We start from the raw sequence: 246,221 nt of genomic DNA on the forward strand, positions 1-246,221 counted from the left end.
ACTGACTTCAATGGGAACAGGATTCTTTATGAGCAGCAGACCCCTATCTAAATATAATTTGGTGCAAGGACTGTGTTGAGGTTTCTGGGTAGGAAGCTAGAAGCTTTAGGAGATCTGAAAAGGATAATTGGATTTTGCTCTCGATCTGTTTAACTCTGAACCTGAAGCTTCTTTCTACTAAATAGAGAGTAACTGAGTCCCCCTGCAGACTAGAAAGCCCATCCTGCTGTCCTTGCTCAGGCATGGCTCCCACTGCAGTCTCTGTCTGTCATTTCAGGGAATGACACTTCACCCTGGGTAGCGTTAGCTTCCAAGATCCGATGTTGTTGTTTGACCACATATGTTTGTAATGACCAGATACTTGTTTTGTAGCAAGCAATTAACTATGACGTTAGACACGTGTGCAACGGTGTTTTGTAAACAGCCGTGCTCCTTGAGTGGTGCCTTTGATTTTAACATTCGTTTGTCAGGCTGCAATCCCTGCCAAATCCGAACTAGACAGGACTACAGTCGCGACTGAGTTAATATTTTAAAAATCAAGTCTCATTTTTGCACCAATCATCAGTGGAAATCCAAATGGACTGCATGCACTTCAGGGAGTCAATGGGAGCTCTGACTGCCTGGGAACTGCAGAATCGGATCCTTGCTTCTCTGGAAAACGACTTGTTAGAAGACTGAGTAATCATTTAAAATATTGAACCAGATGTCACCATTCTCTCTCTCTCTCTCTCTCTCTCTCTCTCTCTCTCTCTCTCTCACACACACACACACACACACAATTTCTGTCTACATTCTGATCACAAGCTCTGGACCGCTAGGGTAGTCAGATCACAGATGGATTGTTAAAGCAATTGATTATGAGTTTGTAGCATTAAAAGGTGAACGTTTTCAAAGTAGACTGTGACAGCAAGGGAGACCCGGAGGTGGTTCCTAAGGAATCTCAGCCTTTGCTGATCGGTGTAGCATTCAAACGATATGAAATAATTTATTTTCTCCACCCCAGCTTGGCCAAAGCATATAAATATCTTTGCTTCTTAACGAAGGGTCTGAATCTCTCATAGGACACACGAACCCCAAATTCGCTCTGAAGTCAAAGGGGAGTTTGTCCTATGGGAGGATTGGGCCCTGACGACTCGCTTCTGGGAGGTGCTGAGCACCCCTCAGTTCAGGGCAGTGCATCCAAGGATCGTGCCCCAAATGTCTGAGCCTGCAACTTTGTACTCAATTGAGTAATCCTAATTCAGGCGAGTAGCCCCATGGAAGTCAATAGGAGACTGATGGAATTACTCGTTTGAGTGAGGATTAAGATGTTGTAGGATCAGCACCTCTATGTGGAAAAAATCAAGAAGGATTGGGGGCAGGGAGAGATCTTAGCTCATGATTACCTGCTGACACATTGGCGTTATGTATTTGCCATCAGTGACTCAGTGCTCCGGTGGGTGCATCCGAAATTGAATTTACCAATAACTTCAGGCTGTAGTATTTAGATCGGATTCTGTGGGAGGAGGGTTGAGGGAATGACAGCAAGTCGCACTTTATTGATAGTGTAGGCAGATGCAGGTGTGGTTTGGAGAAGCCGGGCTCGGGGCCTGATCCTGCTTTCGGCACATTATTCCTGCCTAGATCCAGCACCCCGGCTTCTTGAAGGTCTGGGCTGGCTGCAGCAGCTGCACAGAAATCTCTGTTCCTTTGTCTCTTTGGCCTCCCTACCTGACCTGAAAACAGTTGAGGGATTTGATCCTTTAGTTCACCCCCACGGTGATCCATCCTCTGCTTAAATCTGATTTAATGCTCTAAATAGCCTTTACAAATATAATTAATTGAGGAAACCTCTCTCATCAACAGCCAGTGGAGATTTTTTTTTAAAACTGTTGTATAGGGACTTTTAATACACTGTTACATAAACGTAGGCGATTGTGGAGACGTTTGGCAGTTTCTGAAGAACTTCCTTGTGGTAACAATACAAACGAAGGCTTTGAGCCTCCAGTTATTACTCAGGCAAACCAGTGGGAACGGAAGCAGGCCCATTGACTTCAATAGGATTTTTGTTTGAGCAGGATCGGGAGCAAACCGCATATTTTAGGTTATTCGAGCTCTTGCAGCGTTTCTCCACCCTCCTAGATGTGGCAGCTTTGGATCAATCTTGCAAGCCTTACTAATGTGAGTATATCTTATAGTGAAGTCATACTCGATTAAAGATGGTTTAGATATGCAAAAGTTGCAGGATCGGGGCGTTTAGGACTACATCATAAATCCTGAAATTTTCCCCTCATATTAATCTGACAGTAACTCCCGATTGGTTCATTTTGATTTGATGTCACAACTAAATTAAGGGAATGGCTGACAAATCGCTTGCACAGTATGTCAATTTTCCCCCCTTACTGCAAGGGACTGATATTTAAGAAATGAAGTGAACTTCTGTGCAAACATGCAAGCCATTCAACTAGTATTTTGACAAATATAAATAAGGCTGGTGACTTACAGTCGTGTAGCCAGAAAAAGAAGGATTTATTCTCTCAGCTATTCAGTGCACCGTGCGGGATCTGACCTTCTCTTACACACAGAATTTGTCTCCGTTTAAAAATTACACCCCAGAGTCCAGTCTCGCTGTTCCAGCCAAGGTAAACTGCCATTGAAACCAGGAGAAGTTTTGCCTGGATGAAGCTGCAGGATTTTACCCTTGCTATCATTTGCTCTAAATCGTCTCTGAAAATCCAGCAGCCTTTCACTCCGCTCTTCCGTTAGCTGCAGGTCTCTGTGTGTGAGAACATCAGAGCGTTTCTATTTTGGTTGCTTTCTGGGCTCTTACTCTGTGTAATGTCAATACTGCCCTCTACCCGCAACAAACAGCATTTGCACGCAGAATATAACGGCGTGGGTGGGGGTGTGTGCGTGGGTGGGGACGTGAACCAACATCATGAGTATGATGCATACTGCATTGAGTATCACAGTGTCAAAACGGGAGCAGATGCTACACTGATGACTTACATGTGGACTGGGGAATGAATTGCTTATATGGCAACCCCCCACCCCAGGTACAGCACTATTCTGTTCCTCAATTGTTGTCACAACATTGTTGTCTACCTGTGTGGAGTTGTGCAGTTCAGGGCTCAGCAGGAATATGCTCATAGCTGCAGTCACGTCCTCTTCTAGGAGAGGATGAACAAAGAAGGCACAAAGCCCGAATCAAGGTGCTTCATATTTTACCTTGCCCCGCCTCCCTCCTCCCCCCCCCCCTTTCCTTGGCTCACGTTGCTGTGTTATCCAGCCTGATTCCTGGCATTCTTGTCCATGTTTTAAGCGGTGAAGAAGTCATTTCCAGTCCCATGGTCCGAGTTTCACCCTGAACTTATTGAAAAGAGAGTGTGGGGTCAGTTCTGTTTATTATCCAACCAATTAAAACAGGAAAATATGCAAAGCCCTTCATTCAGAGAGATCCGGCCATTGTTATGTCGAAAATCAGAGATTTTTTTTTCTGAAACAAAAAATACATTTGTTACTTTTGAAAAGTGTGTGTGTGTGAGAGAGAGAGAGGGAGAGAGAGAGTTGTGCGTGTGTGTTTGTTTACTCTCTCTCTCTCTCTCTCTCAAATAATGCCTCAATTTACCTAAAAGCCGGGGCACGGTGGTAGAGAAGTATTCCACATCTCTCCAGTTTTCAATTGCTCTATTTTTATTTTAACTCTTTTTGTGCCAAATCTGAGAATTAGATCCCCATTCGCCACCCGTTTGTCACTTTCACATAACTCCCTTGCCCACGTCTCCTTTCGCCGCTGCAGAGGGAAAAAGCCAAACCTTCCGTGTCTTCGCTCTTTGCATTCACGTGTGGCTGACGCGCCGAGCCCCGTGGAGCTGTAACACGCTAGGGCTCTCCATAGCCTGGGGGCGCGGGGAGAGGAGCGCTCCACTCCCAGCTTGCAGTGGGCAATGTTTCCCTTTCCCTTAGTGCACCGTGATCCCTCATTTTTCACCCCCTCGGGTTCTGTGCTGCCTCCTGGTGAGTTTTTCTTTGTGGGGGTTCCCACTGGCCGGGTGGGCTTTCTCCTGCATAAGTACTAACGTGCTTTACAGCGCAGTTTTCAATTAGAGCTAGTGACATCACATCAGCCTTCCCTTATTTAAACCCTTGTGCCGTGTCAGATTGGTGACTTAGCTGTCTTTATAGGGAGTTGTTTTGGAAACCTGAAAACAGAACCCCCTCATCCCCCAGCTCTGCTCTTTCTCCTTCCCCATCTGTTTTTAGGCAGAGGAGTAGAAAATAAATAACATTTTCTTTATTACCTTTAAAGAACAATCTCACAAAACAACAAAAAGGGGTGGAGGGGGTTGACTAAACCCTGATTGTTCAAAGGTTCACTGCTCTCCCAGGAATAGTCCCATTGATTTCAGTTGGGTTACTACAGTAATGTGAGTTTAAGATTTTGGACTAGGATTTAGGCTCTCTAGGTTCAATTCCCAGCTCCACCCCAGAGTTCCTGTGTGACTTTGGAAAGTCACTTAGGCCAAATTTTCAAAAGAGGTCTGAGCCAGATTTTCAAGTGCTCAGAACCTGGAGTTGGAGCTAGATTTTTCAGAAAAGCTCAGTAGCCAACTTATACCCACTGTGCTAAATTCTCCGGAAAGCAAGGCCAGTACTTTCTGCTCCCAAATCTGTAAAATGGGGGTAATGTAATGCTTGCATCCTCCTGCCTTCCCTTTGTCTTGCCCATTCAGATGGCAAGCTCTTTAGGGTAGAGTTTGTCTCTTGCACGTGTTTGCACAGCATTAAGCATTCTAGTCGTGGTTCAAGACTCTAGGTGCTACTGCACTATAAATATAAAAAGAATAATGATGGCATATGGAAAGGGTTTGATGCTAGAAATATTAGTGTGGACACATTCCTTTAATCTCCCCCTGTGCTAGCCATTCACTGGGGATTGGAACACACAAAAGCAGGCCAGCCAGAGAGAGGATGTCTTTAAGTAGCAATCACCAACACAGTTGCTCAGACTGACCTTATCAAATGAGTTTATTTTGATCCTTGAGCTGTACTGAAAACATTAGACCTGCCTCTTGTGATTGCTTATAGTGTATTGAATAACAGCCACCCTTCTCAAAACGTGAAAAGAATTTTCAATAGGATTCCACAAAAATGACTCAGGCCTTATCTCCACAGAGCAGCAACACACACTACAGGGGTATAATTTCTAAAATGGACTAACATGTTGCAAATTAATTGGCACAGGTATATCGTACTGGTGTGCACTAAAGGTTTCCTAGCATGCTTTAATGTAGTACTGTTTGAAACAGCAGTATGTTAGAGCATACCAGGGAACCTTTAGTGCACACCAGCAGGGTCTATATGGACCAATTAATGTGCAACATGCTAGTGTGCTTTAGAAATCACACTCCAGCAGGGTGCATTGCTGCAGTGCATAGATAAGCCTTGAATGTCATGATGGAAGATCAAATCAGAGACAGGAAAGCTGAGGCAATCAATGAGTTCTTACCATTTATTTGGATGGGTGTTTTATTAATTTCTTTTTTAAAGTTTAGAAACCTGATGTGTGTTTATTAGTCAGTCAGGATTAGGGAGGCTGGAAAGGAATTCATTCAAAATAAACTGCATACTGCCTCTAGTAGAATTTGGTTTTCAATAAACATTAGTATTTATGTGACTGTGGTTGAGGAACTTAAAAATCCCTTGTTAAACAGCATCATTTAGATGCCAAACCTCATTATGCTACAAGAAAGTTTTACCGTGTAAGTATTCTTCTGATTTGTGTATCTTTCAGAATGGACATTCTCTGGTGAGAAAGAGTTAAGACAAAAATAACATGAATGCACAGTGAAATGTAGCCACTGCCACATTTTCCTTTAGGCTGTCCAGCTCCAGGTGTACAAAGGATCCCTTTCAGGAAATCTCATTATTGGGATTTCACACGTAAGTTAATTTTATTTCTGCCTACAGACAGCTCTGAGCCTCTAACATGGGCCATCATCCTTGTGTTCTTAAGTGTCATGAAAAGTGCAAAGACGTGAGCCACAATTTGTTACATTAAATCAACACATACCCGGTTATAAAACCTGCAGTTGGACACACTTGTTAACCCTTGACTCCTGTGGGCTTTGGATCAGGGCAATGAGAAAGTTAAGTTTTTCCTTTTAGCATATGTTAGCTAGCTTCCCCTGATTTAGTGTGGTGTACATAGCTTCTCTGAACAGAGGAATATTTCAGATCCAGAAAACAAAATACTAATTGAGGGCAATTATAAAATAGTGAATAGAAATGGGATACTTTATTTCTCTCTTAAACAAAATATTTTTGTAAAGTAATGTAAGCTTAATTAAATTCAGGGAGTAAAGTGTTAATGGTGTAATGCAAGCTAAATAGTGCATGCTATACCAACCTTCATTTTGGCCTTGAGGAGCACTTTAATGACAATAGATGTTAACTCTTTGTCAGCTGGCCAAGGGCAGGAAAGAAACAAGTAAAATGGTCTTACGGTTGAACCGTCTTTCAGGAGGGGCATTCACCATGGAGGAGGTCTTTCATAGCTATTAAGCTTAAAGGCACACAGTCAACCCAGTCAATTGCAAAAGTTAGTCTGAAGTATTTACAGGTATTACACATGCCCCAGAGTCCCCCTGCCAATATTTATTATGTTAGTTACATTTTCCTATTTTTACCAGGCTTTCTTGCCTCCTGTTGTTCTGAAAACAAACAACAGAGGACACTGGTATGTCAAACACAAAGTGATGTCAAATGCCCTAAATCAACAAGTTGAAAAACTAGAGACCAATAATTTGTCACAAATCTTAGGTAAAAAAAATCAGACAAAAGTGTGATTTTTTTAAAGTTAATCATGTCTCTTATCACGCAAATTAATTCACCTTAGATAGGGTCAAAGAATACAAAAGGGGACATATATACATTTTGGGGAATAAATCTGACAAGTTTCCTCTGCTGTTCTTCATGGTGTGTTGTTGGCTGTTGTTTGTGAGTATGTGGATGACTACTGGTTCATTCATGAAAATGTTAATGAGTTTTAAAAGTTTCATGAACTGTAGCACAAATGATTATTCATCTGAAAATTCCTCCTACAAGTGCTCTATTCATTATTTCCGGTTTAACTTTCTACTATTTCAAAATAAAACCTTGCAGCAAAGAGTTGTCTAGTTGTATCCACCTTTAACTTGTTTTTTTAATAATCATTCTTGCTATGTTTGCTAAAGAATACATGTGTTCAGAAAACAGTTTGCTGTTATTTCTTCTTTTCTTCTAAAGCCATACCACAGTGAAGCAGGAGGGCCATGCACTGATTGGGATCGGCAGCTGTACTTCCCATTAATATCAGTGGGGGATGCATGCCACTGGCACTTTAATTTGTGTCATCATCATCACATATTTCCATGGCAACAATCTAGTGTCACCAATGTGAGATTAGAAGATCATAGCTGGATCCAACAGAAGCAGAGCTTTGAGAGCAAAAGCTCTTGCTATAAATCCAAAGGGTATGCAGAAATTAACGAGCAAAGTAAATTACTCTAATGTTCCCTCCCTGCCAACAAATGTTCTTTCTCCATTTCCTAGTGTGCCTTTAAGATGCTCCACAAATTTTGAAAAGAAACAGAGGAAATATTGAGAGAATCTGATGAATTTATTGTTAATACAGTATCATCAAACATTTGTTTTCTTGCTGGCATAGCCTTTTCCCTTGTGCTCTAAATCTGATGTCCCACAAAACACTGCCTTTTCTTTTGTTTAATCTTGTTTGGGAAGCCTCCGATTTTGCGTTTTTTGATAAACCACGGTTCACTTCAGCCCAAATGAGTAAAGTGCTGGCTGGGACAGTCACAAGCTACCCTGAAATAGAAATGGGAACCACTTGTTTAAACATCGTAGAGTCCCAAGGCTCCATAAGCAATCACAGAAAGGGGGGGGGGGGTTGTTTTTTTTTTTTGGAGCGAGAGGAGAGTAAGGGGATTATAGCGAAGAATGTCTGCTTGGGCTGCTACAAACACCATAAGATTTCATTTTATTTTTTTTCCCATTAGCTTTTCCATTCCTTGAGGAACAATTTTCAGTATCTGAATCAAAGAGCATTATTTCAATTTTGTTTTGTTTTATCTTAGCCTTTTTTCATGTTTTCATTTTAAAAGTGACAGATTTGGTAAAACCCTCAACTGTTTCCCATTAAGGGGGGAGAGTTCACCAGTGTGTCTTTCTGATGTTCCACATTACACATTGTAGAGTTTAAAGCAGGAAAACACACTAAGTAGTTACAGTTGGCTTGATGTGTAAAGTCCTTATTTCTTTATCATTCTGAGTTCTGGGGGAGGTATCAGAGAGAATATTCTGGAAAGGGATGAGCAGGTTTTGATTGCATATACTTACATCTTTAAGTCAATGGGCCAAATTTTGCTCTCATTTACCTGAAGTATGTTAATAACATTTGATCCAACTGGTCCATTTTTGGAAAGGTCTAGCACAGGGGTGGCCAACCTGAGCCTGAGAAGCAGCCAGAATTTACCAATGTACATTGCCAAAGAGCCACAGTAATACATCAGCAGCCCCCCATCAGCTCCCCCACCCCACTCCCAATGCCTCCCCCTTCCTCCCCTCACCTCTGAATCAGCTGTTTCGTGGCATGCAAGAGGCTCTGGGGTGGGGAGGGGGAGGAGCAAGGGCATGGCACGCTCAGGGGAGGGAGCAGGAAGGAGAGGAGTGGGGGCTGGGCCTGTGGCAGAGCGACAGGTTGAGCAGTGAGCACCCCCCCAGCACACTGGAAAGTTGGCACCTGTAGCTCCAGTCCCAGAGTCGGTGCCTATACAAGGAGCCACATATTAACTTCTGAAGAGCCCCATGTGGCTCCGGAGCCACAGGTTGGCCACCCCTGGCTAGCATATGAAAGGAAGATTTTCAAACTCTATACAGGCCCATACATTTTTGCCTTACATGGAACCTTCTGATAGCAAAGTCCTCTTCTTTGTGAAATAAAGTAGTAGTCAGATTTGCAGTTTGCAGTTTGCACACTATAATGCACTGAGGGTGAAATCCACTACTCTAGCATGTGTACTTCTGTATACACTTTACTGCAGTGTTTCTCAGAAAAGGGATACATAGAGGTCTTCCAGGGGGATACATCGAATCACCTAGATATGTGTCTGGTTTTACAACAGGTTACATAAAAAGCACTATCGAAGTCAGTACAAACTACATACACACAATGACTTAGCATCGTAGATTCTAAGTCATTGTGTGTATGTAGTTTGTTTTCTTTATAATGCTCTATATTCTATACACTGAAATGTAAGTACACTATTTATATTCCAGTTGATTTATTTTATAATTATATGGTAAAATCAGAAAGTAAGCAATTTTTCAGTAGTAGTGTGCTGTGACACTTTTGTATTTTTATGTCTGATTTTGTAAGCAAGTAGTTTTTAAGTGAGGTGAAACTTGGGGGTACACAAGACAAACTCCTGAAAGGGGTACAGTAGTTTGGAAAGGTTGAGAGCCACTGCTTTAGAGTGCTGCAACCAGGCAGACTCAATACATCCTATCAAAAAGGGAACAAACTAAGGAAAGTCTATCAATTTGTGGTTTCTGGTGGTTTTCTGTGAAGTAGTGGTGTGGCTTGGTCACCCACCAGATATTAATTCCCTCTGGTTCTACAGTGGATGGTTCTTGTAGCTGAGATTGAATTTGTAGTTCTACTCCTGCTAGCAGATGGGGCCATCTTTGGTTAGTCTCAAGTGTTGAGACTTGCTTTGATTTTGATTTTTTGTTAAAATTTTCTTTGGGTTTTTTTTTTTTAGATGAATTAAGAACAAATCTTAAATGTGTTGCCTTCAGAATTTTGGACTCAGAGAAAATATATGTGATGATAAGTTATAGCCTATCTACAGCCATATATAGGATAGGCAGCAGGTTTAATACAAACAAGAGGGTGTTATTTTTCACACAATATGGAACTCATTGCCACTGGATGTTGTGATGTTCAAAAAAGAACTAGATAAGTTCATGGAGGATAAGTCCATCCGTTGTTATTAGTCAAGATGGTCAGGGATGCAGCCCCATCAGGGATGGATCACTCCAGGAGCACTGTTCTGTATTCTCTTCCTTAAGCTCTGGTATGGGCCATTGTTGGAGACAGGATACTGGGCTAGCTGGATCATTGGTCTGCACCAGTATGGCATTTCTTATTCTCTTATAGCCTATTGGTACATCTTTTTATGTGTGAAGTCATGTCAAAGTTATCCTAGGTTTTTCTTATACGAGCTGAAGTGGATTAATGTATGTCTGCTCGTAAAAATATTTTAGAGATTGGAGAGATCATTTTCCAACACAAAAGAATGAATTGTTGCCCATTATTGGACATGGACACAGCTGCTTACACGATGTATTGATTATAAGAAAATATTGAGGAATATCATGATGGATGGAAATTTCTTCTAGACTATATGAGGTATTTACTTCCTCTTGAAACTTCTGGATCAGTGGGGATGTTGAACTGTACACTGTTGTGCTAGTCCTCTCTTGTTCTTAATCTCACCTTCACTTCTTTCACACATCCTTCTTTTCTCTTTGATAATACTTCTAGCTTTTGATATTTTATAGTGTTAAGTGGCAATAATACACCATACTTCATTATATCCTTTGTGACACTGTTGTCTGTCTCTCACACTTTTTTCTTTTTTAAGTCAAATCGCTGTTTAAAAAAATCTCATATGTAATGTCTTTATCCTAAACCATTGCCTTTATACCAAGAGCTGCATCTATGTCTGCATTTTAGCAATGTGAACAGTTTGAAGATGGGATTTTCAAAAGTGGTCAGTTGGCCTAACTTTGTTCTCATTGATTGCTTTTGAGATAAAGTTAATCAATTAAACACCAACAAATCAACATGCAAAGTGAACACTGTTGACTTACAAAAGATTTAAATGAGTAGTCTTCAATGGATAATTCTTCCAGTAAAGACAAGCATGTGATAGAGAGTTTTTAAAATAATCGTTCTTTTATGACTGAGTTCTCTTAAGTGTAATGGGACCTTTTACATTTTAGAAAAATGTCTTAAGTACCTATAAGCCAATGTGTGGAGTTTTCCATTTAGTGGTAAATCTTCATTTTGTGTTTCTTAGACCCAAAGCAAGTCAGTTAGCAATCTACGGATTTTGATCAAATCAGAGTTTAGGGTGGCTTGAGATGCAAATGAGGAAAAGAAGATATGGGCAATGGAAAATATCCTCTTTACTACTTGCATTAACGAATCTGCAAACAGAGAATAGCTGCTAGTTTACAGCCACAACTCATGTAACAAAATACAAAATAAGCCAAGTGAAGGACTCGCGGTGTGATGAGACTATTCTGGAACCACTCTTTTAAATGATTTTATGTGAATTCTGATGTTCCCATAACATAATCAACTATCTCAACTTATTTAAAAAAGGAATTGCATATTTGTAAAATAAATGAATGATTAAAATTTATTAAAAAATCCAAGTACAGTGGATTCCTAGGAAACTCGAGATACAGTGAAATCTCATTTATTATGAAGTAAGATGAAAATCCTTTATTCTTTTGGTCTTAAATTAATCCATGATGTCAAAGTCAGAGAAAGGACCTTTGCGCAACTTAATTTCACACTGGGATTGTAAATGCTTGCCTGTGCACCTGCTTGTGATGGAGAAGGAGTCCCTGTGTCAGTTTCACGTGGGCTGGCTCACAGAGTTAAAATGGGATGGGCATGAGACAAGCCTGGGGAAGAGCCACAGGATCCATTTCTATGTGGCTCTCGTGGCTCCAATATCCCATTCAAGGGGCACAGAAAGGTTGCAACCACTTGTCCAGTCCATAGGCTGCAGTGCTGCATCCTGGCTCTCGGGTGAATGACATCAACTTCACCTTTGTGATGTGAGGTGTCGTAAAGGAAGATATATAACTATGTTGCTAGATTATATAAAGCCCAGCCACCTTTCCTGAATAGAGCCCAATTGCTCAGGTTTTACAGTGGAGTAGTGGATTTCACCCTCAGTGCTTTACAGTGTGCAAACTGAAAATCTGAGTATGGAGACATTGTGTTATGAAGAGGACTTTGCTAAAACATTTCCACATTAGTCAAAAATTTGGGGGCCTGAGTTTTCAAGTGTCTACCAACAGTGAGGCCTTCAAACTTGAGCTGTTCAGGGCCTGATTTTCAAAAGTGCTGAGTACACTCGACTCGAACTAAAGTCAATGGGAAACTTGGGAACTTAAAGTCTCAGAAAGTTAGGTCCAACGTGCCACAGTCTGGGAATCCGGAATCAGAGGGTTCTTTTGAAAATTTGGCTTATGGGAAATGTTTTTGGTTTTCTTTTTCTTTTAGCCATTATTTATTTGTATTACAGTAATACCTTGAGGCCCTAAGATAGATTAGGACCCCAGTTTGCAAACACATAGTAAGAGCCACTCCTTGCCCTAAAGAGCTTACAGTCAAATAGTTCTATGATTTTTTTTTCCAGAATATTACTTGTTCTTAAAGTTAAAGGAAAGTTTTTGCTTATGAGAAACATGAGGGGCCTGATTCTTAGCAGGTGTCAGTCGCTGCATTGAAGTTAATGGAGTTATGCAATATCAGTTGAAGATCTGGATTTATACTAGTGCATGCGCTTAGCAATGTCTCTTTTGTTTATGCTATCCTCTGTGCCACTTATTAACTAACAGAACAACTGTGATGATATGTTTATACTTTTCATACTGTATTTGCTTTCTCCCAGACAGCTGAATGGAATGATGATTTTCTGTGTTAGTAATCTATTACTTTCCATTTAGAAACCGAAAAGAAGCTCCATCTACTGGAAACCCAGTTGGGGGAAAGTGCCTTAAGAGCAAGTACATTCTATGATTAATGGGAGGAGCACATGTGTGCATTCTGCCCCAGTGGCTCTGACACAATATGAGAATTATTTTTCTATATCACTTACATTATAGTCGAAATGTGAAATGAGCTCCATGTGGCAGCAACCAAAAGGTTGCGGGAGGCGGGGGGGAGGAAGAAGCACTCTCAGAAAGTTTCAGTTATCCCTTGAAGCTATATTACAACATATACTACTCCTAATTGAATCAGTGTGAGAACCTTTCCCCCTCCATTTAAATCAGTGCAAGTCTCTGTCCACTTGCCTCTTGAGACACATACATCTGATATGAAGAAAAGTGCAGGGGGCACCAACACCTTCGGTATGACTTTAACATTTTGCTCAATACTTTAACTGCGAACAAAGGAAACTTTGCTTCTTACTCCTCCCGAGCCTTCCCCCGCTAACCTCCATGTGACTGCTGTATCACCAGAGACTGATCCTGCAGTCCCTGCTCAGCTAAGACTGCAATAGGTGAGTCAATGGGAGTTTTGCCTGAGTAAGAACTGCTACATCTGAGCCTAAATCACAATAAGGTGGGTACTGTTTTCTAGTAAACTTGCTGTGAGTAGCCTAAGAACCTGAAAAGTTCTAAATAGTCATTAGGAGTGTTGATGATGATGACGACTCTGGGGATTGTGGCTGTTAAATCAATGAAACAAGTCACATCAAACTAGCTGTCTCTTTAGGAAAGAAAATGTACTGCTCATTCAAAGAACAGCAAGCATCAAGGATATCAAATGAGAATGATGAACAACTGACTAAGGAATGGTTAACTTAAGAACAAAACAATATAGTAATACAGGGAATACTGATTTCAGCTGGGAGAAAGTGTTGTTTTGTGTTCCACAGGTATCAGTTTTTGGACCTCTGCTAGATGTGACTTTCATGGAAACATCAACTTTTTAATTAGAAGGAGCATGGTCTAGTTTGTGAGAGCAAGGGGATGAGTGTTATGGCTCTTGGGTTCTGTTCCAGGCTCTCTCACCAACTCCCTGCTTAATCTTGGCAAACATTTAACCTATATGTGCATCATTTTAAACCTTCTGTAAAACGAAGCCAACAAACAATCACTATCTCATTAGGGTGTTGAGGCTTAATTAACATTCATAAGGCATTTTGAGAACCTAAGATGACAATTGTTTGATGTATTTTAAAAGTATAATTATTTCTAAGTAACACAAAATTAAATGACCTCTCAGAAAGCAAATGACAACTGATATCCAAACACGCGTTTGTTATGTAATGGCTGGGGAAATATCCACATATGCAAAGTAATATATTTGTCACAAAAACATATGGCTCTTGTATTAAATACATGGGATGAAGATGGATTATGAGGCCTTTGAAAAGGCCCTTGGTTTAAATGTATACTGCTCTCTGAAATGTCTAGATAAATTTACTGGAACAATTAAAACCAGTTAGATTGTCGGGATGCATTAGACTTAATACACTATGAAAGAAGTGGGTGACTGGAGATGAGAAAGAAGGGTTCCAGCAGAAGGGAAGAACACAAGTGAAGTTTTGGAATAGCCTTCCAAGGGAAGCAGTGGGGGCAAAAGATCTATCTGGCTTTAAGATTAAACTCGATAAGTTTATGGAGGAGATGGTATGATGGGATAACATGATTTTGGTAATTAATTGATCTTTAAATATTCATGGTAAATTGTCCTAATGGCCTGTGATGGGATGTTAGATGGGTGGGATCTGAGTTACTACAGAAAATTCTTTCCTGGGTATCTGGCTGGTGAATCTTGCCCTTATGCTCAGGGTTTAGCTGATCACCATATATGGGGTCGGGAAGGAATTTTCCTCCAGGGCAGATTGGAAGAGGCCCTGGAGGTTTTTCGCCTTCCTCTGTAGCATGGGGCATGGGTCACTTGCTGGAGGATTCTCTGCTCCTTGAAGTCTTTAAACCACAATTTGAGACTTCAATAGCTCAGACATAGGTGAGAGGTTTTTCGCAGGAGTGGGTGGGTGAGATTCTGTGGCCTGCGTTGTGCAGGAGGTCGGTTAGATGATCATAATGGTCCCTTCTGACCTTAGTATCTATGAATCTATGAAACATAGATAGAGAAAGTGCTAAATAAAAGGGTGGGGAAAATCAGAAGTAGAGAGGGGAGGGGCTGCAAGAGAGAAGCAGAAAAGAGGAAAAAGGAACGAGAAAAGGAAAAAGAGGAGAAAAGGAGAGAGAAACTAACAATAAGAGTAATATTTTGCACCTACTGTATCTAGCAGCTTTCACCAGAGGCTCTCAAAGGCCTTCACTAAGCTGAAAGAAAGAGAAGGCCCAATCATATTCCCCTGATCCATACATGGAAAGACTTTGTTTTCATGGATCTCACCCCTCTGGTCTGGAAAAGGGAATCCAGCTACATCTACAGCACTGTTCCCTCTTTGTCAAGCAGCAGTGCAGGACATGAACTGGGCAGGCTGCGGGAGAGTGGGCCAGGGACAAAAATCCTCATCTCATTTGCTCCATTGAAGGATAACACACCCAGTGCAGTATATTAACTTTCAACAGCCCCGTACCCTAGGGCCATCCATGCTGCTTGAGGGCCACACCTTTTGTCCCCCATGAAAAGAATCAATGCCACTCCCCCAATAGAAGAGTACACAGCACACTCTGCAAGGGGATCCTCAGAGCTTCCTGCCTCCTGTCACTGGGCAGGGATATAAACCAGAGAACAGACCTGATGAAGGCCAGAAAAGATGAAAATGTAACACAATCAAAGTGATTTACAAAGGAAAGTTACTTAGGAGGATGCATGGGAGGACAGTAGTTGCTCCATGTGAACATTCGTAGCAGTAAAATCACTAATTTTTTAAGTGTGCTAATATTCTCCCTCTGCTGAACTAGGGGCTTCCTGCTGCAAACACTCATGCACAAATGGTTGCTCTTTGGGACGCCATTCAGGAGCACCTAAATACACACACAAAGGAGTAAATGTTTGCAGAACCAGGCCCCAACATACCTCCAGGTCCTGCACGCACTCAGTGTGCAAAACTCTCCCTAAAGTCAGTCACTGGCAAAGGTACACACAGAGCCTCTCCAGGAACAGGCCCACCACAGATAAGAAGACATAGCACACTTGAAAAGGCTATAGCTGCTCCCAGAGCTGTTCACACTTGGTGTAATGTGCTGTTTTATTTTTAAAAGCTGAACTTCTCTTCAAGAAACCATGGGAAATACCCACAGTGTTGTGTTGTCCTGGACACTGGTTAGATCTTTGACAACCACTGTCAGTGATGTGATTCCTAGTCATAAACATAATCGTCTTTGTGAATTAGTCTCTGGAGAAGCTTATGGTGAAGTTCTGAGCCATGGTGACTAGCACCTGGTCCCTCTCCTCCCCCAAGTAGTCCCATTAATTTCAGTGGGTTTTCCCCGGCGTTAGATCCTGCTCAATATGAGTATGTGTATCAGAATCTGGCCTTTATTAAGGGACAACAGAAGAAACTTAGAAAATATTCTTCATTTTTACATTTTGTTTGCTTGTCTTTCCAAATCCCTCCAATATTCTAACCAGGATAATTTCTGTTTAATTTGTATTTTTCTAACATGCAAACATTTCTAGCTTGCCTTATCCAACTTCTGCTACTTCTCTAAGAAATTTCATCTAAATTTTGCCATTTCCCCTCAACCATCACTGCAGTTCTCACAGTGTCTGAGTGGTTCCATTATGCTGCAAGACAAGAAACAGAAACCTGGATGTTTAAAATTCAACAATGTCTCATTGTCTCCTTGCTCCTGGAAAAGGGAATGGCAGAGGAAAAAACCTCCCATACATCTGTAAACAAAGTAAAAGGAAGTGAGTTCACTGTCCACTGAAAAGTACAGGACTCCCATGAAGTAAATCTTAGTTCATTTAAGGAGAAATACTCCCCTGCCATAGAGAGAATTATACTTTTCAGGAGGCAACATTACAGGAAGCTTTATCAATGCAACCCTATTCTGCCTTCAGTTTCATGAGCGTAAATCAGGAGTCACTCTACTGAAGACAATTGACTTATTTCACATTTATATTTGAATAACTGAAAGTAGCATATGGCCCATAGAATTCAAAGTGAGGGCTTGTTCCCTCTGAAGTCAATGAAAAAATTTCTATGGATTTCAATTGTGTGATTGGGACGTACTAGTGATAGGAGAAGTATATTGAGCCAACATCTGCCAAATAAAGACAGATAGTTAGACAAGAGATTGATCAATAGATAAAGACAAGCTCCTCCTTTACTGGTGATGTCATTTCTAGTGAGAGCCTTCCATAAGCCCTACAAGCCTTTGGTTCCTCTCTGCCCCTTCCTTTCAAACTATTGGCCCCACCACTGTCCCTTCCTTTCCAGACTGTGGTTACAACCTTCCCCTTCCACATATTGATATAAGCCTTCTACGTCCTGCCCCCAGCCACTATAAAAGTTCCTCAGCCTAAGAGGAAAGCCAATAGGATTAGATCTACAGTCCAGAACCTATACATCAATTTGTCTGATAAGAAGCATGTATCCTTAAAAACAATAAAAGTTCTAGATCAAAAATCATGAGAAAGCTAAAAAGGAAGATGGAAAGAAGTACTGAAAACGTTTTCTAATGGCTGCATTAAGTTAAAAAAGCATTAGTGCTTGTTTTCTTTTTTACAAAACTCTCCTAGAATCCAAATTTCACCCAAAAATAATACCACATGGAGAACCAGTTGTAAAAATAAAAAAGACCTAGGTCTTTTATGATCTGTGGTGTAGAATATAAATAGCAAAATAAAAAACAGAATTCTGATTCTGATTTTCAGTCCCTCACCCAGAAAGGGGCTAGAGCTGGTTGGACCAGTGAAACATAGATAAATTGACTATGGCTAGTTTTAAAACAAAAGTGTGTAATGTCATGAATATGCTCACTTTATGTAGATTGTTTATAATAGCCCCATTGTTCTAATGAATTATTATAACTGCTGCAATAAATTATATTTATAAAATATGGGGTTTTTTTGGCTAACGTGTAGGTATAATTCAGAATCATACTTTTATTTTCTTCCGCCAGAAAGTGGGTAAAGTTAGCTGAGCCTAACATTGTTGGGTGGAGAAGCTTGCTGTTAAACTGTTCTGTGCTGTACTCCATTTTAGATCACCATATGTCTAGTGACACTGATTTACGGACTCATCCCAAACCTTCTGAACTCAAAGGAAGTTTGGATCAGGCCCTTAAAGCACATTCTGTTCTTCAGCCTGTAGAAAGGCTTTGCTTTACTAGCGGCAAGGTGAAATGCAGCATTCTGGAGAGCACATGTGGCTGCTTTCTTGCAGGGTGAATTGTGCCCTGTATGGAAAATAAATGGCAGCTCAGGTTAAAAACTTGTGTGGGGGGCGGGGGTTGTTAATGGCATCTCTGAGGAGATCAGAAAGACAGATGTGTGAAGTTAGTAATATTTACTTGTTAAAATGTGAGAGGCAAAACCTCAAATATATGTGAGTGTTCATAATATCTGGGCATTACAATATGTTGCATGAAATAAAATCCCATGAGCCTCATTCCTTGGACACCAGCTCAGAGAGTTTAGTGCCCAATTAGTGTATGGTGTATCTTGGATAGGGAAGGCTGAAGAAGAACTGGCAGTCACATATAAGGGCCTTGACTGCCAAAGAAGGAATATAAAAATAACATGGATTGAAAATCATACAAGATGCAGATTTGGCACCAAGAAAGCTTTTTCCAGCTCAGCACAGACCACTGGAAAAAAGGAAACAAATCATATTAATGAAATCACAAGAGAGACAAAATAATTTTTCTTTCACCTACATTTAATTTATTTTGTTCTTATTTCTGTCAGCTGTGGCCATTTATAATTTCAGTATTACTAAGATTTGGGAGCATTTGAGTAAAGTGATATGCTGAGGTCCATAGGCTCTCTGCCAGTTGAGGAGTAGAGCTGAGGACTGTTCGTTTAAAGAGATACAATAAGGCTCTTCAGCTTCAAGTTGCCCCAAAATGAAGTTCTAAACTTAATGATTCCAATCATGCCTCTTTCCAAACTGATTGCTGATGCATATTAATTGTATAGTTGTTTATTTACCCTTGAGTTTTATATCCAGTCTTGTTTATAGGGTGCGTGATCGGATGAGATTTGTACTATTGCCCTCATGAGAGCACGATAGGATAATGTCAAGGGCATCATAGACATCCCTGTGGATGGTCTTGAAAAGGCCAACAAACATGGCAGCCATTTCCCCCCTGCAAGTCTCCTCTAAAAAGAGTCAGCCAGCTCCCCCAGTGTCCCTCAGCAGGGAAAGGCTCCAACTGTCTCCTTAAATGCCTTCCATTAACAAAGAGCATCTACAAGCTAGAGGAGCAGTCAGGCCCACCAGCCACTCCTTTTATTTTGCGTATTAGCTTTGGACAAGATACTGTTGCCTTGGGCAGTATTTTATAGCTGTTTCCCTTGGCACCAGTCAATGTTTGTATAACACATAACCAACAGTGTAATGTAAGACCCCCAGTAAATTAGTGCATGTCTTATGGCATGAGAAAAAGTACATTTATCAGTTGACTTCTTTTAGGCCATATTCCGTCCATGTTTCAGAGTAGCAGCTGTGTTAGTCTGTATCCGCAAAAAGAACAGGAGTACTTGTGGCACCTTAGAGACTAACAAATTTATTTGAGCATAAGCTTTCGTGAGCTACAGCTCACTTCATCTGTCCATGGTTTCTCTTGTACAAACTCAGTGAAGCATGATTGTGGGAGCAGAATTTGGCTCTATGTGAGTCAGAGTGACAGGTGTGAAAGGGGGTCAGGTATATTTGAAATGCAGAAGTAATGTGAATGTTTGGAAACTTAAAGGTGAGAACTTTAATATAAAGTAACTTTCAGTTCCAGGTCTATCAAACTTTATGGTATCTGTTTAATAGATTATTCCCATTTTGTAGGTTGTGATGCTTTGAATACCAAGCTACCATGACTAACTATTGGTTTACAGACTGTTTTTTAGTAATACAAAAATTAAAAGCAATAGCTGACGATGGCTAGTTCCCCAGAGGTATTGGTGCGCTACACTTTTGCATTTAAAGACCTTAACCCTAGCCAGATGGTTACCTTAGCAATCATACCTTCAGCTACAAGTGACTTTCCACATCTCAACAGTGCTGATGCAATTATTGTAGTCAGAGAACAAGAAAGTTGGGGAGCAGACTGACCTGATGCGAATTTTTTTTTCAGACTTTCGGTTTAGGAAAATTTTAGACATCGACTTTTTGTCCTGTTTCAGGATGGGAAATTTTTTGAAATTTCAAAAATTCTTGCAGGACAGGAAAACAGTTTCCCACCCAGCTCTAATGATCCACTTGTGAGTGATGCTCTGTCCCCTGTTTAGAAAAGCTATAACCAAGAAGGCCCTTTTAACAATATGGGGAATAAGATAGACCCCGGAGGGACCCCACCTTTCATATCTTTGATTTAATGACACATGAATGCCCATCACCAAGAACTGACTCTGATCTTCTTGGTAGGGTCTTGGATCTGTTGCAGAGTCATTCCAGTCACCCCAGCAGCATTACCAATGGTTTCCATAGTTCTAATAAAAGAGCTAGGAAGCAGTGAAGTAAAGGAACCTTTCCAACCACCTTTCCCACTGCTTCTGGGATGGGAGGGGCATTTATGTGCTCGTCCCCTCCTCTCCAGTCGATACCAGCATTAGGGGAACCTTCCCTTAGTTCTGGATTCAGTATCAGCTCTGGAGTGAAGTCCACAGAGAGAGAGAGAGAGAGAGAGAGAGAGTTGAATTTTCAAACCTCAAGAACTGAGCTCGTTTGCAAAATATGCTTCTGCTCGTGCACAAAGCCCAAGTCCTGCAGATGCTGAAGTGGCATTAAAAGCAAAGCTGCTGTCAAATTAGTGAGGGTAAGTAAAATAAAATTAAGCTATGGAAGTTGAAGAAAATAAATCTGTGCCTTCTTTCATGGGAGAGCACCTCAATGGAAATTCTACGCAGTGTTCTTTTGTATCATTTAGCATCTGGAGGTTCAGCAGGGTGGATCGGTATCACCACTTCTACTAAACTGTCCATTCGGATAGGGAAAAGTTGTTAAATTTCAGAACTAGAATAAAAACTGAAGCAATGCAGTGTGCATTTTCCAGAGGGGCTGGAGCTGAGGAAATTCAATATGACTAATCTGGGGCTATCTTGAAACCTGAGGCTGCTCAAGTATAGACACAGGATGTGCATAATTTTTCAAATTCTAATTTAAAGCCATAAAAGTGCATAATTGCTTCTCCAAACCCCTATCTGAATTGTGGTGTCTCAAAGAAACACTGAAATAGTATTTGGGGCTTTCACAGTTACTCTCCGAATGTGTCATTCCTGATTTCTCTCTCTTAATGTCAGTGACAGGTACTCACCTGTCTATCTAAACACTTCGGAGAGGATTTGTTATTATCGTGAACATCATTTTGATGAGGGCTTCATCCAGCTCCTGCTAAAGTCAATGAAAATTCTCCTATTAGCTTCAGTGAGAGTTGGACTGGGCTGTTAACAGAACACTGTCATTTTACTGCTCACTTTGCCCATTGGCGACAACCTGTCTTTGTGCTTCCCCCACAGTCATTTTCTATTAAATCCCCTTTTGTACTGGGGGTTGCTGGGACTCACGTCAGCCCCTGCTTAACAAAATCAGCCTTTCTGGCCCAGGAAGGAGAATCTCAACTGTCTCTTTTTAAAAAATGTCAATTTCTGGCCCTCCTCCTTGAGAAGACCTCATCAAATCACAACAAAAATACCTACCTCTTCTGTAGTGCTTTTCAGCTGTGCTTCTCAAACTGTACACAGATTGCTAGTGGGGGGAGGAACAAGCAGCTGGGCTACCCTTTGGCATCAGAAGGCTGGCTGGGGAGAGGTCCTAAAGTTTCACCCAAACCCAATGCACATCTTTATGGAGAGTGAGTGAGTTACATTGGTGGTGCATTGAAAAGAATCACCTTGCTGACCCTTCCCCAAGCCCCCAGGCCAGCCCTGTGCAGCCTTGTGTGGTGATGGCTGTCAAGAGTCTGTCGCATTTGGGGCAGGGGGCAGTAAAATACTGTTTTTGCAGATCCACCCAAAAATGCTAAGAATGGTTTTGCTTGTTAACATTTTCAGCCCTCTGGCTGCTTTTCACTCAGATAACTGCTGAGCCATGGGTATTGCCATGACCATGGCAGCTGTTGCAAGGAGAACTCCTCTCCTGCACTCTCCACCAACCCTGCAGGGACCATGTGGGGATGCCCCATGTAGCTCTCACCCCTGCTGTCCTCTCTAGGGGTGTATTAAGGCAACCCCTTTATTGGTACAGTTGCTACGTTTTATTTCTTAAGTCTTTAACCCACTCAGGGGGTGGATTTATGCACCAGATCATTATCCTGCCTTTGTGAAAAGTATCTTATAGTAGGATGTAATGAATAGAGTAGAGAAAAGGTTAACACTTTTTTCACTATTTCAAATATTTGTTATAAAATTACATTTCTTCAAATGTTTTTCTTTTTTCCTCCAAGTTCCCTGGTTCGGCAGGACCTTCTTTCTTCTTTCCTGCCTTGGGTGCCTGGCTGCCTTTTCTGCAAAGCTTGTCTAGTTCTAGAGACATTTTCACTCCACTTTCTATTGCTTAAACAGTACTGGAAGCATTTCTGACCCTGCAGGTAGATGGCCAGCCCATGAGGAACCACAATTATTTAAGTTAATGCAGTTCCAAGTGGGTGCAAGGACCCCCCTGCTCACAGCTCCTTACAGGTTCAGGACCTTTTTTTAACCAGTTGTGTCCAGCAAGAGTATCTAGAGGAGGGGTAGAGACAGTTTATTCTCCCCCTTCCCAAAACACCTGCAGCCTTTTCCTACCTTTCTCCCCTTTCAGACTCCTTTAAAATTGTCTCTAACTGGAGCTGAGCTGTGCAGTGTCAGGCTAGTCTTCATTCCATTGAAACTCAGCCTGGCTGCTTCACTAGTGCTTCCGAGCACCACGGCCAGGCTGCAGAGGTGTGTGTTACTTTCCCTTTGAAATCCCACTGTCAGTCCCCCTCCAGGCAAAGCTTCAAAGGAAAACTTGCTCAGCAGAACTGGAGAAGGAGCCAGGCTGAGTCTAAGCAAAATGTTACCGTAGGCAGTTGAATGGGGAGCTAACTCCCATCTCCCAATTCAGTTTGTTACATTAAAAAACTAATTGAAAGGAGAGGGGGCAAAGAAGGTGGAAGTGCCTGGAAGTGTGGTAAACAAGCGGGAGAGGAATACAGGCCTTGAATGCTATTGCAGCTAAAGCCTATAATATTTTAAGAGCAATAGTTCTATCTTCATTCTAGAAAAATGTTTTAAAGGAGATGGGGGAGAGAGGTTAATATTAAGATTTTTTTTTTTGCCTTAACCTATTTTCTAAAGTGGACATAGGGATTTTCCTTCTTTTTGGCCATCAAGACTTAGCAGCAGGAGCTGGTCCACAGTTAAGGTCACCCAGCCTATTGGAACATAGCTTTGTACAATCAGTGTCCCTCCTCCATATTGTAACTGTATAGAGGCCACTGAGTGGCTATCAGAAAGTAGCAGCTTTTGGATATTACCAACTTGTGATGCATCAGAATGAGTAACTTAGAGCCTGGATCCTGCAAAGAGTTTTATACACATTACAGACATGCATGTACATAAAGCTCTGCATTTGTACAAGTTTTGGTAGAATCAGTGCCTAAAAGTGGAAAGACTCTGGATCCCATTACCAGTCCCCTAGCCACCCACCCGTAAGAGAATCTCTCTCTCAGAAGTGCTAAGATGTCAGACTCCTTGGACTCTGTGTAAAACCTTGACCCTCTAGAACTGGTACTGGACTGTCACTGTTCCAGTCTGACCCAGCATGTCCCCTTGTGGGTGGCTGTAATGTGGCAGATGAAGCCTTAGTTGATCTTCCCCTCACCCAGGTATCAACAAAGCTAATCAGCCATTTAAAGTGCTCAGAGCACCTCCTTGTGGAGGGTCTCATTTATTAACAGGAAGAGTCAACGCAGAACATGAACAAAACTTTCATCCCAACATAGTGACTAGCTCATTCTTAGTTCCTGTCCCACATCTGACTCCAGTGTTCACCTTGACCCAGGCTCTTGCTCCAGGGCTCTCTTGGTTCCAGTCTCCGCCCCAGCTTTTAGGCCTCTTGCTCCTACCAGAATAACAGCCTTCTCTGGAGTTTGGGGAGATCTGTCCACTGCAACTCTTGACCAGCTGCTATTCCTGGAGCTTGCCAAGCCAGGCTGCTAGCTTGTGTCTGGGGAATGAGTGGTAAAGCCCTCTGACTAGGAGGCTCCCCTCTCCAGAAGCTCCTCTTATAGGCTCCCTGTCCTGGTAGAGCTCACCTTCTAGGCTCCATGTTCAGCCCTCAGGCTCAGGCTTCCCTTAGGAGCCTCCTGCCTCCCTTTGGAGTTTCTCTAACTAAGCTTGGGTAACCTTTTATTTGGTCCAGGTACTTGTTTACTAATCAGCCACCTGTGACAATCAGTTACCTCCAAGAAGGGCCTTCATAAGGCAGTCACAGGCAGACTGGTCTCTAGCCCTTCATAAAGAGCAGCTGCCCTGTGAGTGACATGGATTTATACATTACTATATACATTTTTCAGTTAATAAAATATAATCTATTATTATCTGTCGTAATGAGTGTTCATCTCGGATGCTTTTCAATGTTGTTCCATTTTCAAATTAAGAAACTGTCCTGTGCTGAGCATGCTTTTAACATTGTTTGTTGGGTTTTGCTGTTTAGGCTTTCTGGAATGTTTTTATCTCTTTATCTAAGTGGTTCCATGTCTAGATCTCAGTATTTTGATGAGGAGAAAAAAAAATAAAATCTTCTACGCTAGGCTGTCCAAACAGCTTGGAGTAGTGGCTTTCTACTTCTGGAATAGAGACTACAGTTCTGTCAAGGGGCCTATGTGAAAATCGCTGCTGAAACTAACAAACAGTAGTCTACAGTAATTCAAGGTGATGTGATGGTGGTGGTGGCGGCAGTTTCTACATGTGACAGAGTTACCATGAAACACATTTCCCTTCATACCCAGAAGGCTGTGAAAAAACAAACCAACAGGCAAGCTAAGCTGAGTATAACCTCCTTTCAGTGTGCACTCCCCGCTTCCATTGCTGCTAACAGGAGCTGTGCATGCAAACACAATTAGAGGAGCATGCATCCCATTATGTTTACAGATACCAGTACTTACCTAGAGAGGACAGACTGAGCCTATTCTTGAAACTCACGATTCTGAAAAATTCAAAAGCTCTTAGTGGGCCTGATCCAAACTCTGTTGAAGCCAGTCAAAAGGTTTCCATTGACTTCAATGGACTTAGGATCAGGCCCTAAAAGTGAGGTTGGATTTATCAAAGCTTTACAAACAGAGCTTTGAAGTTGGCCTTGATGAAACACCTCTAGTTTCATGCTGCGTTTGCAGGGCCAGTCACCAGGCTGTCTTCAATGGCCTCACTTATTGTGACTGGGATGTGGCTTTTCTATTTGAATAAGAAAGTTATGGGACAGGTGCTATGGAATATCAGAAGAATTTCCTGTTTAGGCTGCCTTCTTAGGGAGCCAATAGATAGTGAGTCTGCTGTCTGGGCTCGTGGATCATAGCCCACCAAAGCAAACAGGTTTCCTTGGCTGACCTGGCTTCTCAAGAAACGTTCTGTACGGTCACTATAAAACTGTGGTGACTGGGCATCTCCTGCATTTACCCAGCATCAGGGGAGCCCCAAGTTCATGCCTCACCAACACGTTTTGGCTTTTTCTCGATCCAAATGTTGGGAGACAGTCACACTCCTGAAGGTAGCATGCCATTTCTAAAGCTTTTTTGAGAACCCCGTGCAAGGCCTGAGGATCATAGTTTGGGAAACAAAAGAGGGGAAGCTGGAGAATCCTCAGCCCCTCCAGAACAGCATAAATAAAATAGCCATGCTCAGGCTTGCCTGGACAAGAAGGGCTTTCAATGATTTCTCTAAAAACTCACCAAGGGACTTGGGCAGATAGTCTTAGGGACAAGAGGCAGTGGCAGAACTGATGGGGGCCAGACGGGGCAACCGTCCCCCCAGTGGCCCTTAGATGTATGTGTGGTGCCTTTTCATCCATGTTCTGCAACTGACAAAAGGAGGTCTATGTCACGAATTTCCGCCCAGGGCTGGAACATGAAGTTCTCTGCACTCACCCTGAAGTAGTGGCTCCTATCCTGTGGGTCTGGGCCTCTCTCCCCAATCTGGGTGTTGCAGCCTGGCACACAGGGTCATGTGGCCCTATGATCTCATATGCCATGTTGCAACGCCACTCATTCATGACAGAAGGGCAGCCGGTCCAAACCTGAAAGGTGCTGCAACTCTGTGCACCAGATCGCAACACCTGGAGTGAGTGTAGGGTGGGCTCGCTCTCCAGCCCAATACCAATGACCCATTCACCCTCCTGCCAGTTGTAAAACCTGGCTCTGCTACTGATGAGAGATATGGACAATATGAAGAAAACACACACTTGACACTGGAGTACTGGATTTTAGCACAACAGGAATTTAGCTTTTGGCCACTAGGTGGAGATGATTACTCTTCGTAAGAAACAGTTCAGTCCTTCAGACAGGCCATTTCCTTAGACTTGCAAGAACTTATCTGGGAAAAGAAAAGCCCAGATTGGAAAAGGTCTATGTTTGCAGTGCCCACAGATGAAGGCAACTCTGTTGCAGTGACAGATACATTTTTAAGTAATCTGACTGTTGTTTCAGAGTCCTTCCTGTCTACCCTACATTGTATAGCGATAGACAAAAGCGTTAGTAATAATGTACTCCGAAGCAATCCTCCCTCAGCCTACAAACGTGGGACACAAGATTTGGCTAATGGATAACAACCCTATAGTCTATGGAAATGTATACGTACCTGGCTTCAGAGATTAGTAGCAGATCAAAACAAAATTAATTGAATAAACCTGAGCACCTGTACAGCCTGGCTACATTTGCTGTGGTCAACATGGCAGTATCATTGTAATTGATTTACAAAAGGATCTTTTGTTTTGGTAGAAACTGCATTTTCATGTGAAGTTTTTGATTATATTTATTATTGATTGAGCCTTGACCGCGTGTTTATACTTGGGGAGCTTCATTTTAGGGATGTGAAAACTTCAGCTGGACAAGTGTTGATACTTATCAAAAAAACACATTTTTTGACATTTCCCCCCTCTAAGCCCTGTCTCCAGACCCTGTTTTCCACCAACCAGACTTTTCTCTCTTCAGTGGCATCCATGCTCTCTCCCCTCAGTTTGATTCTTTTTTGTCTTCCAGTTTGACCTTCCAAACTGATCTTCTGTCCGCCCCCATTATAATCTATTCTCTGGCTGATAGCCTCGCCTAGAAATCAGTGACTCCCAGTCTTTATCCCTACATTTCATGTTGAGACCCTGGAAGGAGAACTGTGCTCTGCTCGCACTAATGTCTTCAAATCTCAGAGTTGGCCAAGGCTTCTTCTAGCATGAAGTGCCTCCAGAATGCATTGTGTACCAATACCGTAATATCTAAAATGGACAGCCAGCTCAGCAGGCAACTCTAGGCCTATCAAGATGTCACCATGGGTCTGTATGAGGTGAAGGGAAAAGAATATGATGGGAGGAAAGGGATAAGGGATACTTACAGGAACTGATATGACTGTGGAAATATTTGGGTTTGATCTGAAATCTGGGCAATGGTACACACTGCTTTTTGTATTTTTCGGAACTACTTTTTTTAAAAAAACAAAAACAGCGTCTCTTGGTGGTTTTCCTGTCAGTTTCTGCCTCTAAAACAGATTTTTTAACTCAACATTCATCAAGGAGGAAATATTCTTCTGCTCCACTGACCATATCAAAGGGCCAAGTAAATATATACAGCTATCAGACATTTTAATTGTAAAAACAGCAGCAAAACTTGCTCTCTCTTATTAGTGGCATGTGCACTCATTCCAGTGCCCATAGTTCTCTGCAGAATGAGTTCATTGTGGTAAGTACCCAGCAGCGATGTGTGGGTGTTTAGGCCCACAACTGCACTGAGAATGACATTGTGTATACTGGAAGAATCAGGGAACACACGCCAGCAGTAAAAAGCTGTCACAGAAATAGCTTTTCCCCTGAGTGTTTGTTGATTATAACATTCAGTTTTGATTTGACAAATAACTTCAGTGGTTTGGCTCTTTGTTTTTTAATGATACCCATCTGCTTTGGAAATATTTGACAACACTTTTCAGTGAAAAAACATTCTACACCCACCTGAATATGTATACTTGGAATAAATTGTCATCACCCCCCCACCACCTGAACTTAGAACTCACTTTCTCGAGATTGATTTATAGCTAGCTTGTAATGCCGTTCATTATAATAGGAAATGTCATTGTACTGCACCACATCTGAGATGTGTCATTGATAATAGATATTTCATTCATCTGCTTACATTGAAATATAGCAATGTATTAGATCAGATCAGGTCTATCTGCGCCAGTGTCCTACCCCTGATAGTAGCCATGACGGGACACTTCTGAAGAAGGTGCAAGAAACCTAGCAATGGGAAAATACTGACTAATCTACTCCAGGGGAAGCTTTTCCTAACCCCCATTAACAGACAGTGGACTTCTCTTCAGGGCAGAGACCATGGCTGAGACATTGCCTCCACTGAAGTCAGTGGTAAAACTCCCAGACTTCATGGGGCCAGGACTTCATCCCATGTCTTAATACAATATGTGTTTGTAAGCAGGGCTGCACAGAGGTTTTTGGGGGCCCAGGGCAAAATCGGACACTGAGGCTCCCCCACCCTTCCAAAAAAGTTCCCAGTGCACGGGGATGGGAGAGGGGGTGGAGAGCGAGTCCACACCACACTCACCCTGTGGCTGTGGCTCCTGTCCTGTGGGGCTGGCCCCAGCTACCTGCTCCAGGTGTTGTGACCTGGCACACAAGGTCACAGAACCACTCAGGTTTAGCCTGGCTGCCCCTCTGAGACCCTGCACACCAGGTTGCTGCACCACTTGGTTTGGGGGTCCTCTCAACTGGGAGGCTGCGGGGGGGAGGGGAGAGGGGGAAATTGCCCCTTTTGCAACCCAACCCTCCTAGTGGTCCTGTTTGTCAGGAATATAGCATAACGGGGCCCTGATCCTGTTTGGAGCCACTGGGTGCTACTGCAATATAAATACTATATTAAATCATTACAAAAATTATTCAATTGAATATAACTGGATGTGATCATTATCCATATAAATGCCTAATTCTTGTTTGCATCTGACAAGTTCTCAGCTTCAGTGATATCATGTGGCAATGAGTTCCACAGGTTAATTATGTTCCATGTGAAAAAGTATTTTATTAGTTTAAAATATATTGTTTTTCAGTTTCATTGGATGTCTCCTTGTTCTTATATTCTGAAAGAGGGTAAACAGGAGCACCTGACTTATCTTCTCTAGGATATTTATTATTTCCTAGACCTGTCTCATGTTGTCTCTTACTAATCTCCTCACTAAATAGTCTCAAGTCTTTTTAGTTTCTCTCTTCATAGCAAAGTCTTTCCATTTATATAGGGCTAGCTGCTGTTCCACTGAATCCAAGACAGAACTCCATTGATTTAGGTGGGAACATGATCAGGCCTCTAAATCATTTTTATAACCAGTCTCAGAATACTTTCTATTTCTTCTTAGCTTTAGCATTGATTCAGACATGATTCCAATGAAAGAATTAAATGATGATTTACTACTTTACCACAAATCATGCTTTGGGCTTTAAAGACAACAATCTTTTGAAGTTTCAATTTATTTGAAACTGCTTTAGTGGAAGAATTAAACTTGTGTTAAAATGGTCTATCAAAATCATTAGTAGTTTTGTCAGGGTAAAAATAACAGGATTGGCCCCTACATTAGGAACATTAGGAATTGCCATATTGCATCTGACCTAAGCTCCACCTAGTTCCATATCCTGTCTCTGACAATGGCTATTATTAGCAGCTCCAGAGAAATGTGAAAGAACTCTGCAGAAGGCAGAAGTGGGATAATTTGCCCCCCTCCAGTAGGTTTCATCCTGATCTCCAGTACTTAGAAATTGGCTTAAACCTTGAAGCATGAAGTATCCTTTCCAAAATTTGTTGTTCATTATAGCTTTGGATATTCTTGATATCCATATAAATGGCCAATACCTTTTAAGTATTGTGTTAAGTTCTTAGCCTCAACAACTTCCTGTGGCAGAGAGTTCCACAGTTTAATCACACATTATGTGAAAACATATTTTCTTTTATCAGGTTTTGGATTTCCCACCTTTTTATTTAATTGACTGTTGTCTTGTTCTTATTATGAGAGAGGAAGAACACAAGTTCCCAATCTAACTTCTCTGTACGATTAATTATTTGACATACTTTTATCAAGTCCCCTTTTACTCGTTGCTTTTCTAAGGTAAACAATCAGTCTTTTCAATCTCTCTTTTTATGAGAGTTTTTCCAAGCTCTTGATCATTCTCATCAATCGTTTCTGAACCCCTATTAATTCTGCAGTGTCTTTGCTGAGATGGGGTGATCAGCATAGCATATGTATCCAGATGAGGGGGCACCATTGGTTATATAAAGGCATCGTGACAGGGTGTACCAGGCCTCTGATGCCCCTTACTAGAGGCCCCGCCACCTTGGCATGCTCTGCCTGTGGAAGGTATCTTTCCAAGGAAAAAACCCAGCAAATTTAGACCTCCAAGGAATGTTTAGAGAAGCCACACAAGATCAGCTACTGGCAGAACCAACGAGAATTGGTCTTTGTGGGTCTAGTAGGTCAAGGGACAGGCTGACTTGGCTGAAGCCCATCAAGGTCCAGCAGGCAAGATAAAAAGCTCCCAGTTGCTAGTTCTGTGTGAAGCTGGGACAGGATCTCCCCAGCCTTATCCCAAGAGTCCCTCCCTGGTCAGGAGCATAACTCTGACTACACCTTTTGGTTGAGCCAGTGAAAGATTATTGTTTTATGCCATGGAATTTTAAGCCCAGGCAGCCAACTGGAGTTGAATATCAATTTACAGCTGTAAAATTAAGGCAGACTCACTTTGTGAGATGCTCCATGGGTTCAGGTGACCCTGTGATGGTATTACAATACTCTTTATATTTATTCACCATCCCATTCCTTAGGCATCCTGAAATCTTCTTAGCTTTTTGACCACATTGACCTGAGGTCTTCACTGACACTCAGGTACCATTCTTGAGTTGATGCAATTAATTAGGAAAAGTATAGTCTCAAAGCAGCTGCATCTTATTCCTTGAACAAAATGTAATTGTCTATAAAAACAAAAAGTGTGCTAAACTCTTTGTCATTAAATGTATGTGCTGGGCTGAACATGTTTACATAGCTAGAGCTGGTTAAATAATAGAAAAAAATCCCAAATGATTTAGTTGGTGGATATTACTTTACCATCAAGAGAGGGGGTTGAATGGTGGATCTAATAGTTGTGAATAATTTATCTGATTATTGATGACAAAAGTTAAACCAGTTGCTAATATTATTTGACCAGCTTTATTTTCATTTTGCAGAATGTGCACAAGACAGCTATGGCAAGCAGACTGAATAGTATGAACCTTTAATCTTTAACAGTGTAAGTCAAAGAATGTCTGTCCTCAAACTGGGTAAGGGCCATGTTCTGTCCCCCTTAATCAGAGTGATTTCAATGGGACAACTCTCAGAACACAGTACAATTCAAAGTGAGCAGAAGTGGTAAAATCTGGCCCTTTGATATCAATTTATAATATTAATTTCTGGTTACAAATATTTTGTCTGCTCATACATATAAGAGCTCTTACAGCTTGATATCTATTGAATGTGTGCCAGCAGAAAAAGGGGCTAACTTAAAAATAAAAAATTGTTAAGAAAGAAAACACCCTGAAATCTAGCAACAAATGTTTTATTTTACATTTTCCTCTTTTGCTGTAATACATGCTAAAATATGTAAAGATGATTTTCAAGAAGCATGTCATTAGCATTTTGCAATTGTATAGATGGCTGTTTTAACATTTCCCATGCTCTGTTATTTAATAGAGATGTTTAATATTGTATGTTTACAAGAAACTTGAACACCGAAAGCAATTCATAAGGCAGTACATTTTGATAAACTGATGAAAAAGATTATGGCATAGCGTTAAAATGCATCCACTATGGACAGCTTTGATCATTCAAAGTTACAGTGCTGTGTATTTTATTTATGATATTGTTCTCATTGCATGAAGGCATCAGACAGGCACTAAGGGCATAATGTAGCTAGGTATTGTCCTATAGGATTAAGCAAGAATTTATGGCACAGCAGTTTCTAGAGACAATGTTGTGGCAGCAGTCACAAACCACACAATTGATTGTTTTTCTAGATATAATGGTGGTGTAGTTATGGATCCTGAAGCTTTCTACTCAGTGACAGAAATAAAGTGTTTGTCATACAGAAGCAATGTCTAGGCGTGAACTGGACATTAGACTGGAGTGCTCAAGACTGAAGAGGCAACAACAAAAATCAGAGCCATTCCATGAGACAATAGAGGTAATTTGTTATGTAACATCGTGAGGATTTAAGTGTGATAGATGGCAATGGATTTCAATTACAGAACACTGGCACCAACAACCAGATGAAGCACTCAGTGAAAAGAGGATTTTAGTGCTATGGTACTTTGCAAAGAAATCAAAAGTAGTGATTGTTTTACAGGAATGCAACTTACAAGTCACAAAACAATGCAGATATACTGATCCCAATGCTATAGTCCTTCAATAGTCTGATCAGGCCTTTGAATTTAGTTAGGGCTAGAGCACTGTTTCTCAAATGTTGGGTCCCGGGAAGGTTCTAGAGAGCAGGGCCCTAGGCAAACATACACTTCTCTTGGCCTGGTGTGGAGGAGAGGCCAGCGAGGGTTTCGGAGTGAACCTGCCCTGCACTCACCCTGTAGTAATGGTGGTACCTGTCCCACAAGGCTGGGCCCGGTTTCCTGTCCCAGATGTTGCAGCCTGGTGCCACTCAGATTTGGCCTGTTCAGGGATGTGATGTTCCTACACTGACAGAACCCTCCCACCCCCTTTTGTCAGTATAGGGCTCATCTACACTATGGGAGTCATGGCTAGGCCATGGGCAGCCTGCCTGCATTGATCAGCTACTAAGTTGCAGTTAGGAGTGGTTCGCCACTCCAGGCCAATGAGGGTTGCAGGAAGCAGCGCGGGCCGAGGGATGTGCTGGCTGCCCTTCCCGCAGCCCCATTGGCCTGGAGCGGCGAACCGCAGCCAGTGGGAGCTGCGATAGGCCGAACCTGCGGACACGGCTGGTAAACAAACCAGCCTGGCACGCCAGGGGCTTTCCCTGAACAAGCGGTGGACCAGAGTTGAGAACCACTGGTCTAGGGTCTACAGCAAAGCAAGCAGGCAGCCTGCACTGTTGCTCAGACAGCTCCCTACGCTGGCTTCCTGGTTTAGATATGAACATAAGCCAATCAGTTAAGGGGTCGTGTCACAGGACATCTCTCTCGCTACCCAGTGACCCTCACTGCCTGGCCAGTTCAGAAGGTTTCACGGTCACAAACACACAGTGGGCTGTGTATCTTTCACCAAGGTGTGCATTTATTCCCCTCTTACATAGCAATGTCATGTAATGCAGGCTTCCCTACAGCCCTCACTTCCCAGCCCAGGCTCACCCTCTGAGCTTTCTCCTGGGCTGCCCTTTGCTTCCTGTTTCCTCCCAATATATTCTCCCCAATTACCTTGTCACCCAATGATTGTTACCCAGGTGCTCACAGTCCCCCACCAGAAAGTGTGTAATTGCCCTCAGCTGGGCCTGCAGCCTTCTCCAGGCTGTAGCTATGTCAGTGATCAGGGTGCTGCTGATCGCACCGTGTCACAGGCTGCCACTCAGGCCCTGCTGGGCAGTATGTCCTGCAGAGCCTAGCTGGGTCCCCCGCAGAAACCCAACCTAAGCATCCAATGGTGATACAGAAGCGTCAGCAACCCAGAATCCTCATGGTTCCATGTTCTAGTCCCACTGGTTCTTACATCAGGGTTATGCTGGCATATCAGTCTGATTTACCTATGCTAGTATAGCCTCTGTAGTCAAGACATGCTCTGACTAATAACTTACTCTGCAAGGAGCCCCACTGATTACCTGTTGCATAATTAAGAGTGGCAGAACCTGGTGCTTCATAACTTGAGCAAGCTATTTAACCTTTCTATGACTGAGTTTACCCGTATGTATAATAATAATTGTTACTCTCTGTCTCTTAGGTGCTTGGAGCCTTAACTAGCTAATGTCTGTAAAGCAATCTCAGACCACTGAAGAAAAGGTTTTGAGCTCTGAGCCTGACTCCTCTTTTAATTTGTTATGTCGCCTTGGGGCAATGTTTCAAAAGCAGCCTCTGATTTAGATACCCTCAGTTTTGGGGTACCCAAACTGAGCTCCCATGGTCTTGATTTTCAGAGGTGCTGAGCACTTGCCACACCACACCGGGCCACCACTTCCAGCAGCTCCCATTGGCCTGGAGCAGCAAACTGCGGCCAGTGGGAGCCGCGATCGGCCGAACCTGCAGACGCGGCAGGTAAACAAACTGGCCCGGCCCGCCAGGGGCTTTCCCTGCACGGGCGGTGGAACAAGTTTGGGAACCACTGCTCTAAACTGTTTTAGTGGAGGAAGCTCTCAGGGTGAGCAGCACTGATGGAGCATGACTAGGACTTCCCGTGAATAAGTAGCTTCTCTTCGTCGGGGGTTTTAATATTAGGATTTAAGCCATAATCTTTAAAACAAATATTTTGAAAGGTGGATACTAAGGGTTGGGTCTGTATAAATGCATTTAATAAGACTCTGAATTAGTCTTTTTAAAAGTAACAAAAAAGTTTGCTTTGAATTTAAAAAAGGGAAGTAAATGGCACCTACCCGGCCCCAGAGTAAAGACTCCTGTGTAATTATGGAGATGGAAGACTAGAAGCCAGTTAGTCAGGGTGGAGGCTACCCAGTTTCCTACAGAGAGTGTCAAATATACAGTTAATTAGCCTTGTGGCTGGGTAGTATGAGTCAGTGTCTGGTACAGCAGACCTCAGAGCCCAACAGCTAACAGAGGGAGTTTGTCTGGGAGTTCGCCTGGGGAGAGCCCACTGAGGGTTACATCTTGCTGGCTTCTTTGAGTAGTTACTACAACTCCTGAGGAAGCTCATAGAAGGAAGGTAATATGGATGGGGAGCATTCAGCTGTTGTGACCTGTACTGGATGTGCCATGTTTGTCTTCCTTCCACAGGACAGAAGCGACTTTGTCTGTACAAAGTGCAAGCTGGTCTCCATATTGGAAGAGAAGGTTCAAGGTCTGGAGAAACAAGTATTGACCCTGCGTTGCAAAAGAGAAACTGAAGATTTCCTGGACAGACGTCAGGATATGCTTCTACAGACACAACATTCTGAAAATTCAGAGCAGGCTGCGCAGTGGGGACAGAAGGACGGTGAAGAAATTTGGCAGCATGTGACCTCCAGAAGAAGAAAGGGGAGCGTCCATGTACCAGCAATGCAGATACAGGTAAGCAACCGTTTTCAGGTTCTCTCCACAGGTACTAATGCAGAGAGTGGACTAGATACATCTGAGGGAAGGGAACAGAAGGAGACTCTGCCGATTGGAAGGCATAAGATGCACTGTCCTAGGGATGGGGGTTCCACGACCACCGCTCCCAAGAGAAGGAGGCGGGTGGTGGTGGTCAGGGACTCTCTCCTGAGGGGGACTGAGTCATCTATCTGCCGCCCCGACTGGGAAAACCAAGAAGTCTGCTGCTTGCCAGGAGTTAGGATTCACGATGTGACGGAGAGACTGCCGAGACTCATCAAGCCCTCAGATCGCTACCCCTTCCTGCTTCTCCATGTTGGCACCAATGATCTTGAGCGGATCACTGCAGACTAAGTGGCTCTGGGAAGAAGGATAAAGGAGTTTGAGGCACCAGTGGTGTTCTCGTCCATCCTCCCTGTGGAAGGAAAAGGCCCGGGTAGAGACCATCGAATCATGGAAGTCAATGAATGGCTACGCAGGTGGTGTCAGAGAGAAGGCTTTGGATTCTTTGACCATGGGATGGTGTTCCAAGAAGGAGGAGTGCTAGGCAGAGACGGGCTCCACCGAACGAAGAGAGGGAAGAGCATCTTCGCAAGCAGGCTGGCTAACCTAGTGAGGAGGGCTTTAAACTAGGTTCACCGGGGGAAGGAGACCAAAGCCCTGAGGTAAGTGGGGACGTGGGATACCAGGAGGAAACATGAGCAGGAGAATGCGAGAGGGGAGGGCTCCTGCCTCATACTGAGAAAGAGGGACGATCAACGAGTTATCTCAAGTGCCTATACACAAATGCAGGAAGCCTGGGAAACAAGCAGGGAGAACTGGAAGTCCTGGCACAGTCAAGGAATTAGGATGTGATTGGAATAACAGAGACTTGGTGGGATAACTCATGTGACTGGAGTACTGTCATGGATGGATATAAACTGTTCAGGAAGACCAGGCAGGGCAGAAAAGTGGGGGGAGTTGCATTGTATGTAAGAGAGCAGTATGACTGCTCAAAGCTCTGGTATGAAACTGCAGAAAAACCTGAGAGTCTTTGGATTAAGTTTAGAAGTGTGAGCAACAAGGGTGAGGTCATGGTGGGAGTGTGCTATAGACCACCGGACCAGGGGAATGAGGTGGACGAGGCTTTCTTCCGGCAACTAACAGAAGTTACTAGATTGCAGGCTCTGGTTTTCATGGGAGACTTCAATCACCCTGATATCTGCTGGGAGAGCAATACAACAGTGCACAGACAATCCAGGAAGTTTTTGGAAAGTGTTGGGGACAATTTCCTGGTGCAAGTGCTGGAGGAACCAACTAGGGACAGAGCTCTTCGTGACCTGCTGCTCACAAACCGGGAAGAATTAGTAGGGGAAACAAAAGTGGATGGGAAGCTGGGAGGCAGTGACCATGAGATGGTCAAGTTCAGGATCCTAACACAAGGAATAAAGGAGAGCAGCAGAATACGGACCCTGGACTTCAGAAAAGCAGTCTCCCTCAGGGAACTGATGGGCAGGATCCCCTGGGAGAATAACATGACGGGGGAAAGGAGTCCAGGAGAGCTGGCTGTATTTTAAAGAATCCTTATTGAGGTTACAGGAACAAACCATCCCGATGTGATCCCCTTGCTGATCTTAAACACAAAAAAGAAGCTTACAAGAAGTGGAAGACTGGACAAATGACCAGGGAAGAGTATAAAAATATTGCTCAGGCATGCAGGAGTGAAATCAGGAAAGGCCAAATCACACTTGGAGTTGCAGCTAGCAAGAGATGTTAAGAGTAACAAGAAGGGTTTCTTCAGGTATGTTAGCAACAAGAAGAAAGTCAAGGAAAGTGTGGGCCCCTTACTGAATGAGGGAGGCAACCTAGTGACAGAGGATGTGGAAAAAGCTAATGTACTCAGTGTTTTTTTGCCTCTGTCTTCACGAACAAGATCAGCTCCCAGACTACTGCACTGGGCAGCACAGCATGGGGAGGAGGTGTCCAGCGCTCTGTGGAGAAAGAAGTAGTTTGGGACTATTTAGAAAAGCTGGACAAGCACAAATCCATGGGGCCGGATGCGCTGCATCCGAGAGTGCTAAAGGAGTTGGCGGATGTGATTGCAGAGCCATTGGCCATTATCTTTGAAAACTCATAGCGATCGAGGGAGGTCCCGGATGACTGGAAAAAGGCTAATGTAGTGCTCATCTTTAAAAAAGGGAAGAAGGAGGATCCTGGGAACTACAGGCCAGTCAGCCTCATCTCAGTCCCTGAAAAAATCATGGAGCAGGTCCTCAAGGAATCAATTCTGAAGCACTTAGAGGAGAGGAAAGTGATCAGGAACAGTCAGCATGGATTCACCAAGGGCAAGTCATACCTGACTAATCTAATTGCCTTCTATGACAAGATAACTGGGTCTGTGGATGAGGGGAAAGCAGTGGACGTGTTATTCCTTGACTTTAACAAAGCTTTCGATACGGTCTCCCACAGTATTCTTTCCTGCAAGTTAAAGAAGTATGGGCTGGATGAATGGATTATAAAGTGGATAGAAAGCTGGCTAGATTGTCGGGCTCAACAGGTAGTGATCAATGGCTCCATGTCTAGTTGGCAGCTGGTATCAAGTGGAGTGCCCCAAGGGTCGGTCCTCAGGCCGGTTTTGTTCAATATCTTCATTAATGATCTGGAAGATGGCGTGGGTTGCACCCTCAGCAAGTTTGCAGATGACACTAAACTGGGAGGAGAGGTAGATACGCTGGAGGGTAGGGATAGGATACAGAGGGACTTACATAAATTAGAAGATTGGGCCAAAATAAATCTGATGAGGTTCAGCAAGGACAAGTGCAGAGTCCTGCACTTAGGACGGAAGAATCCCATGCACTGCTACAGACTAGGGATCGAATGGCTAGGCAGCAGTTCTGCAGAAAAGGACGTAGGGGTTACAGTGGACGAAAAGCTGGATATGAGTCAACAGTGTGCCCTTGTTGCAAGAAGGCCAATGGCATTTTGGGATGTATAAGTAGGGGCATTGCCAGCAGATCGAGGGATGTGATCATTCCCCTCTATTCGGCATTGGTGAGGCCTCATCTGGAGTACTGTGTCCAGTTTTGGGCACAACACTACAAGAAGGATGTGGAAAAATTGGAAGACGTCCAGTGGAGGGCAACAAAAATGATTAGGGGACTGGAACACATGACTTATGAGGAGAGGCTGAGGGAACTGGGATTGTTTAGTCTGTGGAAGAGAAGAATGAGCGGGGATTTGATAGCTGCTTTCAACTACCTGAAAGGGGGTTCCAAAGAGGATGGATCTAGACTGTTCTCAGTGGTAGCAGATGACAGAACAAGGAGTAATGGTCTTAAGTTGCAGTGGGGGAGGTTTAGGTTGAATATTAGGAAAAACTTTTTCACTAGAAGGATGGTGAAGCACTGGAATGCGTTACCTAGGAAGGTGGTGGAATCTCCTTCCTTAGAAGTTTTTAAGGTCCTGCTTTGAGCAGGTCCTGCTCTGAGCAGGGGGTTGGACTAGATGACCTCCTGAGGTCCCTTCCAACCCTGATATTCTATGATTCTATGATCTTCAGACCAGAGTTAAACCAGTGGAGCAGAGTTATTTACATTCAGTGTACAGGAACATGAAGAGCAGGTCCACCTTAGACCTGGCTGCCCTGAACCTCCATTTGAGGAAACTGGTCTCGTGATGGGAGAGGACCAATGTGAAACAGAGGGGGAACTCCCACTGATGCAATAACCAGTTCACTGAAAACAGAGGGAACCTTAATGTAACACAAGACTCAAGCAGCTTCAACATTGTCTTCATGCCCCTTGCATGCTTACCCAATACTCTGCATCTGTGTAAAGGGGTATCAGAATCTTGCCCTCAGATGTCATCAGAGGAAGTTTTCTTGAATATGACCTGGTAAAAATTGAGTCAGGATCTTGGGATTTGGCCCACAGGCCGCTTCAGTTATTACAGCGACAGAAGTAGCAACTAATGAGATTGTCATGAACTTTCCTGAGAGTGAATAATAATTTCTCTGCCTTCCTGACCGTCATGTCATAATGTAGTCCTGTGATCTTCATACTTCCCAGCTGTAGATCAAAAAAACTCACAGCTCCTGGGTACTTATAAATACCAAGTCAGTTCACAAGAGAGTCAAAGGTTTGGGAATAATGTAGCATGCCTGCCTCTGTCGGCACTCAGGCATGTTTTATAGATGGAAGTAGTTGACTATCAGTATGGACTGTGACCTTAGAAAGCAGACATGGGCCCAGACTCTCTGCTGCTGTGGGAGCAGCAGTGGGGGCCATGAGGTTACATGTCTCATTCTCTTCTTGTTCCACTCCTCCCCCGAGCTCAGCTTAGGGCAGCCTGGCCACACCAGCTGCTATGGTCCCCAATGGACCATTCCTCAGCTGGCTATGGTCCCCAATGGACCATTCCTCAGTTTGGGATTGCCTGAGTGCTGCCCATCCCTGACATACTCCTGTGCCATTGACTGTGCAGTGGGTGGTGTAGGAGATCTTACACAGACACTTGTCTCTTACCACTACATTATTTGCTTTGAGATACATGAATAAATGATTACTTCCTGGTGCAACTTGGTCTGCTCCTTCATTAACGTGGAACTTGATATTATCTGATAACTGACCTGATACTTTATAGAACAGCCTGTTCTGGCTGCCATCTCAACCTCAAACAGTGGCCAAAGCTGTGGTTAGGACACAGAGTGCAAATGCAAACATCTACCTCAGGTCCAGAGAAGTCTGAACTCCCCACGGTGTTACCAACCCTTGCAATTTTATCCTGAGTCGTGTGACAGTTGGTGTTTGTCCTCAGCTCCTGAAGACATGTGAATATGTGAGAGTCTCTGCTTTCATTTAAAAAATATCATTTCTAGCCCTCACGCTTGCCGACAAGATCTTGAAAATGCATCTCAAGTGTGACCTAAAGGCTCAGAAACCAGGAAGAAAATTTTTATATACAAAAACGTTATGATTTTTAAGCCAGTTTTATGATTTTTGAAAGCGTGGATTTGGCAACATCAACTCTGTAGTTGTTGTGTTCTATGTATGGTCTAACTTTTTTTAAAATTAGCATGTAACAACCTCTTTAATATCATTACATGATAACAGCCAGGCAAGTGTAGACAGGCACATATATGGAATTACAATATGAACACAATCAAGTATGGAATTCAGATATGATCCTGGGAACTCTGCTTACCCCTTTCTTCCAGAAAATATGCATATAGTTTCTTCACTCTTTCAGGTAATGAGGCTAAGCCTCCCTACAGGCTGTCTGTAGTCTGAAAAACAACATTGCCATAGGGTCACACTCAGAAGGTTTTCTTCACAAGCATAAAGACAAGAAGCTTAATGGATCTGATTCTCCTTTCCTTTACACCACTTTATTAATAGTAATTATTATTTGTATTACAACAATGGCACCCCTACTGGCCCCAGTCAGAATTGGGGCCCCATTGTACGAGGTTGTGTACATGAAGATAAATAATATACTTGGTGTTCCTATTACTTGCTTTCTGGTTTCTGTGTCTTTAGGAATCACATTATTAGGCATTTCTCCATAACCACAAGGAGTAGAAACTTACTTTTCAAAAAAGAAAAAGAAAGGCGAGAGTCTCGTGTGATCCCATGATTCCAGAAATTGGAGATTTACTGAAAACACTAAATATCACAAACTCACAAAAAAAACCTGTGAGTTGACAATACTGGTTGCAGTTCATCGAGCTGGCCTGATAATGACAATATAAGGACAGTGATGTAGGTTGGTTTTCAAATCACCGGAGATACTTTAGCAAATGCTATTCCAATAACTTCTTCATTCCTGGAAGGAAAACAAAATGTGTCATATCATGGTGTAGTACTGTGGACACCACCAGCCTTGTAGAGCTCTTTGGGAATAAACCAATGGAATATAATGTAACCCCCTGCACTAGACGGTGTCCATATAGTGCTGTGCTATTCTAGTCCCTTTTGGGTATTTGGTAGCATGCTGTATGTATCATGAACTCTGCTGCAAGAGCTGGAATGACTCTTGTCCTTTTTCTCCCATGAAATATACACTTCTGCTAAGTACAGATTTGAGTGCTGGCAGAAAAAGAACAGTAACCTACCTTGACCAACCCCTGTCCCACACAGCAGCCAAGGAGAAGAGAGGTGAAAGGGACATGTTGCCCTGTGAGGCTTCCCAAGCTTGCAACTGGGGGGTTCCTTTAGTCAAGGGCTCTCTTAGGAGGCAATTCAGCATTTGCCTGTAGATCCCACTGACAGAGGTCATTCCCTTCATTGGTCTCGTTGAGGGGCAGCTCTCTGTTGTCCTCCTATCATCCAGCTTTAGTGGTTGCCTCATGTCTCCTGCTGGCAGGTTCATCCTCCTGGCCTTCCCTCTGCAGACAGCCTCCAGCCCGTAGCTGCCAAGATCTGTGCAGCTCCCAGGGATGTTTTAGGCAAATTTAATGAACTGACTTGCATATTTGCAAATAACTTGTCTATAACCATAGACTCTGATTTGTGGTCAATATGTCCTTTTCTGAGCAGTTGCACAAAACTTGGTATCTTTTCGGCTGAGGCAGGTAGGAGAGCAAGACGCAGGATGCTCAGCAGTCCCACCCCCATCTGCTGTTTGCCTGATTCTCTTAGCCTCATGACAACACTTCCTCTTCCTAGTAACATAGTGCCCTCTATTGACTTGAAGCTGAGCTGGGTCTGTGGCGCTCCCAGAATTTCATGTGACCCAGTCCTTTCCATCCCGCTCATTTGAGGAAAGGGGAGTACCCACCCAATGATGAACCAACAGCTTCATTGCAATATTTAGGATTTTGATTTGAAAGAAACTGAAGGAGAGGGAACTAGAATTTGGGTGGTGTTTAATATAATTTGATGTTAAAAACTTTGATAATGGCGCATTATGATTGAAAATGTAATCAAAATAAACTCAGGAAAGGTTATGATTTCCCATGGCAACTGTAACACCCTCCTGGCATGTACGCAGCAATTTGTACTATGGTATAGGCTATTAAACTTCCTAAAGAGTTTCCCTTTGTACTGCGAATAACTGCACGCACACAGCTAAAGACACACAATCAGACTGAGGGTAAAGTTCTGAAAAGCTGTAAGCGCCTGAAAATTAAAAGTTGAAATGAAAGGGCCTTGCCTCCTCAACCATAACTTTAGCACCACTACGAGGTTGCTTTGTCCGCAGAAGCTCTGGAGTGAAGGAGAATCTTGTAATCACACAAACTGCAACTGTTATCCTATCTGTTTTAATCAGATTTTAATTTGAAGCCCATAGTAGTTACTTAACTGATTTAAAGAAAGTTTTTGTTCAAAATATCACTGCATTTTGGCTCTTGTGTACTTGGAGCAGCCTTTGTTTTAAGAGTCTGTGTATATGCATGGGTGTTTGTGTACAACACTATTGAAAATATTAATTCAGCACAGCAGCTCTACCTTCCTATTCATCCAAGCAGGAAGTCAGTCTGTTCACAGTCACTCTATCTTTCCAACACCCTCCCCCTGCCAGCCAAGAGGAGGAGTTTACTCATTACATACCAGTCACTGGCAGATCCCATCTTTTATTTAGGCTTTCTGAAGGCTGACAAAAGCATTCTGTTTCAACAGGAGCTCAGACCTTTACCAGCTTTTATTTGTTCACTTGGTAGAAATCTGAGAGGGAAAAGGTTCAGCCTGTACCTTGGATTGATACACGGTGGAGACTGAAGGACTAAAACTTCAAAGGAAATTGGGTGTGCTGCAGGAACAGGAGGGAGGAATGAAACGCCAGCTGTGCTGATAAGTGGAGCCTCTGTGTAATTTACGTGTGTGTTTGTGGAAACCTGGCCAAAGAACACACACAAACTAGGACAGCTACGTCCCACCTTCCTAGAGGATCTGATCCAGAAACCTGAACAAGGGTAGGAAAGCAGGTTCTTTCCCCCCCTCCCTTCTTTACAAGAAAACAGGCTTTCAGAGTGATTGTTCATCTATTTATAAAGTGTTACGTCATCTAGCCAGGAAATTCTGTCTCCTCACCTCTTGGAGCCTTGTTTTCAAAAGTTACACCCTGACCTGCTTTTCGCTGTGGTTTATGTGCTTAAATTTACAGGAGATACTCTGCTATGAGTTAAGTAAGTGGTGAGGAGCTAGGACTATAATAAACTGGGAATGAATTGATTTTTGCCAGCTGAGTTTGTGTCTACAGAAGTAAAATGTTTTAGATGAGGGGAGAGGAGATGAATGTTGTTAACACTTGTAGAAAGAAAATCACTGGTAATGCACTGTTTTGCTGAATATTGATTGAAAAATACTTAAATTGTTTGTTAAAGCCAGAAAGAATTCAATCTCTTTACTCTATCTGGATGGGGTATTAACTACTTAATAGCTGAGAGATTTGAGATTCTTTTATTTAAAAGACTTCCGGAGCTTTTTCATTTTTTAAGGTCTGTTAATAACACATTCTGGGAACCAGCTTCTGGCCAACAGTATGATTATTCTGGCTAGTGCAGAAATGAAGGAGATGTCACTGACTTTCCATAGTTGTTTTAATTCCTATGAAAGCCCTGGGATTTCCCACACATTACAGGCACCACCCAACACTGAGTGCAGAAGCAGAACTGCCATATGGCCAGATCCTGTTCCCATATCATCAACAAAGCTACCACTGATTTCAATGGGAGGAGAATTGGGCCCCCTTTTGTAGCCTGCCTCTCCTCCCACCCCCATGTGTAGTTTTCCTACTTGATAGCCCTACATCCACGGATGGCTTTTCTCATCTTGTTAGCAATCTGCTCACTCAGTTTTCATGGATGTCAATTGTATGAGTTCCTGATTCACACCCTCGGGGATGTAAATCCACTGCATGTATGGTTCTTGGGCAGGTGGGGGGCACAAGTCCAAGGGGCCCCACCAGAGCTGTTGCCCCCACAAGGGAAGAGTCAACAGCTTCAAGAAATGTCCTGTAAGGCAGTGGTGGTGGAGAAGCAAGACAAGAGGAGGGCACCCTTGGGGAAAACTGCCAAATTGCCACCTTCACTGCAGGAAGCCCCCTCCCCGTCCGGGCGTGTGGAACAGTGACTGGCAGCACCTTCAAAGTTCCACCCATCTATCGGCTTGCTGCTCCTCCAGTTCTTGTGTGAGGAGCCAAGGTGGGTTAGGGCCTTTGGGGCAGGTCTGGGGAGGGGAAGAATGTCCTGCTCACTCCCTTCGTCAGTTAAACTAAGTCCTAATTTTCCCTAGTGTTATCTGTTTCCTTAAACATTTTCCATATTTACTGTCCAAAGCTATAATCCGTAGTTCTTTAGTAACAGAAAGCATTTAAAGTTGCTTGCTTGTCTTCTTTAGCATACCCAGGTTTTCTCTGGATACCATCAATTTCCATATTTCCTTCCCAGCTAAACTTTTCACTGGGCCTAGCCCAACTCTCACATTGTCTCAGGATGTGACTCCTCATGAAAGCATCCAATCAATAACCTGTGACTCAGTTTACCCAGCAGGCCAGACTCCCTCCCAAATAGACCTCTGACTCCTAACAGGCCAGAAGAGGTTCTTGCTGTAATGCGTCCCTTTCAAACCACTACATTGTGTTGAGAAGTGTAGCATGCTGCAGGTTACTTTAGTTGAAGAGCTGTTAAAGCATGAAGCAGATTGCTGCGAGTCTGCTATTATATATATATATAAAGTTTACTTCTTGTAACCATTACATCCTGCAAGAGAGCTCATAAAACTTCAGTGGCACTACATTTTGGGTATACATTTCCAAGTGATTGGGGCCTGTATTAAAATGATGCTTTGTCGGTGATATATCAGTAGCTGGGTTTATACCTAAACCTCAAAAACAATGTGCCAGTGTTTGGTGATGTCAGGACAGTTTGTCATGTTCCCTGTTAACGTTGGTCCCATGTGGAGAGTAAGAGTAGGCAAGCTCTGAAACTGAGCTGTCAACCAGCAAGGGTCAGGTCCACAGGCTGAAGAAATGCCCAGGGTAAAAGAAGTTGAGGTGCAGGAACTGAGCTCCTTGCAATCCTTCATCTTACCTTCTCACAAGCACCAGTTTTTTGCGGGGAAGCTCACACTTAATATCCCCATTGCTGAGCCCCCTATCTCTTTCTAATGTGGTTGGCTCCACAGTTGGCAGCAGTAGTCTCCGGGACTCCCTCAGAGGGCAGGAGTGGTCAGGAGTGGAGGTTGTTGTTTTTTTTTTTAAATTTAGAAAATAAAATAACTTTTTTTTGCCTGAATTTTTTATGAAAATTCAAAACCTTTGATTCAGAATGCTTCCACAGTGCCTCCTGGGAACTGAATTTGGGTGCATCATTGCCCCTATTCTCTTCTATGGGGCAGGCTCCCTAACCAGACTACATCTCCCAGGCTGCACTGTGGTCTCCCATCCTGGTAAATCACTCCAGTGAATCATGGGAGTCCCTGACCATGGTGCATTATAGGAAGTGTAGTCCAAGTGGGGATCTGACTCAGAGGAGCATGAGGACTCCCATGAGGAAACACAGTAGCATTTCCCAGAGTGAAACGTGTTGGTTTTCAGCATGATATTTTGGTTTTGGTTGAAAAAAGAAAATGTCTGAGTTTTGGGGTGTTTGTTTTTCAACATAAAGTCAAAATTTTCTGCCATAAGTAGAAACTTTTCATGAAAAACATTGTTTTGTCATGCTCAATTTCCCATTCAAAAAACCCTTTCAATGGATTTTTTTTTTTGGACTAGCCCTAGTAAAGAAGCCAATGCTGTAGGGGGATAGAAAGACCCACCAGTGAAATACTCCTTGCCATGTTATCCTAACGTAGAACTTCCTTCCACAGGACTAGGAAGCTTCCATGGGCCTTAAGATTTCACCCTACAAGACTCTGCTATGAGTAAGTGGCCCCTTTCGTACACTGCTGATTTTGCACACTTATGACATACGTTCAAATGAAATGTTTTGAGAACCAGGAGAAAGATAAGCCGTGACATTGTACATTATATCAAGTTTCATCCTTGGCTCCATCTATCACAAATAATTGTATGCTGTATCATTTCAGCTTCCCTACTTCTAGTGTAGATTTCCCTTCTCTTTCATACAGTGCTGCTTTAACAAAAAGGAAAATTTGTGGTGGATAGTAGTAACACACAGCTTTTTAGATCGGACCTATGAGACTCTCAAGTTAGGCTTGCCAGATATTAATGTGGATGTCTAACATCTGGCACTGGGAGAGGTTAGAGACAGGATACTGGATAGATGACCTGAGATATACTCCAGTATGGTCATTCCTGTCTTCCCGTGTGCTGAAAGGTTTGCTCTGCCACATGTTTCTCCATAGGGTGGAACTTTATTTTAAAGATATTGTAAAAATATAAATAACCTTCTGACCCTCCTCACTTCCATCTTTTCCTCTACCTTATTCACCATTTCCTCTTCCTCCTGCCGACACTGCTTTGTTCATAAACACTGATTGAGATATGCTACCTGCTGTCCACTATTTCCATACTAATGTATCTGAGAGGAGAAGAAAAGAATTTGCTGAACTTTGCTGCTAGTTCTTCCCAATACCCTGTATCTCGCAGCAGTTAAGCCCTGATTTTTCACAGGTGCTGAGCTCCCACAGCTCCCATAGACATCATTGGAGTGATGGGTGCTCAGCATGCTGAAAATCAGAACCATAATGTGGCTAAAGAGTCACCGTCAACATACAACACTCCTGCTAATACATCCCAGAATCATATTAGCCTCTTTTGCAGCTGCTTCACGTTGATGACTCATATTCAGTTTGTGGTCCATTATAACCCCCAGATCCTTTTCAGCAGTCCTACCACCTAGCCAGTTATTCCCCATTTTATAGTTGTGCATTTGATTTTTCCTGCCTAAGTAAAGAACTTTGCACTTGTCTTTATTGAATTTCATCTTGTTGATTTCAGACCAATTCTCCAGGTTGTCGAGGTCATTTTGAATTTTAAACCTGTCCTCCAAAGTGCTTGGAACCCCTCCCAGGTTGGTGTCATCTGCAAATTTTATAAGCATACTCTGTATTCCATTATCCAAGTCATTAATGAAAATATCAAATAGTACCAGACCCAGGACTGACTCCTGTGGGATCCCACTAGAAAAACCCTCCCAGTCTGACAGCAAACCATTGATAACTACTCTTTGAGTGTGGTCTTTCAAGCAGTTGTGCACCCACCTTATAGTAAATTTGTCTCAACCACATAGTTTGCTTATGAGAATGCCATGCAGAAGTTTGCCAAAAGCCGTACTAAAATCAACGTTTATCACATTACTGCTTTCCCTCACCCATCCGCTAGATCAGTAATCCTATCAAAGAAGGACATTAAGTTGGTTTGGCATGATTTGTTCTTGACATAACCATGCTGACTATTCCTTATAACCCTATTATACGCCAGGTGCTTACAAATTGATTGTTTAACAATTTGCTCCAGTATCTTTCCAGCTCCTGAAGTTAGGCTTACTGGTCTACAATTCCCTGTGTCCTTCTTGTTCCCCTTTTGAAGGATAGGTGCTATGTTTGCCCTTCTCTAATCTTCTGGGACCTCTCCTGTCCTCCAGGCGTTCTCAAAGATCATTGCTAACAGCTCTGAGATTGCTTTGGCTAGTTCTTTAAGGACCCTAGGATGAATTTCATCAGGCCCAGCTGACTTGAATACATCTAACTTATCTAAATATTCTTCAACCTGTTCTTTCCCTATTTTGGCTTGCATTCCTTCCCCTGGTTGTCAGTATTAATTGTGTTGAGGATCTAGTCATCATTAATCTTTTTAGTGGAGACTGAAGCAAAATAGAAAAGGAGTACTTGTGGCACCTAAGAGACTAACAAATTTATTTGAGCATAAGCTTTCGTGAGCTACAGCTCACTTCATCGGAAGCACAATAGGCATTAAACATCTCTACCTTCTTAATGTCATCAGTTATTAGTTCTCCTTCCCTGCTAAGTAGAGGACCTACACTTTTCTTCATCTTTCTCTTGCTTCCAATGTATTTAAAGAACCTCTTCTAATTGCCTTTTATGTCCCTTGCCAGGTGTAACTCATTTTGTGCCTTAGTTTTTCTGATTTTGTCCCTACATGCTTGTGCTGTTTTTCTCTAATCCTTCTTATCAGTTAATCCATGTTTCCACTTTTTGTAGGATTCCTTTTTGATTTTCAGGTCATTAAAGAGGTCCTGATGAAGCCATATTGGTATCTTACTATTCTTCCTATCTTTCTTTTGGATCGGAATTAGTTGAATTCAGTTGTGAATTTAATATTGTCTCCCTGAGAAACTGCCAGCTCTCCTGAATTCCTGTTTCCCTTAGATTTTTTTTCCATGGAACCTTACTTACCAGTTCTCTGAGTAAAAGTCTGCTTTTTTGAAGTCCATAGAAATGATCAAGGTATCCTCTAAACTTTGTCTATTTTACAGAATACGTAAGGAATTGAATTTCCTTCAAGCTGCAGCTCAACTCTCAAAATGATAGAGACTTCCTACTGAGACTTTTGGGCTCTGATCCTTAATTGATTCCATGATGAACTTTCCTATACCTACCTTAAGTGATGTTTACAGTGCTTCCTTTCTTTTAGTGTCAAATATCCAGTTACCAGAAACCTTAATTAAAGCAACCACACAGAATAGGTCAGATGCTAACCTGGTATTAAACTGTAGTTCATAGTTCACTCTACTGTGCCAGTTTATATATAACAACTGAAGATCTGGACCAAAGATTGCTCTTTAAAATGGTAAAGATCAATTTCATCCTGACAACGCTTTGTATTTTCAAAGCATTGAATAAATATTAGGTCGACTGTTACTTAATTATTGTAATATTCATTAGAGGAATTTATACTTGTTTGTTCTTGTGATGGGAAGATAAGAGACTCCTAAACATGCCATATATTTTTGCTGTTAGAATTACTGGACAGTTATTCTAGTTTGTGTGAGGAATGTGTGAATTATGACCTAAACATTAACAGAACTTTTGAGGTTGGGATAACATTTCCCTACATGATCACAAGTTTTCATTTTGGTGCACCTCTGCACTTTCTGCTTCAAAGAGATGCTGGGGACACCAAAAATCTCAGAGAGAGCTAGTTTTCATAAGATTTCTGGCATAATTGTGCAGACTCTGAATGTGTTTGGCTAAATATTCCCATTTCTGTGTGCTTTCTTTGCTTATAGGAACCGAGCATCCAGATTTCTTAAGGTTCATTTGTCACCTGTTTGAGCCCATCTAGTGTGATCATTTTATAAACCAGTATGAAAGTTCCTTATTTTTTCTGACAATCAAAGGTGCAGTACAGTAGATGTCATTTAAAAAAAGACTGCTTGGTCATAGCTACAAGTTGAAACAATTATTTCAATTACAAACATGGGTTAGAGTCTTAGTCACATAATTTTAAAAATCCACCAAATTCCAGGGCTGCAATTGGTGCAGTTTTGTGTACTGGGGTTGTAAAGGAGGTTTATACTATCTTCCCATTTCGTTATGATTCTGCAGCCAGTTCAGAACACAGCATGATTTAAAGCAGTCTAAGGACTGCAGTAAGTTGTGCTGATTGGTAATGGCTCCTGGCGTGGAGGGTGGGAGACATTTCACAGCTGGAAATTGCCAGAGCTCAATAGCACTTTGGCCACACCCCCTTGCTTGGCCATATCTCCTATGCCATGGCCTGCTTTTCTGCTTTTTATTCTTCCTTTTTATTGTGGGCATACATAAATGGTAAAATTAAGATTACATAAGGTGCAAAAAAATATTAATGTAACTGGTGGGGGAAGCAGTAACATGGGTCACAGATGGATAAAGAACACAGTGTAAACAACATACAAAACAAATGGAATTGCATGAGATCTTAATGAGAGAAGTTCTGGAGGGCATTTGGTTTTTTAATGCAGTTCCCCATTTAAGCATAAACTTTAAAAGGTAGCTATGGGCTCATATATCCGTCATCTGAATCGTTCATAAGACTAGTCATCTTTTTCCATGAGTAAGACTCTTTGTTCCTCTTCCTAGTCTGCCACAGCCAATATTTCTAAGTAATTATGATTTAGCAGCAACTGTAAGAAAGGCTTTGAACCAGTCTACTGATACCATTGCAGTCTCCAGAACTTGGAGCTGGCTGTTCCAGAGGCAGCATACCACTCAGTGATTAATAAAACCTTGTGGGAACTGGGCATAGCAATCACAGCCTCATGTGTGATTGGCAATGTTGATTTACTACAACTGTTGGACCAGCAGAATGATACAGGATCGTGCAGCACCTCTGGACAGCGCACCAGGTCCATAGCTAATGATGTAGCTCTCAGAAAATAATGTAATTAAGAAAGAAATTAGTACCTGACAAGTGGTCTGGAATGCTGGTCTGAGTATCTGCTCTTTTCCGCAGCATCAGGGAGTAATGGAAGTTTGGCTGTTAACCAGAAACTCTAGTGTGGTTTTCAAGTTTGTACTTAGTTCATCTAATATTTTTTTTTGAGGGGGGGGGGGAGTTAGGGAGGGCTTTTCTTTATACTAAAGAACTTCAGCTCAGTGTAAGAGATTCTTTTTACTGATGTAACAAAAATCATTTGTTACCAGTTTTGAAACTTACACCAACAAAAAACTGGAAAAATAACTTGACAAATGATGGACCTCTGCCAAATACCTTTCAAAAGTTCATAGTTAGCTGGCCAGTTTGGATAGAAGCACTGGAAAGAAATTAAGTTAGTACTTTAATATCATTACAATGTATATCAGATAGGAAAAACTGAGTGTGGGGGAGGGGGGAGGGTGAACACGAAACCTTGGAAAAGTGTAGCCGACCTAGATAGCAAGGTTAGTTTAAAAGATGGAATGAACTGGAACACAGTAAGATTCACAGTATCTGACATGAACAGAGCACATACTCTGGTTTGGAAAGATCATTGGACCCAGTGGGACTACTCCCATGTATGAAGTTATTCATTGTGTTTGCAGTTCTGAGGCCTAAATGTTCAGAATTTGAGACAACTGATATTTTTCTATGCTGTAATAATGCAGATTACTATTCAGGATACTCATTATACAGAATGTTTATCCATCATAGAAAAATTCAATGAATCACTATATCTGGAATCTTTTTATTTGGACTATAAGGACTTCATAACTAAGAACAATGATGATAAAGTTGCCACAGAGACATTCATTCCGATTTTAGTAGACCTAAATTATCAGCCTTATCGTAATTATGTAGTGTGGTGGTAATGTAGTTTTTTTGCACTTAGCAGATATGAATTGGTTGTTTGCTGCTGAATGATGCAACAGTAATGTTTATTCAGTTAGGCAGGGTGCTGCTTCTGTCTGTAGTAAACATAAGTAGAAGAAAGAATTAGAAGTTCATCTTTGGGATAAAGGTTGGGAGGACAATGTTATGAACAATGTTATGACAGCTGCTATATCTAACAGTCTGTAAGAAACTCCACAGGTGCAATTCAAAATGTCATAACACTTGTACACATACATGGAACATGTATAATTGAATGTCAATGCCATGAATTAACATTCTGGAGGTGGGATTTATTCATATTTTGTCCAGAAGAATTCCTTTCCAAAAGCTTTTATTTCAAACTAGATGTTTAAAATAAGGCAGGAGTTTATTCTTTCGAACCACAAAATAAAAGTTTCTTTCCGGTGTATTTTATCAATGCCAAGAAACTTTCATAATTGTAATATAGTTATCCTGATAGTTAAAATGCTGCAGAGGGATTGGCACACTGTAGAGAAATACGTACATGTCATAATGAAAAGCACAAAGCATATTTTCTTGTGTTCTTCTGTATTACTATTGTAATTTAACTTTTTACACAGTATGATAGCCCTGCCTCTTTATTAGATAGTAAGTAGTTTCCATATAGATTTTTTTTGTTGTCCTTGGAGGAAGGATCTCACCTGTTCTTTAGTGACAATAAGATCAGTGTGGCAAGCCTACTACAGAACCATGAGCTGTGGAGGGGGAAAAACAGTACTGAAGGTCAATTTTGCAATCTATATTATGGAAACTAAGAAAAGGGCAACAGAACATCCTTAGAGCCCTGCAAATTTGCAGATATCTGCTTTATATCTGCGGATATCCACGGAATATGTTTGAGGATTGCAGATCAGATGTGGATAAAAATTTTGTATCCATGCAGGGTTCTAAAAATCATTTAGCACAGGGGGACACACAAACAAGATGATTAACACAGCAATGGTATGGCAAGGAGCAAAACTGACAAGTAATAGTATAGCAATATGTGTTGGAGCAGTGTTAACCCCTGAAGTGCTTTGGAATTTACTATGACATGAACTCTTACATTATCTGCCTTCAAGGTACACAGGATACAATTCACATAGAAGTCATTCACAGAATTGTGACTTATGGAATCTAAGTCCTGAATTGGGCCCAGTGGCTTCGATACACTATTTATTTATTTGCTTATCTATGATGCGTCAGAATGAGTTCACTTTAAAAGGTTACCCTGACTGCTGTTGGGGAATAAGAAGGGGTCTTAATTTGGGATTAAGGACCAGTTAAATTTTCATATTTGAGTAGATTTTGTTGGACCCTACGTTATGAGAGCTATGTAGAATGCTTTTTGAGTCAGTCTGACAAAATCTAAAGCATTTTTCTTCATTATGGACTTATTTACAATGAAAAATTCTCTGAGAATTTGATAATTCAACTATCACTCCATCTCTTGGCTTCTAAACAAAGGTTAAGTAAGTTTGTGTGATATGTTTAAGCACAAACACACATACCCTTGAGTCCAAATACTAAATGGTTTAGCTTAAAAGCAGTTTTAGGACCTATTCTATGCAGGAAATGTCATGTTTATATTTTAAATTTGTATCCAAATCACGTACATTTAAACTGATATGTTAACAGGCCTTTTCATGGCATCTCTCCCAAGCAGCTGATACCCAGGATGGACTACTCCATTCACACAGTCTGATTAAAACTCTGATATAGATTTAAGTCAATGAGGGAACATTTAAAGTGGAATAGCCTTCCAAGTAACATGGTAGAATCAAGTAAAACTATTGTATTTAAGCAAAAGCTGGAAGACTATGTGGAAATTGAGCTTAAAAGGTACCAGGTCTCAATGCAACTCCTATTGAAATATGAGTCTTTCCAGTGGCTTAAAAGAGAATTTGAACAGGCTAAGTTTTGTGTTTGCAAGTAGCCAAGCTCCCATTCCAGGGTAAGCAGGGGCTCTCCATGATTCTTGTTTTGTTTCTTCCTTCATCCTAGGCTGAGTGTTGGTTGGGTAAGTCAAGTTGGTTGGGCAGCAGGGTGGTGTATGTGCATTATTTTTATTTGTTTAGTCTTCCAATTGCACAAACATTAATACAAATTTAAAGGTGAAAATGTACATTTGAAAGGTAAGCCCCAAAATTATATAGGATAGAAGGGACAGTGCTGTCATCAAGCTATCCAGACCTACTTCTGCTTCTGTACAAATACTCAATTATGAATACATGCTTAACCTGTCAGGCACAAATCTGACTCTCCCCTCCCTTACAGCGTTGGAGGAGACATACCAATGAGGTTACGTCAATGGGGCACTGGTATAAGAGACTTGGACTGCTAGAACCTGCTCCTATGATTGAAGTAAATAATGAAATTCCCATTAACTTTCATGGCCACAGGTCTGGGACTGAATTGCCTGAATAATTCAATATTTTTAAAACTCTGTGGAAAACAGACCTGCATTTTGGTTCCTAGAGTTTCTAACAGAGATCGTGACATAACAAAGTTACCAATAGACGTGAAACTAGTGTAAAATGTTATAGATGGAATATGAAAGTGAGAAGTTCTTTCTCAGCTGAAATGCTGGTTTACTAGAGAATGGTGTATACTTTTCATAGTAAAGCTGACCTACAGGAATGCCCTACTTTTCTGTTTAGTCATAAATTTATATTTCTTTTGCAAGCATAAAAAGATTTGAATGGAAATATACATTGATATTTATCTGAAATTAAAATAGGTTTATAAATATATATGTATAGATTCTTTTTATCTTTTAAAACCTATTTTAATTTTAAATAAAAAATACTGGAAATAAATTGAATGCCTTTTGTTTGCTTTTTAAATTTCTGGAATAGTTTTCCACAAATATTTTTCTCATAGTAATTTCACACAAGTCTAAAAATTTAAAGACTTCATGAGTGTGAGTTTTATTCATGTTAAGTGTTATATGAAAACATTACTAAAGTAGAATTAGAAGAGATATTGTTGTTCCCCTCTCTATAGCACTGGTGAGGCCTCAGCTGGAGTACTGGGTCCAATTTTGGGCATCACACTTCAAGAAAGATATTAAAAAATTGGAGATAGTTCAGAGGAGAGCAACAAAATTGATAAGAGGTTTAGAAAGCCTGACCTGTGAGGAAAGGTTGAAAGAATTGGATATGTTTAATCTAAAGAAAAGAAGGATGAGGGAGGACATAACAGTCTTCAAATATGGGAAAAGATTGTTATAAAGAGGATGGTGATCAATGTTCTCCATGTCCACTGAGGGTAGGACAAGTAGTAATAGCCTCATAGGCTTAGCTTTTAGGCAGCAAAGGAGATTCAATTTAGATATTACTAAAAGCTTTCCAACTATAAGGATAGTTGAGCACTAGAACAAGGGAGGTTGTGGAATCCCCATCATTGGAGGTTTTTAAGAATAGGTTAGAAAACATCTGTCAGGGATAGTCTAGGTAAATTAATCCTGCCTCAGCATATGGGGATGAACTAGATGACCCCTTGAAGTCCCTTCCAGCCTTGCATTTCTATGATTCTGTGATTCAGAACAGGTATAATCTGATGATGATTTATATTGAAGTCTATAGGAAATATTTTAAAAACTGAAGTATGTTTTGCATTAGTGTAATTTTTTAAATAAATCATGGCTGTTCTCTGTAAATGGTGCCAGCGGGTTAGGGTGTCATTTTCAGGTGTCCAACACTCTTAGCCACTTGAAAATACCTCTCCTCTCCATATCCATATTAGAATTTCATTGACTGTTGTCTGAAAATTAGTTGTAGAGCTTTTTGATGTCATTAAAAGTGGTGTGAATGTCCTTTTTACTTGGTTCAAGGATAAAGTTAGCATGTGTTAAAAATTAAAGTTTTAACTTAAAGTTAAAATGTAACATATTTGTACCAATTGTCTACTGGCATTAGTAAAAGTGTTATATTCCGATGGAGTACTTAGAGGCAGTTTGTGTTCTGTTTTAATGGGATTACGTCAATGTTTTGCTTCAGCAACTCAGTGTAGCTTTATGGTGAAGATCATTGCAGTTGGAACAGGCTCAGCTGACAGCACTGTGATATATATATACACACTATAGTATATTGATATAAAGCTATAGACAGCAACAGAACACCCCATATATTGGTTGGTATAAAAATAGTCACCTCATGTCAGCCTTCTATGTTCTTGTTTCCCTAGCAGATGCTCTCAGAGAATACAAAATGTTAAGGGACTACACTGTTGTTTAGGGAATCCTGTGTGCCATTGTTGACAGGCAACTAGACCACCATGATAAAGTTATAATTGCCTTTGAAACTGCATTTGCTTCAGAAAGAAATGCAGGAAATAGCTGAATCAAACCATCTCTCTCTCTCTCTCTCACTCACAGTAACCACCTGTAGAACGGCTTCTATAGCAGTGGTTTTCAACCTTTCCAGACTACTGTATCCCTTTTGGGAGTCTGATTTGTATTCTGTACCCCAAGTTTCACCTCACTTAAAAACTTACAATATCAGACATAAAAATACAAACGTGTCACAAACTAAGCAAATATCTAGATGAGTTGATGTACCACCTGGAAGACCTTTGCGTACTCCTGGTTGAGAACCACTGTTCGATAGGACTGGGAATAAAGGGAGTTGCTGCAGAGGTAGCACTCCCTTCCCACGCACCGGGAGGGACTGGTTGAAGAAGCACGGGAAGGGGACATGAAGAAATTTCTGATTGGCAGACATGGAGGGGGTGCATGTGGACTAAACACTTTCTCTTACCGTTATCACCTTCCTGTGTCCGGAGCTTACCTCCAAACTCAGATGGACAAAATACTAACAGTATTGCTATTGCGTACAGCTTCCTAAATTGAAAAAATAAGATTGTTAGCTGGAGTAGAATTTCTCAGCTAGCCTGGAAGCTGGTGAGTTTTTCTGCTACCCCAGTCAAGACTGACCTAGAGCCCTGGTATTTTAATTTAAAAAATTTGAAGGTTTAGTAACTCCTTAACCAGACAAGAAAAATTATGCGTGCAATAACTTCCTCATTCCTGTGGAAAACTCCAGAAAACTCTGCTCACCAAACCATAAAGCTTTGCACAGACAGCTGTGGCTAGCCAAAGGCACACCCAAAAGCTGCTTGTAGGCAGTTCACTCTGTCCCATAGCAGGATGTGTGCATCTTCCCCACCAGGAGGAACCAAGAGGCATCTGAAAAGTAGCACTCCTGCACATATCTTCATTGAAATAGTCTTTACAGCTCCAAACAGGGAGGAGGGGATTGATATTCTCATGACAATCCGAGTGCAAATGTCAAACTCCCACCCACCGGCTGCTGGAGAAGCACTGCCCTGAGCAGGGCAGGCTCATTCTGAAAAGGTGTTTACTTTGTTTCTATGCTGATGCCATTCACATATGAAGAGCCAGCATCTGTATGGTCTAGTTTTGCGCACTCACCCTCCTCATTGACTTTTGCTGAGTTTCTTTCTCTTCCCACTGCCAGCCACCAGCTCCCTTCCTTCCTTCCTCTGCTTTTTGTCTTCTGGAGAAAACAATTAGCATCTCTTGAGCAAGTCCTGTCAGGGATGCCATAAACACCATCAAGATATACATTTTAACACGCTCAAAACTGCCTTCACCAAACAAGGACATTCCACCACAGAAGTAGATCGTATCATGGAATGGGCCACCCAGATATTCCAAGAGAACCTGCTTCATTATAGAAATAATCCCCTCTGACAAGTTGTCACCTACCACCCCACACTGGAACCCATAAAGGGTATAATCAAACAACTATAACCTATATTCAGTTGGGACCCCATTCTGAAGGAAATCTTTCCTGAACCTGCTCTTCTGGCTTTCAAACAGCCCCCCAACCTCATCATCAGAAGAAAGCTTCTCACAGACCAGGACACCAACTGAAAGTGGCTCCATACCCTGCTAGAACAACAGATGCAAAACCGCAGACATATCTCCACAGCTACAATGATCAACACCCTTCACAACACACCTTTCAAGATCCATGGATCCTCCAAATGCCTAACACGATATGTGGTGTACCTCATTCAGTGCACCAAATGCCCCACTAGCAACTGTGTGAGTGAAACCAGACAATCACTATGCTCTTGAATGAACTCACACAGGAAAATGATAAACGACAAAAACATATCACCTGTAAGTGAAAACTTTTCATAAAGTGATCACTCTCTCTCAGTCCTTATCCTCAAACGAAACCTGCACATCACTTTCGAAAGATGAGCCTGGGAACTTAAATTCATTACTTTGCTAGGCACTAAAATCATGGACTGAATAGAGACAGTGGATTTATGATGTCTTACAACAATCTGTAACTCACTAAGAACCTCACCGATGCACCCTCTTCCTTTCCTCCCTATGACTGGAGAAGTGTTAACAGGCCACTACACCTTGAATGGTCCCTTGAAATATTTGTTAACTACTTATGCTCAACAATCTGGTCAAATCTTTGTTGCCTCTGCAAGACTAGTGGGAATAAGTTGTTTTTGCCACTAAAAGGAACAGATACTACTCTAAATAGGTATGTTGAGTAGGAAAGTGTCATGTTTACATGCACTTCTCAGAGCAGAACTGTAAGTATAACCTAGTAGAAATTCATCAGGAAAGTTGGCACTACAGGAGAAATTCATGGGAGAGAACAAATTCCACTTGAAACTCCCCGAGTTTTCTCTTGTAAAGTTTCCTCTGCATTCTCCCTTGAAGGTGATGGATTTTCGATCTTTAAGAAGGGATGTGGCTTGGAAACCCAGTGGAATTCAGGCTCTTTGGGGCAACCAGTCTTCATCCCTGGGATTCTTCAAGGAAGGGAAATTAATGCTACATAGAGTACACACAATTAATTTGCATGCTTGACACAGCATTACTTCTCAAGGGGATTTCCACTAGGGCAGGCATCAATCTAAGGAAACCTAGCGCTATGATCTCACATCCCAGAATAACCCCACTGGAAGTGCAGAGCCTTAGAATTCAAGAAGCAGCCTCTGGACAGTTCATGATGAAAAATTAAATTATTACGTGAAAAAGTCTCAGTAGCGTGAAGAGAAACCTGACATTTTTCATGATGGGACTTAAATTGCTCCTGCCCTCTCTCTTGGCATCAAAATTGTAACACTGTGAGAATGGCAAAAAAACCGAGGAGTCCTTGTGGCACCTTAGAGACTAACAAATTTATTTGGGCACAAGCTTTCATGGGCTAAAACCCACTTCATCGGATGCATGCAGTGGAAAATACAGTAGGAAGATATATATACACAGAGAACATGAAAAAATGGGTGTTGCCATACCAACTGTAACGAGACCAATTAATTAAGGTGGGCTATTATCAGCAGGAGAAAAAACAACCTTTTGTAGTGATAATCAGGATGGTCCATTTCAAACAGTTGACAAGAAGGTGTGAGTAACAGTAGGGGGAAAAATTAGCATGGGGAAATAGTTTTTACTTGTGTAATGACACATCCACTCCCAGTCTTTATTCAAGCCTAATTTAATGGTGTCCAGTTTGCAAATTAATTCCAATTCTGCAGTTTCTCGCTGGAGTCTGTTTTTGAAGTTTTTTTGTTGGAGAATTGCGACTTTTAGGTCTGAAATTGAGTGACCAGCGAGGTTGAAGTGTTCTCCGATTGGTTTTTGAGTGTTATAATTCTTGATGTGTGATTTGTGGTCATTTATTCTTTTGTGTAGAGATTGTCTGGTTTGGCCAATGTACATGGCAGAGGGGCATTGCTGGCATATGACGGCATATATCACATTGGTAGATGTGCAGGTGAACGAGCCTCTTATGGTGTGGCTGATGTGATTAGGTCCTATGATGGTGTTCCCTGAATAGATATGTGGACAGAGTTGGCAACGGGCTTTGTTGCAAGGATAGGTTCCTGGGTTAGTGTTTTTGTTGTGTGGTGTGTGGTTGCTGGTGAGTATTTGCTTCAGGTTGCGGGCATGTCTGTAAGCGAGGAGTGGCCTGTCTCCCAAGATCTGTGAGAGTGAGGGATTGTTCTTCAGGATAGATTGTAGATCCTTGATGATGCACTGGAGAGGTTTAAGTTGGGGGCTGAAGGTGACCCTCCAACATCCACTACAAAGCCCATCAGAGGTCTTAGAAAAGAGCATTTCTCTTGACATATTTGAGAGAGAGATTTTAAAACTTGTGAAAACAAATACAGTATAGGGAAATATCGAGAAGGAGTTCAAGCAGTGATCGATAAAATTACTTTCTTAGGTTAAACCTTATGTATCAGGGACTCATGGTCTTGAAGGGAGAAGAACTAGGGAATGTAGTTTTCCCATTTAACAAGAACTCTCTCATAACCAAGGAGAGAGGCAATGCGATTTGGCAAACAAGGGCTTATTATATGTACTTATTGAAATGTTTACACATTGCTTAACATATTGACATATATAACATCTTAGTCAACTTGTGTAATTTCAGTTGGGGTGGGGTTGGGGTGGAAGATTTCATATTCTCCCCCAGGACCATTTTTTGTTGAACATTCCTGTCATTTAATGCAATCTGGTTTATTCCAAAGGCAGAAAAGTCATCCTTCCAAAGTATTGTTATGAGCCACAGTGATGGCATCTCTGGCAAAGGTGATTAACAATATCCAGAAAAGGTGTGAACTCCATCAGAGACAGGGAAACCATCCCAACCTCGCCTCCAGCCTGTGTAGAATTTTAACAAAAGGCTTCTATGAACTGCCTCCAATACATCACTGTGTTCAAGCAGGAGGGAGATATACATTGCCAATTTAAATTGATCCAGTTTTCTTTCTGTAATATAAGTAGGGTATTATTCTCAAAAGCTCTTTCAGCAAACCATCCCTGTTCAGCAAAACACTTAAGCATGTGCTTAAACCCCATTGATCTTAATGGGATTTAAGCACCTGCTTAATGTTTTGCTGAATTGGGACCAAAGTAAACAGCTATGTTGTAAGAAAGACAAATGCAACTCCAGTGCTGATGTGAAGGATGTCACAGTAATATATGAAAGATGTGAGAGGGATAGATTGAAAAGTGTGAAGCTAAATTGGCACTGATCCATTTGCATTCTGTATCCACTCTCAGAATCCAGACTGTAATTGTGTGATTCACCCATCATATGATTTGTTCAGCTGGCAAAGCCACTATAAAAATAGAACCAGCAGCATTTGTGTGGTTGGTCAATTTTAAAAGGGGGATGATTCACATAAATAAGACTTTCAAATTTGTTATGATAGATTGCTTGGGAGAGTGGGTGAGAGAGATAGTTTAATGAATAATTGGGAACACAGGAAGATCTAAAAATAGATGCAACAGAAAGCTTGAAACAATTGAGACTGGTGTATTTTTTTTCTGACAAAAACTTTTTTTTCTCTTTAAGCTGTTAAATTAATTTTTTTGATGTCCCTCAACCAGACTTCAAAATTAACAATGTTGGGAATTTAGCTCTAAAAGTCAAGATGATGCAGATATATTTCAAAGAGCCAGTTTAAAACAGAATTCTTGGAAGTAATGCATGTCTCTGTGATTCAGTGTGACTAACAATGTCGAATGTCTAATTGTCTAATGACAAATGACACGTGTACCGACAATTTAGGGATAGGCCCAGAACCTCTATGGCATTGTTTACCATGAGCAGTGACTATAATTTTGTAGATGCTGCTCCAAAATGTATTTGAACACTATCTTTTGGAGATTAGGGTTTGGAAGAAATGGTGTTAATTCCAAATAGTGAGAATTTAACCCCATTATGTCCTGACCAGAAAGTAGTATTTTTTGGTGGTGTGCCAGAGTTATTGACAAATGAAATTTTAAGAAAAAATATTTAAACACTCAGTTTTATCTACAGGTGCCTTCTTGTGCTGAGTGTACTCCCACTTCCACAGAAGTCAGTGCTGCGGGACCGGGGGGTGGGGGGGTTCAAGCACCCACCGGCTAGAGGGGAAGTTGGTGCCTTCAGTGGGACTTGGTTTGTTGGATCAGGTCCCATGGGCATGAGACCAATTCTGTAGTAAATGTTTCTATGATAAGAATAGATACTCATAAGTCCTAAAAAGCTTGTGTATACCCTATGCATTTTCAGTCAAAATATAAATACTTTTAAAACTGCCTAAATGCAAGTTTTATCACTTTCCATGATTTTTTCTTTTAAAAAAAAAAGACACTTTCATTATAATTGTGACACTCACAAAAGCCAAGAAATTCAAAATTCAGATTCTAATGAACTAATAGACCTTTTGTACTTAAGAATTAGTATTGTTAGTGAAATTATACAGTACATTTCCATTTGTTATACTTTTGTGTTTCTTGTTAACTACATAGATGAAGATTTCATGTAATTAAGGTCCCTTGTTTATGGTTTTTATTTCATTTAGAATTTCTTAAGTGTTAATCAGTGTTTATTATAAAAATTGAAAAGCAGGTGAAAATTAGTGGAAAAAAGTATCAGTTTTCTGGGTAATTATGCAGAATGTTGCAGGATGGGAGGACAGAAAAAAAACAACAAATAGCCTTAGTTTTCTCTATGTCTACACTACGAAATTAGGTCTATTTTATAGAAGTCGATCTTTAGAAAGTGATTTTATACAGTTGATTGTGTATGTCCCCACTAAGCGTATTAAGTCGGCGGAGTGCATCCTCAATACCATGGCTAGCATCGACTCATGGAGCGGTGCACTGTGGGTAGCTATCCCGCAGTCTCCACTGCCCATTGGAATTCTGGGTTAAGCTCCAAATGCCTGATGGGGGCAAAAACACTGTCGCGGGTGGTTTTGGGTACTTGTCAGTCTATACTCCCTCCCTCCTTCCCTCAATGAAAGCAACTGCAGACAATTGTTTAGCGCCTTTTTACTGGGATACCCATGCAGATGCCATAGCATGGCAAGCATAGAGCCTGCTCAGCTCACTGCTGCTGTTGTGAGCATTGTAAACACCTCGCACATTATCCTGCAGTATGTGCAGAACCTGGCTAGGAGACGCCAGCACTGAGGATGATTGTGAGGAGGACATGGACATAGACATTCCTGAAAGCACGGGATGTGGCAATTGGGACATCATGGGGGCATTGGGGCAGGTTGATACAGTGGAACGCCGATTCTGGGCCCGGCAAACAAGCACAGACTGGTGGGACCGCATAGTGCTGCAGGTATGGGATGATTCCCAGTGGCTGCGAAACTTTCGCATGCGTAAGGCCACTTTCCTGGAACTTTGTGAGTTGCTTTCTCCCGCCCTGAAGCGCAGGAATACCAAGATGATAGCCGCCCTGACAGTTGAGAAGCGAGTGGCGATAGCCCTGTGGAAGCTTGCAACTCCTGACTGCTACCGGTCAGTTGGGAATCAATTTGGAGTGGGCAAATCTACTGTGGGGGTTGCTGTGATCCAAGTAGCCAATGCAATCACTGGCCTTCTGCAAACAAGGGTAGTGACTCTGGAAATGTGCAGGTAATACTGGATGGCGCTGCTGCAATGGGGTTCCCTAACTGTAGTGGGGTATTAGATGGAATGCATATCCCTATCTTGGCACCAGACCACCTTGGCAGCCAGTACATAAACCGCAAGGGGTACTTCTCAATGGTGCTGCAAGCACTGGTGGATCACAAGGGACGTTTCACCGACATCAACGTGGGATGGCCGGGAGAGGTGCATGACACTCGCATCTTTAGGAACTCTGGGCTATTTGAACAGCTGCAAGAAGGGACTTACTTCCCAGACCAGAAAATTACTGTTGGGGATGTTGAAATGCCAATAGTTATCCTTGGGGACCCAGCCTACCCCTTGCTCCCATGGCTCATGAAGCTGTACACAGGCAGCTTGGACAGTAGTAAGGAGCAGTTCAACTATAGGCTGAGGAAGTGTAGAATGGTGGTAGAATGTGCCACTGGATGTTTAAAGATCGCTGGCACTGTTTGCTGACTAGGTTAGACCTCAGCGCAACCAATATTCCCACTGATATTGCTGTTTGCTGTGTGCTCCATAATATCTGTGAGAGCAAGGGGGAGACGTTTATGGTGGAGTGGGAGGTTGAAGCAAATCTCCTGGCGGCCGATTTTGAGCAGCCAGACAACAGGGCGATTAGAAGAGCACAGCTAGGTGCGCTGCGCATCAGAGAGGCTTTGAAAACCAGTTTCATGGCTGGCCAGGCTATGGTGTGACAGTTGTGTGTGTTTCTCCTTGATGCAACCCCCCCGCCCCCCATTTGTTGATTTTACTTCCCTGTAAGCCAACCACCCTCCCCCCTTTGATCACAGCTGGCAAAGGAAATAAAGTCACTATTGTTTTGAAACCATGAATTCTTTCTTTATTAATTTTTAAAAAAAAGTGAGATAACTGAAAAGGTTGCCCGGGTAGGGTGGGGGAAGAGGGGAGGGGAGGAGGGAAGGACAAGGCCACATTGCTTATTGTAGCCACACTACAAATCAAAGCTGTTTGAATGACAGCCTTCTGTTGCTTAGGCCATCCTCTGGAGTGAAGTGGCTGGGTGCCCGGAGCCTCTCCCCCGACCCGCGTTCTTGGGCGTCTGGGTGAGGAGGATATGGAACTTGGGGAGGAGGGCAGGCGGTTATACAGTGGATTCAGTGGTGATCTGTGCTCTTGTTGCCTTTCCTGCAGCTCCACCAGATGGCTGAGCATGTCCGTTTGCTCCCCTATTAGCCTCAGCATCGCCTCCTGCCTCTTCTCATCGCACTCACCTAATGCTTTCCTGGCCTCTGACACTGAATGCCTCCATGCATTCAGTTGTGCCCTATCAGTGTGGGAGGACTGCATAAGCTCGGAAAACATGTCATCGCGAGTGCGTTTTTTTCGCCTTCTAATCTGCGATAACTTCACAGACGGAGATGATGCAGGAGCATAGAAACATTTGCACCTGCGGGGGGATAAAAAGGGAGAGTAAAATTTAAGATGATATATTTCTGAGAACAAACGGGAGACTGTTTCACAGTGAATCAAGCAATTCACAGCAGACAGCACATGTGCTTTAGGTACAAGGTTGCATTTTGCCTTTTATATTGAGCGCCTGCCGGTATGGTGACACATCACACACGGCTGGGCAACAGAATTCGGTTTCCAGGCAGCCATGGTAAGCCAAAGGGTACGTGGGGTTGGCTTCTTCCGCCTTCATAACATGTGGGAATGGTTTCAAACTGCAGCGCCCTCCTTTCCCATAACAAGCAATGCCGGTTGGGTTTGCCATTTAAAAGGAGGGGCTGCGGTTTTCGGGTGGATGTGCTGCATGCCCTTCCCCCCACCCCACCATGTGGCTATGCTCTGGGATGATCCCTTTTAGCCAAGCGCAAACAGCCCAGCATGAACGGGGTCCTTTTACTGTTCCCTGACAAAAATTCCCCTATTTCAACCAGGTGACCATGAATGATATCACTCTCCTGAGGCTAACACAGAGAGATATAGACTGAATGTTGCTTGAATGCGACCAAAACCCAGGACCATTTGCTGCCATGCTTTGTGCTGCAATGGTTCCAGACAACTTGCTACTGTCTTGGCGTGGTAAAGTGTCCTACCATGGAGGACGAAATAAGGCAGCCCTCCCCAGAAACCTTCTGCAAAGGCTTTCAGAGTACCTCCAGGAGAGCTTCATGGAGATGTCCCTGGAGGATTCCCGCTCCATCCCCAGACACGTTAACAGACTTTTCCAGTAGCTGTACTGGCCGCGAATGCATCCCAATTCTTCAGTGCAAATCAAACATTAAACACTATTGCTTTTAAACCCTGTACTGTAGTTACAAATGTGCACTCACCAGAGCTGCCTTCTCTGGGTTCAGGGTCTGGGATTGGCTCCAGGGTGATGAAAAGGTCCTGGCTGCTGGGGAGAACGGATTCACCGCTTGCCTGCTGCGCATTCTCCTCTTCTTCTTCCTTATCCACAAAATCCTCCTCCCTGTTGCTTGAGACTCCCCCCTTGCAGATGTCCACGGACAGTGGTGGGGTAGTGGTAGGGTCCCCCCCTAGAATGCCATGCATCTGATCATAGAAGCGGCATGTATGGGCCTCTGACCCAGAGTGACCATTTGCCTCCTTTGTCTTTTGGTAGGCTTGCCTGAGCTCCTTAACTTTCACATGGCACTGCTGTGTGTCCCTGGTGTAACCTCTGTCCACCATGCCTCGTGCAATTTTGGCATATATATATTAGCATTTCTTCTTTTTGATTGGAGGTCGGCCTGAACAGATTCTTCTCCCCATACAGCGATCAGATCCAGTGTCTCCCGTTCGCTCCATGCTGGAGCTCGTTTGCGATTCTGGGACTGCATGGTCACCTGTGCTGCTGAGTTCGCCATGCTGACCAAACAGGAAATGAAATTAAAAATTTCCTGGGGCTTTTCCTGTGTACCTGGCAGAGGGTTGGGGTGCAGGAGGAGTGCGGCAGGGGGCTCAGGGCAGGGAGCTGGGGTGCAGGGTGCAGGAGGGGTTTGGGGTGTGGGCTCTGGCCTGGCGCCACTTACCTGGAGTGGCTCTAGGGTGGCAGCAGCATGCACCAGGGCCAGGGTAGGCTGCCTGCACTGGCCCTGGCCCTGGCCCCATGCCGCTCCTGGAAGCTGCTGGCACCACGTCCCTGCAGCCCTTGGGAGACGGGGAACAGAGGGCTCCACGTGCTGCCCTCACCTGTGGGTACCTCCCCCGAAGCTCCCATTGGCCTTGGTTCTCCGTTCCTGGCCAATGGGAGCTGTGGGGGGAGGTACCCACAGGCGAGGGCAGTGCGCAGAGCCCTCTGTCTCCCTTCCCCCGGGGGCCGCAGGGACGTGGTACCGGCCACTTCCAGGAGCAGTGTGGGGCTTGTGGTGCCATGGAGGTGGCAATCCTGCTGGCCGGATCCAAAGCCCTGACGGGCCGGATCCAGCCCCCGGGCTGTAGTTTGCCCACCCCGGTCCTAGAGGGTGGAGTGTCCCAGAGCTCAAGCTCCAGCCTGAGCCTGAATGTCTACACAGCGATTTTTCGCCCTGCAGCCCAAGCCAGCTGACCTGGGCTCCCCACGGCTGTGCCATGGGTGTTTTATCTCTATGTAGATGTACCCTGAGACACACATTCGCCAGAAGCAGTGGGGCTGCCACTACCCTCCTCCCTGCGCTGTGCACTCCTCAGAAGAGCTGAGTCAGGAGGGGGCTCTGTCCAGTGGAAGAAGCAGATGGGGCTCTGTTCCCTGAGGCTCCTCTCCAGACAGTGACATATCCCCAGGCAATGCTGAAGGGCTCAGCTACTCACAGGGGCAGGTGAGGATAGGGTGTCTGGTACTGATGGGGACAGCATGTGGTGGGAGAGGGTGCCGGGTATTCATGGGAGTCAGTATGAGGGGGACAGGGAGGCCTGGCACTCAAGGTGGGGCATCAGGGAGAGGGGGGGGATGAGGGGAAGGTGGATGGGCCCTGGGGTCACACTGAAGGGTGGGGCCAGGAGTGAGGGGGCTTTGTTCAGCCGGGAAGTGGACAGGGTCCAGTACTTATTGGGTGCAGCTTTCTGCTCCCAGTGGGCCAATCGCGGCAGTGTTCAGGAGTCTTGGGTGCTGGGACCAGGCCCCCTGTGCAAATCTGCAGCAGCCACCAACCAAGAGTTACCTTCCCTTGCACAGGTGTGCTTTGCTGTTTAGCCTGGACGGTACATAGTGGGAACCAGGCCCAGGGAGTTCTGGCACTTACAAAATTTGGGTTAAAATGGTTAAAACCTGAATACTGGGTTTTTCAAAACCTGAGAATTTTTGCTGGTTTTTGGTAAAAACTGAAAACAAAGGGCCCTACATATAATGAACTTTTCAATCAGTTTTCAGAGTAACAGCCGTGTTAGTCTGTATTCGTAAAAAGAAAGAAGAAAAGGAGTACTTGTGGCACCTTAGAGACTAACCAGTTTATTTGAGCATGAGCTTTCGTGAGCTACAGCTCACTTCATCGGATGCATAGCATATCGTGGAAACTGCAGAAGACATTATATACACACAGAGACCATGAAACAAAACTTCCTCCCACCCCACTGTCCTGCTGCTAACAGCTTATCTAAAGTGATCATCAAGTGATCATCAAGGAAGGCCATTTCCAGCACAAATCAAGGTTTTCTCACTCTTCCCCCCCCCCACACAGACACACATACAAACTCACTCTCCTGCTGGTAATAGCCCATCCCTCTTTGAAACCTCTCTTTATAATGCGCATGATAATCAAGGTGGGTCATTTCCAGCACTAATCCAGGTTTTCTCACCACCCCCCCCCCACACACACACACCCCCTCCAAAAACCACACACACAAACTCACTCTCCTGCTGGCAATAGCTCATCTTACAATGTGCACAGCAATAATCCAAGTTTAACCAGAACGTCTTGGGGGGGGGGTTTGTAGGAAATGACCCACCTTGATTATCATGCGCATTATAAAGAGAGGTTTCAAAGAGGGATGGGCTATTACCAGCAGGAGAGTGAGTTTGTATGTGTGTCTGTGTGTGGGGGGGGAAGAGTGAGAAAACCTTGATTTGTGCTGGAAATGGCCTTCCTTGATGATCACTTGATGATCGCTTTAGATAAGCTGTTAGCAGCAGGACAGTGGGGTGGGAGGAAGTTTTGTTTCATGGTCTCTGTGTGTATATAATGTCTTCTGCAGTTTCCACGATATGCTATGCATCCGATGAAGTGAGCTGTAGCTCACGAAAGCTCATGCTCAAATAAACTGGTTAGTCTCTAAGGTGCCACAAGTACTCCTTTTCTTCTTTCTTTTTACGAATACAGACTAACACGGCTGTTACTCTGAAACCTGTCATTATGCAAGGCACTGCATTTAGCCGCATGGAGTGGAAATCTATCAACTGCATGAAAAAACTTGTACAGATACAGACAGACATCATCTTCCTTTCCAAATGCAAACAGATGGACATCGTACCAAAAGGACTGAAGGTAAAAAATCCATTACAATCTACATACCACACAGACTATGCTGACAGCTTGTGCCACACGCTCTCAAAGAAACTGCGGAACCACCTGATCAACATCCTCTACAGCAAACAGGGAAAGATTAAGAATGAGCTCTCAAAAATGGATACTCTCATAAAAAACCAACCTTCCACACAAACTATGCAGTTGATAGATTTCCACTCCATGCGGCTAAATGCAGTGCCTTGCATAATGACAGGTTTCAGAGTAACAGCCGTGTTAGTCTGTATTCGTAAAAAGAAAGAAGAAAAGGAGTACTTGTGGCACCTTAGAGACTAACCAGTTTATTTGAGCATGAGCTTTCGTGAGCTACAGCTCACTTCATCGGATGCATAGCATATCGTGGAAACTGCAGAAGACATTATATACACACAGAGACCATGAAACAAAACTTCCTCCCACCCCACTGTCCTGCTGCTAACAGCTTATCTAAAGTGATCATCAAGTGATCATCAAGGAAGGCCATTTCCAGCACAAATCAAGGTTTTCTCACTCTTCCCCCCCCACACACAGACACACATACAAACTCACTCTCCTGCTGGTAATAGCCCATCCCTCTTTGAAACCTCTCTTTATAATGCGCATGATAATCAAGGTGGGTCATTTCCTACAACCCCCCCCCCCCAAGACGTTCTGGTTAAACTTGGATTATTGCTGTGCACATTGTAAGATGAGCTATTGCCAGCAGGAGAGTGAGTTTGTGTGTGTGGTTTTTGGAGGGTGTGTGTGTGTGTGTGGGGGGGTGGTGGTGAGAAAACCTGGATTAGTGCTGGAAATGACCCACCTTGATTATCATGCGCATTATAAAGAGAGGTTTCAAAGAGGGATGGGCTATTACCAGCAGGAGAGTGAGTTTGTATGTGTGTGTGTGTGGGGGGGGGGGAAGAGTGAGAAAACCTTGATTTGTGCTGGAAATGGCCTTCCTTGATGATCACTTGATGATCACTTTAGATAAGCTGTTAGCAGCAGGACAGTGGGGTGGGAGGAAGTTTTGTTTCATGGTCTCTGTGTGTATATAATGTCTTCTGCAGTTTCCACGATATGCTATGCATCCGATGAAGTGAGCTGTAGCTCACGAAAGCTCATGCTCAAATAAACTGGTTAGTCTCTAAGGTGCCACAAGTACTCCTTTTCTTCTTTCTTTTTTCAATCAGTGTAGTTTATTGGCTTCTAGCAGCTTTTTGATATTAGATCCTAGTAAAGTAGAGTATATTAACCAGCTTAGGTCACAGGAAGATGAAAGTTATCCAATTGTTAAGTTTTAATTTGGTAAATGAAGAGTTAATGTGATGACTATATTTGTGGTGGCTGTAATTTAAACTAGTCACCTTTACTTCCTTCTGGCTTTGCACATCACACGCAGTTCAGGTAACATAAAGGAAGGTTTGTGTTTGAGGAAGTCTTTATGATTAACGAGTGGCACTTTGACCAAATTCAGAGGTAATGTGCAAGTTACACATCAATAAGTGCATTTGAGTCTAAGAGAGACTAAGCTGGTGTAATTTACATAGGGTTTATGTCCCCTACGGCCATGAGTCTTCTCTCTTACATCAGTTTTACCTCTGTGCAAATCCGTTATCTTGTGTTGTGGTTACTGCTGACTTACAATGGTGTGGGTGACAGGAGAATAAGGCCCTAAGCAGACTGAAAGAAGGTGCATGTTATAGCAGTTCACACTCATGCAAGGCCAAATTCAGAGATGAGTCTGTCTTTGCAAGTTGTGGATGTGATTGATTACCTTGTTCATTTACCAAACATATATATCTTCATTTATATGATTTGATTATTACTCTGTTAACTTTTCACAACACTGAATCACATGAGAAATATAAAATTCTCCATACGATCAAAATGGTCTTAATGAAAAGGCATAGGCTAGAAAACAGATTTAAGGAAGAAAGGAGAAAAGTGTTTTCTTTTAAAATCCTTAATTTGTGTTCTAGTTTCTAGTATTAATCTCTTGTCTAGTTTTTTGCCCTTTGCTAAGAGTAGTAATAAACCATTAGCCTGGGAGATATAAAACGTGTGTCCCAGCAGAGGAGAGTATATTGACAACAGAAAAACATCTTTTTATGCTACCCTTTGATAAACTACACTACAGTTTAAGTTGAAAACTATTGGACAGTTTAGCTTTGTTGTCATGTTTCCTGAGGTTTTATTTTAATTGACAGCACACACACCCTTTAATAACTAGACATTGTTTTCCAACAGTCGATAAGGTGACATAGTAATGAGGAATGTTGTATGCTGTTACCATTTGGATAGGAGAATAAGGGGCTGGATTCTGCCATCCTCCAGCCTTGTCAACACAAGAAAGTTTTACCACTTACACCAATATAGTTATACTGCTGTAACCCTCCCATATGGGCACTCCTATTCTGGTATAAGAATGGGTTTGTTTATTTATTTATTTTTGTTTAGATTAAACCTCTTCCAGAGTGACATAAATTAAACTGAAAAAATGCACTGATAATGCAATAAGAATGTCTGCATGGGGGCATTATACTGGTCTAACTATACTGATTTAAATTTGCATGTTAGGTTATACCAAAAAAAACTTTCCAATGTAGACAAGTCCTTACTCATGTCAGCTCTGCCTCAACAAGGGACATAAACATAACTTTAAGCACATGAGAAATCTCATCGACTTCAGTGGGGTTGCTCCTATCTCAAGGAGTAAGGTACTATTTATTGTAAGAGTGTCAGAAAACGGTCCACTGTAAATGTTATCACAAGTTATTTATTATCCTTTTATAATTGTTTAAAACTCTACATTATAATTATAACAAAATATTACATATTTCAGTCACAGTACTGTCACTCAATTAATTTTGAAGAATAGCATTTGATTTTCTTATAATACCTTTCACAATCAACATATTCCAGAAGTGATAAGCTAGTTATTGGTTGTACAAGTTTAGACAGATATGGCATCTATTACACTTTCAGAATAGCTAACTCATTAGAATCTGCTGGACATTAGAACCGTTTTTTAGTAAAAGAATAAATAAGCTAGCTACGTTTTCAAAATGTGTCATGGGATCTTTAACTTCAGTTAGAACAATCAGCAGAAATAACACAAAGGACCTCAGTTTAATATCTCATCCAAAGAACGGAAACTCTAACAATGCAGCTATTCCCAGTGCTGCACAGGAATGTTGGAACTGAGTATGAGTTCAGTCACTACATGTGAGCAACTGAATTGAGATAATGACTGATAGGAAGATTACATAAAAAAATGGGTTAAATATTAAAGTGAGGTTATACACTACAATGTCATTCTGTGAACAGGATATTGTAGGGTTCCATGTTTACACACCATCAAAGATATCTGTACGAAAGGCCTGATCTGACAAGTTGCTGAATGGTAACAGGAGTGGAGGGTACTCAGCAACTTGCAGGATCAGGTCCTTAATTTGCTTATTTTACAAGTAAATATATATTATTTTTCTAACATCAAGCTTGGTTTCTCAGCTTGAGGTGAAATTGTGTTTTCTCTAGTTTGTGCATCATCACTTGTCGTAATGATTCTGCATCTTAGTTAGCAATTCCCTACATGGTGCTTGAATCCAAAAATAATCCAGTGCAATCTCTCTTGGCTGTATTGGCTCTGCAAGGCTAACCAAATAAATTTTTTAAAAAAGGCAGTAAACACTTATTTTTATCATTAAAATAAATTTCAAATATACCCAGGTAGCAAATCTTTTGAGGAAGTGCCACTTTTGTTTCTGACCATAAGTAACGACACTGTCAGGCTGCTCAGTTGAAGTAACTGAAAGTCAGGAATGCAAGAACTTGGATTCCACTAGCAATGCTGCCCCAGCTGTGTTGAACTTCTTGTATGTATTATGATATACATTTACTGACATAAACAGTAACATATTAACATATACCTTTAACAAAAACCGCAAACCGAAAATGCTGTATAGTATATACACAGTACATGTAACATAACGGAGTTAGCATAGTGATTGGCACCTTTAACTTTGCATTTCCAAATTTTTGATTAGTTTAACTGTACAACCTTAACATGTCATACATTTTTTTTTGCATTTAATTTGCTAGGAGTTAAAAAATAATCTTTAAGTTGCCATAAACATTTAAGTCACAGCATATGCTGAAAATGACACCCTTATAAGTGCTTTAAATATTTACGGCAACATAAAAGTATTTAAATGACTTGAAATCTTTCAGATGATGGCACATCTTTAAATTTTTGGGACAGTTTAAAGGCTCATGCCATGTAAGATAAAATCTTTTTATCAATTTTGAGTTCTGCAATGGTGAAAAATATACACATTCTCCTTCAGAAGAAAAATGTCCACCGCTTTCATTACACAGAGACTTAAGTTATAGCTGAACTTTGAAATATGGTAAGTCAAAAGCCACTGAAGTGTATGGTCACAACCAAGACTGAAAAAAGTGTGTGATAAAGTTATGAGCAATTGAAAGTTGGCTTCTGCACATGTGTAATACTAAAGATCCCACAGAAACTGAGATCAAGGTATATCTTGTTATTTGTATTATTGAAGCCCCTAGGAGCCCTAATCATGGTCCAGGATCCCACTGCAGTAGGTGCTGTACAAACACAGAACAGTATCTGTTCTCCCCTTCAAAACAGGGTGTCAATCAGCTCACTCTAACAGCTGCTATCAGTTGTTAGGAGGGGCTTTCAGCTTGCTGGCCTCTCACTGCACCCTGGTTGTATCTGGTGCTTGGAGACCACCAAGTTTTAAAAGTAATCCCCAGGAGCTGAAATGGCTGGTGTGTAGATGGGAGGGGATTTAACAGACGAGTCATTTGGAGTTGAAAAGAAACGTACAAAAAAGCTGTGACTGAGGCCAAAAAACATTACTTGTCCTCCGCCATTTGGAGTCTTAGTTCTTTGCACAATCTGATTATTCTGGTCTGCCTGTTTGTAATTTCTTCAAATGACTGCTGTGAGGAGATGTTTTAAGTAGATTATTATTATTTTTATTTGTAAATATTTATATTATGATGGCACCCAAAGGCTGTTTAGTTCTAGGGTGGTCTCTGGCATTTATGTTTGAGGGACATTTGCTTTCATAATTAAACATAAATTTGTTTTCTGATGGAGGCATCTGTTGTCTTCTCGGTTTCTTGAGGGCCATCACTTGTGGTCCTGATCCCTATTCACATTGGTGTCTCAAAGCAAGTGTCACCCATGGTAGCCATGGTATCAGTATTGAGAGGCACTGCTAACACCTCACTAAGCAAGGAGAGGGTGCTGACAATTCTTAAACACACTAAGGTCTAACCTCTCTTCAGGATACTTTCCTTTGATGTGGCAGTACTTACTATTCAATCCTGCAAGATCTTAAACTTCACCACCTTTGGAGAGGTGGTTGAGAAGGCAAAGCTTGTCAACTCCATGTGCATCTGGACACCACCACCCTGGCAGATTCCATTCTGGGTTCCAGCATTCCATTGGGATGACACTTGTCATGGTCATGAATTATCTTTCGTTAATTTGAGGTCAACTGGCATTTATTCTCATGCTGGACTTCTCAGCAGATTTTGATTCCATTGATCATGGGTTGCTGCTTCAACCTGCAGCAACCAACCTGCAATTGTTCCTTTCATACCTAGAAAACTGACCTCAGTGTTCCCCTCCATCCTTCCTGTATTTCTCTCCCTTTTCCTCCCTTCCTTCCTTTTCCTACTATTTGTGTGCTTCTGTTACATCATCTCCTTCCCCCCTCACCCTATTCCAAAATTTATATTTTAAAAAACAAGAAAATAGTGTTTTAAAAAACATATGTAGTTAACATCACATAGCCTCTTATCACTGATTACAGCTTGTATGCTCAATTCCTTCTCTTTCACTCTTCATCTGATTTGTCTATTTAGTTTGTAAACTCTTCAGGGAAACCTCAATCTTTTAATATGTTTGTAGGATGCCTACCCCTGATCTGATTGGGGCTACTGGAATATAAAAATAATAATAATCAGTGCTAGGCAGTTGTTTGCTTTCACCAAAAGATTTGAATTGGCATCTCCGTCAAATGATTGGACGGTATCAGCATGGCTGTAGGCCTCAATCCAGGATGGCAGCATTCAGGAGGAATCTACTCTCTGCCTTAGTTCCAGATTAGAAATTTAGATGCTTTAGTCTGTTTTGAAAGCTTTAGGAGCTATTGGTTGACAGTCTGATATTTCTGGTGGACTGCAGCTGGCATGAGAGGTCAAGGACTCAGGGGGAGAGGCAATCTCTTGAGTTACTTGGGCTGATTCCACTGAGAGCTTGAATATGAAGCTGGAGTCCTTAAATTGGACTCTTTATTCAATGGCAAGCCAGCTGAGTGACTGGAGCACCAGAATGACGTACACATAGCAACCTGAGCTGCTGAGCATTTTGTTACAGGTAAAGCTGTAGTAGTCTGAATTTCCTGTCTCCTTTGTAGATACTGTAAATTCTCAACAATAATGTTGCATTAACAGTAAATTTTTGCAGTGAATTTTGTATATCTTAAATAACTTGATATTACAAAGCACTATTGACAACTTCTTGCTGCAGGCTCTGGCTTCGTTAGCCAAGCTGTATATCCGTTTTGTCTGACATCTGCATTTTCAGTCTGTTGGCACTCAGCCCATTATTTGCCATTGCCCCCCCATTGTATTAGCTGTGAGAAACAAAGAGAAGCTTATAATAGGGACACATGGTAGTGCAAGGGTAAGAAGAGACCAGCACATAACAACTGTACAGTATACCTTCTAAATTACATTTTGGTTTAAAAAAAAAAATCTGTGTTCTCCTGGTTGCCAAGTTTCCCTTTTCATATCCATTAGCATTTTAACCGTACACTCAGACTCATAATGGCCATGGCCATCACATTGTTTTAAAATTATTGTACAGAGGAAAATAATCCGTTATGATCTCTTTTGTTTATAGGATGTGTTTTGTGTTGAATTTGGTGTTATAGCCTCTTACCCATATCCAGCTGCTGCTTTATCACATCACTTACAAACTGTTGCAATATTTTGACCTCATACACAGAATTCTTCTGTAGTTTCATGAATATCCTCTCTTCACATACTGAAGTCACTAGGAGCTGTAGTACCTATTGCTACTTTTATTTTAGGAGCCTAAATATGGTTTTTGGCACTGAGCTTCAGGCACCCATGTTTGGAAAACATAGGCCAAGACTGAAATAACATTTAAACAAATAACAGGAAATATGTCTGATGACTGTTTAATTCTTTTTTGTTATCGTTAACACCTTTTTAACTTGAATCACTAACAATATTCTTTCTCCAAAACAGTAAAGATTCACCATCTTCCATCCGTTAAGTTAGGGTGTAAGAGTTAACATTGTACATTCTTTGAGATATCAAGTGGATCTTACAGCAAAACTAGGGAAGAGCAGAGTTGACATTCCTGGCATTTAAGATAATGAGCAGAACAATCTTTAATAAAGGAAAAAGTTTTCTAAGTCCTTTATGTATCATAAGAAGTAAAAAAGGGAACAAGTTCAATTAAAAAAAATCACTTGCAGAGCACCTTTGAAGGGGAAAACCTTTGTTTCAATCTCCTCTTTAATTAGTTCGCCCCTTGTTTCCAGCAATGCCGTTTCTGCAGACTGATGTTTTCCTTTAGGTGTTTCCTTTATGTGCTGTTGTCTCTTGCATTCTGTTCTGAGAGTGAGAAAGAAAGGATAGAAACAAATAAAAAGAAGCGCTGGCCACCACAGAACATATTTAAGAAGATGGGACATGAGTGTATGAGAGAAGGTTGGCTAAAACCCTTACTCAAAAGGGGAAGCCATACCAACCCTATGGGTAAAGTAGCCATTTCTAAGGCTGTAAAGTATACTTATCTGAAACCAATGCCTGTGCCAGCTCTCCTTAATGGATCAACCTGAAAGAACTCAAATCCTAAATTCTCTTTCCACCTACATTACTGTTAAGGATAGGCAAACTCATTTTATCTAACATTGAACACACTCATACACAAAACTTATCTGTTTTGAATTCTATGGAGTGGGACGGGGTAGGAAGAGGGAAAGGGTTGAGAAAAATTAATGAAAATCTATGGGTAAAATAGAATTGAGGGGAAACAGTGACAGACAGAAACTGAGAGGGGGAGGGAGTAAGGAGTACAGAGGGGAAAAGAGGCAAATTGAACAACAAAAAAAAAATACAGGATCTATATAAGTGCATATACTTTAGGGCACAACTTGTCTCAGCTTAGCTTTTACAGATGATTTTCCTTTTCTTTTCCAAATATCATGTAGGTTCACAATCTTTTCTTTAATACAGCTAAGGAAAAAAAGTTTAAAATACAGGGAAAAGGACTGCAAATTCAAAATAGTTTTGTACATCTCATTTTGACGGATTCCTAAAATCCAAAATTGTGCGGAATTGGGTAGCCCCTCACTACTATATTAGGAGTCTGTCACATTACTTTTCATACGCAAGGAGTTCTAAAGCTCGTACATGTATTACAGTAGATGCCATACTGATAAAGGAGTGACTGTGTGTGGCAAACAGAATAGCCATTATACTCTCAAAATTGTACTCTCGCAGCTTTGGATAGAACATATTTTTTCAGGAGAAAAAAAAATATTCAGCGGAGCTCTGAAGTTATCTGGTACTTTTTCAAAAAAGTGCCTGTGCATAGATTACCCCATGAAGATTGTTTTTGGTGATATGGTGGGAACAATAAAGTAAGATAATATCTTGTTTGCCACTCACAGTTACATTTTAGTTTTGCTTGGCCCCAATTATTTTCTAAGGATTTCCATCCTACTATGTAGCTGTTGTTTTCGATACTTCTCTCAGTACATTAGGTTGATTCCCCCCCATCTCTTTTTGCTTACTGTCAACTGTCTTGCATCCTCTATTTTTTGTGTTCTTTTCTTGTAAGGTGTTTGCATCTATCCCGTTAGTACTTTCGTACTATCTGCAAACTTACCTTGTGTGTTGTGCCTTTACCTGGTAAAGCAGTTCCTTTTCCCTTCTCAGTTGTCTTGGCTAAAGTAATGTGAGTACAAAGCATGTATTCTATCACCCATCACCTGAAAGTATGACATGTTCTCAGTGTCCAAAAATGTGCCCTAGGTGGACATTTTACATGGAGACATAATTCAGATACAAAATTCCCAGACAAAACTTTTGTTACATTGTTGTTGTATGTAAGAATAGCTGGGGATGGGAGGAAACATTAATAGACTGAAAATTAAGAAATTGAAAGTTAAGGTTACATTTAAAACCTCCTCTTTTTCTCTCTCCCAAGTAGTGGAGAAAAAAAAATGCAGATTTAAAATACTCCAAACAACTTTAATTCTGTCCCAGGCCCTTGCCACTCTGTGCACCATTCGTGATAGATAGGAATTTATGACAAATATCACAATATCACAAGAAGGTGACCTGTTATAACTCCAGGTATCTTCATGTCTTGATCAAAGGCCTAGTGGTTGAGACCTCTTCAATACTCTTATTATTTATTTAAGAGCTGACACTGTGTTTGGAGCTGTATAGACACAAAATTAAAACAGTCTTTACTCCAAAGAGCTTACCATCTAGGACCTCAATCATGTATGATCTCCATGGGGACGTAACCCCACTAAAGTTGATTCACATGTGTAAAATAAGTATAATGGTAACTGCCTCCCCAGTATTAGTTTTTTTGTAATGTACTTTGAGTTCTGTGGATAACAGATACTGTTCAACTACAAAATATCATTATTAAAGTCAGAGGATGGCAGAGTGAAGACTACAGAGTTCAAGAATCCCAGCCCCCTTGGTCAGTCCACTAAAGATTCAGGAAAACCACAGCTGGTTTGCACCTTATAAAAACTGCATTGGCACATGCAGAACAACCTAAAATTTGCAAAAGCCAGAATAAATAAGTGTTTTCTAAATAATTTCCACCCAGCCTTTCCCAAAACAGTCAAAGTACTACAAAGTATCACTAATGCCAACTAACAACCCAAACATTGAGTTTCTAAACCTAGATGTTTGAGATTTAATATTTCAAATAATAAAGTATAACAGTTCTCAAAGAGTCAAATATTGCTAACTTTTCATGCTATCTAGCTTTTGGAAACAAATCTCCTTTGGTAGAGAAACACAAAAATACTCGGATGGATTGGTTTGATTTGGATGAAATAAGGCGGTGAGCAAAAGTGCATGTGTTAGCTGTGACAACTTGACCTATGGAGAGACAAGTATCTGTATGATCAAAACTCTTACCTGATGAGATTTTTTCATTTAAAATATATAGCAGATATATTTTTTTCTATACAGAAGCATCTATCATATTCCTACATATTCTTTAAGATCATGATATTCAGAAAGAATGGTTACATTTTATCTATGATATTAAATAGTCCTAAAGGAACTGAAAATAAGCACTCACAGGAACTATTAATTCATACAAACAACGAAGAGTAAGGTTGTGCAAAAATCTGACACATGGTAGGCAAGCTCTATTATTGACTCATGTATAACTTGACATTTTGCCTAAATATTGCATCATCTGCTGATCTCCCATGCAATACCTAGGTTAACTGGAGAGCGTGGGGAGTGAAGTTTCTCATTCTTCCCAAAATCTTGGAGTGGGAAAACATTCCGTTACAATTTTGCCAACCCTAACATTATGCATTGTTAGTGCATGAGTATCCGAAAGTGAAATTGAACAGAAGTACAAGTGAAATTGACCAGTCTTTTTATTTTCAGAGCTGAAAAATGAAAAAAAAAATCATATAATGTGTGATTACTACACCAAGGAAGTGTTTTTAATATGCTTACCATGACTGTATTCCATTTTAAATATGAAAAAAGTAATGTACTAAAGCTTCATTCTGCTTTTATTGAAGTCAATAGGAATTTTGGCATTGACCTCAGTGGGAGCAGGCTCACTGTGTGCAAAATTCCATTTATTGGAGTTATAGGTACACAGGAACAGCATGTGTATTTCATGAGTTATAGGTACACAAAAATAACATTCAAATTTCCTTTTCTTTGATTGTCTTTAAAAACAGTTTGCCTATTTTTAAGTCCTTTCAGTGGCATTTATTAGTTTCAGCATAATTTTCTGTAACAGTTCCGTTATAAGATTCTTAAAATGAGGATTTAGTATGGAAATGATCAGCTGCTGAAGGGAAAGAAGCTACTGTAATAAAACCTTCCCTGCTATTTTCCAAAGCCATTTCAAAAGTGCTCTTCTTTTAAGAACCCTTCCCAGCTGTGTGTGAACATAGAAGATGACCTCTTTCAATCTTTTAAAATATGGCCCTAATTTTGTAATAATCTTCGCTGCAAAGATGCAAGCATGGGAGGCTGGCACCCTTTAAATAATATATTATGTAACTTGCAGTTTTCCGGAGATGCCCTCAGGGAGGATACTAACTTAAGATGAGTTGTACAATAGTAGCAATAACAGAATGTATTTATAATGTGAAGTTTTGCTACAATGAATAAGTAATGGAAGCAGTCTCCCTACATCAAAAAAAACCTGTCAGCACAAAAAACAGTAATACTATTCTACAATCAAGGCTGCCCCTTAAGTAAACCACCCATAGCAGCTGCTCTATTTTTGGTCTCAGGGGAGACTTGCCACCAGTACGTAACCAGGACTATAGGACCCTGTGTTTCTATGGGCCTCTGCCACCTCTGCTGTCCACAGGCCCGTGCTGCTTCTAGGATCACTTTTGAATTACCAAGATTGGGGGGTGAGGGAAGATAAGGACACTGCAAGTCGGAGGGCACCTGAGTACAGTTCCTCTTGTGGAAGAGAACTGGGGGCAACTCTTTAAGTCAATTCACAGAGGACCCTGCAAAACCTAGGGCCAACTTCACACATAGTATGATCAAAATAAGAAATAGTAAGATCTTTTTATGCTCTTGTTTCGTGCTCAGGAAACAATTACAGTGTTGTGGCCAGAGCAGGTGTCAGAGAATGGCTGTAAGCCTATTACTCAAAGTTGGACTTGGCACTTACCCAGCCATTTCCAGGAAAGCTGTTAAAATGAAAACAAACTCATTAGTTTTCTATCACACAGCAAGTGAGCAGCTCAAATCCCAGTCCACTCCTCCATGGGTGCGTTGCCAAGTCCTAGGCTGGGGGCTCGGGTGCTGTAACTGCTGGGTAGCTGCCACTCGGTACCTATCTTGGGGCATCCCTTGCCCGACACCTGCCGTGTACCCGCAGTCTAGCACAGCCTGATCCGGGTACAAGTCTTCACACGGGGGTGCCTAAGTGAGGCCGGCCCCTTGTGCACCTGGGCACTCGTGCCCCTGCCCTAATGCTGGGGTTCGCTGACGGGCGAGGCAGGCTGAAGCAGGACGAGCGCGTTACGGATCGTTGCCACCGCCCCCTATTTTCCAGCGATGCAGGTGCCCACATACTGGGGAGCCGTCCACATTCTGACAGACGAGCGCAGCAGGTGCTGTAACAGCCTCTCGCCCCTCCCTGCCCCTGCAGCCCAGGGGCCACCTTCCCTGCCAGGGCTCCTTCGCCCAGCCCTATCCCAGCGCACCCTGCCCGGGCCCCTCCCCTCAGCCTCACCCGCCCAGCCATGGCGCAAGCCACTCTCCCCGACCCGCTTCCCTTCCCCCACTTTGCGTTGCACGTCAGGGGCAGTCCCCCCTCCCAGCCTGAGCCCCCTCCCAACCTGCGATGTCAGCATGCGCGAGCGGGAAGCCAACCGAGGCTGATATCGCAAGGCGCAATCGGATAGGCTGGGCTGGGCTGGTGGGGGGCGTGGCGAAGTTAGGGGGCAGCTATTGCCTAGGAAACCGCCCTCCCTCTCACCTCGGCTCTAGGGTGTCCGCGCGTACGTATCCCGAGGCCTCGCGGTTCTATGTGAGTTACTGGTAACGGGCCACTCAGTTGCTGCCGCGCTGGCTGGGAGGCGGCGGCGCAGAGGCAGCAGCAGCAGCTGCTGCTGCCGCCGCCTCTGCCTGGGCAGGTGAGTGACTGCGTGAGGCGGGCGGAGAGGATCTTGTGCGTGTCCGTGTGAGAGCGGGAACGGCGTGTGAGTGCAACGTCCCGTCCCCCCCCCCCCCGCAACGACCGGGTCCGCGCTTGGGCTGCGGCTGGCGGTGCCTGCCCGGAGGGAAGCTGGCGCCGCGGCGTGTGGACGGTTCCTACCCGAGCTGCGGCTTTGCCGAAGGCCGGGGCGCGGAGCTAGGGCGGTGTGAACGAGAGAAGTGGCTGCTGCAGTGTCTCGCTGCGCTACAGAGACAAACAGGGGGGAGTGGGGCGAGGCCCCCTCCCTCCCCCGGGGGAGAGGTCACAAGTGACACAACGAAGCCTCCTTCCTCTCTTCCCTCCCGCCCAGGTTTGGCAGATCTAGGGCTGGTTTTCAATCCCTTCTCCAGCTGGTGCTCAGATCCTTTCTGCAGGGTAGTGACTGCTCCCTTCCCTGTTTTCCCGGTGGTGGCAGCGAGCGAGTGTGCAGGGGACAGGGAGAGGAAAAGGGCATTTTTCAGCTTCCTTAAAAAAAATTGCAACACTGGAGTTGCTCAACAGACACGATAGTCAAATATCTGCCCTCTTCCTGGCACTGGCGAATTTTAGTCACATCTTGGTCTTTATCAGTTAGGGGGAGAGGAGATGGTGCATAGGACTAAACCTTCAGATGGCTTTGAATTACTCATTAAAATAGGTGGGAGTGGTTTGATCTGTGAGAGAGAGGGGGAAGATAAGATTACTTAAGCGTTAACATGATCTGAAAGGTCTTTCGTAGCGTGTCGATCTGTTTAAAACCTCACAAGTATCATTTACTTTTAAAGTTCAAAAATTAAGTGGCCCCAAGTCCCAGTGAAGACTCTTGTAGATAGATGGAAAAGCTATCACCTCTTGGGGTGTGTGTATTTACTGCAGTGATGGGGGAAAAACTTCTCTTCCATCACTGTGGCAACATCTACACTACAGCAGCATAGCTACAGCCCCACAGCTGTGCTGCTGTCACATTTGTAGTGTAGATGTACCCTTTGAAATGACAGGGGGAAATGGTGCTGTTCCTTCAAAACCTCTGAAACCTTAAAGGCAACTTCAACTGTGTGATGGCTATTTAAAAGGGCCCTTTTATGATTTGTTATTATTTATTAGTAGAGCCTAATATTACTTTTTATGCTTCAAAAAAAAATTCTTTGATGTAGCTTCTGCATATTCCTACTTCCTCCCTCTAGTGCTCCTGAACTTCAGGAACCTTCAAGAAAAACAGTGCCTGTTGGGACCACTTGAGTGACCCGCCCTCTGCAGCACCAGATGTTCTGAGCCAAATTTATAAGTGGTCATGCAGTCTCCAACTGCTGCAGTTCTTTCTGTTTTATGGCCTTTTGCAGGCATAGGGGTCTTTACTTCATGCCCAGAGAATTTTTTTCCAACCAAGAATTTCTTGTTAACCTGTTATGGCTTCCTTCCAGGCAGGCACATGGCTTTATGTGGTGTGGGGAACCATAGTTTTAGAAAGTTCGTAGGTAGTAGTTTCTGTGGCATTTAGATTCTTGGACTGTCTGTAGCTTGACTCCAGGACACCATGTCCTATCCAGATCCTAAGGACCTGAAGGAGAGAAACAGGTTTACAAAATGTTTATTTTATGCCCTTCTTTTTTCTGGAGTCAGATGCACATTGCGACGGAATGCACCCCTGTGTTCACACCCTACACGCTATTGTAATAATCTTTGTACAAGGTATGCCTTGTGAGTTGTCATTTGAAAACTCATAACTTGCTGATCAGTAGTATCATGGTTAGGGCCCTACCAAATTCACAGTCCATTTTTGTCAATTTCATGGTCATAGGATTTTCAAAATCATAAATTTCATGATTTCAGCTATTTAAATTTTAAATTTCACAGTGTTGTAATTCTGGGTTCCTGACCCAAAAAGGAGTTGTCTGCCTTCAGAGCTGGGCAGCTGGAGAGTGGTGGCTGCTGGCCGGGAGCTGAGCTCTGAAGGGAGAGCCGCCAGCAGCAGCAGCATAGAAGTAAGGATGGCATGGTATGGTATTGCCATCCTTACTTCTGCGCTGCTGCCTGCAAAGCTGGGCTCTCAGTCAGCAGCTACCACTCTTCAGCCACCCAGCTGTGAAGGCAGCAACGCAGAAGTAAGGGTGGCATGATATGGTATTGCCACTTCTGTGCTGTTGCTGGCAGGGTGCCGCCTTCAGAGCTGGGCACCCGGCCAGTAGCCGCGACTCTCTGGGCGCCCAGCTCTGAAGGCAGCACAGAAGTGAGGGTGGCAATACTGCAACCTCCCTAAAATAACCTTGTGACTCCCCCACCTCCGCAACTCCCTTTTGGGTCAGGACCCCCAATTTGAGAAACGCTGGTCTCCCCTGTGAAATCTATATGGCATAGGGTAAAAACAGACAAAAAACCAGATTTCACAGGTGGAGACCAGATTTCATTGTCTGTGACGCATTTTTCATGGCCGTGAATTTGGTAGGCCCTAATCATGGTAAAATGTGCGTAACAACTTTATGCGTAAAGTTGTAAATTTCCCTTGTAAGATATTAAAAATACATGTTCAGACTCACATAGCACCAAACTGGTCAAACAGACCTGTCTAGAACAAAGGAGTGTATGCTTGTCTTAACTTGCATTTAAGTAGTAAACAGAGTAATCAAACAGAAAAGGGGAAGGGAGAAAACAGAGCTCATACAGGTGAAAAAACCCAGCAGGGAACATCCTTCTATACAAACTCTTTGTCCCCTGGTTCTCAGCTCGAAAAGTTTTTCAAGAGGCGAGGGGAGAGACTAAAACTATAAAAAGGAGGGGCAAACATGTCAAGAGACCCCTGTCTCTCTCTCTCTCTGCCCATCTCCTTCTTTGCAGCTAAGTAGACAAAACAGCCAGTGGACTCTGGGGGAAGGGATCCTGACCTGAAGATTTTGATCAGTAATGCTGTTGGAAGCATGTGGCGAGAAACTTTGCTTTGAATCTAATATAATTTAAGCTAGGTAGTGGAAAGCATTTTTATCTTTATTTTCTTGCAGCAATTTCTGACTTTTATGCCCCATTGGTTGTACTCACTTAAAATCTGTCTCTGTGTTGTTAATAAACTTGTTTAATCTAATCCACTATGTTTATGTTAAAGTGTCTGGGTAACTTTTTTTTAAGGTAACAAGCTAGTGTATGTTATTCCCTTAAAGGAATAATAGATTGAATACATTTGAACTGTCCAGGAAAGGGCTGGGCAGTAAATAATATACATTTCTGGGAGGACTGGGAGTCACCTTGCATAAGTAACCAAGGCTTGTAAAAGCCAGAATGTAACCCAAGTGTTGCTGGCACTTACAGTTACACACAGACAATTCAGGATGTAGCTTGCATGCTGGAAGGTTGTTTGAGCTGCTCGGGAGGAAGCTACTTCAGCAAGGCATTGTAAGGCACCCCAGGTTGCAGGGCAAGGGTGATACAGCGTCCCACTGGTCTGGACTGCACCCCAGGTGTCACACACAGTACCTGCTGTCTGTTACATCTCAGGGGGAGCCTATTCTCAGAAAAGTTCCTTGGCATGCTGTGCCTTTATGGCACCTTGGCACCAGGCATTCCTCTTGACCAGGGGTTTGCAAACTGGAGCTCGGGACCCCTCAGGGGGTCGTGAGGTTATTACATAGGGGGTTGGAAGCTGTCAGCCTCCACCCCAAACCCCGCTTTGCCTCCAGCATTTATAATGGTGTTAAATATATTAAAAAGTGATTTTAATTTATAAGCGGGAGGGTCACACTCAGAGGCTTGCTATGTGAAAAGAGTCCCCAGTACAGAAGTTTGAGAACCACTGCTCTTGACTGCCCTGCATTCCAGACCTTTGGCTCCATCCTCAAGTTGGGATCCTGTTTCTGTGCAAGGATGACAGGGACAGATCAACCTCAAAAATCCATTAAATGGGGAAGTAGAAGCCCTTGGTGCCAGGATCAATGTTGTTACCTAGCTCTAACTCACCTGAGCACTTAGGGTATGGTTCTATGGTTGCTCCAGCACCAAAGAAGCTGGGTTCATTGCCAAAGTTAATCAGTGCTGGGAAGTCTTCACTGTCAGGGACTTTGGTGTTGTCTTTTCAGCTGACCAGTGTTGTTTCCCTTAGAATAATGGACTCTCTGAGTTCTTGGCTAACTGGGCTTTTGTTGGTGCTGAGCTCCCCTTACCTCCAGGGTTTCACTAGGGCCCAATGTTTAGGGAAACTTTGCATCTGCCTAAGGATAAAAAGAACTTGAGCTTAGAGGGGCTCTGTACCAGGGGACCCGGTGCTATCACAGAAGTTGAAGAAACATTATAGATTCAAGGGGCACATGGGCAGATCAGTGTTTTCCGATTCAGTTTCCTCGGTTCTGAGGGCATCTCTGGTTCCTTTTCAGTATTTCCAATTGAGCTCCCCCTTCTTCTGGGGTTGTTGCTGGATCCTCAGTGCCAGAATGCTTCCATCTTCTGCATGGTGCCATCATAGTTAGAAATGAATGTGAGTTGAGTGGTTGTGTTGTAGTCACTAGGTGACACAACTAATGTGTTCATGACAAAATTTAACCCTAGCAGCAGCTTTGTGCATCTCAGAAACAATTTTGTTGCTTTTTATAGAGGGTGTGTTTGAGGAGAATGGTTTTGTTCTTTTGTATGACTTTAACTCAAGTAAAAAAAGCACTAGTTCAGAAACTAAACAGTGATATAATTTGTAACTAAAAGGTACAGATTATATTTATTAAAGGGATGACAGTGTTTGTGGTAGCAGAACATAACTGATAGCAAATGTTTCTTGCATTTGTTGAAATGTATATTTGCAAAAAATCTTTGAGTATATTCCAATGCAAAGAACAATTTTCCTGTTGTATGACAAGACTAAACATTATAATAAAACTTTATTTGGTATTGCATCTTTTGTTTAAACTGTGTTCTAAAATGCTGTGTACAGCTAAATAAATTACAGGGGAAAAACAGGTCAGTTAAGAGGGAAGTTATCATCCACAAAGACTGGAAATAAAATGCAGAATTAAGAAGGCAGAAAGATACAGAAAAGTTTTGTTTTTTTTCCCCCCTACAGTTTTGACTGAACATTTTCTCCCCTGTTCTGATTGGCTGTTTGCTCCAACACCCCCCCCCCCAGTCTTTTCATCTCAGCCTTACTGCACACTCTGTGTCAAACCCACCTATTTCCCCGCCCCTACACTCCTCCTGTAGCTTATCCTTTTTCATCTTAACCCCCCCCAAAAACCCAGAAACAAACCTGTGGAACTTGCATGATGTTTGCTGTTATTACATGGTTTGCTCAGCTTGTGTATTCTACCACTTTCCCCTACTCTTTGTTTGTCCTGTCTGTTTAGACCAGGGGTCTCAAAGATGCGGCGACCCTTGGAGTTATTTGCTGTAGCCCACGAAACTCCCCTCACCCACCACCCCCTCTCCCTCCCAGCGTGCTGTGTCCCTGCTCCTTTGCCTACCTCCAAGCGCTTCCTGCTGCCAAACAGCTGTTTGGCAGTGCTTAGCGCTTTCCAGGAGGGAGGGGGAAGGAGCGGGGAGCTGTGTGCTAAAGGGAGGAGGCGGAGAAGAGGCGTGGCCAGGGCAGGGATTTGGGGAAGGGGTTGGAATAGGGGCAGGGAGGGGGCGGAGTCGGGATGGGGACTTTGGGGAAGGGGTTGGAATGGGGGTGGGAAGAGGTGGGGCAGGGCCTCATGGAAGGGCTGGGGCTGGGAGCGGGGGGACTTTTGTACCTTTATATGAAAAGGTGTCAGTGATGCGGCCCTCGGGCCAATGTACTAGTCCTCATGTGGCCCTCATGGTGATTTGAGTTTGAAATCCCTGGTTTAGACAGTGTGCTCTTGGGTGCAGGAACCACAATGCCTAGCATGGTGGGGCTCAATTCTTGCGTGCTCCCTAGGCAGTACCATAATAAACATGATTAATAATAGTCCTGTATTACAGACTCTAAAGAGGAGAAGGAGGCTTTTGAAAAGGTCAGGGAGGAAACTAGTATCAGATGGGGAGGGAGCAGAGACAGATGAGCTCCATGAAGTAGGCTGTAGCTAATCCCTAGAGGACTTTAAAGAACAGTGAGGGCAATTTGGAACTAAATCCTGAAATGAATGGGATTCAGTGGAATTGCTGGAATATAGGAATGATGATATATGTCTGAGTGAAGCTTTATCAGCAGCTTGCTGCTCATGCAGTATGCTGCAGAGGATGGGTGAGCTGGGCTGGGCGTTAGTTGTAGGCTACATCTACACAGCAAAAAAAAGACCTGTGGCAGCAAGTCTCAGAGTCTGAGTCAACTGCTTGAGCTTGCGCTGAGGGGCTGAAAATAGCAGTGTAGATGCTGGCCTCAGATTGGAGACCGGTTCTGAAACCTAGTGGGGAGGATATCTGAGTCTGTTGACCCAGGTTCTGAGACTTGCTTCCAGGGGTGGGTGGTTGGTGATGGTTTTTTGTCATTATTTGTTTACTGTGTAGATGTATCTATAAAGAAGGAAGTAAATATAATAAGATGGTAAGAAATAAAGGTTGCGATGGGGATTTCAGCAGAGGTGGAGTCAAACTAGTGGCATACACAGGGAAATATTGGAGAGGTGGTTTTAGTTTGAATCACTTCTGTCTTTGAGAGGAACTACAGGTTTATTTAGTCAAAAAAGGCAAGAGTGGATAGGGAAACTTTGTCATGGAAGCCAAAACTTTAAGAAAACATGCAGTAAATTTGTCTGCCTCAGCTTTTGGATGCTTGAGGCAGACAAATCTTGTTTCTGATTTTCAGATAAGCTGAGGACCCACAGCTTGAGTTGATTAAAGTGTAAAATTGGCTGTGTAGGTTTTGAAAGTTTTGTTTTCAATTGGTAACTCAGGCAAATGGTAGGGATAACACATCCAACAAGAAAAGGGGTAGATAGTTTGGCTCCAGTGTTGGAACATAACCAAGGATTCCAAAGAGGAAGAGTGTAGAGGAAGACTACCATCTGAAAAAGAGTAGATAGGAAGCATCCAGAGATTCTTGCATATGTGTATAGAGCTGATCTAGGAGTATGAAGTAGTCAGTTTCAGAGACTCAACAAACAGTACTAAAAAGAGATAAGGCTAACTTGTGGAGGTTTGAAATGTCTTTGCTGCTATCTTATTGGACTTCACTTTGTGGGATTAAGTAAATAACTTGGAGGGAGTGGTGTGTGTGTGCGCCTGTATGTGGGAGAGGGGAAGATAAGTAATGTGAGAGGATGAAGTATGATTCTCTTGGGCTGTGATCATCTGGAGTTCTGCACTGGTAATACAATACATTACTATAAAATTTTTCTTTTTGTAATGACTGAAGGTATGGCGCGGAGGGAAAGGAGTGAAGAGAAGAGGTGCTATTTTGTTTTTTATTTGCATGTGAAGAAAGGGCTTATGACTCTAAACTGTTTATAGTGGGGTGGTTAGTGTTCATTGTGTTCACATAAAGTAGTAAATAAATTCCATGAATTCCTAACCTTTTGAGCTAGGAAGAGGAATGGTCTGTGAGTTTTGAGAAGATTTTCAGCTGGCGGCTGAAGCATAAATCTTTTGCCTAACACACAAACAAGCAAAAAGTTTTACCTGCCAACATTAGTAATGAAAATAGGAAAAATTTGATTTATCAGCCTGTTGAGAGTTGGTCAGAAAGTACATAAAAGAAATAACCTCTTGACTACTTTTTGATGATCTCCCTCTTTTTAATAAAACTTCTGAAAATACTCCCTTATTAAAACAGCTATAATCTGTTTATTCCTACACAACTGTTTTTATCCTAATAATAATCCTTTGCATTCCTATAGTTCCCACAATTCATGAATCATATAAAATACTTCAGATACTCAATGATTAAGCTTTGCCCTGGAAGGTGAGTGGTCATACCCATTTTATAGATCAAGAAAATGAAGTATTGATAGGTTTTTGATTTATGTAATGTCAACTAACCATTATGATTCTCAGTCCTCTGGGTTCAACAGAAGCAGTGCTGCCTCTGAGGCACTATTGAAGCATTAATGTTTTTTTAATATTTAAATTTTTACGCTGGCCATAGTGGTGATAGTAGAATTGTGTGTTTTATGCAAAGTAGGTGATAGACACAATAATGAAAATGTGTTAGTTCAGATCTGGTTTCAGTAAAGCACTTAAGCATATGAGGAGTGTCATTGACCTCAAGAAAAGCGTAAGCTTAAGTTCTTTGCTGAATTGGGGCTTTAATGCTTAAATTAAGGAAGAAAATACTTTTAAATGTAACTCTTAACCAAATTTTTGATCGAATTAAATATATCTGGGTGGTCAAGTCATGGAACTGTATCAGATCATATCTTTTCATAGTTAATTTATGTAATGGTCTTTGTTTTTCAGTTGTCCATTAACTTTGTAATTGGCATAGTACATTACATGTTATTTATTTATATCGTACTTATGAGCCAAAGTGCTGGGGAAGGATAACAGTAGGATATAATATTAAAAGGAAAAAAGTCAACAGTATAAACTAGTAAATCAGCAAGTGGTTCTTGGTGAGAGCAAGCTGTTGGGTTTAGACGAGCAGGAAGAAAAATCAAATAATTCAAAGTTATATTAAGCAGAAAGGTAGTGAGACATTTGTACTTGTCATTTTAATCCTAAGGAAAAAGTGCAGGCTAGAGAAGATAGAAGAGAAAAAACAAAATATTTGTAAATTAATGGAACAAATAAAAAAGTAAATGAAGGATTAATTCAGCTGCTAAAGTTAAAAGTTGCAATGAGAACTTTAAAGCAAGTAAGTATCACGGTACCTGCTTTACAGCAATAATTACCCATTTGCCTGATTTACTGTCTGATTCTTCAAAGGATTAAGGAGGAGTCCCATTGGTTACAAATTTCTGCACAATTGTATTGGTCTGGCCTTGCAGATTCCTTTGCAGAGTTGGCGCCTTACTATGTACCTGACTTATGGCTTGGTCCTTAGGTTTGCTGAGTACCTGGACTTCTCATTGGCTTCAACAAAAGTTTCAGGTGCTTTTCATCTTTTGGAATCAGTTCTGTAAAATGTGTACTCCCAGGGCATTTCCCACATCAAATTAGGATTCTTTATCGCTTCATATTCTATCTTCTTCCATTTCCTCAAAATAATGTTTGTGATATGATGCAAGCCTTCATCTCTTCCTGTTTTATCATAACAGAATTATATTTAAGATGCTTAGTAAGATTTCCCAAGCCCTTTTAGATGAATCTACTTCTAGGGTTTCAAAATTAATTTTATTGGTGGGAAAGTTTGTGGTAAGACACTGAGTTGGGACTCAGAATATCTGGATTCAATTCTCAGCTGTGCCACAGACCTCTTGTATGATCCTGGGAAAGTAATTTCATTTCTCTGTGCCTTAGTTTACCATCTGTAATAATGGGGATAATAGTACTTTTAGTCTACTTATATCTTAAGATAGTCCATCCAGGGGCTTTGTCTTATGTGTATGTATAGTGCCTAGCACAACAGGGTCCTAGTCTGAATTAGGACCTCTAGGTGCTACTGTAATACAAATAATATTATTAATAATATATTAAATTATTTAGCTATGGAAACTTTCAGTTGCAGCAGCTGATATCAGACATGAATAGCTGGTAAGTATTTGTGTGCACTACAGTATTAGATTAGGAATATTGTTTCTCATCCTCATTTGAAATGTGAACTGTATATTCTCAATTTAATGCATTTTTATATGGCACTTTTAAAAACACATCTGGTAAAATATGTAATAGCTGGAATGTTTTTGCTTTGACTGGGAGCTTTTACTGAGGAGATGCCCTTTTAGGGAATGAAAATCTACTCTTTTATGAAGCACTATAAAAATTAGCCATAAAAAGGAAGAGGAGAAAATCCTTTACCATTGCATTTAAAATGTTTGGATTTTTGAATGTTAGTGTATTAAATGGGATTTTTTTTAGTGTAAATAGTTTAATTGGGAATACAAATATAAATGATTAACCCTCTCTATTTAGAACTATTTTCCATGAGTTTATCTTTCTGTTTTAGATAACAGTTAGGTAAATTTTGTGAGAGGTTAGCGACATTCCTGTCTTAGTCTCTCCACTAGAACTGATAGTATCAAATATTTTAACATGTACTCTTTCTCAGTGACATGATTTTTTTTTGTCACATAAAGCAAATTAAAATGTAAGCAGATGTGTCCTAACTTTATTTCTACTTTGATTGGAATGAACATTGGTTGTGATCAGTCATAAGATTCAAAGAGGTCTTTATTTCCATGTGCCTTTGGTTTCCCACGATCTGTTTGATCATTTGAAATACCAGTTTTAGTGTTTAAAACTGCTCTTTGGGGATTGAAATGCTTGAGGGGGTGGAACGGAACATGGTCTCTCAAATCAACCCCAACCCGGTAATGACCAAAAGTCAGGGCCACTTATTAACTGTCTGAATGAAAAATAGTTGCCGGTCTCAAATCCCTTTGTAGTAGGTATGTATCTAATATCAAAACTCACACCTTTTTGTAAGGTCAGCAGAGTGGTCAAAGATTGAACGGCAAGGAGATGGATCTACCTGTGGAGGGCCAAGTCAGAATTGAGGTTCACTGGTCAGGAAACTTAGCTGTCTTATGCTTAGTTGTCTTAACAAATCAGAGCTCAGATTTTCTGGGTAATCTGCTGCAAATTGACATTAAAATAATCTAGTGTCCCTAAATGAAAAAAGGACATAAAGCCTATTTCTTTTTTCCTTTGCAGATCATCTTTTAAAACACAGACTTTGGTTGCAGTTTCTCAGAGAACAGCCTTGCAGAGTAAATGAATCGTATTCTGTATTCGTATGACTTTATAGACAACCCTTAAAGATTAGAGGTGTGTAGGTATTTAGACTCTTATTTAGGAAGAAAGCTTCAGACCAGGCTGCATTTATGGAACACTTTCTTTCCAGATTACTGGATTTCAGTAAAGGGATCTAATTAGTAGGGAGAAGTTACTAGATTACGTTTGGGATGCACAGTGCCAAAGGAAATAATAGTGGCACTATTATTGTTTCATTTCTGGTATGTTGAACTCAGACTGGGTTCTGGCAGCTGTCAGAAATAAAACATAGTTAAGTTTTGATGGGAGCAGAATTTATATTTGATCTTGGCCCTGTGACTTGCTGGTTAACCTTTAGTGAATAACTCAAGTTCTGTGTTCCAGTTTAACAGATGTACAAAATTCCTTGAAACTTGCTACCGCATAGTGGTGGTGAGTGCTAATGTTTGACATGAACAGTCTGTCATGAAAGGCCATATAATGTAAGACTATTATTAATTGAAAAATTATTGCAGAAGTGCACTTTATTGAGCTCATGCCTCTTAGGTTATATAATATCAGGAGGTCATTCTGTGATTTTCTGTGTCTTTGAGTAGGTTTAAAAGCAAATATATAAAGAACAATTGGAAGATTAGGGCCTTGTTGGTTTTTTGCTTTTGTTGAGCTATTCTGTTTCTCCTTTCCATGTTTGTAATAATTTTTATTATTATTTTTCAAAGGGAAACTCATTCAAAATTTTAGTTTCCAAATATTGGGATTCAGTGAAAAAATACAGTGTCTTTTTAGGTTGATGGTGGAAATGATTTGTCTATAATTTTAACTCTGAGAAGGTTAAATATGTAATAGATTTCCAATCACATTGTGTTAACTGGAGCTCCTTTTGTTTCGCTAACTGTCACAGAATGTTGACAGCTTTGGGAAAGAGACTTAATGTTGCTTTGTGTGTGTGAGAAATGGCGAACAGCGTATAGGTAGTCTGTAGAAAAGGAGTCTGAGAAGCGTCCCTCTTCAGAGCCTGACCCTGACCATGAGAGAGCAGAAGGTTCCTCCATAAGGAGTGCTCCTTCAGCTGCTATGGCTCTGAAGCCGGTTTTGGGTGAGAAATGTCAATAGTTTTTCTCACCTGTGGCCTCCTCAAAGCATTCAAAACCATCTGAGATTGATCAGCCACACTCTTCATCTCACAAAAAGGTGATTAAAAAGGTCTTCCATTGCCAAATAGAGGTCTGGTCATAAGCATCAGTACTCACTGACACTGTATGAGGCAGTGCTGTGGACTCTGGTAGGACCATTGAAACCAGTGCCTTCTCTTTTACCAGGGAGATCTTTGACCATGGCACCTTCAGATCTTGTACTAGTTCCAGCAGCTGTATGCTTAATTCTGCTGTTGGTGCTGTCGATGATGCAAGCCATTCTTGTGGCAAATGACAGTTTTCCCCCCGGGATGGTTCTTGGAGTATCCAGGACTGGGAGTCACCTTGTTAGCCTCTGCCTGCAGTAAGAGGGAGTGGCTTTCTTGTGGTAGCTGGATGTGAATTCCTGCACACCACCAGCCTTTCAGCTACTCAAGCACTCCTCTGTGGGCTATGCCACCCTTACTTTGTCTTTCAGGTTGGCAATATGTACACCCCAGTCATGAGTTTCTTTGAGTCCTTTCCCTGTGATATCTGGCCTGTGACATTGGTTAGTCACAGAAATTCCAGATCCTTTGCACTGAGAGGTACAGCATACCCCACTTTTGCCTTAAACCACCGCTTCTGCAAACCACACACTTGTGAGCACTTAAGACAAAAATGGATTTATTTAAGAAAGAATAAATATTTAACGAGAAATGAGAGTGGTGAAAACAAATGGTGCAATACAAAATTTTAAAACGTGAACCTGGATCTACACTCACAGTTTTGTGTTCAGTGGTGATTGCCATCTTGATGAGGCATTGTTTTTGGTTGCAGGCCTCCGGTATATCAGGGAACTACAAAATACAGTAGAAGACTTGCCATTTGAGGGCACTGAGCTTTTTTCTCAGAAGATAGATGATGCCACGTGCACGTTAAAAGATTCTTGGGCAGTTCTTCGCTCACTGGAGGTCTACATCCTAGTGAAGAGGAAACACGTGCTCAGTACAGCCCTTACTACACTCAGGATGTTTCTAAATCGGAGATCTAAGCATCCTAGGTGTCACCCGTCGGCCTCATCCATAGCAGGCCTTTCTCACTGGCTTCAAAACAATCATTTTTACATCACAGTCGAGGACAGCATATAGATTGTAAATCATCTCCAATTTTAGACATCCACCCCCTATTCCTTTTACGTTCCACGGACAGAAATTTTTTCAGGCAGGTGAGTTCTTAGCAGTGTGAAGGAGGGATATATTTTCCAATTAATATTCTTCCCCTTCACCATCCTTTTTCAGGGACTTCTCTCATGAGGCCATATTAATATACAATGTGTACAGTCTCTCTTGGATCTGAGAGAAGTTGAGGAGGTTCCTTACCAACACAGAGCAAGAGGGGCTTCTCTTGCCTCTACTTCCTGGTTACCCTAGCATCTGTTATCCCTTCCTTGGAGATGGGAGATTGATATGCTCTCAATCTGCAGGATGTGTACTTTTAATGTGGCAATCTATCCTGGCCAGAGAAAGAAAGTATTTTCGATTCACGACAGGCAATGTGTACTAATAGTACACAGTACTGCCTTTCAGTCTATCCATTGCCCCAGAGGTGTTCAACAAATATATGGCAATAATAGCAGCTCCTCTATTCCATTCAGAGATTCAAATACTTCCTTATCTGGACAATTGGCTAGTTTGGAAAAGATCAGGTTCCCACATCCAAAACAGCATCTTGCTCATCGGACATCCTTTTTTTCTCGTCTTGGTCTAAAATTAAATATAGACAAATAGACCTTACAACCAACACAAATAATAAATATCGTAGGGACAGATCTAAACTGTACAGCCAGTATGGTTCATCTTCCGATGGACAGATTCCAGTCCATAGTCTCTCTCTGTCCAAAATCCTCCAATCACAACAATACTGATGTCCTTGGGTTTGTGTGCAGCTGTTAGGTCACATGGCCTCGTCCAAGTATGTGAGTTAGCATACCAGACTTCACCACAGGTGTCCTCTTCAGACCTGGATCCACATGGTATATTGCCTAAACAGGCATTTTGTGTACATCTTGATTTGTGTGCCTGCTTGAGTGCTTCAGTCTCTGAATTGGTGGATGGGCCCTCAAAATGTACGCAAGGGTATTCCCTTCCTGCCAGCAGAACCAACTGTGACTCTGGTAATGGATGGCTCCACCAAAGGTTGGGGAGCCCACCTGGGTCAGCTTCAGGCTTAGGCACTTTGGAGCAAAACATCCTGGGCCTTACATATAAATATACTGGCCCTTTGAATTGTTCAGAGAGCTTTTGAGATGTTAGTTTCCACCATCAGAAACCGGGGGGGAGGGGGTTCGGGTGTTTATTGACAACACCACTGTTTTATCTGAACAGACAGAGAGATCTGAGATCTAATCAGTTATGCCAAGAAATGATCCATGTAGGGAACTTGTGCATAAAGAACAATGTCTTGCTAAAGGGAGTGATGAATACTATTGCAGTTTTCTTCAGTAGGAACTTCCTAAACTGTCTTGAGGCATCAGTACACAGACCTTCCACATCGGCTCTTTCAAGTAATAGACATCTTTGCAACCAACCTGAAGAGCAAATGCAGGAAATTCTGCTCCAGATTCTTTGACAGATGTCTTCCTTCTCCCTTGGTCAGGTCTTCTGATGTATGCGTTTCCTTCTGTCTCTCTAATTCTGAGGGTGATCAGGAAGCTAAAGAGACAAAACAACTTTAATCCTCATAGCACCAGCCTGGACAAGGCAGTACTGACCTTGTGTGTCATAACCAAGGTGATATACTGCACCTTACTCTATAGTCTCTTTACCTCACAGTGTGGATGATCTCTGGTTGAGCAGTGAGGGAAGAGTACTCACAGAATGTCCAAGCCATTTTGGTGTGCAGCAGGAAGGACACAAACAGAGCCAATTATGCAGCAAAATGGAAATGGTTCTTAGCATGGGCTGAGTCTCACAAGTTGTCACCGCGCAATATGGAAACTAGGCATATAATAGAGACTTTGCTGCGTTTGAAATTGTCTGGCCTCTCCATCGGTTCAGTGAGGGTGCATTTAGTCTCCATTTCTGCAATACGTCTACCAGTAGATAGATTTTCTGTCTTTTTTGCATCTCTTGGTATCTAGGTTTTTTTTGTGTTTTGTTTTTTTTAAAGAGCATTGTTCATATGTACCTTCCTGTGTCTGATCCAGTACCCTCACGGGACCTGCATTTGGTTCTGTACAGTTTAATGGGTTCCCCATTGAACCTTTAGCAACAACTTACTTATCTTTGCTATCAAATGAAAACTGCATTTCTGGTAGCAGTTAGTTACTTCTGCATGACGGGTGTTGGAGCTCCAGGCATCATTAGCTGTGAACCCCCTGTTTCATGCCATTTCACAAAGACCAGGTTTCTCTTAAGTGATATCCTATGTCTATGCCTAAGATTGTATCTGCATTTCACCTCACTCAGTTCATTCATCTTCCAATGTTTTTTTCAGAAACCGCATTCCAGCAAACCCAAGAGAAGCTTCTTTCTTTGTACGTTTGGAGGGCTCTCTATCCTTCTATCTGGACAACACAAAATGTTCTCAGATCATCTGCTAGACTTTTTTAGGCTTTGGTGAAAGGAGTAAAGGGCAACCGGTTACAACCAGTGTATATCTCACTGGATATCTTACTGTAACCAACTCTGCTATAATCTAGCAAAGGTTTCTCCTCTGAGAGTAATAGCACATTCCGTTTGGTCAGCTATCTTGAGTAACATAGTGGTGATGGACATTTGTGTGGTCCTTGGTATTTACCTTTTCTAGACAATATGCTGTCACTGAATCTTCCCAGGACAATGCCAACTTCAGAAGTCAGCCCTGCTGTTTCCCTTCAAGTAATCTGAAGTCCCATCACCTGCAAGGAAACTGCTGGTGAGTGAAATGTATGTGTGCACAGACACTTGAAGGAGAAAAAAGTTATTTATCTGTGCAATAACTGTTGTTCTGTGAGATATGTTGTGCAGTCCTCCTCCTTCCCCCACTACTTCAGGTATTAGTAAGCCGTCCGAAGGAATGGAGAATGAGGTGGTGGCCACAACTCTTTTATACCCTCAACTCTGTGTGCACGAGAATGGCAGGGGAACATGCATTGCCTAGTGGTACTTCTGGAAAAAGTCCTTTCCTCACACACTCAGTAGATTATAAGCTTTGTAATGATACCTTACAAGAAACCTTTTGCATAAAGAATATTCCAGTTACGTTATATTTACACTCATAAGCATATTTCCATAAAACATGTGGAGTGCAATGTCACAGTAGGTAATAATTTATTTTCTTCAGCACCATGGTGTGACATACTAGAGGCTCTATGATATTGAAAAAAGCTGGGGGGAGTAGAAGAGAAGAAAGAAGCTGAAGGTTTTGATGCTTGATGCATTTAGCAGCCAGCCATAAAAGGTTTTTTGTGTTTTGGCATTTGGGAGGTAGTCCTAAGGAGACTTTACACTTGTTAGTGGGTGTTAGAATTCTTCACTCCCAATAACAGCAACCAAGGTCAGTGACTAGCTGACCTATAGCACTTCACATTTATATCCAAAGCTATGTCCAACAATGATGGGGTTAGCCATTGATGCTTCTGCTGAAGTATCAGCAGCGGAATAGTTGATTTTTGGTATTTAAATTGTGCTTGTCAGAGATAAAACCACACTGCAGCATAGTTCAGGATAGCAGCAGTTCACATTTTTCTGAAGTATTTCATGCTGTTAATCTGATGTATAGCTGAATCTACCTTTAGTGCACATTTTTAAAGTTATTTCAACAAGCATTATGGTTACAGATGATTTTTTACATGAAAACTTGATTACTAGAGTGCAGTTATTAGCAACTTCACAGGAAAGGATAATTATAGTAACGTGATTATTTGGGCACAAAAATTATTTGGTCTTTCTGTTTGGCTCTTCTAATGTGTTTTTATGTACATCAAACCCTCACAACAAAAAGAAAATTAGGGAACTAAACATACAGTATGTTAACTGAAACGTGGTGAGGAAGTGAAAATCAGTGTGTTAGTCTATATTACTCAGTTTTTCCTATCTGGAAGAGATTTCAGGGAACAGAAAGTAGTAATAGCTTCATTTTGAAAAAAGTTAGCATGTAATGGGTAAAATATTTGCAGAACTACAGATGAAGCAAGTAAACTGGGTCAGAGTCTGATGTAGCATAGGACCTAATCTAAAACCCACTGACATAATACAGAGAAACTCCTGATAACTGCCATGGGCTTTGGATTGGGCCCCACGTGAGGAGATTGCAACAGAAAGTTAACCCTCTTTCCCTCCCCCCCCCCCCCCAAAAAAGTTTGCAAAATAGTAGTGATAAGAGATATATTGGAGGTATATTAAGCAATAAGTGTGTTCACGTGGTATAAAAGTACTTCCTTTAAACATGTGAAAGAGGGAACTACAGGAAAAAAAGAGCAATTCTTGCCTGATTTCAGTGTGTGGTTATGGTCGGAAAAGTGACTGTTAAAAGGGTGTTTTTACTCACCTGATTTGATCCCGGTGTGTTCAGTCATACTTTTTGTTTGCTTTAACAACAATTCGATGTTTTAGAACTGCAGAACCGATAAAGCTCAGAGCGTGAGCAGGATTCTTCTATGACTTAGGTCAAAACATAGAATTTGCTAGTGTTGTTTCGTTTGTACCATCTTTATTACTGATGGTGATACATGGGCCAGAAAACAACAACAACAACGCCGCTTGACTTTCAGTTTACAGGTACATTTTGTTAGGCTGGCTGTTTAAAATCTTTTCTTCCTTCCTCTTAAAATTGTGGATTTCTATTTTAAATAGATTGGGACTTCTAGACATCCTTGAAATAGTGATTTTATAAACGTCTACTTTTTAGTTGTGGTGGAATTAATATCTTTTCCTTACAGCTGTGATAGAACCTTTAGCATACTTTAGTATTTAAGGAGCTGAACTTTAATAAATGGAATTTATTAGCTGCCAAAAATTACATTATTTCCTAGACTTGAACACTTTTTAGATCTTTTCTTTTTGGCTCCAGAGTAGTTTTAACTTTTCCCCCTTAGATTTATCTTTTGCTTAACTTTCACAACGGCTTAATGTGGGGGAGAAGGGACTGCAGTGTGGCTACTACTGCTCTTGCTCTTCTGGCAAAAGTGCTTGTTGTGAATTCGTACAATCAGTTGGATTGCAGCAGAACCTGTTTGAAAGCTCTTCACTAGCCTGATAAAGGGCCTTTATGGTTTGAAAGCTTGTTGATGCAATAAAAGGTAATGTGTGATAAAAACTTATCTGCTGGGCTTCAACAGCACTTGCATTTAGTCATGTAGTGTAATTAATAGCATGCCCATGTCTTCAAGACTTGAGACCAGAGGAATTTATTTGTGTTTTGTTTTGTTTGGAAAGGCATCTGGAAATTCCAAAAAACATAGAACAGTAGGTATGTTCACCTGGTACTTATTGAAAATGTTAACTAAGTAGTCCAGATCAGTTTGGTGTTACAAATTTTAACTTGTGTACGCAGAGGAAAGTTATTTCGGAGTTTTGGCTGCCTTCTTCAAACAAGAGCATGCATGTAGTAGTGTGCTCACAAAAGAGCAATCAGAATGAAGAATTGTGGAAAGTCATCAGCTACAGTCAATCACGTACCTTTACTTGTGAACTAGACTTCTTCAAACATATCAAAGGCATTTGCTCTTATGGAACATTAAGGTCATTTAGGAATTCTCTGGTTATATTATGCTTTTTATTTTTAATTGAGTTTGTTCCTCTGACTGTTGTAATTGTGCCTAGTAATGATAGGTGCAAATGTAATTGTGAATAAATAAAAAGCAAATTAAGAGAAACCCTGATCTATCAGAGCTCAAAAAATCTTTTAATTTTGTAAAATGGACATATACATCATGAAACTTCTTTATGGTTAAATTTAAATGGCTCCACAGTCTTTCTCAGGCCTAGGACATCTATCCAAATCTTCAATAGTGAGTTGTCTTTAGGGTGGATAATTTAATATTAAGCCATACATGTTTGCTGCCAATTTTTGAAGAACATCAAATCACTGAAGTGTTGGAAGTATCTGGCTAAATAGCTGGAACCAGCATTTGCTGAAGTGCTAAATTAGCTTTATACAGCAGTGTACTCTTCTGCAGGTGCAGAGGAGTAGTTTATTCACTTAATTTAACCCAATGACTAGTTCGTTCAAAGTTAAGAAACCAATTGAGAGTTGAAAATGCAGGAAAGGTTTTTTCCTCTTGCCATCTATGAATAAAAACTAAGTGTGAGAGGATGAGATCTACTAGTTCTAATTACGCAGCGACCAGAAATAACCAGTTAAATGTACTAACTACAGATATTTCCTTTGTTTGTTAAATCAGTTAGCTTTAAATGCAAAACATGTTTTGATAACACTTTTTTCTTATGCATCAAGCACATTTAAGGTAGGTTTATTTAATAAAAATATTAAATAGTGCTTTATGCATTTTTAATTGAATTGCTAGATAAATAGTTTGACACAAATTGCAAGTAAAAATTAATCACGTAGTAAATAAGAAATGCATCATTCACCATTTTCTAACGTTAAAAAAATGTGAAATTTAACAATCTATATAAATGTGAGTTTAAGCTAGATAATGGCTTAAATAAATGTGTATAGACGCACTCTTTCACTGGTTAGCAAAAAGAAGGACCAAATTTAGTGAAAAGGCTATATTTAGTTGCAACTCATGTTTTTATGGTTACCAGCTGATGAGTCAACTTTTCTTTAGGAAAATAACTAAAGTACAAATGCAATGCAATCAAAATTGATGATTTAAATCAAGGTTTCTTTCCTATTGGTTTAAATCATGATTAAAGTAAGTGATTTAAATTGCTTTGATTTAAATCAATCCACCCTGCTTATTTTCCTCTCCTAGGATGCTCCTGGATATCAGGATGGCAGTCCTCCTTACAACAGAGCATACCTGAAGTCTCTGCCTTTTGTCTCACTACTTCTCTGGGATCGTGATAACCTTGGCTTCAGCCACACAGCTCTCCATTCTTCAAAATGACAGGCAGGCAGAGAGAAACAGAAGAAGAGCAAAAAAAAGCTTATTAGATACCACATTCTTCTAACCTTCCTCTGCTTATAGCTATCTCCACTCACACTGAAGGGAGTACTCAGTTACTTTCATAGAACCTTCCCCTTTACCCCCATTCTCCCCCTCTCACTGCCTCAGAAGTTGCTGAATAGAGTTGAAGTCTGCACTGGAGGTCAAAGGGAGGGGGAAGGTGGAAGATGACTAGACAGGCTGGAGGATAGGGGTCTGGAGGGAGGGTCTTCAAAGCCAGAGTTGTGGTGGAGCTACAGGACCTCTGTGTACATATGGCTCTAGTCTCCTAATCAGGATTGTTGCAGAGATTATCTTTCTGTGAGCCCCTCACTTTGGGTTTTATGGTGGGAGAGGATTATATGGCTTCATATTATCATACACTTTTTTTTAAAAAAAGTTGTGTTAAATGCGGATTAGTCACCTACTCAGAAAAGTGTTTCCTCAAATGTTCTCTTAATTTATTTAATTTAGCATGGTGGTGCAGTTATGCAGCCTGGTGTGTTGGGGTTTGAGCCAAGGCTCTGTCCAGATCACACAACATTCCACCCACCTACGGGAGCTGATGCTTTTTTACAGTCTTGTGTATCCATCTAGGGGAGGGTGGGAGGAAATGGAAAATTATAGTACAGTCATAGGAACCACAAGAGGGAAAATAGTAGGGGAAATCTGTTCACCATCTTAGATGTCTGTACACAAGTACAGGGAATATAGAGAATAAAGGACTGGAAATATTAGTACGTAAACTAAATTATGACTTGATGGAATAAATCTCATGACTGGAATATTGGTGTAGTGGGATGTATTGTTCAGGAAAGACAGGCAGGGGGTGAAGGTGTTGCATTAAACATCAAGAATATGTGCATTTGTTCTGAGGTCTAGAAGGTGGTAAGAGACCAACCAGTTGAAAGTGTCTGGGTAAATGTAAATGTGGGGGGAGGGGAAGGGGAAAGAGAAACCGGGGTGATGTCATAGTAGACATCTGTTGTGGATCACCAAGTCAAGAGAACACAAATATCCAAAACACAAGACCTGGTAGTAATGGTGGATTTTAACTACCCAGACATGTATTAGTAAAGTAGTACAGCAAACATACAAAATATCCAGTGACTTGCTCGAGTGTACTGGGGACAACTTCTTGTTTCAGAAGGTGGAGGAAGTAACCAGAGGGACAGCTATTTTAGACTTGATTCTGACTAAGAGGGAGGAATTGGTAGTGAATCTGAAACCCAATGATGATTAGGGTGAAAGTGATCATGAAATGATAGATTTCATGATTCTAAGGAAAGGATGGAGTGGAAGCTGCAGAATAAGGAAAATGGAATAAAAAAACGCACTTCAGCAAACTCTGAGAACTGTTAGGTAAGGTCCCCATGGGAAGAAAATCTAAGGGAAAAAAGAGTTTGGAGAGCTGGCATTTTCTCATGATAATATTAAAGGCACAGCAGCAACCTATCCCCATACGAAGGAAAGATAGGCAGAATAGTAGGAGACCTATATGACTCCATAAAGAACTCTTTAATGACCTGAAAATCAAAATGGAATTGTACAAGAAGTAGAAATGTGGGCTAATTGCTAAGGATGAATGCAAAAGAATAGCACAAGCATATAGGGAAAAAATCAGAAAGGTTAAGGTGCAAAATGAGTTACACTTAGCCAGGGACATAAAGTGCAACAAGAAGAGTATATTGCAGTAAGAGAAAGACACAGGAAAGTGTACGTCCTCTACTTAGCATGGAGAAGAAGAGCTGATAATGGATGACACCAAAAAAGCTGAGGTGTTTAATGTGTATTTTGCTTCAGTCTTCACTAAAAAGGTTAATGGTGACCAGATGCTTAACACAATTAATATTAACAACAAGGGTGAAGGAACACAAGCTGGAATAGGGAAAGAACAGGTTAAAGAATATTCAGATAAGTTAGATGTATTCAGGTCATCATGGCCTGATGAAATTAATCTTAGGGTATTTAAGGAACTAGCTGAAGCCACCTCAGAACCATTTGTGATTATCTTTGAGAGCTCATGGAGGAGGGGTGAGGTCCCAGAGAACTAGAAAAGACAAACATGATTCCTACACTGAAAAAGGAGAACAGTCAGCCTAATTTCGATATCTGAACAAAACATGAACAAATTATTAAGAGTTAGCAAGCACCAAGAGGATATTGGAGTTTTAAGTAATAGCCAACATAAATTTGTCAAGAACAAATGATGCCAAACCAATCTAATTTCCTTTGACAGTTACTGACCCAGTGGATTTGTGGAAACAGTAAGATGCAGTGTGTCATGATTTTAGTAAGGCTTTTGACATGGTCCCACATGACATTTTCATAAGCAAACTAGGGAAATGTGGTCTAGATGAAATTACTGTAAGGTGGGTAGGCAACTGGTTAAAAAGACACACTCAAAGAGTAGTTATCAATGGTTTGCTGTCAAACTGAGGATTTGTCTAGTGGGGTCTGTCCTGATTCCTGTATTTGATCAATGACTTGGATAATGGCATGAAATATATGCTTATAAAATCTGCAAATGGTACCAAACTGGGAGGGGTCATTTGCACTTTGGAGGAGTAGATTAGAATTCAAAAGGGCATTTGTTGATAAATTGGAGAATTGGTCTGATTCAACAAGATGAAAATCAATAGACAATTGCAAAGCACTGCACTTAGGAAGGAAAACTCAAACACACAACTACAAAATGGGAAATAACTGGCTAGTCAGTAGTACTGCTGAACCTCCAGATCCTTTTATAGTGGATCACAAATTGAATGTGAGCCCACCCCAGGGCTGAAGCCCAAAGCCTGAGCCTCACTGCCTCTGGGAAGGTGGGAACTCCTTGGCTGCCTGCTGCTCCCGCATTGTGCCCCAGGTTTCTCCAGAGGAGGGCAGGACCCAACTCTGCTGGTGGCCCCAGCAACCAACACCAAGGCTGTGCATCCAGGAGCAACAGGGAGAGGAAAGGGCTGCTACTTTGCCCCCTTCCCGCCAATCACAACCCAGGAGGCTGTGTCTGCAGGGCCTTGTAGCCTCATGCAGCCATGGTGGCCGCATTTGAGAAATGCTGTACTAGACTGTGTGACATTTATATTCTTGTATAGTATGTGAAAAGAACGGAAATGTGCTGGTTAATCTGTGGCATTTTTTCATTGAGAATTTATGGAGCACATAAAATGACAAATAGTTTAGATTTTAATGTGTTTAATTACATTCTGTCAAGATTTACTGAGCTTTTTTTATTTTGGCTTTGGTTTTTAAGGTCACTTTTGGATCATCGCACAAAGTCTTCAGAGAAAACAGTAGTGATTACAAGGAAACTATGCTTAACAAAAATAAATTCATTGTCAAGTGACACTCAAACAGGAGCACATCTCTGAAGTAAGTATCACTGTGAAGCCTTTCTTTAATTTTATTATTTTTTTAAAAAAAAATCTTGTCTATGGCAGTTTAGTGTGTCATGAGTGTATTAGTGTGGAGCGATGTTCTACAAAATACTATAGAGGTCAAATGATCTACATGTCAGAGTGCAAAAGCACCAGTGAAATCTTTTGATAAGATCATTGGAGAGGACATTGCTATCTCATTGGTAATTGCTGTCCTGTGGACTGAGATAGTTGCTGCTTCTGTCTAAGCTCCCAGGCATTCTTTGTGTGTATGGTTGTGAACAGGTAGTGGTCTAGAGAAGATATGATAGCTATATGCCTAAAACCTGTTGGTCATTTTAATAACTCTGCCTGCATCTGATATTGAATTTGAAGCTGTAATACTTATATCATAAACGACAGTTTTCCCTAATTATACATATGTTCCACTTCTTGGCAACATGGGAAATAAAATAGTATTAAAGAAAATTGGATAGTAAAGTATGAATTGTAAATCCTGGGTGGTTTGCTTATAGAACTGGCAACATACCAGCCTCTGCAGGCTCATTTAGAGATTCATTTTTTTACTTTTTGTTTTTCAAACCTGACCTGAGGTTCAGAAATATAATAGAACCCAAACCCATCCTGATATCCAGCTGGTTCTGGATTGTATATGGATATTTCAGAGCCATAGTCACCAGCATAGTTCAAGATAAAGTGACCCAATTTGTATTTATAGCTGTCATTTGTAACCACCCTGTTTGGTATTTCATTAAGTATTGTTCCATTTGAGAGACCCTTTGGATTGCTGACACCTATGTATGGACCGTTAATGCTTTCCATGCTTTGGTAACGATATTTCTTCTTCAAGTGCTTGCTCATATCAATTCCAGTCAGAGACAAGTTTGACCGCTTGGGCATCATTCTCAATGTCAACAAGTATAGAGTTTATTGGGGCTGTCCTGGATGTGAACCAAGTGAGAGCATTCCTCCCAGAGGCCCGACGTCTAACCCTTGCACACATAATGGCCGGTCTCTGCAGTTTTTCCACTACCACAGCGAGGCAGTGTCTCAAGCTGCTGGGTCACATGGCATCCTGCACTTACATGGTGCAGCATGCCAGGTTGAGGCTCAGGCCCCTACAGGTGTGGCTGGTGTCCGTATATCGCCCGGGCCGCGACAGTCTGGACATGGTGCTCACCGTCCAGAGGCATACCCTCGATTCCCTGTGTTGGTGGCTGGATCCCCACATGGTGGGCGCCGGAGTCCCATTCCACCCTCCCCAGCCCACTCTGACCCTGGTAACGGATGCGTCTGTGCTGGGCTGGGGGGCGCATCTCGGAAACCTGATGACTACGGGTCTATGGCAGGTAGAGGAACTGGCCCTGCATATCAGTATCAAAGAACTAAGGGCTATCTGCCTCGCGTGCCAAGCGTTCCTGTCCCACTTGCAGGGCCATTGTGTAGCGGTGTTGACGGACAATACCACGGCTATGTTTTATTTAAACAAACAAGGTGGAGCCCGGTTGTCTCCTCTCTGGCAGGAAGCCCTTCTACCTGCTGGGCGTTCAGAAATGGCAGACAGCTTGAGCAGACGCTTCCTTATACACAAATGGTCAATTCGTCCAGACATTATCCACTCCATTTTCCGCAGCTGGGGGGTTTCTCTGAATCGATCTGTTCCCCACGCAGACCAACAGGAAGTGCCCAACCTTCTGCTCCTTCCGGGGTCACAGCCCGGGGTCGATCGCAGACGCCTTCCCGATTCCGTGGTCCGGTCAGTTATTATACGCCTTCCTGCCATTTCCTCTGGTCCACAAAGTGCTTCTCAAGGTCCGCAGGGACAAGGCGGATGTCATACTGGTGGCCCCAGCTTGGCCTCACCAGGGCTGGTACCCCACTCGCTTGGTTCTGTCAATCCGGGCCCTACTGCGTCTACCTCTCGCCCCCGACCTCATCTCACAGAATCACGGTCGTCTCCTTCACCCGGACCTTCAGGCTCTCCATCTCATGGTCTGGAGGATCCGTGGTTGAACCACGCTGAGCTTGCCTGTTCGGACTTGGTGAGACAGGTGCTCCTGGAAAGCCGCAAACCTTCTACCACTATTATGTACGAAGCAAAGTGGAAAAGGTTTTCCATTTGGTGTGCTCAACGGCAGGTGTTCCCGCTCCAGGCTTCAATCCCGTGCATCCTGGACTATCTAGTGCACTTGAAAGACCCGCATCTGGCATTCGGCTCTCTTAAAGTCCACCTCACGGCTATCTCGGCATTGCCTGGTGTTCCGTGTTTGCACACCCCATCGTGGGATGTTTCCTGAAAGGTCTGGAAAGGGGCTCATGGCTCTCTGGTGTCCCCTACGAGGTACAGCAAACCATTCAGGACCTGCCTTTTCTGAGAAGAGAGTCTCACCCTCAAAAAACTGACACAAGGATAAATAGCCTTAAAGACTCCAGAGCCACCCTCAGGTCCCTGGGCCTCTATATGCCCTCAATGCAGCAGAGACACTTCTATCCGCAGCCTCCTCAATGGTTTGGTCATCAGAACTGCCAAGATGGCTCCAGAAGGAGAAATCGGAACAGCAGGAGAAGGCCGTGTCAATCCTTTGGCCAGAGCTCGGGACAATCCAAGCCATCTTCAGGGGCCAAACCGGTCTTTTGAAGGTGTGGTCAAGGATGGCGCACAAGAGCGAGATCTGGATCCACCCCGACTATCCCCTTTCTACTGTGCATGGTCCCGTATTACTTCGGACTGCTGGGTGCTCCACATGGTAGAAAGGGGATACTCCACCCAATTCTGTGCCCTGCTGCTCTTCCACCTCCTTTCCCCATCCCTCTTCAGGGACCCCTCTCATGAGCATTCCTTATACAGGAGCTGCACTTGCTCCTATTGCTAGGGGCAGTGGAAGAGGTTCCTCAGGCACAGAAGGGCAAGGGCTTCTATTCCCAGTATTTCCTAATACTGAAAGCCAAGGGCGGCCTCAGTCCCATCTTGGAGCTGCGAGAACTCAACAAGTTCGTGAAGAAACTCAAGTTGCACACGGTCTGTTTGGCCTCCATCATCCCCTCGCTGGATCCAGCAGACTGGTGTGCTGCCCTTGACTTGAAGGACACACATTTTCATACCGCAGTTACTCAGCCCCACAGAAAGTACCTCAGGTTTGTGGTGACTAATACCCACTACCAATTCACAGTCCTTCCATTTGGCCTGTCAGCAGCATCTCGAGTCTTCACCAAGTGCATGGCAGTTGTCGCGGTGTTCCTGCGCAGGCACCAGGTACAGGCGTTTCTGTACTTTGACGGCTGGCTGATCAAGGGCCATTCCAGTACCCAAGTGGAAGTTCAGGTCAGATTCATCAGAGCCACCTTTGACAACCTGGGTCTCCTTCTAAACGAAGCAAAATGGACTCTGTCCCCTGTCCAGAGGATAGAGTTTATAGGGGCAGTACTGGACTCGACCCAAGCCAGGGCCATTCCTGCTGGAAGCAAGATTTAAGGCCCCAACGGATATCATTTGAGGCATCAGACAGTTTCCCACCCCCACAGCAAGGAACTGCCTGAAGCTTCTCGGTCACATGGCTGCCTGTACCTATGTAGTGTAGCGTGCCAGACTTCAGGCTTCGATCTCTTCAGTCGTGGCTCACGTCAGTGTATTGCCCAGCCTGAGACAGCTTGGACAGGATCGTGACCCCGCCTCTTCCAGTCCTTAACTCCCTCCTGTGGTGGCTTGACCCTCAGGAGGTGTACTCAGGGGTCCCCTTCACTAGTCTGCAGCCGTCTCTCTCGCTAGTGACGGACGCATCAGACTTGGGCTGGGGAGCTCATCTGGGAGACCACAGGACCCAAGGTCTCTGGTCTCACTCAGACCTCGCTCTCCACATCAAAGTCAGAGAGCAGTGCGCCAAGCATTCCAGACCTTCTGTGCACACTTAACAAGACGTGTATCTGTTATGATGGACAATATAATAGCAATGTTCTATATCAGCAAATGGGGGCGCAGGCTCCTCTCCCCTGTGCCAAGAAGCCCTCATGCTGTGGGACTTCTGTGCGGAACATTCAATACACTTGCAAGTGTCATATCTCCCCGGGGTACAGAATGAGCTGGCAGACAACCTCAGCGGGTCATTTGACATCCACGATTAGTCCCTTCGCCCGGACGTCATGTTTTCAATCTTCCAGAGGTGAGGCTTTCTCCAGATAGACCTATTTACCATGCAGCATAACAGGAAATGCCAGCAGTTCTGCTCCTTCCAGAATCACAGCCCGGGCTCCAGAGCAGACATGTTCCTCCTTCCATGGGGAGGCCATCTCCTTTCCACCCATACCACTCATTCACAAGATACTCCTCAAGATCTGGAGGGAATGAGCTCAGATCATATTGATAGCACCATCCTGGCGCTGTCAGCACTGGTACACATCTCTCCTAGTCATATCTCTGGAAGCCCCAGTCACTCTTCCACTCTTCCAGGACCTTCTGATGCAAGATCACGATCATCTTCAACATCCGAACTGTGTCTCGCTTCACCTCATGGTGTGGAAGCTCCGTGGTTGAACCCAATGGAGCTTTCCTGTTCAAACCAGGTTAGACTAGTCCTTGGCAGCAGGAAACCCTCTACTAGAGCCACCTACCTTGCCAAGTGGAAGAGATTTTCAATGTGGTCGGCGCAGCGCCTTTCATTCCCAACACTAGCCTCAGTGCTGCTCATTCTGGACTACCTCCTCCATCTGAAGCAGCAGGGGCTTTTGTTTTCTTCAGTAAGAGCAGATTGAGCCGCCATATTGGCCTTTCATCCGGGCACGGGGGGGCCGCTTAATGTTTGCTAATTCTATGGTCAGCCGATTTTTAAAAGGACTCGACAGACTGTACCCTCACATCCGTCAGCCTGTCCCCACTTTGGACCTCACCCTGGTCCTCTAGGCTCATAGGACCACCCTTTGAACCGTTGGTGACATGCTCCATACTCTACCTGTCTTACAAGGTGCCGTTCATGGTAGTGATAACCTCGACCAGGAGGGTGTCTGAGCTCAAGGCTCTAACATCAAAGCCTCCTTACACGTGTTCTATAAGGACAGGGTTTCCTCCTGAAGGTTGTGTCACAGTTTCACATCAACCAGGACATCTTTCTTCTGGTATTCTACCCTAAGCTGCACTCGACCGGCAGGGAGCAGAGACTTCACTCACTGGATGTCCGCAGGGCACTAGCCTTTTACATTGAGAGAATGAAGCCATTTAGAAAATTGGTCCAGTTATTCGTGGCAGCGGTGGACAGAATGAAAGGTCTGCCCGTGTCGTCACAATGCATTTCATCATGGATCATGTCCTGCATTCATGAGCCCTACATCCTAGCAGGGGTTCCCACACCCCGAGTCACTGCGCTCTCTACCAGGGCCCAGGCTTCAGTAACAGCATTCCTGGTGCAGGTCCCCACTGTGGATGGAGGACCACATCATACTTTCATCACGCACTGTGCTATTACCCAGTAGGCGAGAGACGCTGCAGCCTTCCGACAAGCAGTGCTCCAATCAGAAGGCTCCAACCCTGCCTCCTGAATTTAGTCTTGTGGGTCACCTGACTGGAATTGACATGAACAAGCACTTGAAGAAAAAACAGTTACTCACCTTCTCGTAACTGTTGTTCTTCGAGGTGCGTTGTTCATGTCCATTCCAATACCCACCCTCCTACCCCTCTGTTGGAGTAACCAGCAAGAAGGAACTGAAGTGGTGGCGGGTCGACTGGGGTCTATATTGAGCACCATGATGGCGCGACTCCAGGGGGCACCTAGGCCGACCTGACAGATGCTGCTAGGGAAAAATCTTCTGGCTACTGTGCACGTGCACACGAACATACCTGATTGGAATGGACATGAACAATACATCTCGAAGAACAACAGATAGGAGAAGGTAAGTAACCGTTTTATACGGTCTCGCATGACCTTCTTGTAAACAAACTAGGGAAATACATCCTAGATGGGGCTACTATAAGGTGTGTGCATAACTACTTCTGGTAATAGTTTTCCAAACAGATATCAGTGGTTCACAGTCAAGCTGGAAGGGCATATCAAGTGGGGTCCTGCAGGGATCAGTTCTTGGTCCGGTTCTGTTCAATATCTTCATCAGTGATTTTAGCTAATGTTATAGAGAGTACAGATATAAAGTTTGTAGATGATACCAAGCTGCGAGGGATTGAAAGTGCTTTGGAGGATAGGATTAAAATTCAAAATGGTCTGGACAAACAGGAGAAATGGTCTGAAGCAAATAAGGACAAATGCAAAGTACTACACCTAGGAAGGAACAATCAATTGCATACGTAGAAAATGGGAAATGACTGCCTAGAATGGAGTACTGCAGAAAGGGATCTGGATCACAAGCTGAATATGAATCAGTAATGTAACACCGTTGCAAAAAAAGCAAACATCATTCTGGAATTCATTAGCAGGCGTGTTGTAAACAAGACGCAAGAAGTAATTCTGCTCTACTCTGTGCTGATTAAACCTGGGTCCAGTTATGAGCGCCGCATATCAGGAAAGAAGTGAACAAATTGAAGAAAGTCCAGAGGAGTGGAAAAAAATCATTAAAGATCTAGAAAATTGAAAAAATTGGGTTTGTTTAGTCTGGAGAAGTGAAGACTAGTACGGAGGGGAAGGACACACAACCATTTTCAAGTACTGAAAAGGTTGTTATAAGGAAGAGGGAGAAAAATTGTTCTTGTTAACCTCTGAGGATGGGACAAGAAGCAATGGGTTTAAATTGCAACAAAGGTGATTTTTAGGTTGACATTAGGGAAAACTTTCTGTTAGGGTAGTTAAGCACTGGAATAAATTGCCTAGGGAGGTTGTGGAATCTCTGTAATTGGAGATTTTTAAGAGCAGGTTAGACAAACACCTGTCAGAGATGGTCTAGATAATACTTAGTCTTGCCTTGAGTGCAGGGAACTGTGTTAGAGGACCTCTCAAGGTCCCTTCTAATCCTGCGATTCTGTGATTTAGCATCTGGATGTAACTTGCATGTTGTGGTGATGAAGGAAGAATAGTTAAAACCAGAAGAACAAAGGTTATTTTTACTTTATGCATTGGTTTTCCGGGCCAGTCTAGTATGTCCTAGAAAGGTCATGGCCAAAAATAACAACATGAAAGGACCTTGTGGTCTTCAAATGCATTACATTTTTATAACAAACTCAAAAGGAATTTAATGCAAAATTCATACATATGAAATAGAATTCCATTTGTAATGCTTGTTCTTTAATAGACTTTCAACACAATGATTTTTAGTGGGGACCATTTTTATTCTAAAATATTGCCAGCTTTGGGGAAAAAAAAGTTTCTGTCTGATTATACTCCACAGACACTTCTCATGTGTTTACAGCAGCTCCAAACAAAGGAATAAAAATTGAAGTAGCCCCACACATTGAAACAATGATGAGCTGCCAATTGTATTCACTATTAGTAGGGAAGGAGAGATCAAGTATTTCTATCGAAAGCCCAGAAGGACCTTGTGACGGGTTGGATCACAGAAAACCCCTTGGGAGCTACCAACTGATGTGCTGGGACTATCTCTAAGCCTGTTTTTCCTTGGCAGCTTGGGAATTCAGAACCCTGCTTGGTTGTGCCAGACACGCTAGCCTGCTACAAACACAGACCCGGGTCTAAACCACGTCCCACACAAGCTGCAGGCTTAACTGAAAACAGCTTAAGAAGTGTTCCTGTCTCCAACACTGAGCTGCCCAGCTCCCATTGGGGTCCAAACCCCAAATAAATCCGTTTTACCCTGTATAAAGATTATACAGGGTAAACTCATAAATTGTTCGCTCTCTGTAACACTGATAGAGAGAGATGCACAGCTGTTCCCCACCCCCCAAGGTATTAATGCATACTCTGGGTTAATTAATAAGTAAAAAGTGATTTTATTAAATACAAAAAGTAGGATTTAAGTGGTTCCAAATAATAACACACAGAACAAAGTGAATTACCAAGCAAAATAAAATAAAACACGGAAGTCTAAGCCTGATAAGTAAGAAAGTGATTATAGATGAAATCTCACCCTCAGAAATATTCCAATAAGTTTCTTTTACAGACTAGCCTCCTTTTTGTCTGGGTCCAGCAATCACTGACGCCCCTGTGGTTACTGTCCTTTGTTCCAGTTTCTTTCAGGTATCCTTTTGGGGTGGAGAGGCTATCTTTTGAGCCAGTTTAAGACAGAATGGAGGGGTCTCCCAGGGGCTTAAATAGACTTTCTCTTGTGGGTGGAGACCCCCTCCTCTCTCCTATCCAAAATCCAGCTCCAAGATGGAGATTTGGAGTCACATGGGCAAGTCACATGTCCGTGCATGACTGGGTTCCTTACCAGCCAGGCCGCATTCCCGGGAACGGTCAGATGTGGATTGGCATCTCCAAGTTCATTGTTGGCTTAAGTGTTTCTTGATTGGGCACTTACTGAGAATAATCTTTTCTCAGAAAGCTGACCAACTGCTTCACTGAGGCTACTTAAAATTAAACAAGTACATAGCCAATATTCATAACTTTGAATACAAAAGTGATACATTCATACAAATAAGATGAATATATCCAGTAGATCATAACCTTTGCAGAGATGTTACGTGGCATATCTAGCATAAAACATATTCCAGTTATGTCATATTTACTTTCATAAGCATATTTCCATAAAGCATTATGGGGTGCAACGTCACAGACCTGTGAACTGGTATTTTTCATAACTAAGGAAAGCAAATACTCCCTTCTTGACTGCAGTAGGTTAGTTAATACTGAACATTTAAGTGTCTTCATTTAAGCAGTACTGAAACTCTTACTGCAAACCCGAATGCAAGCCCCTTGTTTTGAGGAGCTGCCTAAATTCTTAAAAAATACTACAGGTTAAAATACTTCATAAAAATGGTCAAATCCTTCAGATTAAATATCCATATCGTTATCTCTTCATTTCAATGTTTTGTCAATACTTGGCATAAAATCAAGAGGTTATCAAATACTTTGAAATTTAAACAGAACTCAATCAGAATGTTTGAAAGTTTCAAACAGCACTCTACAATAAATCCTCTATGTAGTGTGTGCATTATTCCTGTTTGTATTACAGTAGTGCCTAGTGGCCCCAGTGGAGATGAAAACACATTCTGAGAACAGCGGTAAGAAAGTTCAGATGGAGTTCGTGTACAGCAGCTGCGTCGCTGACCCCTTTTTAATCCCCCTTGCTTCTTGACCAATCAAAACTGATTTTTACTGTAGTGGAGTGAGAAAAGTCAGCTGTATAGTGTGGGGGAGTGCTATCACATACATGCCTCAACTTCTCCGTGAACCCCATGACCAAATCCTTCTGTACACCAATGGTGCATACCCTCCCCCCATCAGAGCCCAGCCGTGGCCCCCACACCCCAGACACCTGTCTCCCTTCCTCCCCCACAGAGCTCAGGGATCCAGAGGGAGAAACAGCCGGATGCTTGGTCCCAACCTTGCATGGAGTTTCCTGCTCGTCGCTGTCTCCTTCCCTTAGGGTGTGCTGGGAACTGCAGCTGCTAGGAACCCTCTAGCTCCCTCCACCTCCCACTGGCAGTGTCTTCTATGTGTGAGCTGCACTCTTCCGGTTTGGCAGCCGCTAGTGGTGGCCAGCAGCACTGTAGTCCATTTCTGTGGGGGAAAGGAAATTCTGCGCACACAGCGTTAATTTCTGCACAATTCTGCATTGCACAGTGACGCAGAATTCCCCCAAGAGTAAAGCTAATTAAATTCAAGACAGACTTTTCAAACTGGGGTGCCTAAAATTAAGCTTGTAACTTTAGTAACAGAGGCCTGATTTTTTTTATCACTTGTTTTGAGAACCTACAAATGTACTTGGAGTCATTGGGAGGTTTAACTGCCCAGTGATAACTGTTTTTATTTAACTATATAAATATGGAAGTAGAAGCTCAGCTGTAGGTACTCACATTTGAAAATCTTGTCCTCAACTTTTATTGTTTAATGCAGATTAAAATATGAGGGAGGTGGTAGAATAATGTTAAAATGAAATAAGGCTACAAAAATTAACTGAACAAAACAATATAAAAAGCCCAACAATTCTTAATTTTTGATGCTGGAAATGCTTACTTGTATATTTAGTTTAAAAAGAAAAGGAAGAAATCTATCTTGATTGCTTAAATTCATACACATCTTTTTCATACCAGTCTAAATATTACCCAACAATTAAAGCAATAAGCTTAAAATATATGCCATATTATGTGTCTACATTTTTCTCAGAAAGGTAAACGCTGTTTATTTTTTTAAAATCGAATTTCATCAACAGTCCTCACTAAAAGGGGCTATCTAGTCTTATTGCATATAGTCAGTTCGTGCCAGTTTAAACAGACTCCTGGGAAATAGATGCAATATTTATAGTAATTTATGATTTAGAAAAACCTCTTCATGGCAACGTTTTAGATGTTTTGAATTTTATAAGCTTTGCCATAATTTTGGAATGCCAGTTGTGTATGAAAGTACTCGGATGAAAACATCTTCTGGCTTCACTGACTTCAGTGTTTTTAATCATGCTATTTGTATTTTTTTTTCATTGTTAAACTATTTAAGTTGAAATTGATCTGTACAGCTGCAGATGGCCAAAATGTAGCAAGGCCGCAGTGCTTCCACTCTGTTCAGGAAATGCAATTGACCCAAGAAAAATCCACAGACTTGCAGTGTGAATTTGGTCTAAGTACTTAATCTGTCTGTACCTTAGTTCTTATTTGTAAAATGGAAATACTAATGCTTTTTCTTCCATCATTTGTCTCATATAGACTGAGATCTTGGGGTTAGGGACTTCTCTTACGCTGACTTTCAGTTTTAAGTGAAGAAAAGTTTTCAGTTCCATATATCACCCAATGTGTGCATCAGTTCCCTTGGACACATCCCATTCACAAGCTCTGCATGAGGGATGTGAATTTCTCCCTTGAGTAAGGAAGAAGGGGTTTTTGTTGACGTTTTATTTTGAAAATGTCATAAAGTATAACAAACCACACTTCATATTCTAACTTGCTTATCCAGCTTTGTCACCAGATACCCTTCTCTCCTTCATTCTCAGATGTTTCCTTTCATGGTTCTTTATTGATTTTTAGAGTATTGAATGTTTACGTATTTAGAAAAATGATTACAAAGATGAAGTTGTCAATGCCTGGTGTTTCTTGTCCTTAGACTATGTGTTACGCTGCTGCTGTTTCCTAGTATATTACTGTGGTTAGATTGTCCTCTAGTCTGCCAGGGACAGTGAGATATTGTTGTGGCCTTTTCTAACTGTTTTCATTGCTGCAGGAGTCTTACTTAATCTCTTGACTGCCACATGACAGAACAAGTAGTAAATAAAGACTGTATTGATGGCAGTGGTGTTCATCTTGAAATGTGGAGTTTAACGGTTGCAACAAGTTATTACAACACACAAAGTTAAATACTGGGCAAGTAGAACTTGAAATTGATAAAGTTAACGGGAGCAAATTAGTTTTTCATGTTGTTATTACCTTCTACTTAAAACTTCATATTAGTTTTCAGCGAAAACTAGAATAGAAAAGGCTTTTCTGTATTTAAAAGTTTGACTCAGTTGATCAAATACAAATCATTTAAGCTAGTCCCTTGTAAATATTTAAATTGTGGCTTTCTGTTTGAAAGAGGCAGCTTAAAATAAACTGATTTAATATTTATTATTTGTATCACTATAGTATCTAGGAGCCCTAGTCATGGACCAAGACCCCATTATGCTAGGTGCTGTACAAACACGGAACAAAAAGACAGTCCCTGCATGATGGAGCACTACCTTTTCTTAGTGCATATCTGAACATTTTTTGCCAGTTTTCAGTATATCAGTTTGAGGTCAAGTATTGGTATTTCATTTTAAAGGAATTCTGATCACGTCTTGGCTGGTGATGGGGTACGCAATATGCTTTCAGATGTACAAATTACTACTGATTTCTAAAGTATATGAAGAATTCATATAGGATTAGATTGTATCCTTGCCTTATGAGGCTGTTCAGGAGAGTAAGTGCTACTGGACAAAGTAAGGGTGTCATAATCAGGCCTTCAGTATTTTATGTTATATTGCTGATACATTTGTTTTTTCTTTCCAGCGCCCCACACTCTTTTATTCTGTTCTGGTGAATAATTTGTAATTCTTCATGTTAGCAGATGAGGTACTGCATTATGGTTTGGTTTTGTTAATTTTAAAATAATGGAACGCCACACTCTGCCAGGTCCCTATTTAAACATTTAATCTCTGGAATATGGAGTTCAGGAGAAAAGGAAAATTTCCAACCTAAACATACAAGACAAGATCCAACATGTTTATTTTAAAAGGACTGAGCTAACTTGGATTAATTTTGGATGTCAATAACTTGATGATATATGCCACATATGATTTAAAATGGATGCTGATGGAGGTGCAAGATGTTTCTCATAGATTATAGTCTTCTGCTGATAATTACTTTTAAAGAAAGTATGTAGGATTGTCAGAGTACTGAAAGGGAAAGTGTTAATAAAAGTTATAAATTAAATTCTTTAACTCATTTCTGTTTCTCCATCCCATGCGTCTCTCACACTTTCATCCCTACAGGCCAACAAAGTTCTTGTCCCCAGAATAGCTATCCAGTATTTGTGTTTAAACTGGATGAATGGCGACACTTTCTGAATTCAATTTTCAAACATAATGTAAACAATATATAGACATTACTCTGAGACAAAGCCTCTCTGAACTTAAGGATGTGCTGGGATGGGAATTTTTTAATGATGATTTTAGCGTAGTAATATGATGCTTCTTATTAAACATGTAAGAATCATACCCTGATTTATAATAAACTCAGAGTTCAGCTTTTAGCCTCAGAGTACCATACAGTCCAAAATAATTCAGGATGAAGTTATTATTCTGGAAGCCGTTAGCATTCTAATATTTAGGATTAGTTAACATTGATATTTTTCAAGGAAATTTTTCTCTTAATGCTTCATAAAAAGGTCTCTACCATGTGTTAAGGTTAGTGAGAACAATAATTTTGTGTACGTTTACCATGATATTTTGATGTACCTAATGTTGCTATATCACAAAGCTCACTGAGATTGGCTATATACAAGATAGAAGACTTGCATTTCTCCTTTGCAATATTGGACCTGCTTCCTGCAAAGACTTAAACACTTTATCCCAGGAGTAACCCTGCTGACCTCAATAAGACTCTTTTAAATATTTTTAGTAATTTAAAGTTAAGCATGTGTATAATTTTTGCAGAATTGAGATTTTGAATTGAATTGCTTTATTTTCATTATGCCATTCCTTAGGGGGTAAATTTTTCTGGTTGTAGCTAAACCCAGCTGTTATCCAAAATTTTCATAACACAACTTGAAAGCTTTGCAGTTATTCATTCATTGGCATAAAATTTTATTTAACCTTACCTGCGTTTTAGACTCTGGTCTTGTTCTATGGCACATGTGCGAAAGTAGAATTCTTAACTTTCTTAATGAAAATAAATGCGGCCTTCCTTCCCTTTTGGAGTTTAAAAAAAAAAAAAAAAAAAAAAAATTTTCCCCCTGAAAAAGCTCTAAAGCAGGGGTCGGTAACCTATGGCACGTGTGCCAAAGACGGCACATGAGCCAATTTTTAATGGCACGCCGCCGTCTGCCTACCCTGGTAGAAAGCAGCATGCCATTAAAAATCCTGCCCTGCCCGGCCTGCTCTTCTCCGCCCCCTGCCCACCGCTCTCTCCTTGCGGGCAGGCAAGCTTCTCACTTCCCCCCCGTCTCTTCCCCCAGCGTGCTGGGTTCCTGCCCCTCTCCCTCCCTGCGGCTGATCAGCTGACGGCCCTTGCTACGGAGGGGAGAGGGAAAAGCGGAGCCGCAGCGCGCTGTCTGCTCCGGGGACCTTGGGGAAGGGGGTGGAATCGGCATATCCCCTCCAGCCTCCTGCCATGAGCCGCTCAGGGCAGGGGGCTGGGAGCACCCCCACGACCCCAGGCCACTGCCCTGACCCCTGCACCCCCCTCACACATTCCAGCCCTGTGCCCTGCCCCCTGAACCTTCCCACAACCCAGCCCTGACTCCGGCACCCCCCACACATACCCAGCCCCCCCACACCCCATGCCCTGACTCTTGCACCCCCCACATCCACACCACCAAATGGGAGCTCTTGCATGCACTCCCACCTGCATCCCTCGCACCAAATGGGAGCTGCCCAGATGACCCCCAGCCCAGTTCGCAGCGCACTCCCACCCTCATCTCAGTGCAGAGAGAGGAAGAGAATGTCTAGAACCAGGGAGAAGGTAGGTACCTACTCTGTGTGGATAGGGCTGGGACCCCAGACCAGCAGCGGTTTGAGCAGGGCCGGCAGCTGGGACCCTGGCTGGCAGGAGCCCATGGACAGAACCCCAGACTGGCAGCAGGCTGGTCAGCCCACTGCTGATCTGGGGTCCTGGCCGCCGGCCCCGCTCAGCCCACTGCCGGTCTGGGGTTCTGGCTGCCAGCCCCTTGCCAGCCGGGGTCCCGGCCACAGGCCCCACTCAGCCCACTGCTGCCCTAGGTGTACGGAACCCCAAGCCGGCGGCGGGCTGAGCAGGTCGGCGGTGTAAGATCAGCATTTTAATTTAATTTTAAATGAAGCTTCTTAAACATTTTGAAAACCTTGTTTACATACGACAACAGTTTAGTTATATAATATATAGACGTATAGAGAGAGACCTTCTAAAAAATGTTAAAATGTATTATTGGCACTCGAAACCTTAAATTAAAGTGAATAAATGAAGACTCAGCACACCACTTCTAAAAGGTTGCTGACCCCTGCTCTAAAGGTTGCTGAAAGCCTAGGTATAATTTTTTTTTTTTAAAGATTACTGTTTTCATAAGGAAATGTAAGTAATTATTTTGGGGAAAGATCATATATTTTGTCAATTTTTACTTTTGTGAATCAAGTTTTAACTTCAGTTTTAAAACTGTCTACAATTATCTTTGATAGAAAGCTGTTTAAATATTGGAAACCAATTAAACACAATCATATTGTACTAAAAGCATGTTTTTAGTATATTATGGTGCTGTATAGCATTTAGCTTACTAGATGGTTTCATAAAGATAAGACGCTGCATTTGATGTTGATTAGGATAGTATAAAAACAACCATATGTTTTGTGAGGTTCACTTTTTGGTGGCTGTATAAATAATGGAAGATGAAATGGCTTAAACAAAAAGTAGACTCCAGTCTTTGCTTCTTTTTTCCATGGTCAGTGTCCTAATTTGTTCCAGAATTAACTTTTTTGAGTATGCTCTCTCCAGCCAAAAACAGAGGTATTCCTTCCTTTACCTATGTTGGCAACTGAAATATTGCTGAGGGAAACAGTGGAAGGGGTGATAAATGGCAAGCTGGGCTAGATTACTTTGACATATACAAACACACTGAGAGAGCTGAAAGGGGATACAGATTCAGCACCCAGGATCTGCAGGCTGCTCTAAAAGGAAGTTTTGTACCACGCTGTCCTTAACCATTTTTGGACTTCGCTGCTGCATCAGTTTCTCTCCTTCTGCAGCCAAACGAAACCACCACTTTTGGTACTTTGTAATTGCTCTCTCCTCCTGGGGACTGGTTTACTATCAAAACAGTTGAATTTTAAACCTAGAAATTTTCAGCCTCCTACAGGTTCACCAATTCATTACTCCCATCTTAAACGTTTTTTGTTCCTGTCCCTCCCTGCAGGTAGCTCCTGCCAAGCATTTCCTGTGGACAGCCTTTTCCCTGGTCGCCTCCATGACCCTCGATTCCTTGCTGGACTATCTGCCTGTCCCTAACGGAATTCAGGTTGCCTTTTATATTTTCCCAAAAGGCCTGGTTAGTGAGCCACAGATTCCCATTGTGTTACCCCTGGATTAATTAATTTCCTTCACCTGGGGAAGCTGGCTACACCTGGCACAGATGTGAGGCTGAGCCGCATACATCTTAGTGGGTCAGTTCACGCTGTGACAAATGTCACAACAGGTAGAGAATATTAAAAAATAAAAATAAAAAATCAATTATTTTATTTTCCCATTGGTTTGAAAGGAAGGATTCTCACTCTCACTGTTCCCATAGTAGTGAGCAGTGAGACTAACCCCATTCTCTGTCAGGTGGTGGCAGAATGAAGCAGGCTCAGAGCGTAGCGCTGCCAGAGTCCAGGAGGAAGGAAGTGTAATAAGGAAGCCTAAACTATTCCTGTTGTAGTGGAAAGAGCAGATCTAATCCATGAGCAGCATCCACATCAGTGGATGTCCATGAAAGAGATTTGATCCTCTGTCACTTGGAACTATATATGTAGCCCTTCTCGTGGTTCCCTTGGACAAAATATTCCTTACCTGTAATACTTGTTCTCTGAGGATCTATATTTCAGTGCTTTACCTTTTTTGTATACACTTATATTTTAATCAGCTTTTATTTAGGAGTTCCTGCCTGCTTTTCAAAGGAACTGGCTGTGGTAGGAATAAAGGCAACCTGGAGCACCAACTGAAAGGGTGCTCAAAATGACTTTACAAGTTTCTTCAGAGACTGAAAACTTTGAAACTGTTGGTATTCCAACCTGGTCTCATGCTTGAAACACAGACCCAAACGTGCAAATCTACTGAAGTGTATTTTTAGGAACAAAAATTTCAATAAAATAGTTGTTTAATACAAAACATCAGCTGTTATGCTATTGCTTGACTTACTGCAGGGTCCCATGTTTGTGTTTAAATGATTATAGTTCAAATTTGCTCAGTTAACAAATTAATTTTTTTTAGCTGATTCTGCTATAAATATCAGCCTGGTATCCAAAACTCAAGATGGGTTCTTTACAACTGGTCCATCAACAATAATAAAGATTCTTCAGGCCAAATTATGCCTTCCAGGTACAACCTTCCAGTGCAACCCCAATGTAAATGGGAGCATAATATGGTTATACAGATGTAACAAAGACATAATTTGACTTTCAGCATCTTTATTACTGGTGGTGATATGCTAACAGGAATTAACCTGGTTCAATTTTTAGATCCTTGGATGAATCTCTAGGATTGGTAGTATTTAAGACAGACGAACCTTGTCAATGGAGCAGATTTGATCTACAATTACTGAGATACACAAATATGAAACCAAAGTACTTCTTTTTTTAAAAAACTCATATTTCAGAGAACTGCACTTTACATAGGAAAATATTTGTGTTATCTAGCAAAATCACAACTTAAAATACTTGTAACTTCAAATGGTATATAAGGAGCTATGCTGCTGGTAAACTAAAATAATCTTTAACTAGATACTGGACACACCAAGATTAAGTGCTGCCTTAATTACTTCCTCCTTTTGTATGATAAATTGTTTTTACAATGACAGTAGACACAAATAGTTTTGACCTTAGGAGCCTGAAATAGCACTTTTTCCCTTTAGCTGAAATCTCTTAAATGCTTCTCATCGTTCCCTTTACCATCCAGATGTCTTGGCACAATTTCAGTTACTAGATGTGAGGGTTAAGTCAGTCACCACATGTTACACAGTTTGGCCCATGACTCATTCTCACAGCAGTCCCGTGTCTGTGACCAGTCCTGTTTTCAGTATAAATACGTGCTCTCCGTTGACCTTTATGATATCAGCTAGTGGCAGAACTAGAATCATGATTGGATATTGTTTCTAAATCTAATCTGTTTCACTAATGAACAGAATGTTAAATAAACATCTCAATAAATGAGTGTTTAGTGCGTTACATCCTGGCTTCTTGCAGTGTTCTAAACTGCAGGTTAACGTGTGGGTAATTTCTAGTTCTAACCAAAAATATGAATGGAACCTGAAAGGTTTCCGATAAATTACATTGAATGTCAGAAATCAGAAAAAGATTCCAAATAAATACCTTAGGACTTTTTGCTGTTTGTGTTTTATTGGTTACAAAATATATAGTAAAATTCAATCAGTCCTATATCTTTATTGAATATCAGTATTTGAATAGTGTTCACAGCATCAGAATGAGTTCTTTTTTCAGAGTAACAGCCGTGTTAGTCTGTATTCTCAAAAAGAAAAGGAGTACTTGTGGCACCTTAGAGACTAACCAATATATTTGAGCATAAGCTTTCGTGAGCTACAGCTCACTTCATTGGATGCATTCAGTGGAAAATACAGTGGGGAGATTTATGTACATAGAGAACATGAAACAATGGGTGTTACCATACACACTGTAAGGAGAGTGATCACTCAAGGCGAGCCACTACCAGCAGGAGAGCGGGGAGCGGCGGGGAGCCTTTTGTAGTGATAATCAAGGTGGGCCATTTCCAGCAGTTGACAAGAACGTCTGAGGAACAGTGGGGGGTGCAGGGGTCCTCAGACGTTCTTGTCAACTGCTAGAAATGGCCCACCTTGATTATCACTACAAAAGGTTCCCCGCCGCTCCCCGCTCTCCTGCTGGTAGTGGCTCGCCTTGAGTGATCACTCTCCTTACAGTGTGTATGGTAACACCCATTGTTTCATGTTCTCTATGTACATAAATCTCCCCACTGTATTTTCCACTGAATGCATCCAATGAAGTGAGCTGTAGCTCACGAAAACTTATGCTCAAATATATTGGTTAGTCTCTAAGGTGCCACAAGTACTCCTTTCGAATGAGTTCTGTAATTACAAACTAATCTGTTTTCATCTTTAACAAAAAGAGGAGGGTGGAACAAAGTGTTTGGTTTTTAAATTTCATGTTTCAAATTGAAATGGAGTCACACCCCTTTCCCCTCGATCCCTAGTGCGGCAAATTTAAATTAATTTGTTTTGCTGCAGTACCTATAGCAGAACCAATGCCTTACAATAGAGATTTCACTTCCCTTATGACTACCCCAGCAGGCAACACTTTAAGCAGACTTAGGGTGTGTGTGTGGATGTAGAACAAAAATAACGTTGTTAAATTAGAGTTAAGGTTGCTCAAGTGAATTTCCTGTCACTAAAAATCAGGGCAATTGCTAGTTACAGCAATAATGTGCCAGAGACAGTAGCGGTGAGGGTGATTGGATGGGGAGACACAAATACTAGACAACTTGCAATATTGCAAAAAATTCATTTTAAAACTTAATGCATAAGTATTCATTTCTCTTGATTTTTCAGAATTGATATTATATTAATATTGAAAATTTTGTCTTTGCAACCAGATGTTCTTGAAATGTAACTTTCTTTAATTAAAAAAAAAAAAAAGCTTAAAATCTCAGTTGCCAGGGCAAACTTTCCACTTGACATAGGTAAGTGGATCCAATTTAATGTTAAATATGTTCATGCTGGCACCAGTTCCGTTCTTGGGAAGTATTTAGTTTTTCTGTGTTTTAATTTAACATGATCTCAATCAACATGGATTTGCTTTGAGGACCAGCTGATTGGAAACCATATACAAGAAATGAAAGAAAAATTCCAGAATGGGAGTTCCCAGGTTTTTTGCTGGTCTTGAGTCGAGAAAAAAAATTTGCTTTGTAAGCATTTGTGTTCCTAAAAGTTATAAACAATGGCTACTTGTTTTTAAGGTGAACCTTGCTACTCCATCTCACAAGCAAAATGTTACTAGGTCTGAATCTTTAGTTTTGATGCAGGCTGTCTCTAACAACTAGATTTTTGTAGTTCCATATAGAAGATGCAGAGGTGAACAGAAGTCTTCTGAAGTGGCTCAAGTCCTTTTCTCTCAGACTGAACCTAGCAGGTCATAATGGGCTACTGTTTCTTCACTCCCAAAGCCCCTCACCTGTTGATACCTACAAGTGTCTTCCCTTGTATTATTTATCATTTACTGGTAGATGAAGCCATTGGAAGACCTCCTTAGGCCATACAAACTGAAGTGCAACATCCAGCTCTACATCTCTGTTAGATTAAACAGGCACAGCACCATCCTCCAGCTTTCTCCATGCTTAGCCAAAATCAGAATATGGTTGAAGGGCAGCTGGCTAAAGTTGAATTTAAGGTGATGCTGGTAAGAGAGCGGCTTATAGAACGTGCCTTCTTTGTAACATACCTTATTTATCAAAGAGCTTCTGCATTCAAGTTAAATAGCCCTTCAGCTTTAGGGTCCTTCTGGACTCCTCAGCGATATTGGATACCCAAATAGTCATAGTGCCAAAAAATGCCTACTAGCATCTGTGATGGGCCAGAAGATTGTGCTCAATGCTGTCCTACATGGACATAGCCATGATGATAGATCAACTTCTGACACACAGGCTTGACTGTTGTAACTCACGTATATTTAGGAATGAAGCCACACCTCTTGAAACACTCCAGTTTGTACAAAATACAGTAGTGCATCTTCCTAGTAGAACAGGTTGCCATGAGCATAACCATCGGTGCTCCACTGTCTGCAGTGATTCCTGTTGAACAGAATACAGTTTAAAGTCTCTGCATGTTAGCCAAAGTCCTCCATAAGTTAGGCCCTAGCTACCTGAGAGAGCTCTTCTCCTTTTACAACCATTACCTCCCATGGCAGCTACGTTGCCTTGGAACATAACTATCAACTGATTTATAGGGGGAGACTCATGATTGTAGGAGACAGAACTTTCACTGGCTCAGAACCTAGACTGTTGCAAGAGGTAAGTGTGACTGCAGCACTAACAACTCTGCAATCCCTCTGTGCCATCTCCTAGCTTTGAATGATCTTTTTAGAAAATGTAGTAAAGACCTAAACTGATGGGCTCCACCTAAACCAAAATGGAACCAGATTGCTGGCACTTAAAATTAAAAACATTGTAGAGCAGTTTGTAAACTAAGGGCTGGGGGAAACCCAACAAGTGTGAAGGAGCATGTGGTTTGGACAGACACATCCCTTAGGGGAGGATCTATTAATGGAGGTCCTCTGCCTCCTAGTGAGGAGGAGAGGATGGAAGATGATAAAGTATGGGTAGGATCTGATGAGAAACAGTCAAATGAAAAAGAGGTCCATTCAATTACATCGTGTAATAGCAGACTGCTAAAAAGTGACAGATTTTTGAAGTGCTTATATACAAATGCTAGAAGTCTAAATAATAAGATGGGTGAACTACAGTGCCTTGTATTAAATGAGGATATTGATATAATAGGCACCACAGAAAATTAGTGGAGTGAGGATAATCAATGGGACACAGTAATACCAGGGTACAAAATATATTGAAAGGACAGAACAGGTCGTGTTGGTGGGGGAGTGGCACTTACGTGAAAGAAAGCATAGACTCAAATGAAGTAAAAATCTTAAATGAACCAAACTATACCATAGAATCTCTATAGATAGTAATTCCAATCTATAATAATAAGATATATGATGTTGTAGTAGGGATATATTACCGACCACCTGACCAGGATGATGACTGTGAAATGCTCAGGGAGATTAGAGAGGCTATAAGAATTAAAAAACTCAACAATAATAGGGGATGTCAGCTATTCCCGCATTGACTGGATATGTGTCACCCCAGGACAGGATGCAGAAGTAAAGTTTCTTGACACCTTAAATGACTGCTGCTTGGAGCAGCTAGTCCTGGAACCCCCAAGAGGAGAGGCAATTCTTGATTTAGTCCTAAATGGAGCACAGGATCTGGTCCAAGAAGTGAATATAGCTGGATCGCTTGCAGAAACTATTCCCTGTACAGCATGCTCTGTCCATGCAACATCCGACGTATTTTATCTATTGTAAATGTTTCCCTGACTACTCCCCCTTATTTTAGCTAGTTCAGACATTTTTGTTTCTATCCTGCTGATCCATTTACCTCCCTAATCCTGTCTACCAAGAAATGAGACCTCAGCCGTGTCCAATTACTCGTGTCAAGCCAGGCTTGCAGTACTTCAGTTGCTGTTTAAGCTGACTCCAAGCCCCACCTCCTTCCATTACTGCCTGTGAGTCACCTGTGTGGAATAAAGTCCTGCAGCCACTTGAAGAAAAATCGGTTAATTACCTGTACTGTAACTAACTTGTTTTTTGAGATGTGAGTGCAGATGTGTATTCCATGATCCACCCTCCATTCCCTCTGTATTGGAAGGTGGATCATGGATTCTCGTGTGAAAGAACTGAGGAGGGTTGTGGCAGCACCACCCTTAAATAGCCTCTGGAGGAGCCCGAGGGTAGGAGGGAACCCATAAGGGACTGAGCAAAGTTTTCTGGCTTCAGCGTCCTAGATATGTGCACACTTGAGTGGAATAGATGTCTGCTTCTACATCTTGAAGATGTTTTACTGTTTTTTGTACTTATGTGAGACTGTTGCTATAAAGTGGACTGTCAGCCATTTAACTATTTAATACATTCTTCAAGAGTCAGTCAAGTACTTAGATAGCACAGTGATTGGGCTTCATAGTTGATTTATAGACTCTTTTCTAAAACTAATCTGCAATAGGATTAGAATCTAAGAGTGTAAACCCATATGCCTCCCAATAAATGGGGTGGGGGGCACTTTCCTATAGTTCTAGTGTGTGCTTGACTATAACATCTCATAAAGAGATTCCCTAATGCTATACTTAGACAAAGAGGCTGTCAATGAATTGCACAAACAATACCCCCTGCATATAAAGCTATAATTACAAATCGTATATAGCCCATGGGTGTTTATGAAGTCTGACACACAGCATAACTATTATTTATCTGATTTTTTGTCAGTCATGTACTCAAATTAAAGTGGCAAACTATAATACACTGCTTCTGGATGTACCCACATGTATAGGTACCTTTACTTCCAGGTAGGGATGTAAATATCATTTAAAAAGTTAACTGTTTAAATGATTAAAATATTTAAATGGTTAACCAATTAAAGGGCTGGGGCAGCTGGAGCTGCTCTGACTGGTGTGGGAGTTAAAGGCTAAGGCGGGTTCATCAGTAAAACTAATGCTTACCGCTTAACATTTTACATCCTTATGTCCAGGAGGGACTCTCTCTCTTTTTTTTTTTTTTTTTTTTTGGTAATAGGATTACAACAAAATGTGAATACCATGTTAGCAAGACACTACATCAAAGGTAGACTTGTTAGCACCGCAATAGTCAGCATTTTGATTTCATCGCAGTTGCTGCATTTTGTTTTTAATTTCCCTGTACATAAGTGTATCAGAAGAGGATCACAATTGAGTCTGCTGCTCTTGCACATAGCGCTTCTGTGGCTCCAGAAGGCGCAGAAGATGAGTAAAACCGATATTCTTAAAATTGAAATTCCACTTCTCCTGCTGATGTTGTAGTAGAAGTGCTTAGTGGTGAAATAATACAGGTATGATCCCACAGTACAGAACAGAAACAAGGAGAAGGGAAAGAAGGATAAAAGCAGAAGAGATATACTAGCAATCTAGCCACCAGATTAAATAAAATCTTGGACAGACTGTGATTCCGTCATCTCATATTGTTGGATAAAAAGGTTTGGAGTGCTACAAAGACAGCTTGTTTTGTCTATGAAGGAGTGCTTTGCTGCAGTCTTGTGACCCTACCCACCCTACAGTAAATGGAGCAGTGTTGGCTGTGTCTGGAGGGCGCAGTGTGCAGCCTTTCTCAACTGGAGGGTAATGTTGAATGCAGTGATGCTTTTGAGGAAGATAGAAGGGGTAATGTATGGGTGGAGGTGGGGGTGATGGAAAGATAGAACTTGGGGAAGAGAAGAACTGGCGGGACTGTTGGGAGGATGAGAAAGAGACTCGGAATACAAAGGTGGGGAAGTCAAGCGGAAAGAAGGAACTGAACTGATTCATATTGGTGTTGATTGTGCATGAGTTTCTTTTGTTGTCTAGTCAATGCAACTAGATGTGGTAATTAGCTGGATTCATAGCAAATGAGAACTCTGTCACCCTCCCAAAGAAATAGAGTAGGAGATTCTTGCCCCGAGACAAAAAAGACATTAAACCCCAATAAGGGGTTTTATAGACTTATAAACATGTTGCTTTTATAATCCTTAATCACTCCATTTGTGAGTAGGTAGCAGCCAGTGTAAGCTTGTTAAATATAAAAAGTATTTGAAGGAGAGATGTGCTTTGTTTTTATATTGCTGAACTTTGTAAGTACAGTGTGCATTTTACCTGCATCAAAAATATTGTTTTAGGAAATGTTGAAAGTGAATGTGTTTGGGGGGGATTTCATTTTATCAAACGCGGTATTTGTCATTTTATTATGTTTAAGATATCTGAAAATGACAGCTTAAACTTTGATTTTAAATGTCACACATTTTACCACCAGCTTTGAATATAGTGTTAATCAAATCAGTTAGAAAATATTTTCAATTTACATGTTTGTTTGTTTATATGCAATGCAAAAGCAGTGTTGTTTTTACCCCAATAATGTTGCAGTTCCTCATATTCATATTTTTTAATTAGTTCAATAGGAAAAAATTAAATATTCCACTCTTGTGCTTTTATTCAATATCACACATGATGCTATGATACTATGAATGTAATTGATTTCTTAATCTGTACGTTTTTAATTTATATACATGTGAACACCACATTTAATGAAATACGTTAATTTCTGTAATCGGTGAGCTATCAAATCTGAAATATTCCCAGGAATATTTAGGGGCTTATCTTAGTACAAATATGTACTTTATTGTTGTTAGGGTTGTGAACACCTACCTAGAATAAATTGGAATTAGTTGAGATTTTAAATGTTGCAGATACATGTAAAAACATTTATGATAATTCCTGATAACATAATAGAATGCAGTAGAACATACAGTTCATTAAAATATACATGCTACCATATATTCAGATATATAAACAGATTTGATTAATCCATTTTCCTATTAATTTGGTATTTTAACCATTTCTAGTATGTACAAGTTTTTGATCACTACTTCAAACAGAGATTGGTAGGTAGGTAAATTAGTGAAAAATTTGTATATATAATTAAACATAGTTAGTAATTTAGGCCTTGATCCTGCAACCACACAGAAGTATCTTTAGTCACTTGTGTAGTCTCTGAGATGTTGATTACTTGCATATATTTGCAGTATCAGGCATCTCAGGCTCCAGTAGGATTGCCAACTCTCCAGGATTGTCATGGAGTCTCCAGGAATTAAAGATTAATCTTTAATTAAAGAATTAAAGATTAATCTTTAATTAAAGGTTATGTTATGTGATGAAACCTCTAGGAATACATGCAGCCAAAATTGGTAATCCCTAGGCTCCAGTCTTGCAAGCTGATTTGTGCAAGCAGACCTATACAAAATCTCAGAAGAATTTAAAATGTGTCTGACTATAAAACGCTGAGTTTTACTGAATTTTAATTTTTTCCTAGGTCCATGTGGTTATGATATTCAGGTTCCATAATGCCTCCTGCCATGACAGACATCCTTGACATCTGGGCAGTGGATTCACAGATAGGAGCTGATGGCTTAATCTCTGTGGACTTCCTGCTCCCAACTGGAACCTATATCAACCTGGATGTCCCTCGAGATGCCACCATATGCCATATTAAACAGGTAAATTAGTGGTTGGCTTGCTATTTTAAATGAGCTCCATCACTGATTTTGTTGAGAAGTACTTTATATATTAAATGTTGTTTAAAAGTCTTCTAATAGGCCTTTAGAAGCTTGTTCCTGTCAATGAAACCAAGATGCAACTTTAAAAAGTGAATAAAATGTAAACTGGTACGATGTCTTACTTAGACTGTAGACTGCATGAAACAGTAGCTCTAAGAAATGTGAACTGCTCCCATTCTTCTGATCCAGTGTTACCTCTGAAACTAATGATGACAATTTTAAATGTCAGCATTAACTATTTCACTGCTGATTTTATTTTAGCTCAGAATCTAGCTGTGCCCAGCTCGCAACCCCAAAATTCTTCCTGTGCCTTCTCAGGAACTAAAACCCCCAACCACCCCTTAATCATCAGCCAGAACCTTAGCTTCTCTGTGACAAATCTATGATGAAATTATACATTGTCTCCCCCCCCCACCCCCAAATCTATGTTGAAGACTGAAAGGGTGAGAACATTGCAAAATGATTTGAATTAAATATTCAAATAAATAACACAAGGGCTATTACACTGAATATATTATTTTAATATTTAACTCAAAATGTAGTGTTTTTTAAAATTTAGAAATCCTGCAAGTTTCAGTTAGTCTGCTATAGAAGCATGGGGGCCAATCTATTCCCAGTTATACCTCCATACATTTGGAGTTACACCATTGACTTCAGTGGAGTAACTCAAGATCTACCTTGGTGTGACTGAGAACAGAATTTGTCTCCTGGAGCCTTGCACAGATTTTAGTTCTAGTTCTCTGTGGCATACACCATGTTTTGACTATGAAGATTGAAAGTACTTCTGTCAATGTTATTTAGTTAAGAACAGTTTATTTCTCATTCAGCATATATTCTGGAGGCGCACGTGGAGTGTGCAGTGTAGAAACTCTGAGCTGGATCTCTTATGTGAGCATGTCTTGCTGTGGCTTTGGAAAATGGAACAATGCATTTATGTGTGTGTAGCTGTTGGCTCAGCAAAGAGTGTGTATTGTGAATATAACTTCCTTTAAGGGATACAGCTAAATTTTAAAAAATCACACCTGATTTTTTTTAACTGTTGTTGAAAGATGCACCTAAGATTACTGTAAGCAAAATAGGTTAAAGAAAATGTTTTCCATTTTTCTCAATTTGTTTCAGGCATCAACAACACTTTATGTATACCCATATTCAGTTTCCTCTGTAATAACTCCGTTTGCTATTTGTGTGTGACACAAAAACAAGAGAGACATCCATTTTAAACATAGGTAAATATGATTGTAAAACCCCCACTTTTCTGGAGGACTCAAAGGCAGGTGTAATGTCTGATAGTATTTTAACTGTTTTTTTTTTTTAATTGACCATATTTCCATTTAGAGAGACAAGGTGGGTGAGGTAATACCTTTCATTGGACCAACTCTGTAAGCTCAAAAACTTGCCTCTTTCAGCAACAGAAGTTGGTCCAATGAAGATATTACTTCATTCACCTTGTCTCTCTAATATCGTGGGACAAACCTAGCTACAACAACACTGCATACAATATTTCCATTTGACTGTGTTCTTTTCATCTAAGGTCCTGGGCTGAGGAAAGAGATGATGATTGCTTTCTGTAAATAAATCAGAGGGATAAATATGAAGGAGGGAGAGGATTTATTTAAGTTAAGTACCAATGTGGACACAAGAACAAATGGATATAAACTGACTATCAACAAGTTTAGGCTTCAAATTAGAAGAAGGCTTCTAACCATCAGAGGAGTGAAGTTCTGGAACAGCCTTCCAAGGGGAGCAGTTGGGGCAAAAAAATCTAACTGGCTTTAAGACTGAGCTTGATAAATTTATGGAGGGGATGATATGATGTGACTGCCTACAATGGCATGTAGGCAATCTGTGAATGCTGGCAGCAGATTCCTCCTTTGGCTGAGTGATGGGACACTAGATGGAGAGGGCTTTGACTGAGTTACTACAGAGAATTTTTTCCGAGATGTCTGGCTGGTGGGTCTTGCTGACATGCTCAGTGTCTAACTGATCTCCACATTTGGGGTCAGGAAGGAGTTTTCCCCTGGGTCAGAGATCCTGGGGTGTGGGGTTTTTTTTTTGTTGTTTTTTTTGTTTTTTTGTTTTTTTGGCCTTCCTCTAGAGCTGGGGCATGAGCCACATGCAGGTTTAAACTAGTGTAAATGGTGGATTCTCTGTAACTTGAAGTGTTTTAAACCATGATTTGAGCACTCCAGTAACTCAGTCAGAGGTTAGGGGTCTATTACAAGAGTTGGGTGGGTGAGGGTCTGTGGCCTACAATGTTCAGGAGGTCAGACTAGACGGTCATGATGGTCCCTTCACTTTTAGAGAAGAGGTAATTGAGCCCCAGAGCCTTTAGTTCTCTGCTGCCTTGCATCTTGTGTAGTCATTTACACATGTACAGATCAGAATGGAGGCATCATAAAATCCACATTGCACTGATGTACATGACTACACAAAATACAGGACAGTCAAGAATTGGGGCTATAGAGATTGTGACTTGCCCAGGCAATTTGTGACATTGCTGGGAATTTAATCAAATCTATGGAATTCCAGTCTGCTGCCCAATCTGGACAATGTGCAAGACAGATTGTAAACAATAAAATTATGCAAGAAGGTAGTGTTTAACTGTAATACATGAAAAAAGACGCACAACTGCAGATTTGTGAATCCAAGGATCAGTGACCCTACAATAGTCTGAGTTTTGAAATTATGTGGAAATTTTTTTGCCAGGAGAACTTGAAGAAAATGAAGAAAATTCTGAAGTAGTTCATCTGACAGTTGGAAACTGGATATGTATTGAGGTTTTGTTTTCACTCAGGCCCTGTTTAATTTTCATATATATTAGTAAAATCATGAATGGATATTTTTGTTTTGTTTCTAAATTGTTAATGAAAATTTCTTTTAGTTTTAATATACTGTCTCTAACCTCCCCTTCCCCCCCGCACCTCCCATTGACCTTTTCGGCTGCTAGTTCTGTGCTGTCCTTTCCCCTCATATTTTAAGCACGTAACTCAAGGTTCCTCCTTCATAAATCAAGCCCCAGCTATTTAATGTAGGTCCAATGAGAATATATATATAGTTAAATATATTCATTTAAGGCTTAATTTTGTTAAGTATCCCTCTCCTATCTGGCCCTTTGAATAAAGCATTAATTATATAGTATTAAATGCTTCTTTTAATTCAATTTTGAGAGAGGATAAAGTCTTAGTAACAAGTAATTGTGAAGCCAACTGAAAGAGGCCTGCTGTTAATATTTGATGTGCAAAAAATATACACTTTACAGTCTTTTTGTAATTGGATTTATTTTTTGTCTGTCCATGCTTGACAAATATGAAGAACATTTACAAATTTATACTGATTAAACAGCTGTGGCATTGTATATGCCAAGAGCACTCATATTTTGTTCCATATCAACCTGAAGTGTTTCATAAAATACACTGAAAATAACATTTTTGTGGCTTTTCTGAAAGTATTAAAAGTTGAATCATTTTGGTTCTGTTTTCCATATGAAGAACTCAGCCTCTAGGGCTGATAAACATAAAGATGGAAATTCAGTATTGGAAGGTCAGTAGCAACTTCCATATAGCCAAAAGAATCATGCAAGGGTTTTACAGTGGAAACTTCAGTGGAGATACTTAATTCCAGTCTCAAAAAGTGTTAGTGGAATATAAGCAAACATTGCAGAGCATAACAGTTGAAGACTTGACAAACATACCTTTTTGTTTCTGGCAACACAGAAGTGGATGACTTTCAAACCCAGCTTTCTTTACTGTAAATAAACAATAGCCCTATTTTCATAGTATCATAGTATACCAGGGTTGGAAGGGACCTCAGGAGGTCATCTAGTCCAACCCCCTGCTCAAAGCAGGACCAATCCCCAACTAAATCATCCCAGCCAGGGCTTTGTCAAGCCTGACCTTAAAAACCTCTAAGGAAGGAGATTCCACCATCTCCTTAGGTAACGCATTCCAGTGTTTCACCACCCTCCTAGTGAAAAAGTTTTTCCTAATATTCAACCTAAACCTCCCCCACTGCAACTTGAGACCATTACTCCTTGTTCTGTCATCTGCTACCACTGAGAACAGTCTAGATCCATCCTCTTTGGAACCCCCTTTCAGGTAGTTGAAATCAGCTATCAAATCCCCCCTCATTCTTCTCTTCCGCAGACTAAACAATCCCAGTTCCCTCAGCCTCTCTTCATAAGTCATGTGTTCCAGTCCCCTAATCATTTTTGTTGCCCTTTGCTGGACGTTTTCCAATTTTTCCACATCCTTCTTGTAGTGTGGGGCCCAAAACTGGACACAGTACTCCAGATGAGGCCTCACCAATGTCAAATAGAGGGGAACGATCACGTCCCTCGATCTGCTGGCAATACCCCTACTTATACAGCCCAAAATGCTGTTAGCCTTCTTGGCAACAAGGGCACACTGTTGACTCATATCCAGCTTCTTGTCCACTGTAACCCGTACGTCCTTTTCTGCAGAACTGCTGCCTAGCCATTCGGTCCCTAGTCTGTAGCAGTGCATGGGATTCTTCCATCCTAAGTGCAAGACTCTGCACTTGTCCTTGTTGAATTCCATCAGATTTCTTTTGGCCCAATCCTCTAATTTGTCTAGGTCCCTCTGTATCCTATTCCTACCCTCCAGCGTATCTACCTCTCCTCCCAGTTTAGTGTCATCCGCAAACTTGCTGAGGGTGCAATCCACACCATCCTCCAGATCATTTATGAAGATATTGAACAAAACCGGCCCGAGGACTGGCCCTTGGGGCACTCCACTTGATACCGGCTGCCAACTAGACATGGAGCCATTGATCACTACCCGTTGAGCCTGACAATCTAGCCAGCTTTCTATCCACCTTATAGTCTATTCATCCAGCCCATACTTCTTTAACTTGCTGGCAAGAATACTGTGGGAGACCGTGCCAAAAGCTATGCTAAAGTCAAGGAACAACAAATTAGATGCATGGACTGACTCCGTCATCTAGTGGGACAGCTAAATTGATATTGATTTAAAGTACATTTCTCCAAGGCTGGAACAGGGACCCAGAGAATGACCAGAAAAATGATTATTTGAAGCAACACTTCTCTCCTACCTATGGCCTTAATTGGTCTCAAGCACCATTTCAAGGGGCTAGAGGTGCTTGTATCACCTGTTAAAAATAACCTAAAAATAAATATATAAATTAAATTAAAAAAAGTTAAAATCTGTTTGAAAAACTTTCTACCTGAATGCTTTATTTATATTGTGACGGCTGTCCACAATGAGAAGGCTAGAAAATCCTTTACTACAGAAGGAAACTAGCTGAGATTAGTATTGATATTTTACAGGTCTCAAAAATCAAGGGAATCACAGTTACAAACTTCATAGCTCCAAAGATCATCCTTTTATTTTCCCTCAAGCTGGTAGAGTCGTAGAAATGGTATGTTCAGCTTCCACTGGAGATCCTTATATTGCTGAACAAAAAATCACCCGCTAAGTAGAGTAGGATTTTTAATTTGCTCCAGAAGGGAGACTTTGACCAGAGAGATGACCAGATATGTAGGCAAAGTAGGGTCAGGATAAAAGGGGAAGATTTTCAAGACTTAGGCTCCTTTACTTCTCTGCCAAAGTCCCCCTAAAAAGGAGGAAAAAACCCCATGCCTATAGTCTAAATAGGCTAGGTGGGTCAGAGGAGTTCTAATGAAATAATGAAGCCTTTTCACTTCTAATTCAATGGTTTAAATAGAGCATATGTGAGCAGTGATCTGTGGGCTCCTAAACTTCCATTGAATGGTTGTGACTATGTGAAACTGTGGTTTTCTCAAACCATTCCTTCGTGAACTAGTGACCACAGCACAGACAGCACCCTTGTTGGCTTTCATGAGCATGTCCGAGGCCAATAATTGAATAACCATGAAGACTGAACTATTTTTTGATCTGCAGAGGTGGTCCTTCCAGACCATGGCTGTGGCACATAGAAAAGGGAGACATCTGCAGTGCAGGTACCTTGCTTTTGAGAGGGAAATCTGACGGTTCTTTGAACAGAGGTGTAGTACATTTAAGGGTTTGCAGTATGAGATATTTTAGTTTCCAGTGAGCTAATTATGAGAAGTACATTGACACTGTGGTGGCTTAATGTTTTTGTCTTCATAAAATAAGACATTCCATACATATTAAAATAATTTCATATGCAGTTGTTCTCTTGTATTTTAGGGTAAATGGGTGTGACATCTTCACTAATAATTGAATACTTAAATGAAAAGGGGAATAAATTTTACATTGCAGTCAAATAAATGTATGGTGGAAACCCTAGAAGATAGGAAGAGTGCTAACATTGGGCCAGTATTCAAAAAGGGCAGGTGGGATGACCCAGGTAACTATGAACTGATTAGCCTGACATTATTTCTGAGTGAAATAATGGAAAAATCCATATGTCATTAAGCTGATAAAGAATTAAAGGATAGGAATATAATGTCAACATGTTTTTATGGAAAACAGTTTTCGTCAAACATATTTTGTTCTTTGAGATTACTGGTTGGGTTTACAAAATATGACTGTGTAGATGTAATATATTTAGACTTTTTTGTAAAGTGTTTGACTTAGTACCTCACAACATTTTGATTAAAAAATTAGCATGAAAAATATGATATCAATAAAGCATATATTAAATGGATTAAGTGGTTAAGTGACAGATCTCAAAAAGTAGTCATCTGTGGGGGTGTCATCATCGAATGGGGGTGTTCTGAGGGAGGTGCCATAGGGATCTGTATGAGGCCCAGTGCTATTAAACAGTTTTATCAATGCTCTAGAAGTAAATACTGCTGATAAAATGTGCAGATGACACAAAAATTGGTGGAGTGATAAATAATGATGGGGCCAGGGCAATCATACAGAGTGATCTGGGTCGCTTGGTTACAATGCATTTTAATACAGCCAAATGCAAAATTATATATTTAGGAACAAGGAATGCAGGCCATATCTGTAGAATGGGGGAACTGTTCCTTGGAAAGCACTGACTCTGAAAAGAATGAGATCATTTGAATGTATAAACAAGAGTAGTGAGTTAGGAGTAGGGAGTTCGTTTTACCTTTTTGTATGGCACTGGTGAGACCTATTCTGGAATACCATATTTGCTTCCTATTTTTAAAAGGATGTTGAAAATATTGGAAAAGGTGGAGAAAAGGGCCAAAAATGACTTGAGGAAGTGAGAAAATGCCAGTGAGATACTTAAAGCTTAATCTGGTTAATTAATCAAAATAGATTGATATGTGATTTGATTAGTGTATAAGTACCTTCACAGTGAGAAAATGCAGATAACAAAAGTGTTCTTTGGTTTAGTGGAGAAAAGCATCACAAGAACCAATGGCTGGAAGCTGAAGCCAGACAATATAAAATTAGAAATAAGGCACAGATTCTTAACAGTGAAGGTGCTTATGCATTTGAACCAACTACCAAGGGAATTGTTGGGATTCTGTATCTCTTGATGTTTTTTATCAAGACTGGATGCCTTTCTGGAAGATATGCTTTAGCCAAGTGCAAGTTATTAAGGCTCAATACAGAGGTGATATTGGGTGAAATTTTAAAGGACTGTGCTATACAGGTGGTTAAACTAGATGATTTAATGGTCCCTTCTGGCCTTAAAGTCTATGGAAAAACTGGCTGTACTCAACAGAAGCACTTTAAAGGATTCTTTGTTTATCCGAAGATTTAAAATACCTTTGAGATCACACTATTGATTCTTTAGTTCTTGTTCCAAAAAAGCTTTAGGAAAGCTAGGGTAAAAAACTGTATATACAAGACTTGAACAGTAGCTGAAGAGACAGAACTCCTTTTCTGTCAGTGATTTCAGCTTTCCTGTTATGATGCTAATATTAATGCAATTTAGGCAAAGTGTAAAAATGAAAGTTGCTTTGAAAAAAATCTTAATTAAAGAATGTCAGTGAAATATTAACTAGTTTTCCATGTTGAAATGAATAGGTGCAGTGTAACTCAATGTCAGGGGCCTGATTGTGAAGTTATGTGCACTTGTGTAAATGAACAGTAACTCCAGTGGTATTCAGCTGGAGAAAAAAACAATGGAAGACTAGAATTGGGCTCATCTTCCATGCTGACCCTTATGAATAGTGGGTTACTTGTAAAAGGCTATTACATTGTCCTTCTCTACATTTTTCTTTGAAACCCACTTGTGTCATAGGGCTACAAACGTAAAAGTGGTTAGGCAGCTGGCGTCCTGTGACCACTGCTTATCCTACTGATTCTAATAGTCTCATTGCTCCCCACCAGTTTGTCATATCAATCTACAGTAGAACCTCAGAGTTACGAACACCTCAGGAATGGAGGTTGTTCATAAACTCTGAAATGTTCGTAATTCTGAACAAAAGGTTCTGGTTGTTTTTTCAAAAGTTTACAGCTGAACATTGACTTAATGTTACCATTGTGACGGGTTCGGTCACAGAGACCCCCTTGGGACTGTCACCTGATGTGCTGAAACTACCTCTGAGCCCGTTTTTCCCTGCCAGCTTGCGACTCCAGAACCCTGTCTTTTGAGCCAGACACGGTAGCCTGCTGCAACACAGACCCAGGGTCTGAACCACGCCCCCAAAGCTGCAGACTTAACTGAAAACAGCTCAGCAAGTACTCCTGTCTCCAGCACCCAGACACCCAGCTTCCAATGGGATCCAACCCCAAATAAATCCGTTTTACTCTGTATAAAGGTTATACAGGGTAAACTCATAAATTGTCTGCCCTCTGTAACGCTGATAGAGAGATATGCACAGCTGTTTGCTCCCTCAGGTATTAATCACTTGCTCTGGGTTAATTACTAAACAAAAGTGTATTAAGTATAAAAAATAGGATTTAAGTGGTTTCAAGTAATAACAGACAGAACAAAGTAAGTTACCAAGCAAAATAAAACAAAACACACAAGTCTAAGCCTAGTACATTAAGAAACTGAATACAGGTAAATCTCATCCTCAGAAATATTCCAATAAGCTTCTTTCACAGACTAGACTCCTTCCTAGTCTGGGCCCAATCCTTCCCCCCTGGTACAGACCGTGTTAGTTCCAGCAGGCATCCTAGGTGAAAAGCAGGGGATTTCACATGAGTGGGACCCTTCTGTTCTGTTCCACCCCTTTTTATATCTCTGGCACAAGGTGGGAAAATTTTGTCTCTCTGGGTTCCCACTCCTCCTCCTAAATGGAAAAGCACCAGGTTTAAGATGGATTCCAGTACCAGGTGACATGGTCACATGTCCTGTGAGACCCCAAGCCTCCATTCTTCCTGGGATGACTGACAGGAACACAGGAAGGCTTGCAAGTAAACACAGCCATTTACAACCAATTATCCTAGTCAATGGGAGCCCTCAAGATTCCAAGCCACCATTAATGGCTCACGCTTTGCAAAATTACAATAGGACTTCAGAGTTATACTTCATATTTCTAGTTACAGATACAAGAATGATACATGCGTACAAATAGGATGAACATGCTCAGTAGATTATAAGCTTTGCAGTGATACCTTACAAGAGGCCTTTTTCGTAAAGCATATTCTAGTTACATTATATTCACACTTATAAACATATTTTTATAAAGCATATGGAGTGCTTCACAACCATGCAAACAAAAAATGCTGCTTTCCCTTTATTTTTCAGTAGTTTACATTTAACACAGTACTGTAATGTTTGCCTTTTTTTTTTTTTTTTTTTTTTTTTTGTCGCTGCTGCTGCCTGATTGCATACTTATGGTTCCAAGTTGAGGGGTCTGGGTGACTGTTCAGTTAGTAACTCTGGTGTTCATAGCTCAGGTTCTACTGTACTGGTTAGATGAAACTTAAATTGTAAGCTCCTTTGGGCAGGGATGTAATTTATATGTTTGTACCTAATACAGTGAGGCTCTGGCTTTTAGTGTATCTGTCTCTTGTTTATTACGTAACAACAAAAAATGAAGACATATGGGCACAGTTGTATCACAGTTAATCATGTTTACTAAATATACACGAACATGCAAGGCCTAGCTACATACATACTGCTGATATGGTTTCTGGTGGCTTCTAAAACATTGAACGTATTGGAGGGTTCACAAACTATTTAAAGGGTAGCTACCCTATCCCTATAACACTACAGTATCTCAAACATAAGATGAAAATACTGAAAGTTCATTTTTTGGTTTGATATACTGGTAATTTAAATGTAATAGATACATGGTATGAAAATTGGTCGAAAGACTTAATCTGAATTTTTATGGGAAGAAATTGTTGATGGGAAATGTTTGCCAAAGTGTAAAGAAAATTTTTTTTTACTCAGCATAGTGATAAAACGCACAGCTTATTGGAATTACTGAAAAAAAGCATAAAACCTCTATAGTATCAGTTGTTTAGGCCAACCACTTTATATACATACTGATTTTTAGAACTGTGGAAAGAATTAATGGAAACAATGGATACAATTATTTATCAGTCTTATTTTTTGAAATTCTCAACATGTATCCCCTTTGCTCATACTCTGTCCCCTCCCCCTACTATCGTCTAGATTTTTCACCGTGAATGAGAATAGGAGAAAGAATGATCTGCAAAAAATTTTGGGAAAGGAGAAGGTTGTGATTGGGGGAGGTACCAGAGTGGATGGAGGAGAGTGACAGCTTGCTGACGAGCACAAAGGAGTTCTGGTTCTAGGATCTATCTGTGCTCTGTTATTATTTTAAATTAAAGCCTCGTCTTCACTGCTTTAAAAAAAAAAAAGTTTATTTTAACTCAGGTTTCAGAGTAGCGGCCGTGTTAGTCTGTATTCGCAAAAAGGAAAGGAGTACTTGTGGCACCTTAGAGACTAACCAATTCATTTGAGCATAAGCTTTTGTGAGCTACAGCTCACTGCTGTAGCTCACGAAAGCTTATGCTCAAATAAATTGGTTAGTCTCTAAGGTGCCACAAGTACTCCCTTTTTTAACTCAGGGTAACTTAATGCAATGAAGATAAGGCATGTTAGTTTTACCACCAGGTAAACTAGGAGAAGTCAGCATTACACATGCCATGGCGGCTGACCTCTCCTAGTTTGCTTCACATAAAACTACTGTGCCTTGTCTTCACTAGGATTTTATCTGGAGGTAGCTCAGATGCCTTAGTTACCCTGAGGTAAAAAAATACCTTTTTAGCAGTAAAGATAAGGCCTAACAAATACACTGGTATGTAGCTATAAGAATTAAGTAAGCTGGTAAACAGTTCAGCCAGTTTTTCACTGTATGTTGATTTTCTAGTGCTATACTTCAGGAGCACATTCTAGTGCTCAATTTACCTTCTCTCTCTATCTGTGGTGTCATAAAAATAAAGGGAAGGGTAGCCACCTTTCTGTATACAGTGCTATAAAATCCCTCCTGGCCAGAGGCAACATCCTGTTACCTGTAAACGGTTAAGAAGCTCAGCTAACCTGGCTGGCACCTGACCCGCAGAACCAATAAGGGAACAAGGTACTTTCAAATCTGTGGGGGGAGGGAAGGCTTTTGTTTGTGCTCTTCGTTTACCTGTTGGTTCTCTCTTGGGACTGAGAGAGACCAGACAGAAATCCATCTTCTCCAACCCATCCTAATCCAAGTCTCCAATATTGCAACCAGTATAGGTAAGCCAGGCAAGGCGGATTAGTTTCTTTTGTTTTATATGCATTTTCCCTGTGTTAAGAGGGAGGTTTATTCCTGTTTTCTGTAACTTTAAGGTTTTGCCTGGAGGGTGGGGGGGGATCCTCTGTGTTTTGAATCTAAATACCCTGTAAAGTATTTACCATCCTGATTTTACAGGGATGATACTTTTGCCTTTTCTTTAATTAAAATTCTTCTTTTAAGAACCTGATTGATTTTTCATTGTTGTTAAGATCCACAGGTTTGGGTCTGTGTTCATCTGTACAAATTGGTGAGGATTATCATCAAGCCTTCCCCAGGAAAGGGGGTGTAGGGCTTGGGGGGATATTTTGGGGAAAGATGTCTCCAAGTGGTCTTTTTCCCTGTTCTTTGTTTAAAACGCTTGGTGGTGGCAGCATACTGTTCAAGGACAAGGCACAGTTTGTACCTTGGGGAGGTTTTTAACCTAAGCTGGTAAGAAAAAGCTTAGGGGGTCTTTCATGCGGGTTCCCACATCTGTACCCTAGAGTTCAGAGTGGGGAAGGAACCCTGACATGTGGTATTGATATGGCCCTGTCAATGTAGTATCTGAGAGTCTCACAATGGCCTGATCCTGAAATCAGTGGGACCTTGCCGTTAGGATAAAGCCCTAACACTGTGAAGAGTATTAGCTTTCTGAAGATAAATTTAAAGTTTAACCCTCAACATTGCTTTTAGACCTAAATAGGTGTCTATGTATTTCTTATTTGCAGCTACTATGGAAGCAGGCACACAGCTACCCTCTATTTCATCTCCTTATGGAGATTGACTCTTACATGTTCTCATGTGTGAACCAGACGGCTGTACGTGAGGAACTAGAGGATGAAACGCGAAGGCTGTGTGATGTTAGACCCTTTCTTCCTGTCCTCAAACTAGTGACAAGGAACTGTGACCCAGGGGAAAAATTGGATTCCAAAATAGGTGTCCTTATAGGAAAAGGTAATTTTTTAAATTTTTTCTGTTTTGTTTTATTTGGAAAAGGGAAAAATTTTGTGTAAGTTAGTTTCACAGAGGCCAGGATATCTCTGCCTCATCCCTTGTCTTCTAGAATCTAGAACTATCCATTCTAAAGGAGATACAAATCTAACTTTAAAAAATTTCTAAACACCGTTGTAACACTAACACGGGAAATTTCAAAAATTGTAGTGAGATTATTTTTGTAACCAGAATAAATAGAATTAACAAAAACAAATGATACACTGTATTTCTGAGCAATTATCGCACATATCTGATGAAGTCCTAATGCACAAGAATGAAGTTCAAGTGGCTGGAACCATCTGAAAAGTGGAAGAGATATGAAGTGGATAAAGTGCCTTACTGCTAGTTTGAAATGTAATTTAATAAAAATCCAAGTCACTTCTGATTAATGATGACAGTGGCATGACATTTACAGCCACTTAGATCAATTTTCTGAAGATATGATCTTTAATGGGTTCTCAGTGTTTGGCCTCCAGCTCCCAGCATGAGACTTAGCAGAACTCCCTAGCTCAAAGAAGTTTGATTTTTGAGACTGAAGAAGCACTCAGCACAGACCTCCCTGTTTGCACTGTTCGTGCTCCTCCAACAGCGGCTACTTCAGCCTTAGCCAGTCCCTGATTGACCACAATCAGGCAAGGAGTTTCCTGCAGAGAACCAAAAAGAACAGAGATGAAAGAGCTGATAATGATGATAATTGTAGCTCCTGCCTAATCACAATCAAAAAGCATATGGCTTGAAGTTTCTAAGGGTACTGGTAGGGGCCTTTGCTACTCAGGTATTAGTAGAACAGGACTCATTTTGAAGTATTGCTGCCTCAGGGGACCAAAAAGCTTTGGGCTGGGGGAATTCTGCCAGTTTCACACAGGGATCATGAGACCCATAAGTGAGAATCCCATGAGATATTTCCAAAGAAGAATTACAGACACACATTTTCCTCCTCTCCCATAAGTGTGTGTGTGAGTGAGTGGAGGGGGTTGTTTTTTATTTTCCTTGTGATACACCTTGCCAGAGAGGAGGCCCATTGAAACTCACAGTACAGACTATATCACGTTAACATCTGTCTGAAAGAGAAGATCAAGGGTCTACGTCTAAAGATATTCGTAACACCTGAGTTGATTTTAAAGGCCTGTTTGGTTGTTGTATCCTTCTTTCTCCCTCAAAACCTAACTGGGAAGGCTAGATAAAACTCCTTTTGTAGCCTGTTGGGGCTGGTCCTTAATCAAAGTAAGAATCTCTTTTAGGGGAATTTTAAACTTCAGTCTGTCATACATCAGTACATGACACTATGGCTATTGGACTTCTAAGGCCAGCGTTATCAAGGTAATGGTAGAATGTAATGGATAATTAGTGATCAGAAAAAAGTATTCTACAGTGAAGGGTGTTACAATAAGGATCCTAATGCGTGTAAGGCGGTAGAAACTAGGTCTGTCAAGCAATTAAAAAATTAATTCTGATTAATCGTGTGATTAAACAATAATAGAATACCATTTATTTAAATATTTTTGGATGTTTTCTACATTTTCAAATATAGTGATTTGAATTACAACACGGAATACAAAGTGTACAGTGCTCACTTTATATTTATTTTTGATTAAAAATATTTGCACTGTAAAAAAACAAAAGAAACAGTATTTTTCAATTTACCTAATACAAGCACTGTAGTGCAGTCTTTGTTATGAAAGTTGAACGTAAAAATGTAGAATTTTATGTACAAAAAAAATAACAGCATTCAAAAATAAAAGAATGTAAAACTTTAGAGCTGACAAGTCCGCTCAGTTACTTCAGCCAATCGCTCAGACAAACAAATTTGGTTTCAATTTGCAGGAGATAAAGCTGCCCGCTTCTTGTTTACATGTCACCTGAAAATGAGAACAGATGTTCACATGGCACTGTTGTAGCTGGCGTCACAAGATATTTACATGCCAGATGTACTAAAGATTCATATGTCCCTTCATGCTTCAACTACCATTCCAGATGTACAGGGCCGTCCCTACGGGAGTGCGTGGTGTGGGGCGGAAATGACGGATTCATTTCTTCTGGGACCAACCATGCTGGCCAGTCACACCAGTCCATGGGGCCCTGCAAAGTGCACGGCTCAGAGCGGTCGCCCAGAGGACGGCTCTGACAGAGAACATGCGTCTGTGCTGATGATGGGTTCTGCTTGATAACGATCAAAAGTAGAGTGGACCCACGCATGTTCATTTTCATCATCTGAGTCAGATGCCACCAGCAGAAAATTGATTCTCTTTTTTGGTGGTTTGAGTTCTGTAGTTTCCGCATCTGAGTGTTGCTCTTTTAAGACTTCTGAAAGCGTGCGCCACGCCTTGTCCCTCTCAGATTTTGGACAGCACTTCAGCTTCTTAAACCTTGGGTCGAGTGCTGTAGCTATTTTTAGAAATCTCACATTAATACCTTCTTTGTGTTTTGTCAAATCTGCTGTGAAAGTGTTCTTAAAATGAACATGTGCTGGGTCGTCATCCGAGACTGCTATAACATGAACTATATGGCAGAATGTGGGTAAAACAGAGCAGGGAACATACAATTCTTCCCAAAGGAGTTCAATCACAAATGTAACTAACACATTATTTTTTTAATGAGCATCATCAGCCTGGAAGCATGTCCTCTGGACTGGTGGCCAAAGCATGAAGGGGCATATGAATGTTTAATGTGTCTGGCACGTAAATACTTTGCAGTGCCGACTACAAATGTGCCATGCAAATGCCTGTTCTCACTTTCAGGTGACATTGTAAATAAGAAGCAGGCAGCAGTATCTCCCATAAATGTAAGCAAACTTGTTTGTCTTAGCGATTGGCTGAACAAGAAGTAGGACTGAGTGGACTTGTAGGCTCTACAGTTTTACGTTGTTTTGGTTTTGTATGTAGTTATGTAACAAAAAAAATCTACATTTGTAAGTTACGCTTTCATGATAGAGATTGCACTACAGTACTTGTATGAGTTGAATTGAAAAATACTATTTCTTTTATCATTTTTACAGTGCAAATATTTGTAATAAATAATATAAAGTGGGCACTGTACATTTTGTATTCTGTGTTTTAATAGAAATCAATATATTTGAAAATGTAGAAAAACATCCAAAAATATTTAATAAATTTCAATTGGTATTCTACTGTTTAACAGTGTGATTAATCACGATTTCTTTTTCAGTTAATCAAGTGAGTTAACTGCCATTAATCAACAGCCCTAGTAGAAACCTATTCTTGTTTTGCATAGGTGGTGGCTTTTTGGTTCAGCTAGCTTGGTATGATTCATGGTTTCTTAATAGTTGCACTGTAGACATCTTTCAACATACAATTGTTAAGCGGTTTTGTAGGGGCTTAACATTGCTCTATGAGTGAATTGCTTTTGGCCTTTATTAGTACAGAATTTTCATCTTTAAATACATGGTCAAATTATTCACTTGCAGATACAAATGAAGATAAATAGGGACTAGTGAGGTCATACATTGCGTAGCAGAACAATGGAGAATTGTTAGTCCTTTTATACAGACTACAAGTTTTGTTTAGGTTTCAGCAGCAAACTGTCTGCTTGTTTGTTCAAACTGACAATGGAGCCATTACTGACATAGCCTGTTTAAACACTCCAAAAATAGTATTCTGAAAGATTCTTTGATTAATTTCAGTTTTTATGACTCTGCAAGATATTTATGTACAGAGCTAGCTTTGGGTTCCTATTTTGTGCTTTGGAAAAGTGATGCATTCCACTATGAACTTGTAAGGTTAAACTCTGCCTGTTCTCAAAAGGTGCGTTAGCACAATTTGGAGAATGTTTTTCAAAGTGTGAGAGAAATGTGGTGTTTGTATATGCCCTTGCTTCATTAGGTATTGAAGAAGTAGAGCTGAGATCTTTCTGCTTTTGGTTTACATAGGTTTAGCAAAGCTAAACCAGTGAATTTGGTTTGTGCAAATTTTTAATCTTTTGGTTTTGACTGGAGTATCAGATTTGTACTAATTCAAAAATCACCAAGAGAAATGCCAGGGTAAACTTGTCTGTTTGCTACACCGTTAGCTTTGTGTAAGCCAACCAGACCATCTTCCCATCTTCTCCTTCCTCCTAATTATTTGTGGGAGGGAGAACTGGTGGCTTGCAAACCCTTTCTCCTTGATGTCTTCAAGCTTTGTCTGGCCCCACTGCTTTACTTACTGTCTGCTGCTTGCAGGATGAGAGGGAGCAGGGAGGTAAAGTGGTTTAATTTTGCGATCTTCTGGGGTCAGGGAGTAAGTGCTCTCTCTTATTTAGCAGTGACATGGAGAGGCTTTTGTTCCTGCTGTTGAACTGAGTCCTTACCACAGACTGTGTTAACATTTCTGCTCTCAAAACTTAATTAAAAATTGTATGGAATGCTCAACCCAGAATAGCCAGTTCACTCTTCAGCAGCTCTTCTGGTTCTGCAGGATGAACAGGAATAAAGTAAAGTTAAAACTTATTTAGTAAGCAAAATAAGCATAGAATCATAGGATTGGAAGGGACCTTAAGAGGTCATCTAGTCCAGTCCCCTGCACTCATGGCAGGACTAAGTATTATCTAGACCGTCCTTGACAAGTGTTTGTCCAACCTGCTCCTAAAAATCTCCAATGATGGAGATTCCACAACCTCCCTAGGCAATTTATTCCAGTGCTTAACCACCCTGACAGTTAAGAAGTTTTTCCTAATGTCATATATGGATCTGAACAAAAAAATCTTTGTCCAGGAGATTTGCAAAGCAGCCAAATTCTCTGCTGTATGTTTAAGAAGTACCGTTGCTTGGATTTGGCTTCAAGGAGAGGAATCTCAGTTTGGATTATTCGTTTTCTATAGGATTTCTGAGGTAGAAGAGGCCAAGCTCTTCTATCTTCTAGAATTTTTTATTCAGAATGTCTATTTTAGAGTTATTTATCTAAATCTTATTAAAAATGGTAGAGTCTCCAAGTAAGATCCAGGGACCGCGCTCTGGCAAGAAACAAAGGAATTCTCCCCTTTTTGGTAGCTAGGCTGGAGAGCAGGGCTTCTTGCCAGGATGTTGCCCCTGGAACTCATTGGCCTCTGGATAATAGGTGTCATTAAAACATTTCAAGCCCTGACTTGGTATAGTTTTAATAAGTCTCTTCATAATCAAGTAAAAATGTTATGAGGTGAAGAGGAACACAAATGTAGTGTTTTAACTGCTTTATTTTAGAAATGGGGTGTGTTTTCTCCCCAGTTTTATGCATGACTTGTTCTAGGGCATATAAATTCTATAGAAAAATGCTGTATGCAAAATATTAAGTATCTTGTAACATCTTATATAGGTTGTGGTAGTGACTCAATGGTTAACATTGCATTGCGATTTTCTTTTAGAACAGAACTAAAGTTCTTTGCATTACTGATTGAATTCCACTTCTGGTACAGAAACTGTCCAGGAGAGATTAGCATTTTCTGTGCTGTTTTGGAAGTAAAAAATGTTGAGGTGGGAAGGCATGTGAACTGAGGCTAATGGCAAGTTCATTTAGCCTTAACTGGTGATTTTCTTTGTTTTTAGTGATTATGTTGATTTAAAAAAAAAAGCACATAAGCAATCTTAACTCTGTTAAAAAGATTTTGAGGGTGAGTGGGTGGGAATAGCTATACGATATTTATGCAACTAAATATTCCTTGTTTGATTGAATCTTTTTAGGCCTCCATGAGTTTGATGCCTTACAGGACCCTGAAGTGAAAGAATTCCGCAGTAAAATGCGGCGAATCAGTGAAGAGAAACTCCTGTCGCTTGTGGGCCTGTCTTGGATTGACTGGCTAAAGCACAGTTATCCTCCAGAACAAGAACCCTCAATCCCAGAAAACTTTCAAGATAAACTCTATGGTGGAAAGTTTGTAGTGGCCATTCATTTTGATAAGTGCCAGGTAGAGTTACTAGATGCCAGAATAGGAGTCTTTTTACATACATGTACTTTTTGATTTGGGATCACAGTTCATATGTGAGCTACGCTTCATGTTGGCTTGACGTGAGACAAACAGTCTGCTCTTCAAGATAGGTCACCAAAGTACAGGAAAATGGTACCCTGATCAGATACGTGATGAACTGAATAAGGTTTAAAATACTGTAGTGTTTACTTCAGAACACAGATTCTGCTTTGGAAGTTCTTCACTTTTGTTGGGGGGTGAGAAGAGGAAACCATCATTAGAAGTTGAGATTACTAGAGCAGAATACATTAATTGATAAAATGACATGCAATGAGCATTCATATATTAAGCAAATGTTGCTCTGTAAGAGGAATGCAATATGAATTACCTAACGTAAATTGATGGTAGAAACAATATCTGTCTGCAAACATATTTTATCTTTTTGTCTGATAGACACTGATTACGTTTTTAGCTGCATCTTCATGATTCTTTGTATTCTTTCATGTTTAATCAAAGTATAAAATGTAGTTCATTGTTGGCAGAACTTCTCTGGCCAATTCTTATTTCAGTACTTTGCTAGTGATTGATTTTAGGCCAAGGAAACACTAAGAATACTAAAAAACAGACTAGTAAACTGGCAGGTCCTGGAATACTCTCTCATATTTTTGTGCTGTGATTCACTGTTGAACATCTTTGGGCTTAAATTAGTAGCAATCAAGTTGTGGATTACAGTGTATAACTACCCTCAGAAATGCATAAGGCACACAGGCTCACTAGATTTCTCTTTATTTGACTTGTAAATAACAGTGCTCATGCACAAACAAAAAACTTTATTTAAAAAATAGTTAATGTTGGAACTTAGGTGTAGTTCAGCTAACAACCCAGAAAATTGCCCTTCCTGTCCAGTAGGGGGGAAAAGCATTAGTTTCAAGCCAGTTTTATTTTAATTGTGGTTGGATTATTGCTTTCACAAGCATGAAGAGTTACTTTTAGGGGTCCAGCACAAAGAGGTCTTATCTCATGCTTCCCACTGTTCTCCCTTTGCTTTTTTAATACTATTTTTATTTAATTAATAAATATTAACAGGTTAACAAATCTTGCCATTTAAATATTAGAAACAAAATGAGAATAATTATAACAGTGAGTTATCATTTGAAGAAACATACAGGAATAATCTGCCTATTTAACAGGGTGTTACCTTTTTACAGAATGAGCATAATTACATCACCTATATTATGTCATTTCTACTGATTTTCTAAAATTTAATAAAATCTCTGATTATACAGTTGACAGACCAGGCTTGTATATCAAATATTAATATTAAAAAAAAAAACCTGGGCAGATGTGCTAATTTTTTGTAGGTGAATGTACTTTGAGTAGTGAATACAAGGTACCCCATTATCTAAGTATCTGTTTGTCCTCTGTCTATTTTGCTAGGTACGTAATTGGTAGTTAACTTTTCCATAACCACAGCCTCCTATATTTTTCTGAACCATACCTCTGCTGTTGGAATATTTTTCCTTTTCTGGTGACATGTTATGAGTGTCCAAGCAGCTACCAGAGGATAAGAGATTAATTCTTCTTTTTGCGCTACCGTTTCTGCTAGGAAGTCCATGGGGGATTAGCAATAAATATCCATCAACTTGTGGTATTTGATTACAGATTGCATCTCAATACTCTCTCATGACAGGACATATCTACCATATATGCACAAAGTGTCCTTTTTTAGAAAATTTATCCAACACTTATCCCCATTCAATCTCTCTCTATTTTTTTAAAAAGACCGGTGTGAGGAACCACTGAAACAGTACCCTAAAGACATTTTCTTCTATTGTGCTACAGATTGAGGTCACTGGTCCTTTTTTCTAGATCAACTTCTATTCCTCTGGGGTAGTTTGTCTATCCTGGTCCTTTCATATGTGGATTTTTTGTTTGGTTAGGAAATTTGTCTGCCAAGATTGATTATAAATTAGTTTAAAAATTTTGTTTCTCAATTATGGTTGATACTATTACTTGTATTAAAGTTAGCTTTCTGTATAAAAGTTTTTCTAGAAAGCTGAGAAACATAATGCCTAACTTTGAAAGTATTCATACGCAAGGAAAGTGGGCAAGTTAAAGCTAGTTTTGAGTTCTAAACAAGTTACAAAAGTTTCTTTACTGAATAGTTGACCAACTATTTGTATTCCATCTCTCTCAATCTTTAAAGTTCTTTGGTTTGTGATTAAGTTAAGATCTGGATTTTTTAAATGGGTGTCATTGGTAAGGGGAAAGCACTTATCTCTAGTTCTATCCCAAACCCATAGAGCAGCCTTTGCTAAAGGATGTGTATAGATTTCTGCAAAAAGAAAAGGAGTACTTGTGGCACCTTAGAGACTAACAAATTTATTTGAGCATAAGCTTTGGTGAGCTACAGCTCACTTCATCGGATGCATGCAGTGGAAAATACAGTGGGGAGATTTTATGTACACAGAGAACATGAAACAATGGGTGTTACCATACACACTATAACAAGAGTGATCAGGTAAGGTGAGCTATTCCAGCGGGGGGTACACAAACTAAAACTATTTCCCCATGTTTATTTCCCCCCCTACTATTCCTCAAACATTCTTGTCAAAAGCTGGAAATGGCCTACCTTGATTATCACTACAAAAGGTTTCCCCCCTGCCCCCCCGCCCCCCGCTGGTAATAGCTCACCTTACCTGATCACTCTTGTTACAGTGTGTATGGTAACACCCATTGTTTCATGTTCTCTGTGTATATAAAATCTCTCCACTCTATTTTCCACTGCATGCATCCGATGAAGTGAGCTGCAGCTCACGAAAGCTTACGCTCAAATAAATTTGTTAGTCTGTAGGGTGCCACAAGGACTCCTTTTCTTTTTGCGGATACAGACTAACACGGCTGCTACTCTGAAACCTATAAATTTCTAGAGAGCATGATATTTTATTAATCCATGGTAGCCTAGCAGTGTTTACATTGCCACAATTGTTCTATAACCCAATGTTTGGCTGGGTTAGTGCTCTCCCAATCCACTACCCCTTTGATTTGTTTTAATAATACTATAGAATATTTGGATTAGCTAGTCCCCATTCTGTTTGAGTAGTTCTGTACAAAGTATCTGCACTCACTTGTAGTCTTTTCTTATTCCATATTAATTCTAACAACCTCCTCTGTGTTCCTGCTAGGGTTTTATCTGGGATGATCACGAGAGAGATTTTGAAACAAGAAAGATAACAATGGCAAAAAATATTCATTTTGACTGTGACTGTTCTTCCCAGCCAAGAAATTGCATACTTCCTCCAGCACTCCAGATCTTTTTGTTGAAGTAGTGACATTTAAATTGTAGATTGTCTGAGATTTGAATCCCCAGGCATTTGAAAGAATTTGTTTCCCAATTGTACCCAAATGTTCTCTGGAGGAATGACTTCTTAGAGTCTGGCTCCCTTTGTTTTTACGGCACTAGAATGAATCAGGATGTCTGATTTTAAAAGAGAGTTCTCAAAACCATTGAGTACATGTGGTGCAAATTCTGACCCAGTTCTTAACTATTCATACTCTTAAATCAACTGTTCCGATTTTAAACTTGATACTAATAAAATCTCTGATTGAAAAGTTATTGATTGGAAATAGTAAAGAAAAACTTTGCTGATCTGGTGAAAAAGAATGAGCCTGATTACATAGTTGAGGCTCGATAATCAGTGACAAAACAACAATAACAACCTTCTTACATGTCCAGCTTAATAGGAAACTTCTCTCGTACCGTCCAACAAGGGCCTGGCTCCAGAGGCTCATGTATTTGTCACTTCCAGACTAATTTACTGTAATTCTTTGAATCTGAAGCTGATACAAAAACACGGTGAAAATTGTAGATAGTGCAGAATGTGGCTGCCTGCCTTCTCCATGGCTTAGCCTGCTGTGAACACATCAAATCTGTCTTGTGGTCCCTCCATTGCTTCCCAGTCCATTTCTGATGCCAGTTGGTTCCAATAGCCATTAATAGTCCAAGTCCCATTTTGTTACATTAGTGCTATCTGGATGTTTCTGTTTGTGGTTTGTTAGTTTTATAAAAGCAATAATCAGAAGAGAATTAAAAAAATAAGGGAGAATGGCATCTCCTTTCAACCAGAGAGAGCAAACTGAGAATTACAAAAAGGGTTATCCCCAAAATAATTATCTAATAATCCCCAAGATTAGCTGCCTAGAATACATCAACAAACTATGACATTAATCAAACTGGCTCCTTGATCTAGAGAGAAACCACCTCTCTCTCACATTTAAATACATGTAAAGATACCCCCCTCACCCCCAAATAAGAGCCTGTAGTACAGCATCAGCAATTGTGGGGAGAGACTGCTTCACTCCCTGGCTCCCTCACATTAGTTATGGTGCGGGTGAGGGGACAAAAGAGGCCCCTGGGGTCTGGCAACAGCTGTAGGAAGGGAGGCTGATGTGGACCATACCATTTTGAAATTGAGAAAATCTTGAATTGATTTTGACTTAGTTTATTATGGTTATAATTTTCCATTTGAGAGGCTTGGCTTTTTACCAAGAAGTCTATATATAAATAAGACACAAGACAAAATAATGCAAGCTAGACCACACTACATTTGTAAATTGCTTTTAGAATGATTACATATTTCTAGAGTATTCTTTAAATGAAAACTCTGTGTGAGTTGTTACAAATCAACTTGTGTATAACATATGCTGAGAAGGGAGAGAGGGAAGGTTTCTATGGAAGAAATATATTTCTCCTTTTTGAGACTCTTTAACTTCACTGTAACTTGTATCTGTGGTAGTCTCAAAGAAATTAATTTAGGTACAGTAACTATATAACTTTAGCTTTTAGAGCAAAAAATACTTTAGAGCAGCATGGGGAATATGCAGATAATCTCTGAAATCAATCTAAAATGTTTCACTGAAAATTCAGGTTCTTCCATAATTCTGTACATAATCGCATCAAGTATCTGCTACCCCCCCACCCCAAAAATCAAATATCTTTTTTTGAAATATAATTCTGGTAGCATAGCCTAATGTTTTAATTGCCTGCCTCTTTTTTTTTTTTTTTTTTAATGCAAGATTTTACTTACAGGACAATTTGATAAATTTCTCTGTTAGATTGCATTTGTTTTGCCCACTTGTTGCATCTTGTATTTAGGCCATAATCCTGAATCTGACTTCATGGGTAGACTCCTGGGCTAATGCAGAGGCAGTTGCAAGTTTGAGTCCTTGGGTCCCAATTCTGCAAAGATTTATGTACATGCTTAACTTTGTTCACTGTGACCAGTTGCATTCAGAACGTGCAGGATTGGGTTTTAGATTATAATCTTTTTTGGGCAGGGTCTGTCACTTGCTATTTGTCTTGACCTGGTTGAACCCACTAGGCACTGCTGCATGACAAATAATAATAACCAGTAGTTATTTACAGGCAAGTAACTTTATGATTTAAAGCATTCAAACTCACCAAGCTTAAAACAGATAGATATGATTACAAATATAGACTTTATTTTATATTTTCCTTATTTGAGCTTGGCTGCAAGTCAAGGGCTCCCAGAAACACTGTGTTCTCATATTATTGATCCCTTTGTGGTAAAATTTAAAAATAAAAATCATAAATAGAAAACACTAAAATGTTGATTGTGTATTCAGTTTTGGTAGACTAATTTCTACTTAAGATTTCGTGCTCTTAAAAAGTGTCTTGATCACAGCCAGGATTAGGAGATAACCATCTCATAGCTTCTAGGAGGGTTACTGTTTCACTTGCAATAGTTTTATACTGATTAACCATAGTTGCCTTTAATTATAATATTAAAATAGATTTTCATAATTTTTTTCATTTTTCTTGAGAGTGCAAATATGAAATCTAGATACAGGCCACAATGAGGTTATCTGTATATCTGAAGTAACCTTTCCTTGAGAGAATATATTCACACAAATAAAAACTTAAAATAGTAGTAATAAAACTTATACACAAGCTTTGTATCAGGTTATGAATCCAACTGTGACAGATACTTTCGCAACATTTATCAATACAATTAATATGCACTCCACTTGAAATATATTGAGCAAAATTTTCAAAAGCACCAAAGTGATTTAGGCTCCTAATTCACTTAGGTGCTTCTGAAAACTCTCACTTGTATGTACAGCATGGTATATATTTTTCCTTTTAATGCATTTCTATGAAAAGTTGTGTTAAATAGTCTCTCTTTTTTATGTTGTTAGGATGTATTTAGTTTTCAAGTGTCTCCTAACATAAATCCTGTCAAGCTGAATGAATTGGCAATCCGAAAACGTTTGACTATCCATGGAAAGGAAGACGAAGTTGATCCTTATGACTATGTGTTGCAAATTAGTGGAAGACTGGAATATATTTTTGGTGACCGCCCATTAATTCAGTTCCAGGTATTGAAATTTTTTTGAATTCTAAATTTAAGACAAAAGTGGGTTTTGCCTGGAAACAAGGAAAATTAATTCACAATTATGCTGGAGTAACTTCTGGTTGAGGAATTAACTTTTTCGAAACAGCTGGATTATTTATTTTAGAAGCGTTGTTGACCACAGAAATAAATTGTTTCAAAGAAAATTTCACAAGGATGAGCATGTTGAGAAGTAGAATGTATTTCCAACATAAAGCTATTTTATCATGCTTATTAGAACCAATTTAGTATTATATCATGATTCAGAAAATAAGGACAACATTAGAATATTAAAAATAAGGCTGACTGCTTTTTTTTTCTTTTCCCTCCATAATCATACTAGTTCAGATTGAAGTGTTGTCATGAGCTTAGACATTTTTTTTGTCAGTTTGTGTCAACCTTAAATTGTAGACATAATGAGCCAAATTTTCAGCTGGCGTTAATCAGTAAAGCTCCACTGACTTCAATGGAACTATGCAAGTTTACATCAGTTGAGAATCTGGCCCATTATTTTTAATATATATAATTATAAAATCTGTTTTATTTGGATGGTTATTTTGTTTGTCAGGTGACAATACCTCTCAAATTTATAATATTCATGCCAAAGGCTTTTTCGTCCTGTAAAACAATAGTGTATCTGCACTGCTGCTGGCTCATTACTTAAACTTCAGGTGCATTCTCTGTGACTGTCATGGTAATGTGATAAGTTTCACATTGGTGCTTAAACTAATACCCTTTTTCTATGAAGTTTCCTTCCAAATGCAATAAATTTGAGGAGATAATTGCTCCAAATTTGGTTTTGACATAGCTTGTGACACCACATAGTATTTAGAAATCACAGAGGTGTCAGGTTTATCAGGAGAGAAAGTATAACATTTTATTAATTGCATGGGCACGCGACTCCATCTGTGTCTTCTCTGACTTCTGGAACATCTTGCTCATACGAGGCATGTTCATGTATTAGTATATGAGTTAGTTCCTCCTGTAATAGTAAAATACTGCATTTGTGTGTAAAAATCAAGATAGAAATATATGATGGTTAAACATATAGAGGCTTAGCTTAGGGGACTTGAATTTCCAGTATGAAACAGGCACCCTGAAAATCATCCTGAGGTGGTGTGAGGTGGTCAGTTCTTGGCTATCATGTCATTTATTGGGTGTAGTTCTTTTGGATGACACCTTAAAAAACAAAGTTCTGCCTGCCCTGTGTGGACATTAATGATTCCTTGGCACTCACCTTAATGGTTAAACTCTCTGTCCTTGGCCATATTTTCCACTTCTCATTTCATCCACTATTATCTGGTGTTGTCCGCGTGTACCAGTGTGTTGCCTCCTTGCGTTTGAGAGGTAGAAAACTTTTCCTAATATCTAAATCTCCCTTGCTGCAGATTAAGCCGAATACTTTAACCTACCTTAAGTGGACATGGAGGCCAATAGATCACCATCCTCTTTATAACAGCCCTTAACATACATATCAGGCCTGGACTCAGTCATCTTTTCTGAAGACTAAACATATCCAGTTTTTGTAACCTTTTCTCATAGATCCTGTTTTCAAAATCTTTGAGTATTTTTGTTGCTCTTCTCTGGGCTCTCCAATTTGTCCACATCTTTCTTAAAGTGTAGTGCCCACAACTGCACACAGGACTCCAGCTGATGCCTCAGCAGTGCTAAATAGTGCAGAACAAAAACCTCCTGTGTCTTACATATGACATTCCTGTTAATACACCCCGGAATTTTTTGAAACTGCATCAACATGATGGCTCATAATCAATTTGTGATCCACTGTAACCCAGATCCTTTTCAACAGTATTCCAGTTATTCCCCATTTTGTATTTGTGCACTTGATTTTTTCCTTCCTAAGTGAAGTGCTGTGGAGTTGTATTGAATTTAATCTTGTTGATTTCAGACCAACTCTTCAGTTTATTAAGGGCCTTTTGAATTCTAATCCTGTCCTCCAAAGTGCTTGCAAAGCCTCCCTGCTCGGTGTCATCCACAAATTATATAAGCATACTCTGTGCTATTATCTAAGTTATTAGTAAAATATTGAACAGACCAAGGACAAATCTAAGCTGGACCCCAGTAAATATGTTCTCTATTTGGCCACAAACCACTGATAACTACTCTTTGAGAATGTTTTTTCAACAAGCTGTGCATCCACCTTATAGTAATTTCATCTAGACCACATTTCCCCAGTTTGTTTATGGGAATGTCATGTGGGGCTATGTCAAAAGCTTTCCTAAAATCATCTTAATTTAATTTTCTTAATTATCTGAAGTTCATGAGCCAAGTTTAGCATGAGCTAAAATGGTTTTAAACAACAAGAATGGAATTATTATCAGCTTGTAACAACTATTTTCTGTCTGGCTTCAGTATATCCGTAAGTGTATGATGAACAGGACTCTTCCTCACCTGACACTGGTTGAGTGTTGTAGCATAAAGAAAATGTGTGAACAGGAAATGATTGCCATAGAAGCTGCCATAAACCAAAAATCATCCAACCTTCCTCTTCCTCTGCCACCAAAAAAAACACGAACAGTTACTGTAAGTTGATATGGAGAACATTTACTAACAAAAGTAACGTAAGACACACCACTGATGACTTTTTTTTTCCTTTATGTATGTTTTTCCTCTCATACTCCTTTCCCAAGAGTCTCCTATTGTTGCTCAAGATGTTACATCAAGGATAAGAGGTCTTGGTGTCTTTACCCTGTCCTTTCCATTTTGATTCTTTTACCCTCTTCCAAATTTAAGCCCCTTTTCCACTAATACTGACAACACTTTTTACTACAAGCCAGAGGAGCAGGTGGTTACCCGTAACTAACCAGTGGAGAAGTTACATGAGGGAACGAATGATTCCCCAGCTTCATCTGCATGCCTACCCTCCATCAGCTGCAGCCTCATGTCTGCTTCTTAACCCAGATTTGCTGCACAGTGCTGCCACTTCAATAAACTCTGAAATATTTTTACTAATTCTTAATATCATGTCTGACAATTGGATTTTTTAAAAATTTTATTAGTCTGTTAATTAAACTGCTACCTTCAGAATGTGATTGCAATTTCTATAAGTGTGAATCCTGGGAACAAGGAGAGACTTTGTTCAGTGATACAGTAGTTACTGCAAAGTTTTGTTTTTAAACGGCTTGTATGTATGCGAGATGAATAGGTTTGAAACTTACAGGAGGAAACATTTATTCTGATTTGTCAACCATCACAGCAGGCGTATTTTAGTCCCAAGATGTGGTTTACATGGGTTATTTTCTCTCCTGCTCCCTCAGGGCATCTGAAATGGTCTTGTGGCTATGATAGCTGAGTTTTTCTTCATTCATTTCTTAAAAAAATAATTAGTTTAATATTTAATCATGCATTTTTAGCTTTATCCATGAATATTGCAAAAATATTTAATATATAAAATACTAGATCACTAAATTGCATTTAAAAAAAGACTTCCACCTTTCTGTTTTCCTTACAGCAGCTGACCCAGAGTGTGTGGGATATTAGCAACCCTTTCCAGATTATGCTGTTAAAGGGTAATAAATTGAACACAGAAGAAACTGCCAAAGTAAGTAATGTCGAGCCTAGCATCAGGAGATGTTCTTCTGACTGATCATTTTAATTTGCAAAGTGTTTACTGAATGTCAGCTAATAAAGGCTCCAGTTCAGCAAGGGCCTTAAGCAATATGCACATGAATAGTCCCAGTTGCACTACGCACCTGCCTACAATAAGACACATGCTTTAGTGCCTTATCTAATTTGTCCCTGATTTTCAGCAAATGTTTTTCTAATGTTTGGTGTGATCTTGGCATAAAAGGTATGCATGCAGATCAAGCTATTTTGATATAGACATGTATGCCTTATACACGAGCACAGATTAACTATGAATGCATTCTGATTCAACACTAGATACATAGTGTTTTATGTAGCTCTGATTAAACTTTATCTTATATAAGGCTAAGGGTCTAGATCACATGCTGCTGTGTAATCTATCCTGTTTTTAATTTTCTAAACATGCTGAACATAGCAAAAATTGCAACAGCACTTCCGGTAAAAATGTAGATGGCTACATCACAGACCACAAGTTGTTAACACATGGGAATTTATTGCACAGTCCCACACAATTTACATAAAGACCTTACAAACTCTTTGCCTCTGAAATAGAACAGCATGAGTTTTCCTAATTTGTTTGGCTGATAATTAAATAAAGAATAGTCAGACTGAGCCTGGTCTACACTATAGAGTTAGGTTAATGTAAGCTGCCTTAAGTATCTGAGCACCTTGCATGTACAATGAATATCAATAGTAAATTCCCTTGTCAACATCATGCAGTCTCTGGCTCTTCTTCCATTTTTAGATTTAAATATAGATTTATTTTTTTTAGAGCTAAATATAAGAGAGTTTCTGTTAAAAACTAATTCACGACTACTCATTGTCCAACTTCTCAATCTTATTTTAGTTTCATTCATGTACTCTGGAGTACTTAGATACACACCACAGTGCCTCATAAAGTATCATAGACGTCATAATTGGCTGAAAACTTCAGAAAACCACTTTCTGCATTTTAATTATGGAGCTTTAAGCAAAACCAGTTTCTCATCTCTTCATTCTTAAAATGAGTCATTAGTAAATCTCAAAAGATTTGATGATATGGTGCTAATAAAATCCTCAAAGCTTCTATGCTTGTCTGAACCTTTGGGGCTTGAACTGGGAACCTTCAGAGGTAAGGATCTCTCTTGAAATTTCTGGCATTTCTTCATTTTGGCACGAACACACATACTATGACAACAGCTTCTAAGTTGCCTTGAAATAGGTCCATGTTCCTGGTTCTTTGCTTCTAATGAATGACTGAAATATACTCTTATCTTGAAATTTGATCTTTTGTTACAATGGAATGCACCCTGAACTTTCTGATGATTCCATAGTGATCCTCTTATCACACGTGGAGGAGGAGGAGTTCACTAGTGTTGCTGTTCCAGTGGCTCAGCTGTTGCTAATTCATGCATGTATGCAGAGTGTTTTATTACATTGCTTTTTCATGGCCTACTTTACTACAAAGTTTAGATTAAATGATTCTGCACATGCTAAAAATACATTTGACTCTGGCAAACAGGCTGAACAGAAGACTATATTTTAAAAATAGAAAAGACTTCTGTAATTTTGGATTATTTGTTTTTTTCACAACTTTGATATAACAAATTGTGATAGACTCTTCCACAAATACAGAATTGGGGTACAATTCTATATCTTCAATTTAAATGCTAGAAAATAAGAAAGACACATAGGTGTAGTTTCTTTTGACCAAATGTCAGTATCATCTTCCTCTTCTAGGCTCTAACCTCTGTTTGGTGTCAACCATGTTGGATAAGTAATACAAATTTTTTCCACAGTTTTAAAATATCAATTTTGTCTTTGAAGTTCCAGTTCTTTAATTAGATTAGGCCAGATTTGCACTGAGATTTTGACACGAGTTTCACAACCCCACTCTGATCTATAGATTCTTATATAACTCCTATCACTGTAGAATCTGAATGCTTTCCAATAGTGCACTATCATCAGTCACGTGGTTTGTTCCCTTTCTCCCTGGAGGGAAAATTGTGTATGTTGTGCAGGGTTTTGTTTTTGGTAAGGTTTTGTTTGAGGTTTTTTTTTTTCTTTCAATGTACACATTCCTGTGTGTTGAGAGAAAGTGAGATTGAAGGCTTGCAATTGGAACAGAAGGTGATGTGGGTTGTAAAGGTCCTTAATTCATGTGGGAGTTCACTCTACAATCTCCCTGAGAAAGCAGTCTCCTGCACAGATGAGCTGTGCCCTTATAGTATAAAGTTCCATAGTGGCTGAGTAGCTGAGTTGTTGACCATGGTTCTCCTCTCAGAGCTTTAGGTACTCTTTTAGGTACACAAGCCCAAACTACTGTGCACCTTGAAGATCAAGCCAAAAGTCTATTCAGCAATGAGAGAGCCCCACGACCTGAGGCCCGCAAGCCCAAGTCAGCTGGCCCAGGCCAGATACAGGTTTTTCTTTGCTGTGTAGACATACACAGAGGAACAGGGACTTAACCATGAGCCTCTACCACAACAATGATAGCCTGGAGAGCAGACTCATTTTATCTGTGGTATTTCTTTCTGGACCAGAAATAAGGAATTGTCAGAAATCTCACCAGGGAGGCTTTAAGATTTCCTTCACAGTTTTACAGACCTGAATAATTTGGATAAGCACCTGAACTTTTTGAAGTTCATCCAATGCATCACTACCCTTACCATGCATTTAATTCTGTCCAGAACTGAATTGTGAATCCACATACATGTTTTTGCTTTTTTCTAATGGGTTTTCAAGGCAACAGTTTCAATGGGAATATATACGATTTTTTTTAGAATAAAAAGGGGAAAAACACCTCACCATGAGTTTACCTTTTTGTATCCAGATTTTGTAATTGTTTTGCTTTAGCATGTTGACTTTGTATAGAACAAAAGGCTTACCTTGAATTCAAGTAGAAAATAGAAAACAAGGTTAGTAGTTTGGACCTGACGCCTTTTCCAGGAAATATTTTAAAGGGAAGAATTGAAGTCAATCCTCCTTACTCATTATAGCTCAAAAAAGAAGCAACTATAAAATACTGTCAACACTTTTCTTCACATAGCTAAATATGTATAATTTTATCACTACAAGTTCAGTTTAGTACTTATTCTGCCAACACAAGCTATGCGTGAGCACTAGCAATAATAGCCACCAAAAGTGAAGTAATTTTTTTCAAGATTTGATTTAGTTTCCTGTACAGTGTATGTTTTTAGGTTAATAAATACTCTGTTTTTAATAGACTTGGTCAGGATATGGACATCACTTCCTGCAAAAAAAAAAAAAAAAAAAAAAAAAAAGGGGGGGGGGGGGTTGGAATAAAATTTTAATTCTAAATCAGGACAAAATATCAAAATGCAAAATTTCTCATGGGTATGGTTTTTGGCTTCCTGGCTGCCTGCCTGGAAGGCCTATTTCACTTGTGAAATTGACAAGAGCCTGCCAGTGAGACAGAGGGCCTCCCTTCCCCTCCCCTATCTCCAGGGTCAGAGAAGCTAAGCAGCGACCTCTCTGCCTCTGTGGTGTCAGAGCTGGGAGGGTGGCGGGGAAGTTGAGTGCCCAGGCTCTCAGGCTTTCCAACCCTGGAGCTGAGGGGAAGCTGTGATGCAAAGAGCCCAATGGTGCTTGGCCTCCGCAGCCCTCTGGGAAAGCTTTTTTTCAGTTTCACTGTCAGAAAATGAAATGACAAGAGCCTTCTAGGAGAACAACATGGGAGCTGTCAATTTGATTTTCCTGACAAAAAGGAATTTTTCCCATGGAAAATTTTGGTTTTGTGAAAAGGACTTTCTTCATCAGAAAATCACTTCAAAGAAAAACTTTCAACCAGCTCTTATGTTTTTAAGTAAATATTCTTGGCTTCGTGGAATGTTTTTAGATACTTTTTCTGTCACACCTCTATTACAGATTCATGTCAGGGCTGGTCTTTTCCACGGAACTGAGCTCCTTTGTAAGCCGATTGTAAGTGCAGAAATATCTGGGAGAAGTGAACATGTTTGGAATGAAACACTGGAATTTGAAATCAATGTCTGTGACTTGCCAAGAATGGCTAGGCTGTGCTTTGCAGTTTATGCTGTGATGGATAAAATGAAAACTAAAAAGTCAACCAAGACAATTAATCCCTCCAAATACCAGACCATCAGGAAATCTGGAAAAGTGGTAATGCTTTCATTTGTTTTCCTGTAATGTACCTCTTAATTGTACTGAGCAGTGTCTTTATAGGCATTTTATTTTCTCACCTTGGAAATATGAAACAGAAATGAAAAAAGTGGGTGACCTTAATTGAAGTAGTGCTCAGTTAAAAAAGCAACTTATTTATGAACTGTCTGGTCTCGGGGAGCTTATTTAAAACAAAAAAGGATAATTTTTCTTCCTTTTGTAAATTACTAGAGTTTGTTTTTTCTGTATCCTTTTTTATTCTAGCAAAAAAAAAGTTTTTAAATAAAGGGGTATTGTGAAAATCACATTTTAAAATCCTCGTGTATTATTAACAACATCTTATATTAAAAGTAAAATTTTTTTTGAAAGCTAATTTATTTCACATCATTTTTGTTTACTTTTTTGCATTTTACTATTCAATTTTTGGTATCCATGTACTCAGATCAAGGCTGTTTACATTCCCCAACACAGGAGAATATTTTGTTCTTATTGGGTTTTGTAAAAGCTTTTGGCCCTCCCCACACAGAGAAAAAGGCCATAAACTTAAAGTAGTTGGCAATGTCTCTTCTTTAAAAAATATTAGTATTTGTGAAATTGTATTCACATCTTTTGAGCTCTGAACAGGATAGGGTTTTTTTCCCTAGACCGATCCAGAAAATCACATATTTAACTTTCAGTATCGAACTAAAGACAATGGGACTTAGGTACATGCTGAAAGTTGAGCATGTGCTGAATTGCTTTCCTGAATCAGGATCGTAGTCTAGAACAATTTTTTTTACTCTTTATTTTTCTGGCTTTGTGTCATTTACCACTTTAAAGTTTCAAATTTATTGTTAGGTTTCATTTAAACAATAAAGTCTTTCCTTCAACAGCACTATCCTGTAGCCTGGGTAAATACCATGGTATTTGATTTTAAAGGACAGTTGAAGAGTGGAGACCTCTTACTGCACAGTTGGACATCATTTCCTGGTAAGGTTTGATTTGTAATCCTTGGATTTGCTGTATACCTTAGAGTACACATGAGACTAAAGAACAACATTAATTTAGGATAATGGAATATTAATTGTTTTTGCCTGTTCCAAACAGGGAAAGAGAGGGCAAACATTATTATTGCATAAAATATGTCTGTGGCCCCTCAGTAGTTAGCTCTGTTTTCCTTCTGATATTCTGTGCAGTCTCCTTAGTCTGGTGTGTGTTAAACTTCTGTATGGTTTTCTTCAATCCTTGTCTCAAAAAATACTAAATTTCTTGGGGATGGTTCTTGTTTAGTTTGGAAATCCGTTATATCCTTGAAATGTTATCCATTACTGAATAAGGACCCTTTAAAAATGGCAGTGACTATTATTTCTAGCAATTTATAATGTGTGCCATCTTTAAGATGCCATTATATTTTCATTGTTTGTGTTGGTTTAGATTCCTATGCCATAAAAAGATGATTGTTTTGGTTAGAATGAAGAGTGGCACCTAGATTTCATATTGTTTTCTTAAGCAACCTGTATATTTCAGTGGAGGAAACTTTATTATAATAAATTTCAATCCATGTGGTTTTTATGGACTCAAAGTTAATTGCATTGTCATGTCATATATATTACAGAGAATCTGTCCGGCAAATTAGAGAGCTTAATTTACATTAATTTTTATTTATACATTTTTTCTTTAATTAAATAAGAGCAGATTTTAAATATTTATTTTAAAAATCATTCTAAAGATATCCATTCTGGATCAGATCCACAGTTGGAGTAAATTGGCTTGGCTTGATTGAGGATCAGTGGCGCTATGCCAGTTTATAGCTGCTGAGGATTTGGCCATCTATTTTGTTTAATTCAGTAACTTTTTCTGTGGAAAATGGGAATTATAATGTGATGGTTTATGCTGAACATGTGAAGTGCATAGAATAGCCTCTGTCAATAAATCCCAACTACTTGTAACTGCCTCTGAAGTTTTGGGGAGCCTTTTTATTCCAGGGATCTGTGTTTATAAGAAGCTAATTAAACCTCACAACCCACCTGCGAGGTAACAAGGAGTCTGGTGGCACCTTAAAGACTAACAGTTTATTTGGGCATAAGCTTTCGTGGGGTAGAACCCACTTCATCGGATGCATGGAGTGAAAATTACAGATGCAGGCATTATTATACTGACACATGAAGAGAAGGGAGTTACCTCACAAGTGGAGAACCAATGCTGACAGGGCCAATTCGATCAGGGTGGATGTAGTCCACTCCCAATAATAGATGAGGAGTTGTTCAATATCTTCATAAATGATCTGGAGGATGGTGTGGATTGCACTCTCAGCAAATTTGCGGATGATACTAAACTGGGAGGAGTGGTAGATACGTTGGAGGGCAGAGATAGGATACAGAGGGACCTAGACAAATTGGAGGATTGGGCCAAAAGAAACCTGATAAGTGCAGGGTCCTGCACTAAGGACGGAAGAACCCAATGCACAGCTACAGACTAGGGACCGAATGGCTAGGCAGCAGTTCTGCGGAAAAGGACCTAGGGGTTACAGTGGACGAGAAGGTGGATATGAGTCAGTATTGTTGCCAAGAAGGCCAGTGGCATTTTGGGATGTATAAGTAGGGGCATAGCGAGCAGATCGAGGGACGTGATCGTTCCCCTCTATTCGACATTGGTGAGGCCTCATCTGGAGTACTGTGTCCAGTTTTGGGCCCCACACTACAAGAAGGATGTGGATAAATTGGAGAGAGTCCAGCGGAGGGCAACAAAAATGATTAGGGGTCTGGAACACATGACTTATGAGGAGAGGCTGAGGGAACTGGGATTGTTTAGTCTGCAGAAGAGAAGAATGAGGGGGGATTTGATAGCTGCTTTCAACTACCTGAGAGGTGGTTCCAAAGAGGATGGTTCTAGACTATTCTCAGTGGTAGAAGATGACAGGACAAGGAGTAATGATCTCAAGTTGCAGTGGGGGAGGTTTAGGTTGGATATTAGGAAAAACTTTTTCACTAGGAGGGTGGTGAAACACTGGAATGCGTTACCTAGGGAGGTGGTAGAATCTCCTTCCTTAGAAGTTTTTAAGGTCAGGCTTGACAAAGCCCTGGCTGGGATGATTTAATTGGGGATTGGTCCTGCTTTGAGCAGGGGGTTGGACTAGATGACCTCCTGAGGTCCCTTCCAACCCTGATATTCTATGATTCTGTGAATTCCAGAAGAAGCAAAGCTGCTTTTGTAATGAGCCAGCCACTCCCAGTCCCTATTCAGGCCCAAATTAATGGTGTTAAATTTGCAAATAAATTTTAGCTCTGCTGTTTCTCTTTAAAGTCTGTTTTGAAGTTTTTTTATTCAAGTATAGCTACATTTAAATCTGGTATAGAATGTCCAGGAAGATTGAAGTGTTATCCTACTGGCTTTTGTGTGTTACCGTTCCTGATATCCGATTTGTGTCCATTTATTCTTTTACGTAGGGACTGTCCGGTTTGGACAATGTACATGGCAGAGGGGCATTGCTGGCACATAATGACATATATCACATTAGTAGACGTGCAGGTGAATGAACCTCTGATGGTGTGGCTGATGTGGTTGGGTCCTCTGATGGTGTCGCTAGAGTAGATATGGGGACAGGAGTAGGCAGCGAGGTTTGCTACAGGGATTGCTTCCTGGATTAGTGTTTCTGTGGTGTGGTATGTAGTTGCTGGTAAGTATTTGCTTCAGGTTGTGGGGCTGTCTGTAAGCAAGGACTGGCCTACCTCCAAGGTCTGGGAGAGTGAGGGATTGTTTCCCAGGATAGGTTGTAGATTGTTGATAGTATGCTGGACAGGTTTTAGCTGGGGGCTTTACGTGATGGCCAGTGGTGTTCTGTTATTTTTCTTGTTGGGCCTGTCCTGTAGTAAGTGATTTTGGGGTACCCGTCTCGCTCTGTCAATCTGTTTCCTCACTTCCCCAGGTGGGTTTTGTAGTTTTAAGAATGCTTGATAAAGATCTTGTAGGTGTTTGTCTCTGTCTGAGGGATTGGAGCAAATTCGGTTGTATCTTAGGGCTTGTCTGAGGGATTGGAGCAAATTCGGTTGTATCTTAGGGCTTGGCTGTAGACAATGGATCATGTGATGTGATGTGTCTTGGATGGAAACTGGAGGCATGTAGGTAAGTATAGCAGTCAGTAGGTTTCCGGTATAGAGTGGTGGTTATGTGACCATCACTTATTTGCGCTGTAGTGTCCAGGAAGTGGATCTCTTGTGTGGACTGGTCCAGGCTGAGGTTGATGGTGGGGTGGAAGTTGTTGAAATCCAGGTGGAATTCTTCAAGGGCCTCCTTCTCGTGGGTCCATATGATGAAGATGCCATCAGTGTAGTGCAAGTAGAGGAGGGGCGCTAGGGGATGAGAACTGAGGAAGCATTGTTCTAAGTCAGCCAAAAAAATGTTGGCCAGGCGGGTACCCATAGCGGTGCCACTGACCTGAAGGTATAAATTGTCCCCAAATCTGAAATGGTTGTGGGTGAGAACAAAGTCACAAAGCTCAACCACCAGGTGTGCCGTGGCCTCATCAGGGATACTGTTCTTGACAGCTTGTAGTCCATCCTCATGTGGAATATTGGTGTAAAGAGATTCTGCATCCATCGTGGCCAGGATGGTGTTTTCAGGAAGCTCACCAATGCATTGTAGTTTCCTCAGGAAGTTGGTGGTGTCTCGAGGATAGCTAGGAGTGCTGGCAGTGTAGGATTTGAGGAGAGAGTCCAAATAGTCAGATAATCCTGCCTAAGAGTGCCAATGCCTGAGATGATGGGGCGTCCAGGGTTTCCAAGTTTATGGATCTTGGGTAGCAGATAGAATACCCCTGGTCGGGGCTCTGGGGGTGTGTCCGTGTGGATTTGTTCCCGTGCTGTAGCAGGGAGTTTCTTGAGCAGCTGGTGTAGTTTCTTTTGAAACTCCTCAGTGGGATCAGAGGATAGTGGCCTGTAGAATGTGGTGTTGGAGAGTTGCCTGGCAGCCTCCTGTTCATAATCCGATCTGTTCATTATGACTAGAGCACCTCCTTTGTCAGCCCCTTTGATTATAATGTCAGAGTTGTTTCTGAGGCTGTGGATGGGGCAAGTGATGCTGTTCGTTCACAATTTCAGCCTGTGCACGTCTGCGGAAGCACTCTATATAGAAGTCCAGTCTGTCATTTCGACCATCAGGAGGAGTCCACACAGAATTCTTCTTCTTGTATTGTTGGTAGGAGGGTTCCTGTGGGTCAGTACACTGTTCAGTGGTGTGTTGAAAATATTCCTTGAGTTGGAGACAATGAAAGTAGTCTTCCATATCACCACAGACCTGTATCATGTTCATGGGGGTGGTGGGGCAGAAGGAGAGTCCCCGAGATAGGACAGACTCTTCCGCCAGGCTAAGTGTGTGGTTGGATAGATTAACAATATTGATAGGTGAGTTGAGGGTACCACTGTTGTAGCCCCCTGTGGCATGTAGGAGTTTACCGTCTTTTTCACTTTGTAGAGAAGTGAAGTGTGCCTTGTAAATGGCTTGTCTCGTTTTTGTAAAGTCCAGCGACGTGGAAGTTTGTGTGGAAGATTGGTTTTGTATGAGAGTCTCCAGTTTTGAGAGCTCATTCTTGATGTTCTGCTGTACAGGATGCTGATCAGGTGGTTCGTCAGTTTCTTTGAGTGTGTGTGGCACAGTCTCCAACCATAGTCAGTGTAGTATGTCGATTGCAATGGATTTTTTACCTTTAGTCCATTTGGTATGATGTCCATCTGTTTGCACTTGGAAAGGAAGATGATGTCTGTCTGTATCTTTGTGAGTTTTTTGTTGTTTGATGGATTTCCACTTCATATGGCTAAATTTAGTGCCTTGCATGGTGTCAAGTATCAGGGGGTAGCTGTGTTAGTCTGTGTCAGTATAATAATGCCTGCATCTGTAATTTTCACTCCAGGCATCCAATGAAGTGGGTTCTAGCCCACGAAAGCTTATGCCCAAATAAATCTGTTAGTCTATAAGGTGCCACCAGACTCCTTGTTGTTTTTGTGGATACAGACTAACACGGCTGTCCCCTGATACTTGACACCTGTGAGGTAGGAAACTATTATGCCTATTTTGTCAATGGGGAAAATGAGGTACAGAGAAGTGAATTGCTCAAAGGCTTGCATTGAATAAGTGACAGAACCAGAAATAGAACTTCCAAAGTCCTGAGGATATCCTTGTGCTTTCCTGTCTTGTGCTGCTCTGTCCCATAAAGCCCCACATCGTAGTCACCTGCACAAGGAAAACTGGACAAAATGCCCTTTCGAGCTTATTAATCTTGCTCTTTCATTAGAGAAGCAATTCAGCAACACTCTTGTCTTCAGTGGTTTAGAATTCCTGTTAGATGCTGGGTCAGTCCCCCTTGGACAAAGTTATGGGAACCTAATCTATCCATGGGGCTGAAACCGCAGCTAGGGATTGGCATGTGATAGGGACATTTTTTTACTGCCAACCTTCCATTTTCTCTGCTATGAAACAGTAACAAAGGGAAGTGTCGTCATAAGAGCCAAGCTGGTTCTGTAACCGGTCTTCCTTTCGATGGATGATCCTCTTGAGCCTCAGACATGTTGACGTTAGGAACAGATTATGCCAGAGATCCATTGCAAAGTAGGAGAGAATCTGGCCCTCTGTGAACAGCAATGTATATTTTTACAATCAACACAGGAAGCAGTTTCTCATGGCATTGTTGCCTTCTCCAAAGACACTTTGTACTATAACATAAATTGTTCTTATATTTTAGATGAACTTGAAGAAATGTTGAATCCAATGGGAACCGTACGAACTAATCCTTACACTGAAAATGCAACGGCTTTGCACATTAAATTTCAAGAATATTCAAAACTGCCTATTTATTACCCTCCCTTTGATAAGGTAAGATATACTAAATAAAGAGAAGCCATGAATGCTAGTATATAAATGGCTGTCTGGTATTTACTTTTTTCCCCTTTAACACTGGCATTTGATTATATCCACCCTTCCTGCTTTTTAGCTTACATATTGTAGTTACTAAAACTTGGAACATAAGTAAACCTCAGTATTCTGGCTTCAGTATCTTTAGAGAACATATTGAACAGATTTTTTTAAACATTCTGCACTTCTAGTGTATGTTATTTTGAGTGTCAGAAAAAACACTGTCTATTTTTAATATTACAACTGCCTTTGACAATAATATATCGCAGTTGCATTTCTGGAAACCTCCATATAAACACAGTCAGTGATCTCAAACTGTACTTAACCAGGACTGAAAAGGATCTGACATTTCACTTTTAAGATTATATTTTATCCACTTTCTGTTCCCTTCAACAGTTAAAATCCTTTTCTGGAGAAATACACTTTTTATGTCTTTTTATGTTTTACACTGTTTCTACACTGAAACACTTCTTTAGTTGTACTGTACAGTACCACAGATACAAATAAGAATATCTGCCTAGGGACAGGAAGGGTGAGTTCAAAATATAGCTGATGAATCCACAGTGTAAATACTAGAACAGCTAGTTTATTCACAAACTAGCAAATAAAGCTGAACCCAGGTGAGAATAATAATATAAGTGTTAAAAGCAGCCAGTTCTTGATGTGCTGAAAGTAAGGTTTTAAGCCCTATATATCTGTTACTCTGGATTTCTTTGGCAGAGGGTTAGTATCAACTCTGCTAAACTTTCATTTTCTGATGAGTAATCTGCACCTTTGGTGGCTAAAGAAAATTCACATTTTTAAAAAGTTTTACTGTTTTGAACAGAGTCATTCTGAGAGTCAGGTCACCAAAATAAGGCAAAAAAATCTGTGAAGTCTAGTAGTGGCTTCTTCTGTGTAATACGCACAGATTTCCACTAATAGGACATATGGCATCAGGAGTGCTCCCAAAGCTAAAACAGATTTTATGGATAGCAGTTTCGCAGCACTAAGCAATTGATACCATTTTCCTGACAGTAGTGCGAAATCTTATTACCAGTTCCTGAAGAAGTTATTTCTCTTATTTAAAAATATTTTGGCAATTTTATCACCTTTTAATTATAATTCTTGTTCTTTTTCTGATAATTATCTTGTGTACATTTATTTCTACCAATATTTAAAATCATATGTATTTGTGTTCCTGAGATAATTTAGAATATATACTACCTTTACTAGTTAATATTTTTGTTTGTGTTCAGTTTTTCTTTTGTGCTTTTAATTACTTACAATTGAAAATTCAAATACGCAAGCATGTTCAAATACTGCCATAAATGTGGTCAGAGGATTTTATTGAGTGCAGTTCATTATATAGTCACAGTGGTTTAGTGTGATAATCTGACTGATCATATTCCCCTGTGTTTTTCATAACTCCTGTTTGGGAACTTTGTCCTCTTCAACTGTACCTGAGCAATTCTGTACATCAAACTCGGGGAAATTCTAGTGTTTTATGTGAAGTGATTTCACAGCTGGTAGAAGAAATGGTTGCTGGAAGCACTCAGTATTGGAGAACTCAGATAGCTCAAAACATTCTGCTGCTTTTAATTCTCTCGAGTTGAACAATGTTTTATAACATCAATGGGAAACTGAAAGCATCAAAATATTTTGCCTCAGGCTATTTAGTTCCAATATTGTGAATGAACTGAGATCAGAGCTTCTGAGGATGAATTGCTGAGATCAGGATGGTATAGTAATTAATCTTCGTGAAGGAATAAAGCTCCCCTCTTTGGATAAACCAAACTGATAGGGACAATGGGCCACATCCTCAGATGGCATAAATGATATTTGTAGCTACCTGTTTTATACCAGCTGAGGATTTGGACCCTCAGTATTTGTTTAAATTTGCAAGTAAAATGTAGCAAATACATAATTTGTTCCAGGTTTCAGTGTTTGGTGAGGGCATTAGACAGAATACATTTAATTAGATGTGTGATCTTGGTTTGAGAGTCACAGCGCCTGAAGATGAAACAAAATGTATTTTTATTTATTGATTGATTGATTGATTGATTGTGACAAAGTTCCTCCTCTACCTTGGTGGGTCTTGCACTTATTGGCGGATTTGCTCACCTCGGAGATTCATGGCAGCCCTCAGTTTGGCCATTTTCGTGAACCCACAGTCCAGGTCAACTCCTCCTGTGTCTGACCAGGAGTTGGGAGGTTTGGGGGAAACCTAGTTCCAGCCCAGGGCCCTGTGGAATGCAGCTGTCTAGAATGCCTCCTGGAATAGCTGTGCAACATCTACAACTCCCTGGGCTACTTCCCCATGGCCTCCTCCCAACATTTTCTTTATCCTCACCATAGGACCTTCCTCCTGGTGTCTGATCATGCTTGTACTCCTCAGTCTTCCAACAGTATGTGTTCTCACTCTCAGCTCCTAGTACCTCTTGCTCCCAGCTCCCCACACATCCGCCAGAAACTGAAGTGAGGTCCTTTTTAAACTCAGGTGCCTTGATTAGCCAGCCTTAATTGATTCTAGCAGCTTCCTGATTGGCTGCAGGTGTTCTAATCAGCTTGTCTGTCTTAATTGTTTCCAGAAAGTTTCTGATTGTTCTGGAACCTGCCCTGTTGCCTTACTCAGGGAAAAGGGACCTACTCAACCTGCAGCTAATATATCTGCCTTCTATCACTCTCCTGTAGCCATCTGGCCCGACCCTGTCACTTTATATGATCATAGCATCAGTCCACCTGTTAGTAGAACATACAAAGACCCTCATTATAGATGCAAATTGATACTTCACTTTAGCCATCTTTGCTGAAGCAGCAGCTAATTCTTTAATGTTGTTAATCATGTGTCTGCTCTAAATGTTAGACTATATTTAAGTAGAATTAATTCAGAAGTCCACTGGAACCTAATCCTGAGTCACAACACTAATCCAGATTTGCCTTATCTGCTCTCTAGGATCTATTTCTGGGCTGGGAAGTCAAGCTCTCACCACTTCACTTAAGATAACTGTATCTTGTGTTTTATTTATTGTGTTGTGGTGGAGTTTATAGCTGAATTGCACATTGCATTAAAAGAATGTTAAGGCTGCAAAGTCAAGCGCTCAAAAGATAGGAAATGCCAGAATTAAGAAGGTTGGCTGTGCTGCTTGAATTCAGCCTGTTATGCGTACACATTGATAGTCTTTAATTCCATTATCACATAGTACTGTTTCCACAGGAGACCACCCTTATTCAGTTCACAGAATGGATGGTGCTCAATGAATGACAATCTGATATTTCTTTTATCCTCATTGTTCAAATGTGGCTTGTGCCTTATTTATTGCACACTGTTCAAATCCTGCTATGAGGACAAAATTATTAATTTCCTCATAGGCTCTTCTATAGCACTCATCACTGTATTATGAGTGCTTCACAAAAACTGATGGATTTCTCTTCACAACACTCCTGTGAGGTGAGGAGGTAGTAGTATCCACACTTTACAGTTGTGGAACTAAGCACAGAGAGACAGTAAGGTCAAAAGTGTGCACTAATTTTGACTGCCCAATTTTAGATGCCTAGGACCTGATTTTCCAGAGTACTTAGCATTTTATGGCACTTTATATACTCAGAGCAGAGCCCCCACTGAACATAGTTGCCATTGTACATGCTTAGCACTTCAGCAGATTAGACCCCAAATGTCCAGAAAATGAGGAAACACAGTGGCCACCTGTGAAAGTTTTGTAGTATGTGACTGGTTGAGCATCACATAAGAACTCAATGGCAGAGGTAGGGATAGAATCCAGTTCTCAAGGGCAGCATTCAGCAGCCTTAACCATAAGACCATGCTTTTCTCTTCCTGCAAAAATCTGCCTCCTTCACTATATACCTTCCAATTTCTGCAACAAACGAGGCAGGGACCCTACAGATAAGAATTTCCTTCACTAAATGGCACTGGATCATCCATTGTTCCCCACTCTCCCGTCCCTTTCCCCAGCTCCTTGTGTGATCTCAATATTCCTCTTGCTTTTCCCTTTCTCATACTCGTTTCCACTCCCCCCACCATCAGCTCCTATTCAATTTTCTCCACTCTCCCAACTCTTTCTTCCAAATTTCTCTCTCTCTCTCTGCTGTTGCCAGCCCCTGTCTGGCTCCTGTCCTCTCTGCATTTGAATCAGTGTGGCCTTGTGAGTGTCAGGAGCAACAATTATAGGAAATGTCCTGCCACTGCAGCACTAGGCCAGAGTTTGCTCAGTGCAGATAAAACCTTTGGAGAAGTTAGCTGCCAAACTCTAACAAGGCTCTACTGAGCATGGGCAAACTAATTTGAGCGGGAGGTTTTCCATAGAAGCAGCAAAAGGTCATGCCTGCCAAATTCCAAGACCACCCCAAAGCATGAAGGTGCAAGAGCTTATCAATAAAATGATAAAAATATTTTTAACGTGGCCGAAGATGTATTTTTCCTTTACTTGCATTCTGGGAAACAGCTGAACTTTTTGCTGAAACTTTCAAAACAAAAAACTCAATGTCAGGCAGAGACCCAGTATAGAAAATGTTAACCCAACCAGTTTGGAAAAGGTGCATGAAACTGAAAACATCATCTTATAATAGAAAGCATCAGGCAGCCTTAACTATAGGCAGTGCCACTGGCTCCACCTATAATAATTGTACAGTGGATGTTGATTATACTTTTTAAAGAGACTGTGTATTTGATTGCTTCTATATTACTTATTTGATGTATCTTTAAATATTCTTAAACATGAAAAACATCTGGTTTGAATACACAACTTTCTTATACTGAATACTGTCTGTGAAGGAGAACTATTAAATAACGTAGAGAGGATAAGTTACCTGCTTATAGTTATGTGCGTTGTTCCACTGACGTGTCAACCAAAGCTTTTGTGGCTTTAAGTTTAAAAAAAAATATATATATATATATATATATATATATGGTGCCATTTCTACAAATCTGAACTTTCAAAGTACTGTTTGTGCTTGGGTGCAGAATGGCTCAGGATATTTGTAAAGGAATAAGTGCTGTTGATTCAAATCCAGCCCAGGTCAATAAAAACCAAATGTTGTTACTGTATGTTCAGCGAACTATGCAAAATAGGTTGGAGGTCTCAATCTAATTTGCAGTGGGATAGGTATCTAAATCACAGAACATCTCATACAATGGACACTACTTGACAATAATATTGGAGGTGTTGAGCACTGAGCACAGCCACCAAAAATTGGATGGACGTGGAAATTGAAGTACCCATCGGATTACTGAAGGGATAGTGTAGGGAAGCTGACATTATAGAAGATGTGTTTGGTGGATAGGTAGAGGGTATCAGTCTCCAAGAACGTTAACTTGCAGCTTTTCACAGATTTAATTCACATGTATAATTGTAAAGATGAGGAGAAAATATTGTACTTCCATGCCCTGAAGTGGAACCAAAGAACATGGATTTATGCAAGGATGCCATCTTCAGAGAGCATCAATTGCCTGAGAAATCCCTTTGCTTTAGGTGCATTCCACTAGTACTTTATTCTTCACATGGGTAGCTGTTATGTAGCACTTGTGCATACTATACTGAGTTTTCTAGACCAGAATCTGTTTTGTATTAAATTAGCTATCTATATTCATAAAAAGACATTTTATGGAAGAGTAATAGTACACATAAGGTTGTGATGTAACGTCATACATAAACATATTTGTTTGCCACACTTACAGGATAAAAATTAACAAATATGAGTAAATAATTAGTTCTCTAACTAAAGAGAGAACTTTTACTGTGTCATTTCACCACTTCACCTTTATAACATTTTTCCTTCAAAATGTAGTTCAATTCTTTATTTCAATCCAATGCTTAAACTATTATCCTTTTGCAGATACTTGAAAAGGCAGCCGAGATCGCAAAAAGCAGTGAGAATGCTGGTATGGCAGTAAGTATCCAACCTGAAAATAGCATCTTCAAGATTAGAAAATCCCAATATCCTATTTCTCTGCCACTTTATGCTTGTATTATTCTAATAGAAAATAAGTATATGTATTCAGGTAACATTAAAACCCTCCAGGTTTTTTGTTTTTTGTTTTTGTTTTTTAAATAACCACCCACTTTTGTGGGGCTTACCCTTTCCTTCAAATCAAGCATATACTTTCTGTATTGGACACTAGTCAGGCTACAGAGTGGACAAGGGATGCTGTGGCTGAATATATTTCATGGATTATACCTCATCCATGTCTGAAATTTGGTTTCATACAGCATACAAATTTAATTAATAGTTAGTTGTAGCAAGATAATCTGTCTGGTTGTCAGAAGCTTCCCAATAATGACCATTTTTGAGCTGGATTGATCTTTGACAACAATAAACTCCTTAATTTTTTGTATACCCGTGGAGATATTTGATGTTCTAAAGGAGGTGAACAGTTCTGGAACAGAGGTAGTACTTTTAATATGAAGTCTTTAACCTGAAATTGCTTTCTTAATACATACCCTAATGTTGAGGGGCAAAAATAAAATAAAAAAATACAGAAAACTACAACTCTGCTAGTCCTCCAGTCTGCTACTGGAAAGTACCTGTTCATAGAATCATAGAATATCAGGGTTGGAAGGGACCTCAGAAGGTCATCTAGTCTAACCTCCTGCTCAAAGCAGGACCAATCCCCAATTTTTGCACCAGATCCCAAGTGGCCCCCTCAAGGATTGAACTGACAACTCTGGGTTTAGCAGGCCAATGCTCAAACCACTGAGCTATCCCTCCCCCCTACTGAGCTATCCCTCCCCCCTAAAACATCATACAGTTCTCAGTAAGCAGAATACAGAAGTTAGTCAACAAGTACATCAAGTATAAATAACACTTAATAAAGCACTTTAAACATTATGCAGTGTTCAGAAACACTGAAAACTCATAACTTATTCTGTTACAAGCAACTGAATATGTAAATGAGATTCCCACTTACACAGCAGAATGTCAACTTGACATTATTTGTAATCAAGATCCTTTTATTTATAATCTTTTAGAAGCATGAAAACCTCTTTCTTGAATAAAGCTTTGTTACAAAATCACTTTATTTTCAAGACTTTCTTGTTTACTGTATATTTTGACATAAGAACAAAGCACATGCTTTTCTTAGTTCACTGAACAAACATTTCAATTACACCAGCTATTTTAAGTCTATTCTCTTAAACAGTTTGTTCTTAAATGATATTTTTGCTTGAAAATATTTACTTAAACACAGTGCAAAGCTCAGGCACTCATCCTTTATATTAAGAGCTAAATTTGAAAGCAGTAATGTATGTAGCATTTGAATTATTTTGTCAACTAGGAACTCTCTATGGAATGTTACTATGAAGTGAAACTATTTACGATACATAAACAATATTTGTCTTCAATTTGGCCTATAATTTTAACTGAACTTTTACAAGGAAGGAAAAAGGTTTTCATGCAAAAAGAATACCACTTGAAAAAAAAATCTGAATCCACTCTAATTTCACAAGATCCAAGGAAGTTTCCATACTAATTGCTTAAACAACTCAAGTTTTCAGGTTGCTTCAGAGCTTCATATAATACAAAATGAAAATAGATTATTAATGTATCTGCATAGAGTACATCTTTGTCTAGAAGCAGCAGCTTCTGTCACATTTAATTATGTGTCTCTGTGGCTTTCAAATGATGGTGGTCAGCTTCATTTCTTCCCTTGCAGTTTGTATAGTAAGGATGCATCCTCTGACCCACGTGTCTTTCAAATGAAGATACATTCTTAGTAAACCTAATTTTTAAAAGTAATGTTAATTTCCAAGTTCTAGTAATCAAAGTTATGTTAACTGTTAACCTTTTATAATAATTGACATGGGATAGTTAAGCACTGGAATAAGTTACGTAGGGAGGTTGTGGAATCCCTGTCATTAGAGGATTAGAACAGGTTAGAAAAACACCTCTCAGGGATACTATGTGTATACTTAATTCTGCCTCAGTGCTGAGGGATAGTGGATGACTTCTAAAGGTTCCTTCCCTCCCTACGTTTCTTTTGATTCTGCGTTAAAATGAGAATTGTGAGAATAAGACAAATCTGTATTAGAAAACATAATGTGTGTTAGTATTTACATACAAAACCAGTCTTTTTTTGTTATAGTTGGAAGTGCATCCTTAACATTTGATTTTAATTTGACTTTTACCCTGAATGCCATGGCACTATTTATCTGACAAATAAATGGGAAAAATATTTGCTGTCAAAACAAGAATTCCCCCATTTAAATGGGAAAACAGCAATATCGCCATCTAGTGTTGTTTATGCAGAAGTATAATTTTTTTTTCAAATACTTTTGTAAATTGAATTTAGAGTCTGCTGTTTAAATATTTTCTGCCATCACCATACATTTGAGGTCTGAAGTAAAAGCCTGATAATCCTCCCCCTGTGATCTAAGAAATGAATCCAATTCACTTAATACTACTGTTCTCCTAATGTAGCTTTATCATACACTGATTAGCTTGCTCTAATAGTCTGAGTCCTGTATAACATAAGTTTGGTGATTCTTGAACTTACTTTCCTAACTTTAATTTACCTAGGGTCGAGGTGGCAAGAAGTTCTATATTGAACTAAAAGAAATCATGGAAAGGGACCCCTTGACCCAACTCTGCGAAAATGAAATGGATCTTATTTGGACTTTGCGGTATGACTGTCGTGAAAATTTCCCACAATCACTGCCAAAACTGCTGCTGTCTATAAAATGGAACAAACTTGAAGATGTTGCTCAGGTAAGGCAAATGGCAAAGGCAATGTAAAAATATGGCAGGCAAATCATGAGCAAAATTTTTCTTGTACACAGAAACATTGAAGTGTTGTGCTAAACTTTGGTTTATAAAACTAGGCATTTAGGCTATTGATTTCAGTGGAGGTTGGGAGCCTAATGTGAGACAAATGGCAAAGGCAGTTTAAAATTATGGGATGGAGATAGCTGTAAACTGGGCCTTAACTCTTTTGCTTTCAAAGAACCTATGTCTCGAGCCAGATTTTAATACTAATTTAAAAGTTAAACATGAAAAACCAGTTCCCGAGCACTTTTTTTCCTCAAAAAACATCAGGCAGACTGTGTGCTTGAATCCCCTCTGAGTTGACAATGCTTTCAGATTACTTCTAAGGGGATGTTTCCATAATCCACCAACAATTGGAAAGGAGAGCGGTAGACAAGCCCAAGGATGCAAAAGAGAAATAAGATTGACACAGTTACATTGTTTTATTCCCCTCCACAGTTTCTTTAGTTCTCTCCATTTCCCAAATTTAGGCTGTGATCCTAAAAACACACATCTGGTCAACTTTGAGCATGTGCCTAAGCATTTCCAGGACCAGGGCCTTGATTAAAACTGCAAGTCCAAAAACTTAGATTCAGGTTGACTGTACTTTTTCAGATGGTAAAACCTTTAGAACTTTGTGAAAAACTGATTGTTCAAACCAGCTGATATATAGTTATTGAGGAGAACAATTCATTTTCAATTAAATATCTTGCTACAAAGTATAGTGTCACTCACTTCAGTGAGACTACTTGCTTGAATAAGCTCTTTCTAAAGCTGCAATAGAGATAATTAGGGGCTTCAGGTTTTGATGTTAATGTCAAACTAAGATTTGCCAAACACATTGTGTCATTCTCATTTTAGTTTCAATCTATCAGATATATAGGTATACGAGTCTGTTTTATTACTGTAAGTGGTATGTCTACATTTTTCGCGTCATCCCAAATAGAATCCTAGTCCTGTAATGCTTGTTGAAAATAGGTAGAAACGTGTGAATCTCCTCAGTTTGCATAGCAATGCACAATTGGATTCATGACTAAAAAACTATACTTTGCCAGTGTTTAGTATTAGTGGAGTATATAATTGCCCTGAATTCTGTTGCTATATCCTCGGAGTTATTGAGATGAACTGATACTTGTGGAATTCTGGTTTCTGAATGAAATGTTTATTTTTCTGAGGTGATTATAATGTGAGATCCTCTGTTTATGGAGCTATCTAGTAACAGAGGTCATTTAAATTTTTAAGTTGTGGAACAGTGTTTGTAACTTTGTATAGGAAAAGTATATGGATTTCATAGTCATAATGTTTCTGTATCTCAGACTGATTTGTGTAAATGTAGCAAAAATAATGGATTTCTGTATTTTCACTGGAATTTTGCCTAGACCTTCTGTGTACTCAAAAAGCTTACTATTGCAGTGGGCAGGGCAAAACTATACAGACCCAGACAGCTTTAACAGATCCAACACTCAGTGTAACAGAGAAACAGATACTTGCGGCAGTATGTTTGTTTGCTTTTATTTAAAATTTACTGTTACTGGAACCATGCATTGAATGGCACTTGTGATTTTAGAGACCATCACTCTAAGGTTGTATCTGTCATCTGTGGATATATTTGGCAGTATTATAGTAAGCTATCATACTAACCTACCATACTAATAATTTGAAAGAGAAACTATTTACTTTTAAAATGTTTGAGCTAAAAATCAACTATTTTTTATTGAGGATAATGATCACAGTATAAACATGTGTTCCAATTAGTATCTGAATCTAATCTGCTACTCCTCCACTTACTAAGTATAAAACTTTAAACCTTTTTTAGGAGACTGGGAAACCCATTCATTCACTGTGTGGAAACACTCTCACCCCCAACACCATCACCACCAACAACTTTTGTCAACTTTACTCATCATGTGGCTCTTTTGATTGGACAGTCCAGTTAAAAACTTAATGTTACCCCAGGGTCTAGGTAGCAAAGAGCCTAAGGAGAACTTATGCACTATTCTGAAAGATCTGTTTTCTTCCATTATATCCTTCTTTCCAATATGCCTTAAGTTACTCTTGGAGCTATTAAAGTAATTTGATTTTCACCCTCTAAACTTGCAGTTGAATGGCTTACAGCAATGAACTCCAAATTAGTCATATGCATCACCCACTGATTCTTCACCCACTTGCATTCTTTTGTACACATGAATTCTCTCACATTGTTTATTCATTCCAATATGGTCTTGCACATCTACTGTTCACTTAAGCTTTTGACTTGTTTTTACTTAAACAGGTATAAAAATGAGAATGTAGGGAAGGGGCTTTGGGGTATGCTCACCACAAGTCAATGCCTAAACAATTATAGGAAATGAATTGACAGGTCCACATTACTTAAAATATTTTTTTTATTTGGAAATAAAGATTAGAGAAAAATAGATTAAATGACATTATGGCACTTCATTTTAAAAATATTTTAAAATAAAATGCCTAAGATAATATAGATAACCTTGTGTATTTTAGCCATTTATCATGTATCTTAATGTGCACTTTCTGGAAGGAATGTGGTATTTCTCTTTGCTAATGTAGAGAAGGGGATGATTTGATGATTGAGTAATGTATTTTGGCAGCCTTAGTAAGCTATATTTGTGAGGAACACAAAATTCTTCTTCGAGTGCTTGCTCCTGTCCATTCCACTGTAGGTATGCGTGTGCTCACGTGCACAGTTGTTGGAGATTTAGCCTTAGCAGTATCCGTAGGTCCAGCTGTGGTGCCCCCTTGAGTGCTGCGCTTATGCATTGGTATATCAGGCGCCGCCAGCCCTACGCCCTCTCAGTTCCTTCTTATCTCCTGTGATGGTTAGTTGGAGTGCCTTTCCTTGCATAGCAAGGGCTAGCGGTTTTGTCTCTTCTGACTTTGAGCCTTAGGGCCTTGTAAATAGTGGTTTATAGTAGTTAGTGTTAAGTAGTTAAGTGTAGTTAGGAGTCAGAAGTTAACAGTCCCAGAGAGGACTTCGCCCTAGGTGGGGCATGCCCTGGTCTCCAGGGTTTAAGCCCCTGTGTGGACTGTAACAGGCCTATGCCTGTAAGTGACCCCCACAGCAGCTGCCTCAAGTGCGTGGGGGAATCACATGTGAAGGACAAGTGTCGTATTTATAAAAAATTTTGACCCAGTATTCGGAAGGAGCGGGATATTCGTTTGTGGGTTCTCCTCATGGAGGCTGCTTTGTGTACGGCTTCTGAGCCATCCCACCAAGACTCGCCTAGTACCTTGTCCTCGGTGCACAGCACACCCCCTTGCACCGGGCTCCGCCCCGTACCACTCCCCATTGTCGGTGCCCAGAAAGAAAACTAAGAACCACAGCTCCCTGGCACTGGGCAAGAAAGGCCACGGGGCATCAGGCAAAGGACCCAGTTTGGGCATCTTTGCCACACCGGAGCTATGTGGATGTGCTTCCCTGGTCGGAGCCATTAGCCCCTGAAAGGATCAACCACTGACCACTGAATAGTAGGGGACCCAAACTTCTAATGGCATCAACACCTTCCCAAGCTCCCCCGGCGCTGAGAGAGCATAGGCCTCTGCTTGAACCGCCGGCACCACACGTGCTGCAGGAAGCAGCAAAGGCTCCCTCCAGGGCAAGCCAGCCGCTAAGACCCCTCAGGGGGCTGTGGAGCACCACCAATCTTCCAAAACAAGGCAGTGCTCTCCATCTCTGTGACACAGATTTCTGGCGTCGCAGCCCAGATCCTCTGGGGCTCACCCTCAGTCACTGGCACCATGATCATGGTCCCCACCATCTCAACACGGATTGCCTGGGGGAGGCACTAGTCTCCATTCCATTGGCACCGTTTGCCCTCCTGCTGGTTGTCCTCCTGGCACAGATCTCAGTCGCATGCCCCATGGGAGCACTCCCTGTCGCGATTCCAGTTCCCCCAGCTCTGACAGTGGTCCCCTCGATACTGGCATCAATCCTCCCACTCCAAACACCTGTCTCCAGCAGTGACAGTCAGCAGGCAGACAAAGGCATCGATGGCCCCACCGTGGTCACCAGAAGGGGTTTCTTCTGGCACGGAAAGGCAGTTCAGCCCTCCGCCAAGACTCCACCGGCATGAATGGGCACCTGAGGCGTCGTCAATGTCTACGGCACCACCTGAGCAGCATGACCAGTGCAGTGGCCTTACTGGAGTGCGTGGGACATGCCAGCAATGACGATGCCCCTTTTACACCACTTATCTGGCACTGCCTCGGAGCAACAGCTGGCGGCACTGGGCTCCGTGCATGAGACCTGCTCAGAGGTCGGGCTAGAGGAGACAGTGACCCGAAGCCTACCCCGGGCGGTACAGTCGTTCTCATCTCTGGACGAGGCGGTCATGGGACCCTTGAGGGCCAGCCCACCAGACAATTTTTAAGGAACACCAGGCCCTGCTTCAACGGGTGGTCGAGAACTTGGGCCGAGAGGTGGAGGGGATGGCCGAGCAGGCAGACACCTTGTTCAATGTCCTCTCAACCTCTGCCCCGGCACGTGTTGCACTATTGGGTTGTGTTCCCGCTGCTTCCTAATCCCAAAAGCAAAAGGACACCTACATCGCCACATATAACACTGACAAGACCTACTGTCTCACTACCACATGGATATATGCCTTAGAAAAAGGTGTTTTCAGACGGCAGATTAATTTTTAAAAGTGCCTATATTTTAATTTAATAAAAGCAAAACAGTATTCTGATAATATGATCACTTCTTTTCAGAGACTTTTATAGATCTATTTCCTCAATTATTCGAATATGTGCTCTAGTGTTTCTTGTACTAACAGATCTTTATTCATTTATACTTGGTCAGGGCTAGATCTACCATAAGGGATAAAAATAGCAAGGGCAGTAAAACATCACTACTTCTACTAATCACTCATAGGTGACACTGAGCTAGAAGTGGGTCAACTTTTGCTATTTTAATAAATATTTCATATTTTCAAATTATAGAAATACATGTCCCTTAACCAGTTTGAGAAATAATGCTTCTGTTTGCAGGCATATAGCAGTTTAGATCAATACTGCAGCTGTAGCATGAATTAGGGAAGGAGGATAGTCTTGTGATTAAGGCAACTGGAATCAACTCCCAGTTATGTCACAGGCTTCTTATGTGACTTTGGGCCAGTTGCTTAATCTGTCTGTTCCTCAGCTTTGCATCTCTAAAATGGGGATCTACATTCCCTTTCTCTCCCCCTTTGTTAGTCTTGTATATTTATGCTGTTATTTGTGGAGCAGTGCAGTTTTTTCCTGTGTATATATACAGTGCCTAGCACAATGGGGTCCCGATTTGGGACCTCTAAACATAACGATGAAGCTTATAAAGATGAAATGTATATTTTTAACAAAAGTAGCCCTCAGGAAAATTGTGCACCTTACTGGATGACTAATTTCAACTAATGTCCTCTCAGCCTCTACCCCGGCACGTGTTGCACTATCAGTGCATGACGGGGTCCTGAAAATTGCCAAGACCCTCTGGCAAACCCCATCATCCATCCCTCCCACCTCCAAAAGGGCCGAAAAGAAGTATTTCATCCCGGCCAAAGGGTTCAAGTACCTTTATATCCACCTGCCTCCGTGCTCACAGCCAACGAAAAGGACTAGTAGGGGCACACTAGTTCAGCTCCCAGAAATAAAGAGGCCAAAAGACTGGACCTTTTGGGGGAGAAAAATTTATTCAACAGTGATAGAGACAGGAGCTTTAGTTGTGGCCACTTTTCCTCCTCCTGCTCACCCACGCAGCCCAACCCAGTGAAGCATTCCGGGGGCCAGAAGCCCTCATTTTGAAGGTGCGCTTGAGAGCAGCATCCCAGTCAATTCCCCAGATGCACTTTGTTCTTTCCTCGACCACCTTAATCCCTACTGTTCAGCCTAGTCACGGGTTACCTCGGACCGCAGGGTACTGGACATAGTATTTCGGGGCTCTTGCAATTTTCAGCCATGTTCCCCTCCCCCCGGTCCCTTCTAACGGGCACCTCATCGTCCAAGAGGTCGAAAACCTCCCACACCTGGGGGTGTTGAGGAAGTCCCTCAGGACATGAAGGGAAAAGGGTTCTGTTCCCGCTGCTTCCTAATCCCAAAAGCAAAAGGCCACCTACATCGCCACAACAAGTCTCTCAGAAAGTTGAAGTTTCTCATGATCTCCCTGGCCTCCATCTCCTCCCTGGATCCGGGAGACTGGTATACTGCCCTCAACTTGAAAGACGCTTATTTCCGTATTCCAGTGTCACAGACATTTCCTCTGTTTCTTAGTGGGTGGACACCATTTTCAATTCACGGCTCTGCCCTTTGGCCTTTCATCGGCCCTGAGGTTGTTCACAGAATGTGTGGCACCAGTAGCTGCTTACCTGAGGTGTTGAGGGATCCAGGTCTTCCTGTATCTCAACGACTGGCTTATCAAAGGCAGGTCTTGGGTGTAAGTGCAGAGGAGCCACAATCTGGTATGTTCCACCTACCGCAACCTGGGCCTGTTAACAAATAAGAAAAAATCCACCTTAACGCCTGTCCAGCAAATAGAGTTCATTGGGGCAATTCTCGACTCCATGCGAGCCAGAGCCTTCCTTCTGGAAGTGTGTTTTCAGGCCATGTCAGACCTAAAGAACCACCCCCTCACCACAGCTCACACCTGCCTGCTGCTGTTGGGCCATATGGCCAAGTGTACGTACGTGGTCAGCCATGCTCATCTCCATCTCTGGCTTCTGTAACCGTGGCTGGCATTGGTCTATGTCTGCAACAGGCACCACCTAGACCAGGTAGTCCGGGTGCCAGACCACATCAGGTCGTCCCTGGATTGGTGGTTGGACCTCGGGTTGGTGTTGGAGGGAGTCCTCTTTGTCATTCCATCCCTGTCACTGACCCTGGTCTCCGAAGCTCTGAACCTGGTCTGGGGAACCCACCGGCTGAGCGGAGCACCTAGGGCCACTAGTTGCGGGACGATCTGGCCCTCCACATCAAAATCAGGGAGCTCAGAGCGGTTCACCTGGCTTGCCAGGCTTTCTTGCCCCACCTCAAGGGCAAGGTGGTGCAGTTCCTGATGGACAATACCGCCATGATGTGTATTACACGAAGACAGGTCTTTGGCCCTTTGTCAAGAAGCTCTCCGCCTTTTGGGATTTTTATGTGCTACATGCCATTCATCTGATAGCCGTGCACCTGCCTGGAACCAGGACTGTCTTGGTGGATCACCTCAGCAGGACTTGCTCATCTCTCCATGAGTTGTTTCTCCATCCAGAGGCGGTCAGCATAATTTTCCAGAGGTGGGGGACTCCCCAGGTGGACCTGTTTGTGTCCGGGCAGAACAGGTGTTCTGTTTAATGCAGGGGATGGACACGGTTTCCCTGTCAGACATCTTTCTCATTCCTTGGTCAGGGCCACTGATGTATGCCTTTCCACCAGTGCCGATGATTCATAGGGTCCTTGTGAAGATCAAGCAAGACAGGCAAGCAAGAATTATCCTAATAGCCCCTATGTGGCCTTGCCAGCACTGGTTCGGAATGTTGTTGAGCCTTTCAGTAGCTGCCCCGCTGGCCAGATCTGCTGTCCCAGAACGCAGACTTTTGCACCTGAACCTGGCGGCGCTGCACTTGACAGCTTGGCTACCGCATGACTAAGCGCAGACAACAGGCATGCTCAGCCCATGTTCATCAGGTCTTGCTGGGTAGCACAAACCCTCCACCAGAGTGACTTACCTGGCCAAATGGAAAAAGTTCACATGCTGGGCCTTGGAATGGTGTATCTGGGCAGAGCAGGCCCTGCTGCAGGAGATCCTGGATAATCTGCTGCACCTCAAATTCCAAGGTTTGTTCCTGTCATCGATCAAGGTCTACCTGGCCGCTATCTCGGCTTTCCATCCTCTGTTCCATGGCAGGTCAATTTTCACTCACGACATGATGGCACGGTTTTTGAAAGGTCTGGAGTGTCTGCCTGCACATCTGGGATCCTACCCCCCGGACCTGAATCTCATGCTGTCAAGGCTCATGGGGCCTCCCTTTGAGCCTCTGGCTTCCTGCCTTCTCCTGGAAGGTTTTGTTCCTGGTCGCAACAATGTCAGCCCGCAGAGTATCCAAGATCAGGGTGCTCACTTCAGAGCTGGCCTATACAGTCTTCTATAAGGATACGGTCCAGCTGCGACCGCACCCAGCGTTTCTGCCCAACGTAGTTTCCAGTTTCCTACTGGCAAGAACGTATACTTACCCGTCTTCTTGCCAAAGCTTCATGCGTCAGATGAGGGGCGCAGGCTACACACCCTAGATGTCAGGAGGGCACTGACCTTCTACTTAGATAGAATAAAGCCGTTCCATAAGTCAACACAGTTGTTTGTTGAGGTGGCAGACAGAATGAAAGGCCACCCAGTGTCTGCTCGGAGGATTTCGTCCTGGATCACGGCCTGCATCTGCTGCTGCTATGAGCTGGCAAAGGTGTCTCCGCCGGTGATCCTGACGGCATGCTCGACTAGGGCACAAGCGTTGTCAGCTACCAATCCAAGAGATCTGTATGGTTGCTACCTGGTCGTCTGTCCATGCATTCACATCTCATTATGCACTTACCCAGCAAGCTCGAGATGACGCCGGCTTTGGCAGAGCAGTGCTGCAAGACCCTGAACTCTGAGCCCACCTCCATTGATACTGCTTGTGAGTCACCTAGAATGGAATCGACATGAGCAAACACTTGAAGAAAAAACGGTTACCTACGTTTCGTAACTGTTCTTTGAGATGTGTAATTCATATCCATATTACCCCATATTACCCGCACTCCTACTCCTCTGTCAGAGTTGCCGGCAAGAAGGAGCTGAGAAAGCGTAGGGTTGGTGGCACCTGATGTACTGACACATGAGTGCGGCACTTAAGGGGGTGATACCCTACAGATACCGCTAAGTCAAAAATCTCCGACGACTGCATATGTGGGTGTACACACACCTAGAATGGAATGGGTGTGAGCAACATATCTCAAAGAACAGCAGTTACTAAAGGTAGGTAACTTTTTTCTATTCTAAAATGTTTAAGATGTTTTTTCCTGCAGGCACACATCCACATGAATAGTTCCATTGAATTCAATGGGAGTTCTCATGTGCCTAAAGTTACTCACTGAGCAAGTGAAGCAGGGGCATACTTCACTGCGAAATATGTATATTTTTTATTGCTCTGTTACATATTTATATTAAGAATAAGAAATAAAGAGCAGATTCTGTCCCCCATGCCTCTCTTAAATCAGGCTTGGCTCAGTGGAGTCCCCTGGAGTGGGAGGAAGAAATCCTCCAGGCCATACTCTGTGGCTGCAATAGCATCCACAGCACTTGAACCACACATCCATGAAGAGGAATGGCTCTGAAATCCACAGAGCTTTGTGTCTACTAGTATTTCTCTCACTCTCATGCCTTCCTTTTATGCTGGGTCAGTGATAAAGAGCTGAGCTTCTTGGCATTCAGAAGTCAAGGGCTCCCTTGCATGTAGTCCCAGAATCCTGCCACCCTATGCCCAACGCAGCAGAATCATATTGATCTGCGTTGGATAGGGCCTTCTAGTGGTAGAAAGGTGGGAGAGTTAGCCCCGTGGCAGTGACTAAATGAGTTTTAAAAATTATAAATCACATTTGGCCCATAAAGAAATATTGTGTGGCGTTCATGAATGTTTATTACCTGTTTGTACATACCTTCTACGCTGCCTCAGACATGTAGCGGGGACCTTGTGCTGAATGGAAAAATAGAAAAATAATTATTAAACCTCTTTTTTCAGGATAATATAACTTCATTTTGGATTAAAAATGAAACAGTTGTTTGAACAGGACCCTTACTCGATTAGGTTGTAATAGATCCCATACAGGGGAACTATGCAAGGTCTCAGGCACCACATAAGATATTCATTAAAGGTTTGTCACACTTATGTGGTATATACAGGACCTTGTGTGGTCCCTCTGCATTCGTATCAGTTTCACTCAAACTGCATACACCATGTATTTTAAGAAGGTTTCTTTATCTAAAGAATATTTTGTGCACATAAGACTTCCAGAGCTATACACAGTAAATATATTAGTACAAAATAAAGATAGGAAAAATTGTAGGTTACAGATACTAGCAAGGTGGATAGATAAGCCACTTACCCTCTCTTTGTGAAGCACATTTTAAAAAAATACTGAAGCATTTTGGATGAACATCTGAATTTCCAATTTTTTGATTGATATTAAAAGGACATGGTCAAATTATTTAGTTTCCTGAATTGAGTTTTGGAAAATAATTCAAATAATAAAGCATGAGTAATGCATCCCAAAATGTATTTAGCTTATTTAATTGCACAGTTGTAGTTTAGTAGTATTGATTATAATAATTCATGTCTTAATAAATATACTGTAGTATATTTTACAAAAGTAATAAAGTATTACTTATGATTCCTCATTACAGGCCTATATTATTAAACCAGTTTAGAGGGGAGAGACTGCCACTTTTGTATGAATTATGAATTCCAAAAATTTGAGGTACGGTAGAACCTCTAAAGTTGTATCTTATAGTAGTTAATGTTTTCCAATGTTAAAATAAATAAATATTATGGCCAAGGACCATCACAACAGCATCAACTAATTCCCTCTGTGTAAAATACAGTAATTTCTTGGCGTTAGAGGTTTGAATAATGTCTTTTACTGGCAACAGACATTGCACTGAGTCTGACATGTGGTGCAAAAAAACAGCTGTTGTCACTAAATGTGATCAAAACTACTTTTCTGGGTGTTTTTAAATTTTGCTGTTTGCAGTCAGAATCTAGTCTCAAGAAATAGTGTAATATTTTTAACAGCAGACCATCTTACTGTCATGAATTATTTTAGATGTTCTGAAAATAGCAAATAAAATACTATAGACTAACAGAAACTCTCAGAAAATAATGTAATTTAATTTACTGACTATTTCTTTTACATACTACATTCTTGTAACTGTGACAGCAGAACAATTATCCAGAATTAATTTGTCTTAAGTAATAGCCCTTATTGTTGCTGAAGTGCCTCGTCAATATCAAGGGCTCTTACCTTGGCCCAGCAGCAGGATGGGAGAACTTGGTTAAGTGTGGGATTCGTAGAGAATGTGTGCAGAAAGCAGATGCGATTAAACAGATCATCCAAGTTAACCCATCCACTCTCAGTAGGATGACAGGTTTCAGAGTAGCAGCCAGGTTAGTCTCTATCCGCAAAAAGAAAAGGAGTACTTGTGGCACCTTAGAGACTAACAAATTTATTTAAGCATAAGCTTTCGTGAGCTACAGTTCACTTCATCGGATGCATGCAGTGGAAATACAGTGGGGAGATTTTATATACACAGAGAACATGAAGCAATGGGTGTTACCATACACACTGTAATGAGAGGGATCAGGTACGGTGAGCTATTACCAGCAGGAGAGGGAGGAAAAAAACCAAAACCTTTTGTAGTGATAATCAAGGTGGGCCATTTCCAGCAGTTGACAAGAACGTGTGAGGAACAGTGGGGGGGGCGGGGAAATAAACATGGGGAAATAGTTTTACTTTGTGTAATGACACATCCACTCCCAGTCTTTATTCAAGCCTAATGTCACCCTCTGGGAGGAGAGAAAGAAAAGACAACTCAATTGGGTATTTTGAAACATGAAATTTTAAATAAAAATATTGAGTTTTTAATTCAACTGTTTTACTTAATGTGGTAAAGCAGTCTCACTTGGAAAGAATTTGGGATGCATGTGTTCATTACCTAGTGAAAAGCAAGAGTTTCAAACCTATATAAAGACCAATTGGATTTCAGGTGTCATTCAATCCTTTTTTGTATCTCTTCTAGAACCTTAGCAGCACTGAGAGTTAAGAATCCTCACTTCTTGATGTCATGCTGCTGGTATTGTCTTCATGTATGTGAGATTCTAAGGCATGTCTACAATTCAGCAGGGAGATATGATTCCCAGCAAGGGGTAGACAGACTCTCACTGGCTCGAGTTGAGCTATTGTGCCTGTATGGATGTTGCGGAATGGCCGTTGGCTCAGGTTAGCTGCCCAAGTCCAAGCCCGCCCAACCCCTGGGTCTGAGCTTGGGCTGGTAGCATGAGCCACTGGCAGTTCTACAACTTCCACACAGCTATTTTTAGTGTGCTACCCCAAGCTGAGCTAGCGTGAGTCTGTCTACCCGCACTAGGAATCACACCTCCCAGCTGCAGTGTGAATATAGCCTTTCTGTCACAGGAATGAGTGCTTAATCTCGTTTACTTTTTATGCACTGATTTGTTTTGTTTTGTGTTTTTTAACATGGTTGATATTGAAAAGAGCACATTTTAAATAAAAATACAGTATTTTAGATCTAAGGATTATTAAATGTTTGGAAAACTTCCAAATAAACTTCCCCGTTGTCCTAATTGTTCTCCAGATGTGCTTTTAAAAAATAAATTTAAGAAAGGAAAAATTATCCAGATGTGACTAGTACGTCTGATGTACTTTGACCTTCACATTTTCATCAGCAGATGCTCACCTGGGACATTGAGCTAGTTGGCCTACACTTCCCTCCTAATGCAGATTCAGAGGAAGAAAGTAAACAAGAGCAGGCTGTACTTTTGGAATTTTCTTGGCTCTTTCACAAGTCATCTCTAGCTCTTGCTTCCTCTAAGGTCACATCAGTTAACATTTCCTGCTTTAATAACCATTGTCTTTAATTTTAACAATTTAATGCAGTCATAGTCTAAGTTGTAGGAAATTTAAAATATTAATTATTACTTAAGCTCAGATTTGCGTAGTATAGGGCTGTAATTTTCAAACTTAGTTGCTTAAAATTGAGCACCTAAAACCATATTTGTACATTTTAATAAGTGTCCTGATTTTCAGAGGTACCATTGAGATCAACATTCAGCCATGACGTATCGGCATCTAGGATTTTTATCTGCCTCAACATGTAGGTCCCTGTGCTTTTGATGGTTCAGCGCCTGCATTGGTGCTCTGGCATATTTGTTTTGGTGTTTAAGCGTCGAGGAGCCTGTGCTGTCAATGCTTCAGTACCTGTTTGTTGGTGCTCATCACCTGCTTTGGTGCATCAGCATCAGTATATTTGTAGAGTTCCAGCACAAGTGGTTGTGGTTCTTCAGTTCCTATGTCATGGTGCTCCCTGACAGAGGGAAACAGTATGACTTGATATTCTCATCTCTGGGCTGAATGTCTGGTACATCAGGTAGTTTAAATATACATTTCTGTGGTGAAGCAGTATTTATATTCCAGATAAACTTTGTACTATCTTTCAATCTTTCTGAAGCCTACAAATATCAATTCTTCTCATCAGTCTGTGTTACTGAAAATAACCTCACTGACTGAAACATTGATTTTTTTCTCAGGGATTGTAACATGGGCATTTGAGCTAATTTTTTTTTTTAATTGATTCTGCATCCCTGGCAACCCTGTCAATGAGATTGCACAGGATATAAATCAGCATGGAGTGTGGCCCCTTAAATTTTCAATGATGGCCTTGGATAGTAATTAACATTACAAAATACGTGCACAGTTGGCATATTTGAGTGAAGCCATTCAGCTCTGATCTGACATGCTGTGGAAAGTGGAAATATCACTTTGTGGATAAAAGCATTCACTAATCAGAGCAAGAACATGTAAATTATTTTCATCATTCAGCTTTTACTGAATAAGTGGTCTTATGAAATATTTGTATTATCCTACTAACAGGAAGGGTTTTTAGTATAGATGCTGCTTACCACTAAAGAAAATTTTTTTAAAAAAATGTAGCGTTTATATCCCATTTACATTCCCGCTGGGTTGCTGATTTAACACTACCTACTTTAGACAAGACCTACTGTCTCACTACCACATGGATATATGCCTTAGAAAAAGGTGTTTTCAGACGGCAGATTAATTTTTAAAAGTGCCTATATTTTAATTTAATAAAAGCAAAACAGTATTCTGATAATATGATCACTTCTTTTCAGAGACTTTTATAGATCTATTTCCTCAATTATTCGAATATGTGCTCTAGTGTTTCTTGTACTAACAGATCTTTATTCATTTATACTTGGTCAGGGCTAGATCTACCATAAGGGATAAAAATAGCAAGGGCAGTAAAACATCACTACTTCTACTAATCACTCATAGGTGACACTGAGCTAGAAGTGGGTCAACTTTTGCTATTTTAATAAATATTTCATATTTTCAAATTATAGAAATACATGTCCCTTAACCAGTTTGAGAAATAATGCTTCTGTTTGCAGGCATATAGCAGTTTAGATCAATACTGCAGCTGTAGCATGAATTAGGGAAGGAGGATAGTCTTGTGATTAAGGCAACTGGAATCAACTCCCAGTTATGTCACAGGCTTCTTATGTGACTTTGGGCCAGTTGCTTAATCTGTCTGTTCCTCAGCTTTGCATCTCTAAAATGGGGATCTACATTCCCTTTCTCTCCCCCTTTGTTAGTCTTGTATATTTATGCTGTTATTTGTGGAGCAGTGCAGTTTTTTTCCTGTGTATATATACAGTGCCTAGCACAATGGGGTCCCGATTTGGGACCTCTAAACATAACGATGAAGCTTATAAAGATGAAATGTATATTTTTAACAAAAGTAGCCCTCAGGAAAATTGTGCACCTTACTGGATGACTAATTTCAACTTGTAGGGTCAGATCCCAGAGTACAGCTAAAATGTACAGAACCGAAGTAAAGGGGTGCTGTTCTGAGTTGGGTTAAAGCTTTCATTTATACTGCCCTGATCTTTGTGGTGGTGTGCCTATTTTTTCTTTCCTGTGGTCTGTTAGACTGAAGGCTGCTCTGATCGTTTTCGGGGGGTGAAAATCTAACCCAGGATCTGCATAGCAAAAGGGATCCAGACCATGCCCCCTTTTCATTAACCATGTTCTGTAGCTTTAGCTCTATGGGCTATAGCTTCCTTTTCCCACTATGCTGGTAGCAGGGATTGTGTATGGAATTTGAGTACCCAGGTCATCTGCACACCGTTATAGGATCATCCTTCACTGTGGTGTTCTTCCCTGGGTCACTTATGCTCGCAGCCAAAGTGACATTAATACAGAGCAGTCACATTACATCCAAAGATGTGCTGCATAATTTGAATGGGCAAAAATGTATAATATGAAAAGCTTTTTTGTCTGTTCCCCTAAAAAAAAATAAAATAAAAAAAATCGTTAAAAAAACCAAAATTTTTTGTGAAAATTTTTTTCATCAAAATTTTCATGTTTTCAAGAAATTTTCCACAAAACTTTACACTTTTTTTACTGAAATCATTTAGAACATTTATCTTATTTTTAGTTATCTGAATTTTTGTTTGCTAAAACCACTGTTTACTTACTGAAAACCAGGTTTTCAGAAAACAAAACTCCACCAAAAGAACCCCAGAAGGACAGCTGAAAAATGGGAAAATTTTCACAAAATTGTTTTTCTAGTTTTACAACCAGCTAGCCCCATAATCATCTTCTCCTTTTGTTAACATTACTATTCCAAATAATTACCATCAGGAAAATCTGCCCATCTAATTTCTCAACTATATATTGAACAGGTGACTGACTATAGATATTCTTGTTTTTAAAACAGCTTCAGGCTCTTCTTCAAATATGGTCAAAACTGCCTCCTAGAGAAGCATTAGAGTTGCTGGATTTCAATTATCCGGACCAGTATGTGAGAGAATATGCAGTGGGCTGTTTAAAGCAAATGAGGTAAGTTATGGAAATTGTTCAGCTGTAAAAGTATCATTGGGGGGAAATTGCATTCTACTTTTTTTACAAGGAAAAAAAGGACTCAGAATCAAAAATGGTCTAAGAACACATTCTTTCCCACACAAGGATCCCCAAGTAAAACCATACATACAAACAGTTAAACTCTTTTAGAATGGCCCAGTTATAGTCTAGTCTGGCAGCCCATTAACACCTCAGTATACTGCCATGGTGGGAACAAAGTTTATGTCCTTCCTTTCCAAGAAGAGGCTGGCAGTGTCCTAATCCCACAGAAAGGGAATGTCTTTCCTCCCCACTTAGGGCATCTACACTTACTGGGGATCAGTGCTGCAGTGATCGATGCAACGGGGGTCGATTTAGCAGGTTTAGTGAAGACCACAGATCAGCTAAATCGACCACAGATCACTCTCCCATCGACTCCGATACTCCACCAGAATGAGAAGAGTAAGGGAAGTCAACGGGAGAGCATCTCCTGTCAATGCAGCTTGGTGTAGACACCGCAGTAAGTCGACCTAAGCTATATTGACTCCAGCTATGTTATTCACGTAGTGTAGACAAGGCCTTAGTCAGTGGGAGAATCACTATAATGTGGGGCCTTTGATGATAAGGAGAAGTACATGGAGAGTGAAATACTGTGAGGATCACAAACCAGCTACTCTGTGCCTGAAAATAGTGGCCCAGTTACTCTCTGTACCATTTAATAAAAAGCTAAGATTTGATAGTTTTTCATTTCAGTTTCTTCGCAGAGGTAGGTTTCAGAGTAGCAGCCGTGTTAGTCTGTATCCACAAAAAGAAAGCGAGGACTTGTGGCACCTTAAAGACTAACAAATTTATTTGAGCATAAGCTTTCGTGAGCTACAGCTCACTTCATCGGATGCATCCAAAGCTTATGCTCAAATAGATTTGTTAGTCTCTAAAGTGCCACTAGTCCTTCTTTTCTTTTTTCTTAGAGGTAGTTTCCCCTGCTTGCAATTCTTTCTTTATAGTGTACATTTCTGCTGTTGTATAAATTTTGCCCCAGAACAAGCTGAACTTTATCATTTGCAGAATTACTGCACGTCTCCTGTCCTTGACTCCTGAACTTTGTATGTGATGAACAGCTTTTTATTGTCAAGGCTAGGTTATTGACAAAATATTTTGACTTCTTTCAAATGTAAACAAGTAATTGCTGTTAACCCTGGCTCACCAAACAATGCTGAATTGGTTCATCCGGAATGATTATTCTTAGCAAAGTCTCCAAAGCAAAATTCCCTTCAACAGAATATAAGAACTCAGTTTCAGATATTTTTATATGCCTGATAGAATACCGAAAGTAAAAATGTAAAGAAAATGTAATCTAAATGGTGATGAATAATAGAATGGATGGAAGGGACCTTGAGAGGTCATCTAGTCAATCACCCCCATGCTGAAGCAGAACCAAATGTATCCAGACCATCCCTAACAAGTGTTTGTCTAACCTGTTCTTAAAAGCCTCCAGTGATGGGGGTTCCAAACCTTTCTTAGTAACTTATTCTAGTTAGAAAGTTTTTCCTAATATCTAACATAAATCTCCCTTGCTGCTGATTAACCTGATTACTACTTGTCCTACCTTCAGTGGATATGAACAACAACTGATCACCATCCTCTTTATAACAACCCTTAACATATTTGAAGACTGTTGGCAGGTCACCTCTTAGTTGTCTTTGTTGAAGGCTAAACATACCCAGATTTTTTTCTAAACCTTTCTTCATAGGTCCTGTTTGCTAACCCTTTTAGCATTGTTGCTCTCCTCTGGACTCTCTAGACACATCTTTCTTGGAATGTGGCACCCAAAACTGGACAAAGTACTCCAGCTGAGACCTCACCAGTGCTGAGTAAAGCAGAACAATTATCTCCCATATCTTATGTACAACATTCCTGTTAATACACCCCAGAATGATATTAGCCTTTTTCGCAACTGTGTCGCATTGTTGGCTCAAATCAATTTGTGATCTACTATAACCAAGTCCTTTTTAGCAGTACTATGCCTAGCCAGTTGTTCCACATTTTGTAGTTCTGCATTTGATTTTTTTCCCTTCTTAAATTTAGTACTTTGCACTTGTCTTTATTGAATGTCATTGTGTTGATTTCAGACCTATTCTCTAATTTGTTAAGGTCTTTTTGAATTCTGATCTTCTCCTCCAAAGTGCTTGCAACCCCTCCCAGCTTGGTGTCATCCACGAACTTTGTAAGCATACTCTCCATGCCATTATCCAAGTCATTAATGAAAGTATTGAATAGTACTAGACTCAGGACAGACCCCTGCAGGACTCCACTAGGTAAATCCTCCCAACTTGATAGTGAACCATTGATAACCGAGTATGTTTTTTCAGCCAGTTGTGCACCCACCCTATTGTAATTTCATCTAGCCCACATTTCTGTAGTTTGCTTATGAGAATGTAATGTGGCACTGTGTCAAAAGCCTTACTAAACTCAAAATATATAATGTCTCCTGTTTCCCACACAGTCCAGTTGGCCAGTAACCTTGTTAAAGGGGGAAAATATGTTTGTTTGGCATGATTTATTCTTGACAAATACATGTTGATTATTACTTTTCACCCTATTATCTTCTAGATGAGGGGTGGGCAAACTTTTTGGCCTGAGGGCCATATCGGGGTTGCAAAATGGTATGGAGGGCCGAGTAGGGAAGGCTGTGCCTCTGCAAACAGCCTGGCTCCCATCCCCTTCCCGCCCCCTGACTGTCCCCCTCAGAACTCCCGACCCATCCAGTCCCCCCTGCTCCTTGTCCCCTGACTGCCCCTCTCAGGACCCCACCCTCTATCCAACCCCCCCCCCCCGCTTCCTGTCCTGCCACCTCCTGGGACCCCCTGACATCCCAGGAACCCACCCCCTATTCAACCCCGCACCCTGAACCTCCGCTCCATCCAACTGCCCCCTGTCTGCCCCCCTGGGACCTCCTGCCCCTTGCCCAAGTCTCTCCACCCCCCCTTAGAGCGGCAGGACAGGCTTGTTGGGAAGCCTGGGAGGTGGGCAGGTGCAAGCCACGCTGCCCGCATGGTGGCATACCTGCGGGGGAGGAAAGGGGCCAGGGGCAAGCCTCCCCAGCCGTGGGCGCAGGGGCCGGGCAGGATGCTCCCACGGGCCGGATGTGGCCTGCAGGCCATAGTTTTCCCACCTCTGTTCTAGATAGTTGCAAATTGATTGTTTAACAATTTGTTCCCAGGGTTTTTCCAGGTATCGAAGTTAGACTGACTGGTCTGTAATTTTCTGGGTCCTCTTTGTTCCTCTTTTTATGTTGGCCCTTCTCCAGTGCTCTGGGATCTCACCGATCCTCCAGGAGTTCTCAAAGATAGTCGCTAACATTCCAAGATTGCTTCAGCTAGTTTAGGTAGAAGTATTCTTGAGTGCATCTCTTCAGGCCCTGCCAACTTGAATACATCTACCTTAGTTATCTAAATATCTTTAAACTTTTCTTTCCCTTGTCTGGCTTGTGTTCCTTCCCTCTTTTTGTTAATATTGATTGTGTAAGCATCTGATCACCATTAACCTTTTTAGTGAAGATGGAAATAAAATAGTCATTAAACTTCTCAGCCTTCTTGGTATCATCAGTTATTAGTTCTTTCGTTGCGAAGTCACAGACCTGCATTTTCCGTCATCTTTTTCTTGCTCCTAATATACTTATAGAACCTCTGCCTGTTGCCTTTTATATCCCTTGCTAGGAGTAACTCATTTTTGCACTTTAGCCTTTCTGAATTAATGCCTACATGTGCGTGCTATTCTTTAGTACTGATTCTTAGCAGTTTGTCAATGTTTCCACTTTTTATAGGATTCCATTTTGATTGTCAGGTCATTAAGGAGCTCCTGATGGAGCCAGGTTGGCCCCTTGTTATGCCTCCTGCCTTTCTTTCACATTGGGATGGTTTGCTGCTGTGCCTTTAATATTGTTTCTTTGAGAAACTTCCAGCTCTCTGAACTCCTTTTTCTCTTAGATTTCTTCCCATGGAATTCTACCTACGGGTTCTTTGAGGTTGTAAAAGTCTACTTTTTTGAAGTCCATTGCCCTTATTCTTCTGCTTTTACTCCTTAATGTACCACCAGACAGCAGAAAAATACTTGTATTCTAGGCTTTCTTAAACATTCTAAAACAGATTCTTACAAATAAATAATAGTTAGAAATGAAGTATTATCTTTGTTGGAATTTATGCTACAACAGATTTCAGTACTTCTATCCAAATTAAACTTTTTCAGAATGCCACTTTAAACATGCTACCAACTGTCATGATTGAGTTTTCAGTAACTTGTAAAGTTTTAATTTTTACTTTTGTGTCTGTTTTGGGTAAAGAGTTCTATAGGCAATTCAGAAGTGTAAAATCTAGAAAGTTCAGGGGGGAAGTTCAGATATGTCCTGACATTGCTAAAGCAACAAAGTCACTACATAAAAAAATAGAGAATGCAAGTGTTTATTTCTTTGGAAATAGATGTTTTCCTGGAAAGATGTATGTTATGTTTGAGAAGGAATACATTTTTTTCAATTATACAGAACAATTAAGTAATAAAAAGGGGTGCTTGAAAAGTTATTTGGGTGGCTTTTTTTGGATGAATTATTGAATACTACTTTAGTTCTGGAGTTTTTTGGTTTATTTACTTGTTTGTTTTAAATTTTGGCTGCTCTTGACATCTTTTTATGATAACCATTCTAAACCAACATGCCATATTTTCATTTTTAGAGCTACCTGATTGCAAAATTATTCAGGTGAAATTGGTGCTGAACCTCAAACAGTTATAGGCTGAAATTTTAATTCAGATCTTGGGTGCTGTGGTTGCATAGATATAGAGCTACCCATTTAACTTCAGATGCACCTGGAACCTCACAGAGGGGCTGACAGAATTGTAAGGCCCCACAGAGATCTTGTAGCTCACCTTGACTGTCTCATTAGAGCCATAGAACGACCTCAGCATTTGGATAACCATTAAAGATCAAATCCTTGGAAATGGCAGAACTGTACTTAGTGCACTCCCTTCAACCTGGGGCCACTAAGAATCTATTTTTTCCCCTAAAGACAAAGATTGGCCATTTATTCACCCTTACACTTACCTAGCATCCCTGAGTAAGCTTACTGAGTTCCACTGACCTGGAGTGGGAGTTGCTGGAGTTTTTCTTAGGTGATTTCAGTGTCCATTCCAGTCATGCCTCTTGCACCACGTGAGGGGATTGGGGTGAGCCTGAGCTGTTGCCATAGATCCATCTCCACAGTCAGAGTAATTGAAAGAGGAGACAAGGATCTGTTATGAAGCGTTGAAGGCAGTTAATCTGACCACACACAGAGAGGAAAAAATTCCTGTTGATTTCAGTAGATTTCACCCAAAGCGTTTTATGCCCCTTGATTTCTATCTGAAGTTTCTGCTCTAACCATAATGGTGTCTCTCCTTATCGTTCAAGGTCTTCTAGAACCTCTTTGGCAGTTTCACACTCAGCCTACATGCATTATTTTTTCTTCCTCATTTGCCTGAAAGGTGGAAACCTTTCCTGTTAGATGTGGACCTTACCATTGTTACAGACTTTGTGTGTGTGTCTGTTTTTCAAGAATCGATTAATCCAGTTACCTGGCTGTTTACAAGATTTTATCTCCTTCCAGTGATGAAGAGCTCTCTCAGTATCTTCTCCAGCTTGTGCAAGTTCTGAAATATGAACCTTTTCTCGATTGTGCCCTCTCCAGATTCCTGGTAGAGAGAGCACTTGCTAATAGGAGGATAGGGCAGATGCTATTTTGGCATCTAAGGTAAGAATTTCCCCTTTTTACTAGTGTGGGTGGTGTGTATCCTCAGCAGGCAGAATGAACTCTTTCATACCAAATACATGTTCTTGAGGATTTTTCATCGTAACTATTCCCCAATATTGTGTATTTCTTGATCTTGTGATTCCTTAACTTTGATGTTGATAACATGAAATTCTTCATAAAAAGGGTTAAAAATCAGAAAATGTAATAACAGTAGCGCAATCTCCAAAACAAAAGCTACATTTAAAAGAAAAATTAAATTGCTCCATTTGGGAATTAATATTGTCATACATTTGGAAGTTTTATTTCTATAATTTGTTCTGTATATAAATTTAAATGTTTTATTTGCATTGGAAATGCAACATTTATACCTCAGAAGTTTGAATGAATTTCACTTTTATTTGAATTCTTGTTGAGACATTAAATTTCTTTGATTCTTAGTTGCCACTTTTTAAAGGCAAGAGTAGAAAGACCTTTCTGTGAATGACAAATACCTTGTAAGAAGGGCTTTCATTTGTCTCAAGCTTAGAAATGCAACTTGCTGTTGTTGTTTTTACCTAAAAACAAAGTAAATACAGTACTACATTTTTAATTTTTTTGTGGAGGATAATTAGCTTTTGTCCTAATACCTTTAAAATGGTTTGTTTTGGAGGAAGGGGAACTCCTTTGGAAAATTTCCACATTCCTCATGAACCCTTGAGACTGCCTCCATTTTTCCTCACAATACCCCTGCTACTCTAGCATAACTGAAGCCTAGCCAACATCGTTCCCTCCATAGTTTTATCAACACCATTTCTGGACAAAGAGGTATTGAAGACTGATATAAAAGCATTCCTTCCTTCCTAGTGATTTAAAATGCCTCTGAAATATTCCTAGGCCAAAGAATGAGGAAACTGTAATAGAAACCGACTCTTCTACTTCAAAGTCTAGCACGTAGCCATTGAACTATGCTGCTGTCCTTTGGGAAAGTGGCCCTGCATTAGGATTTTGTTTTTTCAAATGTAGTTTTGCATTTTAGTTAAGTCAGAGTATTGTGTTTTGTGTTTAATTGCAGTAGTAATAAGTTCCTAGTGTAAGAGCTTGAAGATTTCTTATCTGTAAAATGGATACAATCTATCTTTGCAACTCAGTGATTTTTTTCTGTTTTCACATCATGCTTCATGTAGGTCAGAGGTGCACATACCTGCTGTCTCCGTACTGTTTGGCGTAATACTTGAAGCTTACTGCCGTGGAAGTATTGCTCACATGAAAGTGCTTTCCAAACAGGTATTGATTGTTTAAATATTTGTCTTCACTTATTCCTGACTTGCAAGTGAAATATCTATTCCATCGATGATATGGGGTTCAACTGCAAGCTCCTTTCATAAGAACAACATCTGTGTGTGAAAAGGGAAGGGAGGTAAAGAGAAGAAAGGGCTAGTGAGAGAGACAGAGGAATGGGGAGCCCGTGCCCCAGGCCACTGACACAGGAAGTAGCAAGCGGTGGGGGAGCACCAGAGGAGGAAAGCTCTCCTGCATGGCAGCCATTTAACTATTCCTGATACTTGTAAATAGGGTGCATGCATACCAGGGGGAACAATGGATTTAGAAGATTACTCTAAAGGGTCACTTCCTGCAGCTTTGGCTTTTGTTAAAGGTAATTCAAACTGTTGCTTTAATAAGGAGGCTAAAATAATGCCTTAACAATGGAGTCTACATAGCTCGCTGTAATGAGAAATGACAAGAGACATAATTTTTGCTATCACTGTGGAGGTACCAGTCAAGAGAAGAGTTGAGGTTCATTTCTAAACATATTAAAATGTGCTGCCATTAATGATCTGCCAATGTTTACATTGCAAAGCTCGTTCTGAAGAGTTTAATGTGTCAAAATTGCATTGGCTTAAAACCTGGGCTGCTACAGTAATACGTATTTCTGAAAAACAGAGGTAATATCTCTGTCCGATTTATTTAATGCATAGCAAATATATAAACTGAGAGGAGGCAACAAAAAGCAACCCAATTAGAAATTTTCTGATCAAAATTTTCTTTTAGTTCTGATCACATCTGGGTTACAACTGTATCTCAAGAAGTAAATCGGAATCTACCATTGTTCTTCTCTCTTAGTGCTGTTCAGAAAGCATTGAAAAAGCCATCTCTTACACAAATGTGCTTGTTAGTATTGTTAAAAATAATAAAAAGACTAGGTGATGAAATGCTGTCAGTAATAGACTTAAGGTCAGTGAAGTTTTTTGTGCACTTCTCAGGAAACAAATGTCAACACAATCAAAGAAGGGGCAAAAAAATTCCCAACTGTGCAAACACGGAAGAAATTCAAAGTAGAAATACTTCAAAAAGTTCCTGTTTGTTCAGCACAGGTTCCATTTTGTCCCCTTGTCACTGGTGTTTGTACAGCTCCTGGAATTGTGGAAAAGCAGAGTGCTTTTGGTTTTGACAGATGGCTGACCTGGCAGGTCCTCCACTGCCTCAGTTTTATAATCAAACTGCATACAGCTTCCACAGCATCCTGCCTGACAGCTTATCTATAGAAATGTTGAGCTTTAACTCAACACCTTATAGATTAGGCTGAAGTTTCCTTGTATAGAAACTAACTGTTGCAAATGTGAAAGTAGAATATCCTTGAGTGAATAATAATCAGCGTTAGATTATTGATCAAGTTAACTTTGGTTTAAAGAGGATTTTATGTATACAGTTATAATAAAGAACCATTTTATAACCACTAATCGCGAGTTGAGATTAAAATATAGCGTGCACATGTTAATATGTTAATCAGTAGCAAGCCTAGACAGAATGTACAAAGGGCTTTGCTATATTGACATTCGGTGCTGTAATGTCACTGCATTTTCTTCAGTGTCTTTCCTCAAAAAGATTGCCCCAAAAGAATAAACAGTTCAGTGAACATCACAAGGTATAATACCATATTGGTTACAAATAATTGTCCAGTTACAAGCAACAAAATTTAAAGTTGTTTGTTTAATAATAATAATCTCTTATAGACTCCATTAATCAAGGTATTTAAGTATGTGCCTAACTTCCTCACATGAGCTATGTCAGTGAAGTCAGTTGAAGGTAATGGAGACTACTCAAATGCTTAAAGGTTAGGGACATGGTTATGTACAGTTGATTGTGGGCCATATAACACTTTTCATCCATAGTTCTCAAAGCACTTTTAACTCATTCTTGGTCACATTAAAGTTTCACTGCAATGAGGATTTAATAAAATAAAAACCATACTTACTTTTATTGAATTTCCCACAGATATACAATATGCCTTACCTGTGTGGCTAAGGTCAAACAATTGTGATCCGAGAAACATTTCCCCCCTCCCAATAATTTAGTGAGGGAGTAGTAACAGTTTTACAGCTCTTTGCCATATAAATATAGGAAACAGAATCATTACAATAGTGAACTTTTGCTTAGAGACATTATACAGAAATATAATCATCAGATCTCTCTGTTAACAGGGTGCTACATATTAACAGAGTGAGCATTACTACACCACCAATGACATGTCATTTCTAGTGATTTTAATAAATTGAGTGATAACACATATTTAACAGACCAGGCATGTCTATCAAATGTTAATATTCCAAAAAAATTGGACAGGTGTGCTGGGTTTTTTGCAGGTGAATGTTCTTTGAGTATTGAATAAAATTTAGCCAATTATCAAAGTACTTGTTTATCCTCTGTTTTTTCTGGGTATGTGATTGCTATGGAAAAATTAGTATAACCACAACTTCCCATATGTTTTTTTGAACCATTCCTCTAGAATTGGGCTATTTTTCTTTTTCCAATTAGATGCTTTCAGTAGCTGAGCAGCTACTACCAGATGAGGGACTAATTTTTCATTTCCTTTTGGGTGACCATTTCTGGAAGCCCCATGAGATTACCAAAGGATAATTTCGTAATACCCATCAGTTTGTGATATTTGATTACTGATTGCATTCCAGTACTTTCTGGGGTTGCCAACTTTCCAAACCCCACCCCTGCCTCGCCCCTTCTCTGAGGCCGTGGACCTGCTCATTCCATCTCCCCTCCCTCCATCATTCGCTCTCCCCCAGCCTCACTATTTTCAGTGGGCTGGGCAGGCGGTTGGGATGTGGGAGAGGGTCAGAGCTCTGGACTCGGGCTGAGGGGCTCAGAATCTGGGAGGGGTGCAGGCTCTGGGGGGGGGAGTTTGGGTGCGGGAGGGGGCTCAGGGCTGGGACAGGATTGGGGTGCGGGGAGGGGGCGGGCTCTGGGAGGGAGTTAGGGTGCGGGAGGGGGTTTTAACCTGGGTCAGAGGGTTGGGGTGTGGGAGGGGGTTTGGAGTGCAAGTTCCGGGCAGCGCTTACCTCAGGCACTCCTGGAAGCGGACGGCATTTTCCCCCAGCTCCTAGGCGGAGGTGCGGCCAGGTTGTTCTGCATGCTGTCCATGTCGTCAGGTGCCACTCACACAGTTCTCATTGGCAATGGTTCCTGGCCAATTGGAGCTGCGGAGTCAGTGCTAAGGGCAGAGACAGCATGTGGAGCCCCTGTGGCCGCGCCTCCGCCTAGTAGCCGGAGAGAAATGTTAGCCGCTTCCGGGACTCATGGAGAGCCAGAGTAGGCCAGGAGTCTGCCTTAGCCCTGCTGTACCGCCGACCGGACTTTTAATGGCCTGGCCAACAGCACTGACCAGAGCCTCCAGAATCCCTTTTCTACTGGGCGTTCCAGTCAAAAACTGGACGCCTGGCAACCCTAGTACTCTCTAATGACTGGACATGTCCACCATGTATGCATAGTCTCCTTTTCCATCACAATTTCTCCAATTTATCCCCATTCAGTCTATCTATATTTTTTAACCTGTCTGGTGTGAGGTACCATTAAATAGTATCTTAAAAAGAAATATTCTTTTATTGTGCTACAGAGTGAGATTACTGGTCCTCTTTTCCTGATCAAACCCTGTTCCTCTGGGGTTATTTGTCTATCCAGATCCTTTTCCCAGCATGTCAAGTATGGACATATTTTCGTTAGGAAAGTTGTCTGCAAAGACTGATACAAAATAGTTGGGTTTTTTTGTTTTTGTTTCTTTCCTAATTGACTGGATGCCATTGCTTCTATTACAGTTAGCTTTCTGTATGAAAGAGTTTTTCTAGAAAGTTGAGAAACATAATGTCTGATTTGAAAGTTCTGGTATTATGGGAGAGTGGGCTAGTTAGTTTTGATCTCTAAATAAGTTAGCAAAGTTTCTTTACTAAATAGCTGGCAAACTGTATATATTCCATAGCTTTCCCAGTCTTTAAAGCTCTCTGGTTCATGGTTTGGATTACGATATGGATTATTTGCAATGGGTGTCATTGGCAAGGGAAAAAAACTTACCTCAGACAAACCATTTCTAACTGGGTAGCTTTTTGTGTCCTCCCCTCAGTTCATTTAAAAGTGAATCAACTGTAGTGAATAACTAACGAAAATATTTAGAGTGAATTTCTGGTTCCATTTAAATCAATGACAAACTGCCATTAACTTCAATGGAGCCAGGATTTCACTTTTTACATTGTCAGTGAAGATGGGAAAATCAAACAGATAAGTCCCATTTTAATGTTATAATAGGGTAGTTTTCAAGTGTTTGTTATAATGGTGGGTGAAATGGAGGGGTTTAGCACAATTTTATTAAACCAGTGTTCGCTAAGCCCTAATCCGGCAAAAACTTAAACTTAAGCATGTGCTTAATTTTTTGTGGGATCAGTGGCATGATTATACTGATCTGATATAAGCCAGTTAAAGCAAGGTGCCTGAATCCATATTTAGATTCTTAAATAATTGTTTTTTTCAGAGGTGATGAATGCCCACTGCTCCCACTGACTTCAATATGAATATAGGTGCCAAATTTTAGGCATCTAGTTTGAAATTTGGCCAGAGTTCTTAGAAGTATGTTGTATATGGAAGAGATAATGCATGTATATAGACAATACACTAAAATAAATTTTATGGGGAAAATTTTCAAAAACACCTACGTTTTAGTCTCCAAAATGATTTAGGAGCCTGTCTCATTGAAAGTGTTTGGGACTTAGGCTCCTGAGTGCCTTTGTCACTTTTGAAAATGCGATTTCAAAGTCTAAGGCACTTAAGTGCTCTTGAAAGTTTTACTTTCTTTTCAGAAATGGCATCTTCATTACAATCCACTCTTACTATATTGAAAGAAACCTGTTACTATTGCTGGCTTTAATATTTTAACCAAATCTTTAATTGGCCTTTTATTTTGAAAATGAGACTTTGCATTTGTAGTTTTATAATATGGACTTCAAATTATCCTTGTATTTAGAATTTCATAAATGATTCAGAAATTAATACTTTAAAAAATCTGTTTCAGGTTGAAGCCCTCAATAAATTGAAGACCTTAAATAGTCTAATAAAACTGAATGCCATGAAGCAAAGCAAAGCAAAAGGAAAAGATGCAATGCACACGTGTTTAAAACAAAATGCATACAGAGAAGCACTTTCTAACCTCCAGTCTCCTTTGAATCCCTCTGTTATTCTATCAGAACTATAGTAAGTTATATATGATTGTCTGTTTACATTTTCACCATAACTTTAATATGGAAACACTTTGATTTCTGTTGTCTGTGAAGCTCAGCAGGAGCTCTGACACAGAGTGCATTTTCAAGGGTGGGAGAAGGTCGGTCTGTCTGTCTGGTATCATCCTAGCTGTGTAAGCAAATTTCTGCTTTCTTAAGGGTAAGATGTCAGTTTTAGTTTGGGGTTGAAGATTTTTGCTATCCACCTTAAAACTTAACGCTCTTTCTGATCTTGTAGTTATATATATATATATATATATATGTAAACCTAAAAGTGAGTCAGAGTACAGTCTTGGCTTCTGTTCAGAACAATAAACACGTTAGCCATTAGAATACTATGCTCAGCAGTTAAATACAGACAGAAAACTAAAATTTGAATGGGGTGGATTTAAAGAAGGTCATGTGTTTTCTTAGAAAATACAGACAGCTATTTCAGGCATTAGGTTTAGTAATTTCCAGATATAAATTTATATAGATGTAAATTTGCCAAGTATAACTCGCATGATAGTGCTGAAATGAAAGTTTGGAATGGCATTCAACCAAAGTATAAAAGAATTCCACACTAGAACTCTAAAACTTTTTATTGCACTTCATTCTTACAAATAGAGTGTTTACTTAATTGAGTAAAATAGTTGTTGTATTTCCCTCCAGTGTTGAGAAGTGTAAATATATGGATTCTAAAATGAAGCCTTTATGGATAGTATACAACAATAAGATGTTTGGAGGGGATCTCTTTGGGATCATCTTTAAAAATGGCGATGGTAAGTGAAGTTGAGAATTTATATTTTTTGCTTCTCCTTTTTTCTTCGCATTTAGACTGTATAGCTTTTTTATTGCCATAAGTTACCCATGCCTTCCTATAACTCGAAAAGCAGATACTATTTAAGCCTAACCCATTAGAAACCCATCCATGTGTCATTTTATCTGTTAGGGCTCCATATTTTTTATTAGCCCCATTTAACCTTTGGGACTGATGTAGTATTTGATTGGGCAGTATTCTTTGAATAAAATGTTATAATGTTTACTTGGTTCTGCTAGTGAAGGCAGGGGACTGAACTCGATGACTTTTCAAGGTCCTTTCCAGTTCTAGGAGATAGGGATATCTCCATATATTTACTATGTATGTTTTGATCTAATTGACTACTGACTTTTTATTGCCTTTAATACAAACAACATGAAATTATTTAATTAAAGTAGCATTTTTTTAATCTTTCTCTTGCAGATCTACGACAAGACATGTTGACACTCCAGATTTTGCGTTTGATGGACTTACTTTGGAAAGAAGCCGGTCTCGACCTCCGGTAAGAATTTTTTCTGAATCCAATGCAAAGAGAATCCAGTTTCCCTGAGTAGACAAGGTAGTCTCTAACTGGTACATTTTCACTTCTCATATCAGCAGTTATGTGGCTAATGCAATTACAGAATTTTTTCCCAAGTTTTCAGGCCTTCTGGCTAACAAATGTGCCTGCAGTTATCATGGTTTCACATGCAGTAGTTCTAAATGTATTCACAAGTTACATTCATATTCAAGCAATTATTTGATTATTGTCTGAAGACCACTATAAAGGTCCGAGGTCTTGTTCTGCAGTGCACAGTCTTTAACCTTAACTCTTACTTTGCTTTCCTGAATTCTCTTGCTTAGTTTTCCTGCAGTTCAGTGTGTTGATAAAGACTGATAAAGTGGACAAGGCTTTGGGAAAAATAGATTAGTGCTGCCCTTTTGGCAAGGTAGTACAGTCCAGTCTGACTGAGTCTGTCTCTCTCCTATGCCAGAAATCTTAACTGTTAACCCAGGGTCTTCAGCATAGCTTCTACACCACATAGTGAGGAATAGTCTTCAACAAGGCTGGAATCTGGGAACCAGGCACCTATAGCTTTAGCAAAGGGAATTGACTATTGAGGATGTGACTGTTTTCCTTGTCCCAAACTTATCTTCTCCACTGGACAAGACCTTTTTAGTGACAAAAATCCATCTGACTAAAATAGCCTCAATGCCCACTGAGCACTTAAAAGATAGAGGTTCATTATTAAAAGCGCACCTGCTGTGCCAGCTAGGATTGTCTTCACTTCCTCAGTCTTTTTGTGATGAGATTTCACTTGCCTGTGATTAAAATTCAGGTTACCTTTCTGCTGCTCATTGTCCCAGCCTCGGGCAATATGGACCCACAGTAAATGAGCCTGACTTTTCAACTAAGGGAGGAGTCCAAGAAGGCATTCCCAACTATTCTCTGCATTTTCTCCTCAAAGACCGCTCAGTATTACAAAGGAACACCTCAAAATTACGAACACTGGCTTTCACAGCTCTCCTCAAAGGCCCTCCACATAGGTTTATCCTCCTTGAAACCTAGCAATGCTGCACCCCTTAACCCAGCTTATCCAAAAAATTGATTCATAATAGTCAAACAGTGCCAGGCTTCCACTTTTCACTCACAATTAACTCCTCCAAACTGCAGATTGCTGGTGGACAGGTGCAAATTTAAGGATTGACACCTATATAAAGGTGAATTCTGCAATGGCTAAAAGTTTTGGTAATTCCATTTTTTCCAGAGAAGTCAATACTACCTAACCAGTGGTTCTCAGCATTTTTTGGTTTCTGACTCAAAATGGTCCAAATTATTGTGAGAAAGAAATACTGGAAGTAGTGAAGTGAATGGAAAATGATGTGCTTTTTTGTTGTGTACCAAGCAAATACGCTGTCACCTTTGTCATGGTGAAGTCGTCTTGTCATGTTATTTACACACATTTTTGTCTCGCATTTGAGTGACTGCTTTCATGCCATCAATTGCTTTGTCTGTTTGGCTTTCTTTTGGAACTTAGGCCCAGATTTTTAAAGGTAATTAGGAATTGCTGCGTTCAGTGTTAAAATGCCTAACTGATTTAGGAGCCCAAATCCCATCAACTGTCAATGGGAGTTAGGCTCCTAAGTGCCTAAATCAGTATTACAAATGAGATTTAGACTCCTAAATCATCTAGGCGTTGCAGCACTGAACACAGCGAGGCCTACATACCTTTAAAAATCTGGGCCTTAGTCTTCTGGTGACAGGAAACACTTGAATAAGGGTGTACCAGTCAATTTTTATGATTCTTTGGTATATGTCAGACAATATTTTCCAGAACTATATATTCCTATGATATTCTGTCATTTAATGATTTTGTGGATTAACTGTTAACTTGGTCTTTCAGAACTAATATAAATGTGCTTCATGTTTTGGTCCAGGAAGTGGTAGTCCTAGTTAGCATTCAATGCTGTGTATGTCCAAGTGAGGTAAAAACTTAGAAGGCAAATCTCTGTTTGCCAGCCAGAGTAGAGAATTTTGACCAAAGAGCATAGTTATGTTTGGCTACAGCTAGGGGGCTAGCCACTGGCTGAGCCATGAATTATCTAGGGGGCTAGCCACTGGCTGAGCTGTGAACTAGCTGGGGGTGGGGTTAGCTACTGTGTTGAATTCTGGGAGTGTGTGGATCTGGAATGCAACTTTGCAGTTCTTTAATAACCAGACCTAAGTGGCAGGCAGAAAAGGATTGGAAATTAGACACATTAAGCTATTCATGAGTAGATATCCATATGGATCCCTTACAGGAGGATTACAATATCCGATTGAGAAGTATTAGATCTGTGTGAGACCCAAAGGCCATGCAAGGAAATAGAAGATTCTTCCCCTGAGCGTTTTTTAAAAAAAATTCTCAAGGCAGCATGAATTGTCATTTTGATGTACTCAGAGTTATTGTATCACTGACCTACCAACTCCAGTTAAGCACTTTAATCTCATACAGCCCTTGTGCAGCTCTCAAACTGAGAATACATTTCAGCGGCAAGTATATGGCATAGCTGTGTTGAGCACCTTTGAGGTTTGCTTGCTTTGATGCCCTTAATGGTCATTCTGGCGCAATGCTGAATGGGCTAGAATGTTTGAATACCAAGTTCAGCTGACTTGTCTTTGCTCTGTATCTCCAAAAAATACATAAGTATGAGGCCTTTGTCTCTGTAAGTACATCTTCCCCTGGTATGAATCTTCATTCACATCTTCAAGGCAGATTTCTATTAGTAGGGTGGCTTTTCCCAGAATGTCCAATACATATCAGTTAACTATTACTTTTCGAGGACTTATGACGTCACCTTGAACAGTACTTCATTGCCATCTGGAGGGAGGCGGGCTCTTTATATAGAGTGTAATTCAGGATATAGACATCATGTCTCAAATATAAATGTGTCACACAAATTATTAAAATCCTCCAAATTTATAGACTGATGAAATCAGGCTAGATATGGCTGTCACAGCATGTCATTTTAGTATTTTTTCATAATTCAAGTATTTTTACTGGGTTGGAGTCCACTTTGATGTGGTGTTTTACTGGCATTCATGTCTATTAGTTGATATTACTGGAAGTAGGTTTCGTACTACTACTTTGTGCCAAAAATTTGGCTTATGATCATCCCCTGCATATATTTATAACCCGTGTAGCTATTTCCATTAATAGCAGCGTTTCTACATTTCTGTAGAGTGCAAAAATGACCACAAAGGAAACTTGCACAAAGTTCTTTTGGGAGCAAATTATGTTCTTGTATATGCACTTGTAGTTCATTATTGAAATCACTCTCTGAAGAACGGATTTTTTTTTTATTGCACAGCATATTAGTGTACCACTGTCTTTAAATGTTAATATTTGTCTTTTTTAACCCAAACTGAAACCTGAATTCTGTATTTTATTTTGTTTGGTAATTTGTATTAAACTGGATTCTTACTTAAAATTTAAACTGGCAAGTGTTACAGTAGAGGGAAAGAAGAATGTAGACTAAGGTTCAAGACAGGACTAGGAAAAATTACTATCCCCTATCCACCCGCACCTCTCCCTCCCTCGAAGTAAGTATTTCAGTTCATTTGTTTGGAAACAGTTTGCACTAGTGCAAACTATCGTAATTCTGCAGAATTCTGGGATGTTTTTCACAGTGAAAAGTCTCTAGCATAGAAATCAAATACATTTTAAGTCCTTATTTACAATGACCCAAAAGTAGACACAGGTAATCTAATGATCTAAAAGGAGTAATCCAAAAATAGTTAATACTGTAATTTTCAATTAAATAAAACCAAGGAATTTTGCAATGTTGAGGAGGGAATGGAGTTTGCCAAATCTCCCAGTGTCGTTTTACCTGTTAAGAGAATACTGCCTATCACTGCAGAAAGAAAAGGAGTACTTGTGGCACCTTAGAGACTAACCACAAGTGCTCCTTTTCTTTTTGCAGATACAGACTAACACGGCTGCTACTCTGAAACCTATCACTGCAGGAAATTGCCCTTGTGAATTTCTGTGCTGAAATTGAAACATCCTCTTAAAGGCAGTTAGGCAAAAATTTTCTCTCAGCTTTCTATTCTGTATTTAAATAAGTGTCTGACTTAAGTTGGGTAAATAAAGGAATATTAGAGTTAAGATCATCAGTGTGATCTCTCTTCAACCTTTTATAAAGGGATCTTAGTTGTGTATGATGATTCATGCTATGTGAGGGGCAATACTTAGACTGATCATTTTCACTATGCCTAGTTTTATCAGTTTAAGTCAGAACTTTAACTTTTTAAATGTAGTTTTGTATTCATTCTAGTCAAATTTGAAGCATATTTAGCACAGTCTAATATAGCCCAAAGGCAAAGTGAACAGAGGCAACAACATGTGGGATTGCTACAAATAAGCCTAGTTTCTGTTTGATGTAAGGTAATGCATGCCTGGTGAAAGTAACTTTCTTTCTTTAGTTTTTTCTACTTCTGTGCTATGTTTAAATAAACCTCCAGTGAGTTAACTCTTAAATACTCTTTTTTACTAGAGGTGTTAGCATAATTTTAAAAAAATGACATTTCCTTACCTGTTATGTTGCCTTTGTTTCCTAATGGCAGTTTTTCAAGTTAAATAGTTTATGTATGCAAAAAAATTGAGGAGTACTTGTGACACCTTAAAGACTAACAAATTTATTTGGGCATAAGCTTTCATGGGCTAAAACCCACTTCAGTTCTTCTGACCTGGAACACACCTCCAGTGTGAATAATTACTACATCTCATAGATGATGTATATAATGTCATTGAGGTTAGTTCCTGCACTGAGCCCTGAAAAAGTACACTTTCATTTATTCTTATAATTGGATTATAACTGATTCTCATGAAAATCTTCAGAAAATGCTTTTGACTTCTGCGCAGTCAAACGACAATAAAAAAAGAGAACAAACAAATTTTATATTAAAGACAAGAAGGACTGATTAAGTATGATATCCCTGTAATAATTGGTTTCTTACCACTTGTTCCCTGATAATATAGGGAACAAAGGGTGAGAGGGAGAAACATGATGTATTAAATCTGTGAAGCAGTTTATCTGTTTCACTTCTTGGTATCCATTAGGGGGGTATATATACGTGTACGTTTACCTTACCATGCTATAAATCCTTCGTTGCTATATTATATTGGAAGTATAGGAAAATGCCACAGTTTATCCTAGTAAAGTTAATATTGAAATAAGATACTGTAAATGTTTTAAAGTAGCTCAATGTACTGCAATGAAAACATACATGATTTTCAATAATTTAGGGATTGGAGACTTAAATTAATAGTGCAGATATCACTCATTTTGGACCAGTTTTGAAATGCTATTTCTGAATGCCAGTGGAACAGAATATAGTGCCGATCTAGCTATTATCATGGGTTTATGCTAAGGAAGGAATAAACATAATTTCCTGCACCTAAAGAGAGGTAATGAGGGTTGCTTAACTGCAGTAGACTTCTGACATATGATTTACCATAATGTACTTAATGAAGAGGGCAAACTTTTTAATCATCGATGTTAGTAGTCATGAACTTGACACTTTTTTTTTCTTCCTGAGGTTCATCTTTAGTACCCATCTTAAAGCTTAAGAGTTGCTCCTATTATTACCATCTTTAATGTACATCCCCAGATCGTAGTCACCCTCCTTCTACTCATTGATGACTGGACTGAACAGCACAGAACTTCTTTCAGAGCTAGTAGGCCCTGCTCTTATATCTTCCAGTCTTTGTTACAGAGCAACATAAAGAACTCACCTCCTTCCACCCACTCACTACAGCACTCAACATGACATTTTTGCACTAGTACCAGTTCCAAGAGTTGAAATGACAAGATAAGGAATATAGCATTATAGTGCAGGACACTAGCTATTAGGCAGCTGCCTCTGCCACTTCACCCACTGCTGAGGATACACATACAAGCACACAAATGCTAGTTTTAGTTGACTATCCTCCCCCTGCAAAAAAAAAAAGAAAAAGAAGACTTATTTCTAAGAACATCTTTGGAACTAATGTTTCTAACAATACGTTGATTTTTTTTAACAGTCTTGCAATTTAGCATTCCATGCCGTCATTGTCCATAACTTGAAACCATGTGATGTGCAGAGTTGTAATCTTTACAGTTTGTGATTTTAATTGCTAAACTATATACATCTTTGCAGTAAGCTAGAAGTCAGCATATTTTTAAATAATATTCAGGCTACACCAGCTGGAGAATTTGATCTCATCATTTAAACATTTGTAGTTGAAGACTCATAGTATGATTTTACAGGCACATCGCATCAAACCACACAGATATGGAAAATTATAAACAAGTTACCCATCAGGAAAATATGCTATTTATGAGACGATTCCTTTTAGTAAAGTCTAAGATATAAGAAGAATTTAAATAGACAGATTACTTCAGGAAGTGTATGTTTGCTTTAGGGTAATTGGATGTTTGCTTAGTTGCTGTAAAGTTGAACATCTGATTAATTTTTTCTTTGAAAAGAGAGAAATATATTTGCAGATAATTTATACTATTATGAATAGCCTACAGGAGGCTGCTCTAATACTTGGGGGCAAGGACTGCCTTCCTGGCAGCTGGAGAGCACCAGATCAGGCATTCCTCAGTTACTCCCTTCTCAGGGGTAGACTCTATGACTCCAGCCCAGCCCCACACACGGCGTTTGGCAATTGGGAATTAATTTAATGGGTCATTAGATGTGTTTTCTCTGACTGACCTACTTTCTAAGGTCGTCAAAGGGAGATGAAGAGAGATGCCATGCACTCCAAAGATTGCCTCCATAAACTCTCAGAAAGAGTCGTAAGGGGAACCCCCAGAGAGAGCTGCACCATAATGGAGCATAGGGCTGGTTCAGACACGCTCAGGGTTCCCTGTGGATCTGTTTGATTGGGAGCCCCCCTCTCATCCATCCTTTATAATTTATGCTTACAAACAAAATTCTGAGGGGGTGTAGAGGCTGCAAAAAGAATTAAGAAGTATTCAGGCAGCAGTATCCAGATGGTGATCCGGGCACACTGAAATAGCCTTAGTTATGACAGCAACAGTAGCATATGCTGGAAGCAGGGGAGAGAACCATAAGTCACCCCTACCACAAAATCAAATGTAAATAACTCCATTTCTACAGCACATGTATCTCATCAGAAAATATAAAAATAACCAGGCTGAGCTCTTGTGAGGGTCAGGTGTTGGGTGTGTCTGCTGTTCACGAGGCATAAAGCCTGAAGAAAGGATTGAATAGCAGACTTTGAAAAATATGTCCTCAATTTATTTGCTTGAGGACTAAAGCTATTAGCACAGGGGAAAAATACTGGTATTGCCACACAACTGAAGTCTAACCATATTAATTTCCATTGACACATCTTCAATCCGCCAAACAAAACAATTCAATCTGGCTGAAAAAATCACCCCTACCCCTCCAGTCCAGTCAGTTCTGCCCCTTTCTCCTCCAATCCTCCTGCCCCCCATTTCTTTGAATGATAGGTCTCCCTTCCGCTGCTGCCCCCTGTGCTCCCTGGGTGCACAGAAGGCCCTAGGCTTCCCAGCTTCTCCTACTTCACCGGGAACCTCTGGATCCTTATCCACCAACCACACTCCTGTGAAAACAGCCAGGCTCCAGTTGTTCTATTGCTTCTTTTCTCCACCTTTCCTTTTAAAAGAGCAGGAGCACTTGCTTACTGCCTCAAGCAATCTTCTCATGGGAGCCTCATCCAGTCTGGGGCCCCCTGCCACTACAGATTCTGCAGCTTCAGTGAACTGGCCCTGGTGCAGAAAGCACTACGCAGCAGATGAGCAGTCTGGGATGGGGGCCAGAATTCTCTTATAACCACCACAAACCAGAATGTTTATTTTATAGCAATTCTAAATGGAGGCTCAGTCCAGTTCTTCTCTTCTGCTTGGGATCTACGCAAGGACAAACTCCAGCAGATCATCCTCTCCTGGAAGGGAGACAAAGTATTCAGATACTTGGGAGCATGTGTTGGTCTTCTGTGCTGCACAGCTGGACAGGGGTAGGAGATTTAGAGACCAACCTTTCACCTGGATATATTGACTTGCTTTACAGTCAGCTTATCTCATAGCTTCAGGTTTGTCTACACTGGAGAAATGAGTGGTATTTTAAAATGTGTTATCCAACACATTTTTAAACACCATTTTGCCACAGGATTTTAGGTAAAGATAGTTATGTTTAAAAAACATGCTATCTGGTCATGGTTAACTCTTAAAGGGGAGTGAATGTGAGTCAACACAACTTTAGAATACCACCCATTTTCCCAATGTAGACAAATGTTTTCAAAGGCTGTGTATTTTTTTCCCAGGACTCAACTGAATTTTCACATATAAACCAAGATGCTTTAATCCAAAACCTACATATTACGGTGGTTGGTGTGCTTAGTTACTACATTGATAGACAAAGAGGGTTATATACGTATATTTACCTTTATTGCCAAGAAGCCTACAGTGGATTTTCATTTTTACCTGTATTGATAGGTGTGACGTCTGGCATTGGCACTGTGGGTACTACAAGTAAATTAAGGAAAGTTTATTTTAAAAAAACCCAAAGAAAACCTTTCTTTGTCTGTAGGATTTCAGTCATTTAGTAAACTGAATGCTATACCTGAAAATAGAAGAACATGCTGATGTAATGAAGTACCAATACTCTCCCATTTATTTGGAAGAGATCCCTTTTGAAGAATTAAACTTTTTTGAAATAGGTAGGGATTGAAAGATACTAGAGAAAATACAGTGCAGAAAGAACATTATATTTATTGCCAAAGATTACTTATAGATCTGTCAGTGGTCTTTACATGGTCTTCAAAAAGGAGGAAGATATCCCACTGACAGATGTTGAAGGCAAAAAGGCTAGAAGAAGATGGACAGAGCCCTGAGGATTTGTCCCCAATTTGACTCCTGTCAAACTGTCTCTCTGACAAGAATGTTTTTTCCTCCAGTTGTAAGCACACTGTCCTCCAGGGGCTGAATAGCTTTCATCATTGCTTGCTTTTGAAGGGGAAGTTGTTGGATATGTGCCAAGTTAAGCTACAAGTAGGGTAGGTTGAAATGCCATGGAAGAGCGCCAGCTTGCACTTTAACCTGGCAATACTTGGCTTACATTTTCATGTCGTGATAAGGATGGGCAGTGTTTCCTTGCACCATGAACCCTGGTGTTATGCAGTTGTTATATGTATTCTTTAATTCCAGTGTGAAAACTCTGTCTGGGATGTCGGGTTTTTTTTAATTGGGAAAGAGACTAATAAAAAAGAAAAGGTTACAAATCTGAATTTTTTTTAGTTTGTTTATTTTAAAGAACAGATTTCTGAAATACTGAGCAATAATATGGATATATCTTACAACCAAATCATCCACATTTAGGCTTTATTTTATGTGTCTCAAACAGATTGTATTACATATATATGATTGTTGTTTCGCTGAATGGTAGAGATGGAAAAAGAAGTAGCTCTTCTCACTGCCAATGGAAGATTATTCCTTACAGTATGTTTTTTTTTTTTGTTGTTGAATTTTATATGTCCCAAAAACACAATCAGTTTTCTGAATTGTCGGGGCTGCTAAGAGATGTTTACTAGAGAGGAGGGAGGGGGAGATAGCTGTTGCCAGGCCAGGGTTGGGATTCTCAATCCATGTATTCTCTTCAGTCTGCCTTCTAGCTTTGCCCCGACTTGTCCTTCTGCTGGTCCTATCCCTGCCCTAGACTAGGAAACCATAAAAGGAGTTGGTGGCTTTCAATGGTGAATTCTTGACTCAGATTCTGAAATGGTCCTGCATGAAGAGATAATATAGGTGATTGGCAGCAGGAGGCATTCTACCTGCTCATAGCAACCCAGAATTCAAACATTTACATAGTGAGAGAGGGCTAGAGAAATTGTGAGGGGGGAGACTCTGCTCTGCAGCTCAGAGTGAGGAGAAGGGAAAGGTGTGGTGGGAAAGTAGAGGAGACTGGCAGGAGCAGGGTTAATTCAGCTTCTGTCCCCCCCAATGGACAAGAAGGTCAGTTCACTTTTCAAGACCAGTGGGTAGTAATTTTAACCATATACTTTTCAGCTCATGTCCACTATATTTGGTGACATATTTTGGTCTAATTAAATGAATCCTAAAATCAGTAACCAGCTTTTTAATATTTATGAATATTTTGTAATTTCTGTTGTAGTTAATATAGTAAATTTCAGTTTTAGAATCAGTTACTTTAATGAAGATATATAAAATAGTCTTCTTAGGGTTAATGGTGGGAATAGTGTACAACTAGAACTCCAGATTTGATGAAACTGCTTCATATTTATTTGAATTGTAAATATTGTTAACATCTATATGTGACCCTATTCTCCATACCTGTAAATACCTCAGTTAAATTACTTCTGCATTAAATAACCCTAATCCTGTTTTTTGTATCCCCATCTACGCCTCCTCACCATATTTTTTGCATTTGTCTGGTCCCGTTTAATCTTAGCTCTAATTTACTTCAATATGAATTATCAAAACTGAAAACCGAAGGGATTGCCATTGTCAAGTATAACATAATGATGTGTTGCCAATATGCTTGTCTCTAGATGGACTTCGCTATCAACGTCAGTGCCTGTGGTGTGCACTTGCTTGCCTTTGATAATTTTCTTGATTTTAAGTTAGTGTGGTGGTGGTGGATGGTAGAATGATAACCTTTTGGTGTTCTGTAAAAGAAATTCCAGATTTGGGTTTTTGTCTGTAATAAGAAAAGGAGTACAGCTCACTTCGCTTATGCTCAAATAGATTTGTTAGTCTCTAAGGTGCCACAAGAACTCCTTTTCTTTTTGCAGATACAGACTAACACGGCTGCTACTCTGAAACCTGTCTGTAATCAGCAGTCCAGAATGAAGGAGTGTACCAACTTTCACAATTTTATCTTACCTATGGCACAGATTGTTAAAAGCATATATATTCTGTTAGATATGTTCTGTATTATTTTCTGTCTCTTTGTAATGCACCCAAGCATCCTACGGTGGTCATTCTTAAACACTTTGGGGGAGATACTGTGCTACCTCTTTATTAATGTCTTGAAACTTTTTAATTGAACTAGGAAGAATGGAAATCCGATTGATATTGTGCTAAAACATAGAGGGGCTGGATTTTCATTTAAACTAAGGCACCTTTAAACCACGCTTAAACCACACCATTCGTTAAACCACACTATAAAGGAATCTTAAAGTGAGTGTGAATGTAATTTACTTCCTCTTTACAGCCCATTTACACTGTAAACTAGCAACTGACATGAAATGGCTCCCTCTATTGTTTTTCTAACAGAATTACACTTCAGTAAAAAGCAAAGTGTTGCATATTTCCCATATAGTAGAACCCCTGTTTTACGAACTAATTGGGGACTGAGGAGTTTGTAAAGTGGAAAAGATCTTAAAATTAAGCACTCAGAATTACAGTAGGTATAGTGTATAAATTGTAGTATTGTGCACTGCATCATTTTCTTCTTGTCCTTTCAAGTATTGCAATGCAATTTCCAATACACTGAAGGCATCGAAATGTGAAAGGATTTTGACTTGTTCTTCATCTACATGATTTTTGTTATGTGATATCTGCCCTCCCTGCCCTTCTTCTCCCCCTCCCCACCCCCCAAAAAATTCAGGAAATTGTTTCATAGAAGTGGCCATTTGTAAGATTGGGATTTGTAAAAGTGAGCTTCTACAGCAGTTTCTGTATTTATGTAGTGGAGCGAAAATACTATTTTTAAATAAAGTGTTGATATTTTTGCTCTGGAAACATGTCCATTTATTAACTTCTGAGAGTTTAGCCTTAAAATTAGCATGGACATTCAGCTCAAGAATGTTTGTGTTGAAAGAAACAATCTTCCTAATTTTTTTTAATAGTCTCTCTGTTTTGTTTCAGGATGTTGCCATATGGTTGTTTAGCAACAGGAGACCATTCTGGCCTTATTGAGGCTGTTTCTGCTTCAGAAACCATTGCAGATATTCAGTTAAATAGTAGCAATGTTGCTGCTGCTGCTGCGTTCAACAAAGATGCTCTCTTAAATTGGCTAAAGGAATACAATTTAGGGTAAATTTTCATGTGTATTTCTTGCTTATAACTTGTTATAAAATTCCTTACAAAGTGAAAATCTGTTTTGAGGATTAAGAAAAAAATCCCATTTTAGGGTTCAATCCTGCAAAGTGATTCAGAGCACCCTTTTTTCATGTAAATTGTCCAAAAATGTATTCTGTTCTCAGAATTAGTAGAGGATACACTGTATTATTCACACATAATAAATAGGTTTGACCCCCCCCCCACACTCTTTAAATTCAAAGCAACCTTAATTCTGGAGCCATTATAGCATCACCATAATGCATATCCAGAAGGATTGGGTGAGATTCTGCACTGCACCTCTAAGAGGCTCAGCAGAAAACTCACATCTCAGGGACTGGGAGAGGCTAAGGTGGCTGTAAGCTCTGAAGTCTCACACATAATTTAGACAGCCCTCAGGACTTGAATGGGACCCACTGGGCCACAGCGCTGTCTGGAATCTCCAAGCACTGAGTGCTGTATCCCTGCCTCCAGCACTCCCTGTATGCCAGGGCTTGCTAGGGAGTCCTCAGACAGCAGTCTCATTATTGTCTTTCACTGTTCCTGTGCCTTGAGAGTCTTCCCTTGGCTGGATCAAGAGCTTTTAGATGCCTTTTACATTGCTCTGTCCCTTTTACGCAATGTAAAAGGGCTGAGCGGAGTGAGGATCTCGCCCATTGTATGCATGCATGTATGCACAAGTACATACATATATAGCTGTCTCTGCAAGTTTGTTGCCTTTCTCTTTTTAGATTTCAGATTCAGGTTGCTCTTGGAGTTCAAACAGCAATCCAAACACTGAATTCCAACATTGGCAGCAATCTGTGCTGTACATCATTGGATAAGCCATGAAATATAATTTAAAGAAAATAATAATTACACATACCTAATGGCTCAATGCCATTGCCTATTGTAATAGTTTAATTTCTGCATTTCTACTGTGACAGGGTCAGGCCAGATGGCTACAGGAGAGTAATAGAACGTAGATATATTAGCCCCAGATTAAGCAGGTCCCTTTTCCCTGAGTAAGATAATGGGCTGTTCCAGAACAATCAGGAAGTTGCTGGAACCAATTAAGGCAGGCTTATTAAGAAGCTACCAGAATCAATTAGGACAGGCAGGCTAATCAGAGCACCTGGTTTTAAAAAGGACTTCACTTCAGTTAGTGAGGTGTGTGCGAGGAGCTGGGAGCAAGAGGCGTGCAAGAAGCTGAGAGTGAGTAGGCATACTGCTGGAGGACTGAGAAGTACAAGCGTTATCAGACATCAGGAGGAAGGTCCTGTGGTGAGGACAAAGTAGGTGTTGGGAGGAGGCCATGGGAAAGTAGCTCAGAGAGTTGTAGCTGTCACGCAGCTGTTACAGGAGACGCTGTAGATAGCTGCAATCCAGAGGGCCCTGGGCTGGAACCCGGAGTAGAGGGTGGGCCTGGGTTCCCCCATCCCCACAACTCCCTATTTGATATAAGAGGAGTTGACCTGGACTGTGCGTCCCACCAGAGGGGAAGGTCTCTGGCCTGTTCCCCGACCCATTATGTCGGCCAGCAGAGACTGCGGGGATTGTTCACCTCCTTTTCCCCATGCTGGCCAGTGATGAGGTTAGCTGAGTGAACGGCAGGTTTGTGCCACTAACAAAAGGAACCAAACTGAAGACTGCTGTAACCTCTGAGGTGAGCAAATCTGCCGAAAAGCACAGAAGCGACCAAGGCAGAGGAGGAACTTTGTCTCACTACGTAGTGAAATGGTTTAATAATCCTGCAATTGGGCTGTTTTAAAATGTCCATATCTGATCCTAGTTTAAGCAAAATTGTGTGTTTTCTTAATGTGAAAATAGAAGGTGAATTATTGCTAATGTGTAGAATTATTGTTTGCCTTTGTATTTTTAGAGATGACCTGGATCGAGCCATCGAGGAGTTCACCCTGTCTTGTGCTGGCTACTGTGTAGCTACTTACGTACTGGGCATTGGTGACAGACATAGTGACAATATCATGGTCAGGAAGAATGGTCAGGTAAGAACCCTGTTAGCAGTTAGATGAATTCTATTTTTTTAAAAAAAAGTCTTCGCCATTGTAGTTCTTGTACAAAGCTTATTTTGAGAGTTTTTTCAATTACATTTGTATTATTCTAGTTTTAGTGTCTTACTAGAATAAAACATATAAATATGGAACTAAATATGTAAATTGTAGTCGTTATGGTTGACTCTGATCTGGTAGATTGGGGGAGATATTATAAATAATTATTTGTCAAGTAAGATTGTCCTGAATAATTCATCATTTCCCCAAAACCCAGTAAGTCTCCTGATTAGAGCTAGGCAAATGTTTTTCATGCCAATCATTTTTTTCCACTGAAAAATGCTGTTTCAGGTTAACCGAAACACACATTCAAGTCTATTTCAGAAAAAAAAATTGATAAAATATATATATATTGTGAAATGTGCAAACAGTTCATTTTCAGCATTTCTACAACATAAAATTTTAACTTCTTATTTCAGTAAGACATTTTGTTTCAGAATTTCACTGTTTTGTTTTTAACATTTTTTTGAAAAGGTAACCTTGAAAACAAAACATTTCAGTTTCAGGTTGAGCAAAACGTTTTGTTCAACCTAAAATAGATTTTTTTTCATCTTCTTTGTTTCTCCAGAAAAACTGAAACATGTATGTTTTGGGTCAGCCCAAACAGAATTTTTTTAAATTATTTTTTGGTTTGGCCACCAAAGCAGAAAAATTAATTATTTACACAATGCTACTCCTTATGGCCCTAGATGATTATAGCTATGGTCAAATCTCAATGTATCTTGCAAATGACCAACCTAGAAAATCAAGGTATAGAGTTTTGAACTGTATGGTTCCATCTGGGTTAGACATGAAGAATATTCTCAATAAAAACTGTTGTTCATAATGAGTTTTTTTTTTTTATTTCTAGTGTAGCTTTATCCAGATTTTAGTGAAATCACTCCTCCATCTACAAAGCATTTTCTCATTTTTAGAACAATGCTGTCAGTATTTTATTAATTTGTAGAATAATTTTTCCTCTAATATCCCTGACACTGCCCCATCAACCAAAAACATGAAATAAATTAAATCTTGATAATAATTAATTAACTTTAAAAAATAGAAGCCTTACCCTGACATAGTTTCAACCTTGGAAAGGTAGAATGCCAGAGACTCCTTGAAGTCTATAGGGGACTTCACTATTGCTATGGATTTCACTTGGAAGACACTCAGATACTATGATGTTGGGCATCATGGTAAAGCCCTAACGCAGATAGATAATGTTTATTGTTCTACCTTGGAAGCTTGAAACTGAAATTTCCTTCCTGACTGACAGTATTTCCTCCTGCGTGGACGTTGCTGGCACTGATTTTTCTATTCAGTTTTGAAACACTGAGAAGAAAACCCTAAACAAGAAATTACATCTCTTCAGAGATACACAAAAGATGGGGTGTTAGGGCAGGATGGGGGATTACTGTGAGTCTCATTTTTAGCTAACCATGCCTGACAAGCTCCCCTTTAAGTTTTTTTTTAAACAAATTAGGAAACAGAATATTTTTCTGGAGAAATAAATTTTTATTTCTGTTTTTGTTTAGCTCTTTCACATAGATTTTGGGCATATTCTTGGGAACTTCAAATCCAAATTTGGAATTAAAAGGGAACGAGTGCCTTTCATTCTTACCTATGATTTCATTCATGTCATTCAACAAGGCAAAACGGGGAACACTGAGAAATTTGGCCGGTAAGTATTGTTTTGCTGTCTAAGATAAAGTCATAACTTCTCTCCTCACCTTGTAGCTGGAGCAAAGTATGTTGATCAGTTCCAGCGCACAGTCCTTTGCATAATCAGCATGCAGTAAAATAATGCAAAGTGATCACCCATGCAAGTGGACCTAGACTAAGGAAAAATACACCTTAGCAAACTTGAAACATTTTTGCTTTTTAAGAGAGAAGTAATTTTAACTCATTTAATTTGAAAACAAAGTATTAAGAAAATACTGTACCCCCTGTGTATATAGGTGAACTGAACTACTCATTATGGTACATAACCTATCACTTAAGTCAGCATCTGTACCAGATGATGGGCAAATAGCTAATGTAACACTGATTTTTTTATTTATTTTTTTAAAAGGCTCCATGGGCGATCCTGGCAATTACAGGCCAGTAAACCTACCTTCAATACCAGCAAATTGGTATTTGCTGGAATTGCTGGTAAGAATGGAATTATCAGACATCTAGATTAACATGATATGTTGAGAAGAAAGAACATGGCTTTTGTAAAGGGGAATCACACCTCACCAATCTATTAGAATTCTCTGAACATGTCAACAAACATGTGGACAAAGGTGGTCCAATGCATATAGTGTACTTGGACTTTCAGAAAGCATTCATAAGGTCCTCACGAAAGGCTCTTAAGCAAAGTAGGTACTGATGGGATAAGAGGGGAGTTCCTCTCATGGGTCAGTAACTGATTAAAAGACAGGAAACAAAGGGTAGGAATAAATGGTCAATTTTCACAGTGGAGAGAGGTAAATAATGAGGTCCCCCAAGGATCTATACTGGGGCCAGTGCTGGTCAACATATTCACAAATGATCTGGGAAATGGTAAACAGTGAAGTGGCAAAGCTGAGAAGATGATACAAAATTACTCAAAATAGTTAAGTCCAAAGCTGACTGTGAAGAGTTACAAAGGGATCTCCCAAAACTGGGTGAATGGGCAACAAAAAAGCAGATTAAATTCAGTGTTGATAAATGTAAAGTAATGCACACTGGAAGACACAATCCCAACTATACATGCAAAATTGAGGTCTAAATTAGCTTTTACCACTCAGTAAAGAGATCTTGGAGACATTGTGCATAGTTGTCTGAAAACAGCTGTTCAATATGCATCAGCACTCAAAAAAGCTACCTGAATATTAGGACCGGGATAGATAATAACACAGAAAATATCATAATGCTACTATATAAATCCATGGTACGCCCGCACCTTGGATATTGCATGTTCTGGTTGCTCCATCTCAAAAAAGATGTAAGAGTTGGAAAAAGTATAGAAAAGGGCAAAAAATGATTAAGGGTATGGAACAGCTTTTATATGAAGAGAGATTAAAAAGACTGGGATTGTTCAGTTTAGAAAAGACATGATTATGGGGGGATGTGACAGGTCTACAAAATCATGAAAGGTGCAGAGAAAGTTAATAAGGAAATATTATTTACCCCTTCACATAACACAAGAACCAGGGGTTACCCAATGAAATTAATAGGCAGCAGCTTTAAAACAAACATAAGGAACTACTTCTTCACACAATGCACAGTCAACGTGTAGAACTCATTGCCAAGGGATGTTGTGAAGGCCAAAAGCATAACTATGTTTTAAAAAAAAGAATTAAATAATACCACAGAAGATAGGCCCATCAGTGGCTATTAGCCAAGTTGGTCATGGATGCATCCCCATGCTCTGAGTGTCCTGAAGCCTCTGACTGTCAGAAGCTGGGCTGGACAACTGGATGATCACTCAAAAATTGCCTGGTTTTTTTTCATTGCCTCTGAAGCATCTGACACTGGCCTCTGACGGAAGACCAGATACTGGACTATATGGACCATTGGTCTGATCCAGTGTGGCCATTCTTAAGTCTGCATTCACAGCAATGATGTCTCAACCATGAAACATAGCTATCTGTAGCCATGTGATATAACTGATTTATTGGGGGGGGTTGGTGGAAGAGAAAAAGGAGGTAGGATTGCTTTTGTAATATAGATTGCTTATATATAGATCTGATTCATGTTCATATTTTTATAAATGATTTTCCTGAATTTAAAACCCACCCATTGTTAAAACACACATTTATTTTAACACACCTCTTGAGTACTGTGTAAGTAGAAATAGCACTGCTATCACTTCCAGAAATTATCCTGCAATTCTGCGGTCATCAAATTATAGGGTGTATAGCACAATTTAGCAGTTTTGGTGATATTTCTAAAACTAATTTTCTACTGATCTTTGCCAAATGGCTAAATGTAAATGTATGTACCATTGTATTCGGCAGCAAGCAATTATTGAGAGCATTTTGGGTCTGCCTACCAGAATCCTAAAGACAATATATCTGTCAGTCAAGGCTACTAATTTTATGCTCCACTTCCTTTCCGTATATTTTGGTTGCCTGACCTAAATGCATAGATGGTAATGTGATTCCCCAATTCTTCTTCTAGTGATTGTTCATACGGATTCCATTCTGTGTGCATTTGCCCCATGTATTCAGAACATTCCATCCAAAGCAAGACGCCTCAACTGGATTCATAGGTTTCAAGGCTAGAAGGGCCCGTTGTGATCATCTGGCCTGACCACCTGTATAACACAGGCTATAGAATTTCCCCCAAATAATTCATTAGAGCAGATCTTTTAGAAAAACATCCAGTCTTGATTTAAAAATTGCCAGTGATGGAGAATCCACTGTGACCCTGAGTAAATTGTTCCAGTGGTTAATTACTCTCACTGTTAAGAATTTACACCTTATTTCCAGTCTGAATTTGTCTACATTCAACTTCCAGCCATTGGATCGTGTTGCACCTTTCTCGGCTAGATTGAAGAGCCCATTGTCAGTTATTTGTTTCCCATATAGGTACTTATTGATTTTAATCAATTCACGCCTTTTTTGATTTCTGATTTTTTAATCGTTCTCGTGGCTCTTTTCTGAACCCTCTCCGGTTTATTAACATCTTTCTTGAATTGTGTGCACCAGAACTGGACACAGTATTCCAGCGGTGGTTGCAGTGCCAAATACAGAGGTAAAATGACCTCTCTACTCCTACTCAAGATTCCCCTGTTTTTGCATCCAAGGATCCCATTAGCCCTTTTGGCCAGTGTCACAGCAGGAGTTCATGTTTAGCTGATTATCCAGCACCACCCCCAAACCTTTTTCAGAGTCACCGCTTCCTAGGATAGAGTCCTCCACCCTGTAAGTATGGCCTAAATTCTTTGTTCCCAGATGTACACATTTACATTTAGCTATGTCAAAAGGCATATTGTTTGTTTGCGACCAGTTTGCCAGGTGATGATCGCTCAGTCTTTATGACCTGTCCTCTTTGTTATTTACCACTCCCACAATTTTTGTGTCATCTCCAAACTTTTTCAGTAATGATTTTGTTTTTCTTCCAGGTCATTAATAAAAATGTTAAATAGCATAGGACCAAGAACAGATCCCTGCAGGGCCCCATTAGAAAAATACCCACTTGATGATGATTCTTCATTTACAATTAAGCTTTGAGACCTATAAGTTAGTCAGCTTTTAATCCATTTAATGTGTGCCATGTTCATTTTATATCATTCTAGTTTTTTAATGAACATGTTGAGTGGTACCAAGTCAAACACCTTACAGGAATCTAAATATATTACGTCAACACTATTATTTTTATCAACCAAAGTTGTAATCTCATCAAAAAAAAAAGTATGAAGTTGGTCGGACAGGAAATGTTTTCCATAAACCCATGTTGATTTGTATTAATTATATTGCCATCCTTTAATTCTTTATTATTCAACTCCTGTATCATTCTCTCTGTTATCTTGTCCAGCATTGATGCCCAGATTGACAGGCCTATAATTACTCAAATCATCCCATTTAACCTTTTTAAATATTGACACAATATTAGCTTTCTTCCAGTCTTCTGGGACTTCTCCAGCATTCCAAGCCAGCTCTTCTAAAACTCTTGGATACAAGTTATCTGGACCTGCTGATTTAAAAATGTCTAACTTTAGTAGTTGCTGTTAAACATCCTCCTGAGGTAACACTCTTTCTAGTCAACTGGTATCAAATAGACTGACCTATAAAGCTAAGTGGGAAAGGATTTGTGTGTGGGCATTTCATCAGCATCCTTTTCCCCCAACACCCTTTTCAGCAGTATTTTATTGTTTGTTAGTCCAGAAACAAAGGATCATATAACAGCAATATCTGCACATCACTCTCTTTATCCAGGGCCACACAATATTTTCTCATCCTACAGTAGCTAGATTCCTTAAGAGTCTTATTCATGTTTTCCCCCCAATTTGGGAGCCCTGTCCCTCTTGGAACTTCAATATAGTATTAAGTGTTGATGGCTCCCTTTTTGAGCCCTTAGCAAGCTGTACCCTATACCATGTATCACAGAAGACTGCTTTTTAGTAACCATTGTATCAGCTCAAAGGATAGGGAAAACAGGCCCTTCCATTGAGTCTGTCTTATACATGTTTTCATAAGGACAACGGTACTCTCAGGCTTCATCACAAGTTCCTGACCAAAGTTCTTTCAGAGTTCCATATGAACCAGTTTATTTATCTCCCAGTTTTCTTTCCTAAGCCTCAGTCAAACCCAGGGAAAGCTAAACCTCATACTTTTGGTGTAGTAAGGGCATTGTCTAGCTAGAAATGCGTTAATTTCCTTTTGTTTAAATGGCTGGTAAATAAGCTGTGCTGAATGGAATGTATATTCCTGTTTTTGTGTCTTTTTGTAGCTTAAGGTTTTGCCTAGAGGGATTCTCTGTTTTGAATCTGATTACCCTGTAAGGTATTTACCATCCTGATTTTACAGAGGTGATTCTTTTACTTTTTCTTTAATTAAAATTCTTCTTTTAAGATCCTGATTGCTTTTTCATTGTTCTTAAGATCCAAGGGTTTGGGTCTGTGTTCACCTATGCAAATTGGTGAGGATTTTTATGAAGCCTTCCCCAGGAAAGGGGGTGTAGTGCTTGGGGGGATATTTTGGGGGGAAGACGTCTCCAAGTGAGCTCTTTCCCTGTTCTTTGTTTAACACACGTGGTGGTGGCAGCATAGGGTTCAAGGACAAGGCAAAGTTTGTATCTTGAGGAAGTTTTTAACCTAAGCTGGTAAGAATAAGCTTAGGGGGTCTTTCATGCAGGTCCCCACATCTGTACCCTAGAGTTCAGAGTGGGGAAGGAACCTTGACACTTACCAAGAGCGGAATACATGTGGACAATCACTTGAACGAGAAAGAATGGAGATTCTTTAAGATTTGTTACTCACATGGATTCCAAGGCCAACCCTCCTTCCCTGCAACTACAGAGTCCTGCTCCTCTGGGATTCTGGATTGTCAAAGGAGCTGAGGGATGGTTGGGCCCGTTCCACTCTTTATACCTCTGGGCAGGCATACACAAAGACATATAAGGTGTAGGCACAGCTTCAGCTGACACTGCTGGACGCTGTATAGGGTGTGTGTGCCCCAAGAGGGGAATCCACTTGGACAACACCTCTCAAAGAACCATAGTTACTATCAGATAAGTAATGGTACTTTCTCAGCTCTTCCGTTTCTTCTCTAATGTCTTCCAACTCATCTACATAAAGAGAAGAGAGAAAGGAAGAAAAAATCTAGTTACAGGAGAATGAAGAGGGAGGGCACATCTGTACGGATACCTCCAAGCCAGCTCACAGCTAAAAGGCTCTGTAGCTGGTAGGCAAGAATTACAGGGAGCCAGCAGGAATAAACCATCCTCCACACCAAACCTTCCACTCAAGGGCTCTGAACCATCTCATTGGCAGGGACACAGTAATGTCCCTGAGGCTCGACTTCATCTCTCTGACTTCTCTACCTACCTGAGAGCTTGTCACTCAAGCAGGCTCTCTGAAATCTGTAGTCCACGTCCTGGCCAATTCCATAGCCCTCATGGCTATCAGTGTTGTGGAGACCTTCTATCTTTGGGCCTCTACAGTTTCGGCCTGTGCAGATTGGCTGCCAGTCCTTTGACCCATAGCTTACAACAGCCACTGACTCTGTTTACTGTCATTGGCTAGTATGAAAGGCAATGTACATGCGTCAAGGGAAAATTGCCCACCAGTAATTCTGTTTGTCAAAGTCCTTTCTTCTCCCTTTCTACATCGTCCCTGACTCCTACCCACTCTGACTTGTCCCCCTTCTATCCACACACAAATCAGTCAGACTCAGGTCAGCAAGCACTCAGAACCTAGAATCCTGCTTGGGAGTGGGGGAAGCAGTCAAAGACAGAGTCCTGCTGTCACTTGGGTTCAGGCCCTGTCATTCTGAAATGTGGATGCAGCTCAAGCCACTGACCCAAGTCAGAAGGTCTGTGTAGTGCAGTATTGAGGCTTTAGCAAGGTCCAGCAATTGTAAACCCAGGCTTACAATGCAGTGTGGGCTGTCAAGCATGGGCTTGGAAACACCAAGTCCACAAGCCCCGGTCCCAGAGACCTGGGCTTAGTGTGCAGTGGAGATGTACTCTTAGGAGGAGTCTCTCGGAGATTTTACTTTGATGTGAGTCGCCATTTTGCTACGGAAGCCCATATTGGCAAAGAAGTGGGCATATTGATGCTCAGACATTCAGTTTGACTGACCTTTTGCATCCTTGCTTCTGGTAGGTGGAGCCATAATGCTGCCTGTAGTTGGTGCTGCTGGATAAATGGAAAACAAACCGAATGTCAATGAGCTATTTTTCTACTGTAGAACAAGCAGTTAGCCCACAGTTCCGTTTGATACTGTCTGTATTTACTGTATGTATATTGGCAAACAAATGCAGGGTTGGAAGTGGAACAGCTGGAGGGTTAAATAAAAGTTCACACGTGTCATTTCAGACAGTAATTGTATACTAAGCTTAATTTCATTTGAAAAAATATGTATTGGGCCAGATGACCTGTGAAGAGCTATCTCACTGTATCTTTTCCTGCTTCATGTCCATTGCGTACATGTTTTGTGATGGATGTTCAGGTTCCGCCAGTGTTGTGAAGACGCATATTTGATTCTGCGAAGACATGGAAATCTATTTATCACACTCTTTGCACTGATGTTAACTGCAGGGCTTCCAGAGCTAACCTCTGTCAAGGATATCCAATATCTCAAGGTAAAAACCAGAACTACAGCTCAGTATGACTTAGCATTTCTTCTGTACATGAATTTATGATCACACAGCAAATGCATTTCCTTACTTTTGTAAGCCCTTTCCCTAGTATTCCATTCCATATAATAGAGCTTTCTTCAAGTGGTATCTAGTACTGAGGCACAGACCCATTTCCCTCAACTATTTTGTATGTAAGATACTGGAATGACTAGTTACTGTTTCTCAAGGGATCTGTGATGCTTCCTGGGGGTACCATGGGTTTTGAGGAACCTCATTACCACCAGGCCTTAACCTGAGGAATGCTTGTGTATGCCTGCTGTGGTTAGTTCCCCAACTCCAGCAGTCTCTGGCAACACAAGCACTGCCTTCCAGGCCTCCATTAACCCCACTCTCCTTTACTGGTTAATGATAGGTACACTCCAACCCCTGAGGCCCCTGAGCGGCCCCATGGAGTTCACAGCCCAGGATCCACTAGACACTCACAGAACTCCCAAATTCTCTGCTCCCAAAGGAACAGTACAACCAGCTTATCAGTTACATCTTAGACCCTGGCTCTGCTTACCACATAATACTTAGATATTTTTATAGTAAAAACAAGAAGTTTATTTAAAAAAGAATACATTCAAGAAGCTAGTAGAATATATAAAATATACAAACATATACAATAAAATAATAATATACTTTCTAGAGCCTAAACTTAACTAACAGGACATTCCGATGCCTCTCAAAGGTTAGTTCACCCAAATTTTCTCTCCCAGTGTCAAACAGCCAGACAGGCTGTGATCCTCCATTCAAAAGACAAGTGTGCTGGCAACTTGTCATCTCAGCAAAGGATAAGTGGGTGCATCTGTGCACCTCCAGATACAGTTCCAGTGATTCATTGTCTTCACTTGTAAAGTGGGTAACCTCCACTGCTTGTTTTTTCCTATCTAGAATCTCCCCAGGAGACATTACTATCATATGATTTGCATTTTTCTCAGAGTGTACATAGGTGTTCATTATGAAGCACACAGTACACAATTTACGTATGGTCAGACAGGTAGATAAGCATCTCCTACCTGAAAGTAACTTGTTTAAAACATTCTGGTGACCAGTCCCAAGGCACAGATCTTAAGAACATAATTTGCAGTATACATACATAACTGCTTACATATTGTTCACACATACATTTTGCGATGATTATGGGGACTAGTGTGACGCAGGCTTTCAATAGAGACCTTACATGACACTCTTTGGCAAATTAGTATGTGGATACCAGACTCGGGGGATCTCTGTGACTCTTATGAACCCCTGTGCCCTCTGCCAGTTGGCACCAAGAGGTCAGATTCTCACCCTCCGGGGTGCTGATCTCATTAAGATCAGTGGGAATTAAAGGTGCTTGAATACCCTAAGAAGTTTTTTTTATGACCTTACAGATTGGTTGATGAAGATAGTGCTGTAAAGAAAAAGGTTTTTCTTAATTTCTGAGTCAAAATAAAAAAATCGTTTTAAAAGTATCTTATCTAGGTAGGTAGTTCACGTTCATATGAGAGGGCTAGTGAAATGCTTTTCAAAACAGAAGAGTGCAGCATGTTGCAAATTGCATCACTCAGGTAAAAGTACATTTTTCATACCAGCTTTTCCTGGCTGTCACTTTTTTATATTCTCCGACAGTTCATTTCTTTTTTGCCAACATTGAGTTGCCATCTGCCTGTATGTCACTCATAACTTTTAGTTACTGAACTGCAAATTAGTGCCATGTTCTTCTTTAGCCATTGTTTTGTTGCTTTAACAGCAAACACTGGCCAAAGTTGGTTAGTTTCTCAAAAATACCTGTGATTTACTCTTTTTTCTTTCTAATTTTATCATTTAAGTCCAGAAAATATCACTGTATATTGATAAATGAATAATAGATTTTAAAGGTATAGTAGAGAAGGAAGAATGTGATTTAGAAAAATTAAAAATGCTGGGGGGCGGGACATAACTGGATTTTAAATTCCCAACAGTACCTTTTTGTTTCCTTTTTGTTTTTAGGACTCTCTTGCCTTAGGGAAGAGTGAGGAAGAAGCGCTAAAACAATTTAAGCAAAAGTTTGATGAAGCGCTCCGGGAAAGTTGGACTACTAAAGTGAACTGGATGGCTCACACTGTTCGAAAAGATTACAGATCCTAGGTGGCTTTTAGATTTGCACTAAACTGAATATTACTCTGACAATAAGTGTTTAAAAAGGGAACTGTAGGCTTGACCAACAAAATGTATTTCAAAACAGAAAAAAGGAAGTGGCCTGAATAATTGCTGATTTCTTTTGCACTCTGCTTCTGAATGCTTGATCCCAAGACTTTCTGAACAAATAGTAAATATCCTGGATAATCAGTTCCTGCTGACTTTGCACGCTGAGAGCTACTAGATACTTTCTTTCTTTTTTTTCTTTTTTTAATTATTTGGTACTTTAAGAAAGTGTAAATATTTGTTTTTGTATGTTGGGCTAATGTATTCGACACACTCGGGAGGCTTGGAGACCTCTTATGAAACTGCTCATTGTTTTAAAATTGGGGCTTAAAAGAAGGGTGGAAGTTTTTGATATCTTAATTCTAAACATACTGTATATATTTTTTCATATGAAATCTGCCATACTTGCATAAATGCATTAATTCTACTGTAAAGAGTAGCCACAGTTATTGTACTACAGGGAGGTGCTTAGTCTTGTACTGCTGCTGAAAGAACAGTATCTAGATATTTGTAAGATTTCTAATGGGAGTTCTTCAAAAGCACTTAGTGTTGGCCTAACTTTGCTCCCACTGACTTCACTGGGAGCAATTAGGCCACTGTTCAGCGCTTTTGAAAATCCCTCCGAAAAGGTGTATTGTCTTCAATTCAGTCTGTTTTTTAACTCTTTGCAAAAAGCAAAGTTATTTCATCTGTCTGCAAAGAGTTGCTTGACTTAGTCTTCCATTTAAGTTCATAACACTGATGCACACACAAACCCACTGTGTAAAGTATGTACAGTATATGGAAAATTTTACTTAAATATAATACAAATACTGATTAACAGAGCATATGTACCAAAATAATAAGGAAATTGTACCACCAGGTCGGTACTTAAGATTTTATAAAAAATAAAGTCCATACTTAAAATTCAACATGTTGTAAAACACCAGTGAGGAGTCATAAATATGTTCTTACTGTATTTATTAAAAGCCTGCAGTAATATTACTTTTCCAGGATATTTGTGTTCAGTTTAAGATGGTTGCTAAAGAAACTGGATTTGTTTTAATTTATTTAGTGAGGTATCAGTTTTTTAGGTGCCTTCATGGAGAGCAATTGTGATACGTGCAATAGAAACTGCTGTTTTAAAGGTGTAACACATACTGTTTCTGAACATTAGCAAGATGGAACTTAACTACTGTTTGTTCTCCAAAGACCACTGGTAGCTCTCAATTTGTGTTGACATTTGAAAGAGAATTAAATATATATTTACCTTTTGGACTAAACAATTGTTTTACACAGGAATTTCATTAAAGATTATTTTACTTTGTTCATAGAGTGAATTATTTTGTCCTCTTTAAAGACCAAACTCCAAATCTAAGCCAGTTAGAAGTACAGCATTTTGTACTTGGTTTGTTCTTCTCTTTTGTCAGATATGAAAGGACTGAAATGTTGTTTTGCCCCGACTGTTGGGTATGTTCCATGTTCTTTGCTGCTACTGATGTTTCTGGTAAAGCCTGTTGTGTTAATATGCTAACATATCAATTGTTTTAATTTCCTGTCTACTTTTGGTAACCATGTACCATATCATCCCTCTGCTTTTAGGAGCAGACAGGAAGAAGGGAGAAGAAAAACTACTCCAATGGCCACAAATCTGTCTTCACCATAAAGGGAGACATATCATCAGCCTCTACCAATTCACTGCCTAAAAATTAACATCTATAACCATTGCTCAGTTGAGTCAGCAGAACCATTGCTGGACATGTTTAGTTTTGCTATACAACAAAGCAAATTACCCAGATTACTCAGGGCTAATGTATGTCTGATAGGTAGAGGCCTGCATTAGAGATCATGTGGAGCCATACTGCAATACCTCTGGGAGGGACTGAGCTTCAGGGAAGTGCAATCTCTCCGAAAACTCCCGAGAGCACAGTGGGGAAAGCACATATTGCATTATTCCTGTCTGGTGCAAAAGGATTGCAGGGCCATGACAGGAGGAATGATAGCCCACTGGTTAGGGCACTAGCCTAGGATTTGGGAAGCCATTGAATTTCCTGGTCCACCATAGACTTCTTGAGTGACTTTGCACAAATAACTAATTCTCTCTCTTCCTCAATTCCCCATCTGTAAAATGTGGATAACACTTACCTACCTCACAGGGGGTTTGTGAGCATATGTACATTAAAGTTTGTGAGGCACTCAGATACTACTAATGGAGGGTATATAAGTACCTGAGATAGATAAATAGCCCCATCTGTTCCCTGCTTCCTTTTGGTGCAACTAGCATCCCAGGGAACACTAGACCTTGTACTGGCGCTTGTATTGGAGCATCCTTGCACCTCCCTGCCTTCATGATTATCGTTTATTTTCCCCATATTTGTTGTTGGCAATGAATGAGCCAGAAAACTCTAGAATCTGAGAGGCAAATTGGAGTTGTTTTCGTGGCTAGCGGTTAGAAAAATCATCTCTTTCAATTTGTAAACTGAGCCATCTTGGTCGGGAAATTATTGAGATGCAACCATGAAATTTTGGAGTACTGGTTTTCCAGAGTCAGAGAAGAACCACACTTTAAGTAGTATGTATTTGAGTGATTGAGGTAAACTTTTCACACCATACAAGGTCCCTTCTTTAAAATAAATAAATAAAGACCCAATACACTGTGCAGTGAACTGGAGCCAAAGGCTGCAGCAAGGTTCCTGAATTCCTCAGCAGCCTGGAGACTTTTGTGACAGCTTCATTTAAATTTAAGAATGGAGTGTCTTAATTAACTAAATAATAATGATAAATTAGTTTCCCCTATTTATGTTCATAAATTGAATTTTAGGCTGTCCTTCAAGTTTCAGTTTGTAATGCGCTGCACGTTTTTTGCTGAGAAAACACACCTGCTTTGGAGAAGGTGGCAAGAGAGACAGAAAGGCTGGAGATTTTGTCATCTAGGTAGGAACTCTTGGGCCCTTGACATTGGGGAGGCTAGTGGGATCAGTAGCTGGATAGTTCCGCTAAAATCATCAGCAGAGAAGTAATTAGCTACACTGACATTTTAAATAGTCGTTTGTTAGGTGTTGGTGTAAACATCCCATCGAGGTAAATGGCCATTCACCCTACTGACAGCTGTTGTTTTAGGCTGATTGCAGCCTCCAGTAGACATCACGGCATCAGATTACACTTGTTTGACAAAAAGAAAAGGAGTACTTGTGGCACCTTAGAGACTAACCAATTTATTTGAGCATAAGCTTTCGTGAGCTACAGCTCACTTCATCGGATTTTCCTCAATGATGAGGACTAAGAATATAAGAATGATCATATTGGGTCAGATGTGGGTCCATCTAGCCCAGTATCATGTCTTCTGACAGTGGTCAGATGCTTCAGAGGGAATGAACAGAACAGGGCCTTTTCGAGTGATCCATCCCCTGTCCTCCAGTCCCAGTTTCTGGCACTCAAAGGCTAGGGACACCCAGAACATGGGGTTGCATCCCTGACCATCTTGTCGAATAGCCATAGATGGACCTCTCGTCCATGAATTCATCTAATTCTTCTTTTTTTAACACAGTTATACTTTTGGCCTTCACCGCATCCCCAGCAATGAGTTCTACAAGTTGATTGTGCATTGTGTGAAGTACTTTCTTATGTTTGTTTTAAACATTCTGCCTTTTAATTTCATTGGGTGACCCCTGTTTCTTGTGTTATGTGAAGGAGTAAACACTTTCTTATTCACCTTCTCTGCACCATTCATGATTTTATAAATCTCTATCATATCCCCCTGTAGTAGTCTCTTTTCCAAGCTGAACAGTCTGTCCTATTAATTTCTTGTCATATGGAAGCTATTCCATACCCCTACTCATTTTTTCTTGCCTTTCTCTATACTTTTTCCAGTTCTAATATCTTTTTTGAGGCGACCAGAACCGAATGCAGTATTCAACATGTGGATGTACCCTGGATTTATATAGTTGCATTATGATATTTTCGTCTTATCTATCCCTTTCCTAATAGTTCCTAACATGCTGTTAGCTTTTTTGACTGCTGAAGCACACTGAGCTGTTTTCAGAGGACTATCCAGAATGACTCCACGAGCACTTTGAGTGGTAATGACTAATTTAGATCCCCATAATTTTGTATGTAGAGTTGGGATTATGTTTTCCACTGTGCATTAGTTTTCATTTATGAACACTGAATTTCATTTGACTTTTTGTTGCCCAGCTTTGGAAGATCCATTTGTACTCTTCACAGTCAGCTGTGAACTTAACTATCTTGAGTAATTTTGTATTATCTGCCAACTTTGCCACCTCACTGTTTACCCTATTTTCCAGATCATTTATGGATATGTTGAACAGCACTGGTCCCAGTACAGATCCTTGGGGGACCCTGCTATTTATCTTTCTCCACTGTGAAAGCTGATAATTTATTCCTACCCTTTGTTCCCTACCTTTTAAGCAGTTACTGATCCATGAGAAGACCTTCCCTCTTACACCTTGACTTAGGAGCCTTTGGTGGGGAACCTTGTCAAAGGCTTTCTGAAAGTGCAAGTACACTGTATCACCCTGGTGCACAAGTTTGTTGACACCCTCAAATAATTATTATAGGTAGGTGACTAGACAAAGTTATCAGGTGAATGAAGAGCTTAGATTGTATAGTTTAAATCTACAGCAAGACCTAAATTCCACTGCTGTCAAATACATGGAATCCTGACTACAAATTATTAGACTGAAACATCTTCTGATTCATGAAGTTTCACATTATTTTAAGTAGATGTTGAGGAGGGTAATTGTAATAAGTTACCCTGTTTTGCACCGTTTGCTGTTTAAAAAAATATTCCCCTTTGTTAAAGCAGTCCCTTTAGCTGCAGTCTCTCGTGTTTGTAGAAGAGAAGATACACCTAGACACCCAGACCTAAGATAAATAAGCTGTAATAGCACCCTTTTCCAGAGCATAAATTGTTTTGTCATCTCCTCTCTTGTTTGACTTCATAATTGTGTGGTAGGTATGCTGCTCCCTAAAGGTGCTTCATCTTCTGTATATTCCTTCCCTCTCTTCCTGCACTATCACTGCTTGAAGGTGGCAGATGTTCACAACTGTCCATCTAGGTATTTGCTTGTTAAGTGCCAACTCATATTTGTGTTCCAAGGGAGGCAGCTTCCCTTTCACTCCCTCACAGCTGTGTATATTTATGTTGATTTCATAACTCTTACCACATATCATTTTTAAACAGTCTGAATTGATTCAGATCATCTAATATGACTATTCATAATATAACCTGATCCTATTATTTGGTTTGTTGGAACTATTGAAATCAGATAATTAGCTAGTAGAGACTTAGTTATTATAGTGTCAGACTATGATGATTTTATTCCTTTTCAGTAAAACAAAGATGTGATTTCAAATGTCATTCTTAATGTGTGCAATCAGTATTCCGATTATCAATCTTTTTTAATATACTGTATTAATCTAACACTATCACCTGTCTTTAATACTAAAGATGAAATTATATGTTCATACATGTCAACCTTTTTTGTAATCTTTAAAACAATTCACCTTGAGTAGTGGTGCTGGGAGATGAGTAATGATCTCGGAAAATGAAATTCTCTAGTTAGAGACCATGGTAGAGCAGATGCATCAGTACAAGCTGCCCTACTGTACCCGAAAACTGACCTAAAAGGACCCCTCCTAGGGATAAGGATACCTATTATAGTAGCAACTGTGAACCCCAATCCAGGCAAAATAGTAAAGAAAATAGCTTCTCCCCCAAGATTTTACAAGGCTGGTAGTCTCCATGCCTACTTACTTGTTTGGGTTTTTTAAAGAAAATATACACATGCTCTCTAGTGATTTTTCTGTGAATAAGAGCAGAGGCTGACTTTTTTTTCCAAAGCTGCCATAGGCAGCACAACTCCCTTTAGTGTCAATGGAAGCTGTGGAATTAAATCCCCCCACCCCAACCAAAATTCGTAACCAGGAGAGCAAAAAATGAACCATGAACATTTAAACAGGAAATAAAATTGAGTCTTTCACATTTTGTCTGATAACTTTTCACGAGCCACCTTAAGGCTTCCGTCAGGGTAAATGGACTGAGATGTTTGTCTATGATCTGAGGAACCTGCACTTAAAAATCTGCATGTTGTATTTTTCATGAGATGAGTTACAAGACTGACATAGGCACACAGAGGCTTCAGCTTTATTAAAGAATATTGTTTTTTTCAAATAAGTACAATAGCCGTTACTGGCTGCTATTAATAACATACATACAAGGGATAGGCTATATGTCTGAATCTCCCACACACTGACTTCTCAAAACTGCCCCTATTTAGTAAGTGTTTAAAGTAATTTCTTTATAAGGGTAAGATTTAGAACCATTCTGTTTCTTTTCCCGTTCTAAGGTGGTTAGCAAACCACTCTGCACCTGGCTAGGAAAGCAAGGCATTTTGTATCTGCAAGCTGCAATTCAGTACCATGATCATGACCATACAAACTGTATCATTGACAATGTCTTCAGGCACAAAAGCAAAGGTGCATTGGGTACATTTTGTGTGCTCTAATAATACAAAGAAAGCTGTTCTTCGAAATGCTCCCTGCAGATCAGCATGTTATGTCTTAGAATAATCTTCTGTGTTTAGGGGGATAACAAAAAGGTTGATCAGAGATGAACTTTTACTGCTTGGGCATATAATTGAACTTCTCTTCGGATATGGGCTCCTTACGCCTACAGCCATCTGCCACATTTGATCACTCAGAGTAGAATTTTGCTCAGATGCCCATTTTACACAACTAAAGCTAATCCTATCCAGTGCGTGAATGCTCTAAACTCCCACGGACCATGGTAGCAATGCAGATTCCCTTACAGGTGCAGGATCGAGCCTTAACTGCTAATGGGAGCATCTGAGATGGAAGATGGCTATCCTAGTATGACATGGGCAGCTAGGCCCCATCTGTAATTTGTTTCACTTCAATAGAACAGATACACAGTGTTTGGCAAAACAGCACCTCTACTCTGATTAGCCATATGTGGGATGCTTTAAACACCATTTCTCTTTGTCTTTCTGCAATATAAATTTTGAATGCCACATCCAGTCAATTCTACAATTTCAAGGAATGTTGGGGACAGCAGGGGGCAGAACCCTATTTGGGGGCAGAGAAGGGCAAAACCATAAGGGGAAACATGGGAGATGTAGGAAGTGCCCCTGCCCTCTGTTTAGCAGAACCACAGCTTCAACCATCTTTACAGTTGTCTGTACGTCAAACTAATGGCACCTTCTTATTCTTTGTTGGTAGAGCTCCTAGTGCAGAGGGATCCTGGTCCATGACTGGGGCTGGTAGCTGCTGCAGTAATACAAACACCACCTTCCACCATAACCATCTCTAGCCTCTCTGCCTATCCTCCTAATAGAGTTTAGTATGTTGACACACTGAATGACTCATCTCCGTGACAGAAAGGAGACAATGGAGGGTGCACACAGCCCCTGCCATTGCGGGGTGAGGGGGTGGGGAGGAGTTGGGAGACTCTTGTATGGGCAGAGGAGGGGATAGCACCTACTTTGAGGGAATGGGGGTGTGCACAGCTGCTGGCATGAGGGGGAAGAGTGGGGAATGATAACCTGGGAGATCATACACCCTGTCTGCCGATAAGGGGCAGGGAATAGACAGACAGAGCCCCAGGCATGGGAAGATGGTGAGAGAAGCTACAGAGAGTCCCTGAACTAGAGGGTATGGGAGGATGGCTTGTGGGGAAATGGAGGGATGTAAGGATTCCTGTGGATAAATAGAAGACTTGAGACACTAAGGCTGTCTCTCTGATTTCACATACATGCTCATGCAGTTTAAAAATAAATAATAAAAACTGTTTAATATGCCAGATCAGTAATAAAAAAAACCTCTGAACAGCCCTACACCTTACCAACAAATATAATACAAGCCAAAATTCTTCATTCACTGTCAAGATCTGCATCTAGGATTCCGCACTACTACTGCTGCAGCTGATTAACTGTTTCGTAGAGAGTGGCATGGAGAATGCTATACATTTTAAGAGGATGCTGTTACGGAGCAAACATGGGTCCTAGTAGGTCTAAAAAGCTTTCAGCTCACACACTTATAAACTACTTTACATACGAAGAGCTCACAATATTTAGGTTATTCAATGTGCAGCTGGTATATGTAGCAAGCATGCAATGCAATTTTAGACCCCAGTCCTGCTTTCAGATCCATGCCGACTCCAAGCTGAGCCTATATGAATCCAAGTGTAGGGCTGGAGTTTTAATGTTTTGGAGCTTCAACATCTTGCATAAACAAGGAATCTACTGTGAGTCCTTGATCGCCCCTATATCCATGATGGCCTTTGGGGAATACAGAACCGCAGCAGGCGTCTCCTCGGTCATAGTGATCCAATAAGCTGTGAGCAATGAAGCTGCTTTCTGAGTGCAGTGTCTCACACGTCCGGCAGATGAGGATTTCACATTTCGGACACATTTTCCCCGAGTGTGGCTGCCTTAGAGAACACATTTCCTCCCTTGGGGGCTTCATTTTTTTGGAACCTTTCCTGTGTAAACATCTCTTCTTGTCCTCAAAAACCCGATTCCTCTCCTGAGGGCTGGAATAGAAGGAAAACAGTGACAAATTTAACCTATAAAGTTTTGATAGCAAAATGAGGTTAGCAGAAGCTGTTAATGCCCAATTTTTAACCTCCCCCCCCCCCCCCCCCCGAGGTTTTCTCTGTGGCACGTTCTAAACAACAGGTGCCATATTTAAACACCATTGAAGAATATGTGTGTGGAAGGAATAAGCAGAGTCTGGTACTTACAATATGATACAGGTCACAGACCTTGCTTTTTCAAAGCTGGAATTTGTGAGGATTTTATCTGCTTGTTTTAAAATTGTAAAACAAACCTGTCTTGAATGCCCTCTTTCAGTGAAAGTTACTGCAGGTATCTTGAAAGAGGCTTTAATTTAGAACAGCAGTTTCGCTTTGGCACTACACACAGCCACACATATGCACTTTCCATGGAGCTGATCCTGCAGTGAGTCCCATGTGCCCATGTGCAGACTTCCATAGGGCTCAGTGCAGGGGTCTGCCCGTGCAGAGATCATTGCAGGCATCAGGCCCTAGTTAGTAAAACAAAGTCCAAATATATCCTACAAAGTGCCCATTTGCATTTGTGAACTCACATGCAGCTTCAACGACTAGCAGGAAAACATGACAATGCTCTGTCCTTCAACAGAGACAACTGGAAAAGCTTAAAAGGGACACTGCTAGCACTCACAAAAATGAATACTAATGACCTGAGTATAACAGTGTCCTTCCGCTGAGTTGAATGCTAACTGAGGTCTCAATCCTGCAAGCACTTACATGAATAGTCCCCAAACAGTGTTTGCGGGATCGGGGCCTATCGGTACGTCTATGTACCGAGACAGTAGGATCCTTAGAAATACATTCAATCCATGTGAGGACTGGCTCTGTTATGTCAGCTTGTTGGGGTAGTAAAATACCGAGAGAGTGGGCAGCTAGAATAGTACTGCTTTTTATAACAAATTTGGAAAAATCTCTATTCCATTTTCAACTGTCCTCACTTTCAGATTAGTTTGAGGCCTCCTTGTCTTGGAAAGCATGATTTTCCTGTTTTTATCATTATATTGAAATTGAATTCTTACCCTGTTCAGTCCCCAGAACAAGCTCCCGAGAAGAGAGCAAATGTAACCCACAAAATCTGTCCATGTTCCATCACAACTCATGTCTCAGGGTCCAGTTCTGCTAGTGTAACCCTACTGCCATTAATAGAGTTATTCCATATTTGGTCCAGTGTAATCTAGAACAGAGTTTGGCTCTCAGTGTCATTTCTGGCTAGTTTATTTTAATCTGTGCCAAGCATGTAACAAGTTGATGTGGCTATCAAGCCTAATGTACTAATTGCTGATACTTACATGCTCTTCTTGCTAAGATCATAATTTCCTGGGTCTAATGACCAAAGACAGACTACTTTTAGCAGAGCTGCAAAGAAAGCAGCTTTGGACTATGGGTTGGGCGAGGACATTTTTTCAAGTTAATTTGTTAGCAATCCACAATAATTTCTGCACTGTGCATGCCCTCAGTTTAATCTCACCTACGGGGGACCTGGAGTGACATGAATGACACTAAGAAAGGTAATAGGTAATAACAATGAACATTCCAATGGGGCTAACAAGTATGTAAAAAAGCAGTTAATCATTTTTGTCACTGAAGTGATCAGAAAGGAGTCTGAGCATACACAAGGAGCAAGTCTGCTGAGTAAAGAGGCATCAGTTTTACATGATCATATTTCAGAGGGAAGAACTGAAGTTTAAGCCCACAACTCAAAATGTGGTATCTTACACACACCTCACCACACTTGCAACTTTCCAGTACCTATAAAGTTGTGTGTTGATTTCAGCTCTACCTATATATTGCTACCATATCCTGTCTTCTCTCTAGGGTGACCAGATAGCAACTGTGAAAAAACGGGACTGGGGTAGGGGGTAATAGGCGCCTATATAAGAAAAAGTCCCAAAAAACTGGACTGTCCCTTTAAAAATGGGACATCTCGTCACCCTACTTCTGCCGTGATTCCAGGATACAATACCAGTGCAAACACTGATTCACCAGCTTAGTAATGTTAGTCCTGGAAGTGATTTCCAGGGCTGTCACAACTCAGTGTTGACAAGTACTGTACAAGGGTACCGACAAGTAAATGTGGGCACTGGGAAACAAATCCACATAAGTCATTCAATCTTTCTATACCTCAGTTTCCCAGTTTGTAAAAGCAGATCACAGGGTTGTTTGTAAAGCTTTTTGTGGCCTTTGGTTAGAAGATGCTTTAGAAGTGAAAAGTATTATGTATAAGTAACGGCCTCTAGTTAAAGATTATGCTATGGGACCCTGCACTGTGTCTAGTACAGCTGCTTATCATGAGTCATTGAGCATTCAGCCTCAGACCTACTTACAGTTTACTCTTGGAAGGCCCAGAGAAGAAATTCAGTGCAGAAAACCTTTTCTTAAACAGACGCTCTCTCTTTTTCCTTCCGTGTTTCATATCACCTACGCTGTCATCTTTACTCTCCCTCTTTGCCTTCTGCCAGCTCATCTTAACTATAACAGCAACAATAAAACAAATGAGAGCAGGAGATGGCAGGTTCACAAATCTATGCTGCTATCACAAAACAACATGAGTAACAACGTACAATTGAATTATATAGACAAGTTTCTGTACTAACCTGTAGACGTTCCAGGAATGCAGCAGGTTTTGTGGAGTTCAGACAGCAGGCACTTTCCATCAGATGGAGCAAACACCTGCTTTGGAAAATCCTAAGGGAAGAAGAAGGGGTAAGTATGGCTATTCTTACTTAACTAAGCTATGGATAATAGGCATGGCTGTTAAGTAAGATAAATGTCTCCGTTCTAGGTGCTACCATGTACTATTAAACTAATTTCCAAAGAAATAGAAAGATGCTCACTTGATAAAAGCAAATAATAGGAGATAATAATCCTGTACAGAGAAGGGGAACAGCAAACTGATTTCTTGAGATGGAACTAACATAAAGCAACAGGCAGGGAAGGCACTTGGCCACTGCTTGAAAATAATTTCTTCTTTTTCCTGATAAAATATTTGATTAATCTTAATTTCCGCATTGTGCTGCTTCGTCTCCAAGCACTATCCCTGTGGCCTCTGTGATTAAATTAGTCTCTCTGCTCTACATTTGATATTCAGTAATTGCATTCACTTTTGGTTGATTGACTCACGTAGTAGGTTTGACTTGCTCCAAATTGCTGGGAAGCAGCTTCGGCCCATCCTGCCCATATGTTGTAGTTTGAAGTATTTCCCAATAATTGTTTTCTAAAATAAATCACACAACCCTAATTTTTAGAAATAAATGCAAAGGAGGTAGCATTCTATTGAGTTAGCGAGTGATCAGAAAATCCATCATGGCTGAGCTATGTATTTTCCTTAACTTTAGCCTTTGTATCCTCACATACAATAGTCCACAGCCCAGATCCTACAACAAGCTCCATGCCAGCACAGAGGTCTCTTGTGTACAGCTCTCCTTGCAGAATCAGGACCAATCTAGCTCTCACTTTTATTAATTCAGTTATAATTGTTTACCAAGAACACACTATGACATGTGTGAATGTGGAAAGTAGGAAGAACTCAGGAGTAGCAGAGCCACTCAGCCGTTAACCCCACTCTTGCGCTCAGTAGGCAGCTGCCCACATTTTTTAGCAGAGCAGAGGGAAGTCCCTCCCTTTCTGTGATTAATCTAGGGCATGGTGTGTTTTCTCTGTGCAGAGTGAACAGAGGTAAGCTGCGATGAAAGAGGTTGTGAATATCTCATTGAAATGCACAAGGAAACATTCTCTAAAAAAAAGTGCCCCAACATCAAGGAGAGAAGAAAGTTGCAGGTGTCAGACATTTACAGACCTCACAGGTCTCTCTATAGTTTTTAATGCTTTCCACAACCTACTTTAAATTCAAGGCCTGCCTGTTAAAAAAAAGACATGTTCTTCTGTAGTAGGGATACAGCAGTCTCAATCTGAAGCTTCCCTATTAAACCAGCTTTGAAGAGTAGACCATAATCTCCACCTAAGTGGCAGCAGCTGGAGAGGCAGGAATTTCCTCTACCTCTCAGTGGTGAGTTCAGAGCCCTGCAGATGAAGCTATTTTACTATTAATGCTAAAGTTAGGTAGCTTATTCGTTTTTCTCTTTAAACAGGAGTTGGAAGATCAGTGTAACATTAAGATTATCAATGTAAATGTATGGGAAAGTAGGTAATGAAAAGTGAAGCTACTCAAAATGGACCTGTTCTAAAGCCCATTGAAGTCAGTGGAAAGACTCCCAGTTCCAAAGTCTTTGGTCAGGCCCTATATATGGATTTTTTACAGGACTGGGCCCAGTAAGATTAAGTTGCCCATATTCTCTTTACTATCTGTACTCATTAGTCTAATGTAGCTAGTCCTTATAATAGAACTATTCTTGTCCTTACAGTTATGTATGTGATTATGTGCTGTGCTGAGCTTCTGTATGACTGAGCACTTATCTCTTTTCTTCCACCCCATTTATATTTCAGGGTCTTTTGCTTTCCATTGCTTTTAACACTCTAATTAATTGTCTGTGTGTTTTTACTGATGGCGTTTCTAATACACCAAAATAATGGCCAAGTATTCTTGGTTACCTCAGAGGCTCCCTCACACACACACACACAAATCTCCAAAATACCATTGTTAAAACAAAATTAAAAGCAATTAGAGCTCAGCACTTCAGCCTGCAAAGTGTCTCTAATATCTGGATCCTACTTAAAAAAAGCTAGGAGAAGACTAATAGTCTTCAGGTGGAACAACTACAGATTTTTGGGGACACAGACACAAAACAGCATTTCCAAGTAATTAAATGCTATAATTCTGTATTAGCTCTAAGTAATGGCAAGAAAGGCACGGTACCTTCAGAGCCTTGGAATGCTGTTTGATCATTGATACTGAGTGATTCCATCTGAAGGCTTTCTTCATAATTCCTGATATAGCTGCTTTGTTGGTTAAAGAGTGCTATCAAGCTATTAGGTTAGGGGGAATTAAGGAC

The 246,221-nt window shown here is 40.7% G+C and overlaps 1 protein-coding gene and 1 long non-coding RNA gene across 8 annotated transcripts; one reads left to right on the forward strand and one right to left on the reverse strand.

The window, feature by feature from the left end:
* The first annotated feature begins 43,009 nt into the window (after positions 1-43,009).
* PIK3CB (phosphatidylinositol-4,5-bisphosphate 3-kinase catalytic subunit beta) lies at positions 43,010-233,966 on the forward strand. Of its 3 annotated transcripts, XM_074963971.1 has the most exons (25): positions 43,010-43,270; positions 46,167-46,220; positions 104,652-104,770; positions 129,901-130,084; positions 142,454-142,679; positions 148,369-148,592; positions 154,812-154,991; positions 157,376-157,546; positions 158,475-158,564; positions 162,476-162,727; positions 163,600-163,696; positions 169,440-169,570; positions 175,442-175,495; positions 178,121-178,309; positions 193,872-193,993; positions 199,627-199,770; positions 200,934-201,033; positions 206,096-206,274; positions 206,952-207,061; positions 207,523-207,601; positions 219,484-219,651; positions 221,537-221,660; positions 223,238-223,383; positions 230,345-230,477; positions 232,488-233,966. In XM_074963971.1, the coding sequence occupies exons 4-25, from the start codon at positions 129,932-129,934 to the stop codon at positions 232,623-232,625; spliced, it is 3,210 nt and encodes a 1,069-aa protein (XP_074820072.1). In that variant the 5' UTR covers positions 43,010-43,270; positions 46,167-46,220; positions 104,652-104,770; positions 129,901-129,931; the 3' UTR covers positions 232,626-233,966. The 3 variants fall into 3 exon arrangements, with proteins under 3 accessions (XP_074820072.1, XP_074820071.1, XP_074820073.1); XM_074963970.1 differs by lacking the exons at positions 43,010-43,270; positions 46,167-46,220 and adding an exon at positions 81,240-81,410; XM_074963972.1 differs by lacking the exons at positions 43,010-43,270; positions 46,167-46,220 and adding an exon at positions 81,240-81,410 and having other exon boundaries at positions 158,478-158,564.
* On the reverse strand, positions 74,131-81,723 carry LOC141994025 (uncharacterized). 5 transcript variants are annotated; one of them, XR_012641001.1, is made up of 4 exons: positions 81,254-81,454; positions 80,441-80,459; positions 77,411-77,513; positions 74,131-76,131 (listed from the first exon to the last, which is right to left on the reverse strand). It is a non-coding gene; the product is annotated as an uncharacterized LOC141994025 (long non-coding RNA). The 5 variants fall into 5 exon arrangements; XR_012641000.1 differs by lacking the exon at positions 81,254-81,454 and adding an exon at positions 81,114-81,212; XR_012640999.1 differs by lacking the exons at positions 74,131-76,131; positions 81,254-81,454 and adding an exon at positions 81,593-81,723 and having other exon boundaries at positions 77,431-77,513.
* Positions 233,967-246,221: the final 12,255 nt, after the last annotated feature.

This window comes from Natator depressus, chromosome 9, assembly GCF_965152275.1.
Source record: "Natator depressus isolate rNatDep1 chromosome 9, rNatDep2.hap1, whole genome shotgun sequence".
NCBI lineage: Eukaryota > Metazoa > Chordata > Testudines > Cheloniidae > Natator > Natator depressus.

What these genes read in the sequence shown, in the direction of transcription:
- PIK3CB (XM_074963971.1), top strand. Translation starts at nt 129,932, where the DNA reads ATGCCTCCTGCCATGACAGACATCCTTGACATCTGGGCAGTGGATTCA. An exon ending in AACTTGAAGATGTTGCTCAG is followed by an intron (nt 178,310 to 193,871) that starts GTAAGGCAAATG and finishes TTTTTAAAACAG; the next exon opens with CTTCAGGCTCTTCTTCAAAT. An exon ending in CTAAAGGAATACAATTTAGG is followed by an intron (nt 219,652 to 221,536) that starts GTAAATTTTCAT and finishes TTGTATTTTTAG; the next exon opens with AGATGACCTGGATCGAGCCA.